The 233,328-nt window shown below is 42.9% G+C and overlaps 2 protein-coding genes across 11 annotated transcripts in view; both read right to left on the reverse strand.

Moving 5' to 3' along the window:
- The window catches only part of nfrkb (nuclear factor related to kappaB binding protein), a 120,294-nt gene extending 70,172 nt beyond the window's left edge, over positions 1 to 50,122 (reverse strand). For 2 of the 5 annotated variants that reach the window (XM_072238488.1, XM_072238485.1), the window contains exons 1-10: positions 49,719 to 50,119; positions 41,570 to 41,719; positions 39,604 to 39,805; positions 39,149 to 39,276; positions 38,243 to 38,420; positions 34,825 to 34,926; positions 33,838 to 33,911; positions 14,131 to 14,215; positions 6,268 to 6,448; positions 2,206 to 2,311 (exon numbers count right to left, since the gene is read on the reverse strand). In XM_072238488.1, the coding sequence (XP_072094589.1) occupies positions 2,206 to 2,311; positions 6,268 to 6,448; positions 14,131 to 14,215; positions 33,838 to 33,911; positions 34,825 to 34,926; positions 38,243 to 38,420; positions 39,149 to 39,276; positions 39,604 to 39,805; positions 41,570 to 41,704 (1,191 nt within the window). In that variant the 5' untranslated portion in view covers positions 41,705 to 41,719; positions 49,719 to 50,119. Of the gene's footprint in view, positions 1 to 2,205; positions 2,312 to 6,267; positions 6,449 to 14,130; positions 14,216 to 33,837; positions 33,912 to 34,824; positions 34,927 to 36,618; positions 38,205 to 38,242; positions 38,421 to 39,148; positions 39,277 to 39,603; positions 39,806 to 41,569; positions 41,720 to 43,074; positions 43,256 to 49,718 lie in introns of those variants that run through there. The other 3 variants (XM_072238486.1, XM_072238487.1, XM_072238489.1) reach the window with 3 other exon arrangements.
- Positions 50,123 to 60,392: 10,270 nt separating this feature from the next.
- Positions 60,393 to 230,243, reverse strand: prdm10 (PR domain containing 10). 6 transcript variants are annotated; one of them, XM_072238494.1, is made up of 23 exons: positions 230,127 to 230,243; positions 192,574 to 192,731; positions 179,860 to 180,024; positions 178,256 to 178,315; positions 164,969 to 165,076; positions 155,083 to 155,257; positions 154,152 to 154,393; positions 152,413 to 152,622; positions 144,003 to 144,075; positions 138,892 to 139,009; positions 132,987 to 133,095; positions 115,092 to 115,271; positions 110,794 to 111,141; positions 98,922 to 99,077; positions 84,623 to 84,802; positions 81,923 to 82,033; positions 80,149 to 80,349; positions 75,431 to 75,592; positions 73,610 to 73,786; positions 68,072 to 68,212; positions 66,699 to 66,867; positions 63,328 to 63,428; positions 60,393 to 61,376 (listed from the first exon to the last, which is right to left on the reverse strand). In XM_072238494.1, the coding sequence occupies exons 2-23, from the start codon at positions 192,664 to 192,666 to the stop codon at positions 61,203 to 61,205; spliced, it is 3,453 nt and encodes a 1,150-aa protein (XP_072094595.1). In that variant the 5' UTR covers positions 192,667 to 192,731; positions 230,127 to 230,243; the 3' UTR covers positions 60,393 to 61,202. The 6 variants fall into 6 exon arrangements, with proteins under 6 accessions (XP_072094595.1, XP_072094591.1, XP_072094592.1 ...); XM_072238490.1 differs by having other exon boundaries at positions 155,083 to 155,293; XM_072238491.1 differs by lacking the exon at positions 230,127 to 230,243 and adding an exon at positions 202,796 to 202,869 and having other exon boundaries at positions 155,083 to 155,293.
- Between the last annotated feature and the right edge of the window lie 3,085 nt (positions 230,244 to 233,328).

The raw sequence follows: 233,328 nt of genomic DNA on the forward strand, positions 1-233,328 counted from the left end.
CAGAGATAATCCTGGAAATTATAGACCGGTGAGTCTCACTTCAGTAGTAGAGAAGTTACTGGAGAGAATTGTTAAGAGATAGGATTTATGAGCATTTGGAAAACCATGGCCTAATTACAGAGAGCTAGTGTGGCTTTGTGCGGGACAAGTCGTGTCCTACTAAATTAATTGAGTCTTCTGACGAGGAGACGAGGGTGATCGATGAAGGTAGAGCTGTGGATGTTTTCTCACATGGAGTTGAGTACGGTGTTTGACAAGGTCCCTCATGGGAGGCTCATCTAAAAGATCAAGATGCATAGGATCCATGGTGAATTGGCTGTTTGGATTCAGAACTGGCTTGCCCATAGAAGAGAGGGTAGCGGTCAAAAGAACTTAGTTTAGCTGGAGCTCTGTGATTAGTGATGTTTTTTAGGGATATGTACTGGGACCTCTGCTGTTTGTGATATATAGAAATGACCTAGATGAAAACTTAGATGGGTAGGTTAGTAAATTTGAAGATAATACAAAGACTGCTGGTATTATGGATAGTGTAGAAGACTGGCAAAGAATACAGCGGGATATAGATCAGTTGCAGATATGGGTATGGCCAGAGAAATGGTATATGGAGTTTAATGCAAATGTGAAGTGTAGCACCTTGGCAGGTCAAATGTAATGAGACAGTTGATGAGCAGAGGGATCTTGGGGTCCAAGTTGATAGCTCCCTGAAAGTGAATGCACAGGTTGATGGGGTGGTTAAGGCGGCTTATGGAAAGTTTGCCTTTATTAGTCAAGGCGTTGAGTTCAGTAGTCAGGAAGTTATGTTGCAGCTTGATAAAACTCTAGCAAGGCCACATCTGGAGTACTGTATACGGTTCTGGTTGTCCCATTATTGGAAGGCTGTCAAAGCTTTAGAGGGGGTGCAGAAGTGGTTTATCAGGATGCAGCCTGGATGAGAGGGCATGTGCTATAAATGGAGGTTGGAGAAATTTGGGTTGTTTTCTTTGCAGTGGCAGAGACTGAGGGGAATCAGATAGAGGTTTATGAGAGGCAAAGGGAGTAGGCAGATGGTTCTTTTTCCTCGGGTTGAAATACCTCATACTAGAGGCATGCATTAAAAGTGTGGGGGAGGGGGAATTTCAAAGGAGATGCGAGGCTCTTGTAGAATAGAGCAGGGGTCCCCAACATTTTTGCACCGCGGACCAGCTTAATATTGACAATATTCTTGCGGACCGGCCGACGGGGGGGATGTTCAAGTTCAACAGCACGTGACAGGGAATGAGGAAAGGTGCAGCTGACTCATAGTGTTTCATATTGCCAAATCATATCGTTTCCTCGCAGCCCGGTAGCACATGCTTTGCGGCCCGCTACTGGTCCATGGCCCGGTGGTTGGGGACCACTGGAATAGAGGATATACATTTAGAAAAAGACATTTCAAGGAGATCTGAGAAGAACCTTTTTCACCCAGAGGGTGGCAAGAATTGGAACACACTGCTGGAGAGAGAGCCGAAAGTAGTCTCTAACAGCATTTAGAAAGTGTCTAAACAAGAACTCAGATCATTTGGACAGAATCAGTTATGAGCCAAGTGCTGGAAGATGGGTGCTCACTGGTTGGCTGGGATGTGGTGGGTCGTATGACCTGCTTCTATGTGGTAAGACTATCATAAGGTAAGTAAGTGTGTGGCAGAGAACATATCAAGAGAGGAGAGGGAAAAGAGGTTTTGGAAATGGAAAGAAGGAGGGACAAAGGATGGATAAAGGAAATGGCATTCCATGTGAAACAAATTCAGCAGGAATCCTAAAGGGAGATTACAAGAAGTAATTTTTTTTAAAGAAGCGTCAGAGTAGACAAAGAGGCAGAATGGTGTTTGGAAGATTAGTGCACTAGGGAGGAAGGTTACAAGTGGTGTGAGTAGTCAGGTGAGTGAGGAACGGGATGGAAGGACACGAGCAATTCAGGATAGATGCAAGAATATGAACTACAGCAATGCACAAGAAAATAAAAGCATAAATGGTCCTTATAATGTCTTACTACTTTTTCAGCAGTGGGTAACAAACCAGAAGTACTACTAGATTGGTGAAGTAGCTTATGGTTGTTGGATGGGGGGGGGGGGGGGGAGTTGTGAACTCAGTTACAACTGACGGTCCACTAAGACCAATAGATCACAAGCAGCACAATCACAGCACCAGAAATTGGAGTTGCACTTTTTCTAATGTTGTGTCACTTACCCAGGACATACTCGCCTCTCCCTCTGCCAGTAAGATGTCCTGCAGCAGAGTGAAGAAGCAAGCCGTGATTCCAGGAACTGTTGTCAGCTTCACTCTATCAAGTGTCCTGGAAAAAGACACATTAATTGTTCAACCAAAAAAGTTGAAAATTGCACCAATGAGTTTAACACCATTGGAGTTTCAAACTGCTGTATTCTTAAAGTCAACATTGTTAAATAAGGATGGAGTCTAATACAACTGTTAGTGAGATAATACATTTTCATTCCTTTAATAAAACTTCTGCAAAGTCCCTAACTTTCAGCAGTGAGAGTTAGCTGTACAGCACAGAAACAGTCTCTTTGGACAGCTTGTCCATCAACAGTAATCCAAAGCACCAGCATTTAGTCCATAGCCTTCAATGTGTTGCTGATTCAAATGTTTGTCCAAAAACTACTTAAATATAGTAGGCAGTGTATTCCAGATTCCAAAGACCCTTGGCTGGTTGGAATCTAGTTTTGGTACAGGATATTTGTGCTAACCATGATACCAATCAAAACTAATTGTGTTGTCCTAAACATAGTCTATATTTCTCCATTCCCTCCTGTTCATGTACCTGCCTAATAATAACTCTTCCACCACTTCCCCTGTATCAGATCCCACCTTCAACCTACTTTGTTTCATCCCAGGCAATAGCCTGGAGAATCTCTTCTGCACCTTCTCCAGTTGAATCAGTGTTTTCTAAGAGTAGAGTGACCAAAAATGAACATGGTACTCCTGGCCGTGGCCCACCCAACGTTTTATAAAGTTGTACTGTCTCCTCAAAAGCCACTTATTCAATGTGCTTTCTTCACCACCTGTTCTGTTACCTTAGGGATCCTTGAACTTGAAAACCAAAGTCCCTCTGTCTCTCAATCCTCCCTAAAACACTTCTGTTCATGGTGTATGTCCTACCTTTATTATTCCTGACAAAGTATACAATCTCGCATTCAAAATTAAATTCCATCTGCCATAGCTCTACCCATTTTACCATCTGTTCAATATATCCCATCATCAACAGTACCAATTTTCATGTCATCTGCAAACTTGCTAACCAGTCATATCCAAATTGTTAGCAACACACAAGACGCAAGAGGAACTCAGAGCTCAGGCAGCATCTATGGAAATGAATAAACAGTTGACACTTCAGGTTGAGACCCTTCTTTGGGACTGGAAATGAAGGGGGAAGATGCCAGAGGTGGGGAGAGGGGAAGGAGGACAAGCTAGAGGTGATAGGTGAAACCAGGTGAGTTGGGGAGGAGAGATGAAGTAAGGAGCTGGGAGGTGATAGGTGATAAAGATAAAAAGGTTGCAGAAGAAGGAATCTGATAGGAGAAGAGAGTGGACCATGGGAAAAAGGGAAGGAGGAGGGCACCAGAGGGAAGCGATAGCCAGGTGAGAAAAGGTAAGAGGACAGGGTGGAGAATTATAGAAGAGGGAAGGGGGAGGGGGAGTTTATGCCATCAGGTTGGAGGCTACTGAATCAAAATATACTCTGACAGCTGTCTCATCATGGCAGAAAAGGAAGCCATGGGCTGATATGTCGGAATGAGAATGGGTTTGAGAATTAAAATGGATGGCCACCAGGAAATCCTGCTTTTGGTGGATGGAGCAGAGGTGCTCAACAAAGCTGTCCCCCAATCTACATCGGGTCTCACCAATGTAGAGGAGGCCGTGTGGGAAGCACCGTATAAGTAGATGACTCCCAGCAGGACAGTCAGCATCGATGCAGGGAACTGGACATTCTAAGTTTCAGGTCAAAACTGTTCAACTGTATACCTTGCACATAACAAGGACTCTAACACCAATCCTTGTGACATCCTACTGGTCACAGGTTTCTAATCAAAGAAACAATCCTTAACCATTGTCCTTTGTCTCCTATAACCAAGCCAAATTTGGATCTAATTTCCCAACCTGCTTCAGGTTCCATGGGCTTTAATGTTTTGGAACCTTGTCAAAGGGATCATAGACTACATCAGCCACACGGCCCTTAACAATACAAGTTGATCAGACAGGATTCCCCCTCCCCCTAAAAAAGCCTTGCTGATGATTGAGCAAGCCCTGTCTTTCCAAATGCAGATTATTCCCAGCCCTCAAGAGATTTGTTCAAAAACTTGTTATTCCCTAGCTTACCCTTTCAGTCCTTCTTGAATATAGCAAGCTATCCCCTCTACTATCTACCAGCCATCTGGTACCAGATTTGGTGCTAGTAAAGATTTAAAAATTGATTTTTAAACCTGGTAAAACACCCAATGCCTCAACTTCATTGATCAAATACTCTAAAGTGTCACTGTTCCCTTTGTCAAATTCTCCAGCTACAATTCCCTTTGCTTGAGTGAATACAGGAAAGTATTTAGATCATAAGACATAGGAGCAGGATAAGGCCACTCAGTCCATCAACTCTGCTCTGCCATTCTATCATGTCTGATTTATTATCCGTCTGAACCCAATTCTCCTGCCTGCTTCCCGTAACTTTTGACACTCGTATTAATCAAAACTCATCAACCTCTGCTTTAAATATACCCAATATTTATTTTAAACCTCACCCACATTCCCTGGCTTCATATACAAATTACCATTTTGGTCGCAATTGGGCCTGATTACATTACATTTTTTATGATTTTCTTAATCCAATCTGAGCTCCTCATTGCCCTCTAAATTTCTTTTTAAAAGAAATCCCCTCACCTGGTTCCACTCCTAAGAACTCCTTCAGATCATCTTCCCAATATCTCCTCTCCCCTGCTTCATCTCCTAATTTATCTTTCATTGTACCTTCCAACTCCAATTTCACATGCTCCTCACCATTGCCTTCATTAATTTAGATTGGCTCTGTATTTCCAAATACATTAATATTAAGATCTTCTTTCTTGTCTTTAAAATAATTTGCAGCTGAGCTCATCTCTGCCAACTCATTGAAGACACTGTTGCATGTTCTTTCTAAACCGCTCCCTCTTCCTCAGCAACATTTTTTGAAGGCTTTGTTGGCTAAACCTTTGTTCGTCTTTTCAAGCTCATGGCTTGCTCTCTCATTTCTTTAAGCCCTCTGTGAAATGACAGTGGTCATTATGTATACCAATGTAGAATTTTGTCTTCTGTTCTGGATGAAGCATTGCCTTAGTTCTATGTTTCCAGAAAGTCGGTAGGGTCTTCATTATTAGGATGAAGCAACCCCCCACAGGTCTGATATTTACTGCCCATGTGTGATTGTGTGACACCACTGCAGTCATAGAGTCTTAGAACGATACACCACATATACAGGATCTTTGGCCCAACCAGTCCATGATGACCATGCTGCCCTCCTAACTAGACCCAATGTCCTGCGTTTGACCCATATCCCTTCAAGCTCCGTCCCTCCATGTATTTGTTAAATTATACTATTATACTTGCCTCAAACACTTCATGTCAGCTCGTTTTATATACTCACCACCCTCGGCATGAAAAAGTTGCCACTCAAGTCCTTTTAAAATCTTTCCATTTACCCTAAACCTATGCCCTCTAGTTTTTCCCAATTCTGGGGAAAAACTGCTATCATCCATCTTATTTACAGTGCTTACAGAGATCTATTTTCACTTTGACATGAAAGAGTGCTTTTCTGTTGATCAGTGTCAAAAAAAGCCAAATTAAATCCACTGTGATTCAATATTATAAAACAATAAACCATGAAAACTTCCAAAGGGACAAGTACTTTTTATAGGCACTGTATGCCTTGCATAATCTTAAGCGCTTCAATAAAAGTTACCTTACGTTCTCTTACATTCCAAAGTATAAAGATCTAGACTGGCCAACCTCTGCTTACAACTTTATCAACATAAACATGCTTTTGGGTAAGGAGTTCTGGGTTTTTAACCCAATGACAAATTAAAGGATGGCAAAGTGTTGACCTTTGTCTGGTGTGCAACTCGAGAGAGAGGAATTTCAGTTATCTCCATGCCACAATCATGCGTATGTTATGTGCAGTCAGTTGCATCAAATAACTAAATCAGCAGTCATTAATGTGGGCTGGATTATGTAGGAGTTTAAATAGTCAACAAGTGAAGAGCTACTTACTGTTCAGGAACAGAGACTGGTTTAGGTGTCACCTGCTGCTCTGGAGGTGCTGCAATAGGTCCCTCTGCTCCTGATGACTCAGCCAAATCATCTGGCTCCATTTTTGGCACTTTCAGTTTCTTTTTCTTCCTCTCCTCTTTATCTTTCACCCTTTTCTTTGGAAGTGTAAGATCTAATAAAGCTTTATAGGTAGAGAACGACAACACATTAGCTTCAGTAGGTGCCACTAGATATCACAGTTGGCAAATAATCTCAAATGGGATTAGTGTAGATAGCGCCACCTCATTCACACCATTATCTCAAGACTAGACCCTCCTTTTGTTTTTATTTAAAATTGGTTCTTAGCTACTTTCATGCTCCACATGTCCCTGTTTAGGATTTGATCTCCCAAAGTGCATTACCTCACATTTATCAGGACAATATTTCAACTAACACAGCTCTATCCTATTTTCTAGTGGATCTGTGTCCCACTGTTCCCTTCGACATCCTTCTTCACTGTTTACAACCCTCTAGCTTTTGACTTGCCTATAAACTTACAAACCAGACCACCTGCATTGTCAACTGAGTTATCTAGACATATTACAAACAAAGTTGAAAGCACAGATCCATGTGGTACAGCACTTGTCAGAGAAGTGCAATCAGATGAATCCCCACCACTACCTTAATGCCTCCTGTTACAAGCCAGCCCGGGAACCATTTATGTCAAGAACGCCAAACATGTAGGTGCAACAAACATTTAAAAAGGCAAATGCTACGTTAACTTTTATTACAAGAGGATTTGATGATACTGCAATTGTTAAGGACTTTGTGAGATTGCACCTGGAGTTGTATGTATGGATTTAGTTTCCTTACCCAAGAAAGAATATACAGTTGCAAGAAAAAGTTTGTGAACCCTTTGCAATTACTTGATTTACTGCATTAATTACTCATAAAATGTGGTCTGATCTTTATCTAAGTCACAATAATAGACAAACACAATCTGCCTAAACTAATAACACGCAAACAATTGTATTTTTCTTCTCGTCAATAGTGAGTGCCCCATTTAAACAATCATAGTCTAGGTTCAAAAAAGTATGTGAACCTCTGGGGTGATGCCTTCTACAAAAGCTATTTGGAGTCAGGTGTTCCAATCAATGAGGTGAGATTGGAGGTGTGGATTGTAGAGGTGTCCTGTCCTATATATAAAAAAGACACACAAAGTCAGGTCACTGTCAGAGACTCAAGAAAGATCTGTTTATGTGCACCATGCCTCAATCAAAACAACTTTCAGAGAATTTCAGAAGAACTATAGAGATGCGTGAAGCTGGAAAAGGCTTCAAAAGCATATCTCAAGACCTCAGTGTTCATAGGTCCACAGTAAGAGGAATTGTCTACAATTGGAGGAAATTCAATACTGTTGCTACTCTCCCAAGGAGTGGGCACCTGCAAAGTCACACCAAGAGCACAATGTGCAATGCTGAAGGAGGTGAAAAAGAACCCAAGGGTAACAGCAAAAGACCTGCAGAGATCTCTAGAACTTGCTAAAGTCTCTGTTCATGTATCCACTATAAGAAAAACACTGAACAAGAATTGTGTTTATGGAAGGACACCACAGAGGAAACCACTGCTCTCCAAGTTTGCAAAAGACCACCTGGATGTTCCACAACACTTCTGTGATAATGTTCTGTGGACAGATGAAACAAAAGTTGAACTTTCTGGCAGAAATGCACACCGCTATGTTTGAAGGAAAAAGGGCACTGCACACCAATGCCAAAACCTCATCCCAACTATGAAGCATAATGGAAGGAGCATCATGGTTTTGGGCTGCTTTGCTGTCTCAGGGCCTAAACGGCTTGCAATTGTTGAAGGAACAATGAGTTCAAAATTGTATCAAGACATTTTACAGGAGAATGTCAGGGTAGCAGTCCATCATCTGAAGCTTAATAAAAGTTGGATAATGCGACAAGACAATGATCTGAAACACAAGAGTAACTCAATAACAGAATGGTTTAAAAAGAAGAAAGTTTGTGTTTTGGAATGGCCAAGTCAGAGTCCAGACCTTAAACCAATTCAGATGCTGTGGCATGACCTGAAGAGGGCTGTTTATGCAAGGTGTCTCAGAAATATTGATGAACTGAAACAGTTTTGTATGGAGGAATGGTCTAAAATTCCTCCTTGCCATTGTGTAAGTCTGATCAGCAGCTACAGGAAAGGTTTGGTGGAGGTTATTGCTGCTAAAGGAGGTTCTATAAATAGAAGGGTTCACATATTTTTTCCAGCTTGGACTGTGAATGATTAAACAATGTGTTCAATAAAGACATGAAAATTACAATTGTTTATGTGTTATTAGTTTAGGCAGATTGTGTTTGCCTATTATTGTGACAGATAAAGATCAGACCACATTTTATGAGTAATTAATGCAGAAAACCAGGTAATTGCAAAGGGTTCACAAACTTTTTCTTGCAACTGTATGTCCATGGAAGGAGGTTAGCAAAGGTTTATTGATTTCAGGAATGGTGAGTTTTCGGCATGAGAAAGGATTGAGGAGTTGGGCCTGTACTGTCTCATGGCGATCTCATTGAGAAGCTTTCAAAATATAAAAGTTTTTGCATGCAAAAGTTTGGGCACCCCTGGTCAAAATTTCTGTTACTGTGAATAGCTAAGCGAGTAAAAGGTGACCTGGTTTCCAAAAGACATAAAATTAAATATGAAGGTGACACATTTATTTCCACCTTTTACAGTTTCAAAATAACAAAAAAGGAAAAGAGCTCGAAGCAAAAGTTTGGGCACCCTGCATGGTCAGTACTTAGTAACACACCCTTTGGCAAGTATCACAGATTGTAAACGCTTTCTGTAGCCAGCTAAGAGTCTTTCAATTCTTGTTTGGGGGATTTTCGCCCATTCTTCCTTGCAAAAGTCTTCTAGTTCTGTGAGATTCTTGGACTGTCTTGCATGCACTGCTCTTTTGAGGTCTATCCACAGATTTTCGATGATGTTCAGATCGGGGGGCTGTGAGGGCCATGGCAAAACCTTCAGTTTGTGCCTCTTGGGGTAGTCCATTGTGGATTCTGAGGTGTGTTTAGGATCATTATCCTGTTGTAGAAGCCATCCTCAGCTTTTTTTTTTACAGATGGTGTGATGTTTGCTTCCAGAATTTGCTGGTATTTAATTGAATTCATTCTTCTCTCTACCAGTGAAATGTTCCCCATGCCACTGGCTGCAACACAAGCACAAAGCATGATCGATCCACCGCCGTGCTTACCAGTTAGGGAGGTGTTCTTTTCATGAAATTCTGCACCCTTTTTTCTCCAAACATACCTTTGCTCATTGCGGCCAAAAAGTTCTATTTTAAATTCATCAGTCCACAGGACTTGTTTCCAAAATTCATCAGGCTTGTTTAGATGTTCCTTCGCAAACTTCTGACACTGAATTTCGTGGTGAGGACGCAGGAAAGGTTTTCTTCTGATGAGTCTTCCATGAAGGTCATATTTGTGCAGGTGTCGCTGCACAGTAGAACAGTGCACCACCACTCCAGAGTCTGCTAAATCTTCCTGAAGGTCTTTTGCAGTCAAATGGGGGTTTTAATTTGCCTTTCTGGCAACCCTATGAGCAGTTCTCTCGGAAAGTTTTCTTGATCTTCCAGATCTCAACTTGATCTCCACCGTCCCCGTTAACTGCCATTTCTTAATTACATTACGAACTGAGGAAAGGGCTACCTGAAAACGCTTTGCTATCTTCTTACAGCTTTCTCCTGCTTTGTTTTAATTTTCAGAGCGCTAGGCAGCTGCTTGGAGGAGCCCATGGCTACTGATTGTTGGGATAAGGTTTGAGGAGTCAGGGTATTTATAGAAGCTTTGAAATTGGCATCACCTGGACTTTCCTAACGATGACTGTGAACAAGCCATAGCCCCAATAAGCTAATTAAGGTTGGAGATCTTGGTAAAAGTTATCTGAGAGCTCAAATCTCTTGGGGTGCCCAAACTTTTGCATGGTGCTCCTTTCCTTTTTTTCCCCCTCTAAAATTGTACGAAACAAAAATAATACACTAACCTTGCTTAAAATGTTGAAAAGAATACTTCATCTTTAACTTTATGACTTTTGGAGATCAGTTCGTCTTCTACTCACTTAACTATTCACAGTAACAAAAATTTTGACCAGGGGTGCCCAAACTTTTGCATGCCACTGTATTTACAGGTCTCAAAAGGAGAGATGTATGGAGGATATTTTCCCTGCCCTTGGAGTCTAGAACCAGGTAGCCAGCTGTTTAGGAGTAATGTTAGGAGAAATTTCAAGGGATAATTCTAAACACAAAATACTCTGCAGATGCTGGTGTCAAAGCAACCCTCACAACACGCTGGAGGAACTCAGCAGGTCGGGCAGCATCCGTGGAAATGATCGGTCAACGTTTCGGGCCCGAACCCTTTGTCAGGACTGAAGAGGGAAGGGGCAGAGGCCCTATAAAGAAGGTGGGGGGAGGGTGGGAAGGAGAAGGCTGGTAGGTTCCAGGTGAAAAACCAGTAAGGGGAAAGATAAAGGGGTGGGGGATGAGAAGCAGGGAGGGGATAGGCAGGAAAGGTGAAGAAGGAAGAGGGGAAAGCACAATGGGTAGTAGAAGGAGGCGGAACCATGAGGGAGGTGATAGGCAACTGGGGGCAGAGTGAAACTGGGATGGGGGAAGGGATGGGGAGGGGACTACCGAAAGTTGGAGAATTCAATGTTCATACCAAGGGGCTGGAGACATCCCAGACGGTATATGAGGTGTTGCTCCTCCAACCTGAGTTTAGCCTTATCATGCTAGTAAAGGAGGCCATGTATGGACATATCTGAATGGGAGTGGGAAGCAGAGTTGAAGTGGGTGGCTACTGGGAGATCCTGTCTGTTTTGGCGGACGGAGGGGAGGTGCTCGACGAAGCGGTCCCCCAATCTGCGTCGGGTTTCACGATGTAGAGGAGGCCGCACTGGGAGCACCGGATGCAATAGATGACCCCAACAGACTCACAAGTGAAGTGTTGCCTCACTTGGAAGGACTGTTTGGGGCCCTGAGTGGTGGCAAGAGAGGAGGTGTAGGGACAGGTATAGCACTTATGCTTACAGGGTGGGAGATCTGTGGGGAGGGACGTGTGGACCAGGGAGTCGCGGAGGGAACGATCCCTGCGGAAAGCAGAGAGGGGCGGAGAGGGAAAGATGTGCTTAGTGGTGGGGTCCTGTTGAAGGTGGCGGAAGTTGCGGAGGATAATGTGCTGGATCCGGAGGCAAGGGATAATTCTCCACCTCAGGAAGCTGTGAAGGGTTACTTGGTAGATTGAGGGTCATAGAGTTATATAAAGTCCTATAGTATGGAAACAGGCCCTTCTGCCCAACTTATCCATACCAACCAAGATGCCCATCTAAACTAGTCCAATCTGCTTGCACTTGTCCCATATCCCTCTAAACTTTTCCTATTCATGTACGTGTCCAAATGTCCATTAGATGTAAATATACCTACCTTAACCACTTCCTCTGGCACCTCTGGATATTGGGAATGAAGGAATATGGGGATAATGCTGGAACATACAACGAGGTACATCAGCTATGTCCTTGAATAGTGAAGTAGGCTCAAAGCCTTGGCGGCCTACTCAGGATCCTGCTTCTTAAGATTTCACACAATTCGGGGAATGGATCTTGTGCTGTCCTTCACCTAGTATACTGTGCCAAATTTCTGAGATAGCCAGGGAATGGCTGCTGGAGACACAAAGAGACTGCAGAAACTGGAATCTGGAGCAACACACAATCTGTTGCAGTGTCTCAGCACACCAAGCAGCATCTGTGGGGTGAGGGGGGGGGAGTGGAGGAATTATTGATATTTTGATTCAAAACCCTACAACAGGACTAAGGGCTGAGAAGGAAATAGCCAGTATAAAGAGGAGCAGGAGAGCAGTGGGACAGGGGCCAGTGGGTGGACTGAGGGAGCTGGGAACAGGGGTTGAAGGATGATAGGCAGATGTAGTCACTGAGAGCTCAGAATGGCCACTGCGAACAGAGCACAGGTGCTCTGCAACTCAAGTTGCCAAATCTGCACTTGGTCTCACTGTTACAGAGGAGACCACATCAGGGGCACTGAATGCAGTATACCAGGTTGGAGGTGGTGTTATGTGAATGTCTGCCTCACCTGGAAGGACTGTTTAGGTCCCTGGATGGTGGTGAAGAGGGAGGTGACGCACCTCCTGTGACTGCAGGGGTCAGGGAGTGGTGCTTGGGAAAGGACGTGGGAGTCACAGAGGGAGCAGTCTCTGCAGAACAGAAAAGGTGGAGAGGAGAAGATGTATTTGCTGGCGGAGGGATCTTGTTGCAGCCAGCAGAAATGACGAAGGATATGTGTTGGCCATGGAGGTTGGTTTGTTGAAAGGTGAGGACTGGGAACAACACCTCTGTTGTTTGGAGCGAGGGGCGGGTGACAGTAGACGTTCAAGAAATGTAGCAAATGCAAGAGGGCTCCATCAATCACCGCAGAAGGGAAGCTATGATTCCTTAAAACGGAGATTACAGGTGTTCTGGAATGCCAGGCGTTATCGTGAGAGCAGAGTCAGAGAAACTAGCTACTATTGTGTTTCACTCCAGGAAAAAAAGCAATCTTCAGTTGTTGAAAAAAGGTGAGTGGAATTGCAGACTTGGTGACCATTCTGGCCTTGTCACTGTAAAGCACTGAGTTTTGCTATGTTCAGAATCTGATTTGAATGTCAGCTCCTCAGCTAAGAGTGCCTGCCACTTTTGTTGAGTCTTTTGGAAAATATTTACTTCTCAGGTTGGCCATGTGTCAGCCTTGAAGCCCACTAATCAGCTGTCCATCACTCCAACTGCTCACTCACCTTTAGTGTAGATTAGAATTCATTAAAATATGAGTAGCCCATTGAAAGCCAGTCTAACACATTATCTCAGAGCAGTACAGTGTTAACATAGACAGTAAATCATGGCAGCATCATAAATTGTTCAAAAAAAGCTCAAATATAAATGCTCTTAGGCACTTAGTATCATGCATACACCAGCTCCTCCTCAGCATAACTCAGCACCTCCAAACATTAACTCCACCCCCATCTCCCTAAAACATTAACTTGTAACCCAGACAGTGGCATGTCCATATAACCTAACCATTCTGGATACTGTCAACTGCACCTCATAATGTCACCTCCACCCACTCAATACAATGCTCTGCAGTACCAGATACCACCAGCCTCAAGACACAAAATCTCATTCTACCAACCCCACCCCTTTTCTATCACTCACGTTGTCAGCAGCATCTCCATCTAGACTTCACATCATGATCTAATGATCCGAAGTGCAAGTTCAAATCTCTTCATACAGTCAAAGTACATCAATGCAGAATAGATCAATTAAGCTTATATTCAATGGAATTTTGAAAAATGAAGAAGGATTTCAGAAACCTACAGAAGTTCTAACAGGACTGAACAGATTAGATGCTGGGAAGTTGTTCCTAATGGCTGTGGAGCCCACAACCAGGGTCATGGTCTAAGGATTGGGGATAATCATTTAAGATTAAGATAAGGAGATGATGTCTTCTCCCAGAGAGTGGCGAATCTATGGAATTCTCTCCTACAGAAAGTAATTGAAGACTAATCAGTAAACATTTTCAAAAAAAAAGTTGAATATTTTTCTTAGTATTGAGGTAATCAAGGGATGTGGAAGACAGCTGGAAAAGGGTGTAGAATGTGACTAATTGGCTAGGATCAGGTTGCTTAATGGAACAAGTCCAAAGGACCAAATGACCTTCTCCTTCCTGCTTCTGTTTTCAGTGTTTCTACATCTCTTGTGGAAATGGCTCTTCATCATCTTAAGGAAACAATGCCAACGTGCCGAGAGCAAGTAAAATGGATTTCTATTTTCACCCACCTGCTAGTGAGCCTCTTCGGCCAGCATTCATCCGGGTTATGATATCATTGAGAGTCAGGTCACCAGTAGCCAAGTCTGGATGGTCCTGTGGATAGGAAAATGGAAGTTGAAGGTGATGCAGGAACTTGAAGCAAGGTGGCCTAGTTTAGCAATTGTTTTAAACATGCTTCTTATGGGGACTCTTCTGATCTATTAAAGAGAATTCCACATACTTTGAATGAACTCCTGCAGCTCTGACAGTTAAAATTGACTGATTGAGATAACCAGCTCAACCGAACACATTAAACTACTCATGCTTGAACGTTAGCAATAGGATAACGAAGGAAAGACAGAGAAGGTCAAGGAAAGGTATCCCAATCTACAAACCCCATTTCCAGAAAAGTTGGGATATTTTCCAAAATGCAATAAAAACAAAAATCTGTGATATGTTAATTCACGTAAACCTTTATTTAACTGACAAAAGTACAAAGAAAAGATTTTCAATAGTTTTACTTACTAACAATTGTATTTTGTAAATATACACAAATTTAGAATTTGATGGCTGTATCACACTCAACAAAAGTTGGGACAGAGTTAAAATAAGATTGAAAAGTGCACAGAATATTCAAGTAACACCGGTTTGGAAGACTCTACATTAAGCAGGTGAGATATCATGACTGGTTATAAAAGTAGCGTCCATCAAAGGCTCAGTCTTTGCAAGCAAGGATGGGCCGTGGCTCACCCCTTTGGGCCAAAATTCATGAGAGAATTGTTAGTCAGTTCAAAAGGAACATTTCTCAACGCAAGACTGCAGAGAATTTAGGTCTTTCAACATCCACAGTACATAATATTGTGAAAAGATTCAGAGAATTCAGAGACATCTCAGTGCGTAAAGGGCAAGGTCGGAAACCACTGTTGAATGCGCGTGATCTTCAAGCCCTCAGGCGGCACTGCCTAAGAAACCATCATGCTACTGTGACAATTATAGCCTCCTGGGCTTGGGAGTACTTCGGAAAACCATTGTCACTCAACACAGTCCATCACTGCATCCAGAAATGCAACTTGAAACTGTATTATGCAAGGAGGAAGCCATACATCAACTCTATGCAAAAACGCCGGCGAGTTCTCTTGGCCCGAGTTCATCTCAGATGGACTGAAAGACTGTGGAACCGTGTGCTGTGGTCGGATGAGTCCACATTTCAGCTAGTTTTCAGAAAAAAAGGGCATTGAGTTCTCCGTGCCAAAGATGAAAACGACCATCCAGATTGTTATCAGCGAAAGGTGCAAAAGCCAGCATCTGCGATGGTATGGGGGTGCATCAGTACCCACGGCATGGGTGAGTTGCATGTATGTGAAGGTACCATTGACTCTGAGGTGTATATTAGGATCTTAGAGAGACATATGTTGCCATCAAGGCCACGTCTCTTCCCGGGACGTCCATGCTTATTTCAGCAGGACACTGCCAGACCACATTCTGCACATGCTACAGAGTACGTGTCCTTGACTGGCCTGCTGCCAGTCCAGATCTATCTCCTATTGAAAATGCATGGCGCATCATGAAGAGGAGAATCAGACAACGGAGACCACGGACTGTTGAGCAGCTGAAGTCTTATATCAAGAAAGAATGGACAAAATTTCCAATTGCAAATCCACTACAATTAGTATCCTCAGTTCCAAAACGATTAAAAAGTGTTATTAAAAGGAAAGGTGATGTAACACAATGGTAAACATGCCTCTGTCCCAACTTTTGTTGAGTGTGTCGCAGCTATCAAATTCTAAATTTGTGTATGTTTACAAAATACAATTAAGTTGGTCAGTAAAACTATTGAAAATCTTTTCTTTGTACTTTTGTCAGTTAAATAAAGGTTCACGTGAATTAATATATCACAGATTTTTGTTTTTATTGCATTTTGGAAAATATCCGAACTTTTCTGGAAATGGGGTTTGTATTTAAATGGGTGTCTAGAGTTCATTTCCCTACCTAAGACTTTAATTACATAGTAGTACAGATGATGTGCAGACATAGAATGAACAATTGAAGGGTTCCATTTCAGCATCTTGGGTGAATGTGGTAGAATTGGACAGTCAAATTATATCAAAGGATAAGGTTAAGTCAGATGCAACACAGTTATGGGGGTGGGGTGTGGTGGGGTAGGCAGCACAGTTGTGTAGCAGTTAGCATAACGCTTTACAGTGCCAGCGACCTGGGTTCAATTCTTGCTGTTATTTGTAAGAGAGATTGCACCTTCTCCCTGTGACCACATTGGTTTCCTCTGGTTTCCTCCCACATTTCACTGTATGTTTCGTGTACATGTGCAAATAAAGCTAATAAAAATGATCTTTTTAAAAAGTTATGCAAAACAGTTCGCTGGCTCAACATAAGGATGTTTTAGCTCAATAAGCGTAGCATTTGTGACATCATGGAGGGTCTGCTAAGAGCTATTGCTTGCAATCCATGCACCATGAGTAGGGAAACTACTGGGATCTGTAATGAAAAGAATAGAATTGAGCAGATCAATGTAGTTTTATGCAAAGAAAGTTATGTTTGAACCATCTGCTGCAGCATTATAAGGATGCTGAGTAGAACAGACATGGGGGAGCCCGTGGGTTTGGATTTTAGAGTCATACAGGCCCTTCTGTCCACTATGTCCACCCAGCCTTTTCTCCCCATCCACATTAATCCTATTTGCCTGCATCCTCAATGTTTTGTCTATTTAAGTATCTGTCTAAAGGCCTCTTAAATGTAATTTTCAGAAGGCTTCTAATAAAGTTAACTCAGGAGGCTGCTCAAGAAATTTGGAGCACATGAGATGAGTGGTGTTGCAGGTGAAAGAATAATCAGGGCAAATGACGAGCGATGTAGATTGTGTTTATGTGGTATCAGGGAACCGCAGACCAAAGGAAAGACATGGAATGCAGTAGTGACAACATCCAGGTTTCAGATACTTCACTAATCCTGTATATTGTACACCCATTGTTGTAACAGAAAATTGGATTTGCTGTTAGACCTGTGAAAATTGATTCTGTAATCAGAACGTAGTTTGCTACTTAATTAAATCTTTCTGTAGCCACCATTCTGTTACAAACTAGTTTTTACTGGTAATAATCATCAACTGAGAATGTTAAAGCTGTCCCAGGTTCACGCTCATGTAGATCAGCTTTGACTGGTCTCCTGGTGCACACTAGTTTTTAATAAACCAGCCATTATTCTGAACACCAACTCCATGTGAACTTTTGGTTTGCTCCTACTGACAAGGATAAAGAATCGATTACTGTCACAGAGTCATAGAAAACTACAGCACAGACACAGGCCCTTCAGCCCAAATAGTCTATGCTGAACCATTTAAACTACCTAGTCCCATCGACCTGTTCCTGGACCATATCCCTTCATACGCTTCCCATTACGTATTAACTAAATTTCTCTTAAATGAAGTTTCCCCACGTTCACCCTTAAATGCTTACCTCTATCAAACCTCCCTTCAATCTTCTACGTTCTAGGGAATAAAGTTCTAACTTATTCAACCTTATAACTCAGGTCTTCCAGTCCAGGCAACATACTTGTAAATTTTCTCTGTAATGTTTGAATCTTATTTATATCTTTCCTGCAGGTAATTGTCCAAAACTGCAAATGGGCGGAGCTTAGGAGGACAATGGTGCCTCTCGCTGACTCCTTTGCTTGCATCTTCGGAAACAGCTCTATTTCTATCTTTAGTATCTTTTTTTCTCCCCCTTTCAGGGTTCTTTTGAAGACCCTGACCTGGAGTTACACACTGACTTCAGTTCTTTGCCAGAATGGGACCTGCTCTAGGGGGTCTCACAACTGGCTGCTACTCGATATGCCAAGGATGCAGCCCAGAAGACAAGCACGCCTTCAGAGTGCGGGTTTTTCGTGGCTCTGGAGACGGGCAGACTCGAGGTCGGTGCCGCCACCTGGTGCCTCGTGGGAGACGGAAGATCGAAAGCAGCAAGCTGGCTGCTGGCTGTGTGCCCAGAGACCCGAGTTCTTTGGGCACAAAGCTCAGAAGAAGCAATGCAACAGACTTTTATCATTGTAAATCGACGAGTTGATTGTTATGTTTCCCCTCTCGCTGTGAAATGGGCACAACTCTTTTTCCCTTATTAGGAGGAGAGAGAGAGAGCACCTGTGGTTATGTCGAATTACCGGGTGAACGAGTGGTCTTTGGGGTACTGTAAATCTGTGTCTTTATTGATGCTTTGCTGCATGCTTGGGTGCTTGGTGGAGGGTGCCGATGCTTTTTTGCTGGTGAGGGTCGGGGGGGGGGGGGGTCGTTGCCTTGCTGCTGCTTGTGCATCGGAGGGGGAGCTGTGGGGGGGGATTTGGGTTTTAATGCTTAACTGTCATTCATTCTTTGGGGCACTCCTATGTTTTCGTCAATGTTTGCAACGAAAAAGAATTTCAGGATGTATAGTGTATATATTTCTGACATTAAATGTACCTATTGAAACAATACTCCAAATTAAGCCTCACCAATGTCATACACAACTTCAACATAACATCCCAACTCCTGTATTCAGTATTTTGATTTATGAAGGCCAATGTGCCATAAGCTTTTTTCATGATCCTATCTACCTGTGACGCTACCTTCAATGAATTACGGACCTGTATTCTCAGATCTCATTGTTCTACCACACACCAGTGACCTACTGCTCACTATGTAAAACCTACCCTGTTTGGTCCTACCAAAGTGCAATACCTCACACTTATCTGCATTAAACTCCACCTGCCAGTTCTCAGCCCATTTTTCCAGCTGGTTTAGATCCCGCTGCAAGCTTTGATAATCTTCCCTGTCTACGACAGCCCCAGTCTTGATGTCATCCATAAATTTGCTGATCCAGTTAACCACATTATCACCCAGATCACTGGCAGCAGACCTAGCACCAATTCACATAGCACACCACTAGTCACAGGCCTCCAGTCACAGAGGCAACCATCTACAACTCTCTAGCTTCTCCTGCAAAACCAAAGTCTAATCCAATTTACTACCTCGTCTTAAATGCCAAGTAACTGAACCTTCTTGACCAAAGAAGGTACAACAGGGGCTATGTTTCATTAGGAGTTTGAGGAGAATTGGTATGTCACCAAAGACACTCGCAAATTTTCACAGATGAATCAAGGAGAGAATTCTGACTGGCTGCATCACCATCTGGTACAGGAGGGGAACACTGCCCAGGATTAAAATATACTACAGAAAGTTGTGAACTCAGTCAGCACCATCATGGGCACTAGACTCATCAGCATCCAGGACACCTTCAAGGAGCGATGCCTCAAAAAAGCAGCATCCATTATTAAGGACCCCCACCACCCAGAATTACTCATTGCTACCATCAGAGAGCAAGTATAGTAGCCTGAAAGCACACACTCAATGATTCAAGCACAGCTTCTTATCCCTCTGCCATCAGATTTCCAAATGGACACTGACCCAAGAACACTACTTCACTACTTTTTTTCCCTCTGTTTGCTCTATTGGTAAAAAATAAAATCAAACCATTAGAAAGAGGTGACATAGGGTTGGAAGGTGTTAAATCATTGTGGTTAGAGCTAAGGAACTGGAAGGGTAAAAAGAACCTCATGGAAGTTAAATACACATTACCAAACAGTCGTATGGATGTAGTCTACAAATTACAACGGGAGATAGAAAATGCATGCCAAAAGGGCAATGTTACAATAGTCACGGGGGATTTCAATATCCAGGTAGATTGGGAAAATCAGGTTGGTGCAGGATTCCAGGACGGAGAATTTCTAGAGTGCCTATGAGATGGGTTTTTAAAACGGCTCGTGGTTGAGCCCACTGGGGGAATCTGCTATTCTGGATTGGGTGTTGTGCAATTAACCAGAATTGATTAGAGAGCTTAAGGTAAAAAGAATCCTTTGGGACAAATGATCATAATATGATCAAATTCACCTTAAAATTTGAGAAGGAGAAGCTAAAGTCAGATGTATCAGTACTACAGTGGAGCAAAGGAAATTGCAGAGGCATGAGAGAAGAGCTGGCCAGAATTAATTGGAAAAGAACACTGGCAGGGATGATGGCACAGCAGCAATGGCTGGAATTTCTGGAAGCAATTCAGAAAGCACAGGATATATACATCCCAAAAAGGAAGAGGTATTCTAAAGACAATATGACACAACCATGGGTGAACAAGAGAAGTTAAAGCCAACATAAAAGCCAATATGACGGCATATGACACAGTAAAAATTAGTGGGAAGTTTTTAAAACCCAACAGAAGGCAACTAAAAAGTAATTAAGGTAAAGATGGGATACGAAAGTAAGCTAGCCAATAATATTAAAACGGATACCAAAAGTTTCTTCGGATACATAAAGTGTAAAAGAGAGGCAAGAGTGGATATTGGACCACTGGAAAAAAATGCTGGAGAGATAGCAATGGAGGATAAGGAAATGGCTGACGAACTGAAATCTTGCAATAGTCTTCACTGTGGAAGACAGTAACAGTATGGTGGAAGTTCCAGGTGCCAGGGGTCATGAAATGCATGAAGTTACCATTACTAGAGAGAAGGTTCTTGGGAAACTGAAAGGTCTGAAAGTAGATAAATCACATGGACCAGATGGTGTACACCCCAGGGTTTTGAAAGAGGTTGCTGAAGCGATTATGGTGGCATTAGTAATGATTTTTCAAGAATCACTAGATTCTGGAATCGTTCCAGAAGGGAGAGAGGCAGAAGAAAGGAACCTATAGGACAGTTTGTCTGACTTCAGTGGTTGAGAAGATGTTGGAGTCAATTATTAAGGATGAGGTGTCAAGGTACTTGGGGGTACATGATAAAATAAGCCGTAGTCAGCATGGTTTCCTCAAGGGAAAATCTTGCCTGACAGACTTGCGGGAATTCCTTGAAGAAATAACAAGCAGTATAGACAAAGAAGGATCAGTTGATGTTGTGTCCTTTGATTTTCAGAAGGCCTTTGACAAGCTGCCAGACATGAGGCAGTCGAAGCAAGCAGCTGAGAAGAAGGGAGTAAAGAAATCGGGTAGAGAAAGTCTATTTTTTTAAACACTGCTCGGGAAGAAGGGTCTGCACTGCGCAGACGCATGATGTAGCGCGCCAAGGTTTAAAACGAGGAATTTTCAACGGTTCTTGTTTCAGTCGAAGCAAGCAGCTGAGAAGAAGGGAGTGATGAAATCGGGTAAAAAAAAAGTCTTATTTTTTTTAAACACTACTCGGGGAGAAGGGTCTGCACTGCGCAGGCATGTGACGTAGCGCGCCAAGGTTTAAAAACAGACCACCATATACAGTGGGCAGCGTAGTGAGAGGGAGTTGAGTGGGACGGCTTTGGCTCAACAGGCTTCGGCGAGAACAGGCAGAAGCCAGGGTAGGTTCCAGTAAGTTTTTTGTTCAGATTGTTTAGAGTAGAGCGAATGCCAGGCAGGATGTTGGAATGCTCCTCTTGGAGGATGTGGGAAGTCAGGGAGCCCTCCAGTGTCCCTGACAACGACATCTGCAAGAAGTGCATCCAGCTGCAGCTCCTAACAAACCGCGTTAGGGAACTGGAGCAGGAGCTGGGTGACCTCCAGATCATTCAGGAGAATGAGGAGATTATAGATAGTAGCTACAGGGAGGTAGTTACGCCAAAAGAGCAGAGCACAGGAAATTGGGTCACTTTCAGGCGAGGGAAGAGGAAAGGGCAGGCAGAGCAGGGTCCCCCTGTGGCCATTCCCCTCAACAAGTATACCGCATTGGATACTGTTGGGGGGGATGACTTACCTGGGACAAGCTGCAGATAAAAGTTCTGCTAATGGCTCTATCGCCAGTACAAATAAAGCAGGTGATAATGGACAACCTTGTCTAGTTGACCTTTTTAACTGGAATGGTGTTGAAATTTGAAAATTTGTCACTACTTTAGCTTTAGGGTTAGAATTTAAAGTTTTAATCCAATTTATAAAAGATGTTCCTAACCCATATTTTTCTAGTACTTTAAATAAAAAATCCCATTCTAATCTATCAAATGCTTTTTCTGCATCCAAAGCTACTACTATACTCTTCTCATCCCTTTTTTGTGCCAAATGAATTATACTGAGTAGCCGGGTTACATTATCTGCCAATTGTCTATTTTTAATAAATCCTGTTTGATCCATATGTATTAATTTTGGTAAATATTTAGATAATCTATTCGATAAAATTTTTGCTATTATTTTATAATCCGTATTCAATAAAGAAATAGGCCTGTATGATGCTGGTTTCATTGGATCTCTGTCTTTTTTTGGCAATACTATTACAATCGCTATTGAAAAAGATTCTGGAAGTTTATGTATTTTTTCTGCTTGACGTATTAGTTCCATAAAAAGAGGAGATAATAAATCTTTAAATTTTTTATAAAATTCAGGAGGAAAACTATCTTCTCCTGGAGATTTATTACTTTGGAGTGATCCTAAAGCTTCTTCAACTTCTTTTAATGTAAAAGGCATATCTAATCCCTTCTGTTCTTCCAAATTCAATTTTGGAAGAGAAACTTGTGATAAAAATCTTTCTATCTCATTAACATCATTTTGGGATTCTGATTGATATAATTCAGAATAGAAATTTTTAAAGGTTTCATTTATTTCAAGAGGTTTATAAGATATTTTATTTGCCCTTGTTCTAATTGCATTTATTGTTTTGGAAGCTTGTTCTGTTTTCAACTGCCAGGCAAGAATTTTATGTGCTCTCTCACCTAACTCAGAATACCTTTGTTTAGTTCTTATAATTGCTTTTTCCGTTCTATATGTCTGAAGCGTATTATATTGTAACTTCTTATTGACAAGTTGTTTTCGTTTTTCTTCTGACATATATCTTTGAGATTCTTTTTCTATTTTTGTAATCTCTTTTTCCAATTGATCTAGTTCTGCCATATATTCTTTCTTAATTTTAGACATATAACTTATTATCTGGCCCCTAAGATATGCTTTCATTGCATCCCATAATATAAATTTATCATCCACTGAATGAAAATTTGTATCCAAAAAAAATTGAATCTGTTTTTTCATAAAATCACAAAAATCTTGACGTTTTAATAATGTTGAATTAAATCTCCATCTATAAGCCACTTCTTCCTTATCAGCCATTATTATTGTCATTAATAAAGGGGAATGATCTGATAATATTCTTGCTTTATATTCCATATTTTTCACTCTGTGTTGAATATGCATTGATAATAGAAACAAATCTATCCTTGAGAAAGTTTTATGTCTATGGGAGTAGAACGAATAGTCTCTTTCTTTAGGATTGATTCTTCTCCATATATCAATCAGATTTAAATCCTTCATCAATGATAAAGTTAAATTTACTACCTTCGATTTTATAACAGCCTTGGTTGATCTATCTAAGACTGGGTCTAAGCAAAAATTAAAGTCTCCTCCAATTAATATTTTTTCATGCGCATCCGCCAAATTCAGAAAAGCTTCTTGTATGAATTTTGCATCATTTTCGTTTGGTGCATAAATATTCATAAAAGTCCATAGTTCAGAAAAAAGTTGACAATGTATAATCACATATCTCCCCGCAGAATCAGTTATTACATTTTGTATTCTAACTGGTAACGTTTTATTGATCAAAATTGCTACTCCCCTCGCTTTTGAATTAAATGAAGCCGCAACAACACCTCCCACCCAATCTCTCTTTAGGTTCTGATGTTCTGTTTCTGTTAGGTGCGTTTCCTGTAAAAAAGCTAAATCTATCTTCATTTTTTTAATATGTGTTAAGATTTTTTCTTTTCACTGGTCCATTAAGCCCGTTAACATTAAAACTCAAAAAATTCAATAAATTAGTCATTATTCTTAACAAAGTTACTCCAATCTAAAACATTATTTATCTTCTCAACTCTCATAGTTCCTTGGGGAATCTCTTTAAACTTCACCATGTTGCTATGTGTCTCCCTCCCAACCTTCCAGGCAGAAAGAAAAAAGAAGATAGAAAAAAAACAAAAAAAGAAAAAACAAAATACCCCCCCCCACTAATGTTGTGAATGAAAGGATACACAACACTACCCCCCTCCATTTTACGGGTCGTGGCAAAAGCCACACTTGCACACATGACTAGCGTAGCAATCGATCAGTGCTTCTTCCAGCTCCCCCGCAACAAAAAAAATTATATATATATATATATATAGACAAAATTAGTATTACTATTCCCAACTAATATTCCTCCAGTTTTAACCTTTCTTACTCCCCTTGTATAATTAATAATATATTTATACATTCATCCAGCTTCAAAAATCCAACAAGTCCATTCTTTAACCCAATCTTCATCTTCAATCTATCTCGCTCTCCTGGGTTTGTTCTTGTATCTGGTGAATATTCAGAGAATCTCGCACAAACTGCTCTGCTTTCTGATAGTCATCAAAAAATCTTTTTTCTCCACCAGGCAAAAAAATCTTCAAGGTTGCAGGATAACGCAGTGTAAGTTGATAACCATGATCCCATAGGGTTTTTTCCACTGGATTAAATTTCTTCCTTCTCTTCAAAAGTTCGTAACTTATATCAGGGTAGAAAAAAACTTTGTTCCCTTTAATTATCAATGGCCCTTTTCTATCTTTGGCAGCTCGAGCAGCTGCCTGTAGAATCCTTTCCTTGTCTTGAAATCTTAAGAATTTTATTAAAATCGATCGTGGATATTGGTCATCTTTTGGTTTTGGTCTTAGAGCTCTATGTGCTCGCTCAATTTCAATTGGTCGAACCTCCTCTTCCATTTGCAAAACATCCGGGATCCATCTTTGAAAAAATTCTATTGGTTTATCTCCCTCCGTATCTTCTTTAAGACCAACAATTTTAATATTATTACGTCTACTAAAATTTTCCAACATGTCCACTTTCTCCAAGAGTCGGTTTCTTTCCGAATTCCAGACAAGCAGATCACTTTCTGTTTTTTCCACTCTATCATTCATATGCCCCATTGCTCTTTCCATCTTCTGAAGCTTCTTATCCATTTTGTCCTGTCTTGTCATAACTTATCATAGCACATCTTCGTATCTCTAAGCTCTTCTCTTACTTTTCTTAATTCAGCTGTTAATTGCAATATAGCTCTCTCATGTCTCTATCATCTCCTTTACTTCCAATCGTTTCCAATTCTTCCTCCTCTTCTTCATCTGTATTCTCTGCAGAATCTAATTCTGACTCTGAGTCATTTTCAATTGCAGTGGCTGTCGGTTCTTGTAGTTTGCATTGTGTCGATTTGCGCATGCGCTCTTCTTTGCGCATGCGCATTTCCGGTGTCTTCTTCGAGGAAGCCGTTACCACCGCCATTGCTCCCTGTTCTACCGAAGGAGATCCAACCTGAGTCCGAGGCTCCATCGTTGCAGTAGGCCCTTTTTTCTTCCCGTCTCGCGGCTGCTTCGCAACAGCAGACTTCTTTTGTTGCGGTTTAGGAGGCATATCGTAAAGTAGTCTTACAAAGTTTATAAATAGTTTTCAGAAAATATTTATTAACTTTGTTTTGTTTAAACGGTACTTTACTGATTTGCTGCGGGAGAGCTGGATTTACACGTCTCAATCCTACGTCATCACGTGACGCCCCCCAATGAGGGGAAATTTGATAGAGGTATATAAAATTATGATGGGTATAGATAGAGTGAATGCAAGCAGGCTTTTTCCACTGAGGCATGGGGAGAAAAAAAACCAGAGGACATGAAGAGGGAAAAGTTTAAAGGGAACATCAGGGGGGGCTTCTTCACACAGAGAGTGGTGGGAGTGTGGAATGAGCTGCCAGACGAGGTGGTAAATGTGGGTTCTTTTTTAACATTTAAGAATAAATTGGACAGATACATGGATGGGAGGTGTATGGAGGGATATGGTTCGTGCGCAGGTCAGTGGGACTAGGCAGAAAATGGTTCGGCACAGCCAAGAAAGGCCAAAAGGCCTGTTTCTGTGCTGTAGTTTTTCCATGGTTTCTATGCTTAACTAGCTATGAATCCATGGTATTACAGGAAAGATTCTAGTATGGATAAAGCAGTGGCTGATTGGCAGGAGGCAAAGAGTGGGAATAAACGGAGCCTTTTCTTGTTGGCTGCCGGTGACTAGTGGCGTTCCACAGTCATAGTCATACTTTATTGATCCCGGGGGAAATTGGTTTTTGTTACAGTTGCACCATAAATAATAAATAGTAATAAAACCATAAATAGTAATATGTAAATTATGCCAGGGGCTGTGTTGGGACCAATTCTTTTTATGCTGTATGTCAATGATTTGGATGATGGAATTGATGGCTTTGTTGCAAAGTTTGCAGACAATATGATGGAGTTGTAGGTAGCCTTGTGGAAGTAGAGAGGCTACAGAAGGACTTGGACTGATTAGGAGAATGGGCAAAGTAGCAGTTGGAATACAGTGTTAGGAAGCTTGTGGTTATGCACTTCTGTAGAAAGAATGCAAGCTTTGACTATTTTCTGAATGGAGAGAAAATACAAAAAACTGAGATGCAAAGGGACTTGGGAATCTTTGTGCAGGATTCCCTAAAGATTAATTTGCAGGTTGAGTCTGTGGTGAGAAAGGCAAATGCAATGTTAGCATTCATTTCAAGAGGACTAGAATATAAAAGCAAGGGTGTAATGTTGAGGCTCTATAAAACACTGATGAGGCCTCACTTGGAGTATTGTGAGCAGTTTTGGGCCCCTTATCCTTGACACACGGCAAGCAATACAGAAGAAAATCTTTACAGAAGATAGAGACCTTTATTTTAGCTGGTTAGGTATTGGCGCAGAAGAGAAGTTATTTACAGAAATGAGCAAGTCCTGTTACAGCTTCTCTGGAGTTTGCTGAGAACACACCTGGAGAAGGTGTACTCATATCTACTAAATTGATTCCAGGTTTGAGGGGATTGCCCTTGGGAAATTACTGTGTTGGACTGACACTCACTGAAGTTTAGAAAAATTAAAGACATCCCGGCAATCTGAGACCTGAAAAATTCTGTGAGAGGTTAATAGGATTGGTGTGAGGAAAGCTGTTTCCTTTGGCTGAGGAGACTAAAGCAAGGCGATATAGTCACAGTATAAAGCATTCACAATTTCCAATGGAAATGAGATGAAATTTACTTAGTTACAGGGTTGTAAATCTTCAGAATTCTCTTTTCATAGGGGTGTGGATGCTTGTAAACAGCACAATTCTCAGGCCGCAGGTGACCAAATGTACCATCCACAAATCTCTCATGTCTTCTATAGTGACTCTAGGTGCATTTCAAGTTCAGAAATCATGCCCTAGAGTTCAAGTAGCTTGGAGCACATTGTATACAACGTGATTCTCCCTGGGCACGGGCTCTGCCATGCAGCTCATAACACAGGAAGTCAGAACTTCGAGCTTGCACCACTATTCACCAAGTTCATGGCTAATCTTTGATTTCGGTACCTTTTTCCTGCATTTTTACCATATCTCTCTGTTCCCTTACTATCCAGAAATCTATTGATTTCTGTTATAAATTAACTCAATACCTGAGTATCTACAAGTCTTCAAGAGAAAAATTTTTAATTTCATGACATATGCCAGTGATTGAGTATATTCAAGGCTGAGATCGATAGATTTTTGGACATTGAGGGAATTGAAGGATATTGGAGTTGGGTTAGAATGTGACTGAAATCACAATCATCTTGAACCAAGCTTCACACCCACATCCCTGCTCTTGATTGTTACAATCAATAGCTTGTTTCACAAGGTTTTATGAATGCGATGGAGGTTTGTTTGGTCGAACATCAAAGATGCAATTGCATGAAAATAATGTAAGAATGGCACTGAGACTAGACTAACTACCCAAGGGACATGAGTTTAAACCCCACTCTGGCAAGCACAGAATATAAATTCAAGTAACTAAATGAACTGAAATTTTTAAAAGACCTCATGCAAGTTCAGAACCACAGAAAAAATCCTGTGATCTGAAGTGGAACAACAAGTGCACCAGTTCCAACAAATGCTACAAGCTCCAAAGATCTGAGTGGGATGGTGGGAGTACAGAGTGCTTGACTAGCAATCCAGAGAGCAAAGTTCACGTCCCACCACATTTTGAGTGGTTGCAGAACATTCTCAAGAGGAGGGGAAGCAGCTGTAGGTCTCTATACACATCGGTACCAATGACATGGGTAGAAAAAGGAATGAGGCCCTGTCCATGACACAAAAGACTATAAGACACAGGAGCAGAATTAGACTATTCAGCCCATCGAGTCTGCTCTAGTCTCAATGTCATGTGAGTACAGGGAGAGAGGAAGCAAGTGTTAAAAATAGGTCCCCGAGGGTATTGCTCTCTGGATTACTCCCTGTGCCACAGAACTAGAAATATATAGGCCAGGTAACCTTTGAGTTGTTGCTCAATAAGCCCAATAGAGATTGGGGCTCTGGTCAGGGCCAAGAAGCCTTATATTAAGTTTAGACATTTGGGATTGGGTGAACCCCTCAAACCAATAAGAAATGTCGGAGTACACTTAAGAGGGAAATCAGAGAGCAAAAAGAGGACATGTGATGGATCTAGGAGGCTAAATTCAGGAAGATCCTAAGAGATTCTACAAGTATATTCGGAGTAAAAATAGTGGTAAGGGAGAGAATATGTTTCCTTATGATCAGCATAATTGTCTATGTGTGGAGTTGCAGAAGATGAGTGAGATTTTTGATGAATATTTCTCACTCGTTTTTATGTGGCTAAGATCAGGGGAAGAGAAAGAACTGAGGCAAATGAAGTGTGATGTCTTAGACCATATACCAATTTTCGGCAGTCTTAAAACATCCCCAGGGCCTGATGAAGTGCATCCTCAGAACTTGTCAGAAGCCCGAGAAGAACCTGCAGTGGTCCTGGCAGGGTTATTTGCTTCATCGTTAAGCACTAGTGGAGTTCTAGGAGACTGGAGGGTGGCTAATGTTGTACCATAATTTTAAAAAGGCAAAAAGACATGTCAGGGATCTACAGGCCAGTGAGTCTGACATCAGTTGTGGGAGAGGATTCTGAAGGATAGGATTTACCATCATTTGACTAGACTAAGACTGATTAGGGATAGTCACCACCCAATCAGGCACTATATGTGGAGTCTGTGATTCCCACACTGACTTCTTCAGTCACCACAGAATCCACAAAGCTAAAGTTTGAAACGGTCACCCTCGATCTTGGGGATGGGCTATGAGGAATAAAATTACTCAGTGATTGTAATTTGCTTCTTCACACCCAAGAGAAGACCAAATAGAACAGTTCATTTTATGGAAAAGTGCATTCCAGATACCTCAATGATGCTGCTTCTACTATTTTAGAGAAGCCAGTGAGGTTTTGCAGTCCGTGATCTCTCTGTTCATCTTTCTCAGAATCAGTCAGTAACATAGCATAGCCTACTGCACCTATCAGGCCAATCTTACATTAAGCCCAATTTTTTCTTTCTACCCACCCAACAACTCCCCCTAAGTTCTACACCCACTCTGGACAATTTACAGCAGCCAGTTCACCCACTGGCCTGTATATCAATGGGTTGTAGAAGCAAACTGGAGCAGTTGAAGGAAACTCGTGTGGTTATAAGGAAAACGTGCAAACTCCACACAGACAGCAGTGAGATCAGGATTGGACCAGGTCACTTCAACTGCAAGGTAGAAGCTTTACTAGCTGTGTCCCCATTTTAGCCTACTCTGAACAAAGCAAGGGAACAGTATGAGCCTGTGTATGATGTGTTGTGCACAAAGTGCTGATCACTTACTCCTGTAATCTGCCCTCCAGATTACTTGAGTAAATTCTGAGTACACGGTTAAGTTATAGTGGGAAACTGAATTTTACATTGGGCTTCAGAAGCAGACCAAATACAAGACCAAATAATACAAATATAAAGACAGAATGATGACAAAGCTAAAACAACAAACTATTAAACAAATTAGCAGCTTGCATATAGAATACATTTAACTACAACCACACTGTGGTGGTGTTCAGATTTCCAGCATCTGCAGATTTTCTCTTATATGCAACTACTACCCACTGCTTCAACAGATGAGATCCACGTGCAGATACAAAACATGTGTTGTCTCTGAATGTCTACTTTTCCTGTTTTAATAAATGAGGGGCAAAGTACATACAGGGTAAAAATAAAAGAGGACTGTGAGATACTGGATGAGATCATTAGCTTGAGGTTAAAAGAAACTTTTTAAATATACAAGGGAGGAAATGGCGGACACACTGATCATTATTTTCCAAATCTCTTTAGCCAAAGACATGGTGCCTGAGAACAGGAACAATGGTATCATTATACTTGTTATTTAAAAAAAATGAGAAATGGATAGAATGAGAAACAACTGAGCAATCAGCATAATATAAAGAATACGCAAAATTAGTGAAGAAGATTCTGAAGGTCAAAGTAATTTGCCATTTAGAAAAATACAAATTATTGGAAGACAAATCAGCATGTTAAGGGAAAGGTACGTTTGACTAATCACTGAATTTTTCAGGGCATACTACAAAGGATTGATAAAGGTAGGGCATAAACACGTTCTATATGGTTTTAGCAAGTCCTACTAAAGAAAATCATTGTCAATCCCTAAGGAGGGTAGTTCATTAAGGTGACAGTAGTAGGTTACTGTGCACCTCAGTGACAGTTTCTTTTTCTGCAATCTACACTCAGTGGCCACTTTATTAGGTACACCTGCTCATTAATGCAAATATCTAATCAGACAATCACGTGGCAGCAACTCAATGCATAAAAGCACGCAGACATGGTCAAGAGGTTCAGTTGTTGTTCAGACCAAACATCAGAATGGGGAAGAAATGTGATCTAAGTGACTTTGACTGTGGAATCATTGTTGGTGCCAGATGGGGAGTTTTGAGTATCTCAGAAACTGTAGATCTCCTGGAAGTTTCACACACAACAATCTATAGAGTTAAGAGAAAACGGTGCAAGAAACAAAAATATCTAGTCAGCAGTGGCTTGTGGGCAAAAGTAGCTTGTTAATAAAATAGGTTAGAGGAGAATGACCAGACTAGTTCAAGCTCATAGGAAGGTGACATCATCTCAAATAACAACAGTGGTGTGCAGAAGAACATTTATGAACACACATCGAACCTTGAAATGGATGCGCTACAGTAGAAGACGACGATGTACTCCTGTACCAAATAAAATGACCACTGAGTGTACATTTAAGTCAAATGAATAAAATAATCCTGTCACTGATATTTATTCAGTCCATAAAAGATAATGATAGTGTTTAATAATGCAATACTTACAATGTAAGGGGCATGATTAAACAGTTTGTAATTGATGTAAAAATTAACTTTAAGGCAAGTAGTAAGAAACTGGTCTGTGGGAAGGTATTAATGCACGAGTCAGTAGGGGAAATTCTGAATTAATGCAACAAGAATATATAAGGAAGATAAGGGAATGCACAGTAAGGATACTGGTAAGCTCAGAGCACCAGAAGGATCATAAACATGAAGGTAGCAGAACAGGTAAATATATGAGAAGTGTTCTTGGGATGAGGGACTACAGAGATAGATTGAGAGGTTAGGACTGTTTCCTTCATAGAATACCAAGGGAGATATGATGAATGAATATATATACATATATATATATATATATATAGATAAAATGGGACTGGGTGGGGAATGTGAGAGGCTGCTTCAATTGGTAGAGGGGTCAAGGTCGCAAATATAAACGAAAGGCGGTGAAAATTCAGTGACATGCGCAAAACTTTTTTTTAAAAAGCACAGCACGTAGTTAGAATCTGGATGCAATATCTACTGACATGTAAAGGTGGATTGCATTGCAAGTTCCAAGAGGTAACTAGATACATATACAGTGGAGGAAATTTTGCAAAGCCGTGTAGAAAGAGGCTAGGTTAAAGCTAAAAAGGCACTTTGGTGGAGGGCTGTACAGCCTCCATTTATGATTCTATGATTTCAAAGGTGGCTTAACATGAGGAATAGCTTCTTTTGTTAGTTACTGCATGGAATATAATATTACAGAGGCTCATCTGAAATAAAGGAATCATGAGGAGCCAGTTCAAATGCTGCTCACCACATCACAGGACTGCACCACAGGAAGGAAGCAACAGCAGTGCAGAAGATACTGAGGCTTGCAGTATTTTGTCAGGACTTGAGGATTTTAGCCAGGGTACAACGATGGCTGAGTTGGGATTGTTTTCTTTAAAACAGGGGAGTGAGGGAAATTTAATTAAACTGTTTAACTTATAAGAGGCTTAGAGAAAATAATCATTTAAGAAAATATGTCACCAATTATGGAATGATTAGAAGGAAGTCGAGGAAAGTATTTTTAAGAGAAAATAGGAGTCTAGGATTCACAGGCAAAAGGATAACAGAAGCAGAATTTTAAAACTTATTTGGACAAGAACTTGGCCTCTTGATTAAAGACTGGGCTGCTGAAATACAGATGGGATCAGCAGCAGAGTACAAAGATCTGTGTGGGGTATGGGAGGGCTTGGCTACTCTCAGCATCAAGTTAAGGAGTCACCTGGGAGTTAACACCTCTTTCTGCAACTGGATCCTTGACATCCTGACCAACAATCAGTAAGGATAGGCAGCAACACCTTTGCCATGATTATTCCCAAGACAGGTCCTCCAAAAGATTGTTTCCTCAGCCCCCTACTCTACTCCCTGTACACTTGCGAGTGTGTCACCACATTCTGCTCTAATTCCATCTACAAGTTTGCAGATGATACCTCTGTAGTGGGCCATATCTCAAACAACGATGAGTCAGAATAATGGAAGGTGATAGAGAGCTTAGTAACATGGTGTCATGTCAACAACCTTTCCCTCTGTGTCAGCAGAACAAAAGAGCTAGTCATTGTTTTCAGGAAGGAGGGCGGTGCATGTGCTCCTGTCTACATCAATGGTGCTGAGGTTCAGAGCATTGACAGCTTCAAGTGAACATCACCAAGCCTCTTCTGGTCCAGTCAAGAAAGCTCAGCAACACGTCTACTTCGTCAGAAGGCTAAAAGAATTTGCTATGTCCCTGTCAACCCTCACCAATTTTCATCAATGCAGCATAGAAAGCATCCAATTTGGATGTATAACAACTTAGCATGGCAACTGTTCTGCATGTGACCTCAAGAAACCTTAGAGTTGTGGACAGAGTTTAGCACATCACAGAAACCAGTCTGCTCTCCATGAACTCTGTCTATACTTCTTATGGCCTAGGTAAAGCAGCCAGCACAATCGAAGACCCCACCCACTCTGAACACTTTCTTTTCTCCCCTGTCCCATCAGGCAGAAATTATACAAGCCTGAAACACGTACCACCAGGCTCAAGGACAGTTTATATACAACTATTATTAGACTATTAAATAGTTCCCTAATACAAGAAAATGGACTCTTAAGCTCGCAATCTACCTTATGATCTTACACCTTATTGTTTACTTGCACTGCACTTTCTTTGTAGCGGTTACACTTTATTCTGCACTGTTTTTGTTTTTTCTCAATGATCAAACATGAACGAACAATATGCAAGGAAAGCTTTTGACTGAATTTTGGTATATGGGACAATAATAAATGAATTCCAGTTCTAAAAAAAATACATCTGTGAACCAAGAGTGCCTTTCTCTTTGGGTTGGCCCACCCTGACTATGAGCAGCTTGTTCAATATGTACCATGGATCAAAATAGGGATCCCTTGGATAGTAAGGATTATAGTGTTGTCACGGGAAGGAAATAACCCCCTCAACATAATATGTTCCTGCTAAAGCATAATATACCCCTAATCTGGGGAAAGGTCAACTAAATAAAATCAACAGAACTGGGCAGAATATTTTCAGGATCCCCAATTCAGCTTACCGGCTGGCGTCTTCGTTTTTCAATGTGCTTCTTTAACATCAGTTTCAAATCCTCATCGCCCAATTCAAGCTTAGCTGGAACATAAGAAATAATGGTATTTAGTAATACCTGGCCCTACACAATCAATCACATCACCAACAACAATGGTATTTTGGAATACACTGTTGAGGAAACAATGGAGCCACACCTTTCAAAAGAATCGAGACAAGTACTTGAATTGCCAAGGCAAGGAAAGCTACAGACTGAAGGTGGGTATATTGGACCAGTGTAGGTAAGTGCAATGGTCAGCAGGGACAGTGGAACAAAGGCCGAAGGGCAATATGACTCTATGACACACACTCAGCAATTCTATCTCATTCAGACCAATTACACAATACCACTACGTCCTCAGCACTCAGACAAGCATTTCCTCGCCCACAGGCACAATGACTCGCGCAAGGCATGGAGAAAGTGAGGGTCAGCCAAGACTGCAGGTGGGGTGGAATCGTAAACATTGTGGAAGGCAGTGGGGAGGGTTTCGGTTCTCGGTTTATGCAAGTTCGACTGGGCCTGTCCACATCGATAGTTGGCAACAACTGGCGGGCTGACTGAGAATGTTATGGGGCTGGGCAAGCACGGGCTATGGTTAGTGCTGGGCTGGAACAGAAGGCTGAGGGCTGAAGCTGCTTTTGTACCTTCTCCAGGGTGGACAGTTAGCAGCACTGCACAGGACCTGCACGGAGTAGGGCACAACTGTTGCCCTCTGTATAAAGTTACTGCATCACTAAAAGAGCCCAAGGATAGTCTTTAAAAAAAATACAAATAACAGAAAATGAAACTCAAGCAACACCTGACACCTTGCATTGATACTGTCCACAAAGACAGACCTGGCTCTCTCACACTTTCAAGAAATCGACATATTCAGCAGGCATTAATGTGCAATAATTGCCTGAATCAAAAGCTCATGACTGACTGGACATTCTCAACAAAAGGCCACATAGTACTTACTGACTGTCTTCATGTCTTGTGTGGAGAGTGTTGGTACAACTCTCAGAGCTATGCTGGGACTTGGGGGATGTGTAGGAGAACTGGGAAACCAGGAGCACATGTCTATAATACAAAGAAAGGTGACATATCAATACATCAAAGAACATTGTCAGATTACAACTTTATTATGATATAAATTCATAAATCAATGTTTCTAAACTGTTCAATATGAATGCGCGAAAGCAGCAAGCATGCTTAGTGTGAGTTTGCACAACAGATAACAGTTTTCAGTGGGAGGATTGTTTACATGATCAATGGGATTCAAAGCAAGTTGTATTGCAACTCGCAGGTCTCATGAGTTGCTGACTGCTCAAAACTATCCTGATCTAGTATTATGCTCTCAAATTGATAAACTGTCAGTGTCATGTTCTTTATGTTCTACAGAGGTAATGAGAATCTGTTCCTTTGCAACGAAGTGAAAGTGATTGAAAACTTCAGCATGAAGCAGATCTAAGACACAAACACTTGTCTAATGCACTGAATATTTTGATAGTTCGACCAACATTCTGTATGAGGGAACGTGGACGTGAAGAAAACTTTGATAAGGTTCCATTAAATTGTCAAAATAGGAGATCTGGCGCTGAAATAACAATTGGATAAAATAAGAATTGGAGGCAACCTATGGGTGTGGAAAGAGACTTGCTTTTGAAGGGAGAGAGGGCAAGGGTATGTGTTTAAACTGGCAGAACATGGTTACGAGTGTTCCCCTGAGATCTCAAGACAAAGCTGCAAAGATGAAGGCATTAAGTCTGGTATGAACTGGTTCTGTCTAGGAGCGATCACATTACTCTACCTCTCTGCTCCTTTCCTTTCAATTTTCCATTTACTTTCCTTAAATGTACAACTATAATTCCAATATCCTTTTCAAACCAGCTAATGAAATTGGAACTATCACCTTCCCCTTGCAGACCCCAATGCCAACTATATCTTCTTTCTTTCCCTCAGATGATCATTGTCCAGTGGCTCCCCACCAGGTCAGACTGCACTTATTCAGTACTATTCTTCTCTGCCCTGAGAAGGACCTGCAATGGCTCCTATCCCTTCATCATATTGGTATTATATCTCTGTTAAGAATCTAAGATTTGTCTCCCTCAAATTTCTTATCTATATTCTCCCCCTTTGTGGTAAGATCCCAGCATTTTCTATCCACACAGTGAAAACAACCTGTTCCACTTCTCCCTTTCCTCCCTCAAATATATTAAAACTGACAGACTTGCCCAAATTCCCTTCAGGATAAGCAAAGCTTTCCTCAAACTGGCCTTCACCTTCAACCTCCAGCTCCCAATTTTGGAGCTGAGACCAAGGTGTGGTCCCAGATCAGCCTACTCAGTCGGCCCATTCCCCATGGCATTCCAATTCTACATCTACCCAAATTCCCATCCACAACACCAACCTTTGTGTCATCAGCAAACTTACTACCTTACACAGACACAAAATGTGCAGGAAATGGAGGGATATAGACACTGTGTAGGCAAAAGGGGTTAGATTGGCATTTGATTATCAACTGAATTAATTCAGCACAACATTGTGGGCCAAATGGGCGTGTTCCTGTGCGATACTCTCTATGCACTATGTTCTAATCCTACCATTTCCACTTACACCCATTTTGTTAATGTACATCAGACACAAGGGTGCCAGCACTGATATATGTGGTACATCACCATAGAGCAGACTTCTAATCAGGAAGACATCCTTTTGCCACTATCCACTGTCTCCTATCACCAAGCCAATTTAGGATCCAATTAGCCAGCTCACCTCGGATCCCATGTATCTCAGCCTTCTGGATCAGGCTGCCTTGTGGATCCAAACTTCTTGGCATCTCCTCAAAAAAATGTAATGAAATGAATGAGGCAGGATTTCCCCACATAAAGCCATGTGGGCTCTCTTTAATCAGTCCCTAACTTTCCAAATGAAAATAAATCCTAACCTTTAAGATTTTCTACAAGTGGGACCAGCCTGAAGTTACTTAGCTTATCTTGCTCCCCTCTTAAATAAAGGAAAACATTTGCTGTCTTCCAGTCTTCTGGAACCTCACCTGCAAATAATGAAGGACGCAGCAATCTCCTCCCTCGTTTCCCATCACGTTCTGGGATAGATCTCTTCTAGCCCTGGGAATTTATCAACCTTTTGTGTGTTCCAAGACCATCTCTTCAATACTGACATGCTCCAAATTATCCATGTGCCCCTTCCTGAACTCACTATCCTCCATGTCCTCCTTCTTGGTAAACACAAATTAGAAGTATTCATTTAGGACCTTATACATTGCTGGGCTCCACACACAGAATCCTGTTTACCTTTTTGTTCCTGATAAACCAACAGTATGACTTAGGACAAGGATTTTCATGGCTCCTTTTTACCCTTCAAATTTTCTTCTTAAATTCTCTCTTACATCCTCTATGTTCCTTATGGGAAATGACTGGATAAGCTGGGTTTATTTTCCTTGCAGCAAAGGATGCCAAGGGAGACCTGATAGAAGTACAGTACCGTACAAAAGTCTTAGGGTGTACTGTATTTGTCAATGTGGAGCAGAGAACGAGTTTGTAAATCTGGTGGAAGCAAAAGATGTTGGGAATGGTGAGGGTAGAGCACCACAGGAGGGGTGTGGTACAGCTGGTAGTGAAAGAGTGCTGGGGTGGGGGGTGGTACGGGTTCAGACACACCCAGTCCTGAAACACCAGGAAAGGTCACTTAATTCCAAACAATTGGTTTACTGATCATTCCGGACTGTTTCTCCGGTGCCTCCTACTCCCTTCCCCTCTCCCTCCTCTTTTTCCAAACAATGATTGCCTCTCCGTGCTCCCTTCCTGGTCTCAGTCCGCAATAGAGACCTACATCAGAATCAGGTTTATCATCACTCACATACGTTATGAAATTTGATTTTTTTTTTTGCAACAGTGCAATACATAAAATTACTACAGAACTATGCAAAAGTCTCAGGCATCCTGGCTATATACACTGCATGGATAGAACAGATAGTCAGAAACTTTTTCACATATCAGAGGTATTAAAAATTAAAACTCACTATGGTTAAAGTGAGAAGCGGGAGATGTAAAAGGGATCTGAGGGGATTTTTTTCTTAGAGTGGTTGATATCTGAAAGATGTTGCGGGGGGCGATGGTAGAATCAGAAAAAAATCATTTTATTTAAGAGGCATTTAAATAGGCCAGGCATGGAACAATATGGACCTACATCAGGCAAGTGGGGTTATTGTAATGTGGCCAAAAGGTTGGCATGGGTGTGGCAGGTTAAAGGACCCACTTCTGTGGTGTACAACACTGTGACTCTAAAACAGAGTTCAAACAGACAGTACAATACCAAACTAGTCGTTGCTTGGCTCCATCTGGATAACTTGCACTGAATCAGCTACAGGAATTCTGACCTTCCTCATCGGATGAAATGCTGTTATCCTCACACTCCTCCTTGACCTCTCGCAGGATCTTCTCATATCGGCTGCGTGCTCTTCTCTCTTCTTCTCGCTCTCCTTCACTGGAGGTTGCATGATACTTCCTCTTCAGTGCTAAGTGAGGGCCACTCTTTCTCGCCAGTTCCAGCAACTCCTGAAACGTCAATGAACAGAGGTTGAACTGCAGATCTCAACACCTGACCTGAGACATCACCCTCAGTGAGTTCCAATCTTTAGTGCTGCCTCACGATGAATATTTTACTGACTCCTGTACACAGGTTCATTCTGTGGCTCTCCCAATCTCATCCAACAATGGACTTTCCTCCTTTCTCCCAATGGCCCAATATCTCCCATCTCTGCTAACACCAGTGTCTTTCTCATGGTTAAAACAGTGGAATGTACAAATGCAAATGTCAGCATATTGTTTATGAACAAAGTCTGAGAAGGGGGCCAATAAACTATACACACATTAATGATTGGTCTGTGGCCTGACGGATTTAGGTACCAAATTTTCAGTAGGTACTGTACACATTTCAGCACCAATGTGCACTTAGCATTGGTACACTTAGAAACACCATAGTGGGTCTGACGTACCAAGTATGCACTGACACTATGAATCCAAATATCAGGACCCTTCTACTCCTCAATCTCCTCTGTTCTTAACTGACATCCACTATCTACCCTGGAATCTTCTTTATTTTCCACTGCTTCCGAGTTGTTTTCCCAGAGCACTTATTATAAAGTACAATATGGTCAGATCCCTTAAATGCTCAATTGTTTGTACAGTAATTACAGTTCATCCTCTAGGCCCAAGCACCAACACAATCCATTCAAGTCGTGGCAGCCTGCTTCAGCAGTCTGACCTTAGCCATCCACACCTACCTTTCGGGAGACAAGGATCTGTTTGAGCAGATTGTGAAAGTACTGCTGCTGGGAGTACAGGTAACGTTTATACTGTGATTTTATGCACAGCTGTCTGTACTTCACCACCTCTGGGTTAAAGTGACCATCTATGGATGAAAGAGAACCATCAGTAAAACAATTCCTTTAACTGTGTCCCCTCACACTGAATCTGATCAAATACCTTCCCATTCAGTCTCATCCTATACAGCAGCAATGGAAGAAACTTCTGGACTGATCTCATTCTGCACGTCGCCAGTGTATGAAATGCATCTCCTATTCACTAAGAATGTGCAGAACTCCTTGGAAGGTATCCCATCTACTACAGAATCCAAAGTTCCAAATTCTTTATTTTTCATTTACGTTATTTAGCGAAGCATGCCGTCCACGTTACGTAGCTGTAAGCTCATTAGATGCCGCAGTGATCATCTCTTTACCTCGGAATAACTTCTGAGCAAGGTGGAGAGGGTTTCCAAACCGGAAGTCTTCTCCATTGAAGAGCCCAGTGATAATGTTGTCCTGCTGCTCCAGGTTATTCTCAGCAAACTGTGGAAGAAACTTCCTCAAGTGTTCTCGCTGGGCCTGAGACAGGACCTCGTCCCAGGTTCTGCGACTTACCACCTCAAAGAAGATCTCAGGCTTTGGGAGAAGAGGTAAAACGTCAATTTTGGAGTTTGTCCTACAGTCAGAATGCCAGAAAGTTCCCTGCCAAACAGTTTTTAAATAAAATATTACTGATTTTCTACAGAATGAAATTTATTTAAAATTCTATACTCAGTGCCAATCTCCAGAGTGACTTGAATGGGTACAGCACAGACTGCTAGTTAGTTAAGACTCTCCCATCTACAATCCTGCAGTGAAATTTATTCATTTCTGTTTTCTAAACCAGCAATCTGCAAATGGATTTGACCTGGATTCAGATCCTACCCAGTTTACAGCAAGATTCTGTTCCTGTGAAGTGTTTATAACCCAGACAGCTCACAAGTTGGAAGTGTGTCTATGAACCAAGTTCCCACCCATTAGAAAGTGCCTGGAGCCAAGCAACAGCCAGTAATTCCTTCAGAAACGCTTGGTGATATGATGGGCTGTAAATAAGTCAGACATTCATTAAGCTGGAGAGGACCTGCACTGAAAAGTTAGAAATTATACACTGTTATAAAACAATAGTGGAGAGAGCAATAATAATACACAAGGGAAAAGACAGGGTAGTTCAAGGTGTAATAAGTGACAATTTGCACAAAGACACAGCCTATCAAGTCTACGCCAGCTCTTAGAGCAAACTTATCTCCTCCATTCCACTGCTTGCTCACCCATCATCTATTCGCTCACATGCCTAATGGCAGCCCCTAGTTTTCCTACCACCTACCTAAACAAGCGAAATTCACAGCCGTCACTGAGCTGAATAATCTGCATGTTTCGGGATGTTGGGGGAATCCTGAGCATTTGAAGGAGACCTACCATCACACAGAGAATCTGCTAAGCGTAGGGGGTCAGAATTGAAACCAGGCTGCTGGATCTGTGACACAGCTGCACTGAGCACAGGGTCACGCTGTCTCTCTCTGTGTTCTGGTGCTGATGCTGCTCTCACTACTACACTGGCTGAACACTCCCTCATATCGAACCTTAATACTCAAAACACTGAGGGCTACAAGTCATGGTCTAGACTGTGCAGGCAGCAACATGCTTCTTACTTTCAAACCATCTTGAACTGTGTCATGAAGAAATCAATTAATAATCACCAGTTAAGTTATAACTGAAAGTTCTGCAAGCATTACAGTTTCCAGCTGTGAGAGACAGTTTCTTTAAACCAAATCTTCGACTGAAGAAGGAGCCTCTGTTTTTTGTGGCCAATTCTTGAGCCACGCCATGTAGATTTGGTCAAATGAAAGTAAATGTGACTATCTATTACAGAGTGCCTTTCAGAATCTCAGAGCAACCTTAAAAATAAAAGTTTTGATGTGGGGTAACTGTAACAGAACAAGAAATATATTAGCTACCTTGTGTGCAGCAAGGCCATACAAATAGTAATATAATAACTTGGCGCTGTTCTAATGATAATGAACACATGGAGAACTCCCACATCCCCCTGAAATCATGACGTCTTCAGCTCAGGGTAAATGGTTACAGCTTTTGCTAGCTGAACAAGTTGCCAGGTCTACTTCATTGGCCCAGATATGCAGACTTTCGCAGCACTGCGTTGAAATGCTGCCCTGGATTATACTTCTCCCTCTATATTCTCTCCTTCCACCTCTGAAATGCTCTCTACACTTCACTTTTAAGAGTCCACAATAATGCCATAATGATGCTCCACAAAGAGCAGGCTGACGACCATAAAAAGTTAAGAAAAGGCCAGAAACTGCTCTAGTGCGAGTACAGAGCATTCCTGGGTTGCAGAGTACTCACATCCTCTAACAGGTCCTCTGGAAGATTGACCCTGGTTCCTCCAAGCAAGCATTCTTCCATAATACCTGCACCATTCACCTCCCTGGTTGACCCCAATTCCAAGGGTTCTGTTAACATATTATCCAGACAATCCATCCTCAGTTATGCAACCTGAGAAAACAGAGGCGAAAAAAGCAACATGTGAAGATAAATAGAGCAATGTTTGCATTGAAGCATCTTTTCAGGGATCTGTAAATTGCTATGTCCTAGTGAGCAAAGGACTCCTTGAGCTGCTGCCTTTCCAGTTCTGTAACATAAAGCAGTCCTGGAACCGATGGTACATTGAGAATGTACTCTGGTGAGGTAACTGCTTTACACCTATCCTCCTGCTCTTTGACCATAGCTTTTTCCCCTCTCTGCTTTACTGAATTGCTTTATGAAAGCCAGAATTTAATCTGTTTTAGATATTTGAATAAATTAGATACATACACGACCTTGCAATCAGTATTTCCAACAAAAAGCAACTGTTGCTCTAATCTAGTCCACACGTATGTAGCAAGCCAAAGTAGAAAGCTTCAAATTCTTCAAACTCTGCGTCCCCATTCTAGTTTTCCACCTCTTCCCTCCTGTCCAATTATCTCCCTCATTTCCTTATCCCCATTCCCTCCTCCTTCTAATTGTCCCTGTCCTTCCACCTCTCATCTCTCATTTTCATCTCCCCCTCCCCCTCCATCATCTCCTTGCCCACATCCCTGTCATTCTCTTTGCCCTTCACTCTCTCATTCCATGTATCCACCCTTTTCTCCACATTTCCCTTCCTTCACTCTACCCCTTCCACACTATCTACTTCATTCCCTCAGTACCCCAGATTCCCTCATTCCCCTATCCCTGTCTGCCTTCTTCCTCATCCATTCCTTCCTTGAGCACATCTTCCCTCTGCCACCCAGGGTCACGATACACTTGTCCACCCTCCTCCTCTCATGCTCTCCACCACTCATTCTACTTCCCTCATTTCCATCCCCCCCCCCTCAGAAATGTAGGCAATGGGAGCAAGAAGACATTCAGACCATTGAGTCTGCTCCACCTTTCCATACGGCAATGGCTGATTCTCCAGCTCTCTCCCCAAGCCCTCGATGCATTTTCTGTCCAGAAACTGACCTGCCTCCTCCTCAAATGTATTCAACAATTTGGCCCTCACCACGTTTAGTGGTGGAGAATTCTACAGGTTCACCATCCTCTCAGTGTAGGAAATTCCCCTCAATCCTACACGTTTTGTTTCATATTCTGATCCCAGCCTCTGGCCAAGGGAAATGTTCTTCACACAGCTACTCTTTGTGATGGTCAGAATTTAGTACAAATCAATTAGATTCCCTCCTATTCTTCTAGCCTACAGTAACCACAAACCTGTCTCTCTTCAGGCAGCTGGGGAAACTTAATATCAAGATTTGATTCATTCTAGAGACTAAACTGGACACGATACTGCAGGAAAGATCTCACAAAGGCCTGTGTAATTGTCACAATCTCACCCAGTTTCTGTGTGTCGGCAAACTTAGAAATATCCAACATCTCAGCTGATTTAAGAAGAGAAATCATTAGGACCTGATGAGATCCTAATGTATAATGTGTTTTCCAGGCTGCTGTGAGTGGAAGGACGAGATCATCTCACAGCTGAGGTGCCAGATGACTGGAGGACAGCAAATATGATACCTTTATTCAAAGAGAGAAGCAGAAAAAAAAGCAGTCATTACAGACTTGTGAGCTTAATATCAGTTGTAGGGAAGTTATTGGAAAAATTTCTGAGGGATGTGATTAATTTACACTTGGAAGGGCAGGGGCTAATCACTAATTGTCAGTATATGGGTTTGTTACGGAAAGATCCAATCTGGCTAATTTGGCTGAATATTTCAAATGGACGGATGAGGGTAATGTGCATAATGTAATCCATGGGGACTACAGTAAGCCTTTGACCAGTTCCACACGGGAGATGAACCCATAAGGTCAGAGCTGAGGAGAGGGTTGTTTTAGTGACCAGTGTGTACTGCAGGGGTCAGTGCTGGGAATCTTATTGCTTGTTGTTCATATAAAATTATCTGGACCTGAATGCAGGAAGTATGATTAACAGGTTTGTGGATTACTCAAAATTCAGCGATTGTGAGGAGGGTAGTCACTGGCTACAGAATGATATCAACCAATCAGTAAATTGGGCAAAGTAATGACACGTGAAGAAGGCAGAGTAGAGTAATGCTGGCGCTAAACGGCGACTCCTTTGTTTGCATCTTCGGAAACAGCTCTATTTCCATCTTAATATATTTATTTTTCCCTTTCAGGGTTCTTTTGAAGACCCTGACCTGGAGTTACACACTGACTACGGTTCTTTGCGGAAATGGAACCCACTCTCGAGGCTTCAGGACTGGCTGTTGTTCGGCACGCCAAGGACTCGGCCTAAGAGTTCGGCTGGGATTTGGAAGTCTAGGATCTCGGGGCTCTGAAGGCTGGCAGATCGAGGGTCGGTGTCACAACAGGAGACCCGTGTGTGGTCAGGGGAGTCGGAATATTTGTGGCTGTGTGCCCAGAGATTTGTGATCTTTGGGCACAGAGCTTGAATAAAGTGACATGACAGACACTTAACATCGTAAACCAGTGAGTTGTTTGTTATGTCTCCCCGCTCGCTGTGAAAATTAGGGAGAGAGAGAACCTGTGGTATGTCGAATACCGGGTGAACAAGTAGTCTTTGGGATAACTGCAAGTCTGTGTCTTTACTGTTACTTTTGCTCATGCTTGAGTGCTCGGTGGCGGGTGCCAATGCGCTTTTTTACTGGTGGGGGGAGGAGGGATCGCTGCTTGCTGCCGCTTACATGCAGGAGGGAGGGGAGCTGGAGGGGACTTTGGGGTTCTAACAATTAACTGTCGTTCATTCTTTGGGACACTCCTCTGTTTTTGTGGATGTTTTGCGAAGAAAAAGTATTTCAGGATGTATATTGTATACATTTCTCTGACATTAAATGTACCTTTGAAACATGGAATTTAATCCTGATAAATGCAAAGTGATGCATTTGGGATGTCTAATAAGAATAGCACATAAACAATGAATAGTAGGGCCCTTGGAGTTAACCAGATGGATGCCGGTGCACAAGTCCAAGGATTCCTGACAGTGGTGAGAGAGGCATATCAAACACTTGCCTTCATTAGCTGGGTCATAGAATAAAAGAGCAGGAAGGTTATGATACAACTTTATAAAACATTGGTTAGGCCACAGCTGGAGTACTGTGTTCAGTTCGGATCACCATAGACCATAGGAAGCAGGAGCAGAGAACAGCATTGAGTTTTCTCGCAGGTCAGCAATGCCTGTTTGAAAAGGAGAGCTTCGCAGGCGTTCAGACATTCCGGAGGCCGAACCAGTGGCTGGAGCAGAGCACAGTGAATTAAATAAAAGCACAGAAGGGCCGTTGTTGGGAGAAGGCTAGTGGTGAGAGTAGGAGTATCAGCACCAGCGTTTGGCTCAAAAGAGGTAGGTTTCTGTTAAGGTTCCAATTTTTTTCTCTCTCTTACTGTACCTAGTGCAGTAAATGGCTGTTGTGTGTTCTTCATGCCGGATGTTGAAGTCCTGGGGGACCCAGAGTCTCCCAGGGAACTACATCTGTATGAAATGCATCCAGCTGCAGCTCCTTGAAGACCATGTTAGGAATCTGGAGTAGCAGCTGGATGACCTTCTGCTTGTACAGGAGAGTGAGGAGATCATCGATCAGAGTTACAGGGAAGTTGTCACCCTGGAGTTGCAGGAGGTGGCTGTCAGGAGAAATGGAAATATGAATAGACATTTGGCGCAGAGTGTCCCTGTGGCCATTCTCCTCAGTAATAAGTATACCGCTCTGGATACTGTCGTGGGAGATGACCTCCCAGGGGAATGCCACAGAGACCGGGTTACTGGCACAGAGCATGGGTCTGTGGTACTGAAGGTAAAAAGGGAGAAGATGGGAGCGGTAGTGATAGGAGACTCAATAGTCAGAGGAACAGACAGGAGATTCTGTGCAAACACGAGGAAATCTGCAGATGCTGGGATTTCAAGCAACACACATCAAAGTTGCTGGTGAACGCAGCAGGCCAGGCAGCATCTCTAGGAAGAGGTACAGTTGACGCTTCGAGCCGAGACCCTTCGTCAGGACTAACTGAAGGAAGAGCTAGTAAGAGATTTGAAAGTGGGAGGGGGAGGGGGAGATCCAAAATGATAGGAGAAGACAGGAGGGGGAGGGATGGAGCCAAGAGCTGGACAGGTGATTGGCAAAAGGGATACGAGAGGATCATGGGACAGGAGGCCCAGGGAGAAAGAAAAGGGGGAGGGGGGAAGCCCAGAGGATGGGATTGGCAAAAGGGATATGAGAGGATCATGGGACAGGAGGCCTAGGGAGAACTGGCAAATTGGCAAATACTCTGGATTGGGCGTTATGTAATGAACCAGAGGCAATTAGGGAGCTTAAGGAAAAAAACCCTTAGCCCCTAGGAGACAGTGATCACAATATGATTGAATTCAACTTGAAATTTGATAGGGACGTAGCAGTATTTCAGTGGAGTAAAGGAAATTACAGTGGTATGAGAGAGGAGATGGCCAAAGTAAATTGGAAGGAACTGCTGGCAGGGATGACAGCAGAGCAGCAATGGTGTGTGTTCCTGGGGAAAATGAGGAAGGTGCAGGACAGATGTCCTCCAAAAATGAGGAAATACTCAAATGGCAAAATCGTACAACCATGGCTGACAAGGGAAGTCAAATCTAATGTAAAAACAAAAGAGGGCATACAACAAAGCAAAATTGAGTGGGAAGATAGAGGATTAGGAAGCTTTTAAAAACCTACAGGAGCAACTAAAAGGATCATTAGAAGGGAAAAGATGAGAATAGATATAGGACTGCTAGAAAATTAGGTCAGAGAAATAATAACATGGGACAGGGAGATGGCAGATGAACTAAATGAGTACTTTGCATCAGTCTTCACTATGAATGTTGAAGGGTGTGAGGGAAGAGAAGTGAGTGCAGTTATTATTACAAAAGGGAGAAGGTGCTCAAAAAACTGAAAGACCTAAGGGTACATAAGTCACTTGGATCAGATGAACTGCACCTTAGGGTTTTGAAAGAGGTAGTGGTAGAGATTGTGGAATCATTAGCAACGATCTTTCAAAAAAATCATTGGACTCTGGCATGGTGCCAGAGGACTGGAAAATTACAAATGTCACTCCACTCTTTAAGAAAGAAGGAAGGTAGCAGAAAGTTAATTATAGACCAGTTGGCCTGACCTCAGTGGTTGGGAAGATGTTGGAGTTAATTGTTAAGAATGAGGTTATGGAGTACTTGGTGACACAGGACAAGATAGGACAAAGTCTGCATGGTTTCCTTCAGGGAAAATCCTGCCTGACGAACCTGTTGGAATTCTTTGAGGAGATTACATGTGGGATAGATAAAGGGGATGCAGTGGATTTTGTATATTTGGACTTTCAGAAGGCCTTTGACATGGTGCCACACATGAGGCTGCTTACTAAGTTAAGAGCCCATGGAATTACAGGAAAGTTACTAACATGGTTAGAGCATTGGCTGATTAGTAGGAGGCAGCAAGTGGGAATAAAAGGATCCTTGTCTGGATGGGGAAACTATTTTCTGAACAGGGAGAAAATCCAAAAATCTGAGATGTAAAGGGACTCCTTGTGCAGAACACCCTGAAGGTTAACTTGCTGGTTGAGTTGGTGGTGGGGAAGACAAATGCCATGCTAGCATTTATTTCAAGAGGTCTTGAATACAAGAGTAGGGATGTGATGCCAAGGCTTTATAAGGGACTGGTGAGGCCTCAGCTTGAGTATTATGTACAGTTTTCATCTAAGAAAAGGGTTATCATACGAGGAAAGTTTGATGGCTCTGGGTCTCTAGTCGCTGGAGTTTAGAAGGACGAGGGGGGATCTCGTTGAAACCTTTTGAATGTTAGAAAGCCTAGGCAGAGATGTGGGAAGGATGCTCCCCATGGTGGGATGGTCTAGGACAAGAGGGCACAGCCTCAGGATAGAGGGGCGTCCTTTCAAAACAGAGATGCGGAGAAATTTCTTTAGCCAGAGGGTAGTGAATTTGTGGAATTTGTTACCACAGGCAGCTGCGGAGGCCAACTCGTTGGGTATATTTAAGACAGAGACTGATAGGTTCTTGATTGGACACGGCATCAAAGGTTACGGGGAGAAGGGGAGAAAAGGATCAGCCATGATTAAATGCCGGAGCAGACTATTAGGGCCAAATGGCCTAATTCTGCTCCTTTCTCTTATGGTCTTATAGGAAGGATGTGAGTGCAAAGGAGCTTGCTGAGCTGGAGTGCCCCAGTTATGACGGGGCTGAATTTTCTTCCCTTGCAGCAGAGGAGACTAACGAGGAGTGTGGCAGAATTATTTTAAATTATGAGGGTCATCAATGATAAATTTTGCCCTCAACAGAGATATCTAAATCTAGAATGCACTGGTTTAAACATGATCTTAGAAAGTACCTTTTCACCTACAGGGACTGGAACTTGGAACGCACTTCCCGAGTGGGCAGTGGTGACAGAACCTCACAACATTTAAAAACACATCAGTGGCTTTGGACCAAGGGCTGGTAAAGGGGATTAGTCAAGATTGTTATTTGATGGTCAGCATGGGCACGATGGGCTCTGTGAATCTGATTCTTTCACAGATCGTACTTTCCCCCAAACAACTGGAGGTACGAATGGCACCGATCTTCATACACCACATAAATTACTACTGCTATCTCACAAAAACCCATTCAGTCCTTTTCTCTCCCTATTGTCTGTGACCAATTTTAATTTATGTGGGTATACAAGACCACTGTAATTTTACACTCGAATCCAAATAGACTACAGCACTCATTCTGCCTTTTCTGTTCTACCAGCGCCGGCCTTAATAAACTCCAGTAATGTTGCCAAACATGATTGCTTGTTCATAAGTCTGCAGATTTTCTCAAATCCCATTGATATTTTCTATGTCAAAGCAGTTGCTGCAATCTGCTGAGGGATCTCAGTGGTTTGAGCATCAGTGGGCGGGGGGTGGTAGGTGGGGGAGAGGAACTGTTGACATTTTGGGTCAAAGCCCTACATCAGGACATGCTACAAGGTGGAGTATTCTAGGGGTGTGTTTCGTAACAGACCCTTGCATTTTCCCTAATATTAATTATAGGCTGAGCATTCACTCCCTCCACCTTTTTTAAAACTGTGGGGTTGCATTTGCTACCCTTCAATCTAGAGAGAAACTCTTTCCAAAAATCTACTGAATTTTGGAAGATGACAAAGTATCCATTCACCATTTAAATATTCACCTCATTTACTACTCAGTGATTTAAATCATCAGCTCTCAAGCCCAGTAGTTTATTCAGCACATTTAACCAAAAGTAACTAGTAAACAAAGTATTTATTATATTGCTCTGCCTTTTCTTTGCTTCTCATTATAAATAGCCCCCCCCCGTTCTGCTTACATTTTCCTTTCTCTTTACAATCTATTTCCATTCCTTGCAAATATGTTTCCTTGCGCTATTTTCTTCCCTTAGTTAAGCTCTTTGTTTTGCTGAATTCAACTTCATTCACAGTCTTAAGGTTAACTGTTTTTCCTCCCTCTGGATCTAATACCCTTAATGCCTTTGTAATTTGGTACAGAAGGAAATGTACAACGTTCACAATCCTTAAGAGTCACTACCCCGCCCCCAAGAGTTAACCATTGCCTAAGAACACACTTCGTCCCCCCCCCACATTTCTTTACTCCCTCCCATCATCCCCAGCCCATACACTTTCTTCCCCTTCCTTTCACGTTCCTTATTCCCTCCCCCATCTGACTCCATGCCGCTCCTATTATTCTCCCACCTATTCATTCCACTTACTCCTCCAATATTTCCTCATTCCCTCCAACGACTCACTCATATCCTCAATTTTTCAATCCCTTCCCTATTCACCCCCTCCTGATCTCCCTGTCCTCATCTTCCATCGTAGCCCATACCCTGCCATCCACTCCTCTCCCCAGAAACTTCCTCCCGCTCCTCTTCTCACACACCTCTCCCCTTCCGCGTTCCCTTAATCTCCCTACACCTCCTACCTTGCTCTGCCCCGCTTTCCAACTCCCTGATCCCCTCCAGTCCCTCTTATCCCCCTCATTCCTCGCTCCTCACCTGTCCGGCTCCATTTGTTTTTCGGCCTGGGGAAAATTGCCACCGACGCACCGGAAACCGCTCCTACTGCCGGCATCCGGGTGCTTCCACATCCGCCGTCCCCGACGGCTGGTTCCGCAATCCGCTTTGGTCAGTGAACGTGCGTCTGCGCCGGATCGGTTCACGGTGTGGGAGATGGGAGCGATGGGGGGTTTATCCCCACTCTCTGGGCAGAAAGGAACTGAAGTAAAGTATGGGTGAGGGATCACAAAATCTGAAGTCCGTGTGTGAGTTAGGAGTCAATAAATCTGTGTAATTTAGAATAGGAAAAAGTTTCGTTTCTATCTTCTAATCTCCTCTTGCCCATTCACCGTCTCTGAAACCACTCTCAGCTGCTACACACATCAAAGTTGCTGGTGAATGCAACAGGCCAGGCAGCATCTGTAGGAAGAGGTGCAGTCGACGTTTCAGGCCGAGACCCTTTGTCAGGACTAACTGAAGGAAGAGTGAGTAAGGGATTTGAAAGTGGGAGTGGGAGGGGGAGATCCAAAATGATAGGAGGAGGGGGAGGGATGGAGCCAAGAGCTGGACAGGTGATTGGCAAAAGGGATATGAGAGGATCATGGGACAGGAGGCCTAGGGAGAAAGAAAAGGGGGAGGGAACCCAGAGGATGGGCAAGGGGTATATTCAGAGGGACAGAGGGAGAAAAAGGTGTATAAAAATAAATAACAGATGGGGTAACAAGGGGGAGGTGGGGCATTAGCGGAAGTTAGAGAAGTCGATGTTCATGCCATTAGATTGGAGGCTCAGCTGCTAGGTGTCCTGCCCCGAGTGAAACTTCTGTCACATCTCACCACCCATCATCCGGACACTCAGAGGCACCAACAGCAACATCTCTGTTCCTTGGCTTCTTGCAGCCAATCAGCGCTTCGTTCTCAACACTAAAATGTGTAGCTTAGAGATCGGTGTGGGTGGGAGATGTGAATTTGAATTCGTGGGACATTGGGAAAAGAGGGCACAGTTCGAATGGGACTGGCTCGATCTGAACCACGTTTTGCCCAGGGTCCTGGTGAATCACATGACTAGGGCTGTCAATAGGGCTTTAAACTAAATAGCTAGGAAAAATAAGGATAACATTAGAGGAAAGGAGAACACAGGAGAAGTTACTGAAATCGCCATAATGAAAAAAAACAACAGAATAAGGCAGTTTAGAAATTAATAAGAATTTAACTTCAGGCAACATGAGCACACTTGAGAAGAGGTAGTGAATACAGGACTGAAGGTGTTATATTTGAATGCATGAAGTACATGAAATAAGGTAGATGATCTTGTAATGCAGTTAGAAATTGGCAAGTATGACATTGTGGGCACCATAGAGTTATGGCTGAAAGAAGATCACAGAGTTATGAAAATGATAATTTTAAAAAATCCTGATGGGAGACATATGTAGGCCTCCAAGTAGAAGGCAGGATGTAGGGTACAAATTACACCAGGAGATAGAAAAGAAAAAGGTCTTAAGGATTAGCTTTATATGTTACGTACATCAGAACATCTGGTGAAATGTGTCATTTGCATCAACAACTTTGCTGGGGGCAATCTGCAAGTGTTGCTATGCTTCTGTCATTTACATTGCATGCCCACAAATTATGCATATGAGAAAGGCAGTGTTACAGTGGTCATGTGGGACTTCAATATGCCGGTAGACTGGGATAATTGGGTCGCTGCTGGATCCCAAGAGAAGGAATTTGTAGAATGCTTACAAAATGGCATCCATGCATTCTTATTAGCACGGTACTTGATAGGTAAACTATCCTTTCTTTGCCCCTTAAAGCATTGAGGTTTAACTCTGTTCCCAACAACCAGCAATTTATGTTAATCAGTTCCTGACATATTTGAACACAACAGTTGTGTAATAGCCACAACATCATAGTCCCATGCTCTCAGTTCACCACCCTTACCCTTAATAATGGTCTCACTGATGTAGGAAAGGTCACGTCGGGAGAAGTGAATGAAGTAGACAAGGTTGGAGGAAGTGCATGTGAATATCTGTCTCATCTGGAAGGACAGTTTACGACCTAGATGGGAGTGAAAGCGGAGTCATAGAGACAGATGCTACACCTCTGATAGTTACAGGGGAAATGCCTCGGAAGGTGGAGGGATAAGTGAACTTAGAAATCACGAAGTCATCCCTGTGGAAAGTAGAAAGGGGATGATGCATACAAAATTATGAGAGGTATAGATAGGGCAAATGCAAGCAGGCTTTCTCCCCTGAAATTGGGTGAGGCTAGAACTGGTGGTCATGGGTTAAAGGTGAAAGGTGAAGTGTTTAAGGGGAATTTCTTCACTCAGCTGAGTTCAATTTCAACATTTAAGAGAAGTTTAGATAAGTACATGGATGGGAGGGCTATGGTCCAGGAGGAGGTCGATGGGACCAGGTAGAAATACAGTTTGTTAAAGCACTTTGTTAAACACCAATGCTGGGTTTCAACCTGAAATATTTTTCCTCCCACCGATGTTAGTTGACCTGCTGAGTTCTTCCAGCAGATCGTATGTTGCTCCAGAAGGGAGGAAGTCTGTGATGCTGTGGGAGACAATCACCTGACACTCATTGCTGGGATCACAGGCCAGGTAGAGGTAATATTCAAGAGTTGCCATCTGGCATCTACAAGGTAGAAGTCAGTCCACCAGACCACATCAGCACCACTCTTGTTGGGGGTTGTTTCTTTCCCCTCCTCCAGTTACTTCATCTGCCCAGCACCCACACACACCTCCCACTGCATCCTGTTCCCTTCCATCCTTCCACTGTTCCTACCTCCCTTATTTGGACCTTCCTTTCCCATCAGATTCCATCATCCACAATAAATTGTCACACTCTCACCATCCCTCCCTCCACCACCAGACGGACTACACCCAGGGTTCTGAAGGAGGTGGCTGAAGAGATTGTGGAGGTATCTGTGGTGATCTTTCAAGAATCACTAAATTCTGGAATGGTTCCAGAGGACTGAAAAATTGCAAATATCGCTCCACTCTAAGAAGGGAGGGAGGCAAGATGCAAGAAACTATGACTTCAGTGGTTGAGGAAAATGCTGGAGACCATTATTAAGGATGAGGTTTCGGGTACTTGGAGGCACGTGATAAAATAGGCTGAAATCAGTATGGCTTCAAGGAACAGCTTCTTCCCCTCTGCCATCAGATTTCCGAATGTACAATAAACCCATGAACAGCAAGTACCTCAGCATTTTTTTTATTACACTTCTTACTGTAATTCACAGTTTTTATTGTACTCGTGCCGCACAACAACAAATTTCACAACATATGCCGGTGATATTAAGCTTGATTCTTAAGAGAAAATCTTTCCTGACAAGTATGTTGGAATTTTTTTGAGAAAATAATAGGCAAAAATAGATGTGGATGGACATTGTTTATTTGGATATTCAGAAGGCCTTTAACAAGGTGCTGCACATGAGGCTGCTAAACAAGAGAGGAGCTCATTGTGTTATAGGAAAGATACCTGCATGGATAAAAGATTGGCTGACTAGCAGGAGGCAGAGTAGGGAAAAAAAAGGGGCCTTTTTTTGGTTGGCTGCTAGTGAACCAAAATTGTGTTCTGCAGGGGTCAGTGTTGGGACTGTTGTAACTGTGAATAAAGTTACCAGAGAGACGCAGCTAGTAGATATAAAAGTCATGATAGACTTTATTTAGGACACACACAAGCTGGCAAGCCTTTGGATTCACGAGAGAAAGAGAGAGACTCCCTGACTCAATATTACAGCACATTTTTATATGTTAAAGAATAAAGATAACAACACAATTTCTATGGTTACAATGTCCTCATAATGCTTCTCTTGAGTTGCATGTAAATTTTCAAATGCTTGGAGCTTCCCAACAACACACCCAAAAAGAGTTTAATTACTGTGGTCTCAGTCATATTTATGCAATGGGGCGTTGATTGCATCCGTGCATATCCAGACATCTCAAGTCAATTGGATGTTTCCTGTTCCGAGCTGCATCTCGTAACTAAGCTGCAGTTTAGATTTATTGTACAATCCATATTCAGGTCTGAAGGCTGGTTGCTAAAGGTTAACATTTGCTATATTGCATCTCCAAAATACGGCCTAACAATCCATCCTCTTGACCCTCTTGGACACAAATTACTTTGTTCCAGGAAAGGCTAAACTCAAAGGAGGATCTAATTAAAGTGGGCAGAAAAAATTGTCTTGTACTTCAGACACCCACTTACTCAATTACCTATCCTAACCCAATGTGTATGTTATATTGTGGGTTCATCTATGCTATCATCCCTAATGGCGACTCACAAGGCTCCAAGTAAAGATTGTTCTTAAAATTTGACCACCATCTTTAAAATGCAGCTTTGTCATTCATATACCTGTTGCCTCCTTTCCTGCTGGCCAATTGTAGTTTAATCATGTTCTTATCTTCACCCCTTATTCTCTGATAGCAAAAACTCATCAGTGCCCATCAGTGGTTACTGTCTAGTCAGGGGCACCAGCAAGGTAAATGTATCAGGCTCATGGGCAACAATTCACACTCCGCGTCGTGATAGAGGATTGTCAGAATCTTGACAACCAGTCTCTCAGAGCCTCTTGTCGATGTACAGCATGGGTTGGGGTGGCCTTTATTTGAATGACTGCAAGAGCCTCATCCCAGTCTGGACTGTCCAGTTGTTTGCTAGCCCAACCATTGGAAGGACTCAGCTCATTTGTATTCACTTCCCATTCTGACTGGGGTTTCTTCTCTTTTTCAGTCTGCTATGCCATCAAAGTTGTGGAACCTGATGTCTCTGCTGGAACTGTAATCCCTTCCCATCTATTTACCCAACGTTTTTCTGTTCTGAGCTATACAGCTAGTCACCTACCTTCAGCAACCAGCCTTCATTATAGAGTACAATTACCATTATGCTTTAAAACGTTGTTCACGGCTTGCTGTCTGTCGCACTGTCTCGGTGTCTGAAGCTTTTGCTGTGGATCTGCTTTCATCAGGTGTGGTCAGGTCTGATGCAACCGGTTGGTGTTCATCACTTGGGTTCCCTGTAACGACACTGCTACTGGGTACACTTGATCTCTTGCTCTGCCTGACAAGAAGTTGGGTCATACGGTTTAACCTGAGCCCAGTGTTTCCACCGGCTGCCTCACTGGGACTGAACACCAACACAGGCGTCATTCATCTGGAGCACCACCTGTGGTTCTATCCACCTGGGAACGAAACCTGTCTTAACAGCCAGCTCCCTTACCATGGTCACCTCTGGTTGTGGGAGGAGTATCTTCTCTCCCTTGGCTCTCTCTGAGCAATATGTTGCTGCTCTTTTTTCTCGATCCCTCAATGTCTTACCCTGTTTACAGTGGTCCTTCACATATTCACGCAGTCCTAAATTAGCATCTGTAGTTTCTTCCTGGACACTTGTAATTTCTGTTACTTCTTGTTCTTGTGCTGCCCTCTTCACACTGATGTCTGCCCGCTCATTCCCAACTATCCCCTTTCCGGTGAGCCTTTACTTCAATCGTGCTACCTCCTCAGGCAGCTGCACTACTTCTACAGCTCCTGACTGTGCTTGGCCCCTCCCCTTGGGACCTCCTGACATTATTCCCACACATTACCCTGTTTCCCCTCCCTGCCTGGGGCTGCTGTCTCTCTGTAGGTCACACAGTCTTGCCCATGTTATTTCTCCTTTTCCTGAGTCAATGATAGCACCTGCCTTACTCAGTGTGTCAATCCCCAGGATAGAACCTTCATTGCTTGGCCACACCAAACAATCCACAGGAAGCTGCACTCCCTCAATCTCAAGTTCCTGGGGCTGATTTCTCTCTACCCTCATTGTTTCACCTCCAGCACCTCTCCAGTCATGGGCAAAGGTAGATCAGCTATCGATACTGATGACCCCATATCCACTAACATTTCACATTGCCGTCTCCCTTATCTATACATCCATGGATGACCACCACTGGTAGTACAGGCTGCTGTCAACCACTTGTCTGACATCACTGGCTCTATAATCTGGTCAGTAGTCAAGTCAGAAAGAGAGGGTGCTGCTGTAGACTCTGCCTGCTTTGGTGAGTGACTCTCGCACTTTTTTCAGGACCCTGCCTCCAACCATGGCATGAGAGGTCACAGCTGTAACAAATTTCTTCATCTCTTTTACCCTTCCACGTGTGTTCCAGCAGATCCTTGCTACCTGCCCCGGCTGCTGGCACATGAAGCATATCCTCTGTGATGTCACGGCAGTACATCCACTACAACCACTTTACGACTTCTCCTCCCCTTCCTCCGGTCTTTCTCTGTGGTCGATGATACTATCACGGGGTAGGTCAATTCTGCCACCGTCCTCAAATCTAAAGCTACCTGGTGGGTTGGGCTCAGGCCTCCCTTCAGCATTTTCAGATTGACTGGGTCATCCCTCCCTAAATTACTGAAACCTGAATACTCCTTATACACTCCATATTTATATTCTGCATAATTCAGAGAGATTCATCATCTCTGTGAGTCACTGACCTGATCGTTTTCCAGTTACTCTCACTTCCCCCTTAAGGAAGCAATACCTCTCTTCATTGCTGGAGTTCCCTGTAGTTGCCCATGTACCATGCCACACCCCTGGACCATACTGTCCCACATATTCCTTGGGCACTTTGTTTTTAACCAACACATATATATCTTTGGCGTGCGTCTGATGAATTTCAATCATTTCCTTGAGCTTTCACCAGAATTCTGCATTCCCGCAGGCGACTTTAAGTGAGGGCAATTCTGACAAAATGCTCTGCTTTTCTTTGGGAGTGAAGGGCTTATGGATAGTTGTAATCAGGATCAAGGGCTAGCTCGGGTCATCAGGTTTCCTGACCTGACATTGCCTGATGTCAAAAGGTGTCAACCCAACAGATATATCTAGATATAACCTCTCCCTCAAATATCTTCACACTAATTCCCACATTATGCAAAATATAAACAATGGATAAAAATTAAACAGTACATACTTAAAACCGGAGTACGTACTCTGCAATTTACCACGTGTCTGAACTCATAATGCCCATTGTATCCCTTTGCATTTAACTGTTACACCAAGGTTACAGATGTATTCTTAAAACACGCAGACACACACACGCACATGCCTGCTACTATACAGTTCCCTGAACGAGTATGCACACACCCCACTGGCGACCCGAATGGACAGTAACCACCCTTCACAAATGGTGTAGTGGTCCTGTCTCAAATTATCCAAAGATGTCTATCTCTTACATAAACACACATGTACGCACATACACACCACACTACTTTTATATCTACTAGTTCAGCTCTCCACCATGTTCGTGATACCTCATGATTCCATAGTCACAGATCCAAGTGTGAGTGCTAATTTAAAAAAATACTTACCAACTTATACTGCTGAGATCGCTAACCACACAATGGATCATGAAGGCATCCCGAGCAAACCCCCAAATGTAACTGTGAACAAAGTCACAAGAGACACAGCTGGTAGATATAAAAGTCATAAAAGATTTTATTTTGGACACACACAAGCTGGCAGCCTTTGGAATCATGAGAGAGATACAGACAGGGACAGAGAGAGATAGATTAAGATAGAGTCCCAGCCCAATATTACAGCACATTTTTATATGTTAAAGAACAAAGGTAACAGGACAATTTCTATAGTTTCAAAGACCTCATAATGCTTCGAGTTGCATGTAAATTTTCAAATGCCTGGATCTTCCCAACAACACACCCAAAACAAAAGAGTTTAATTACTGTGGTCTCTGAGTTGTATTCAGTCAGTGTTGATTGCATTCATAGTCATACTTTATTGATCCCGGGGGAAATTCGTTTTCGTTCAGTAAAGTATGACTATGACAATGAATGCAATCAACACTGACTGAATACAACTTAATGTACATGTAGACATTTCAATTGGATGTTTCCTGTTCCAAGCAGCATTTCCCACCTGAACTGCATTTTAAATTTAATCTGTAAACCATATTCAGATCTGAAGGCTGATTGCTGAAGGTTAACATTTGCTATATTGTATCTCAAAAATATACCCCAACAGGACCACTTCTTTTCACGTTATAGGTCAATGATTTGGATGACAGAATTAATGATTTTATGGCCAAGTTCATGAATGTTATAAAGATAGGTGGAGAGGCAGATAGTGTTGAAGAAGCTGGGAGTCTGACGGACTTAGACAAATTAGGATAATGGGCAAAGTGGTGGCACATGGGACACAGTGTAGGGAAATGTATGGTCATGCACCTTGGTAAAAGGAATAAAGGTCTAGAATACTTTCTAAATGAGGAGGAAATCCAGAAATCAGATTTGCAAAGGGACTTGAGTTCTCGTGTAGGAATCCCTACAGGTTAACTTGCAGGTTGAGTCAGTGGTAAGAAAGATAAATACAATGCAAGCATTGATTTTGAGATAACTACAATATAAGAGCAAGGATGTAATGATGAGGCTTTATAAGGCATTGGTCAGAAAACATGGAGTATTGTGAGCAGTTTTGGGTCCCCTAAATAAGAAAGGATGTGCTGGCATTGGAGAGGGTTCAGAGGAGGTTCAAGACAATGATCCCAGGAATGAAAGGGTTAATGTATGAGGAGAGTTTGATGGCTCTGGGCCTATGCTCACGGAGTTTTGAAGAATGAGGCGGGAGCTCATTGAAATCTATCGAATTTTGAAAGACCTAAATAGAAAAAATGTGGACAGGAGGTTTCCTATAGCAGGGGAATCTAGGATCAGAAGGCACAGCCTCAGAATACAAGGATATCCCTTCAAAACAGAGATAAGGAATTTCTTTAGCCAGGCAGTAGTGAATTTGTGGAATTTATTGCCACATACAGCTGTGGAGGCCAAGCCATTAGTTATATTTAAAGCGGAGGTTGATAGGTTCTTGATTAGTAAGGGCATCTAAAGTTATGAGGAGAATAGGGTTCAGAGGATAATAAATCAGCCATGATGGAACAGTGTAGACTTGATGGGCTGAATGGCCTAACCACACTCCTCTTATGGTCTTATCTGCAATCTCATGTCTTCATTGCTCCTGCTCCCACTCCCATTTTCTCATAAGCTGTTAACCTTGTTTTGCTCTCCACTGAGTGAAACCTGCCCGACCTGCTGAGCATTTACCATTTTTTGTTTTTATATAAGATTTCAGCTTTTAAAAAAATTATTTGGTCATACAGTGGTCATCTGTCAGTATTAATTTCTTCCTTGCCACTAATTCAGGTCTGTATGGTCCTGTTTGCCATTTCCTGGCCATCTCCATTACTTTAGCTTATTTGGCACTGAAACCTGGCCAGCTTCCTATTTTGACCCCCAACTCCAACTTATCTCAAAATCACAAATACCGCTCTGCCAGAAACTCCATCCTCAGATGTTCACTGCTTGTCAAAATCAGGATTAATAATTGACAACTTGCCTTTCTGTTCTAGTTTCTTGTTCAGCCTGGGAAGGCTTTGAGGCTCCATTTCCCATCTCTTGTATGTTACACTGCCCCTTCCTTTTCCGCACACTTGGCCACTGTGCGGAAAGCTCTATTTTTGCTCCACATTAGAATTTTATATCCCCAATTCTCAATTTCATGGTCTCCTCCGTGAAACTCATTCCATTGGTCAAACTTTTGCTCAACTCTCCCAACCTCTGTTGTTAGTTTGATATATTTTTGTGGATCAAAAAGCAGACTCTAAAAGACCTCTTTAAAATGTTCCAGTGAAAGTTGTTGAAATCTAACATGTGCATTGTCTTGTGACAATGCAAAGGGTAGACTCCATTGTCAGGTCTACACAACAACAACAAACATTGCCAATTGGTTTTATGTTGTTCCTCCAAATCCGATGACAAGTCATGAGATGTTAAACATGGCTGCAGATCAGATCCTTCCATCAAGACAACACTAGGAGTTTGTCAATTTTTTTTTGAAGTGATATAGTATTCAAAATCTTTGCAACTCTTTCCACATTAATAAATATGCAATTATGTAACATTCTGTTATATACAGCTTTTTGCCAAATAAATGTTCTGATAGCTGAATAAATTTTACAGGTCTGAGGCAATACTTTGCTACATTAACACTGGCATAAGTGCTGAGGTTTGGAATGTCCAGTTGCTAAAGCCAGAGTGCATGCACACTTACAGGGCATATTGGTGCCAGTTCACCCAAACGTGAGGGTAGGGAACTCAGGAACTGAATTATTTACGAGCATGTTATGAATAACAATAAATTTAAATACTGTTAAGTTTTGGGCCCTTACTACTCTCAGCAGAATTTCAGCCAAGAAGGTGCCCATTTACTTGAAAGACCATCCCAACTCATCCTGCAATATTTCATACTAGAAGAGAACCAACCTTCATTTTCAGGAAATCACAGCATCAGCAAAAGAAAAGTTAGGTGACATGCAGGAGTATTCTGCAGGTTGAAATTACATTTAAAATCACTGTAATTTAAGGAGCCAGGATACTTTGGATCTGTGTCTCTGCCCTTCTCTCTGCAGTATCCTGGCTCCTTCCACACAGGGGTGTTGGAGGTAAGTGGCAATCACTGGACTAGGATACGTGCTGGAGTGAAGAGCAGAGTCACAGAATCCACATTTATATTTTTATTGATCTTTAAACACTTTTAGAACAGAGCTTCTCTAATTATACAGTCACAGAAGTTTGTAATTAACATTATATTTTAAATAATAAGCATTAAAATCTTATTCATTAAAACTTTAATATTTTGGTCTGTATAACGAGTGAAGAGAATACACCTCTACACCCTTGTATACTCTGGTCTGTGTGTGTGTTTGCTATATTTGCTTCAGGTTCAAGCTGGCCAGACCACACTCATCCCAGTGGAGTTCTGGGGAAACAGACCTAGAAAACAACATGACCCACAGAAGGAGGCAAGTGTCTCAGCCTGGGAAATGGCACAAGTTCAACAATGATTTTTCCTGCTGATTCATCTTACAAGCTCACACTAACTTTAGTCACTTAGAATCCAGCCCACTGTCTCCATCTCTGCAACTTTAGTGGACCTTTGAATAATAATACCATGTCCTCAGCTTTAAGCTCCTGAATTACACCAGAGTTCATCTGGGGCACAGTCTCCCTTGGTGGGTTGTTGACACGCAGCTTCCTTGGTCAAAAGGCAATTTGAATTACTGGTGGTGAGGGTTTGTGAACAGAGCTGGTAAGTTCATCTCCCACCTTACTTCTTTCAGTTTCCTCAATCATTTCTCTAAAAACAAGGTCCAACTCATACACAATGAGGTAATGAGCTCCATTTCACTGAGTTTGGACAATCAGTAGCAACCACAGTTTTTTTGATATCCTGCACTTTGCTCTAATACTTCATCCAGAAGGGTAGGTGATGAGGGAAGGGACAGATTTGTGGAGGGAAAAGCTGTGAATCTAAGTCTCTGCTCTCTCACTTTCCTTTTATAAAATGCATGCCACAAGTTGCAATTCCACTCCAAGTGGAGTTGGTATGAATTTGGAGAGGAACAGTGCCCAGCAAGTAATTGCTAGGGCTTTGTGATTGGCACCTCAGTAGTTCCATTCCCATTAGCCGTTGAGGTAATGATGAATTGTGCATTCTGCTGCTGTAGGGATGTGTCTGTCTGTGTCTGAGGAACATCAAGTCTTGAATTCTGCTTCAAGTCCATCTCGGTCTGTCCTTCTGATATCACATAATGTGTCTGGGGGGAGGAAGAAAAGGTGTGTCAAAGATTGTTTATTTGTCATGAAGTTCTAAATGTTAGCACACTGGTCCTGTTAGAACATCCAGTCCTGTGTGAACCAAAATATCCTCCTCTTAAGTATTCCAAAGCCCAAACTTCTCATCACTCTTAACTGTTTCCAAACCACATGCTCTTTCTGAACAACTTCCCAGACTACTTGATGTTCAAGTTGATCCTGAATACAGTAGGTATATCAGAACTAGAAAACAGGGAAAACATAATGGCAGTTGAAAAGGACCAATTATCCTCATAGGTATGGTTAACTGACCACCTCAGAGGAGAAAGGGGAATAGGGGGACAAATTATGGAAATAGTAGTCCTTGGGGATTTCAATTAACTAAAAATTAAGTTAGAGTGGTAAGGGTATGAAATTAATATAATGTATTAAAAACCTCCTTTTTAATCTGCATTTACGAAAAGCCAAACAGGACAGAATTTGTTACTGGTTCAAGTAATGGGTAATGAACCAGAGCAGAAACAATAAGGGAACACATGAGCAACAGCAACCACAATAAAAAAATTCTCAGATTACAGTACCAGAGATAAAATGTGTTTACTAGATTGTCGAAAATATGTTTCTGAATTTAGGAAAAAGGACAGTAGAGATAGTAAACACTCCTGTAGATTCAGGAACTGTTTCTCTGGGCAATCAATCTTACTATTTAATAAAAAAGTGAAAGGGAACTCTACGAGTTCTTTGAGAATGTGATTAGTATAATATTTAAGGGGGAACACAAACATGGTTCTGATAAAATCCCTCACAGGAATTTGGTCAACAAGGTTGGAGCCAAGGGAATTGGGGACACAAAAAACAAAGAATGGGAATCAGTAGATCCTTCTCAGCTTGGCAGGCTGTTATACTAGTAAGAATCAGTATTTGGAGCTCAGCTATACCTAATCCTAGGTCATCAATTTATCATATTTCCAAGTTTATTGATGACAGAAAATAGGTGCTATCATATACAAAAAGGTGTAAAGAAGCTTCAAGGAACTACAGACAAGCTGAACAAAGAGGTCAGAATATGGCATATAAATATAATGTGGAAAATACAAGGTCATTCCACATTAACCTCAAAGACAAAAGTATTTTTTTTTAAATGAAGATCAGGTAATATCAATATTCTCAAGAGATGTGGGTGTACTTCAAAACCAACAGGCAGATAACAGACAGGGATTAAGGAGGATTTGAGTGTCTTTCTGTCATCATGTAGGCCTTGGTGAAACTGAGGTATTGAGGTACTGTGGAAATCTCTGCTCGTTAGTCTGAAACGTCAACTCTTTATTTCTCTCCATTGATGTTGCCTGACCTGCTGAGTTCGTCCAGCACTTTGTGCATGTTCCTAGTGTAAATGCATACAGTCCTTATCTGAATTAGAGGGAAAGGTTTAAGATGAGAGGGGGGAGATCCAATATGAACCTGAGGGGCAATTGTTTCACACAGATGGTGATCAGTACATGGAACAAGTTGCTGGAGGAAGTGATTGAGGCAGGTAGACTGCAAGAGGAACTTGGACAGGTACAGGGATAGGATATAAGGGATATGGAACAAATATAGGCAATTGGGACTAACTTTGATGGGTATCATGAACCAGTTGGGCTGAAGGGCCTGTTCCCCTACTGTATGTCTTTAGGTGCTTTCAAATGTAAGGAAAAGCATGTCAACACCACCAGAAGCTCAAGTTGAAATAAACACTTACCTGTGTCCATCTATGGAAAAGAGTAAATGGTCGATGTATTGGGCCAAGAAACCTTCATCAGAACTGTAGAAGAGGGGTCTCAGCCCAAAACGTCGACTGTTTACTCATTTCCATAGATGTTGCCTGACCTGCTTGAGTTCCTCTAGCATTTGGTGTCTGTTTCTTGGATTTCCAGCATCTACAGATTTTCTCTTGTTTGTGATTCAACTTACCTGTGTCACTGCCTTCATCTGGCCACTGTTCACTGTGGCCACAGGAGCCTCTGCAATAACGTACTGAGTCTGCGGAATGGTCATCATCTGAATCTCAGAAGCTGCAGCACAAAGAGAAATGGAGATTTTCACTGTAAATTTAAACTGTATGTGAATGCTCAGCCAGCAGTCCTAGAAACAGCAACAAACATTCATAAACTTACAATACCTTTGGCATGGTAAAACAGACCAAGACCCCAATCAAAAATGATACCAAGCAAAATTTGACATTGTAGCAAAAAAGCAATATTAGAACAAATGACAAAAAGTTTGGTTAGAAAGATCAGTTTTATGAAATACTTAAAAGAGATGTAATAGAGACCCATTTAGCAGCAAAACAGACCCTTCAGCCCACCATGTCCATACTGACCATCAAGTATCTGTCTGTACTAATCCAATGATAGACTATAACCATATGATTCAAATGCTCATCCAGATACTAATTAAAATGTGCGAGTGACTACTTTAACTACCTTCTCAGGCAGTACATTTCTAATTGCAAAAACGCTGAAGGGGGGGTGGGGGAGGGAGAAAGAATCTTCCTCACATCCCCCCTAAATCTTGCTCCTCAGTTTAAACCCAAAACCTCTTACACAATACTACCACTGTGAAAAAAATTGATATCTACCAGTTGTACCTTAGCCTCCTTGCTTTTGTGCTCCACCCTCTTCACTAGCTTATCTACTGCCGCCTTCAGCGATCTTTGTACATGGAGACCCCCCTGTCCGTCATATTTCTGCATCTGGAATTGGTTTATTATTGTCACAAGTATCAAACAGTGAAAAGCTTGTCTTCATTGTAGAGTGACAGAGAGACCTTAATGACTAAATTTCCCCACTAAACTGGGGATCACAGATAAACAGGTGAAGGAAGGGCTACCTAGTGCAAGCCAGAAGACACAACAGGCCAGAATGTAGAACACAGATTCAGAGGATCACAAGCTTAAAGCAGCCACAGAAATAGGGCAAAGTCATGGAAGAAACCACAGAAAACTAGTTTGGACTTGAACACAAAGTAGTGATAATTTTAAAATTCACACATTGCTGAATCAGGTCAGAGAACACAGGAACTACAGATGGAAGTTTGGATATTGCCCCAGGAATGTAGCCAAGTTCAAAGAGGTTTAAAAATGAGAGGATGACGAGGAAAACATTAGGATAATAACAGGGATAATGAATCAGTGAAGAGATAAGAAAGACATGGATAAGGGTCTCAGTAGATGAGCCAAGGTCATAACATTTGAAAACTTCCTCTGACAACTTTAAATAGGGTCACTCTTATTTAAAAGCATCTCTACTTTCTTAGAAGTTTGCAAAGATTCAGCATGACATCTAAAACTTCAACAAATATCTATAGATGCATGGTGGGGAGTATACCGTCTGGTATAGAAACACCAATGCCCTTGAACAGAAAAGCTGACAGAAAGTAGTGGATATGGCCTAGTTCATCTCAAGTAAAGCCCTCCCCACTATTGGAGCACTCACAAGAAAGTAGCATCTATCATTGCCATCATCCAGGCCATGCTCTTTTTTCACTGCTGCCATTAGGAAGGAAGCACAGGAGCCTTAAGTTCCACACCACCAGGTTCAGGAACAGTTATTACCCCTTGACCATCGGGGTCCTGAATCAGATGGGATAACTTCACTCACCCCAACACTGAAATGATTCCACAATCTATGGACTCCCTTTCAAAGGCTCTACAGCTCATGTTCCTAGTATTTATTACTTATAAATTTATTAATATTTGGATTTTCTCTTTTGTTTTTGCCCAATTTGTTGTCTTTGGCACATTGGTTGTTTGTTCATCTTTGTTTTTGTGCAGTGTTTCATTGATTCTATTGTGTTTCTTTGTTCTACTGTGAACGCCTGTAAGAAAAAGAATCTCAGGATAGTATATGGTGCCATACACGTACTTTGATAATAACTTTACTTTGAACATAAGAAATAGGTGCAGCAGTAGGCCATCTGGACCATTGAGCCTGCTCTGTCATTCAGTAGGATCCATGGCTGATCTGACCATGGACTCAGGTCATCCTACCTGCATTTTCCCCATAATCCTCAATTCCTCTGCTATGCAAAAATCTATATAACTGTCTCAGTTGTATTAAATAAGGTAGCCGCTACTGCTTCACCGGGCAGAGAATTCCACAGTTTCACTACTCTCTTTGGATAAAGCAGCTTCTCCTCATCTCCATTCTAAATCTATTCACCTGAATGTTGAGGTAATGTCCCCTAATTCAAGTCTCACTAACCGGTGGAAACAGCGTTTCTGTCTCTATCTTACCTATCCCTTTCATAATTTTATGTGTTCCTGTAAGATTGCCACGCATTCTTCTGAATTCCAGCGAGAATAGTCCCAGCTAACTCAATCTCTTCACATAGGCTTACGCCCTCATCTCTGCAATCAACCTGGTGAACCACCTTCAGAGCCAGTATATTTTTCCCTCAAGTAAGGAGACCGGAACTGCACACAGTGCTCCAGATGCAGCCTTACCAGTAATTGTACAGTTGTAGCATAACCTCCCTACTCTTTAATTGATTGCAATGTATTGCTGTTGCAAAACAACAAATTTTATGACATATGCCAGTGATATTAAACCTGATTCTGATTCCTCTACATGACCCATAGACAAAGCGCACATTCAATGTCCAGCTACTGGAACTCTAAAGGTAAAAAGTGCAGCAAGTACTCAGCAGGTAAAGCAGCATCTGTGAACAAAAACACATCAATCAGCACAACTTCTAATGCTGATTAACCCGCAGAGAATTTCCAATATTGTCTACCTTTATAAGAGCATAAGATATTGGAGAATTAAGCCATTTAGCCCATTGATTCTCCTTTGCCATTTAATTTTGGCTAATTTTCTTTCCCTCAACCTTCTCCCAATTACCCTTAACCCTTACCATTAAGGCTCACCACTCCTACTGAAGAAATTTCTCCTCACCACAGCTTTAAAGGGATGTCCATTTATTCCAAGACTCTGCTTGACTAGACTCTCCTACTAATGGAAACATCCTCTCAGTGTCCATTCTATCCTCGGTGTTTGGTGGGATTCAATGAGCTCCCCCCTCATCCACCTCACAGTTTCAGAATTGAACTGATTCAGTGACCTATTCCGTAAATGTTTGCATGATTTATTCAGATCCAGAAAGCAAATGCCGACCAAGTACAATCTCGGAATAGGAGGAATTCATCATGGAATTTCATCAGGTTTTTGGGCAAATCCGAAGTTTTCAAAATGAGGAAGAGGTGGAGAGATGGGGTTGTGATTCTGGATTACTGTAAAGATATAGCCTGACTGGGATGTAGCCTATGTACAACAAGGACTTACAGTAGTTGCGAAAGGTTCCCCATGTGCTGGGAAGGTACGCATGCTGTACAGTAGCTGTTGGTTGCTGTTGTAAGACCTGGTTTTGTGTTGATGTTCCACTCGGCATCTGGGAAGGGCTGAGTTCCTGTGACTGCTGTGATACAGGGCTCAGTGGCTGCCCACTTCCACTCTAGAATCAAACACATATTTTAAAGAAAAATTAGTACAAATATAGATATTGATACAACTTTAGAAAATAGTTATGTTATTGCTGTTATTTTATTTCTATTTTCTGTCCATTAGAGTACTGGAGTCCAGTAGGCTATTGTTTTCAGGTTAGGGTAACCAATTTGAATCATACATATCAATGAAATAGCAGAGGTAAAATGCTGCGATTCTTCAAATGCAAGGAATCTGAAATGGACACCAAAACCACTGGAAATACTCAGTAGTTCAGGGGGTTGCTGCAGAGAGAGAAAATACTGACAGGTAATCAACCCAAAACATTAATGTTATTTCTCTCTCCAATGATGGTACCTGACCTGATGAGTATTTTCAGCATTATTTTAAACAAAAGATAAAATAATGAAATGCCCTTATGTTTTTATTTCCTTGTAGAGTCTGCAATAATTCAAAGCTTTAAAACTTCACCTAATAATATTGTGGTGAGCATTCAGCCCATGACAGACAAGTAAGCTCATTAAACTCAATAATCATTTTTATTGCGATAAACACAAAAACAGACTGGGCACAACGATGCGGGAGAGAACCCACTCAGTCACATACAGACGGTGGAGGTTATTACACACCCTGATTACAGTCAGGGTGACCCACAAATAACTGTATAACCCAAGCTAAAATGCAATAAATAAACTTGAACTTCCGGCCGTAATCCCACAAAAGCATTTTAACACATGAACAATAAACAGTGCTGGTCATTAGAAATGCGGGGTCGAGCTGTCAACTACACTCTCATGGAGCGTCACGATATGACAATAGTCACAGAATTCAACAACACAGGCCCTTCAGCCCATCATGTCCATACTGACCATCTACAGCAAGCATTGTGAGCAAAGTGATTTTAATTCACTGAAAGTTTCAAGATCCTGTTTGTATACATTGCTCAGCTAGGAACGCCAGAGACTGTGCAAGTCATTTCTGAACATAAGCCCAGAAGTGAACAGAATTATCGCTCCTCTGTTCTCTTGATCTGAGATCACCTAGTAATGGACGCCACCATTTTTTATAGAATCGTAACATTGTACGACACAGCTAACTATGATGCCTATCTACACAACCCCATTTTTCATTCAGAGTAAAGGAAATCCTCTTCAGTCGCAGTATTCTCAGCCGAGGCTGAGAGTAATCTGTCTTGCACAGTTCTGATTTGTTACCTGGGAAGCTGAAGGGGCCATGGTGCTGGACTGTTCTGCAACCTGGACATGCTGGACCTGAATGGCATGTTGTGCAAAGCCGTGAGGATCGTGCAGCTGGCTGACATCCACTGTGGAATGCTGATTCTGCTGAGAGGACGTCTGAAAGGAGATGAATACAGGTGGAGATATTAACTTTCTCAGAATCACTGCAACAATTACCCCATGCTATATCATATCATTGTGTCCAAAATTGTGAACCTTGTTATTCATTCCTCCTTCTGAGATGGACATAAAGATATCAACCTATTCCAGTGGCTGTCACTCTCACGTCAGACTAGGACACACACTACTGTCAGACTGGACCTGATGCTATTCAACAACATTAAGACCATGAGTTCACAAGATATAGGAGCAGAATTAGGCCATTTGGCCCATCAAGTCTGCTCCACCATTTCATCATGACTGATCTAATTTTCCTCTCAGCCCCAATCTCCTGCCTTCTCCCCATATCCCTTCATGCCCTGACTAATAAAGAATTTATTAACCTTTGCCTTAATTATACTCAAAGCCTTGGCCTCCACAGCCACCTGTGGCAACAAATTCCACAGATTCACCACTCTGACTGAAGAAAGTCCTCCTTATTGCTATTCTAAAAGAACGTCCCTCTAATCTGAGGCTGTCCCCCATCATAAGAAACATCCTCTCCACATTCACTCTATCAAGGCCTTTCAACATTTGATGGGTCTCAATGAGGTCACCCTCATTCTTCTGAATTCCAGTGAATACAGACCCAGAGCCATCAAATGCTCTTCAAATGATAAGTTTTTCAATCCCAGAATCATTTTCATGAACCTCTTTTGAATCCTTTCCAGTTTCAGCACATCCTTTCTGAAATAAGGAGCCCAAAAATGTTCACAATGTTCACAAGTGAGGCCTCATCAGTGCTTTATAAAGTCTCAACATTACATCCTTGCTTTTATATTCTAGTCCTCATGAAATGAACGCTAACATCACATTTGTTTAACTCACCACCAACTCAACTTGCAAATTAACCTCTCCCAATTCCCTTTGCACCTCAGATTGTTGAATTTTCTCTCCATTTAGAAAATTGTCTACCCTTTAATTTCTTCTACCAAAGTGCATGACCATATACTTCCCAACACTGTACTCCATCTGCCCATTCCTTAACTGTTCTCCTAATCTGTCTTAAGTCCTTCTGTAGCCTTTTCAAATTCCTCAGAACTACCTGCTCCTCCACCTTTCTTTGATTTGTCGGCAAACTTTGCCACAAAGCCATCAATTCTGTCATCCAAGTCATTGACATACTATATAATGTAAAAAGATCAGTCCCAACATAGATCCCTGTGGTCATTGGTCACCGGCAGCCAACCAGAAAAGGCTCCCTTTATTCCCACTCTTTGCCTCCTGACAATCAGCCATTGCTTTATCCATGCTAAAGTCTTTCCTGTAATACCATGGGCTCTTAATTTGTTAAGCAGACTCATGTGTGGCACTTTGTCAAAGGCCTTCTGGAAATCCAAGTACACAACAGCCACTGATTCTCCTTTGTCTGTCCTGCTTGTTATTTATTCAGAGAATTCCAACAGGTTTGTCAGGGAAGATTTCCCTTAAGGAAACCATGCTGACTACGGCCTCCATCACGTGCCTCCAAGTACCAAGACCTCATCCTTAACAATAGACTTCAACATCTTCCCAAACACTGAGGTCAGACTAACTGGCCTACAATTTCCTTTCTTCTGCCTCCCTCCCTTCTGGAATAGTGAAGTGACATTTGCAATTTTCCAGTCCTCTGGAACCATGCCATTATCCCCAAAATAGTAAGCATCAAATAGAGTATATCAAGTGGAAGTACCTGCAGACACAGTTTAACTGCCCCCTTTCTGCTGCACCACCACAAAATCTCACAGTCTCAACCTTATCATGAGACATTACCTTTCATTGCTGCTGCCCCTCCCTCTTTCTCTGCAACTAGTTTCAATTCAACTGGGGCACCACGATAGCATAGCAGTTAGTGCGACGCCATTACATTTCAGGCTGTCAGAATTCATAGTTCAATCCTAGTGTCCTCTACAATGTACATGTGGAATGTGCAAGTTTTCTCTGGGGCCTCTGGTTTCCTCCAACAGTTCGAAGATGTACCAGCTAGGTTAATTGGTCATTGTAAATTGTCCCATGATCAGGTTAGGCTTAAATTGGGATTGTTGGGGGTTGCTGGGTGCTGCAGCTCAAAGGCTTATTCTGCTCTGTATTGCTTAATAAATAAACAAATATTTCTCATTCCCGCATTTTTTGTTTTTAATACCATTTTCCAGCATCCACAGTATTTTGTTCCAGGATTACATTTGGTTTTAGTGTAGAAAATTTTGGGTCATCTCATTGAGGTGTTTATGAATAAAGCTATTAGCTGGACAGATGTAAATTCAGTAAGTGTAAGAATGCAACTTCTTTGACAAGATCACCCTGACAGGCTAGTCTAGAAGACTAGATCACATGGGATCCAGCAGAGAAGTGGATTGGACTCAGAATTTGCTCAGTGGTCGGAAGCAGAGGGTGATGGTCATGGGTTGTTTCTTGGACTGTAGGACTGGTGTCTAGTGGTGTGCCATAGGTGTCCGTGCTGGGACCTTTGTTGTTTGTAATTTCTATAAACAATTTGGATATAAAATACAAGGCACAGTTGGTAAATTTGCAGATGATGCGAAAATAGGTGGTGTTGTAGACAGTGTAGAAAGTTATGAAAGATTACAGGGAGATGTTGATCAGTGAGATTTGTGGGCTGAGAACTGGCAAATGACTCTCAATCCAGATAAATGTGAAGTATTGCATTTTGGGAGCTCAAACCAGGGTAGGACTTACACAGTGAATGATAGTGTTTTGGGGAGTGTTATGGATCTTGGAGTGCAAGTGCCTGGTTCACTGAAAGTGGCATCACAGGCAGATGTGGTGAAAAGGGGGTTTGGTCCGCTGGTCTTCATCAGCAGGGCATTGACCGTAAGTGTTGGAAACTCATGTTGCAGCTGTATAATATGTGGATGAGGCCCACGTGGAATATTGTGTAGTTTATTTCACCCTGTTACAGAAAAGATGTTATCAACTAGAAAGAGTACCATAAAGATTTACCAGGATATTGCCTGGACTTTGGGGGGGGGGGGGCTTGAGTTACAAGGTGAGGTTGTGTCGACAAGACTTTATCCCTGGAACGTAATAGATTGAGGGGGGTGATTTGATAGAGGTGTGTAAGAACATGAGGAATACAGACAGGGTGAAAGCACAGCATCCACCCCTCCCCTCCAAAGGAGGAGCAGCTGAAAACAAGAGAGCAAAGGTTTAAAAATCACAGGTGAGAGATTTAAAACAGACACAAGGAACAGCTTCTTCAGGCAGATTGTGGTATGTATTTGGAATCAAGAATATTCAGATATATTTGATATCATTGTTTTACAGAATAGTGAGTGCGGCATTTGAAGTTTTCTGTCATGTTAACGTGTGATTATTATTGGTACCGAAGCAGAAAATACCAAAAACTTACAGAAATTGAAAATGTTCTGCAGATTCAAAGATGAAGCAGTGGTCATTTTATGGACTAGTAGGGCCAAATGGCCTGGTTCCATACAGTGAAACATTAAGGCAATTCTGGAATAAGCAGTGGAGAAGCTGAGAGGTAATGTTGGAACAGGAGCAATTCTCATACAGTTGCTGCCCCAGATGCAATGCCATTAACACACTTACCTTCTTATCTCCCTTCATGGGAATGATTTTCTAAGATCAGATAAATCTAGATATCCAGGATTAATAATTGCCTCACTACCAAAATGAAAGCTTGTAGGTCCATTGAAATACTTAAATATGAAGGATAAAGAAAACAGTGAGTTCAGAGAGGGTTATGTGGATAATCTACAGCAAGCCAGTCTCAAAAAGGAGGTGTTAAATGTCATGGGATGCAAAAGGGTTTTTAAATCCCCAGGGTCAGCAAAGATCCACCCAACTCACTATAGGGAACAAGTGTGGGGGTTGCTGGGACCCCCCTCAGAGATTTTTGCATCTTCATTTGCCACATGAGAGGTTCCAGAAGGCAGGACGTACCCAATGTTGTTCCCCAGGGATAACCCAAGGAGCTGCAGGTCAGTGGAAGAGAAATTACTGTAGGAAATTTTAAGGATTATGATTTCTGCACATTTAGAAGGGCAGAGGCTGATCAGGGATAGTCAGCACTGCTTAGTATGGGAAAAATCCTACCTCACTAATTTGACTGAGTTTTTTTTTTTTGAGGTGGCAGATCCTAATAAAAATATTGGGAAGGCAAATAAGGATAGGACATGTACAGAAAAATGGTAGGACTTCCAAGAGTGTCGATAAACAGACGGATGTCAAGAGTTCAAGCCCATAGTTCCTTGAAAATTGCAACATAGACAAATAGGGTGGGGATGAGGGTATAACATGCTTGCCTTCATAGGCTGTGCATAGAAAATGAAAGCTGAGGTGTTATGTTGCAACTTTATTAAACAAAGGTTTTATAAAACTTGGAAAATACACAATAATCACTTGATAGGTTAACAATATCAGCACATTATTGTAATGATTAGCAAACTAGTTCTGCTATTAGTAGGAACAAACACATGCATGCAGGTCAACTTCTGAAATTTTATAATATTACAGGAACTTGTTTGTATGTAAAGACTGACATTAGTTGGGCATTTGTAACCTGAGATGACTTGTGTGTAGTTCATATGTCACTTCAGTACAGACTGCACTGGAAGTGGTAAGGAGAAGATTCACTGGGACGTTGCCAGGACTGGAGGACTTTAGTTATCAGAAAAGATTAAATAGGCTAGAATGGTTGAGCTGAAAGCAAAAGTAGTTGAGGGAGTTATCTGACTAAGGTATATTAAATTATGAGAAGCAGAGATGATGTAGATAGTCAGATTAGACTATTAAAATGGTGAGGCATGGGAAGATCCAGAACTAGTGTGAGCAAATGAGATTAACACTAATTGGCAAAATGAGTGGACATGCATGTGTGGGACAAAAGGCCTGTTTCAGTTCCACACTATGACTTATGACCTGTGCACCACCTGCGCACAGGTCGTTTAAAATCTGCCACCATCTCTCTAAATGCATCAAGGAAGGCTGCATGCCTGATACTGATTTTTTTTTTAAATTTTAACTTTTGAAATAACTTCAATCCTTGTATTTTTAGAGTCATGCAACACACATCAAAGTTGCTGGTGAACGCAGCAGGCCAGGCAGCATCTCTAGGAAGAGGTACAGTCGACGTTTCGGGCCGAGACCCTTCGTTAGGACTAACTGAAGGAAGTACTAGCTCTTCTTTCAGTTAGTCCTGATGAAGGGTCTCGGCCCGAAACGTCGACTGTACCTCTTCCTAGAGATGCTGCCTGGCCTGCTGCGTTCACCAGCAACCTTGATGTGTGTTGCTTGAATTTCCAGCATCTGCAGAATTCCTCGTGTTTACATTTTTAGAGTCATATTTAGCAAGTTTTGTTCTCATTTGTTTTGGCGTAAACATACATCACCCACCTGTGCCACCTGCACCACCTGGAGCTGGATGTGCTGAGACTGTTGCCCCTGAACAGGCTGGATGTGCTGAGAGACAGGAATGTACTGCACACGTTGATAATCTCCCTGAGCTGGCCGATAGTCAGTTGTCAGTGTCTGCGACAGCTCACTCATCGCCTGAGTCAGGAGATCAGTTGTCTGTATGAAAGGCAAAAAGAGATGAGATTTGCAGGTCAGTGCAGGTATATCAATGGTGCACTAGTCAGCAGCAGAGTGCACTTCACATTCGGGTGGTGTGCCCAGGAATAAGAGCACTAATGACATCAGTGCTGAAAGGGGGCATTTTAACATTACAAGACAATGCTGGAAACCTTCCTTGCATCAGGAATGCGGTAGAGGACCAGTCCTCGGCTGATGCTCCTTCAGCAGTGACCTCATCACCACACGGCTTGCTGTGGACTGCGTTAGCGACGCAGAGTGCAACGGCTACCAGTGAGAACTGCTGATGGACGGACAGGATGAAGTAGTGCAGATTCTCAGCAATGAGATTAGGAACTCGGGACGACATGCTGGACAGCACGGTGAATGCAGACTATTGCTGGGGACTGGTAGTGGCTACTCCATGTACTGACAAACCACTTGCATCACCATTGCATGTCTGCAGGAGAACCAGAGGGCAGAAGTTCACACCAAGTTCCTGGCACACACTCCAACAAATCATTCTCCACACTACTAGTGCTTATTTACTTTGACCAGCAAATATGTAGGAATAAATTACCCATAAGTATTAACTTTGGTTACATGCATCTCTAATTTCCTGTTTAACATCATCCCTTAAATTATCACCATTGTCTGGAGACTTGCAGACAATTTCCTCAAGTGTCTTCTGCCTTTTAATGTTTCATCCAGACTGATTCCACATTATGATTTTCTGCACCAGTATCCTTTCTCACTAATACTGATTTCTTCCTTGAAATCTTGACAACTTGAGCAGATGACTCCTTCAAGTACAGGGGGTGATTATTTAGACTCTCAAACCAAGAGTCCTGTATTAATCAGCACTTCACAGGATAAGTCATTGATGAGGTGACACGTGGAGTTTTGGTCATCCTGTTTTAGAAAGGACACAATTACACTGAAAAGAGTGCACAGAAGATTTACAAGAATGTTGTCACTACAAGAGGGCCCGAGTTACAAGGAGAGGTTGGCCAGGCTCGGTCTTTATTCCTTGGAATGTAGGAGAATGAGAAGTGGCCTTATAGAAATGGTTTAAATTACAAGAGGCACAGATAAGTGGATGGTAACAGTCTTCTTCCCTGAGTAGGGGTGTCTAAAACTAAGGGCCATAGGTTTAGGGTAAAGGGAAAGATTTAAGAGTGACCTGAGGGACAACTTTTTCTACACAGAGGGATGTGCCAGAGTAAGTGCTTGAGGCAGGTCAAATGATGTAAATTGAGCAGCACTTGGATAAGTGTATGAAGGGGCACGGCGTAGAGAGATAAGGGCCAAATGCAGGAAACAGAGCATAGCTCGGTGAGCATCATGGTTACCATGGACTGGTTGCGCTGAAGGTCCTATATTGTTGTAAGACTTTATAATGCTAAGTGAACAAAAAGGATATATGTGGCATTGTGGGTAAAGGACATCAGCACCTCTGCCCTAAGTTACCCCTCTCTTTCTCCAAAAGCTTTATGAATGTACCTTCCTCCTGATCTCTGCCTAGCTGTGCATCGCTGTCGTTTGCTACGTAGTCCTTGGTTGCCTGATCTCTATTGGAAAGTATGCTGTGTGTTTCTGGTCCCCCCTCACCAACCACCCAGTTTTATATTGTTTTGTACTGACCACAATTGTATCTCCAGTTGTTCCATCCGTGTTCACAACAGTTGGTGTTGCACTGATGACTGTCGCTACGATGGGAGTTTGTACAGGTAGCGTCTGCAGTGCATTTGGATTATCCTGTAGAACATCGGTGTGTTTTTTCCGGATATGTTGAACCATTTTTGCCTGGAGACAGAGTAAACATTTTTTTTTTTTTTAGAGAAGTTCTCCACTGCTCGTTATCATAACTCCTGGGACAACACGAGTTTATCTGCTCCTGTGCAATGGTGCACACGTATTCCTGTAGCACCTCCTACCCTCGTGTTTCCAGCACCCATAGTAGTACGTGTTGATTTTCAAGCAGACATTTGAGACATTAGCAGAAGTTTTGTCTGTTTATTTGGCTTGTTGCAAAAGATCCTCCTGCGCTACGTGAACAGAAGAGTTGTGAGTGATGTCTCAGTCAATAATTATCCTCCAAAGTGATGAGCTGAACTTGCCTCACTCCTGAGATCTGTAGGAACTTAATGTGTACAACTCTGTCTGGTCAAGTTTTCTACAAAATAAAAATGACATTTCAAACCAGTTCTTTGGCTCAAATATTCTGAAAATATGAAATGACTGTACAAATCAAAGTTCATTTTATTAGTTAGAACAAAAATCCAAAGAAAATATTAGGTGTCAGAGACACAATCTGAACTCCAATTATTGTGAGGCAACAGCTTCACTGGGATCTGGATGTCCCAGCTTAATCTATGGATCTAAAATAATGTACTTGGAACCTTATGCCAGCTGCCTTCATACCTCCAGGTATCCTCTCGTATCCTTTGCTTTTTGCACTCTGTAGATACATTACCTCACACTTCACTGGTCTGAATTCTATTTGCTCTTTTTCTGCCCATTTGACCTGGCCGTCCATATCTTCCTGTAGTTTTAAGCTTTCCACCTTGTGTCAACCACACACAGTTAATTTGAGGATCACCTGCAACCTCCTTTTTAGCATGTCACCTAATATTCAGCCCCTTAGAAAGCCACAGGTAACAGCTTTCCAGTGCATAAACACTTGTGAACCACTCCTCTTTGCTTCCTGCCACTGAGCTAATATTTGACCCATTTTCAACTTCCTTGGAAATTTGTGTTTTGTTGGTTTAACTAACCTTCCTCATGAGAAGCCTTGCTTAAATCCATGTAGACTACACCAAAAACAGTGCTGGTTATCATACAAATAAATTCTATCAGATTAGTCAACATGACATTCCCTTAAAAAATGCACATTGACTGTCTTTGATTAATTGCCTCTTTCTAAGTAAAGGCAAATCTCATCGTAGAATGGATTCTAAATAACAAGTAACCTGTCATTTGTCAATTCATCTATTCTTCTATTCTTAAACAATAACACAATTTCAGCATTCTTCAATTCTGACACTACTCATAGTCAGAACCTCTGCGACTTCCTGCTGGTGGTTGATGGAATAACAGCATTTTATAGCTGCTCCTAGTTTACTTTTCTTATTTTCCAACCTGATTTGACACTATGACTACAAGAACTGCTAAAGGTAAAAAAGAAGATACTTCTACATCTTTGGATGCTATTATCAAATTGATGCAAAAGCACAGAAATGAAGCGTCCGAGGAATTTCAGCAATTCAGAAAAGAATCCTCCAAGGAATTTCAGTGATTCAGAAAGGAATCCTCCGAAGACTTTCAACAACTTGGCTCCGAAATTAAACAATTAAGTACAAAACTGGATTCTATTCAAGAAACCTTAACTGAGCATGATAAACAAATAAAAGAGAATGAAGAAATCCAGTCGATTCTGGATGAGAAAATGGACGACCTGCAAAACAATCCAAGGTTAATGACGAACTAAGACAGAATATTATTGATTTAGAAAACAGAAGTAGAAGAAATAACGTATGAATTCTTGGTCTCAAAGAGTTAACTGAAGGTGATCGTCCTGCGGAACTTTTTGTAAACTTTCTTGCTGTTTATTCCTTTTAATGCTTCATATTGTTCTGAACTAGTGTTTGTGTTGACCCTTTCTTTTATGAAGGTAGCCACACAGAATTCATAAAGAACCTTACCAACGTCCAGCAATTGCACGGCTAGGTTAGGTTTATGGTTCTAGTTAGGCCTTTTTTGTTATTCCTTTCCTCCTTAATTTGTTTATGTTGCTTGTCAACATTTTTTTTTCCAACCCACTCTTTATTTTACTAAACAACAGGAATTCTGCAGATGCTGGAAATTCAAGCAACACACATCAAAGTTGCTGGTGAACGCAGCAGGCCAGGCAGCATCTCTAGGAAGAGGTGCAGTCGACGTTTCAGGCTGAGACCGTGACGAAGGGTCTCGGCCTGAAACGTCGACTGCACCTCTTCCTAGAGATGCTGCCTGGCCTGCTGCGTTCACCAGCAACTTTGATGTGTGTTGCTTTATTTTCCTAACTTCCCTTGTACTCGCCCCGAAACATGCTAACAAAACCTTCAGCAATATTGAGCTCTCCATGGCTCTATGCATTGGGTTTCTTGGGGTTTAGCTGTCCCACCCTTTGTCTTTACAGGAACATACTTATCCTGACCCCTCAAATCAATTAAGTCAATGCTTTCTGTTGCTAAACCCCTCAATTAGCTGCTTCTTAACTATTTATGCTGAATTAACTTTTGGTCTAGTAAAATTACTCTTAGCCCATCTAGAACTTTCATTCCCATTTTGCCTCTGTCCCTTTCCATAGATCTAATTTGCTTATGATCGCTTTCACAGAACTGCTTCCCCAGTAGTAATACTTCTGTTTGCCCAGTTTCAATCATCGACTCCCCATCCATCCCTGCAGTTTGAAGCCTCTTGGGCTTACTAAGTACCATATAAAGAAGTTCTCCCGAACACAGTTTAGGAATTTAGTATTATACTGACTGACTGCATTCCAGTTAACATAATGGCGAAACTCTTCACCATTATGATCCTATTTTCCCCCCCACATACTTCTATGCTCAATGGTGACTGGCATCCAAAATAATACAAAGATCATACTCTTTGAGGTACTACTTCTTAACCTCTTTTGTAACACTTCAAAATTTACTTCCAGGACCTTTTCATTTTATCACCAATGTTGCTGATATGAACAGTGGGGCACAACACCGGACTAAACCCTCCTTTCTCTCCATTAATTAAAAAAAATCAGGCCTGAATCTCTTGCTTCACTGCACTAAATTCACAAATTTAGTAATGAAATTCAAAAGAACTGCAGGGACTTGACATCTAAAATAAAGGCAAGTCAGGTCATATCAATTTGAGGAGAGAAGCAAAGGGAATGTTTCAGATCAAAGCATCAGAACTGGAAAAGTGAGAAAATGAGATAATTGAAGTTACAGAGATAGCTTGATCTGCTGGGCAGTTCCAACATTTCCCTTTGTGCCTCCAGTTCTCTATAACCTGCAGTTCACAACTCTTACATCGTCTCTTTTTCTCTCACTGTTGTTGTAAATCTACTAACCAAAACAGCTTAGTAAATGGTATGTCAGTAACAGCAACCCCGAGTCCAATCTACCACAGTACTCTGTGGAAGCAATACTCATAAAACTGAAGTCTGCGCTACTTACTTCAATATACAGATAAAATTTGTTCAGGAGCATGAAGCAGCAGGCAGATTTGAATTCTATGGGTCAAATCCATTTTTACTCAACAACCCAAACTCAGAGTAGCAAGCAGCTAATATACACAGAGGAATGCTGTAGATGCTAGTGAGGTTGAATATATCCATTGAAACATAGCACCCAATACTTTGGCTGTAGAGCATGCAAAAAGCTGGCTGTCCCGAGGCAAATATTTCACCTTCTGACACTTTAAAGCCTGTCCAAGTAAGGCTTAAGTCAGGAGCATGATGGAATACTCTCCACTTACTCAAGTGAGCGCAACTCCAACAACAATCAATACCTAGAGCAAAGCAGCCCTTTCATTGGCATTCCATCCACCATCCTTAACATTTATTCCACCAGTAGCACAGCATTGTTGCAAGGTTAGGGTTACCACCTACAAATTAATGTAGGCTTCTCTGATAGTGACCACCAATCAAAACAAGCTAAGCAGGTATTTTGAACCACCACCAACTGTACCTTTGTCCCCTTATCATCCACCAACTCTGCATAGAAACCTATTGCTGCTCCAAATTCTAGAATTCTATACCCACGTTCAGATACTTGCATCAGAGGGGCTACTTGAAATCAAGACCACTCACTACCACTCTTGACAGTAAATGGATTCTGGCATCAGCAACAGGAAACATCAACAAATCCCAAATAATTTTGTAATATACTCACATGATAAAATAATTTCACGTTCTGTATTATTAGACATTATTTCCTTTCTCGCTTCTCTTCGGCATTGTTTCAGCCTGATTTCCTAATGTTTTGCCATTTAATGTAAACCTCATTATTTTGCTTCACTTTAAATCCTAATATATTCCATTATTCAAGGAGCGATAGCTTTGCACCAACACCCCCCACTCCCACACCCAACCGCTTCCCCTCATGGAATATGCTGCCTGAATTTGAAGCTACATTAACTTTTCCAACCAGCTTGTTTTACATTACTCACCACACCAAGTGATAAATAGTGTCCACGAGAGTTAAGGCACTGGACTGGTGATCTGCCTCACTCATTTCAGGTTATGATGATAGGGAATATTTGGCAAAATGAATTTGTGCCGCTCTGTACTATCCCCAGTGTGGATGAATGAAACTACTCACCTTGCTGCTGTACTGTTTGCAGCAGTGTGGACAGCACACAGGTAGGGTGGCAATGGTGCCCTTCAGTTGCGTATGCGTGCTCAGCATTGGATCCGGTTCCCCTGGACCTGCAGGCCTTAGCTTCCGAATACTTGGGGGAAGTTCTGCCCCAGGGTGGTTCTTCAAGATATGGGCTTTACGTTTACTGGCACTCTTGTATACCTATTAAACATGTTTGAAATTAATGCAGCAGGTACACCCAAATATTCTGAACACACCTTTATCGAGAAGTTTCATATTTAGATACAAACAAAGTGAGTAACTAGGACCATGATAACAGGGCACAATCGTCATGGGACTCAACACTGACTGGGAGAAGGAGTGGGAATGGAGGGGCAAGAAAGGAAGAAAAGGCAAGGGAACAAAGGGGAAGATGGGGAAGGACAATGTGGCACTGGAAGGACTGTTTAGACTTCAAGGAGTTTGTAGCTTTTCTGTACTGTCAGCAGGAATCCACGAGTATTCCCAACCAGCTGCAGAATCCTGGCAGGCAACTTTTCCCAAGTCTACAAAGATCCTGTACAGAACAGCTTTTTTCCTTTGGAAGTAAGGGCTGAAGCATTCAGAATAGGACTGCAGGCATCCAAAATGCAGCAAAGGCCCAACCTTTCCTGGATCAGACTTAGAACCTTTGATTGAAACCTTGTCTGATTCACTGTTCAGTTAAGGCCATCAAAATCCCTTACGAGTACTGCCCAGCTATTCATTCAGGGGATAGAGTTTCACTGGAAGAACTTGTGTCTATGGACTATCCGTTATTTATATTTAAATTCCCCAGGGGGATTCAAACTCACATCTCCAGATCAATAGTCGAAATAATCTGGATACTAGTCAAATAACTTGGTGTCTCTTGCTTGCATATTTGTTTTTCTATTGCCTTCTGACTATTGGGGGTAAGGTGTGCGATACTTGATATACTATTGGGGAATGCAACAAGGAAGGTGACAGAGGGTTGTGTAGGTGAACGTTTTGTATCTAGTGATCATAATGCCATTAGTTTCAAGGTAATTATGGGAAAGGATAGGTCTGGTCCTCAGGTTGCGATTTTAAATCGGAGAAAGGGCGTCAGAAAGGATTGGAAATGGCATCAGAGAGGATATGGCAAGTGTGGATTGGGACAGACTGCTTTCTGGCAAAAGTGTAAATGATAAGTGGAAGGCCTTCAAAAGTGAAATTTTGAGAGTACAAAGCTTGTATGTGCTTGTCAGAATAAAGGGTAGGGGTAACAGGTTGAGGGAACCTTGGTATTCTAGAGATATTGAGGCCCTGGTTAAGGTTAAAAAAGGTGCACAGGAGATATAGGCAGGCAGGAACAAATAAGGTACTCGTGAGTACAAGTGTCCCCCGCTTTTCGAACGTTCGCTTTACAAAACAAATATCCATATTACATGTATCCACAAATACACTTATTTCACTGAAATTCTTATCTTTTCCTGAAGCCTCAATATTTACAATGTTGCCAAGATTTGCACCACAAGCAAATAATAAAATTGTGCTACTTTATACGTAGGTGACCTGGCTGTGAGACTGAGGAGGAAAGTAATGGTCATAATACCAATCCCTGGTGCACCCTGATGCATTTTTGAAGGTAAAGAACACCATGTACCTAATAGTATGTCCCAGGAGTTCACTGAGTTGGTAAGAATAGAATCACTATGGATGCAAGGCAGCTCCATACTGACTGATAGGACCAACAGCAGCCATACCTGTCTTGTCACTTCTATTCAAGCCTTACCTTGTCACAGTACTGGCAGTAGTAGTCTCTGTTTGGTTTAATGATGGGCAACGTCAGCTCTGGCACATCATCTATCCTGATATCTGGGTGTCTTTTTGACAAATGATTCACCTGAAAAACAAAAAAAGTGCAATGAGAACAAACTGCAGCTTCTTTGACAGATCAGTCTCCTAGGAATGACACATCAATGTACAGCTTTTCGTAACACCATGTCTAACAGTCTGGTATACATCTGTACTAACTCAGCTTTCTATGGGTAATGAGAGAAAATGGCAACATACTTCTAACCATGAGCTTGAACACTTTGGCTCTGATGAAGAACTTCTTAACCACACAGTCAACCTGCGCATCAGCTTAGAGTGTCCTACGGACTCAGACCCCAAGATCCCTCTGATCCTCCACACTGCCAAGAGTCTTACTATTAATACTATATTCTGCCATCATATTTGACCTACTCAAATGAACCACCTCACACTTATCTGAGTTGAACTCCATCTGCCACTTCTCAGCCCAGTTTTGCATCCTATCAATGTCCCATTGTAACCTCTGACAGCCCTCCATACTATCCATAACACCCCCAACCTTTGTGTCACCAGCAAATTTACAAACCCATCTCTCCACTTCTTCATTCAGGTGATTTATAAGAGTCATGAAGAGAAGGGGTCCCAGAACAGATCCCTGAGGCACACCACTGGTCACTGACCCCTATGCAGAATATGACCCATCTACAACCACTCTTTGCCTTCTGTGGGCAAGCCAGTTCTGGATCTACAAAGCAAGGTCCCCTTGGATCCCATGCCTCCTTACTTTCTCAATAAGCTTTGCATGGGGTATCTTATCAAATGCCTTGCTGAAATCCATATACACTACATCTACTGCTCTAGTTTCATCAATGTGTTTAATCACATCCTCAAAAAATTCAATCAGGCTTGTAAGACATGACCTGCCTTTGACAAAGCCATGCTGACTATTCCTCATCATATTATGCCTCTCCATATGTTCATAATTCCTGCCTCTCAGGATCTTCTCCATCAAGTTACCAACCAGTGAAGTAAGACTCACTGGTCTATAATTTCCTGGGCTATCTCTACTCCCTTTCTTGAATAATGGAACGACATCCACAACCCTCCAATCCTCCGGAACCTCTCCCGTCCCCATTGATGATGCATCATCCAGGATTACAAATGCCCCATCTGTGAAGGATTGAAGTACTTGAATTTTCCATTTAATGCACTGAATTCACTGCTCAGTGTGGTCACCCCTGAACTGGAGTACATTAAACCCAGATGAGGTGACTGATTTACAGATCTTCTCTATTCAGTCTGCAAACACGACCTTGACCTTTCAGTTCCTTTTTACGTTAATTGTTCCTGCTCCCAATCTGACCCATCTTCACCCTGTCACACTATTCTAATTAAGTTTAAGAAATGCCATTTATAAATCTACTGATGACACAACCGTTGTTGTTCGAATCTCAGGTGGAGATGAGAGGACATACAGGAGTGAGATATACCAGCTAGTTGAGTGCTGCCGTGGCAATAACTTTGCACTCAATGTCAGTAAGACCAAAGAGCTGATTGTGGACTTCAGGAAGCACAAGACGTAGGAACACATACCAAACCTCATAGAGGAATCAGAAGTGAACAGAGTGAGCAATTTTGGGATCTAACCTGATCCAGCATATCAATGCAGCTACAAAGGCGGCAAGGCAGTGGCCATATTTCATTTGGAATTTGAAGACATTTGGTTTGTCACCTAAAACACTCAAAAACTTCTCGTGTACCATGGAGAGCAATCTGACAAGCTGCATCTCTGTCTGGTAAGGGGGTACTATAAAAATGCTGAAATTACTGATTTCTACATAATAAGAACATGTTTTGCCATTCATCACAGACCCCATTTTAGTGGCAATGGAAAATATCCAGTATTGTTTCTGTTGCAGCTCCTAAACAATTAGGATGGGAGATGTGTTTGTCTTTACTGCAAATTTGAATACAAGAGCATATGAACCTTACTACAATTAAATAAGCCTTAATCAGATCACACCTGGAATGTTACAGACTATCCCTGGGTTAGGGACACCCAACAAGCTGTACATACAAATGAGCTCCTATTAATATGATTAAATTGAAAAATCTAACATAAGCATGCACACTTGATCCAATGGATATCAGAACTAGTTTCCTCCCTTTCCCCTATTAGTAATTGGTCTTTCTTATCAGTCTTCTGCACTTTCAATGCCATTTACTGTGAAGGTCTGGTTACCATATCAACTAATTTACTGACTTGTGGACAAAATCAATGTATAGAAGTCTGCAAGACAGAGCCTGTTCGTTATCCAGGGACAGACTATATATACAATTTACCTAAAAATGATATACAGTGCCTAGGTGCAGCAAAGGCTCACTAGACTGTTTCCTGAGATGGATGATCTGTAATATGAGGAAAGATTAAGTAGACTCGGCCTCTATTCCATAGAGCATTTAGAAGAATGAGAAGTGACCCCACTGAGACTTAGGATTCTTAGAAGGTTCAACAATGTGGATGCAGGGAGGTCATTTCCTTTGGTGGAGGAGTCTGAAACCAGGGGTCACAGTTTCAATATAGAGTAGTTAATTTATGCAACCTAATGCAACAGGTGAAAGCATATGACGTCATACAGAATCACTGGGCGAGTGTTTAAACAGTCCCCGTACTGACCAACATCCCACGCCGACGGAAGCCCATCATACAGGCACGGCACTTGAACATGAAACTCTCGTAGTCTGTGGAAGGGATCTTAGGTTTGAAAGGCTTTGACTTATGGATGCGCCCAGCATTCTTGGCCTCTCGTTCAGGATTATGCATTCTCTGCATGTGCTCTTTCAACTTGTCCTTTCTCTGCCAAAAAAAAAAAATAGGGAGAGCATGGCTCAGTGCTTGGGAGCATTGTACTGGATGAAGCATCTCCACTGCACGGATATTGTCTCATTTATTGATCAAGGTCTCACCATAGTTTCATTAAGTAGCTTTGCATCATATAATCAAAATCAATAAAGTTCTCAAGAAATCAATGAACAAGTTATTAGCTATCGATTGAAGACTGCGCCTTCGAGGTTTTTAATTTATATTTTTTTATCTCAAACCAACTGAAGTAATGGCACTATGATATTCCACATTTCATACTCACTTACCAGATCACCATATTCTTCCTGTTTAATTAAAAGTAACAAAACATTTTGTACAATTAAGGAAAAGTAATTTATCAATTATCTTTATCACATTTCCTCAAAATAGGCAGTGCCATTTTCCCTATTAAACCTCTGTTTGGTCCCAAAATAATTCCACTAATACTAATAGTCCCCACTTATTTCCCAATAACCCATTGCCTCTCACTGGCCTACAAACTCCTGCCACCCACCTACCAGGGGTAATTTTACAGATGCCAATTGACCCATCAACCAAAACACCTTTGTAATGTGGGAGAAAACTGAAGGGTTTAGAAGAAACCCAAGCAGCCACGATAGAATGTGCACAGACAGCACCACAAGACATAGGATCAGAGTTCGGTCATTCGACCCATCAAGTCTGTTCCACCACATCCACTCAATCAAGGCCTTTCAACATTCCATAAGCTTCAATAAGGTCACCCCCTCATTCTTTTGAAATCCAGTGAGTAGAGGCCCAGAGCCATCAAACACTGCTCATATGACAAGCCTTTCAATCCTGGAATAATTTTCATGAACACCCCATGAACCCTCTCCAGTTTCAATCCAAAACTACTCACAATACTCCAAGTGAGGCCTCACCAGTGCTTTATAAAGCCTCAATGTTACATCCTTGTTTTTAATATTCTAGCCCTCTCGAAATGAATGCTAACAGCGCATTTGCCTTCCTCACCACAGACTCAACTTGCAAATTAACCATAAGGGAATCCTGCATGAGGACTCCCAAAGTCCCTTTGCACCTCAGATTTTTGTATTTTCTATCCATTTAGAAAATAGTCTACCCTTTCATTTCTTCTCCCAGCATTATTCCATTTGCCACTTCTTTGGCAATTCTAAGTCTAAGTTCTTCGAGAGCCTTTCTACTTCATCAAAACTACCTGCACCAGAAGGCAGGATTAAACCTAGGTCACTGGAGGTGTGAGGCAGTAGCTCTAAATGACATTTTGATGACAAACTCTGCCATCTTCATCAGGGACGATGCCTGGGTATGTCTAGTCCAATGGCATTTATAACCCTGTTGTCCATCTCTTTTGTTTGGTTAGTCCTCATCCAATCAGGTTTCCACTGTCCCTCTTTGCTAACAATCAAATTCCAGGACTTTATTCGTCATATATCCCAGGAAAGCATTAGATCCTTTTTGAACTGAATAAGTATTTTGCATCAGTCTTCACTGTGGAAGACTACCAGGTGTAAAGGGTCATGAAGTGTGTGTGTGTGAAGTTACCATAACTAAAGACTAGATACTTGGGAAACTGAAAGGTATAAGTAACCTGAATCAGATAACATACACCACAGGATTCTGAAAGAGGTAGCTGAAGAGATCGGGGGGCAGTACTAATAATCTTTCAAGAATCACTAGATTCTGGAATGGTTCTGGAAGACTGGATAGTTGCAAATGTCACTCCACTCTTCAAGAAGGGTGAGAGGCAGAAGAAAGGAAATTATAGGCCAGTTTGTCTCACCTCAGTGGTCAGGAAGATTTTGGAGTAGTTTGTTAAGGATGTGGTTTTGGGATTCTTGGAGGCACATGATAACATAGATTGTAGTCAGCATGGTTTCCTTAAGGGAAAATCTTGCTGACAAATCTGTTGGAATTCTTTGAAGAAATAACAAGCAGGAAAGACAAAGGAGAATCGGTTGTTGTATACTTGGATTTTCAGAAGGCCTTCAACAAGGTGCCACACATGAGGCTGCTTAACAAGCCACAAGCCCATGGTATTACAGGAAAGATTCTAGCATGGATAAAGCAGTGGCTGATTGGAAGGAGGCAAAGAGTGGGAATAAAGGGAGCATTTTCTGGTTGGCTGCTGGTAACTCGTGGTGTTCTGCAGGGGTCTGTGTTGGGACTGATTCTTTTTACATTGTATGTCAATGACTTGAGTGATGGAATTGATAGCAAATTTTGGAGTCGATATGAAGATAGGCCGAGGGGCAGGTAGTTTTGAGGAAGTAGATAGGCTACAGAAGGACTTAGACAGATTAGGAGAATGGGCAAATTAGTGGCAGAAGGAATACAGTGTCGGGAGGTGTGTAGTCATGCACTTTGGTAGAAAGAATGAAAGCGTTGACTATTTTCTAAATGGAGAGAAAATACAAACAATAGAGGCATAAAGGGACTTAGGAGTCATTGTGCAGGATTCCTTAAATGTTCATTTGCAGGTTGAGTTGGTGGAAAGGAAGGCAAATGTGATGTTAGCATTTATTTCAAGAACACTGGGACATAAAAGCAAGGCTGTAACGTTGAAACTTTATAAAGCACTGGCGAGGCCTCACTTGGAGTATTGTGAGCAGTTTGTGCTGAAACTGGAGAGGGTTCATAGGGGATTCACAAAAATGATTCCAGGGTTGAAAGGCTTGTCAATAGAAGGGCATTTGATGGCTCTGAGCCTGCATTCACTAGAATTTAGAAGAATGAAGGGTGACCTCAATGAAAGCTATTGAATGATGAAAGGGCTTGATAGAGTGGATGCAGAGAGGAGGTTTCCTATGGTAAGATAGTCTAATACCAGAGCACACAGCCTCAGATTAGAGAGGCGGTCTTTTAGGATGGCGATGAGAAGGAATTTCTTTAGCCAGAGTGCGGTGAATCTGTGGAATTTGTTGCCATAGGTAGCTGTGGAGGCTGTGTCTTTATGTATATTTAAGGCACAGGTTGATAGATTCTTGATTGGTCAGAGCATAAGGGGTTATGGGGGGCTGGGGGGGAAAGAGGCAGGAGATTGGGTCAAAGAGGAAGAATGGATCAGCCATGATGAAACGACAGATTAGACTCAATGGGCCAAATAGCTTAATTCTGCTTCGATATGTTATGGCCGACACGGACTTTAGCAAGGCACTTGACAAGGTCCCAATGGGAAGTTGGTTAGAAAGGTTCAGTTGCTCGGCATTGAAGTTGAGGTAGTAAATTGGATCAGACATTGGCTTTGTGGGAGAAGCCAGAGAGTGGTACTAGATGGTTACCTCTCTGACTGGAGGCCTGTGACTAGTGGAGTGCTGCAGGGACTGGTGCCAGGTCCGTTGTTGTTTGTCATCTATATCAATGATCTGGATGATAATGTGGTTGACTAGATCAGCAAATCTGCGGATTTCCAAGATTAGGCATGCGGTGGACAGCAAGGAAGACTATCAGAGCTTGCAGCGGGATGGGAAAACAGGCTGAAACATGGCAGATAGAATTTAATGCAGACAACTGTGAGGTGTTGCACTTCGGTAAGACCAATCAGGGTAGGTCTCACACAGTGAATGGTAGGGCACTGAGGAGTGTGGTAGAAGAAAGTCATCTGGGAATACAAGTCCATAATTCATTGAAGCTGGCATCACAGGTAACTCGGGTCATTAAAAAAAGCTTTTGGCACATTGCCCTTCATAAATCATAGTATTAAGTCCAGGAGATGGGATGTTATGTTATAGTTGGAAAAGACATTGATGAGGCCTAATTTAGAGTACAGGTGGCCCCCATTTTCCGAACGTTCGTTTTACGACAGCTCGCCATTACGAAAGACCTACATTAGTTACCTGTTTTCGCTAACCGAAGAGTGTTCACGCTTTTACGAAAAAAGGCAGCACGCGCCTGAACAGCCAAGCTCCTCCCCTGGAACTGCAATCTTACCGGCATTGCTTAAACACGTGTCTGTGAGCATCTGTGCTTTATCTCAATTTAATTTGAGCATCCGTTAGCAAGATGAGTTCTAAGGTATCGGAAAAGCCTAAAAAGCTTGTAAGGGTGTTACGCTTAGCGTAAACCTGGACGTAATTAAGCGTTTTGATCATGGTCCACGAAGTAAGGACATTGTCTGCACGTTGAACTTGCCTGCATTCACCATTCGCACTATTTACACACAGAGAGAAAGAATCTTGAAAGCTGCCAATGTTACTATTGGTTCTGCTCATAGCAAAGTGGGCTCTTTTAGTCGGCATCCAGTAATGGATAAAATGGAAAGTCTATTGCTTGAGTGGATCGATGGGCGTACAAAGCGTGGTGTTCCGTTAAGCTATCTTATTCTTAAGGAGAAATCAGTCAGTCTTTTTAATAAGCTGAAACAGAAAGCACTGGACGATGGTGATGAAAGTGTTGCAAAAGTGGAATTTAAAGGTAGTCATGGGTGGTTTGATCAGTTTGTGAGGTGAGGGCAGCTTCATACTTTAACGTTTACCGGAGAGAGTGCTTTGGCTGATACTGAAGCTGCCGAAAAGTTCCCAGCAGAACTGAAGAAAATAATTACAGAAGGTGGTTATTCGTATAAGCAGGTGTTTAACTATGACGAAACTGCAATTTATTGGAAAAAATTGCCGAGTAAGACATTTATTTCGAAAGAAGAAAAGCAGGCTAAGGGACACAAGGCATCGAAGGACAGGTTTACCCTAATGCCCATTATTAACGCCACTGGTGATGCTGTCCTTAAGCCTCTACTAGTGTACCATTCAGAAAATCCGAGGGCACTTAAAGGCGTTGATAAGAAAACACTTCCCGTTATGTTCCGTTCACATCCAAGCAGTTGGAACACCCAAGTGTTTTTTTCTGAGTACACGAGTGGATACGTTAGTCCTTTTGTTGAAAAATACTGTACAGAAAGTAACCTCGATAATAGGTGTCTTGTGATGGTCGATAATTGTGCTGCTCATCCACCTGGCATTACCGAGTATGGCAGTAACATTTGTGTTGTGTTCTTACCGCCGAATACGACATCGTTGCTGCAGCCGTGCGACCAAGGCCTAATAGCCACAATTAAGGTTTACTATACACAAAATGTGATGTGTTTTATTGTAAGTGCCATTGACAGAGAGGGCAACTCCGAAGCATCTTTGTGAGAGATCTGGAAAGAATACAATATAAAACTGGCAATCGCCAACATTGGAGATGCTCTCAATAGGCTAACAGTCTCGATGAGAAATGGCATTTGGAGGAAACTGTGTCCCAAAGCAGCGAACGAGTTTAAAGGCTTCAAACCAACAACAATAAATACGACAATAGTGTCTTTAGCTAAGGAGGCTGGGTTTGTGGAAGTTGACAAAAGATGATGCTGAAGAGGTTTTGGCATCCCATGACCAAGAATTGACAGATGAAGAGCTGATGCAATTGCAAGAGGAAAGGATACGAATTGAAACTGAACGCAGTAGCGAATGGCCCGAAAGTGAAGTCATCCAGGAACTAAACGTGAAGCACTTGTGTGAGATTTTCGCTGCGATTGACAGCGCCGCAATGGTTGCAGAAAAGTATGACTTAATTTTGAAAGGGCACGTAGGTTTAGGGCACATTTGCAGGATAGTTTGAGTGCTTACAAAGAACTATATGATAGAAAAATGCGTGAGGCTAAGCAGCCAAGCATACTGTCGTTTTTCAAGCCTTCCACATCAGCGACAGCAGACGACGAACCTCAACCTTCGACATCGAGGCAGGCAGACATAGAAGATGTTAGTGACCAGTCTCCTGTACCTCCCACCACCGCAACCTCAGCCTAACACACCATTATCAGTGTGCTCGCTGTCCTCCCAATTCCGCTAAGTGAAACTACAGTGTACATACATTATTTCTACCTTATATAGGCTGTGTAATTTTGTGTTATTTGGTATGATTTGGTAGGTTATTTTTCGGGTCTGGGAACACACAAAAATGTTTTCAATATAAATGAAAGACATTTTTGCGAAAGTGGAATTTAAAGGTAGTCATAGGCGGTTTGATCGGTTTTTGAGGTGACAGCAGCTTCATAGCTTAAAGGTTACTGGAGGGTGTGTTTCTGCTGAGAGTGCTTCCGCCTAGAGTGCTTGCGTGAGAAGAAGGTAGTCTGAGAATCAGAGTGGGAGTGCAGAGGAAGCCATTCTCAAATTTTTCAGTTTTTTTTCCATCGGCGTTCAGAGAGGCGGGACTGCGCAGGCGTGTGACGTCGGGCAGTGAAGCGCGGAAGACTTAAAAGGACAGAAGTCCTGCTTCGGGTTTAATTCGAAGAAGGAAGTCTGAGAATCGGAGTGGGAGTGCGGAGGAAGCCATTTTAAAATTTTTCATTTTTTTTTCCATCGGCGTTCAGAGAGGCGGGACTGCGCAGGCGTGTGACATCGGGCAGTGAAGCGCGGAAGATTTAAAAGGAACAGAGCCTTATACAGCGGGCAGCATAGTGAGCTAGGAGCAGAGTGAAGGCTTAAGGGCTTCGGCTCAACGGGCTTAGGCGGAAACGGGCGAGGCGAAGAGGGTTTGGTATTCATTTTTTGTTGTTATTTGAGGAGAGGGGCAGTATGAGTGTGAGGGCAGTTTGTTGTTCTCAGTGCCGGATGTGGGAGGTCGTGGAGTCTCCAAGCCTCCCGGACGTTCACATCTGCGCCAGGTGCGCCGAGATGCAGCTCCTAAGGGACTGCGTTAGGGAACTGGAGCTGCAGCTCGATGACCTTCGTCTGGTCAGGGAGAGTGAGGAGTTGATAGAGAGGAGTTACAGGCAGGTGGTCACACCGGGGCCACGGAAGGCAGACAAGTGGGTCATGGTTAGGAGGGGGAAGGGGAAGAGTCAGGTAATAGAGAGTACCCCGGTGGCTGTGCCCCTTGACAATAGGTACTCCTGTTTGAGTACTGTTGGGGGGGACAGCTTACCTGGGGGAAGCGACAGTGGCCGTGCCTCTGGCACAGAGTCTGGCCCTGTAGCTCAGAAGGGTAGGGAAAGGAAGAGGAGGCCAGTAGTAATAGGGGACTCGATAGTAAGGGGGTCAGACAGGCGATTCTGTGGACGCAGTCCAGAGACCCGGATGGTAGTTTGCCTCCCTGGTACCAGGGTCCGGGACATTTCTGATCGCGTCCAAGATATCCTTAAGTGGGAGGGTGAGGAGCCAGAGGTCGTGGTACATATAGGTACCAATGACATAGGTAGAGAAAGGGAAGAGGCCCTGAAAGGAGAATATAGGGAGTTAGGAAGGGAGTTGAGAAAAAGGACCGCAATGGTAGTAATCTCGGGATTACTGCCTGTGCCACGCGACAGTGAGAGTAAGAATGTGATGAGGTGGAGGATAAGTGCGTGGCTGAGGGATTGGAGCAGGGGGCAGGGATTCAAGTTTTTGGATCATTGGGACCTCTTTTGGCGCAGGTATGATCTGTTCAAAAAGGACGGGTTACACTTGAATCCTAGGGGGACCAATATCCTGGCGGGGAGATTTGCGAGCGCTACTGAGGTGACTTTAAACTAGAATGGTTCGGGGGTGGGAATCAAATTAAAGAGACTAGGAGAGAAGAGGTTAGTTCACAACAGGGGGATGGGAACAAGTGCAGAGAGACCGAGGGGTGTAAAATGAGGGTAGAAGCAAAAAGTAGTAAGGTGAAAAGGAAAAGTAAAAGTGGCAGGCCGACAAATCCAGGGTAAAAATCAAAAAGGGCCACTGTTCAACATAATTGTATAGGGGCTAAGAGTGTTGTAAAAGCGAGCCTGAAGGCTTTGTGTGTCAATGCAAGGAGCATTCGTAACAAGGTGGATGAATTAAAAGTGCAGATTGTTATTAATGAATATGATATAGTTGGGATCACAGAGACATGGCTCCAGGGTGACCAGGGATGGGAGCTCAACGTTCAGGGATATTTAATATTCAAGAGGGATAGACATGAAAGAAAAGGAGGTGGGGTAGCATTGCTGGTTAGAGAGGAGACTAACGCAATAGAAAGGAAGGACATTAGCCGGGAGGATGTGGAAACAATATGGGTCGAGCTGCATAACACTAAGGGGCAGAAAACACTGGTGGGAGTTGTGTACAGGCCACCTAACAGTAGTAGTGAGGTTGGGGATGGTATTAAACAGGAAATTAGAAATGTGTACAATAAAGGAACAGCAGTTATAATGGGTGACTTCAATCTACATATAGACTGGGTGAACCAAATTGGTAAGGGTGCTGAGGAAGAGGATCTATTGGAATGTATGCGGGATGGTTTTTTGAACCAACATGTCGAGGAACCAACTAGGGAGCAGGCTATTCTAGACTGGGTATTGAGCAATGAGGAAGGGTTAATTAGCAATCTTGTCGTGAGAGGCCCCTTGGGTAAGAGTGACCATAATATGGTGGAATTCTTTATTAAGATGGAGAGTGACATAGTTAATTCAGAAACAAAGGTTCTGAACTTAAAGAAGGGTAACTTTGAAGGTATGAGACGTGAATTAGCTAAGATAGACTGGCAAATGACACTTAAAGGGTTGATGGTGGATATGCAATGGCAAGCATTTAAAGATCGCATGGATGAACTACAACAATTGTTCATCCCAGTTTGGCAAAAGAATAAATCAAGGAAGGTAGTGCACCCGTGGCTGACAAGGGAAATTAGGGATAGTATCAATTCCAAAGAAGAAGCATACAAATTAGCCAGAAAAAGTGGCTTCACCTGAGGACTGGGAGAAATTCAGATTCCAGCAGAGGAGGACAAAGGGCTTAATTAGGAAGGGGAAAAAAGATTATGAGAGAAAACTGGCAGGGAACATGAAAACTGACTGTACAAGCTTTTATAGATATGTGAAAAGACAAAGATTGGTTAAGACAAATGTAGGTCCCCTACAGACAGAAACAGGTGAATTGATTATGGGGAGCAAGGACATGGCAGACCAATTGAATAACTACTTTGGTTCTGTCTTAACTAAGGACGACATAAATAATCTTCTGGAAATAGTAGGGGACAGAGGGTCCAGTAAGATGGAGGAACTGAGGGAAATACATGTTAGTAGGGAAGTGGTGTTAAGTAAATTAAAGGGATTAAAGGCAGATAAATCCCCAGGGCCAGATGGTCTGCATCCCAGAGTGCTTAAGGAAGTAGCCCAAGAAATAGTGGATGCATTAGTGATAATTTTTCAAAACTCGTTAGATTCTGGACTAGTTCCTGAGGATTGGAGGGTGGCTAATGTAACCCCACTTTTTAAAAAAGGAAGGAGAGAGAAACCGGGGAATTATAGACCGGTTAGCCTGACATCGGTGGTGGGGAAAATGCTCGAGTCAGTTATCAAAGATGTGATAACAGCACATTTGGAAAGCGGTGAAATCATCGGACAAAGTCAGCATGGATTTGTGAAAGGAAAATCATGTCTGACAAATCTCAGAATTTTTTGAGGATGTAACTAGTAGAGTGAATAGGGGAGAACCAGTGGATGTGGGATATTTGGATTTTCAAAAGGCTTTTGACAAGGTCCCACACAGGAGATTAGTGTGCAAACTTAAAGCACACGGTATTGGGGGTATTGATGTGGATAGAAAATTGGTTAGCAGACAGGAAGCAAAGAGTGGGAATAAATGGGACCTTTTCAGAATGGCAGGCAGTGACTAGTGGGGTACCGCAAGGCTCAGTGCTGGGACCCCAGTTGTTTACAATATATATTAATGACTTAGATGAAGGAATTAAATGCAGCATCTCCAAGTTTGCGGATGACACGAAGCTGGGCGGCAGTGTTAGCTGTGAGGAGGATGCTAAGAAGATGCAGGGTGACTTGGATAGGTTAGGTGAGTGGGCAAATTCATGGCAGATGCAATTTAATGTGGATAAATGTGAGGTTATCCACTTTGGTGGCAAAAACAGGAAAACAGATTATTATCTGAATGGTGGCCGATTAGGAAAAGGGGAGGTGCAACGAGACTTGGGTGTCATTATACACCAGTCATTGAAAGTGGGCATGCGGTACAGCAGGCGGTGAAAAAGGTGAATGGTATGCTGGCATTCATAGCAAGAAGATTCGATTACAGGAGCAGGGAGGTACCACTGCAGTTGTACAAGGCCTTGGTGAGACCACACCTGGAGTATTGTGTGCAGTTTTGGTCCCCTAATCTAAGGAAAGACATCCTTACCATAGAGGGGGGTACAAAGACGGTTCACCAGATTGATTCCTGGGATGGCAGGACTTTCATATGATGAAAGACCGGATCGACTAGGCTTATACTCGTTGGAATTTAGAAGATTGAGGGGGGATCCTATTGAAACATATAAAATCCTAAAGAGATTGGACAGGCTAGATGCAGGAAGATTGTTCCCGATGTTGGGGAAGTCCAGGACGAGGGATCACAGTTTGAGGATAAAGGGGAAGCCTTTTACGACCGAGATGAGGAAAAACTTCTTCACACAGAGAGTGGTGAATCTGTGGAATTCTCTGCCACAGGAAACAGTTGAGGCCAGTTCATTGGCTATATTTAAGAGGGAGTTAGATATGGCCCTTGTGGCTAAAGGGATCAGGGGGTATGGGGGTGGGGGGGGGGGAGAAGGCTGGTACAGGGTTCTGAGTTGGATGATCAGCCATAATCATACTGAATGGCAGTGCAGGCTCGAAGGGCTGAATGGCCTACTCCTGCACCTATTTTCTATGTTTCTATGTGAGATTTTTGCTAGCTTGACAGTGCTGCAATGATTGCAGGAAAGTATTTCTACTTTATTTAGGCTGTGTATTTATCATATCATTCCTACTTTTACTATATGTTACTGTTATTTTAGGTTTTATGTGCTACTTGGTATGATTTGGTAGGTTTTTTTTGGGCCTGCGAACGCTCAAAAATTTTTCCCATAAAAATTAATGGTAATTGCTTCTTCGCTTTACGCCATTTCGGCTGATGAACTGTTTCATAGGAACGCTCTGCCTTTGGATAGCGGGGGAAACCTGTTTCGCATGCAGTTTTGGATCGCCTACCAACAGGAAAGATGCAAAGAAGTTTGAAAGAGTACAGACAAAATTTACAAGGTTTTTGCCAGAACTGGAGGACCTAAGTTATGAGGAAAGATTGAGAGGTTAGAACTTTATTCCTTGGAATGTAGAAGATTGAAGGAAGATTTAATACAAAATTATAAGGGGTATAGACAGGGTAAATGCAAGCAGGCGTTTTCCACTGAGCTTGGGTGGGACGACAAGTAGAGGTTATGGGTTTAGGATGCAAGGTGAATGTTTGAGGGGAATATGAGGGGAAACTTCTTGACTCAGTGGGTTGTGAGAGTGTGGAACGAGCTGCCAGCATAAGAGGTCCATGCGAGCTCGATTTCAACGTTTAAGAGAAGTAGAGGTATGTACACTGGTAGGAGTATGGAGGACTATGGTCCAGGTGCAGGTTGATGGGAGTTGGCGGTTTAAATGGTTCGGCATGGATGAGATGCAGTTTCTGTGCTGTACTTTTCTATGATTCTCTGACTCTAGACTGTTGCGCATGAAATTCCCAGATCAGTAGTTCCTGAGATACTCAAATCATTCTGTTTTGCACCAACAATCATTCCACAGTCAAAGTCATTTAGATCACATTTCTTCCCCATTCTTATGTTTGGTCTGAACAACAAAACCAAACTTCTTGACCATGTCTGCTTGCTTTTATGCATTGAGTTGCTGCCATATGATTGGCTGATTAGATGTTTGTATTAGCATACAGGTGTACCTCATAAAGTGACTGCTGTGTGTATATAAAACGGTTCTGCTTCCCTCCCTGATGAGCTCAATTACTTCTACGCTCGCTTTGACTGAGAGAACAAGGAGGTCACCCTCAAAGCGGATTCTCCCACCTGGTGAACTGCCTCTCTCACTTTCCACCTCCAATGTTTGCGCCACCCTGAGCAGGGTGAATGTACGAAAGGCAGCTGGTCTGGATGGAATACTTGGCCGTGTGCTCAGAGTCTGTGCAGGGCAGTTGGCCGGGGTCTTAACGGACATTTTCAATCTGTCCCTGGCCCAAGCAGTTGTCCCCACAAGTTTCAAGATCGCCACCATCATGCCAGTGCCGAAGCATTCCACTGCCACGGGCCTGAATGACTTCCACCCAGTTGCACTCACCCCCATCATTGCGAAGTGCTTTGAGAGATTGGTTCTATCACATCTGAAATCCTGTCTGCCCTCTACCCTGGACCCCCATCAATTTGCCTATCGCACCAACAGGTCAGTAGAGGATGCCACCTCCACGGCACTTCACTCTGCCCTGACCCACCTGGACAGCCCCAACTCTTACATCAGAATGCTGTTCACTGACTTTAGTTCGGCATTCAATACTGTGATCCCCTCCAAGCTGATCATCAAACTTCGCCAGCTTGGTATCAGCTCATCCCTCTGCAAATGGACCTTGGACTTTCTGACCAACAGACCCGAATCAGTTAAGTTAGACAACCTCTCCTCCTCCATTCTCACCCTGAATGCCGGCGTGCCTCAAGGCTGTGTGCTGAGCCCTCTTCTGTACTCCCTTTTCAACTACGACTGTGTTCCTGTACATGGTTCTAACTGCATAATCAAGTTCGCAGATGACACCACGGTGGCTGGCCTGATCAGAGGGGATGACGAGACGGCCTACAGGGACGAGATCCAGCACCTGGCTGTGTGGTGTGCCAACAACAACCTTGCCCTTAACACCCAGAAGACCAAGGAGATCATTGTGGACTTTTGGTATGCTAGGAGCCACACTCACGTCCCCATCTACATCAACGGAGCTGTAGTGGAGCGTGTATCAAGCTTCAAATTCCTTGGTGTCCACATTTCCGAGGATCTCACCTGCTCCGTGAACTCCTCCATCCTGATCAAAAAGGCACAACAGCGCCTTTATTTCCTGCGGAGCATCAAGAAAGCTCACCTCTGTCCCAGGATACTGACGGACTTTTAAAAAAGCGCTCCAGCATGTGGTGAAAACTGCCCAGTGGATTATCAGCACCCAATTGCCCACCATTGAGAACATCTACCATAAACACTGCCTGGGCAGGGTGAAAAGCATTATCAAGGATGCATCTCACCATAACCATGGACTTTTTACTCTCCTCCCATCCGGTAGGCGCTACAGGAGCCTCCGCTCCCGCACCAGCAGGCACAGGAAGAGCTTCTTCCCTGAGGCTGTGACCCTGCTGAACCTCACATCACAGCGCTAAGCAGTATTGCACCCATATTGTACTGTCTCAGTACTTTTATATTTGTGTGCTGTAGCACTTACTTTTTATTTGCAGTTATTTTGTAAATAACACTATTCTTTGCATTTCTGGTCAGATGCTAACTGCATTTCATTGGCTTTGTATCTGTACTCGGCACAATGACAATAAAGTTGAATATAACCTAATCTAATTCATGAAGGAGAATTTCACTGGGAATAGTTTTCCCTATTCCTTCTCTAAAAATCACCTCCTTTCCAGAAATCTGTGTAGTTTACTGTGGCAAAAGTTGAACATTGAAGAACAATTCCTCTTTGGCCACATGCATTGCTTCCAGGATGTTGGTGTAGGCACTGCAGACTCTGGCATGTTGGTTCTACATGACAGGGAACTAGAGGGTTATTAGATATTCACTCATTACACAAGGCAAGATATTCATTCTTGATGGCAGAAATCTCATGAGGATCGTGTTCCAGTTTGCCTTTCCAGGTGGCATACCACCACTTTATTCATCAATCATGATACCCTTCTGTCCATTGAGGTGGCATTATCACGATCAATACTTCAACGTTCTCACGGTGACAATGATGTCCTAATTTTCCATATCTTTAACATCATTTCAAGGAACAGAAAATGCCTGCACCTGACTTCTTTGTGTAAGAAGTAACTGTATTACATCTGCTCTCTACAGTCTGGGCAAGCGAGGTTATGGTCTACAAAAGCTGACATACATACAGTACATGCATATTTGCTCTTTTACACATTTCTTCCTTGGCCTCCCCTCCCTCCTCTTAACCCTAATCTGCTCCACCAATTCCCTGTTAAATGGTTAAAAAAATTCATTGAATTTATGGTAAAACGAAGTGTGTGAAACCAAACAGTCCACAATGTACATCAAGTAATCACACAAGGACAGGCACATGGATGTACAAACTGTACAATTAGCAATGGCAGCTGTTGATGGCAGTACAGGACAACCACTTACTTTGAACTGCTTGCCACAGGTGGAGCAGAGAAAGTCCTTCCGATCAGAGTGCCGCAGCATATGTAGTCGAAGCTTGTCTGGCCGGCAGAAGGCTTTGTCACATTCTGTACACTGGTAAATCTTCTCAGAGTGGAAGCTTCGAATGTGCTTCTTTATCTATTCATTGATACAAGGACAAAACAGGATAAAATAGCTACCAGTCTCCAACTACACCAATCCATTCATACTCATGTCTTCCAAATCCTATCCATACCAATCCCTTCACACTGAACTTTAATACTCCATTGAAACTGTCCTTTCACATACTTCTCCCATGTTCCAGCTACCAAATGTAGCATTTTGTTCTTAAACATACTCCAGCACATTCACACTTTCTGCTCACCGTCCCTTCAATATACTCATTCTTTCCACGCTCCAGGAAAAGTCCATTTGTACCAGAGCTGGTATAATCATGCTTTCAACTATTGACCTCTGTCTCAACAAACACACATTATAAACCATCCCCAACTATCAATAGGTTCATAAAAGTCCAGTACGCATGTACAACAACAAAAGCTAGAAAATCTTTGTGTTTTGAGAGGGAATGGATTACAAAATTACAATGGTGTTGTTTCAGAAAGGAAATTGTTGAGACCACATCTGGAATACAATGTACAAATATGGTCTCTTTATTTAAGGAAATACATTAATATATTGTATGTCACTCTGCAGTAATACCTGGAATGGCCAGGTTGTCTTATGGGGAAAGGTTACACAGGCTTAGCTTGTATCCAATATAGGTTAGAATGAAGTATTTAAAACAAAAAGGTTGCCCATTTGAAACACATGGGGTAAAGTGTTTTCTCCCAAAGGATCAGGAGCCTTTATAACTCTCTTGGTCAATGAACAGTGAAAACAGACTTTTTTTTTTTTTTTTTTAATAAAGTGGAGATCGAGTTTTGTAGCAGGGAGTGAAAGATTGACAGGTGTCCCCCACTTTTCGAACGTTCACTTTACGAAACCTCACTGCTACGAAAGACCTACATTAGTACCCTGTTTTCACTTTCAGAAGGTGTTTTTACTGTTCCGAAAAAAATTCAGCACGCGATAAAAGGCAGTGTGCTCCCCGAGCAGCCGCTCTCCCCCGGATTCGGAACTGCTTTGCTTTAACACCTGCCTGTGAGCAGCCGTTTGCAAGATGAGTTCTATGGTATTGGATAAGCCTGAGAGAGCTTGTAAGAGTATCACACTTCGCATAAAGCTAGACATAATTAAGCGTTTTGATCGTGGTGAACAAGTAAGGACAACGTGAGACAACGTGGGTTTAGCTAGTGGAAGCTGACGAACATGATGTTGAAGAGGTTTTGGCATCCCATCACCAAGAACTGACAGATGAAGAGCTGATGCAATTGGAAGAAAAAAGGATAAAAATCAAAACCGAATGAGTAATGATAAAGTATGACTTTAATTTTGAAAGGGTACGTCAGTTTAGGAGATATTTGCAGAATGGTTTGAGTCCTTACAAAGAACTGTGTGATAGAAAAATGCGCAAGGCTCAGCAGTCAAGCAAGCCTTCCACATCAGCCACAGCAGACGACGAAACTTGATCTTCGACATTGAGGCGGGCAGTCATAGGAGAAGATGACCTGCCTGCTCTAATGGAAACAGGACACCCCAGTGTCCCACCACTCCAAACCCCAGGCCACGGACAGATACCGATTCGCGGAGAATGCAACGGTAGCCAGGAGGCACATAGCACATCTTTAAGAAAAAAGTCGAAATAAACATGTTAATTAATTAGGTGCCGCCAACCCAGATCAGAGACGACGCAATCGGAAATCGGCACTGATCTGGGCTGACAATTACGTGTCAGGCGGCACCTAATTAATTAGCTTGTTTATTTCGGCTTTTTCCTTAAAGATGTGCCGTGTACCTCCCAGTTACTGCTGCATTCCTGCATGCTTCGCGGCAATGTATCGCACGGCGGCCTGGAGGTTGGGGGCCACTGCACCACCCAACCTGGAACGACTCAGTCTAACACACCATCATCAGTGTGCTCAGCAAGCTATCTTCCCAATTCCCATAAGTGATACTACACTGTAGATACATTATTTCTACTTTATATAGGCTGTGTATTTTTGTGTGTTATTTGGTATGATTTGGCAGCTTCATAGCTTAAAGGTTACTGGAGAGAGTGTTCTTGCCAACAGCGCTTGCGTGAGATTTTCTGCCGACAGCGCTTGTGTGAGATTTTCGCTCCGGAGAACAGTTCAGTAATGATTGCGGAAAAGTATTTCTACTTTATATAGGCTGTGTATTTATCATATCATTCCTGCTTTTACTATATGTTACTGTTATTTTAGGTTGTATGTATTATTTGGCATGATTTGGTAGGTTATTTTTGGGTCTGCGAACGCTCACAAAATTTTCCCATATAAATAAATGGTAATTGCTTCTTCGTTTTACGACATTTCAGCTTACGAACCGTTTCATAGGAACGCTCTACCTTCGGATGGCGGGGGAAACCTGTATATGGATAGGTTAGAATACATAGTTGAGCTGACAATCTAATGATCCATGATCTCAGTAAACGGTGGGTCAGGTTTGAATGTCAAGTGACCCACTCTTGCTCTTAATTTCAATGTTCACACCATCCATTCTTACATTTCCTTTTTCCATCTCATTTCTCTCATCCCAAATTTCAGCAATACCAGTTTTTAAATGTTCATCGAGGCTTTCAGCATTCTTCTCCATATCATGTATGGAGCTGAAACGGATGGGGGAAGATCTTAAATGGATTTCTTGCACTGTATTTCTTAGGAGATGGACACAGACTGAGGCAAAACAGCAGTAAAGTCATGGACTATATCCAGATTACAGAATAGGAGGCTGTTTTGATCCAAGATAAATCCCCAGCACCTGACAAGGTGTCCCTGGGACACTGTGGGAGGCTAGTGCAGAAACTGCAGGGGCCAGGTAGAGATATTTAAAACAATCTTCACCACAGGTGAGGTGCCAGAGGAGTGCAGGATAGCTAACATTCCCTTGTAGGAGAAAGGCTCTAAGAATAAGAAGGAAAATTATAGGTTGGTGAGACAGACATCAGTAATGGGTAAATTATTGGAAGGTATTCTAAGGGACCGGATATATAAGCATTTGGATAGACAGGGCCTGATTAGGGATAGTAAACATGGTTTTGTGCGTGATAGGTCATGTCTAACCAACCTTAGAGTAATTTGAGGAGATAACCAGGAAAATTGATGAAGGAGAGGCAGTGGATATCATCAACTTGAACTTTAGTAAGGCTTTTGACAAAGTCCCGCTTGGGAGACTGGTCAAGAAGGTTCAGTCGCTTGGCATTCGTGATGAGGTAATATATTGGATTTGACATTGCCTTCATGGGAGAAGCCAGAGGGTGGTTTTAGGGTGTTGTCTCTCTGACTGTCAGAAGAGTGAAAGGGAATAAGACGACAGTGCAGAGTGCCCCTGTGGCTGTTCCCCTCAATAACAGGTACACCGCTTTGAATACTGTTGGAGGAATGACCTATCAGGGTAGCAGTAGTCAGATCCCTAGCAGTTAATGGCTCAGAAGGGAAGGACAGGAGAAGAGGGAGCAGTAATGATAAGGTATTCCATAATTAGAGAAGGAGACAGGAGATTCTGTGGATGTGAAAGAGACAGCCGGACAGTATGTTGCCTCCCAGGTGCTAGGGTCAGGGACGTCTCAGATTGGGTCCATGGCATATATACATACATATATATATTAGGAAAAGGGACGAGGTCCTAAAGAGAGATCATAAGGAGATCAGTTGAAATCTGAAAAGCAGAACCTTAAGAGTAGTATTCTCTGGATTGCAGCCCATGCCATGTGCCAGTGAGGGCAAGAACAGGATGACTTGGTAAACGAATGTGTGGCTGACGAATTGGTGCAGGGTTAGGGGTTCAGATTTCTGGATTATTGGGATCTCTTCTGGGGAAGACCTTCCAAAAAGGATGGGTAACACCCAAATTTGAGAGGGACCAATACAGTATCCTTGTGGGCAGGCTTGCTAAAGTTGTTGGAGAAGGTTTAAACTAATTTGGCAGGGTGATAGGGCTGAGGACAGGGCTGTTGGTATACATGTTGATGCAGTGTGTAGTAAAAGCGTGAGGAAGGATAGGTAGTTGATAGGGCAAATTTGCAGTCAGTGGGATGGGCTGAAGTGTGTCTTTAAATTAAATAGTAAGGAGATGGGTCCAGCAGTTTGGGAAATGTGAGGATAAAGTAAGAGAGAAGGAAAGTGCAGGAGCCTACAGAGTAAAGAAACAAATTTAGGAAGGGAGAAGAATTTAACTTCCTGTAACATGGGGCAAAATTGAAAAAGGTGATGAATACAGGACTGAAGGTGTATTTAATGCACACAGGTAGATGAGCTTGTAGCGCAATTAGAAATTAGCAGGTATGGCACTGTGAGCATCACAGAGTTGTGGCTGGAAGGTCATAGTTGGGAGCTTACCATCCAAGGATACACAGTGTATCAAAAGGACAGGCAGGTAGGCAGAGGGGGTGGATGGCTCTGTTGGTAAATAATGAAATCAAATCTTTAGAAAGAGGTGACATGTATGTACTTTGAAAATACATTTACTTTGAACTTTGAATGTTGAACGATTAGAAAGATATGAGCCAATGTAGGCAAATGGAACAGAGCTCAGGGGACCAAAGTTCAAAGTAATTTAGAATCAAAGTACATACAACTGTATGTGTTACCATATATTACCTTGAAATTCATTTTCTTGCAGGCACTTACAGGAAAATCAGAAGTACAATAGAAGTTACTAAAACTATACACAAACAAAAACCAACAAACACCAATGTATAAAAGGCAAATATCAAAAAGTAATACAAGAACATGAATTTGAAAGAGTTCTGTAGAACACAGAAACAGTTCAGAGTTGTGGTGAGTGACAGTTCAGGAACCCGGTGGTTGTCAGGTAATAACTGCTCCTGAACCTGATAGTGTGGGAACTAACGCTTCTGTACCTCCAACTTGATGGCAGCAACGACAAGAGAGTTTTGTTGTGACAGCGCCCCCTGTAAGTGTGCTCAATGGTGGGGAGAGCTGAGTCTCCTTTGTCTGCGGTTTCCTGAGTTTGTCTACAAAAGTTGGAATCCCTGAACTCGGGGAAAGCTTGCCCTGAACTACAACGTCCACAGCAGCCTGCAACTTAGGGTCAGATGGTATTTTACAAAGGTGATGAAAAGGAATAAGCTGTAGACTGAAATACCAAAAATGGCACAAAGTAGAAAAATGTATAGTGCCTTGATAAAGTCATACAGCACAGGAACAGGTCCTTCACCCCAATTTGCCCACGTCAATCCTCGCCAACCTGAGCTCAGTTCCATTTGCCTACATTTGACCCCTATCTTTCTAATCATTCAACATTCAAAGTAAATTTATTATCAAAGTACATACATGTCACCATATACTACCCTGAGGACAAAGAAATACAACAGAATCAATCATAAATCACAAAGACTGACAACCAATGTTGAAAAGTCAAACTGCAAAAATAATAGAGTGGAGAAGATGGCGGCGTGACGGCAGCGCGCGCGGTCTCTCCGGTGATGAGTATCTGTTATCTCAAGTAGGGGACTGTGCACAATTCTGATTTGATGGAGACGGACGTGAGAGTACGGAGGAACGTGGAAAACTTCTGAAATGCCCGCTTCGCTGCCGCTGCTACTGTGTGGTAACCGGAATCTCCAGAGCAGAAGGCCCCGAAATCCTTAGCTTTGCTTGTTTCAGCGGCCGGGGCGAGGTCGAAAGCACTCAGCAGAGGATGGCGCTCGGGAGGCTGAATCGGAGGGCTGGTCGGAGGCTCGAAGTTTTCGGATGGATGGACTTGGTGTCAGCTGCTTCCAAGGCATCGGCAAGTTGACGGTGCCTGCAGGTTTATGGCAGGGAGTTTCTCCCTTTTGCCGCCGCTATCGGGGACTCGGGAGTTGATCGACTCAGGGACTTTTGAGACCTTTTTTTCCCGTGCCCATGGTTTGTTCTTCATCAAATTATGGTATTGCTTTGCACTGCTGTAACTATATGTTATAATTATGTGGTTCTGTCAGTGTTAGTCTTTGGTTTGTCTTGTTTTCTGTGATATCACTCCGGAGAAACATTGTATCATTTCTTAATGCATGTATGCATTTCTAAATGACAATAAAAGAGGACTGAGTGTTCTCATAATCTAATAAGTACATAAATAATGTTGCGAACATGAGTTGTGGAGTCCTTGAAAACGAGTCCACAAGTTGTGGAATCAGTTCAACGTTGAGTTGAGTAAACCTATCCACGCTGGTTCAAGAGCCTGATGGTTGAAAGGTAATAACTGTTACTGAACCTGATGGTGGGACCCAAGGCTTCTGTACCCTCTACCCAATGGCAGCAGCAAGAAGAGACCATGGCATGGATGGTGGGGGTCCATGATGATGGATGCTGCTTTCTTCAGGCAGAACTCCTTGTGGATGTGCTCAATGGTGGGGAGAGCTTTGCTTGTGATGGACTGGGCTATATCCACCACTTTTTGTAGGTTTTTTCACTCAAGGGAATTGGTGTTTCCATACCAGGCCATGACACAACCAGTCAGAATACTCTCCACTGTGCATCTATAGAAGTTTGCCAAAGTTTTAGAAGACATACTGTATCTGCACAAACTTCTAAGAAGGTAGCAGTCCGGATCATTGTGGAAGCTTTGACAGCCTTCCTTGCTGTCCATTATCCACAAGATTCTACATCTTCTGATCCTGTACTCCGACATCTTTAACCTCTTGCTGCAGCTGTCTGAGGTACTCAACTGCTTCAAGCAATCAACTTGCTTCAATGAGTATCGTCCAGTAGCACTGTGATGAAGTGCTTTGGGAGGATGGTCATGCAACATAACAATTCCTCCTTGAGGAATAACTTGGATCTGCTCCAATTTGCCTACCGTCACAACAGGTCAATAGCAGATGCCATTTCATTGGCTCTTCTCTCAGCCCTGGAACATCTGGACAGTGAAGATGCATACATCAGGATGTTCTTCAGTCATTCCAGCTCAGCATTCAATATTATCATTCCCTCAAAACTAATCAATAAGGTCCAATAACTCCTTGTGCAACTGGATCTCCAATTTCCTCACTTGCTGACCCGTCAGTACTAATTGGCAAAAACATCTCCTCCACAATCACCATCAGCACAGGTGCACCATATGGCTGTATGCTTAGCTCCTGCTCTACTCACTTTATACTTATGTGTGGCTAAGTACAGCTCCTATGCCATATTTAAGTTTGTTGACAACACCACTGTTGTGGCCAAATCAGAGGTAGTGATGAAAATTATAACGGAGATTGAAAATCTGTTTGGTTTTGCTGACATTGGGTGAGAGGCACCACTCAAAGAGCTGATTATTGACTACAAGAGGAAGAAGCCAGAGGTCCATGAGCCAGTCTTCATTCGGGAATTGGAGGTGGAAAGTGTCAGTAACTTTAATTTCCATTATTAAATCAAAGGATCTGTCCTGGGACCAGCACGTGAATATTGTTACAAAGAAGGCATCTCTACTTTCTCGACACTTGAAAGATTTGGTGTGTCGTCTAAGACTTGAAAAAACTTCTATAGAAGCACGATGGAGAGTATTCTGACTGGCGTTTTCATACCAGTTCATGATGCAACCAATGCCCAAGAATGGAAAAACCTTCAAAAAGTGGTGGATTTAGCCAGGAAATGCCCTCTCCACCCACCACATCCCAAACCTAAACTGTCTGGTCTTGCACTTTTCTGAGGAAGCCCAACGAAAGTTCAAAAAGGAACATCTCACCTGACTACATGGAATTCAGGAATTTCAGATGACCAGATTTGTTTAATATCATAGAGCTACACAACACTGATAAGCAGGACCATCAGCCCAACTCACCCAACCCAAAGTTGCTTAACTTAGATAGTCTCATTTACTTGTGTCTGGCCCCTATCCCTCAAACTTTTCATATCAGCTGTCCAAATGTCTTTTATGTCATAATTGTATAGTGAATTACAGGGAACGACTACGACCAAGAGCTAGGATAAGAGGCTCTGAGTGTCCAGTGTGTTGGTGTGGGAGAGTGTTTTCCAGCATTAAAGGTTTACAAGTCCACCAAGCAAAGTTGAAGTGCTATTCCATCCCAGTGGATGAAGATGAGATTACTCCACCAAGCACAGATGATGCGGTCTTTTCAACCACTGATTCACAAGCCACAGCGATTTGCTCTGGAGAGAGTCATCATACTCCAGGTCAGATGAGAGATAACCCAGGTCAGGTTTCAGACCACAGTCCCCAGGTAGATCCTTCGCATGATGGCGGTGGTGAGGAGGTAGAGAAGAAGAGGAAGGTCAAGTGGCCAGCAATGGCAGATGAGAAGGCTTGGCGTGTGTTTGATGAGGATATCAGTATGATGTTGGAGAACACTCTCAGGGGAACATCAAAGAGAAAGTTGGAAGTGATGGGCGATATGATTTACGATGTTGGAAAGTACAGGTTTGGTTTGGTTGAGTTGAAGAAAGCAAAGCCTACACGGCAACCAAGCAGGCGCCAGAAGGAGATTAGTAGGTTGAGGAGAGAGCTTAGATCATTGAGACAGAGGTGGAAGGTAGCAAGTGAGGGTGACAAGCCAGGGCTTGCTGATCTCCGAAAGCATTTTCGAATAAAGTTAGCATCACTCCATCGTGCAGAGTCACAACGTAAAAAGAGAAAGAAGAGAGAGAAGGCAAGAAAGTCGTTCTTTGAGAACCCTCACGAGTTCACAAAGAAACTGCTTGAACAAAGTAAGAGCGGGCAGCTTAATATCTCTCAACAAGAACTTGAGGATCACCTGGCAAGCACTTACTCTAACGAACAGCGGGAGGCTCCTTTGCTTGACATTTCAGGGCTTGTGAAGCCTACCAAGCCAGGAGTGAAGTTCGATCTGTCAGAACCCAAACTGGCAGAAGTTGAATGGTTCATCAGAAAGGCAAGGTCAGGCTCAGTGCCAGGACCTAATGGAGTGCTGTATAAGGTGTTCAAGAAGTGTGAACAGCTGAGGAAATACTTGTGGAGATTGTTAAAGGTGGTGTGGAGACAAGGTGTTGTTCCTGTGTCATGGAGTGAGGCTGAAGGAGTATACATCCCGAAGGAAGGGAATTCTTCTACATTGAATCAGTTCCAACCAATTTCAATCCTGAATGTAGAAGGGAAGATTATGTTTGGCATTCTGGCAGAAAGAAGATCTTCATTTGTTTTAGAGAATGGATTAGTAAATACATCTGTGCAGAAGGCAGGAGTACCAGGCTTCCCAGGATGCCTTGAACATTCTAGTATGATATGGCATACCATCCAGGAGTCAAAAAGGTTGAGAAGAAATCTGGCTGTAGTTTGGCTTGATCTGGCAAATGCGTATGGTTCTGTTCCCCATGTCCTGATTGAGTTTGCAATGGAATTCCTATGGATTCCTGCTAAGGTGAGGAACTTTGTTATGCAGTACTACTACGATTTCCAGATGAGGTTTTCCACTCAGCAGTTTACAACTAGGTGGCAGAGCTTGGATGTTGGAATCCCAACGGGATGTGCAATTTCACCCACCCTTTTTGTGTTAGCCATGGAGGTTATTGTGAGGGCTGCAGAATCAATGGGACCAGGTGTCGCACTTGATGGCGGAGAGGAGTTACCACCAATACGAGCGTTCATGGACGATCTTACCCTTTTGGGTCCCAGCACGGAGGCAGTGGAAAATATACTATCTAGACTCAAGGAGCTAATGGATTGGGGAAGAATGAAGTTCAAGACCAAGAAGTCAAGGAGCCTTGTTCTTAGGAGAGGAAAGCTAGTTGACTTTCATTTCACCCTTTGAGGAGAGGAGATTCCATCCACTCAGGACCAACCGGTTAAGAGCCTCGGGCGATGGTATACAGAGGAACTGAGAGACACCAAGAGGGTTGAAGAGACAGGAGAACAGATCAGCAGAGGTCTGATGTCTGTTGACAAGTGTGGCTTGCCTGGCAAGTTGAAGTTGTGGTGCTTGCAGTACGGACTGATGCCACAGATAATGTGGCCACTAACTGTCTATGAAGTGGCAATGTCCCATGTTGAGGCAATGGAACAGAAGATCAACAAGTATGTGAAGAAGTGGCTTGGAGTACCGAGCAGCCTCACCAGTGTTGCAATCCACAGTAGCCACACAAAGCTTACCATCCCAGTGCAATCCCTTGTTGAGGAGGTCAAGGTAGCCAAGGTAAGATCATTCTTGATGCTTCGAGACTCAAAAGACCCTATCATCAAGAACACCCAGCCGGATGTGAGATCAGGCAGGAAGTGGTCAGCCTGTGTAGCAGTTGATGAGGCAGAGTCTAGATTGAAGCACAAGGAGACGGTTGGGGCTATCCAGCTAGGTCGCCAGGAACTTGGATGGACAACCCACAAGTGGTGGTCATCTTCTACAGGTAAGAAGCGCCGTGAGCTTGTAACACAAGAAATACGAGAGGTAGAAGAGGAGAAGAGGTTAGCTAAATCAGCTGGCCTGGCCAAACAAGGGGCTTGGACCCGGTGGGAAAGTGTTGAACAACGACATCTATCTTGGAATATTTTGTGGTAGATGGAACCGCTCCGCATTTCTTTTCTATGCAGAGCAGCGTACAATCTGCTCCCAACACCTGCCAACCTCAGCACCTGGTATGAAGATAAGACAGACAGGTGTGCTGCTTGTGGCGAGAAGGGAACACTTCAACATATTTTGAGTGCATGCAGAGTCAATCTTTCCAGCGGCATGTACACTTGGAGACATAACAACGTTCTCAAAGTTGTGACAGAAGCGGTTGAGCAGAGAGTACTGCAGCACAAGTTATCTCATGCCCCATGCTGCACAGAACATCACATATCATTTGTGAAAGAAGGCTCCAAGTCAAGGGTGTACAGCACAGGCTCACAATCAAACATACTTTCTTCAGCCAATGATTGGTGCATCAAGGCTGACCTGGACGGGAAAGGCAGTTTCCCGGAGCAAATAGCTTTCACCACATTGCGTCCAGATATAATCGTATGGTCTGACACCAGTAGAGAAGTGGTTATTGGTGAACTCACAGTCCCCTGGGAAGACAACATCGATGAAGCCCATGAGCACAAGTTAACCAAGTATGCAGAATTAAGATCAGAGTGCAGAGACAGAGGGTGGAAGGTCTCATGCTATCCATTCGAAGTAGGCTGCCGTGGGTTTATTGCCTCCACTCTCCAGAAGTGGCTGCATGACCTTGGCTTCACTAGGAGAGAGATCAAGTCAACCAGCAGGGCTGTAGCTGAGGCAGCAGAGAAAGGATCAGCATGGGTGTGGACCAAGTATGTCCAGAGGGGCAGATAGTCAGACAGTGTATACATATCTTGCAAACCCTTCAGTAGTTGCATAGCCTGCTCTTCAGGTGTCTATCTGTTGGATGGAAGTGACCAACAACTCTGATAGAGGCAGATGCCAAGTTTTTAAGCTCACCAGTGGGAGGTGGTGCTTTAGCACTGCTGGCCCACCACCTCGAGGGAGTCTTGATCATAAGCGGGCTGAAACTCCTGAAGACAGGTGGCAGATCAACTGATGATCCCACTGGTGATAGCACAGGACAGTTAACATCTTAGTCCACGTGTATTTTGTAACTCATACCCACTTCTGCCACTTCCACTGGCAGATTGCTCCACGTATGCATCATCCTCCCCATGTACTGAAAGATATTGAGTTATGGGGAATGAGAGGGGGGGCAGTAGGTTTGCTCTGAGTAAGAGCATGCAACACAGCTATTGTTGAAATCAGAAACCCCAAAAGACTTGTTAAGTACAGGCATTAAAGTCATACAGAACCACATCGACTTTCGAAAAGTCTGAAACAGGCACTTACCTGGATAAAGTCTGGAAATTGTTTTTTACAGGAGGGACAGGTGAAACAGCCGTTAGTAACATGAACTGCAACGTGTTCTTTGAGGAGATCCAGCCTATCAAAAGATTCTGTACAGAAAATACAGGAGTAGGTTTTCTGATCAGAGTGGAACTTCATGTGTGAATCACGTGCTGAACTGTTTATGAAGCCTTTGTTACAGATATCACAGGTCAGTGGGTAGTTGCCCTCCCGCCCATGGAAATGCAGGTGCTGATCCAACTTCTCTTTCTCCCGAAATGCTTTCCCACAGTGAAGGCATTTAAATGGTCGAAAAGTTTTACGTATAAAGAGATGGTGGAGAGCAGCATTCTAAAGGAAAAAAAAGTAAAAGGCATTTTATACATACACATTCATTTCAAAAACAGTTGTTATCGTACGTTGTCATCCAGTAAAATCCCACAAGAGCACGCATGTTATTGAAAAATATTAAAAAACTACAACTGCTGTAAATCAAGATAAGAATCAGAAAATGCTGAAGAAACTCAGCAGTTCAGGCAGAACCTGTGGACAGAATATCAGAGTTTACATTTTGTTTCTGGTAAGATGACATTAACCACATGATAAACATTTCTCCTTCCACAGAAGCTGCCCGTCTCATTCAGTATTTCCTGCATTTTCTGGTTTTAATTCCAGCCTGTTATTTTGTGGACAATATAAAGATAAATGGAGGGGCAGGTAGTGTTCAGGAAGCATTGACTCTACAGAAGTACATAGACAGATTCGGAGGATGAGCAAAGAAGTGGCAGATGGAATACAGTGTGGGGAAGTGTATAGTCAGGCACGTAGGTAGAAGGAATAAAAGGCATAGACTATTTTCCAAACGGGGAGAAAGTTCAGAAATCAGAGGGGCAAAGGGACTTGGCAGTTCTCATGCAGGATTCCCTAAATGCAGATTGAGTCAGTGGTAAGAAGGGCAAATGCAATGTTAGCAATTTTGAGAGGACTAGAATGTCAGTAATCTAACAGTACAAGAGGAAAACTGAAGATTTGAGAAGATGAAATAGGAAAGGGCATAATGAATGTATTATACATTTCAGGCTTTCACCTGACACCCTTCATTCTAAGATTTTTTAATACAAGCTTTTGTAAGAGGGCGTAACGTTTCCCTATTAACGTAACTCAGTTGCAACAAGTAACTGTGCATCAAAGGAAAGTTACTTCCTCAGGACAAATGAAATGTCCACCAGATGGTCCAGTCAACTCAGTGCTGAAAATCCAAAATTACTACATCACTCAGTGGCCAAAGTCTGCACTCAAGATTTACCCAAAAACAAAATAATGCAATGCAATCATCAAGAGAATACATTACAGCTGGGAAAGGAGTGATTAAGAGCCTTATGTAAATGAAAATTAGATTTCCTCCAGCGTAAGACATTTATTACAGAACATGCAATATAGTACAAACTACATGACGCATCAGAGCAACCATGACAATTTACCCAACTTCATACTCCTAACTGCAACTATTCCTGTTTATTTTGAAACATAAATATCTGTCTTTTGCATTCAGACATGATAATTGGAGGACAACTAAACTACATCTCATCTGTAATGCTTCGTATATTAACATTATTAACATGGTTGGCCCACTAATGTTTTCTGTAGTTGTCTCCTTGTTTTACATTCAATATCCAATGAAACATTGGTTACTTGAAAATTACACAAAACTAAAAATGAAGATGGTATGACACAAGGAAGATTAACTAATGCAGACAACGTGAAGAGCCACAAGGTCAACCCCCAGTTCAGTAGTCTGACTTCTCGTTGCTTATTAATCTTAATTATATGGGTTTGAGAGCATGGTTTTCCAACAAACGCACCAGGATATAAACAGTGTGGAAAAAGCAGAGCCATTCAAAATTTAAATTGCAACCAAGTCTGAAACCAGTAAGTGACTAATTTAGGACAGATATCAAAAAGATTTTCTTCTGATCTACAACATGAATTCTGTTTTCAAAAGAAAGAAGGTAGCAACTACAAGATAATGATCCTAAAGAAGACCGGCAGTGTGCTAGAACTGAAGTTAATCCTATCACTCATACTATTTACGTAGTAAACAAGATAATGCAAGAATATCCAATGATTTAATCAAGCATCTGTATTATAAACAGACACACGGAGATTAGTAAAGGCATGACTCAATAGCCCATTTTAATTGAGAATTTAATCAGTCGATGCAGGGACACCAAGTGGAAGTAGAATACAAGACAAGAATATTCTCACAAGAATTTCTCACAAGTTAAAAGTTGAACCATGGTTTTGCCAACATGCTTAGACTAATAAAAAACCCACCTGAAAATCCACCTGCGAAGCATATGGAAAAAGAAAATACTGATAAAGTTAAATACTACAACCAAAACTGCCACTCAATCACTTAAACAACTTCAAACAACATTTTAATTAAGTACAATCCATGCAAAAATTAAATAAGATTAATGACAACACTATTAAAGAGCTATTTAGACAACTTTTATATAATACATTCCACAAGCACTGTATTTAATTGTTAACCAAAAGAGAGTTGGATATCATAATAATTCTTTGACAGATTAGAATAGGAAATGGAGGTGTCAATTCCTCAATCTAATCGCTGCCATAATGTATTCAGCATCTACCTGCTGCAAGATCAGATTTTAAGATTGATGTAGGTTCTTGACAAATACTCAAGCAATGAAAGTTAAAAAAAGCAAATGCAAATACTGGAAATCTAAAACAAATAGAAATTGACAAAGGGTCTTCAACTTGAAAAGTTAACTGTTCCTCTGCCAATAAATGCAGCCTGACCTGCCGAGCATTTTCAATTTTTGTACTAAATCCTCAGGTAAGTTTTACACAGGCAACATTGTTAACTTTCATTTAAGAGCACAAATTGCCAGTTATCAATGGATACTCATTATATAGTAACCAACTCACCATTAAAAGAAATTCTAACAATAATTTTAAAAAGGTTTAATTATTTTAAACAAGTAACAACAGAACTACCAGTACATTACTGAATGCAGTCTCTCAAATCATATTTAAAATTAGTTTTTGAAAGAGGAAATTTGCTAATGCCCATTTTATTAAAAGGGGATTGGATTTGATTTAGAAGTTGAAATTTGCCTAAAGCATTGTATAATCTGAAATATAACTTTGAGTGCACCTCTACCCAAGAAGTTCTTGCAAGGAAGGACATTCATCTCAAGAGCAGACCAACTTTTAGCAGGACTATTCATGCTCCTGGAAGGTTCACTATTAAGTTAAGTGAAGATCGGCAGGGACAGATATTCTTCCTTGTTCCTTGGTGATAGTGTGCAGGAGTCCACCTGCAACCTGCCCAATGTATCAATAAAATGAAACTTCAAGTCACCTTTCCTCAAGACTACCAGCCACAAAAGGGATGTCTAGCCCCTGTCATCTAACAACTACTTGTAATGCCCTGGTTCATATTTTTACTGTTATGCTGTATGTATTTCATTTGGCAGTTCTGTAAGAGTAGTCTGTTCTGTTTTCACCTTGTTTGGGTTACTGTTGAAGATAAGAGATGAGGAGAAATGTGTGCCATCCATTTAGGATGGTCGGATTAAGGGGAGGTTTCTCTGGTGAGGGGCACAAAGGTTGGGTTTGGGGCTTTTGTTCCAGAGGGGATGAAGAGGGAAGACGTAGGAGAGAGGAGGTCATAGGATTTGACCTGGAGGGGGACCATGATTTGACCAAGCCAGGGGCAAGACTGATTGAGGATCGGTGACTATGGAGAAACTCCATAGAGCTCCAACTTGTGCACAATTGACTGTTTCATTGAAATGGGCCCTTTTCTCTTATTTTTATTCTTTTCTTTACTAACCCTTTAGTCAAATTAAAATTCATAAATATACTCTTAATCGTATGCGGTGTACTGTCTGTTATTTCGTGGCACTAATTTATAACAGGATAGTGAATTACACAGCATCCACACAAACTGGAGTTTGGGGTGGGAGAGCACCTCAATCTCTCGAGATTGGCAGAGCTGGAGATTGTCTTCCCTAGACTTACGCAGCCAAGGAAACCAGGGGATTTAACACTTCCCTCATTTTAAAACTCTTATTGGCACTTCCAGCATACTATTTTTAAATAATTTCAGTTCTGATCCAAATTCCTATTGCCAATGGCAATGGCTTCCTATCCAACTATCACATATGCAAACGAGGTCCTTAATTTCAATCCTGTTTAATTCTAGATTCATTCACAACAGAGTATCTTATTTTTAAAAGTAAGAATCTGCAAATGATGTTGGTGATTACCCGTATGCGTTTGTTGCGCCGCACTTCCTCCCCAGGGCCAGTGGTTGTTTTGTTATTAGCAATACTTGAATCATTTTCTGGCTGCTCTAAGCTATTTGACGAGTCTTCCTCTTGATCCATTCCATTAGCCACAGGTTCATCTGTGTCTTCAAGGTGCCGCTTCACAGCAAGCTGTAGTGCCTGATAGTGGTGAATAAAATTGGAAATAAACCAACACAAAGACATTAGGCAAATTGGATTAACACATTTTACATTGTCTTTTGCAATTTTGATCCAGGATGAAAAATGCATATGGGTAATCGTTAGCAATTGCACTTTCATCATTAATATCAAATATGTCTAATTCTTCCAAAAACACTACAAAAATGTTGTGCAGGAAAAAGGACTGACAGGAAATTTTATCTCATTATTAGGCGAGTTGCAATGAAAGCTACCATAACTTCAGGCCTGACACATCCCACATAACTGGTCATCACTGTTTTTCTCAAATCATCGGCATACAAACAATCTCTATGGTAAGTACTCTACTACACCAGCTGTTACATTATGCAGCATGTATTATGGGTATTACACGTGTTTGTATAGTGGCTGTGAATATACTTCCCATTTTTGGTCTTTGTATTGTTTTCGTAAAAAGACACAGCTTTGCATTACTTAATGGAATTACACAGAGCTTGATGAAATGGACAAAGGAACAATAGAAACACACCTAAAATGCTGGAGGAACTTAGCAGGCCAGGCAGCATCTATGGTAATGAATAGACAGTCGACATTTGGGTCTTGTCTCTTCATTTCCATAGATGCTGCCTGACCTGCTGAGATCCTCAAGCATTTTGTGTGTGTTGCTCTGGATTTCCAGCTTCTGCAAAGTTTGGTGCAAAGCAACAATAAGTTGCAATATTTCTGGAACTTGAATGGAAAATAAAATGTACAACAACTTGGACCTTGGGAGACTATGTGACTTCTTTTTTTATGTGATTAGTGTTTTAAAAGTATTATGGAAATACAGCATTGGACAGTAAAGGTTTCCTCGAGGTCCTGAACAAGAAATTCTCACTTATATCAAATATCTTCAGTTACAAACAGGAAAATTACTCCATCAAATGAGATTTCCAAATCTGTAACTTCCTTGCAAGTAACCAAGTTTAAATTACCTGTCGATAATTCGCTGACAGATCTTGGTTCAATACCAAGATGATTAGATCAGGAGAAGTATGGTTAAGAATTGTGAAGCAGTTTGTGCTCTTTATTTCAAGAGAACTATTTTGATAAACTGACCACTCCTGATACATAGAAAGATGATAGAGAGACTTTTCACATTCCTTTGAAGTAGAGAGTTGGCTTCCGTTGATGATGCAAGTGACAGGATACAAGAATACGACTCCGAGTGTGCAAGTATGATTGGCTTCAAGTGGACAACAACCAGGTGGATCTACAGTGCTAAAGAGCAGAACTCTGACATGAACAGTTGTTTAATAACAGCATACTATGAAATGATTAATGTGGTTCAGGCACATTGTAGAGGCACAAATTTCTAAAGCATTCAGACAAAATTAAACATAGATATTATAAAGACAAATCAAAGATGGGAATAGATGGATTTTATGCAGGGACAGTTAATGAGAGATAACTATATGATGATTGCTGACTGGATGGAAACATTTAGAAATGAGCACTGATAAAAACATTTATGCCTATTTCCACAATGTATCATTGTTTTTAACGTATTTCATGTATTGGAAGTATTTAATGGAGAAATTATGAAAGCAAGCATGAAACCTATAAATAGCTACGTTGCACAAGGATATCATATCCTCAAGTGGAGAATATACAGGGTTTTCATTGCAAATCAATATGTTGAAAGGTAGATCATTGATTAATTAGGACTAAAGTTATAAAGGTTGAGGTATTAATTGCACAAAAATATTAATAATATGGCAAAAGTATTTTTGACAAGGAGTAAGGGAAAGAAGGATACAAGGTTGATAAGACAGCAGTATTTCATTATAAAGCTTCATTGAATTTATTTTAGTAGAACGATAAAAGCAAAGTTCTTGTATTGGCACCAGTTTCTCTGAAGGAATAAATAAACATGCCAGTAAAGTAGGGTTTGTGTGAAAGACAGGGAGACCCTGTTTGAGGTACCTTCAAACAGATAAGATTTATTTAGATAAATAAATTGATGCCATCAGCAAGAGATTAGATGAGGTTGCCTGAACAGGATATACCAAGATTACTTGAATGAAAACAAAGCTGAAAACGACTCACAGCTGTATTAAGCAAATCAAACAGGAATTGATTGTGAAACATGCCTGCTTGTTACTGGGTCATTCATGCATTGAGCTAATTGGAAGTTAGGGAGGAACTCAGGAAAATTACAATCACCAGGACGGTGGTACTGAGCAATTTGTTGGAGCTATGGGCTGACAAGACTTTGGGTCCAAATGGACTTCATCCCAGGGACCTTAAAGTGTCCAATGAGATAAGTATTGTATTAATCCAATTCTTCCAGAATTGCATGGATTCAGGAAAAGTTCCAGTCATTTAAAATAGAATATTTAATTTTTTTATTCAAAAAATATAAAATGCATAGAACTGAAGTCAGCAAGTTTAACTTCATTCACAGGGCAAATGTACAATGCTGTTAGTAAAGTAATTACATCAGGCACTTACAAAGATAAGGCAAATCAACACGGTTTTGTAAAAGGAAAAACATATTTTTCCAAATTATTGAACTATTTGAAGGTGAACTAGTGACTATCAATTTGTTCAATCCATTTAATAAGATGTCATAGGTGCTATTACTTTAACATAGGATGCAACCATTTTGTCAACCTAGTCTGTGCCAATTCTCAGAATAGAACATAGAACACAGAATAGTACAGCACATTACAGGCCCTTCGGCCCACAATGTTGTGCCGACCCTCAAACCCTGCCTCCCATATAAGCCCCCAACTTAAATTCCTCCATATACCTGTCTAGTAGTAGTCTCTTAAACTTCACGAGTGTATCTGCCTCCACCACTGACTCAGGCAGTGCATTCCACGCACCAACCACTCTCTGAGTAAAAAACCTTCCTCTAATATCCCCCTTGAACTTCCCACTCCTTACCTTAAAGCCATGTCCTCTTGTACTGAGCAATGATGCCCTGGGGAAGAGGCGCCGGCTATCCACTCTACCTATTCCTCTTATTATCTTGTACACCTCTATCATGTCTCCTCTCATCCTCCTTCTCTCCAAAGAGTAAAGCCCTAGCTCCCTTAATCTCTGATCATAATCCATACTCTCTAAACCAGGCAGCATCCTGGTAAATCTCCTCTGTACCTTTTCCAATGCTTCCACATGCTTCCTATAGTGAGGCGACCAGAACTGGACACAGTACTCCAAGTGTGGCCTAACCAGAGTTTTATAGAGCTGCATCATTACATCGCGACTCTTAAACTCTATCCCTCGACTTATGAAAACTAACACCCCATAAGCTTTCTTAACTACCCTATCCACCCGTGAGGCAACTTTCAGGGATCTGTGGCCATGTACCCCGAGATCCCTCTGCTCCTCCACACTACCAAGTATCCTGCCATTTACTTTGCCTTGGAGTTTGTCCTTCCAAAGTATACCACCTCACACTTCTCCGGGTTGAACTCAATCTGCCACTTCTCAGCCCACTTCTGCATCCTACCAATGTCTCTCTGCAATCTATGACAATCCTCTACACTATCTACAACACCACCAACCTTTGTGTCGTCTGCAAACTTGCCAACCCACCCTTCTACCCTGACATCCAGGTCGTTAATAAAAATCACGAAAAGTAGAGGTCCCAGACAGATCATTGTGGGACACCACCAGTCACACTCCTCCAATCTGAATGTACTCCCTCCACCACGACCCTCTGTCTTCTGCAGGCAAGCCAATTCTGAATCCACCTGGCCAAACTTCCCTGGATCCCATGCCTTCTGACTTTCTGAATAAGCCTACCGTGTGGAACCTTGTCAAATGCCTCACTAAAATCCATATAGATCACATCCACTGCACTACCTATGCCTGGTCACCTCCTCAAAGAACTCTATCAGGCTTGTTGGACACAATCTGCCCTTCACGAAGCCATGCTGACTGTCCCCGATCAGACCATGATTCTCTAAATGCCCAGAGATCCTATCTCTAAGAATCTTTTCCAACAGCTTTCCCACCACAGACGTAAGGCTCACCGGTCTATAATTACCCAGACTATCCCTACTACCTTTTTTGAACAAGGGGACGACATTCGCCTCCCTCCAATCCTCCGGTACCATTCCCGTGGACAACGAGGACATAAAGATCCTAGTCAGAGGCTCAGCAATCTCTTCTCTCGCCTCGTGGAGCAGCCTGGGGAATATTCCATGAGACCCCGGGGAGTTATCTGTCCTAATGTATTTTAACAACTCCAACACTTCCTCTCCCTTAATATCAACATGCTCCAGAACATCAGCCTCACTCATATTGTCCTCACCATCATCAAGTTCCCTCTCATTGGTGAATACTGAAGAGAAGTATTCATTGAGGACCTCACTCACTTCCACAGCCTCCAGGCACATCTTCCCACCTTTATCTCTAATCGATCCTACCTTCACTCCTGTCATCCTTTTTTTCTTCACATAATTGAAGAATGCCTTGGGGTTTTCCTTTACCCTACTCGCCAAGGCCTTCTCATACCCCCTTCTTGCTCTTCTCAGCCCCTTCTTAAGCTCCTTTCTTGCTTCCCTATATTCCTCAATAGACCCATCTGATCCTTGCTTCCTAAACCTCATGTATGCTGCCTTCTTCCACCTGACGAGATTTTCCACCTCACTTGTCATCCATGATTCCTTCACCCTACCATTCTTTATCTTCCTCACCGGGACAAATACATCCCTAACATCCTGCAAGAGGTCTCTAAACATTGACCACATGTCCATAATACATTTCCCTGCAAAAACATCATCCCAATTCACACCCGCAAGTTCTAGCCTTATAGCCTCATAATTTGCCCTTCCCCAATTAAAAAATTTCCTGTCCTCTCTGATTCTATCCTTTTCTATGATAATGCTAAAGGCCAGGGAGCGATGGTCACTGTCCCCCAGATGCTCACCCACTGAGAGATCCGTGACCTGACCTGACCAATCAGTTTTCCCCTTTTATTCCCAAGATCCTAAATTTTAAGTAGTCAGGATCTAACCTATATCACCAGAGGGTTGAGATAGCTGCAGTACTATTGCACAATGTCAGAAAACACAAAGTAGGCAGAAATGGGTCTTTAAGGAAAATTAATGTACTAGAAACAGCTCAGAGGAGATTTACTATTTCGGTGCTGGGATCGGCATGTTCCTAAAGTGTGGAAAGATTGGACAGCTTAGGTTTGAAGAGTTGCAGATGACTTAATTGAGGAATCTTGACAAGATGGATGTGGGGAAAATATTCCATCTTGCCTGAAGATCTAGAACTATGGGTTGTTGATTTTTTAAAAAAAGGATTGTCTTTTAACTTAATACCAGAAGCTTGATGGGTAGGGCAGGTGGATTCAGAACAGGGATCTGCACATAGGATTGTGATAGTATAGCTATTACGGAAACATAGAAACATAGAAAATAGGTGCAGGAGTAGGCCATTCGGCCCTTCGAGCCTGCACCGCCATTTATTATGATCATGGCTGATCATCCAACTCAGAACCCCGCCCCAGCCTTCCCTCCATACCCCCTGATCCCCATAGCCACAAGGGCCATATCTAACTCCCTCTTAAATATAGCCAATGAACTGGCCTCAACTGCTTCCTGTGGCAGAGAATTCCACAGATTCACCACTCTCTGTGTGAAGAAGTTTTTCCTAATCTCGGTCCTAAAAGGCTTCCCCTTTATCCTCAAACTGTGACCCCTCGTTCTGGACTTCCCCAACATCGGGAACAATCTTCCTGCATCTAGCCTGTCCAATCCCTTTAGGATCTTATACGTTTCAATCAGATCCCCCCTCAATCTTCTAAATTCCAACGAGTACAAGCCCAGTTCATCCAGTCTTTCTTCATATGAAAGTCCTGCCATCCCAGGAATCAATCTGGTGAACCTTCTTTGTACTCCCTCTATGGCAAGGATGTCTTTCCTCAGATTAGGGGACCAAAACTGCACACAATACTCCAGGTGCGGTCTCACCAAGGCCTTGTACAACTGCAGTAGTACCTCCCTGCTCCTGTACTCGAATCCTCTCGCTATAAATGCCAGCATACCATTCGCCTTTTTCACCGCCTGCTGTACCTGCATGCCCACTTTCAATGACTGGTGTATAATGACACCCAGGTCTCGTTGCACCTCCCCTTTTCCTAATCGGCCACCATTCAGATAATAATCTGTTTTCCTATTTTTGCCACCAAAGTGGATAACTTCACATTTATCCACATTAAATTGCATCTGCCATGAATTTGTCCACTCACCCAACCTATCCAAGTCACCCTGCATCCTCTTAGCATCCTCCTCACAGCTAACACTGCCACTCAGCTTCGTGTCATCCGCAAACTTGGAGATGCTGCATTTAATTCCCTCATCCAAGTCATTAATATATATTGTAAACAACTGGGGTCCCAGCACTGAGCCTTGCGGTACCCCACTAGTCACTGCCTGCCATTCTGAAAAGGTCCCGTTTATTCCCACTCTTTGCTTCCTGTCTGCTAACCAATTCTCCATCCACATCAATACCTTACCCCCAATACCATGTGCTTTAAGTTTGCACACTAATCTCCTGTGTGGGACCTTGTCAAAAGCCTTTTGAAAATCCAAATATACCACATCCACTGGTTCTCCCCTATCCACTCTACTAGTTACATCCTCAAAAAATTCTATGAGATTCGTCAGACATGATTTTCCTTTCACAAATCCATGTTGACTTTGTCCGATGATTTCACCGCTTTCCAAATGTGCTGTTATCACATCTTTGATAACTGACTCCAGCAGTTTCCCACCACCGACGTTAGGCTAACCGGTCTATAATTCCCCGGTTTCTCTCTCCCTCCTTTTTTAAAAAGTGGGGTTACATTAGCCACCCTCCAATCCTCAGGAACTAGTCCAGAATCTAACGAGTTTTGAAAAATTATCAGTAATGCATCCACTATTTCTTGGGCTACTTCCTTAAGCACTCTAGGATGCAGACCATCTGGCCCTGGGGATTTATCTGCCTTCAATCCCTTCAATTTACCTAACACCACTTCCCGACTAACAAGTATTTCGCTCAGTTCCTCCATCTCACTGGACCCTCTGTCCCCTACTATTTCTGGAAGATTATTTATGTCCTCCTTAGTGAACACAGAACCAAAGTAATTATTCAATTGGTCTGCCATGTCTTTGCTCCCCATAATCAATTCACCTGTTTCTGTCTGTAGGGGACCTACATTTGTCTTTACCAGTCTTTTCCTTTTTACATACCTATAAAAGCTTTTACAGTCAGATTTTATGTTCCCTGCCAGTTTTCTCTCATAATCTTTTTTCCCCTTCCTAATTAAGCCCTTTGTCCTCCTCTGTTGAACTCTGAATTTCTCCCAGTCCTCAGGTGAGCCACTTTTTCTGGCTAATTTGTATGCTTCTTCTTTGGAATTGATACTATCCCTAATTTCACTTGGCAGCCATGGGTGCACTACCTTCCTTGATTTATTCTTTTGCCAAACTGGGATGAACAATTTTTGTAGTTCATCCATGCAACCTTTAAATGCTTGCCATTGCATATCTACCGTCAATCCTTTAAGTGTCATTTGCCAGTCTATCTTAGCTAATTCACGTCTCATACCTTCAAAGTTACCCCTCTTTAAGTTCAGAACCTTTGTTTCTGAATTAACTATGTCACTCTCCATCTTAATGAAGAATTCCACCATATTATGGTCACTCTTACCCAAAGGGCCTCTCACGACAAGATTGCTAATTAACCCTTCCTCATTGCTCAAAACCCAGTCCAGAATAGCCTGCTCTCTAGTTGGTTCCTCGACATGTTGGTTCAAAAAACCATCCCGCATACATTCCAATAGATCCTCTTCCTCAGTACCTTTACCAATTTGGTTCACCCAATCTACATGTAGATTGAAGTCACCCATTATAACTGCTGTTCCTTTATTGCACACATTTCTAATTTCCTGTTTAATACCATCTCTGACCTCACTACTACTGTTAGGTGGCCTGTACACAACTCCCACCAGCGTCTTCTGCCCCTTAGTGTTACGCAGCTCTACCCATATCGATTCCACATCTTCCCGGCTTATGTCCTTCCTTTCTATTGCGTTAGTCTCTTCTTTAACCAGCAACGCCACCCCACCTCCCCTTCCTTCATGTCTATCCCTCCTGAATATTGAAAATCCCTGAACGTTGAGCTCCCATCCTTGGTCACCCTGGAGCCATGTCTTTGTGATCCCAACTATATCATAATCATTAATAACAATCTGCACTTTCAATTCATCCACCTTATTACGAATGCTCCTTGCATTGACACACAAAGCCTTCAGGCGCTCTTTTACAACTCTCTTAGCCCTTATACAATTATGTTGAAAAGTGGCCCTTTTTAATGCTTGCCCTGGATTTGTCGGCCTGCCACTTTTACTTTTCTCCTTAGTACTTTTTGCTTCTACCCTCACTTTACACCCCGCTGTCTCTCTGCACTGGTTCCCATCCCCCTGTTGTGAACTAACCTCCTCACGCCTAGCCTCTTTAATTTGATTCCCACCCCCCAACCATTCTAGTTTAAAGTCACCTCAGTAGCCCTCGCTAATCTCCCTGCCAGGATATTGGTCCCCCTAGGATTCAAGTGTAACCCGTCCTTTTTGTACAGGTCACGCCTGCGCCAAAAGAGGTCCCAATGATCCAAAAACTTGAATCCCTGCCCCCTGCTCCAATCCCTCAGCCGCGCATTTATCCTCCACCTCATCGCATTCCTACTCTCACTGTCGCGTGGCACAGGCAGTAATCCCGAGATTACTACCATTGCGGTCCTTTTTCTCAACTCCCTTCCTAGCTCCCTATATTTTCCTTTCAGGACCTCATCCCTTTTCCTATCTATGTCATTGGTACCTATATGTACCACGACCTCTGGCTCCTCACCCTCCCACTTCAGGATATCTTGGACACGATCAGAAATATCCCGGACCCTGGCACCAGGGAGGCAGACTACCATCCGGGTCTCTGGACTGCGTCCACAGAATCGCCTATCTGACCCCCTTACTATCGAGTCTCCTATCACAACTGCCCTCCTCTTCCTTGCCCTACCCTTCTGAGCTACAGGGCCAGACTCTGTGCCGGAGGCACGGCCACTGTCGCTTCCCCCGGGTAAGCTGTCCCCCCCAACAGTACTCAAACAGGAGTACCTATTGTCAAGGGGCACAGCCACCAGGGTACTCTCTATTACCTGACTCTTCCCCTTCCCCCTCCTAACCGTGACCCACTTGTCTGCCTCCCGTGGCCCTGGCGTGACCACCTGCCTGCAACTCCTCTCTATCAACTCCTCACTCTCCCTGACCAGACGAAGGTCATCGAGCTGCAGCTCCAGTTCCGTAACATGGTTGACACACGGGCAAGATTAGCAGCTCACTGCATAAGACCATAAGACAAAGGAGCAGAATTAGGCCATTCAGTCCATCGAGTCTGATCCACCATTCCATCATGGTTCATCCTCGATCCCACTCAACCTCACCTGCCTTCTCGCCATATCCTTTGATGCCCTGACTGATCAGGAAATGATCAACTTCTGCTTTAAATATACCCACGGACTTGGCCTCCACTGCAGTCTGTGGCAGAGCACTCTGGACTCTCTTCAATGACAACACATCCTTTCTGATATATGGGGCCCAAAACTGTTGACAATACTCCAAGTGCGGCCTATAAAGTGTCTTATAAAGGCTTAGCATTATCTCCTTGCTTTTATATTCTATTCCCCTTGAAATAAATGCCAACATTACATTTGTCTTCTTTACCACAGACTCAACCTGTAAATTAACCTTCTGGGAGTCTTGTACAAGAACTCCCAAGTCCCTCTGCACCTCTGATGTTTGAACCTTCTCCTCATTTAGATAATAGTCTGCACTATTGTTCCTTTTACCAAAATTCATTATCATACATTTCCCAACACTGTGTTCCATCTGCCACTTTTTGTCCATTCTTCAAACTTATTTAACTCTGGCTGCAATCGCATTGCTTCCTCAGCATGAACTATCCCCCCATCTTTGTATCATCCACAAACTTTGCCACAAAGCCATCAATTCCACTATCCAAATCATTGACAAACAATGTGAAAAGTAGGAGTCCCAATACGGACCTCTAAAGAACACTTCTAGTCACTAGCAACCAACCAGAAAAGGCCCCTTTTATTCCCACTCGCTGTCTCCTGCCCATCAACCATTTCTCTATCTATCCCAGTACCTTTCCTATAACACCATGGGATTTTATCTTGTCAAGCAGCCTCATGTAGGATTAAGATAAAAGGGATTCATGGTGACTTGTCTGTTTAGATTCAGAACTGGCTTGCCATAGAAGACAGAGGGTAGTGGTCGATGGGATTTATTCTGGCTGGAAGTCAGTGATTAAGTAGTGTTCTGTACTAGGCCTTTTGTGATAGATATAAATGACCTGAAAGTAATGGACACCTGGAATGTGCTGTCAGGGGTGGTGGTGGAGGCAAATATGATAGAGATGTTTAAAAGAGACTTTTAGATAGGCACATAAATGTGCACAGAACATGGGGATATTGGCTGGGTAGGCAGAAGGGATTAGCTTAGATAGCTATTTGAGTTGAATTAATCTGGCACAACATTTGTGGGCTGAAGAGCCTGTTCTGGTGCCAGTAGTGATGACGGGTCTCAGCCTGAAACGCCGACTGTTTATTCCTCTCCGTAGATGCTGCCTGACCTGCTGAGTTTTTCCAGTATCATGTGTGTTACTCTGGATTTCCAGCATCTGCAGAATCTCTTCTGTTTACCAGTGCTGTACTGTTCCAGAGTGGTGGGGTGGAGATAAACCTCTACCAAAGGAAGCGTAAGGTGCTCCTTCCCTCCACTAGCCTGCAGGTCACCCTTGGGCAAAGTGTAGCACCTGCTTAGCCCCCCCTATCAGGGTCACATGAAGCCATGGGTCGGATGAGCAGCCGGTGCATATCACAAGTCCTGGTTATGCGACCACTGACGGCCAGACAGACAATCTCTGAAGAGTATTGATAATGACTGGGGTCGCTTGACTTGTAAAGACACTGCCTAGAAGAAAACAATGGCAAACTACTTTTATAGAAAAATTTGCCAAGAACAATCATAGTCATGAAAAAAACCCACATCATACCACACGGTGCATAATGAACAAACTGTTCTATGTTCTAATATTTCAGTATATAAATGCTTCTGCTGTAACAGAGATGGAGGTGGGGGGGGGGGGAGGCTTGCATTATTATCAATAACATCACAGCAGTACTTGAAGAGGATATCCCAGGGAAACTTCCAGCATTTGGTTAGAACTTGGAAATTTTGAAAAAGGGAATCACTACAGGCCCCCTCCAACAGTGAGTGTGAATTAGAGGAGCAAATGTTTAGGACAATTGCAAACAGGTGTAGGAACAACAGGGCTGTAAATATTAGGTGATTTTATCTTCCCTAAAATTGACTGAGAATGCCACAATGCGAAGCGATTAGACATGGCAGACTTTGTCAAGTGTGCCCAGGGAAGATTTAAAATAGAATTACAGCAAAATACATTATAGCACAGTACAGACCTTTTGGCCCACAATGCTATATTAACCTCCTACTCTAAGATCAATCCAACCCTTCCCTCCGACAAAAACTTCCATTTCTCCTTCATCCATGTGCCTATCTTAGAATTTCTTAAATGTGCCTGATGTATCTGCCTCTATCACTCACCCACAACTCTGTAAATAAAAAAATAAATAAATAAATAAATCTACATCTGACATCCCTCCATACTTTCCTCCAGCGACCTTAAAATTATGACCCCTTGTATTAACTATTTTCCCCCCTGGGAAAAAGTCTTTGGTTATCCACTCAATAAATGCCTCTCATCATCTTGTGTGCCACATCAAGTTACTTCTCATTCTCCTTCACTCCAAAGAGAAAAGGCCTAGCTTGTTCAAACTATCCTCATAAGACATGCTCTCTAGTCCAGGTAGCCTTCTGGTAAATCTCCTCTGTACCACACTACTGAAGACTATTTCATTCACTGTACCCTGGTTTGATCTCCCAAAATTCAAAACTTATATTTAACTGTTTTGAAAGCCATTTGCTAATCCTCAAGCCCACCTACCCAGCAGGTCAAGATCCCCCTGTAACCTTTCATAACCTCCTACACTATCTGTAACAGACATCCCACCTCTCCCAGCAGTTCCGGGAGTCTCCCGCATATTAATAGTGGCTCCCTGATGCCCGCAAATTATATACAATGTCCCAGAAATTGATTTTTTTTTTGAGAGCGAGCGTGAGAGAACGCGTGAGAAAGAGCGAGAGAGCGAGCACAAGAGCAAGAAAGCAAGCACGAGACAGCGAGCGCGAGTGAGACAGCGCGAAAGCGAGAGAGAGCGAGAGCAAGAAAGCAAGCGCGAGTGAAAGCGACCACGAGGGAGAGTGTGAGAGCAAGAAAGCAAGCACGAAATAGCAAGCGCGCGCGTGAGAGCAAGAACAAGAGCGAGAGAGTTCCAAAAAAAGAAAATATAAAACGTACGTCACCCCAGACTACCCTAAAGTGTACCCCTGCCTAATAGGGGTCAAAATAATGACAGTGTTGCTCACTGCTCTGTTTACAACAGTGACTTTTCTATTGCCCATGGTGGGTTAAGGCTGTAAAAGACATGTTGAGGTGAGTTTAACAGGTGTCATTTGTTCACTAGCATAGCTAACGTTATTTAAACTAGCTGGCTAGCTGTTAAGGAGCTACTCTATTGCAGACATCCCACCTCTCCCAGAAGTTCCGGGAGTCTCCTGCAAATTGATGGTGCTACCTCCCTGAAATAAGTTTTTGCAGGGTGGGATGTCTGCTATAACATCACCTGTTTAGAATCATCCGCATAGTGTGATTAACAAGTTTGCAGATAACAATGAAGAAGCTTACAACAGAATCTAGATCAACTCGTAAAGTATGGATGGGAATGGTGGAAGGAATCTAACTCAAACAAGTACAAAATGATGCAGTATGGGAAAATCAAACCAGGTTCTGTCATACATCATGAATGACAGAGACCTAGGTGGTGATGTTGATCGGTGAGACTTTGGGGTAAAAAAAAATACACGATTACCTTGAAAGCAGTGACACAAACAGCCAGAGTGGTGAAAGTGGCATATGACTTCATCAGCTAAGGCAATGAGTGTAGGAGTTGGAATGTTGAAATTGTACAAATTGTTGGTTAGGCTCACTGTGTGCAGCTCTGGTTGCCATGCGAGAGGAAGGATATGATTAAGCTCAGGTGGGTTCAGAAAAAGAAAAAAATCACAGTAAGTTGTGGCACTGAAGAGCTCGAGTTTTAAAGAGGGATTGGGTAGGTTGGAACTGTTGTTTCTGCAGCAAGGAGGCTGAGGATGACCTTATAGGGATTTATAAAATTATCAGGGAAGATAGATAGTCAGTTTTCCTGGGTAGGGCAGTCAGAAACTAGAGTGCAGAGGTTTAAGGTGAAAGGGGATCAGAAGCTCAACAAGTGAGGCAAGTAGAGGGATCCCAGAGGTAGTGCTGAAGGAGCCTCAGCCCTTGAGCTTGCCCAACAGACTGAGATTGTTGCTTCCTATGAGGATGACAGGAAGGGGCTGGAGGAAAGATGAGTAACTAAACTGTGACAGCGTGGTTCAGGAAGCCATTTAAAAAGGGGGGAGGGGAGAGAAGAAAATTGTTCTTATGATTGTGGACAGGATAGTCGGGGAAAAGACACAATTCTCTGTCACAACGGTCAGGAGTCCTGAAGGCTCTTGTCTGCCTGGTTCCCAGGTTCAGGACACCTCATCTGAATGACAGAGCAATTTGGATAAGGATGGGGATGAACCAATTGTCATGGTCCACGTGGGTACCAATGATGTAGGAAGATGATGTGTTATTGTGAGCATCACTGAGTCATGGCTGAAAGAAAATCAAAGTTAGGAGCTTAAAATCCAAGGACACTCATTGTATCAGGGCAGGCAGGTGGGCAGAGGGAGTAGGGTGGCTCCGTTGCTAAAAATGAAATCAGATCCTTAGAAAGAGGTGACATAGGGGCAAAACATGTAGAATCCTTGTGGGTATAGTTAAAAAACTGCAAGGTTAAAAAGACCATGATGGGAGTTCAAGGTTTTCGAATAGTTGCCAAGACATGGGATACAAATTACAATAGGAGACAGAAAAGGCATGTAATAAGTCATGGGGATTTCAATATGCAGGTAGATTGGGAAAATTAGGCTTGCTGATGGATCCTAAGAGATGGAATTTGTAGAATGCCTACAAGATGACTTTTTAGAGCAGCTTGTGGTTGAGCCCACTCAGGTCAAGGCTATTCTAGATTGGGTGTTAAGTAATGAACCAGATTTGATTAGCGAGCTTAAGGTAAAGGAATCCTTGGGAGGCAGTGATCATAAAGATAAAATTTACCCTGCATTTTGAGAGGGAGAAGATAAAGTTAGATGTACCAGTATTACAGTCGAGTAAGGAAAATTACAGAGCCATGAGAGAAAAGTTGGCCGAAGTTGATTGGAAGGGGACACCAGAAGGGATGATGGCAGAACAACAATGGCTGGAGTTTCTGGGAGCAATTCAGAAACTGCAGGATAGACAGGTACATCCCAAAGAGGTAGAAGTATTCTAAAAGGGAGGATGAGACAACCATGGCTAACAAGGCAAGTCAAAAATATCATAAAAGCAAGAGAGAAGGCATACATCACAAAAATTTGTGGGAAGCAAGAGAATTGGGAAACTTTTCAAAACCAACAGAAGGCAACTAAAGAAAGCAAGACAAAAAAAAAAGAAACATGAAGGCAAGTTAGCCAATAATATAAAAGAGGATATCAATTTTTTTTCAGATATATGAAGAGTAATAGAGAAACAAGATATCGGACCACTGGATATTGATGTTGGGAAGGTAGCAATGGGGGACATAAAAATGGCAGAAGAACTTAAAAATTATTTTGTGTCACTCTTGACTGTGAAAGACACGAACAGAATGCCAGAAATTTGAGTGTCAGGGGGCAGAAGTGGGTGTAGGCATTATTACAAAGGAGAAGGTGCTTGGGAAGCTGAAAGGTCTAAAGGTAGATAAGTCACCTGGACCACATGGACTACACCCCAGGGTTCTGAAAAAGGTAGTTGAAGCGATCTTTCTACAGTTACTAGATTCTAGAATGGCTCCTGAAGATTGGAAAATTGCAAATGTCACTTCACTCTTCAAGGGAGGCAGAAGAAAGGAATTAGAGGCCAGTTAGTCTGACTTCAGTGGATGGGAAGATGTTGGAGTCCATTATTACAGATGAGGTTTCAGGGTACTTGGAAGCACATGATAAAGTTGGCCAAAGTCAGCAACATTTCCTGACGGGGAAATCTAGCTTGAAAAATCTGTTGGAATTCTTTGAGGAAATAACAAGTGGGATACACACAGGAGAGTCAATGGATGTTGTTTACTTGGATTTTCAGAAGGTCTTTAACAAGGTGCCGCACACGAGTCTGCTAAACAAGATAAGAGTCCATGGTATTTCAGGAAATGTAATGCAGGGATAGAAGACTGGCTGACTGACAGGAGGCAAAGAATGGCATCCGGTAAGCTGGTGGCTTGTTCGGACACAGCGGCCTCTTGGGGGCAAACCAAAGGTATTTTAGTGTTTCTTAAACATTTTTTTTTAATGACTGCAAGACAATGCTGAACATTAAGAACTTCAAGTACTACAGGTCTACCCCATCAGCAAGCTGCTGGTCAGCGGAGGAGCTGGATTTGGTGCGGACCGTGTTACTGCCTGCTACAGAAAGGCATCTGAGTCAATGTGCGAAGGAGGTGTGCAGCCAAGCAGCGAGTGATTATCTTGAACAAATCTATTGCGATCGCAAGACCCTGTTGGATAATGGTAATGTAAAATACTGCTTCGGTTTCCCTTGATTATTGGTGGGGGAGCTGTGTGGCCTCGGTTGCAGTGATGACTAGGCCTCAGGCTGCAGCTTGCCCGCTGCAGCAGTCGAGGAGAAAAGACGCCAGAGGTGTAGTGGCATGGCGCCTCTGCTGGGTTGGAGGCTGCCCCGTCCCATTAGTGTTGCCATCCAGTGTTCAATCAGTGGAATGACAAGCTGGACTGCGTATATGCAGACATTCATCTGCGGACTTCTGAGAACTTGCTGATAACATCCATGCACCATCAATATACAGGACGTGTTCCTTGGGAATTGGGCGATACGTCTAAATATTTTTTGTACGACTGTATGCTTACTTGCTATCTTATATGTGCTCTATGCGTCTTGTGCTGTGTGAGACCGGTGGTACTGTGTTTTGCACCTTGGCCCCGGACGAACGCAGTTTCAATTGGCTGTACTCATGGGTATTCATGTATGGCTGAATGAAATTAAACTTGAACTTGAATAAAGGGGACCTTTTTTGGTGGGCTGCCGGTGACTAGTGGTGTTGCGCAGAGGTCGGTGTTGGGACTGCTTCTGTTCACATTATATACCCATAATTTGGATGATGGAGTCGATGTCTTTTTGGCCAAGTCTACAGACGATACAAACATATGGAGGGGCAGGCAGTGTTGAAGAAGCAGAGAGTCTGCCGAAGGACTGGGACAGATTAAGAGAAGTGGCAGATGGAATTCCATACAGGGAAGAGTCTGATCTGTTAAGGATTATTGAGGAGCTATGGAATTATGTGAATATATCAGATGGAAATTTAAGAATGAATCAGCCTTCGGTTCTTAATGTAAATTGCAAGCAGTAATCAGTTTGAAGTTAAAGGGACACCTTTGCAAATGAACAATACTGTCTATAGAGTACAGGTTGGCCCACAGTAGAGGACAAGCTGGTAGAGATATGGTTTGCAAAATAGTGACCTTAAGATGTTCACATATATATCAGCCAAACATAAAGACCATAGGGTTACGTTAATTTGCACCATTATACACCTGTTCAAGAAAGATTGCAGACCAGACTGATGCTGTCACTTAGCACATCAAATAGCAGACCTATAAATAGTTGGGAGATTTGTGTACTCAGAGATTCAGCTCTCACAACACTAATCTTCGGCTCTTGGAAATTTTTGGAAAATCTTTGCGAATTAGTCTGTCCTAGCAAAGGTATTTGAACACTCAGAGGCAATTCACAGAACCATTTGTCAACCCAATGTATTGAAGTAAAAAATGTCATTGTAACTATTGAAACTGTATTGAATCACCTTTTGATCTTAAGGGTGTAAGAATGCGAAGTACTTTTGGGATTGAGAGGCTCCACTGAGTGTCTCCAGAAATGATGCAAACTGTTGTGATGAACTTCTATAGCACCAGCTTTAACGTCTCTCCAGTGACTTCGATTACAGTCACAACATAGTCATGCGCTTTCTCAATCAAAATCCAAACAGAATCTTATTTCGACACAAATCATACATCAGTAAACTTGTCATTTTCCCTTCAGTATTGAAGAAATCAGAACATTGAGAAACTCATCATTGAATTCTTTAATTTTCTAGACCTCTCTCTTTTGTTGAGAAAAATTCAAATCCCTTCCTTCACTGCAACCCAGCAGTGAAGGTAAGGAGGTAAGGATCTGCATCTCATGGACCATGAAAGGATCATGGTAACTTTTAGCAGCATGAAGAGGTAGCAATGGGAATTATCGTAGGTAATTGAGTTAAAAGTGTTATTAGGATAGGTGAGAGAGTAGCTGTAACTGAATGAAGATTTGTTATTTCAGAAGACTTAACAAGAATACTTTTCTGAATAACCAGTCTCACCTCACTCTGATCTACCGTTGAATCTTGTCTGTGAAACTTTGGTGGGCGCCCAGGTCGCCTCCCTGAGCCGAAGCGCCTTCTGCCTCGGCCACGACTTCTGCTCTTTGACCTGTCAAGAGACAATTGATCAACATCACCAGCTACAGTATCCCTGTGTGAAAAGGACCATGACCTAAGTATGAATATTAAGAAGAAAATGTCAAAGCCAGCGCTCCAGGGGAAAAGCCCCAAATTCTTAAAACTTCTGCTATACTGAGAACTTCTCAACAGCAATATTAGAAACATAGAAAACATACTTCACAATACAGGCCCTTCGGCCCACAAAGCTGTGCCGAACATGTCCCTGCATTAGAACTACCTATGCTTTACCCATAGCCCTCTAATTTTCAAAGCTCCATGTAGCCATCCAGGAGTCCCTTCAAAGACCCTATCGTTTCCACCTCCACCACTGCCGCCGGCAGGCTATTCCATGCACTCATCACTCTCTGCATAAAAAACTCACCCAACATCTCCTCTGTACCTACTTCCAACCACCTTAAAACTATGCCCTCTCATGCTAGCCATTTCAGCCCTGGGGAAAAGCTTCTGACTATCCACATGATCAATGCCTCTCATTATCTTGTACACTTCTATCAAGTCACCTCTCATCCTCCATCGCTCCAAGGAGAAAAGGCCGAGTTCACTCAACCTACTCTCATAAGGCATGCTCCCCAATCCAGGCAACATTCTTGTAAATCTCCTCTGCACCCTTTCTATGGCTTCCACGTCCTTCCTAAAGTGAGGCGACTGGAACTGAGCACAGTACTCCAAGTGGGGTCTGTCCAGGGTCCTATATAGCTGCAATATTACCTCCTGGCTCTTAAACTCAATCCCACAATTGATGAAGGCCAATACACCATATGCCTTCTTAACCACACAATCAACCTGCGTAGCAGCTTTGAGTGTCCTATGGACTCGGACCTCAAGATCCCTCTGATCCTCCACACTGCCAAGAGTCTTACCATTAATACTATATTCTGCCTTCATATTTGACCTACCCAAATGAACCACCTCACACTTATCTGGTTTGAACTCCATCTGCCACTTCTCAGCCCAGTTTTGCATCCTATCAATGTCCCATTGTAACTTCTGACAGCCCTCCACACTATCCACAACACACCCAACCTTTGTGTCATCAGCAAATTTACTAACCCATCCCTCCACTTCCTCATCCAGGTCATTTATAAAAATCACGAAGAGAAGAGGTCCCAGAACAGATCTCTGAGGCACAGACCACTGGTCACCGGCCTCCATGCACTCTTTGCCTTCTGTGGGCAAGCCAGTTCTGGATCCACAAAGCAATGTCCCCTTGGATCCCATGCCTACTTACTTTCTCAACTTATCAAATGCCTTGCTGAAATCCATTTCCACTACATCTACTGCCCTACCTTCATCAATGTGTTTAGTCACATCCTCAAAAAATTCAGTCAGGCTCGTAAGGCACGACCTGCCCTTGACAAAGCCATGCTGACTATTCCTAATCATATTATACCTCTCCAAATGTTCTTCAATCCTGCCTCTCATGATCTTCTCCATCAACTTACCAACCACTGAAGTAAGGCTCACTGGCCTATAGTTTCCTGGGACATCCCTACTCCCTTTCTTGAATAAGGGAACAACATCCGCAACCCTCCAATCCTCCGGAACCTCTCCCGTCCTCATTGATGATGCAAAGATCATTGCCAGAGGCTCAGCAATCTCCTCCCTCGCTTCCCTCAGTAGCCTGGGGTACATCCTGTCCGGTCCCGGTGACTTATCCAACTTGATGCTTTCCAAAAGCTCCAGCACATTCTCTTTCTTAATATCCACATCCTCAAGCTTTTCGGTCCACTGCAAGTCAACCCTACAGTCACCAAGATCCTTTTCTGTAGTGAAAACTGAAGCAAAATATTCATTAAATACCTCCACTATTTCCTCCAGTTCCATACACACTTTTCTATTGTCACACTTGATTGGTCCTATTCTCTCACATCTTATCCTCTTGCACTTCACATACCTGTAGAATACTTTGGGGTTTTCCTTAATCCTGTCTGCCAAGGCCTTCTCCTGACCCCTTCTGGCTCTCCTAATTTCATTCTTAAGCTCCTTCCTGCTAGCCTTATAATCTTCCAGATCTCTATCATTAATTAGTTTTTTTGACCCTTTCGTAAGCTCTTTTCTTCTTCACTAGATTTACAACAGCCTTTGTGCACCACAGGTCTTGTACTCTACCATCCTTTCCATGCCTTATTAGAACGTTCCTACTCAGAAGCCCATACAAATATCCCCTGAATATTTGCCACATTTATTCAGTACGTTTCCCTGAGAACGTTTCCAATTTATGCTTCCAAGTTCCTGCCTGATAGCCTCATAATTCCCCTTACTCCAATTAAACGTTTCCCTAACTTGTCTGTTCCTATCCCTCTCCAATGCTATGGTAAAGGAGATAGAATTGTGATCACTATCTCCAAAATGCTCTCCCACTGAGAGACCTGACACCTGACCAGTTCATTTTCCAATGCCAGATCAAGTAGAACCTCTCCTCTTGTTGGCTTATCTACATATTGTGTCAAGAAACCTTCCTGGACACACCTAACAAACTGCACCCCATCTAAACCCCTCACTCTAGGGAGATGCCAATCAATATTTGGGAAATTAAAATCTCACACCACAACAACCCTGTTATTATTACAGGTGTCCCCGCCTTTCGAACGTTCGCTTTACGAAACCTCACTGTTACGAAAGACCTACATTAGTACCCTGTTTTCACTTTCAGAAGGTGTTTTCACTGTTACCAAAAAAAGTCAGCGCGCGATAAAAGGCAGCGTGCGCTCTGAGCAGCCGCTCTCCCCCGGATTCGGAACTGCATTCTCGCCGGCATTGCTTAAACACGTGCCTGTGAGCAGCCGTTTGCAAGATGAGTTCTAAGATGAGCTCGTAAGGGTGTTAAACTTAGCGTAAAACTAGACATAATTAAGCGTTTTGATCGTGGTGAACGAAGTAAGGACAAAGTGAGTTTGGCTTGTGGAAGCTGACGAACATGATGTTGAAGAGGTTTTGGCATCCCATCACCAAGAACTGACAGATGAAGAGCTGATGCAATTGGAGGAAAAAAGGATAACAATCGAAACCAAATAGTAATGATAAAGTACGACTTTAATTTTGAAAGGGTACGTCAGTTTAGGGGATATTTGCAGGATGGTTTGAGCCCTTACAAAGAACTGTGTGATAGAAAAATACCCGAGGCTCAGCAGTCAAGCAAGCCTTCCACATCAGCCACAGCAGACGACGAACCTCGACCTTCAACATCGAGGCGGGCAGAAATAGAAGATGAGCTGCCTGCTCTAATGGAAACAGACGATGACGAGATGACACCCCAGTATCCCACCACCCCAACCCCTGGGCTATGGACAGATACCGATTCGTGGAGAATGCAATGGTAGTCAGGAGGCACACAGCACATCTTTAAGAAAAAAGCCAAAATAAACAAGCTAATTAATTAGGTGCCGCCGACACAATTGGAAATCGGCACTGATCTGGGCCGACAATTAGGTGTCGGGCAGCACCTAATTAATTAGCTGGGTCTGCGAACGCTCACAAAATTTTCCCATATAAATAAATGGTAACTGCTTCTTCGCTTTACAACATTTCGGCTTACGAACCGTTTCATAGGAACGCTCTACCTTCGGATGGCAGGGGAAACCTGTATTGTCTTACCTTCTTCTAGCCCAATGCTCTGTGCAATGATTTTATCTATATGAACAGTATGCAAGTCAAACTTTTCACTGTATCTCAGTACATGTGACAATAACAAAGCTATACTAATACCAATAGTAGATTGGGAGCACATATTTGCAAATAAAATCCTATCAGACAAGTGAGAGTCATTGAAAAGAGGGTTAAAAAGAGTACTGTTAAGTGTGAAAGGCAAAGGTGTTAAGATATGGGAACCTTGAATGACCAAGGATCTCGAATGGCTTGGTAAAAGAAAAAACAAGTATATGATGGGTAAAGGGAACTGCAATAAAGTGAGACCCTAATGGAATATAGGGATATGTAGGACATCACTTCAGAAAGAAATTATGAGGATAAAAAGAGGTCACAAAATATCTTTGGCAATCAAAATAATCCCAATCCCAAGATATTTCATAAATCTATCAGGAGTAAATGGTTGTGAGGGAAAGAGTAAATCCTTTTAGGAATAAACTGTGTGTGGAGCCACGGAATATGGACAAGGCCCCAAATGAATACTTTTCACATGTATTAACTGCAGAGTATAATGTGGAAAACAGAGCATTCAAGGAGTACATTGCTGATTCATAGTATATAAGCACTAAAAAGATGGTGATGTTGGATGTATTGGAATGCTCAAGGATGAATAAGTTCCCAGCCCAGAAATGAACTCTCCAGGATACTCTGAGAAACAAGTGAAGAGAGTAAAATAATCCAAACGGATGTAGCAGAAAATGCTATTTTATTTATTTATTTTTTTAAGTGCTGAAGCACAGAATGAGGTCAAACCGTAAATATTTTGCAATTTTATAAATTTGCACAGCTTACATGACTGACGCAAAATAGAAAAATATTCATGATACCCCCTCTGAAATTTATTTCGACTGACTTGGAAGGGATTGGAAATCAATATCACTGCTACATTTAGCACTACAGAACCGAGATGATATTTTAGACAATGTTTCATAAAGAGCATTGCCATAGCCCCATGGCTGGCTATACTATAAACCAATTGATAAAGATTAATTGCTGGAATTAGATAATGATTATTTTTCCATTGTACCATCCAAGTGTCAAAATGAGTGGATCAGAAAAAAACCAAAGTATGTTTTTAATTTATGTAGGGAAGTAGTGAGGTTACATATGAAATACTATGCCCAATTCTGATCTTCTCAATTAAGAAAAGATAAACTGGCATTTTAGGCAGCTCAAAGGAGTTTAATTCCTGGGATGCAAAGGTTGCCTTATTATAAGCAGCTAGGGAAAATGGATCTATTTTTAAAGGGTTTAGAAGAATGAAGGACGACTTCATCTAATATCCTGAATGGGGTATGACAGGGTATGATAACATGTTTCTCGAACAAGCCAAATAGAGTGCTGCCACTTAAAGCTGAATTGTGTAGAATGGGGGGTCGCCAACCCGTCGATCGCAATCGACTGGTCGAACTTTGAGACTTTCCCAGTAGATCCCGAAAAAAATCAAAAATAAATACACAAATACTGTTGTAATGTGATAATTATAAAAATAAGTAATACTAATTAGGATAATGGTAATATAGCAATACTTTTGCTACAAAACTGTTTGTAAAGAGAGATTGTTTCTGGGTTTTAGTTCCGTTCTTTCTGCCCAGTGCGCAGGTGTGTAGCACCCCCGCCATGAACTGAGTTTTCAGCATAGTTTGTGCTGCATCAAAGTGACCAATTAAATTAGATATGCAGTGGTCCCCAACCACCGGGCTGCGAAGAACGCAGTGGTACAGCAGTGGCCAGAACGCACCCAGCACATCTTTAAGAAAAAAGCTGAAATAAACAAGCTAGTTAATTAGGTGCCGCCCGGCACGTAAATGTCGGCCCAGATCAGAGGCGATTGATGAGTCTCTGGACTTCTCAACCCCTGAGGGTTATAACAATGCAGGTATTTAAAGAGGCAACTAAAAATTTTTAAAATATCAAGGAAATGAAAAGATCAGGCTATAGGGAACTAGCACAGCAGAGGAGATAAAGCCTGGGAGATATTAGCTATAATTATACTGAATGGGGGATAGATGAGAGAAGCTGAGTGGCTTACTCTAGCTTTGATTTTCTTACATTGACAAGCAAAGCGAAAAGCAGCTAAGAGAAAGGGTAATAACTTCAAATGGATTCATGGTTGTACCTGCTGAAGAAGTCCAGCTTTTCATCATGCATGTTGAGATGTTGCTGAAGCTGCTCTGAGCTGGTAAAACGACGATTACACTCATAGCATGGCCAGTTTTTTTCCTGGTCTCGTAGAACTGAGGAAAGAAATAATAAATATGTTACAGAAACAAGTGATTGCAGATGCTGGAATCTGAGGTGACATAAAATGCAGGAAGAACCCAGTGGGTCAGGCAGCATCTATGGAGGAAAAGGGACAATTGATGGCAGAGGATGAAGTGGAGGACAGATCTAAGAAAATATATTGCAGACTGCCCACTGATATTCAACTAAACAAAGACACCTTATGCAATTGTTAAAAAAAATATTTTGACACCAGCAGGCTCAAGGACAGTTTCTATTCCACTATTAGAAAACACTTTCCTCCAACAATACCAAATAAAGCAGTCAAAGGATTAGGCTTGAAATATGCTGTAAGTTCCTGTAAAAAAAAACATCAACTGTCTATTTCCCACCATAGATGCTGCCTAACCCACTGACTTCTTCCAGCCCAGTTCCTCTGGTCCTCCCTACATATCACCAATCCCACTGTCTTGACAGAATGTGTGACACACTTAACAATGTTACCAGTGTCTTGTTCAAGTAATATCTTCAGTAATCTAGGAATGATATTCAAGATTTAAAAAGGAAATCACACTTAATTAACATAATAGGAAAACAGTAGTCAAATAATGTTCCACAAAGTAAAAATTAAGGATTGGATTTTTTTTTTTTTTGCAATTTCACTCCATTGATACATGCGGTTCTTCAGGATTTCCTAAAGTACTCTACTGCTTATGAATTATTTTGATATTCCGTCACTGTTTAAACAGACAAACATGCCATAATGCAGAGGTAAATCTTCTTCAGTGGTGTTAAGAGATAAATACTAGCCAGAGATGGGGTAAGACTCCCTATTTCCCTTCAAACTATGCCAGTGGATCCTGTTCCTTATCAACTGACATTCAGTACCTTACAACAGGAATTCTGCAGATGCTGGAAATCATCAGATGTTGCCAATCACCTGTCCAGCTCTTGGCTCCATCCCTCCCCCTCCTGTCTTCTCCTATCATTTTGGATCTCCCCCTCCCCCTCTCAAATCTCTTACTAACTCTTCCTTCAGTTAGTCCTGACGAAGGGTATCGGCCTGAAACGTCGACTGTACCTCTTCCTAGAGATGCTGCTTGGCCTGCTGCGTTCACCAGCAACTTTGATGTGTGTTGCTTCAGTACCTTACTTCATGTTAGCATTCACTGCAGAATTTGGTGTATAGGTCATGAACTTCAATGGCCCATGGTTGCAATAAAAGTGTAACAAAGATTCAACTGTCAGTCACAAACTAACAAAATTAGAGAGCTGAGAAGGAGAGGATTCACGGGTTTTTTCAGATTTTTAAACAGCCAACCAATTGGGAGCAGAGGAGCTGAAGACAGCCGGTCAGCTAGCGCACTATAAAAGAAGTTTTGTCTTGCGAAGCGGCCATCGTCGGAGTGGGACAGCTTTGGCTCAACAAGCTTCGACATACACAGGCAGAGACGAGGGTAGGTTCTGGTAAGTTGTTGTTTTGTTTTGTTTGTTTAGTTTAGTGTAGGGAGAATGCCAGGCAGGATGTTGGAATGCTCCTCTTGCAGGATGTGGGAAGTCAGGGAGCCCTCCGGTGTCCCTGACAACACCTGCAAGAAGTGCATCCAACTGCAGCTCCTGACAAACCGCATTAGGGAACTGGAGCAGGAGCTGGATGACCTCCAGATCATTCAGGAGAATGAGGAGATTATAGATAGTAGCTACAGGGAGGTAGTTACGCCAAAGGAGCAGAGGACAGGAAATTGGGTTACCATCAGGCAAGGGAAGAGGAAAGGGCAGGCAGAGCAGGGTTTCTCTGTGGCCATTCCCCTCAACAAGTATACCGATTTGGATACTGTTGGGGGGGATGACCTACCTGGGATAAGCTGCGGCAGCCGGATCTCTGGCACTGAGTCTGGTTCTGCAGTGCAGAAGGGAGGGTGGAAGAAGAGGAGAGCGGTAGTGATAGGGGAATCGATAGTTAGAGGTACAGACAGGCGGTTCTGTGGTCGTGACAAAGACTCCCGGATGGTTTGCTCCCGGGTCAAGGATGTCTCTGATCGCGTGCACAGCATTCTGAAGTGGGAGGGTGATCAGCCTGATGTCGTGGTACCAATGACATAGGAAGGAAGAGTGAGGAAGTCCTGGAGAGTAAGTATAGAGAGCTTGGTAGGAAGTTAAAAAGCAGGACCTTGAGGGTGGTAATCTCAGGATTGCTACCTGTGCCACGTGCCAGTGAGGGTAAGAATAGGATGCTCCGGCAGATGAACATGTGGTTGAGGAACTGGTGTAGGGGGCAGGGTTTCAGATTTCAGGATCATTGGGACCTCTTCTGGGGCAGGTGGGACATGTACAAGAGAGACAGGTTACACCTGAACTACAAGGGGACGAATATCCTTGCAGGGAGGTTTGTTAGTGCTATCGGGGAGGGTTTAAACTAGATTTGCAGGGGAATGGGAACCAGAGTACCAGAGCAGATAGTGGAGCGGGGATGAAAATAAATGATGTTAAAAGTTCATGCAAAGTCACAAACAGAAGGGTTGTATGTAGTGGTAATAATCTTCTGAAGTGTGTCTATTTCAATGTGAGGAGTATTGTGGGGAAGGCTGACGAGTTGAGGGAGTGGATTGACACATGGAATTACAACATTATAGCCATTAGTGAAACCTGGCTGCAGGAGGGGCAGGACTGGCAGCTTAATATTCCAGGGTTCCGATGTTTCAGATGTGATCGAGGCAGAGGGATGAAGAGTATGGGGGTGTCATTGCTTGTCAGGGAAAATGTTACAGCAGTGCTCAGGCAGGACAGATTAGAGGGCTTGTCTACCGAAGCCATATGGGTGGAGCTGAGAAACAGGAAAGGTATGACCACATTAATGGGGTTGTATTATAGACACCCAATAGTCAGCAAGAATTGGAGGAGCAGATCTGCAGAGAGATAGCAGACAACTGCAGGAAACATAAAATTGTGATAGTAGGGGATTTTAATTTTCCACATATTGATTGGGACTCCCGTACTGTGGTAAGTTCTCCAAGATGCTTGGAACAGCCTACCAGCCAATTTTCTTATAAAACTGAATGACAGTGTACCTATGAGAATTGATGCAGTTTTAAAGGCAAAGGATGATCATAACAAATATTAATTTGATTTTTTTTTTAAAAAACTGTTTACTGCTCTTTATATTTTTTTGATATTTAGAAACTTTTCATTCAATTATTTTTGAAAACTTCTTCACTTCACAGAACTTTTTTTTAAACATGCGCTTAAGACTTTTGCATAGTACTGTCTTTCTCACTCCTTTCCAAATCACATGTTTAAACAAAAAGTATTATAAAAGTGTACTGAGATACTATTAGCAGAAACATTTGCTTGTCTAGTACTAACAAGTTCCTAAGAATATTGTGCTATGAAGGTTTTGCAGTACTAAGGAACAGTGGGATCTTGGTGCACAAGTTCATGGATCCCTATAACAAGTAGCACAGATAGAGAAGGTGGGAAAGAAATTATTTGGGATACACTATAATGTTGCCTGGGATGTCGTGTTTCCGTGGCAAGACAGACTGGATAGGCTGCACTTGCTTCCCTTGAAATAGAGAGAGCTAGTTGGGCGTACCCTTACTGACTCTGCCAACATAATTTTACCCAGCTCAATAAAATTAGCCCTTAATCATTGCGTAATGTGAACTGTCCCAACCTTGTTTCTGTATCAGGGAACATTCATCTAAACTCTTATCACAGCAGCTAGACAATAAGAACTCAATCAAATACATTTTAGAATAAGAATTAGTGTCAATTATGGAGATACTGAAAAGCCCAGCTGGTTTACTTATGCTGTTTTAAGATGGGACTCTATAATTCTCATTGGGCCCATGCGTAAATCCAGACATATACCAACCAGTGAAATAGACTCTTCAGGGTTTAACCAAACAAGGTGGAACAATTCAAGGGCAATTAGAGATAAACAGCAAAGTTCATCTTGCTATTGATAGCTGTTATCTTGCTATTGATGCCTATTAATGAAAAACATGTTGGATGTGACATATTTAATGCAAATACTACAGATGTTAGAAATATGAAAAATTAGAAGGACAGAATATAGAACGGTGTTAATTCACATTCTTTCATTTCCTTACATTCAAGATGTATATGCTACCAGTTTCATCAGCTAAGCTTCTTTTAGGTTTCCCACAAACTTTCAAAAACCAAAATCACAATTCATCTCACCCCACAATCTAATATTGTTAACACTTGATCCATCAATTGGAATGTAATGAAAGACTGGGAGATGATAGGTGGGTTGGCTCTGCTGTCACTGGTGGAGCCAACTGCCACTCCTCTGTCATTTCCTTTCCCCTCATCTCTTTATACAGGCTACCTCCCCTTTATCTTTCAATCCAGATGATGTGTCTTGATCCAAAATACTGACTGTCCATCTCCCTCCACGGGTACTGTCTGACCTGCTAAGTTCCTTCAGTGGTTTGTTTTTAGAAAACTAATAAAGACCGTGTATGATACTGGGCCTTATTGCATCAAAGAACCTATTTTTTTTCCAGAAACTTAGAGAAACCCGACTCATCAGTGATCCCCTGGCTCGTCCATCATCATCAAACAGAATGCAGAATAAGTTTTCCATATCTCACAGTCTTTATTTCTTCCTACAGAAAAGGATAAACAAAACCCAGGTGTATGTGAAGTGGGTATGGGTACATGTACCCCAAATCAAATCATAGGTTTAAGGTTCTCGGTTGATAAAATGGCCAGTTATTTTAAGGAGGAGTGCATTATGTAGTGTGCCATTCACAAGTCTAGTCTGTCTCCTCTGACTCTGTGCAAAGAGCAGAGACAGCTCTTAAGGTTGCTCATCCCTCAATCAATATCATAGATGCCCTGCACTATATTCAGAACGACTGCCACGTTAGTCAAAAGTAATCTCTTGGTAGTACAGGTAGAGGTGGATTATCATCTCTTTCCTTCATTTCTAGCATCCTGTCAAAGGTGCCGGCATGGAATGCAGGAACAGTCATTCACCTTTCCGTTCCTCTTCTGATATATCATGGATCTTCTGCTCCACAAAATCTGCATAGGATGCTGCATACCACACCTGCAAGCACACAGAGAGCAATACTCAGAAACACTGCCTGGCCTGAGGAGTCTCAAATAAGTCTCTTTCTCAAATTCACCTTTGTCATTACCACAGAAAAAAAAAATTCCATTACTATATCTGTGTGACAATCCATTGAAATAAGTGCTACAAAATATCAGATGCTGGAAATCTGAAATAAAAATGAAAAATGCTGGAAGCAATCAGAAGGTTAGAAACAGCAAAGGGCCTTCAACTCAAAATTTTACTCTGTTTCTCTTTCTACAGACGCGCTGCCTGTCCTATCAAGTCTTTACGACATTTTCTCTTTATGGATTAAATCCTCTGTTTTCTCCTCACAAACATCATTAATTGTTACCTTGCCAGCTTCCTGTTCTCCTGTCCCGCCAGTTTCAGTTCTGCAAAAATTCATTTCCATGGGACCTTGACTCAAAGTGACCTTGACTCATAAATGAGCTGAGATGATGAGTGTCAGCAGTGAAACTCATTAAATCTTACACACGTTCCAGCTCTACGTGTTCTGCAGACACTGATCCAAGGCTCTCAAGCACAATAATGATTTCAAATGGCAGTAACATTTTCACTGCCAAACCCACTTCCTCAAGAATCAGCAAGAACCTTGCTAGAAATCAGTAAGATGCAACATGTCCCTTAAAAATGATCTAACACGACCTGATCTTTGCTTCAACTCACTTTCTTACAGTTCCCCAACCCTGACTACCCTGGAGTCTAAACATATGTCTGCCTTGTTTCAAAAGTTTAACCTCTCCAACCCAAAGCGTTAACTATAATTTTTCTACAGTTGGCTGTAGAACTGGCTGAGTTTCAACGATTGATGATGTCACAGAAGAAAGCCCTTCTAGTCTCTCTTAAACTGTTGACTCCATTCGGAAACTAAACCAAGGTCATTCTCTATTCTAGGTTTTCTCACAAGGGGAAGCATCCCCTCAGGATCTACCCTTACGCTCCAGCAATATGCTTCAATAAGACCACCTTTCCTTCTTCTAAACTCAGCTGAGTGTCTGCCCAACCTGTTTAATCATTCCTCAAAAAGCATGCCATTCATCCCAGGAATCAACCTATTCTACTCTCCCTGAACACTCTCCAGTGTAAGCACATAAATAAGGAGCCCAAAACCATATCCATGCCAAACCACTTCCTATAAAGGTCAACATTCTATTTCCTGATTTCAAATGTGATTCAATGAGTAATCCTTTGCCTTTAAGCCAAAAGGTTGTGGGTTCAAGTCCCACTCCAGAAACTTGAAGACAGGAGGTTAATCTGTATTAACGCACAAGCTCATCAGACAATTCACATGCTGTGAACCACACAAACAGTCCAACATATCCGTGCTGCTGTTTATCCTCCAGAGGTTCCCCTTATTCCTCATCAGTGGATAGCACATTAGGTGGCACAGCAAAGCTGCTGCTTCACAGATCTAGTTGCACATGTTCAATGCTGACTTCCTGTACAAAGATTTCTTCCAGCGCTCCAATTTACTCCCAAATCCCAAAGACGTAGTTTGCTCAGTCACTGTAATTTTCCCCGAGAGTGTAAATGAGTGGTAAATTAGTAGATACTGAGGAGGGAGAGGAGTGCATGAAGGATTTGGGGAAGAGGCAATAGGCTACAGGAAAACTTGTAGAAAACAGGATTGTTCTGTGAACCAAACTTGGAGCAGGTCTCTGTGATCTACTTCTCTGCCTCCAACATACAGGAGCAAGTTAGTGACCAGTCTACCACAATCCTACAGACTACCACACCTACTTTAGCCATACTAAAGCTGCCCTACCACTGATGAGCAATCAATTCTTCTGATTTCTCAGCCTCCATCACATTTGGTATGAGCGTACCATTATCTACATCAACTAGCTGTCTTCTAGGAGGGAGGCAGCAAAAAGAAAATTACAGACCTATTAGTCTGACATCGGTAGTTGGAAAGATATTGGAGTCAATCCTCAAGGTCAAGGTTATAAAATACCTCAAGGTGCATGACAAGATAGGCCCAAGCCAGCATGGTTTCATGAAGAGAAGATCCTGCCTCACCAACCTACTGGAATTTTTTGAGGTAATCTCAAACAAGATTGACAAGGGAGAGGCTGTGGATGTTGTGTATTTGGATTTTCAAAAGGCCTTCGACAAGGTGCCGCAAGAGAGGCTGCTTAATAAGATGGGAGCCCATGGAATTACAGGAAAGATATTGAAATGGGTGGAGCATTGGCTGATAGGCAGAAAGCAAAGGGTGGGAATAAAGGGATCCCATTCTGATTAGCTGCCGGTTACTAGTGGTTACCAGTGGTGTTCCGCAAGGGTCGGTGTTGGGGCTGCTTCTTTTTACGATGTATATCGATGATTTAGATAATGGATTAAATGGTTTTGTGGCTAAGTTTGCAGATGATACCAAGATAGGTGGAGGAGCAGGAAGTGTGAAGAAACGGAAAGGTTGCAGAGAGACTTAGTCAGTTTAGGAGAATGGGCAAAGAAATGGCAGATGAGATACAATGTTGGAAAATGTACGGTTGAATATTTTGGAAGAAGAAATAATCGGGCAGATTATTATTTAGATGGGGAGAAAATTCAAAAATCGGATGTTCGGATGTGCAAAGGGACTTGGGGGTCCTCGTGCAGGATACCCTAAAAGCTAACCACCAGGTTGGAATGCCAGTAAGGAAAGCAAATTCTATGTTGGCATTCATTTCAAGAGGAATAGTGTATAAGAGCAAGGAGGTGTTGATGAGGCTCTATGGGGCACTGGTGAGACCTCATTTAGAATACTGTGTGCAGTTTTTGGCTCCCTATCTTACAAACCCCATTTCCAGAAAAGTTGGGATATTTTCCAAAATGCAATAAAAACAAAAATCTGTGATATATTAATTCACGTGAACCTTTATTTAACTGACAAAAGTACAAAGAAAAGATTTTCAATAGTTTTACTGACCAACTTAATTGTATTTTGTAAATATACACAAATTTAGAATTTGATGGCTGCAACACACTCAACAAAAGTTGGGACAGAGTTAAAATAAGATTGAAAAGTGCACAGAATATTCAAGTAACACCGGTTTGGAAGACTCCACATTAAGCAGGCTAATTGGTAGCAGGTGAGGTATCATGACTGGGTATAAAAGTATCGTCCATCAAAGGCTCAGTCTTTGCAAGCAAGGATGGGCCGTGGCTCACCCCTTTCTGCCAAAATTCGTGAGAGAATTGTTAGTCAGTTCAAAAGGAGCATTTCTCAACGCAAGATTGCAGAGAATTTAGGTCTTTCAACATCTACAGTACATAATATTGTGAAAAGATTCAGAGAATTCAGAGACATCTCAGTGCGTAAAGGGCAAGGTCGGAAACCACTGTTGAATGCACGTGATCTTCGAGCCCTCGGGCGGCACTGCCTAAGAAACCTTCATGCTACTGTGACAATTATAGCCACCTGGGCTCGGGAGTACTTCGGAAAACCATTGTCACTCAACACAGTCCATCACTGCATCCAGAAATGCAACTTGAAACTGTATTACGCAAGGAGGAAGCCATACATAGTCATACTTTATTGATCCCGGGGAAATTGGTTTTCGTTACAGTTGCACCATAAATAATTAAATAGTAATAAAACCATAAATAATTAAATAGTAATATGTAAATTATGCCAGGAAATAAGTCCAGGACCAGCCTATTGGCTCAGGGTGTCTGATCCTCCAAGGGAGGAGTTGTAAAATTTGATGGCCATAGGCAGGAATGACTTCCTATGACGCTCTGTGTTGCATCTCAGTGGAATGAGTCTCTGGCTGAATGTACTCCTGTGCCCAACCAGTACATTATGTAGTGGATGGGAGACATTGTCCAAGATGGCATGCAACTTGGACAGCATCCTCTTTTCAGACACCACCGTCAGAGAGTCCAGTTCCATCCCCACAACATCACTGGCCTTACGAATGAGTTTTTTGATTCTGTTGGTGTCTGCTACCCTCAACCTGCTGACCCAGCACACAACAGCAAACATGATCGCACTGGCCACCACAGACTCGTAGAACATCCTCAGCATTGTCCAGCAGATGTTAAAGGACCTCAGTCTCCTCAGGAAACAGAGACAGCTCTGACCCTTCTTGTAGACAGCCTCAGTGTTCTTTGACCAGTCCAGTTTATTGTCAATTCGTATCCCCAGGTATTTGTAATCCTCCACCATGTCCACACTGACCCCCTGGATGGAAACAGGGGTCCCCGATACCTTAGCTCTCCTCAGGTCTACCACCAGCTCCTTAGTCTTTTTCACATTAAGCTGCAGATAATTCTGCTCACACCATGTGACAAAGTTTCCTACCGTAGCCCTGTACTCAGCCTCATCTCCCTTGCTGATGCATCCAACTATGGCAGAGTCATCAGAAAACTTCTGAAGATGACAAGACTCTGTGCAGTAGTTGAAGTCCGAGGTGTAAATGGTGAAGAGGAAGGGAGACAAGACAGTCCCCTGTGGAGTCCCAGTGCTGCTGATCACTCTGTCGGACATACAGTGTTGCAAGCACACGTACTGTGGTCTGCCAGTCAGATGATCAAGAATCCATGACACCAGGAAAGCATACATCAACTCTATGCAGAAACGCCGGCCAGTTCTCTGGGCCCGAGCTCATCTCAGATACACCGAAAGACTGTGGAACCCTGTGCTGTGGTCAAATGAGTCCACATTTCAGCTAGTTTTCGGAAAAAACGGGCGTCGAGTTCTCCGTGCCAAAGATGAAAACGACCATCCAGATTGTTATCAGCGAAAGGTGCAAAAGCCAGCATCTGTGATGGTATGGGGGTGCACCAGTGCCCACGGCATGGGTGAGTTGCATGTATGTGAAGGTACCATTGACTCTGAGGCGTATATTAGGATTTTAGAGAGACATATGTTGCCATCAAGGCGACGTCTCTTCCCGGGATGTCCATGCTTATTTCAGCAGGACAATGCCAGACCACATTCTGCACGGGCTACAACAGCGTGGCTTTGTAGACACAGAGTGCGTGTATTTGACTGGCCTGCTGCCAGTCCAGATCTATCTCCTATTGAAAATGTATGGCGCATCATGAAGAGGAGAATCAGACAACGGGGACCACGGACTGTTGAGCAGCTGAAGTCTTATATCAAGCAAGAATGGACAAAATTTCCAATTGCAAATCTACTACAATTAGTATCCTCAATTCCAAAACGATTAAAAAGTGTTATTAAAAGGAAAGGTGATGTAACACAATGGTAAACATGCCTCTGTCCCAACTTTTGTTGAGTGTGTTGCAGCCATCAAATTCTAAATTTGTGTATGTTTACAAAATACAATTAAACTGGTCATTAAAACTATTGAAAATCTTTTCTTTGTACTTTTGTCAGTTAAATAAAGGTTCACGTGAATTAACACATCACAGATTTTTGTTTTTATTGCATTTGGAAAATATCCCAACTTTTCTGGAAATTGGGTTTGTAGAAGGGATGTACTGATGTCGGAGAGAGTTCAGAGGAGATTTATGAGGATGATTCCTGGAATGCAGGGGCTAACATATGAAGAGCGTTTGTCGGCTCTTGGACTAGATTCATTAGAGTATAGAAGAATGAGAGGGGATCTCATAGAAACATTTCGAATGTTGAAACAGTTGGACAGAGTAGATGTGGAAAGGCTGTTTCCCTTGGTGGGTTGAGTCCAGGTCAAGCCACAGTCTTAGAATTAGAGGGTACCCATTTAAAGCAAGAGATGAGGAGACTTTTTTTTTAGCCAGAGGGTCGTGGATCTATGGAATTCGTTGCCACATACAACTGTGGAGGCCCAATCATTAAGGGTGTTTGAGGAGATTGATAGGTATCTAATTAGTCAGAGTATCAAGGGATATGGGGAAAAAGCCAGAAATTGGAACTACATGGGAGAATAGTACAGCTCATGGTGGAGCAGCGGAGCAGACTCGACGGGCCGAATGGCCTACTTCTGCTCCTTCGTCTTGTGATCTTGTGAAAGGTCTGAACCATAACTGATAATTTCCCACACCCATTTTCAACCTCCTCCTCCCACAGTGGGCAATAACAGCATTGCCCTTTTCCTCATTTCCCACTTTATGAGGCTCCAGTAACAACAAGGCATCCTCCAGAAAAGAACAGTACAGTAAACACTGTTGTCTCACAATTCCAGTAACCTGGAAACAAACCTGGCCTTGGGTGTTGAGCTGAATTTGCATGTTCTCCCATGACTGCATGTTATTTCCTTAAGTGTTCCCATTACTCTTGCAGCCCAAAGATGTATTGGTAGATTAATTAGCAACTTAACTAGCATATTTAAGTGGCAATAGGATTAAGGGTGGAGGAGTCAATGGGCTTTTGGGACAAAAGGAATTGCAGAGCAAAGGGGAATTTAGAAGAGGAGAATAGGATTGACGAGACTGTTTTGCTGGGAGCTGGCATCGACCTAGTAGGCCAAGAGCCACCTTTTTGTGATAAAAATATAGTAAGTTTTTTTCCACGTCCAAAGAGATGCCAATGCCAGGCACTTATTCCACTTTCCACTCCTTTCAGCATTCTCATAGAACAATACTACACAGAAACAGGCCTTTTGCCCGACAATGTCTGCACCAAATGGGATAATTAAACCAATTCTCTACTGACTGTACATGATTCATATTCCCCACCCCCCCCACCATTCCCTAAATATTCATACGCCTATCAAACAGCCTCTTGAACACTGCTATTGCCTCTACTTCTGCCACTACCTGGTGAACTGCTTCAGACACCTACCTCTGTCTCTGAGTCAAAAAAAACACTGCCCTGGTCATCAGGTCTCTCCTCAGCCTCTACTGCTCCACAGAAAACAACCAAGTTTGTCCCACCTCTCCATGCTCTCCAATCCAGGCAGTATCCTGGTAAACCTCTTCAGCATCGTTCTCAAAGCCTCCACATCCTTCCTGTAATGAAGTGACGGGAATTTAACACAATACTCCAAATGCGGCCTAACCAAAGTTTTAACAGCAACACACCTTCCTTATTCTGATACAAAGTGCCCCAGCCAGATAAGGCTAACATGCCATACATCATCTTTACCATCCTATCTACTCACATGGCCACTTCCAATGAGCTAAGGATTTGAACCCCAAGATCCCTTTGTAAATCGCAACACTTATCTAGACTTGCTCTTGAGCCACCAAAGCATCAAAATCTATGGAGCATGCTGGTAGGTGGGATTAGTATGGATGGACACTTAATGCTTAACATGGACATAGTGGGCTGAGGCTCTGGTATCTTTGTCTCTCATAATTTTATAAGCTTCTCCTGGTCTCCTCTCAGCCTCCAATAAGCCAGAGAAAACAAGGGAACATTCCCTCCACAGTGCTCTTGTCTACGATTGTTTCTGTACCAATAGCCACTACCTCTTCTCACCCAATGCCTTACCATACAAGTGAAGGAGATGCCACACCTACCCTTTTATATCACTTCTCAGGGACACCCCTCACCCAACCATCCCCCCCCCCCCCCAAGACATTCCTTCTTGATGAGGCAGCAATTTGCTTGTACTTCTGCCAAGTTAGTGTACTGCATTTCAGTGATCACAATGTGGTCTTCCCTACACTGGGAAACCAAATGCCAATTGAGAGACTGTTTTGCATAACACTTCTGTTTAGTCCACAAGGCTGGCACTGAATTTCCAATTGTGTCTCTCTAAAATGCTCCATCTCAGTCTCACCTCTGTCCTTGGCCTACTGCATGGTCTGTCACTCAGCTGTACAGCATAGAAATGGTCCTTTAGCCCAACCCATGTTTTTCAACATTATGCCTGTATCCCTCCATTCCATTTTTATCCAAGTACCTAAACAAGTGCCTTTTATACACTAATTGTATCTGTCTTCATCTCATTCCACATTGCTACCACCCTTTATGTGAAAAACTTACCCTTTACCTCTCCTTTAAACTTCTCTTCTCCTGCTTTAAACCTACACCCTTTAAGCACTGGACTCTGCTCCCCCTAGAAAAAGCTACTTTTCTCTGTGTCCTCTTCTGCTAGTTCAAATGCACTTGTTTCTTCCTACTTACACCTTCCCAAGATTATCTCAGCCACCACAGTAGTTGGCACCTCTACTTTATATGCCATTGTCCCTTCTGACCCCCATCCCGTAACACCACCTTTTGAGAATAAGTGTACTCTCTCTGCAATTTAAAGTGTATTGCCAGCTCTACCCTGTTCTGAGCAAGGGTCACCAATCTGAACTCTAACCCTTTCTCTCAAACAGAAGTACTGTCTGACCTGTTGAGTATTTCTAGAATCACTTCTTACTTGAGGTACCACTTGCGCCTGCGCCAGTAGCACATGTCCCATATTCACCCACGTTCTCTGTTACCTTGAGTTCTTGTTTTGGCTCAATATGTTTGATGGTGGTAAAGTAGAGGTTCTTGCCATATTGGTAAACCACCAGGTTCTGTTCCAAGTGGTTCTGAGCTCGACGTACAAACATCATCCAGTTGCACATGTTCTCATCAGACAGATCAAACCACAAATCCCCAGATTTCTCTCCATCTTTCGATTCATCCCTTCCTACCCCCATAGCAACCTGTTAAAAGAGAAAGATACATTAACGTAGCAGCTTGTTATCACATGCTTCAAAGTGCTTCAGACAATTAACATTTTGTGTTATGATACTCCAAACACTCCCCTCCACATTCACTCTGATGAATGACCAATTCCACAATTTATAACTTCGATTGTGTTGTAAAGGCAAAGCTACCAAAAACTGATCGACATCCTCATATGGGTAAACACCGACAGTTTTGTCAAGAGATGGACTACTGCTCAAAGAAAAAAAACTCTTCCTTCGTCAAATAAAAGCAAGGTTTACTCATTTCTGCACAGAACTGAGGCTCTGGGCTCACTTTTGTGAACTTCGGTTCTGAATGCTATTTGCTTTTATTGTTTGCGCAATTTGCTTTTTTTTCCTCTGCACATTGGGTTTTTGACAGTCTTCTTTTGTTTTAATGGGTTCTATTGGGTCTCTATTTTGTGGCTGCCTGTAAGAAGACAAATCTCAAAGTTGTATACCATTATCATACTTTGATAATTAATGTACTTTGAGCTTTGTATTTTTAAAAGCTCCAGAATTCATTATAACATATCTTGCTGCCACAGTCTGGGACTGGGAATTGCACAAAAGTGAGTGCAACTTGGGACCTGAAAACTACGTTAGAATCTTCATGCCCACAATTAGCTCAGATAACATTGTCAGCAGCTGAACTGAAGATCCAACAATCATTAGTTTCGCAACCATGATTCTATATTCATGAAGTCTAGAAATCTGAAACAAAACAGAAAGGAGGTAGAGGTATTGAACAGGTCAGGAAGCACAGTCAACTTCCCCAGTCCTGATGAAAGGTGTCCACTCAAAAGGTTAACTGTTTATTTCCCTCCTTAGATGCTGCCTCACCCATTGAGTTGCTCCACCTCCTTTGTGCATTGATTTATGAGTTGATTACCTTATGTAAAGGTGAGACAGAAATCACATCAGGTGTGCATGGTACAAACACAATTCCTGATCTCCCTGCGACAAATCAGGTAAATTGATTTTCCACTATCTTCATTAACACAAATACAGAAATTCTGCAGATGCTGGAAAGCCAAAGCAACACACACAATGCTGGAGGAACGCAGCAGGTCAGACAGCATCCATGGAAATGAACAAACAGTCGATGTTTTGGGCCGAGACCCTTCTTCAGGACAGGAAAAGAAGAGGGAAGATGCCTGAATAAAAAGGTTAGAGGGGAGCATTCATCAACACAAGCAGCTGAAAATACATTTTTCATTTCAGGAATCTGTGAACAAGTACAGCAGCACACACATCTGTACATGCCTTTTAGGCTGTGACAGTTGGTGACAAATGGACTTGTATTTTGGTGTCAGGTTCTCACATCCAGGACAGAGTGACAAAGTCATCTCCAACTACTCTCAGCAAGGTGAAAAAATGCTGCGAAGTTTCAACAGTGGGCTTAGATCTTCAACTGTGTTACTTAAGCATGATTTGACAATCTCAGCTCAGGAAAAAATCTTAACGCAACCACTGAGGGAAGTGAAAAATTTCATCAGCCTTACCTTTAAATGAATATAATCATCAGAGAGCTCCGACCGTTTAACTAATGGCCCTTCGACAGGACCGAACTGTGTACGTTTTGGAATGCGCCTCTTAGAGAAAATTCCACCAGCAAACCGATTGATGTACAGAATAAGCGGCAGGCTGGCCCTGGCCCTGCTCAGGACAGGCCGATTGGGAATACAGTGCAGAGTACCATGCTTGGGGCATGCACCGGGGTGTGCAGTGTTACAATCCTCACACCCTGCAGTAAAGAACAGCAGAAAATAACAGACGCTTTCTTTCTAACTGTAACACTTTATTCTGCACTCTTATTGTTTTACCTTGTACTATCACAATGCACTGTTGTAATAAATTGATTTGCATGCAAGGCAAGATTTTCACTGTACGTCAATACGAAATAATAAACCAAACCTAATCAACTTCATTTATGTTTTTTTTATTTTAAAGTGAAGATGCTCTCAGTCGTGCTGCCATCTAATAAATAGCATCCAGTAAGAAGTGTTACACCAGAAAAGTATCAAAATACTGATGTTTGAATTTCTTCCAAATGGATAGCGAATGTTTTTCCATAGAGGTACAGTCACTGCCTCACAGCACCAAAGACCTGAGTTCAATCCTGACCTCAGGTGCTGTCTATGCGGAGTTTGCCCGTTCACCCGATATCCACAAGTTTTCTCCGGGTGCTGTTTCCTCTCATGTATCCCAAAGATGTGCTTGTTGGTGGGTTAACAGGCCACTATACATTGCCCCTAATGGGTAGATGAGTGGTAGAATCTGAAAGTGTTGATAAGAAGGCGGGGAGAGTAAAAATCAATATAGGATTAGGCTAAATGGAGGGAGGGCTGGTGCTCAGTCTGGCTTCAGTGGGCCGAAGGGCCTGTTTCTGTGCTGTATTGCCATGTGAATGTGTGATTACACAACTCAACTTACATAAATCACATGGATTAAAGGGCCGAAGAGGACCCGGCTCCCAATCCTCCATATCAGATGAGTCCGCATCCTCCTCTTCCTCGTCTTCATCTTCATCCTCCTCTGTGTCCAGGTCATGTTCAGCTGTGTCCAATGTGTCTGGTGTTTGCTGCACAGAGTTACTGACCTCAGTTACCTGAGGAATACCATGATTTAGTGTGGACAAATGTGACTAAGAAGACAAAACAGATTCAATTTACTAGAATTCGTGTTAGCAACAAACCAATATCTTCACTCTGCTGTATATCAATCACATTGAAATAGAAAACAGGAGCATATAATCATACAGCAGAGAAACAGGCCAGTCGACCAACTCATCCACACTGATAAAGTGGGCATACATCTGCATTAATCGCAGTAGCGGTTACTTTAAAATAAACTAAAAACCGCTGAGAGACTAAGCCAGGAGATCGGCACTGTATGATGCGCTTCCAAAGTAACAAAATTCCAAAATCGGAAAAAATACATTCGATCCTTTCTTATGAAACCAGCAAAGATGAACAATCTCGTAGCAATAAAAAAAACTAACGAGACTAAATTAGCAATAGCGTTCAAATTAGCGCAATAACAAAATTAGCGATCGAATTAACGCATTTAAGGCGAAATTAGCGATCTAATTAGCATTCCAATGACATCCCAATTAGCGGTCTCAATTAGCGCAACTAAGCAGGTGAACTAACTTAGCATAACTAATTAGCGAACAGCATATTTCAGTGCACTAATAGCAATCAAATAGCGATCATACAGCAAACTAATTGTAATCGAATAACGGCCCATGTATTATTCGGCATGGGTTATGCTCTCTCCAATAGACCAAACTAAACTAAACATGGATATGTCACTATACTCATTTGCTTCTACTACAACCCACGTGACAGAGAATAGATACATGGCTCCTACATCCCAGCCCCTTAATTATTACACTATAGCAATTACAAATGCATACTACTAAAATAGGATACATGAAATTTTCAATGACAAACATCTCAACATTTATACAAATGCCCTCTTTCTTCTTCCAGCCAAGTCATTTAGCAGTCATCTAGGCCAGAGGTTACCAGTACTTCGCCCAGTACAGAGTGATCTTTACCACCACTCTCTGTCAAGTCAGCAAGTCAAGTCATGAAGTTTCTAGGGCTGAAGCCCCTCAAACCTCTGCCTCCTGTAGAAGACAGATCTTGGTTAGAGGCCTGCCCAGAAAGCTGGTCTTGGTCTTGATGCTTACCTGCTGCATAAATCCTCTTCTGTCTGGAAAGACTTGAATGACTCTTCACATGATCTACGAGTTTCAAGGTGTTGTGTTGTCAACAATAAGCATAATATCTCCTGGCAGGAAACTGCAATTTACACCTCATCATTTCTGACACTCCTGTAGCTGTGGTAAATTCTCCTTGACACACTGTTTCCAAAACAAGTTTGACATGTATTGGGCTTGCTTCCATCTACAATGAGCATAAATGTCTTCCTTTTGCAACTTTCCTGGTGGTAAGGATGGTGAGGTCTTCAGAACCAAACAGATGGTTAGATGTTAGTGCTTCCAAATCATTGGGATTGGATGATACTTTCGTAATCTGACGACTATAGAGAAAAGCCTCTACTTCACAAAGAACTGCATGGAAACCCTCTTTGTCAAGATTCTGTACCTTCATGGTGGAACTGAGAACCTTTCACACAGACTTGTTCAATCTCTCCCATGTTCCTTCATGATGTGAACCAACCAGTGGTTAAAATTCCAGTTCATTCCTTTTTGAAGAAGGACATCACAGAATTGTGAATGATTCCACTTCTCAAGGGTTTCTCACAACTCACGCTCAAAATCCAAAGTTCGTCATATTAATAGAGTGCAGTTTACGAACCTGTCCTTGACCTGCTATAAAGCATCAAAATGCATGAACAAAGGAATCTATGTCTAAAAAAGACGCCTCTTCAACATGAACAGCTCAAAGAGCTAGAAAGGTAAATATGACCCCATACCTCTTCACTGTACTCCTTCTACTCTTCACCTCTAAAAGGTCCAAAGTAATTCACTCCTACATGTGTAAGTGAAGGTTCACCTGGAGAGACTCTGTCTGGAGGTAGATCTACCATGCACTGGCACCCTGGGGCTGTGTGCAACCATCAACAAACAACAAACTGAGACACAATTCTTCTTATAGCTGTACTAGCACTGGGAATCCAGTATTTTTAGCACTACCTGGATAATATGGTTACGGCCACCATCTCCCACCTCTTGATGTAGATGCCTCCAAATGATGTCAGAGATCTAAAGATTCTTCGCTGAGAGACAACCATGGCCAATCTGACCTTTGGCTTTTTCAATCTCTTTCTCCAAAGAATATCCTTGTTGTTCTTCATCCAAGTCAAACTGAGCAAAAGCTATGTTCAATTGCTTGCTCTTCTGACTAAGAAACAAGGCCACTTAAATCTAAGAATAGAGGCCACTGTCTTTCTCAAACAATCCAAGGTGAGAATTTCCAAGCTGAAAATTGTAAATACTTCTGGGTCCAACTGCGGCATTCTGCATATTCGTAGGTAACCAAGTCTCAGTATAGCAAACAAGTGAGAAATTTCTCATCTACCTCTGATACAGCAGGCTTGCCCTCAGATCATTAAATTTATTCTTCAGTGACGGCACATTCGTCAACAAGATTCTGGGTAGTGGAGGCCTCATCCCTCTGCGTTCCAACCTGGCCTGGATTCCCCCGCTCCTACCACACTTTCAGCCATGGCGATGAGCCTTAAAGTTGCTGTGCCTGACTGGTCCGGGTTCTTTAGTCGATCGTGAGATCTGAAGATCATTGATATGATTTAGAATTCCAGTGTTAAGAAGAAATTTACATGCCGTAGATTTCAGCGAAAATAATTCAAAAGTATACTTAAGATGAAATTTTAAACAATTTTCTGCCCCCTCCAAAAACTCACTGATGATCGCCAGTGCCATCTTGTAGAATCTTCTTTTCAGATAGCACTACCAGACTCAAAATTCCTGAAGGATCAAAGGAGGATCTAACCGTGGAGAGGATTCCCCCTTCTGGTGAGTGGTTTATCTAGGATCAGGATCTTAAACTTGTAAGTATCAGACTGAAAGCACATTTGCACACCCAGTATTCTGTCCACTGAGGGTATATCTTGATCCAAATCCTTTCGCTCTTTACTCTTCAGGTATCACAACTAGCACACTATGTCTGTGGCTTATCGACTTTGAGGTCGAAAGCAGCCTTTAGCACAAATGGATACGAGGTCATGATAGAGAGAGACAGCTTCTTTCTCAGAGGACGCTGACACAAGGCAGCCATCAACATTGAAGCAATGCAAAACTTTATTCACTGTCTCATAGCTAACTGCTCTTCATTGCCTTCTGCAAATTTCCAAAAAGCAGAATTGGCACATCTCAGTGATAAGGTTACTCCAAAGAGATGTACCACCATTCTGAAGTCCACCATATCTTGGCTGAGACCACCATCAGGCTACCAGAGAAACTTCAGCAGGTCTCCATTTTCCTTTGGTACTTTAACCTGATGAAATGTTGATTCAATATCTGCCATGATCTGGTTCTTTTCTGAATCTGGTTATGACTCCAAACATTGAGCTAGTAAGGACAGGTACCTATAAAAGCTGATCATTCAGTGATATTCTCTGAAAGCGCTCCACAATCAAACACAACAAGGTTTTCCTTTTCAGGGGTGGTAAACACCTTGATGTGGAACATACCAGACTTCCCATCACTGCGTTCCAGATTGTCTGCTAGCACTCTTTCAGCATAACCTTTGGAGATGACATCCTTCCTGAAAGCTGTGTAGTCAGTATGAAATGACAAATCCTTCTTAAACCTCTTCCTTACATTTAGAGCATCTTCCTATTATTTGACATGTTAACCTCCTCCTTTCTCAAACGCGAACTAATCTGGCAGTGGCCATTCACCAGTTTTGCAGAATTCATAACCAGCTACATGAACTTGTGGTCTGCTCTTGACAAACCAGGTTATTCATCCTGTTTACATTCAGGGAAGTCTGCCTTGAACTGCCGTTGTCAAAGCTCATCGAAGTTCAAAACTAAGTTCCTGTTAATTATCACCTCTGGCTGAGCACACTCTTCCATCACCATTCTCTCCTTTCAGTGGTCCATTCACAGTCCAGCCCAACATTGTTCTGATTGCTTAGGGTCCATTATTAACACCTGTGAATCACTTGCAATGGCTCCATTACTTAAGGCACATTTGTTCCAATCAGCAGTTTAATTTCTGAACCAATCTCTGGCAAATGGACATGTTTCCAGTGAGACCATCCCTGTAAAAACCCTCTGACGTAGAATGTTCCCTTTGTGAACACACCATCTAAACCAGCCGCTTCCAATCCTGAAACAATGTAGATACTCAATCTTCTCTTGACCCATGTTGTGTAAAAGAATGCTTGTCCTTTTTCCAATGAGGTTGGGCTTCTTTGTGAGGCTTCCTTGACCTAGGAAAGCACAAGTAACTGTTGTCTTGTTACCCTTCTTAGACTTCACTTGTACTGCAATTATGGGAAGTTTACAATCATGATCACCAGCCCCTGTAAGGCAATTCGATATCAGGGCACTACTCTCTGCTGTGTCTGATTCTTTCAGAGCCTGTTTTGATTCTGCACCCTTTTCGTTAGAGTGAATATGAAGCATGCTGGAATACTTGCCACTGCATATCTTGCAGAAAACATCCTAGCTGATGTCTCTTGCACACAAACAGCCAAAGCAGACACCATTTTCTTTTAGGCAGTCAATCTTCTCACTATGAGCCCATCTCTCCAGCTGAGGGCATGAATCCAATGTACATTCACCCTCACTGAACAGACAAGCACTTTTTAGCTGACGAGACCATTCCCCTTCCATTAGTTTTATGTTCAGTTTTAGATTTACTTCTCACAGTGGCCACAGTAGCGGCAAAGCTGCTCCCTTTAGCCTTAGAATGAAATTGTGACTTAGTTTTGTTCACACTTTTGCTAATTGCAATTGATGTAGCAGCCTGTATATTCCCAAACACCAAGTGTGTAGCAATCTTTATTTGCCTTTCAATAAAATCAACAATGTCAGTGAAAGTAATATTACAGTTGTGCCTTTAGTTCACAGACCACCGTTGTCCATTTATCCCTAAGCATATAAGACAATTTCTTTACGACAATTGACATATAAGCAAGTGTGTCCAGTTCATGCATCTACCGCACTTCTTCCACGGCACTGGAACAGTCTCTGAGAAAAAGACTGTAGTTTTGAAGAGTTACTTCAGATTTGATAGGTACCCAAGAAAGATCCTTTTGCATGTGGGCAGGTGCAATTTTCTGTTCATTACCAAAATATTCCTGCAGTAAAGCCTTAGCTTTTACATGCTCTTTCTGAGGGTTGATATGCTGGCAATTTCTGACAAGTTCTCTAGGGTGACCTCTAGTGTACTGTTCAAGGAAATAGAGCCAATCACTATTGCTGTCAGTCTTGCCTTCAACATGATTTTCAAAAGCTCTCTCATGAATGCATGGTACCGTAATGAATTTCCATCAAAGACTTAAATCTCTCCTTTAGGCAAAGATGAAATGTGTTGTTGTGTCAATAGTTGTTACTTCATTTTGCTTCCTCATAATATCAATAATACTGTTTTGACCTCTATTGTCTCAAACAAGTGTTTCTATGCTGTAAATAAATGTCCCCATGAGCACTTCAAGCTGTTGGATATGGCAGAGGTTCAAAGTGCCTCCTTGGTGCAGGCTGAGAGTGAACACCCTGAACCACCTCTTGTGGTTTTGTTCATGTTTCACAGACACTTGAGGAACAACTGTATCAACATTGACATTGAATGTGTTTAGTTTTCTTTGTGCCTTTTCAATAAAGGAACTCATACCATAGGACTGTCCTGCTGGAGCACCTTTAGCACTCACCTCACTTGAAGCCCTTAACATTTCAACTTTGGCCATCTGTGCGGCAATTTCTTCCTGCAACTTAAGCTGCTCCTTCCTTTTCCACAGCTGTTCCTCTTGCTTTTCCAGTGCATGTTTGTTCTTCAATAATAGTTGCCGTGCAATTAATGTAGCTAAATCATACTCAATTTTAATATACAGAAAGAAGTTATTAGATACAGAAGGTGCTCTGCCTGCAACAAAACATTAAGCACTGACATTTGACACACCGTTGCTCAGGTCTACATAATCCTCTGCTAATATGCATAGTCAAAACATGCCTTGGAATTTGAGAAACATGGTCTGATGAAAGGTGAGACGTATTCACTTGTTGCAGCAACTTGACCTTCAATGGAATATGTTTGGGTCAACCATTGTTTTATATCCTCTATGAGTGCACTACTAAGGCATTAATATTTGAAAAACATTCTGTTTTTCCAACTCAGCCTTGGGAAGTGATGAGATCAACATGTGATGTTGCTTAGCAACAGCTTCATAGAAACTAGTCAAGTCCTCAAGATAAGATTGCACTTGTAAGGCACTTTTCTTATTTCCCATAAGACCCTTAATTGATGGTATTAAAGCTCTAATTTTGTTCACGTTCACATTTGTTTTATATTCCTTTTGAAGACTTTCGATTCTACCCTCTAAAGCTTTCGAAGTAGGTTTACTTTCTCTTTTGCCAGCCCCAATGTGAGGGTTGCTGATGCCAGTTGCATGCTCCTAGTCACTCATGTTCTTGTTTCTAGTTGCGGCACTCGCAATTAACTCTTTGTTTGCCACAGCACCAGCGATATTCCGTTCAATAAACATAGGCAACAAACTGTCTGCACATCCACAGTGCTTAAACCAGACTGAATAAGCAGCCATCAATTCAAATGTTGACAACCGGAATATTTCAGCAGTACAATATAACAAAGTGACGAACCCCTAGGCAAACACCACATGATGGAGCAATAGTCCACAATGGACAGGCAGCGCTGACTATTCAAAACTGTGTTCAAATTACAAACACACAGCATGAATCAACAAAAGCTCACAGATAATCCTACCGCAAGTTGCTCCTGTTTCCAACGTTTTATTCTCAGTGTTGCAATTCCAATTTCGCCAACGGGTCCAAGGCATTCCTTTGTCAGAGACTGACGTTCATTTGGTACAACTACTTTTTGTTGACAAATGTAGTGGTTACTTTAAAACAAACCAAAAACAGCTAAGAGACTAAGCCAGGAGATTGACACTATATGACGTGCTTCCAAAATAACGAAGTTCCAAAATCGAAAATCCAGCAAAGATGATCTTATAGCAATAAAACTAACAAAACTAAATTAGAGATAGAACATTCAAATCAGCAAAGTTACGAAGTTAGCGGCCAAACTAACATATTGAAGTGAAGTTAGCGATCCAGTTAGCGTTCCATTAATGTCCCAATTTGTGTAATTATGTGGTCAAACTAACTTAGCATAACTAATAAGTGAACAGCATATTTAAGTGTATTAATAGTGATTGAATAGCAGTCAACAAAAATATCATTCTCCATGGTTCAACCCCTCTCTACTACACTAAACTACTAAGCGTGAATACGTAACTATACTGATTTGTTTCAACCACGTCCCAACCTGCGTGACAAAAGCAGCACATACAGAATGCTGGAGGAACTCAGCAGGCCAGGCAGCAGTTATGGAAAAGAGTAAACAGTCGACGCTACAGTCCAAGACCCTTCATCGGAACTGGAAAAAAAAAGAGAAAGACGTCTTCTCATTTTTTTCCTCTCTCTAGTCTTGTTGAAGGGTCTCAGCCCGAAACGTCGACTGTCTACTCTTTCCCATAGATTTTTCCTGGACTGCTGGGTTCCTCCAGCATTCTGTATGTGTTGCTTCAAGTTCTTGCCTTGACGCTCCTCAGATGCTGAAAGTGTGTCAGCTTCAAATGTGCCCTCAGGCAGTGCATACCAGGTACTCACCACTCTCTGGATGAAGTTCCTTACCTTAAATCGACATCCACTAGTTTTATCTGAAATGGGGAAGAGTTTTCTGGATTCCACCTGATCTTCTCCTCTCAATTGTATATACCTCAATCATGTCCTTTCTGTACCACCTCTGATTCATGGAGAACAGACCCAGCTTTTCCAATTTCTCATTAGAACTAAAACAAACACTCCATCCCTGGCAACATCCCAGTGAATCTTCTTTACCCTCTTTCCAGCCCAATCAAATCCTTCCTATATCTTGGCAACTAGAGATGCACAATGTACTCTAATTGAAGTCTACCAAGGCTTTATAATGTTGGAGCATAACTACCCCTACATCTGTCCTCATTGCCCCAAATAATGAAAGCCAAAATCCTATCGGCCTTCTTAATCTTATTGACAACCTCTGCTGGTACCTATAAGGATCTATGGACTTGTACTCCAAAGTTCCTTTGGTCCTAAATTCACTTTCATGGTGTTTGTCCCAGCTCATTCAGTGCTGCCAAAATGCATCATCTCATATTTGTTTGGATAAGACTCCATCTACCATTTATCAGCCATTTCGCCAACTCATCGATATCTCTCTGTCGCTATAGACTACCCTCCACATAATCAACAACTCCACCAACCTCAATATCATTCATAAACTTATTGATCTTGCCTCACAAATCTGCAAAGTTCAAATTATCAAAGTATGTATATGTTATCATATACTACCTTGAGATTCATTTTCTCACAGGCATTCACAGGAAAAATGCATAAGAGTTCTTCAAAAAGTTATACATGAAAGATAAAGCTGTACTATACATTACAAACAACAAGGGTCCCAAAACTGATCCACCTGGGACACCACTAGTCACAAGCATCCAATTGTACAAACAACCTTTGACTATCACTCTCTGTCTCCTCTTGCCAAGCTAATTTTGGATCCAGTTTACCAATTTGGATCCCATGGCCCTTAACTGTTTGAATCTGTCTCCCATGCAGGACCGTGTCAAATATCTCAATGAAGTCCATCTAAATAACATTTACTGCCCTGTCCTCATGGATACAAAGAATTCAATCAAACTGGTTAGGCAGGATCTGTCCTTGACAAAGCCACTTCAGCTTTCCACATATTCACTGATCTTGACGCTCAGTATCTGGTATCACACTTGCGTCCAGTGAAGGTTTGACCACTCTAACACTGTCCATTCACACAATGGTCACTCTGCTCAAACCCCACATCTTTTTATTGGCACTAGTTAACTAATAACCCAAGCAATCTCCCACTCCACAGAGAAGTCCTGACATGCGCTACTCATTTTTTGCATGCATCTTTAATTGCGATTTGATGTCATCCTCTCTATTACAACATTATATGAAGGCATGTAGAATTTGTATCCTCCAAAATATCAAGTATTATTGGATACTTAACTCCCATTTTTTTTAAGTCACTGTGCAGCCTTGTCTCCATTGCTATAAGCTCATTTTACCTGATTACATCTATTTGTGCTATTAATTTGTTCATCTTATTAAAATGCTTTGTGAATTTCAATATTAAACTTTCAGATTAATCTTATTGATTATTTTAAGACAATGTAAACATTTTATTTTGTGTTTATAAAACTATCTGTTTTACTGGCACCTACTGCTTCCCTGGACACGTCTGAATATTCTGCCCCTTCCTGAAATGATTTGATTATTCTTCCCTAATCATCATTCTGCTCTGCTTCGTTGTCCTCTCTACCATTCTAGATTTTGCCTTCACTATAATACACCTTCCTTATTTAGTGCCTTGTTTATCCTCAGTCTCAGTTAAAAACTTTTGTTCATCATCTGTATTCTGCTCTAGATATTACCTTAACTTTTTCCCTTGTACACTTGATGGTAGCTACAGGTTTTTGACAGAAGTGGATGGTCAGTGTGTTTAGGATTATATCTGACAATGATTGAACTTCTGCTGAACTGAAGACTATTTTACCTGAGAGTTGTTTTCCACCGGTATTGGCTGCTGGGTCTCAGTCACACTGCCAAGAACTGCCAGATTGGCACCAGATACATTCTGGCTGGTGGGCAAAAGAACTGTTACCTGGAGAGAAAGAAAGTTTGTCAGAGCAGATAGGGACCTTGATTTATCCATTTTGCCCCCTTTTTAAAAAATCTTTTATTGTCACCTGGAAGAGATCCTTTAAAAATGACACATTGCTCATATTAAATATCACTGGTTTGAAGTTTGCCCTCAACTGCAAGCTATATTATTCCCTGTTCAGAAAGATGGATCCCTTTCCAATTAGATGAAATGTAAAGATTTGCAAATGTTTCGTTCAGTTTACTCCAAATTTTTCATGGAAACAAAACAGCTACCTACATCAACCATCTGAATCAGTTCCAGAGGAAGATTTTTTTTTAAAAAATGCATTCTTTGAAATCCGAAATAAAAATATAAAATGCTGCAAGCACAGAGTCCGCTGGGTAGCATCTATGGAAATGTAAACAGAATTAACGTTTTAGATTAAAGACCCTTCAACAGAATTTTTTCCAGCGTTTTCTGGTTTCCTCTTGGTGAGAGGAAACCAGGTTGGTTCTGAGAGAGTTGAGGCTCCTTTAATCCAAACATGGAAGGGATATTATTCCAGCTGTTATTTAACACACACAGAACCTGAGGGGTAATCAAGATAAAGCCGAGAAAGTGAAAGATAATAAATACACAAAAGTAGTATCAAGGATAACAGCAGTACAAAAAGTACCTGCAAATTATAAACAGTCAAAATAGATGCTTGATGAGCTCCATTCTAAGGCCAAGTGTTACCTGCTCTTAGAAAAGATCTTGGAACATCAACTCTGTTGCTGGTTTGTACCACCATCATTTTGTCCCGGAGTTACAGTTTTAATGTAATTAGTGTACCTGATTAAACCAATCAACATATCTTAAATCTGACAAAGGATCTAATGCTTTCCCAGCGAATATGATGAATAAACTCTTTTCTGGCTTCTAGCCGGGTGTGGGTATCAATGACAAACTCTGCCATCTTCATCCCTGATAAAATGCAGATTAATCAAGGATGGTGAGCAAGGCTTTGTTGAATCTTTAGAGATAGTAATAGGAAGGTTTTACAAGCGCATCACAACTGACATGGATCTAGGCAAAGTGTGTGACACCCTCACATGGCAGACTGACCAGAATAGTAATTGCTTTTGGATGAAAAGGGAAAATGGCAAGCTAAATCCAAAACTGGCTCAGTGGCAGAAGCATATTTTAATGATTGCATTTGTCTCTGTAGGCCCAGTGTTAACTTGCAATATTTATCAATGTTTTAAGCTTCTTGATTGCGTCAAAGTCCAACTGTCCTCTTTTGCCTGATCCCAACAGTTGGCCCAAACCACAGCTTCTGTATTGTTGTCACCTCTTGCCAAATGTCCTTTCAGGGAATCTCAGCAAATAAACTATTGTTTGCATCTGTTGATATACAGAAGTTTCAGTTGCTCCTTCATTTTGCACAAATATCATGTCTGCCAAGACATACTCTCCACCTGCTGTGTCACAGTATACATGCCTGTCACATTTGTTACAAGATGCCAACAGTTCATACGAGGTAATTCCAATCGATTCCATTCAAAAGAATAGCTATGGCCAGTGCAACAATATATTCAAGGGTATAGTGAGAGGTCCAACCTGTTTCTTCTATATAGTAGTATATTTGGGAAAAGGAAAACAAGGTAACTGAGCACATTACAAACAGTATGTCATTGACAAGTTGCAGAGGAACAGAGGGATTTTGGAGGGCACAACCACTGATTCCAGGGGGAAGCACAATAATTAAATAAGGTGATAAAGATAGCCAATGACATCCTTCATTTGCAGCCAGGACAGAGACTACAAAAACAAAAAGGAATACAGGTGTCCCCTGCTTTTCAAACGTTCGCTTTACGAAACCTCACTGTTACGAAAGACCTACATTAGTACCCTGTTTTCGCTTTCAGAAGGTGTTTTCACTGTTACGAAAAAAAAATTCAGCACGCGATAAAAGGCAGTGCGCCCCGAGCAGCCGCTCTCCCCCGGATTCGGAACTGCTTTGCTTTAACACCTGCCTGTGAGCAGCCGTTTGCAAGATGAGTTCTATGGTATCGGAAAAGCCTGAAACAGCTCGTAAGGGTGTTACACTTACGGTAAAACTAGACATAAGCAAGCATTTTGATCGTGGTGAACGAAGTAAGGACAACGTGAGTTTGGTTTGTGGAAGCTGACGAAGATGATGTTGAAGAGGTTTTGGCATCCCGTCACCAAGAACTGACAGATGAAGATCTGATGCAATTGGAAGGAAAAAGGGAAACAATCGAAGCCGCATGAGTAATAATAAAGTACGACTTTAATTTTGAAAGGGTACGTCGGTTTAGGGGATACTTGCAGGATGGTTTGAGTCCTTATTAAAAAACTGTGAGATAGAAAAATGCGTGAGGCTCAGCAGTCAAGCAAGCCTTCCACACCAGCCACAGCAGATGACGAACCTCGACCTTCGACATCGAGGCGGGCAGAGATAGGAGGAGATGAGCTGCCTGCTCTAATGGAAACAGGTGACGAGATGACACCCCAGTGTCCCACCACCCCAACCCCCAGGCCACGGACAGATACCAATTCGCAGAGAATGCAAAGGTAGCCGGGAGGCACACAGCACATCTTTAAGAAAAAAGCCGAAATAAACATGCTAATTAATTAGGTGCCACCGACACGTAATTGTCGGCCCAGATCAGAGACGACGCAATTGGAAATCGGCACTGATCTGGGCTGACAATTACGAGCGGCACCTAATTAATTAGCATGTTTGTTTTGGCTTTTTTCTTAAAGATGTGCTGTGTACCTCCCGGCTACTGCTGGACCCCTGCGTTCTTCGTGGCAATGTATCAGTCAGCAGCCTGGAGGTTGGGGGCCACTGCACCACCCAACCTGCAACGACTCAGTCTAACACACCATCATCAGTGTGCTCGCTGTCTTCCCGATTCCCGTAAGTGATACTACACTGTACATACATTATTTCTACTTTATATAGGCTGTGTATTTTTAGGTGTTATCTGGTAGATTTGGCAGCTTCATAGCTTAAAGGTTACTGGAGAGCGCGTTCTTGCCAACAGCGCTTGCGTGAAATTTTCGCTACGGAGAACAGTTCAGTAATGATTGTGGAAAAATATTTCTACTTTATATAGGCTGTGTATTTATCATATCATTCTTGCTTTTACTATATGTTACTGTTATTTTAGGTTTTATGTGTTATTTGGCATGACTTGGTAGGTTATTTTTGGGTCTGCGAACGCTCACAAATTTTTCCCATATAAATAAATGGTAATTGCTTCTTCGCTTTACGACATTCCGGCTTACGAACCGTTTCATAGGAACGCTTTACCTTCGGATGGCGGGGGAAACCTGTATCAAATTAAAAGGCAGCCAAATCAAATTGAAGAGCAAGGATCTATTTCTCTCAAGAGATAATTAATGAGCACAGATCTAAGGTTAAAAATGGAAGTGAAAGGAGTAAAAATAATCCACTGGAAGATGGATGGGGATTTGAAATCTGCTCTCTAGGCGACAGAGGATGAGGTGCTCATCAAATGTAACTCCCACCTGAACATTTCTCTAATATTAAACTTGACCTTTGAACCTCTGAAGAGGAATTGGTGTTACCAACCAAGTGTGAGACAGTGAGATTATGTTCCAAAGCTCCCTCCTCCAGCCTGATCACAATGGCCACCTTCTCTGCAGTAAATTTCTATAGTTGATGTGTCTTTTCCTTCCTGTATCAAGAACCTTGTGTCCACATTAAATTACATTTGCTACTTGAGATCATATTTCCTCTAACTCAGGCTTTTAAATGGAGCAATGTCCTCATGCCTGACTTTCTCTGCACTGTCATCTTCAGTTTTGTTTCTTTTCCATTCCTCTCCAAAATGAACTTGCTCATAGGTTCCAAACAATTTCCTGGAAAGCAGTAATTACACCCTCACCACTCCCACATTCCAGAGCCCTCCAAACTGTGGCAGCCACCAAATCTAATACACTTGAGGTTTTGCGTGTGCCTAACCAACAGATTTTCCAGACTATCAGATATTAGTTCATTAATACTCCAACTCACTAAACTTCCAAACATTTCAGTTAAGCAGGTGTAATGCCCCGGTAAAGATTTTACTGTTAACATTGTAGGGTATTCCATGTAATAATTTTCCACAGAAGTACAGTGTTCTGCTGGTGGTGTTTGGGTTACTGTTAAAGATAAGGGTTACTCAGGAATGTTGTGTCATCCAATCAGGAGGGTGGAACTGGGAGAAGGTTCTAGAAAACGCTGGGGGAGAGGTTTTGTGACAGACACTGAGGTGGGTCGAGGTCTTTTTCAGTGGGAGACAGAGAGAGAAGCTTGAGAGAACCGACCAGAGGATTCGATTTGGCAGGAATGCCCGATCTGATGGAGCCCAAGAAGGGGAATTCTACCGGGGATTGGTGAACATGAGTTGGTGCTATGAGTACATCACACAAGTCGGTCTTTGGAAGATTTGAGCTCCAACCTGTGCACATTTGACTGTTTAATTATAATGGGCCCCTTTTGTTTCTTTCTTTTCCTTATTAACTCTTTGGTTAAGTTAAAATTCATTAATATACTTCCTATTAATTGTATGCAGTGTAAGATTTGTTATTTCTTGCCGACAGGTGATTGCATAGAACAGTAAATCTCACAGTATTCACACAAACCAGGATTTGGGTGGATGAGACATCCCAACCTCACGGGCTTGGCGGGACCCAATTCTTATCTACCCTAGACATACGGAGTCTGCGAAAGGTGGTTTTCTTAACGCTGAGTCCAGTGGCTGTTAACAAGGGACTACAAGTCATGTCTCCAGACGCCTGGTGAAAAGGGGTTTCACTGGTAAATGTAAAGGGGTGTCTGGAAACAGAACCAGATACTGTCAGGGGAAGATGGTGAACAGAACAGGTGAGGCACACGGGAACAGGACCCTGGTGACAAACGGAGAGTGTGGGAACCGGGACCCCAGTGAGTGGATGGGAATTACAGGAAACATCTGCTGAATCAGAAGCCCAACCATTGTCATTTCCAATAGATAATGGATCATCGGAATTTCACTGTACATGTGGTGAATTTGGAATATTTAACTCTTCATCTCTCTCCAACATTTCCAATTCACTGTGTAAAAGGTTTTAAATTCTCTTTTTAACATTCCCTGCTCCAGTAAAGATAATTTTAGTTTTAAAACTGATCATAACAATGGCCTATTAGCTCTGGGGACTCAGAATCAGGTTTATTATCACAGATGTATGCTGTGAAATCTGTTGTTTTGTGCAGCTACACAGTGCAAGACATAAACATTACTATGTTATATAAAAAAATAAAGTGCAAAAGAAGAATAGCAAGCTAGTGTTCATTACCCCCTACAGCTATCTCCTGTAGACCAACCTACAGATTACAATTCTTCATATTTAACATCCATCCCATAACTCAAAAGAAAAAAAATCACACACGGAAGTCTGACCAGTAACAAGTATAAATTTACCTCAACTTATTACTTGCTTTTAGTCCATGTTCGTATTTATAAACATCCAATATTTCAACAAGATTTTAACAGCTTTAGTACCAAAACTCACTACTTCAGATGTCAATATTTGTAAAAGAAATGCAAACTGAAGATGCTAGGAAGACAAAATGAACACAAAGTTCTGGAAACACTTGGCAAGCTAACAAAATTTAAATGTCACATCTTCGAGCTGCAACTTTCACAATTTTGGGTTGTCTCACAATACTTTACAGATATTAAATGTCATCATAGTCGTACAGCAAGAAAAATACAAATTACAATGTCTCAGAGAAAAAGGGATTCTTCTGAGAATTTACGGGGATGGGGCGGGGGGGGGGAGGTGGAGAGAGAGTTTAGGATTGACAATCTTTCATTTCAGACCATAAGATATAGGAGCAGAATTAGGCCATTTGGCACATTGAGTCTGCTCCGCCATTTCATCATGGCTGATCCATTCTTCCTCTCAGCACCAATCTCCTGCCTTCTCCCCATATCCCTTCATACCCTGACTAATCAAGAATTTATCAACCTCGGCCTTATACATACCCAATGACTTGGCCTCCACAGCTACCTGTGGCAATGAATTCCACAGATTCACCACTCCCTGGCTAAAGAATTTCCTCCTCATCTCCGTTCTAAAAGGACACCCCTCTATTCTGAGGCTGTGTCCTCTAGTCTTAGACTCCCCCACTGTAAGAAAGATCCTCTCCACATCCACCTGTAATGCCCTAGTTCATATTTTTTTTTAAACTGTTATGATGTATTTCATTTTGTGCTATATGTATTTCATTTGGCAGTTCTGTAAGAGCAGCTTGATCCATTATCAGCTTGTTTGGGTTATTGTTGAAGATAAAAGATAAAGAGAAATGCGCACCATCCAATTGGGATGGTCAGATTAAGGGGAGGTTTCTCGGGTGGGACTTTTGCTCGTGAGGAGATGAAGAGGGAAGACGCAGGAGAGAGGAGGTTGTAGGATTCGACCCGGAGCTGGACTGTGATTTGACGAAGCCTGGGGTAAGATCGATCGAGCATCGGTGACTTGGAGAAACTGTAAGCTCCAACTTGTGTACACTAGACTGTTTCATTAAAATGGGCCCTTTTCTTTTTTCGTTCTTTTCTTTAGTAACCCTTTAGTCAAATTAAGAATCGTACTCTGTTATTCCCGTGACTCTAATTTGTAACAGGGTAGCAAATTACACAGCATCTACACAAAACAGGGGTTTGGGGTGGGAGAGCGCCTCAATCTCACGAGTTTGGCAGGGCCAGAAGTTGTTTTCCCTAGACTTACACAGCCAAGGTAACCAGGGGGTTTCACACCCTATCAAGAGCTTTCACCATTCGATAGGTTTCAACGACGTCACTCCTCATTCTTCTGAATTCCAGTGAGTACAGGTCCAGAGCCATCAAGCGCTCTTCATATGACAAGCCTTTCAATGCCAGTATCACATTCGTGAACCTCCTTTAAACCCTCTTCAATGTTAGCACATCCTTTGAGATAAGTGGCCCAAAATTGCTCACAATACTCCAAATGAGACCTCACCAGTGCTTTACAAAGCCTCAACATTACAGCCTTGCTTTTGTATTCTAGTCCTCTTGAAATGAATGCGAACATCGCATTTGCCTTCCAAAACACCGACTCAACCAGCAAATTAACCTTAATCCTGCACAAGGGCTTCCAAGTCCCTTTGCACCTGAAATTTTCTCTCCATTTAGAAAACAGTCTACATTTTTATTTCCTCTCCCAAACTGCATGACCATACATTTTCCAACACCGTATTCCATCTGCCACTTCTTCGCCCATTCTCCGAATCTGTCCAAGTCCTCCTGTAGCCACTGTAATTCCTCAAAACTACCCACTCCTTTACTCATCTTCATATCTTCTACAAACTTTGCCACAAAGCTATCAACTCTGTCATCCAAATCATTGCCATTTAACATAAAAAGCAGTCACAACACAGACCCCTACGGAACACCACTAGTCACCAGCAGCCAACCAGAAAAGGCTTCCTCTTCTCCAAGCTTTTGCCTCCTGCCAAACAGCCAAAACCCCATCCATGCTAGTATCGTTCCTGTAATACCATGGGCTCTTAACTTATTAAGCAGCCTCCTGTGGCACCTTGTCAAAAGCCTTCTGAAATTCCAAGTGCCCAACATCCACTGATCCCCCTTTGTCTATCCTGCCTGTTATTTCTTCAAATAAATTCCAACTCATCTGTCAGGCATGATTTTCCCTTGAGGAAACAATGCTGACTACAGCCTACTTTATCATGTGCTTCCAAGTACACTGAAACCACATCCTTAACAATTGACTCCAACATCCCAACTACTGAGGTCAGACGAACTGGTTTTTAATTTCCTTACTCTGCCTCTCTCCCTTCTTGAAGAGTGGATGACATTTGCGATTTTCCATTCCTCCAAAACCATGCCAGAATCAACTGATTCTTGAAAGGTCATTACTAATGCCTCCACAATCTCTTCAGCCACCTCTTTCAGAACCCTGGGGTGTACACCATCTGGTCCAGGTGACTTATATACCTCCGGACCTTTCAGTTTGGGGTTGAGCATCATATATGGAGGTAGGGGGTGTGTGGACTGTTGAGAATATGAGCCTCAGTCAAATTCTGAAACCATTACTATATATTTTCATTTGCATTGACTGGAACTAGAATGAACAGCAAAATGAGGGCATAAAAATTGACAGTGGCAAATGTAAACTGCTGCACAATACTGTAGCGGTGTGCTACACACAGCACTAAAATAACCACACGTAGTCGGTGAGTTAGAGTTGTGATGAAAGAGATTTATTCAAACTTCGCCGCCTGCTTTAAAGCCTTCCCGTTCCTGCCCTCCCTGGGCAGGACTGCTGTGCGGAATGCATATTCCCAGACCCTTTCCGCGCACGGGATATTCCCCCCTGCTGGTGAAGATGGCCTGGCGCCCTTTTTGGGGCCGGCACACGCCGGTTCGTGTATGCTAGAAAGTGGGTCGCCACATAACCCCTCCCCCCCCCCCCCCCCCAGAACCGGCGATACCTCCCCCAAAGTCCACAGTCTGGATCGGCCTCTGTTTGGGAGGTCTGCCCCTGCGCCGTGGTGCCTGAGCCTGGACCGGCTGCGCCAAGTCCACATGGGCCGATTTGAGTCGGTCCACCGTGAAAACCTCCTCTCTTCTCCCAATGTCCAGCACGAACGTGGACCCGTTGTTCCTGATCACCTTAAACGGCCCCTCACAGGGCCGCTGTAGCGGTGCCCGGTGTCCGCCCCGTCATACAAAAAGAAACTTAGTTCTGCAAGTCTTTGGGTATGCAGGTCGGGCTCTGTCCGTGCTATGAAGTGGGTATGGGGGCCAGGTTACCAAGCCTCTCACGTAGTCTGTCCAGGACTGCTGCGGGTTCTTCCTCTTGCCCCCTTGGGGCTGGTATGAACTCTCCTGGGATGACCAGGGGTGCGCCGTGCGGATTCCGAGCAGGACCCAGGGAAGTTCATCCACCCAGTTAGGCCCTTCCAGGTGGGCCATGAGAGCCGACTTCAGGTGACGGTGGAAACTCTCCACTAGTCCGTTCGACTGTGGGTGGTAGGCAGTTCTGTGGTGTAGCTGCGATCCTAAAAGGCTGGCCATAACTGACCACAGGCTGGAGGTGAACTGGGCGCCCCTGTCGGAGGTAATGTGGGCTGGTACCCCGAAGCATGCTACCCAGGTTGTGATCAGTGCTCGGGAGCAGGATTCGGAGGTGGTGTTGGTGAGCGGGACTGCCTCTGGCCATCTGGTGAACCAGTCTATCATAGTTAGGAGGTACCGCGCTCCACATGACACTGGCGGGGGCCCCACGATATCCACATGAATGTGGTCGAACCTCCGGCGGGTGGGTTCGAACTGCTGCGGAGCCTTGGTGTGCCGCTGCACCTTGGCCGTTTGGCATTGCATGCACGTTTTGGCCCATTCACTGACCTGTTTACGAAGTCCATGCCACACGAACCTGTTGGAGACCAGCCAGATGGCTGTCCTGATGGAGGGGTGCGCTAAGTTGTGAATGGATTCGAAAACCCGCCGGTGCCAGGCTCGTGGGACGACGGGGCAGGGTTGGCCGGTAGCTACGTCACATAGTAGGGTCCTCTCACCTGGGCCTATGGGGAGGTCTTGAAGCTGCAAACTGGAGACTGCAGTCCTGTAACTAGGGATCTCATAGTCTGCCCGCTGTGCCTCCACCAGTGCTGCATAGTCCACCCCATGGGACAGGGCCTGTATGGTCGGTCTGGAAAGTGCGTCCGCCACGACATTGTTCTGTCCCGAGACATGCCGGATGTCCATCATGTACTCGGAGATGTAGGACAGATGTCGCTGCTGGCGGGATGACCAGGGGTCGGACACCTTCATGAACGCAAAGGTAAGCGGTTTGTGGTCTGTGAACACAGTGAAGGGCCTACCTTCTAAGTAGTATCTGAAATGCCCGATTACCAGGTATAGTGCCAATAGCTCCCGGTCGAAAGCACTGTATTTGAGTTCAGGTGGTCGTAGGTGTTTGCTGAAGAACGCCAGGGGTTGCCAGCGCCCCTCGATGAGTTGTTCCAGCACTCCACCGACTGCTGTGTTGGATGCGTCCACCGTGAGGGCAGTAGGAATGTCTGTTCTGGGGTGCACTAGCATCGCAGCGTTTGCCAAGGCTTCTTTGGTTTTAACGAAAGCGGCTGCGGCCTCTTCGTCCCAGGTAATGTCCTTGTCCTTACCCGATATCAGAGTGAACAGGGGGCGCATTGTTCGGGCTGCTGAGGGGAGGAAACGGTGGTAGAAATTCACCATACCCACAAATTCCTGCAGGCCTTTGATTGTGTTGGGTCAGGGGAAGTGGCGGACCGCGTCTACCCTGGTGGGCAGAGGGGTTGCTCCGTCCTTAGTAATCCTGTGGCCCAGGAAGTCAATGGTGTCGAGTCCGAACTGACATTTGGCCGGGTTGATTGGAAGGCCAAATTCGCTCAGGCGGGAGTAGAGCTGGCGGAGGTGGGACAGATGCTCCTGACGACTACTGCTGGCTATGAGGATGTCGTCCAAATAGATGAATGCAAAGTCCAGGTCACGTCCCACCACATCCATTAGCCGCTGGAACGTCTTTGCGGCATTCTTCAGGCCGAACGGCATTCGGAGGAATTCGAGAAGTCCGAACAGGGTGATGAGTGCTGTTTTGGGGATGTCGTCCGGATGTACCGGGATTTGATGGTATCCCCGGATGAGGTCTACCTTGGAATAGATCCTTGCACCGTGTAGGTTTGCTGCGAAGTCTTGAATGTGCGGCACAGGGTAGCGGTCTGGCGTTGTAGCCTCGTTCAGTCTGCAGTAGTCACCGCATGGTCTCCAGCCCCCCCCGTTGCCTTGGGCACCATGTGCGGGGGGGGGGGGGAAGGCCCATGGGCTGTTGGACCATCGTATGATCCCTAATTCCTCCATCTTCTTGAACTCCTCCTTCGCCAGTCGGAGTTTGTCCGGGGGAAGCCTTCGAGCACGGGCATGGAGGGGTGGTCCTGGGTCGGGATGTGGTGCTGTACTCCGTGTCTGGGCATGGCTGCCGTGAACTGCGGTGTCAGTACTGATGGGAAATCCGCCAGGACCCTGGTGAATTCGTTGTCGGACAGCGTGAAGGAGTCCAGGTGTGGGGCTGGCAACTGTGCTTCACCCAGGGAGAACGTTTGAAAAGTCTTGGCGTGGACTAATCGCTTCCCTTGCAGGTCGACCAGCAGGCTGTGGGCTCGTAGAAAATCCGTCCCCAGGAGTGGTTGGGCCACGGCGGCCAATGTGAAGTCCCACGTGAACCGGCTGGAGCTGAACTGTAGCCGCACCGTGCTGGTGCCGTAGGTTCGTATTGTGCTGCCATTTGTGGCCCTCAGGGTGGGTCCCGGTTCTCTGTTGCGGGTATCATAACTCGTTGGAGGTAAGACGCTGATCTCCGCTCCGGTGTCGACCAAAAAGCGGCGTCCCAACTGCTTGTCCCAGACGTACAGGATGCTGTCCTGATGGCCAGCCGCCATAGCCAGGCCCTGGCGTTTCCCGGGAATTTGCAGGGTGGTCTACAGCGGCGGGCCTCTGTGCCCCACCACTGGTGGTAGAAGCACCATTGTTCGTTGGGCTCCTCACTCCCATCGCCGGGTTTTGTAGGCTCTGCTGCCGGGCCTGGTCTGGTCTGTCGTTGGGCACGCGGCTTGGTGATCTGTGCGACGGACGCCCCTCTCTCTTTCCTGGTATTCCACAGCACATCTGCCCGGGCTGCCACCTCCCAGGGGTTGCTGAAATCTGCGTCGGACAGCAGCAGGCATATGTCCTCGGGCAGTTGTTCTAGGAACGCCTGCTCAAACGTGAGGCAGGGTTTGTGTCCTTCAGCCAGGGCCAGCATCTCATTCATTAATGCCAATTTTGGCCTGTCTCCCAAACCATCCAGGTGCAGTAAGCGGGCAGCTCGTTCGCGCCGTGAGAGTCCGAAAGTCCTTATGAGCAGGGCTTTGAATGCTGTGTATTTGCCGTCCTCCAGGGGCAACTGTATAAACTTCTCAACTTGTGCAGCTGTCTCCTGGTCGAGGGAGCTCAGCATGTAGTAGTAGCGAGTGGACTCCGAGGTTATCTGCCGAACGTGGAATTGTGCTTCTGCTTGTTCGAACCACAGGCAGGGTTGCAGTGCCCAAAAGCTTGGCAGTTTTAACGAAACTGCGTGAACAGATGCAGCGTCGGTCATCTCTGGTCCAAATATCATTTGGACCGTCGGGGTCACCAATTGTAGCGGTGTGCTACACACAGCGCTAGAATAACCACACGGAGTTGGTGAGTTAGAGTTGTGATGAAAGAGATTTATTCAAACTTCGCGGCCTGCTTTAAAGCCTTCCCGTTCCCCCCCTCCCTGGGCGGGATTGCTGTGGGGAATGCATATTCCCAGACCCTTCCGCACGCGGGATTTTCTCCCTGCTGGTGAAGATGGCCTGGCGCCCTTTTTGGGGCCGGCGCGCGCCGGTTCATGTGTGCTAGAAAGTGGGTCGCCACAATACATCACAGTTGTGAACTATCAATGTTGCCTGTTACCAAAATACTAATGCGAGTTGTTCCTGTATTTGCTAATTACATTGGCATAAAGTGGCATGTACTGTATGTGAGAACCCAAAGACTCTTAAGGACCCCCAACATCAATGTTAAGGAACCAAAATAAAAATAATGGCTGTGATTCTAACAATAAGACGATGCCAAAGCAATTTAAGGAAATTAAAGACTTACGCATATTTCAAAGTTCTGAACTGACGTATGTGAACACATAGGCTGAGCTACAATCCCAAGATTTTTTTTTATATGTTGAATGTGGAAGAGAGATGCAGGAGGCCTTCAATGTCTGTTAAAGTATACACTACAGGAAGATTACTCCACCATCCTGTACTAAAAGTTGAGGTAAGTCATCAGCTATCACCCTGTTCTAATGTACAGTGCAGACAGAGCTCCATTATCCTGCCCAAATCTCAGGGTACAGAGGGATCTCTTCACCAGTCTGCTCTAAAGCAACACATACACACACACACACACACACACACACACACACACAAAGTACAAGTAATTACAAAATGCACATGGATACTTTCACCATCCTTTCTGAACATGCAATGCACAAAAAGCTTGCTATCGAAAAAGATTCATTTAGTTTAATGCAGAGCAATGACCAGAATACCCTTGATACCTGCTGAGTGGTTGTGTCCTGTTGGATATATGCTACTTGGGACTGATCGGTGAAAACAGCCTGGAAAAAAAAACAGGAGTTACAAGAGTGTTTACTGTTACCGATCACAATTAAACAGATCTCTTATTCCCCGAAGTCCCCTGAACCTGCTCCCAGAGGAAGTAGTCCCAGGATAACAAAAACATGCATTTATTGAGCACTATTAATGTTGTACTAACTTTCTAAATGTTCCACAGGAATGTTATCAGACAACTTTTGACATAGAGCTCCGAACAAGGATGTGATGAGCTGCAGGCATAAAATCTGATCCCAGACTTACAGAAATGCCATTAATTGCTGTCACAGACACAAGTTTAATGATATTACACAAGAAAAGATGGCCTTTACTGCACAACAAATCCACCTGCATCAAATATTTACATCTCACAACTCAAGGTAAAATGGTTACTTGTTTGCACTTCCACAGAAATGTAATTCTAGTTTTCTCATTTTACAATCAACCTAAAATGTGGATGCAATGTGCAGGTAAGTGAGTAGCCAACCAAAAATCGTAATCATTGATGGGCAGAGTGCTCCATCCATCACCATCCCATGGCTCAGATTGCTTTATACTAACCTTGTCAGCCAGATTTGGTCTTTAGGAACCTGAGGGAACATTCACTTGTCACACAACCCCGGGCTCAAAAGATAGCACTAGCAACCAATGCAACTAATGGTGACATCCTGCAGACAGTTCATGAAACAACTACTTCTTTTAAATATACATCTACTACCAATCCGTGTGCGATTGGAGTTTGTAATTTACATTTTGATAATGTGTTTTTGGACCAACTGAGCAATCTGGCACTGCTGCTGTCTCACTTCAGCGTAGTTAAGAGCGAGATTGGGAATGGCGTAGTGTGAACCCATGATTAGCTCGAATTCTCAACCAACTTGCCAATTAAAGCGTCGAGCAAGATTGAAATCAATGAAAAGAGCAGAAGGTGAGCAGGTGTTCGGTGCCATCAGCCTGCATTTGACCAGCAAGCAAGTTTGAAATCAACGAGGACGAGAGCAAAAGGTGAGTGGGTGTTCGGCACCATCTGCCTGCATTTGACTAGTCTTCCCTCTCCCTCTCTGCTGCCAGAGGAAGGTCTTGGGTCTTGGGCAAGGTTTGATCATTGCAGTTTGTGGATTGGACTCGTTTTTAGGACTCTGAAGTTCATGTTATGTATGTTTCTGATTTCTGGTTACTCATTTTTTAATTATTGTTATTTTGCGCGATTTTGACTGAGCGGACTAACTCTGCGGCCTGCAGTCAAGAAACAACACACAGAGCTAAATTGATCTGAACTGAACTAAATTGAACATTTCTAGATTGTTTCAAGGACTCTACAGTTTGACGTTTAACATTGTGTGTTATTCGCTCAGTTTTTGCCATTTATGCAATTTGGTTTGTGTTTTTGCGCATTGGGTGTTTGATGTTTTCTTTGAAAGGGTTCCATGCTGTTTCTTTGTTTCATGGCTGTCTGTGGGAAGATGAATCTCAGGGTTGTATACTGCATACATACTTTGATAATAACTGTACTTTAAAATGCACCTTGAACTGTCATCTCCCAGCTTACCTGTGTCCCATCAGCCTGATGAATATACACCAGGGTATGTTCTGCCCCATCCACTGAAGTGTAGGACGTTCCATCTGCTGCATAAACCACTTGTTGAGGTGGTCGATCCTGTTCATCTGTGTAAACAATCTGAGCAACAGCACTGTTCTCTGGAACAAAATGTACCTGAGGAACAAAAATGCCAGGTCAAGAAACCTTAGGACAAAGGAAATCCCAAATTATCACAGAACTAAAACCACTTATTCAAATATCCTCCTTTTGAGGAACTGTGAGCTCTTTGGTTTTAAAGTGGTAAACATTAAAAAAAAAGGAATATCAGAGGTGTTAGAATCTTGACATTCACCTTTTTGGTTCAGATTTTGCCACATGAATTGCATAACGCATCCTTTATTCACATTATCTCCCATATTCTCACTATAATGGTTAGCATTTCCAAAGAGGAAGGCGATAGGAAAGGCACATGAAAGCTAGCAACATGGAGTGATGAATGAGGAGTCTTACATCCTCCTCCAAATAAACTTATTTACAAAAACTCTTCTCTGAATGACAGCTGGGGATGACATCATGCATCACTGGAAAAGGCTGTTCAAAGCCAAATCCTTCATAAACCAATCACAGCAACTAAATATACACACAAGAAATTCTGCAGATGCTGAAAATCCAAAGCAACATACACAAATCGCCAGAGGAACTCATCTAAATAAACTTCCGAAGGGACTCAACAGGTCAGGCAGCATCTGAGAAGGGAAATGGACAGTCGGTGTTTCAGGTCAACACCCTTCATATGGAGCTGAGAGAAAGGGGTGGAGTATATAATATTAGTATTATTAATTAGATTGATATGTGCTGGATACTTTGATCCCATTCAGAACTGAGTTATCACTTACAATGTGCCTCTACAGCAGGGTTCCCAATCTTTTGTATGCCATGGACCCCTACCATTAACTGAGGGGGTCTGTGGATCTCAGTTTGGAGGGAACCCCTGCTCAACTGTGTGTCTGGTGCCTGTGTGCATTCAGAGAAACACTGGGCTGTAGGAGCAGGCCACCATTCAACTCTCTGAGCCTGCTTTGCCATTCAGTGTGATCGCAGCTGATCATCTAAACCCTGCTCTAGCTTTCTCCCCATATCCCTTTACCCCTCTGGCCCTGGAACAATCTGGTGAATCTTCCCTGAACTCCCTCCACAGAAGGAACATCTTTGCTCAGAAAAAGAAACCAAAACTGAACACAGTGTTCAAGATAAAATTGCAAGGCATTCCTGATCCTATATTCTATCCTCTTGTTATGAGGGCCAGCATACATTTTAACTTCCTTATTAGCTATTACAACCAGACGCTTATTTCACAAGGACACCCAGGTCTCATAGCAACTCTGGAGACACAAAATGCTGGAATGTGGAGTCGTTTTACAGTGCATTATTCAAACAGATCCATGGATAGGCGAGGCTGAGAGAGATGCGAGTCAACTGCAAGCAAATTGACTACCTCAAAAAGGCAGCTTTGTTGGAACGGACAAGTTGAGTTGAAGGACCTGTTTCCATACTATGTAACTCTATGACTGCAAGGTCTCACTCCTCTCTAATTGTGATCTCCCCAGCCCTAAATCCCCCTCGGTCATGAACTCTCCAAAAATTCTGAGCTGTTGATTCCATCATTGGCAGCTCTACTTCAATGTTAAATCAATAATCTCAGCCATTCCTGCCAAAATCCCTCCTTCCCTTTCCTTTTTAAGAAAAGCAATGACCAGGCTTTGCATCATTTGTCCTAATAACATTTTATAAGGTTTTGTGTCAATTTCATGCAATAATACTCCTTGAAAATAACCAAGATATTTTGCTACTTTAGAAATGCTGTAGAAATATTGTTAAAGATTCCATTCACATCAGCAGAGGGCATGGCTGAGCATGAAGGAAGCACTTACATCAGTCTTTAAGGAAACTGCTGCTGGTTTTTCAATAATGGAAAAAAAATGTAATTAACAATAGACCATAAGACATAGGAGCAGAATTAGGCCATTCAGCCAGAGTCTGCTCCACCATTCCATCACGGCTGATATATTATCCCTCTCAACCTATTCACCTGCTTCCTCCTCATAAACTTTGACACTCTTACTAATTAAGAGCTTATCGACCACTGCTTCAAGTATAACCAATGACTTGTCCTCCACGGCTTCCTGTGGCAATGAATTCTACAGATTCACCATCCTCTCGCTAAAGAAATTCCTCCTCATCTCTGTTCTAAAGGGAAGTATTGTGAAGCTGTGCCCTTTGGTCCTAGGCTCCCCCACTATAGGAAACATCCTCTCCACATCCACTATATCAAGGCCTTTCAATACGAAGGGTGATTGATAAGTTCTTGGCCTAAGGTAGGAGTCAATTTTAGAAAACCTAACACATTTATTTTTCAATATAGTTTAACTTCAAACTTTATGCATAATCACTCAAAAGGTTGACCTGCCGGTGCATGTAACAACAGCTGTATAACTCATCCCCTTCTACCTTAGGCCACGAACTTATCATTCATCCACCTGTGGACCCTTTCTGGAGGTCCAAGATCTGTACGCTCCACGACCACTGGACTAAGTGTGTAAATGTAGGAGGGGACTATGTTGAAAAATAAATGTGCTAGGTTTTCTAAAATTGGCTCCTTCTACCTTAGGCCACGAACTTATCAATCACCCCTCATATGATTAAATGAGATTCTCCCTCATGTTTCTAAACTCCAGTGAGTACAGGCCCAGAGCCATCAAACACTCCTCATCCCCGTGACCTTGTCTGAACCCTCTCCAATGTCAGCACATGTCTTAGATTCGAGGCCTAAAATTTCTCATCATATACCAAGTGCGGTCTGACCAATGCCTCATAAAGCCTCAGTACCATATTCCAGGTGGACAAAACATTAATAGAGGAAATACAAGAGAGACCAACTGCATTTCATACATATAAATAATCCTGGTGCAGATGGAATGGATTCTAAGATGCTGAGGAAAGGAAGGGAGGAAACTGCAGAGGTTCTGACCATAATCCTCTAAGTATCTGTTCATTTTGGGGAACTACCCTACGAATGTTTCACTTCTGTTCAATGAAGAGTGCAAGGATAAAGTAGTAACCAGTGATCACTCAGGTTAACTTCTGTAGTGGGTAAAATTCTGGAAATGATAATCAGAGCAGGCATGGCCGTGCTGTTTGATTAGAGAAAGCCAGCATAGATTTGTGAAAGGAAAATTGTGTCTAACTAACCTGATGAGTGTTTTGGTGACATAAGAAAGGGCCTATCGAAGGAAATGATGCTCATGTGATACAGATGGATTTCCAAAATAGCACTTGATAAAAGTGGAGTGAAGCAGCATGGACAGAAAACTGACTAAAGTATAGGAAAGAGTGGTAGTTTAAGGTTTCTGTTTGAACTAGAGGGAAGTGTACAGTGAGGTTCCCCATGAGTCAGCATACATACCACTTGCTTTTGTAATATATAATAATAATTTGGACTTGAGTATACAGAATATACAAAAGACTTCCAAGTTTAGAGGTGGAAGAACTGTGTCTTAAGAGACAATATAAATCAGAGGGAACAATTCTAAAAGCATTGAGAGAATAGAGATCTGGAGGTGCACGTGCACAGTTCATTGAAAGTGGCACATCCGGCTAAAGAAGTAGTTAAAGAAAGGATAGAAATCTTACAAGTCAAAGCATTGAGTACAAAAACAAGGAAGTTGTGTTGCACCTTTATACAACACTGGTTTAGCCACAGCTGGAGTAATGTATTCACTCTAGGTACCACACATTAGGAAAGAGGTGAAGACTTTAGAGCAGGTGCAGAAGACATCTATCAAACTGTCTCCAAGGACAAGGTACTTCAGCTACATGGAGAGATTAAAAAAACTGAGGTTGTTCTCCTTCAAAGGATGTAATGAGGGATATGATCCAGTTATTTAATATAATAAAGGTTATATATTCAGAAAAGGTTCTCATTGTTTATATTGATCTGTCTTTATGATCTTGATTATGGTGTCGGCCATAATTTCTAGATTTGCAGATAGTGCAAAACTTGTCAGTATTGTCAACTGTAAGAAAGATAATCAGAGATAGCAGCAGGATATTTACAGGATAATGTTGGCAGACATATGGCAGATGAAGTTTAAAAGTGAGAGGTGATAAATTTCATTATCAAAAATTAGGAGAAACAATTCACAGTTAAAGATACATACTTGTGCATACATACTCCCAAGCCTGTCTGCCTGGGAAGACATAGGCATGCACAGGCATTGAAAATAGCAGAGCAGATTGAGAAAGCAGTTAAGTTGGGTTCCGGTGACATCATCGTTCAGAATGGCAGCTTGAATCAACAGCTCCTCCGGAAAAACACATATTTTGCCCCATTAATCCATCTTCCGAAAATATCCGAATTGGTAAGGGGTGTAAGAATGGGGAAAAAGAATGGAGATTAAAAAAAAGCATCACTGCAGAGCCTATGGAAGAGAGGTACAGCTCACGGCTCTCCTACACGATGCGCGTGGTGGCGAGGCTGACGTGGGGCCTCATGCAGGCGAAGCAGCAAATATGATAAGGATTCTGGAAGAGATAAAGGAAGTCCAAAAAGATATAAAACAGCAACTCAATAATATAAAGTCAGAGCTCGCCAACGTCAATCAGAAAATAGCGGTGGCAGAGACTCGAATTGAGAAGGTGGAAGATCGCGTGCAAAACATGGAACAGATACTAAATAAGACGATAAAAATATTAAATCAACAGGAAAATAAATTGCTTGACCAGGAGCAAAGATCGCGACGGAAAAATATCAGGATTTATAATGTTCCCGAAGGAGCGGAGGGATTATCGATGATAGACTTTGTAGAAAAGCTGCTGTGGGAAGCGCTGGAGATTCCCCAGACTATGGAGATTGAAATTGAAAGGGTGCATCGTTCACTCATCTCGAGGCTTTCCAGAGACAGAGAAAGTAAACCGCGCTCAATAGTACTTACATTCCTTCGATTCAAGAGCAAGGCAGAGATTCTACGAAGGGCCTGGGGTAAGAAGAGGGTTTTTTGGAACGTGAAGTTAATATACTTCAATCATGATTACCCCCCGGCGGTCCTACAGAAACCGAAGGAATATTCCAAAGCAAAACGAATATTAAAGCAAGAAAAGATCAAATTCCAAACCCCGTACCCTGCTAAACTGAGGGTATTTTACCAAGAGGGGATACGACTGTACCAGACAGTGGAAGATGCGACTACAGACACGAACAGCAGGTGAAACCAAGGGAAAGTCTGGCTGAGCAGTTATCCCGATTTGCTTGGGAAATAGTAAGAGAACCGAGAAAACAGGGGATGGGAAGAGGAACAGAGAAGGAAGAGACTGTCAGTTCTCCGAGGACAGCCCTCACCTCCTCCAGAAGAGCCATAAGGTTTAGCTAACTTTAAAAGTGCTGATAAACTAAATGGAAGCAAAAATAGATGGTGATATACCTAAATCGATAAATATGTATTATAATGTGGATTTTATATTACTCAATTTTTAAAAATTCATTCATTCATTCCTTTTTCCCCACCTAAAATGATAATACATACATGGGAGGAATACACAGGGAAATTATTTCTGTGTAATGGACATAGATTTTTTTTTACTTACTTTTATAGGTACTGCAACAGGGGCCCTCAACCCACAGGTAGGAGGGGTTATCTTCTAACGTTTCTTCTAACTCAACCTAGGGTCATCTAGAAACCCCAGCCTTGGAATCACACCTTCGTTACCTTTTTTTTTATCATTCGCGTTTCTTGGCTCTTATTCGTTCAGGGAGTAGATCGATTAAGTTATATACTGCAAATTTCAATGATATACTAACAGATAAATACACATGGCTAAGGACAAAGTAAAATTCATCTCTTTTAATATTAATGGGCTGTTGAATCCAGTCAAGCATAGTAAAATTCTATCAAAAATGAAAAAAGAACAAGCCCATGTAGTATATTTACAGAAACTCACTTAAGTGATAAAGAGCATGGAAAATTAAAGAGAATGGGCTTCACTAATTTATTTTTCTCTTCATATAAATCAGGACATAGAAGAGGGGTTGCTATTCTCATCTCAAAAAGTATTCGAAATGGGAGATAAGGAGGGCAGATATATTCTGGTAAGGGGGAATATAGATGGAAATCCAGTTACTTTATTGAATATATACGCACCCCCAGGAAGTGATATTAGTTTCTTCCAGAAAATTACTAATATTATGGTAACGGAAACAGAAGGTCTCTTGATATGTGGGGGAGACTTAAATTTACAATTACAACCAAAATTAGACTCTTCTAATAGAAAAACTTATGAAACAAAGTCCTTACATAAGAAAGTTAACACTCTTTTTGAGGATGTTGGTCTAATAGATATATGGAGGGACCTTTTCCCCGACAGAAGGGATTGTACTCATTATTCTGCCCCCCCCCCCCCATTCCGTATATACAAGAATAGACTTTTTCATAACATTTGGAAAAGATAGAGACAAAATAATCACCTGTGGAATTGGGACAATAGATGTAAGTGACCATGCACCTATATATTTATTTGTTGATTTTGACCTACAACCAAAGAATACTACTTGGAAACTAAATTCAAGTCTACTCAATGATCCCTATTTTAAGGAACAAATTTAGTAAGAAAAGTACTGTCAAGTAGGGGACAGTGCACAATTCTGATTTGATGGAGACGGACGTGGGAGTACGGAGGAACATCTGGAAAACTTCTGAAATGCCCACTTCGCAGCTGCCGCTGCTGCTGTGTGGTAACCGGAATCTCTGGAGCAGAATGCCCCAAAATCCTCGGCTTTGCGTGTTTCAGCGGCCGGGGCGAGGTTGAAGGCGCTCGGCAGAGGATGGCGTTCAGGAGGCTGAATCGGAGAGGCTGGTCGAAAGCTCAAAGTTTTCAGATGGATGGACTCAGTGTCGGCTGTGGTCGGCTGCTTCCAAAGCAAGTTGATGGTGCCTGGAGGTTTATGGCAGGGAGTTTCTCCCTTTTGCCGCCTGCTATCGGGGACTCGGGGACTTTTGAGACTTGATTTACCATGCCCATGGTTTGTTATTCATCAAATTATGGTATTGCTTTGCACTGCTGTAACTATATGTTATAATTATGTGGTTCTGTCAGTGTTCGTCTTTGGTTTGTCCTGTTTTCTGTGATATCACTCCGGAGAAACATTGTATCATTTCTTAATGCATGTATGCATTTCTAAATGACAATAAAAGAGGACTGAGTGTTCTCATAATCTAATCTAATCTAAGAGGGAAAATTATAGCAATATCTTCATATAAGAAAAAAATAGGGAATAAAACATTAGAGGAATTACAAAATAAGCTGAAGGAACTAGGGAAAAAAACAAATCGATTTTGGCACAGGATACACTAGAGGAAATGAAAAAAATTAGGAATGAAATTAATAGTTTGGCTACACAAGAAATTAGAAAAAAAATAATGTTTCTGAAACAGAGAGACTATGAATGTGGATCTAAATCTATGAAAATACTGGCATGGAAACTGAAAAAAAATAGCAAAAAATACAATTCATAGAATAAGGGATCCAAGAACAAAAGTGATAAAAAAATAAGCTAAGTGAAATTCAGGAAGCTTTTGAAATGTTTTACAAAACTCCATATTCCAAAGTTCCAGGGGGAAGCATAACCCAAATTGACACCTTCCTGAATTCTTTAGAGTTACCCATTTGAAGTAAGGAACAAAATAGAACGATGACTGCTGACATAACTGAAGCTAAACTAGAAACTGCAATTAGTCGGCTTAAATTAAGCAAGTCACCAGGATCAGATGGATATACGGCAGAGTGGTACAAAGAGTTTAGAAGTGAGTTAATCCCTGTTTTACTCCCCACACTGAACTGGACGCTAAGAAAGGTGCGAATGCCACCCAGCTGGAAAGAGGTGATAATCTCAGCTATACTGAAAGAAGGCAAGGATAAAATGGAATGTGGGTCATTTAGACCAATACCTGTTCTTAATGCGGATTATAGAATATTTACCTCCATCATGGCCAAACGATTAGAAGAGTTTCTACCCACACTGATACATAATGATCAGACAGGTTTTATACAACAACGCCAAACAAAGACAATATACGAAGGACACTTCACACTATGGATCATATTTAAAAAAATGAAATTGAAGCAATAGTGATAAGCGTGGACGCTGAAAAGGCATTCGGTTAATTGGAATTTTCTTTACAGAGTTTTACATAGATTTGGTCTACATGACACAATTATTAAAACTGTACAGGCACTATATGACAATCCTACTGCCAGGATTAAAATCAATGGATATTTATCTAATAGTTTTACCCTAGAAAGGGGCACGAGACAGGGTTATGCATGGTCACTGCTACTCTTCGCATTATATCTGGAACCATTAGCTCAATACATCAGACAAAATGAAGATATCAGGGGAATTACTATTAAAGGGACAGGACATAAATTGGCCTGTTACGCGGATGACATTTTGATCTACCTAGGGCAACCAACATACTGTTTACCTAAATTGATGCAATCCTTTGAACAATATGGCCAATTATCAGGATAGAAGATCAACATAGATAAAACCCAACTACTTTCATATAACTACAGCTCACCAAGAGAAATTGAAAGTAGATATCCTTGGGCATGACAAACAGAGTCCGTCAAATATTTGGGCATCACTATGCCAAAAGATTTGGCAAAATTATCAGAATGCAATTATCAGCCTATATATAAAAAAATTAAGGAAGATATAACAAGATGGAACCTAATTCCTTTTCTTGGTCTTAGTTCAAGGATTGAATCTATTAAAATGAATATACTATATCTCTTTCAGACCCTAACAATAGAGTTTAATCAAAATTAATTCAATGAATGGAACAAGATGCTATCAAGATATATATGGCAAGGTAAAAGGCCCAGGGTTCATCTCAAAACTTTGCAATTAGCCAAGGAAAAGGGGTGACGGGGCCTACCTTCTCTTAGAGATTATTATTTTGCAGCACAGTTGAGAACCGTGATATGCTGGTGCAACCCATCATATGACACTCAATGGAAAAACATTGAGGAGAGGATACTTTCCATCCGCATACAAGCAATTTTGGCTGATAACAACCTACAAAGTTACATAAATAATATTGACAACCCGTGGGTGAAATGGACTCTTAAAATATGGAAAACTATTATAAAAGATTATAACCTAGAGAGAGACATTGCAATTCTTAAATGATGTGCATACGACTCAGATTTTACACCGAACAAACTGGATGCTAGCCTTAAGGACTGGACAGCTAAAGGAATAACAGCTATTTGGAATACAATGAAAGAAGGAACACTGTTCAGTTTTGAAATGCTCAAAGAGAAACACTCATTAGGAAAACAAGACTTTTACCGGTATTTACAAATGCGACAGTATGTTAATAGGACAGTTAAAAATGTAACCAAGGCAAGTACGTGTCTGATAGAGCTATTTAGAAAAGCATATAATTCAGACAATGGTAGTAGAATAATTTCAAGCCTTTTTCAAGGGTCTGTCAAATCTTAAAAACACATTCAACTTCATACATTAAAACAAAATGGGAGAAGGAAGGAGGGATAATAACATGAGGAAGACTGGACAATAATATGGAGGTATCAATGGAAGTGTACCAGTTCACAGAAATGGAGGGAGTTCGGGTGGAAAAACTTGATAAGATATTTTATTACACCCTCTCAGAAATCCCATTATGATAGTAACCCCCCTGTTTGTGGAGAAATTGTGGAAATCAAAATGTAAACTATTATCATATTTTCTGGGAATGCCCCGTTATCAAAGACTATTGGAGTGGGATACATAATGCCCTACAGGACATCTTTAAATGTGAAATACCCTTAGAGAGTAAGACCATATATTTTGGGTTTATACCTCAAGGAAGGTTGAAAAGAGATTAATATTTAATGAATGTACTGCTGGTGGCTGGTAAAAAGACCCTTACCAGGAAATGGTAACTTTAAATGTATGGATGGAAATTACAATGGACATTTACAAAATGGAGAAGATAACAGCACCTGTTGATCATAAGTTGGAAAATTTTATTCATACTGGAAAAAATGTTTTAACTGCATAACACCTCATAGTCCTGATTTTATTCTCACAAGTCAATGAGTATGTTGTAAAAAAAAATCACTCCCTACTTTGTACATAGTTTTCTTCTTTTGATTGTTCTTTCTTTCCTCTCCTTTCTGTAAGTGTATACCTCAGATAAGTATTATGTGGAGATTTGTGACAAATATGATTATATGATATATATGTACAGCATCTGAAATACATCTTGTGGAAATGTTTGTTTGATGATGAAATTCAATAAAAAATAAATTACAAAAAGAAAGCAGTTAAGTTGCACACAATTCCGCACTTTAAGAATGGAGGCAGAGAGCATCAAAGCAGTGAATTAATTCTTAACTTTTGTAAAACACACTTGTCCAGACTCAATGGCTATGCTATGTTCAATTCTGGTCACAATATAGGAAGGAGAGACCAGCACTAGAGAGGACTCAATGAAGATTTATGAGAATGGCTTCTGGAATAAAGGACTACAATTATGACGATGGGTTAGAGGCACTGGAACTATTATTTTTAAAAGACAGGATGCAGGAAGATTTGATATGTGTAGAAAGTGAGGGGTCTGAACAAAGGGGATTATGCAAGGCCGTTCCTTTAACAAAGGTGTCAAGGACTGGAGGCCACCATAAGAAAGAACAAAAAAAAAGTAAAGTAATACCAATTTTTTCAAACAACTTGTGGTTGGAACTTGGATTGTACTGCCTGCAGATACTGCAGAGATAGTTTCCACTGTAGTCTTTAGTAGGGAATTGGATAAATAATGAAAAAATATGCTAGGCAACAGAGAAAGAGTCACAACATAGAACTAGCTTCTATAGTGATTGAGAGTCAGTACACACAAGATGGGGCAGATGGTCTCCTTCTTTCTTAGATCCTTCACACTTAGATCCCCTCCAGTTCGCCTACCAGCCCTGACTAGGAGTTGAGCATGCCATCGTCTACCTGCTGAACCGTGTCTACGCCCATCTGGACAAGCCAGCGAGCACTGTGAGGGTCATGTTTTTTGACTTCTCCAGTGCGTTCAACACCATCCGCCCTGCTCTGCTGGGGGAGAAGCTGACAGCGATGCAGGTGGATGCTTCCCTGGTATCATAGATTCTTGATTACCTGACTGGCAGACCACAGTACGTGTGCTTGTGACACTGTGTGTCCGACAGAGTGATCAGCAGCACTGGGGCTCCACAGGGGACTGTCTTGTCTCCCTTTCTCTTCACCATTTACACCTCAGACTTCAACTACTGCACAGAGTCTTGTCATCTTCAGAAGTTTTCTGATGACTCTGCCATAGTTGGATGCATCAGCAAGGGAGATGAGGCTGAGTACAGGGCTACGGTAGGAAACTTTGTCAAATGGTGTGAGCAGAATTATCTGCAGCTTAATGTGAAAAGACTAAGGAGCTGGTGGTAGACCTGAGGAGAGCTAAGGTACTGGTGATCCCTGTTTCCATCCGGGGGTCAGTGTGGACATAGTGGAGGATTACAAATACCTGGGGATACGAATTGACAATAAACTGGACTGGTCAAAGAACACTGAGGCTGTCTACAAGAAGGGTCAGAGCCGTCTCTATTTCCTGAGGAGACTGAGGTCCTTTAACATCTGCCAGATGATGCTGAGGATGTTCTACGAGTCTGTGGTGGCCAGTGCGATCATGTTTGCTGTTGTGTGCTGGGGCAGCAGGCTGAGGGTAGCAGACACCAACAGAATCAACAAACTCATTCGTAAGGCCAGTGATGTTGTGAGGATGGAACTGGACTCTCTGACGGTGGTGTCTGAAAAGAGAATGCTGTCCAAGTTGCATGCCATCTTGGACAATGTCTCCCATCCACTACATAATGTACTGGGTGGGCACAGGAGTACATTCAGCCAGAGACTCATTCCACTGAGATGCAACACAGAGCGTCATAGGAAGTCATTCCTGCCTGTGGCCATCAAACTTTACAACTCCTTCCTTGGAGGGTCAGACATCCTGAGCCAATAGGCTGGTCCTGGACTTATTTCCTGGCATAATTTACATATTACTATTTAACTATTTATGGTTTTATTACTATTTAATTATTTATGGTGCAACTGTAACGAAAACCAATTTCCCCCAGGATCAATAAAGTATGACTATGACTTTGCTGTAATCATTAACACAGGATAACAGTAACTGGAAGAACAAGTGAGTAGTTGGGGCTTGAAATGCAGGACCAGAAAAACAATAGAGAGCATATAAAATAATTCAAAGGGCAAATGGAAAGTTGGCCATTAGCTTTAAGAGCAGTAACAGCAGAGTGGATGCTAGGTCGATCACATAAACTCTGGTTGAACCCCCATGAAGAACGCTGTTTAGTCTGAGCACCACACTTCACTCTGGCCTTTCAGGGTTGCAGCATAGGTGCTAAAGATATCCTAAAGAGGACTATTGAAGAAAGTGCAAAGTAACTGGGTAAACTTCACCAGTCCATTATTTTTCCTTTGTGATGCCATTCCTCTTATATTTTAGTTATCTCAATGTTCCTTTCTATTCATCTCGTATGGCTCATCCAAACAATCTGCCTGAAGCAACACAACTGATCACTCGATTTACAAAGTGATTCCATGTTTCAATGATAGAATGCACTCACCTGAGTCGGAGTCTGATCCTGTTCAGATGATGTGCCCCAGACAGGCGGACTGTCAGTCTTAGACTCCATTTCTGATCCCCTGAGAAGTCTCATGCAGCCTCAGTACATCATTTATTGCAGTCACATATTGACATCAGGAACATAAATATAACTCAACCCTGGAAAACAGACAAATACACAGATGTTTAATAAAGAGGTAAGCAAACCTGAATAGGCTTAATACAAGTGCAAAATTTCAGCATTTAACTTACTTCAACAAGACAGAAAGGCTTCAGGAAACTTCCCCATATGGGGACGTTATAATATCATAATAAACCAATGTGCAAAATTTATCCCAAAAGAAAAACAAATGTTCACCATTTAGTGGCAGTGGAAAAAGCCAAAGATCAGATTGCTATTTTTCAATTTTAATTATATGGATCACTGTTTCCATGTGATATCACAGAGAAAACTCACAACTTTTAAAACAGCAATGCAAGGATAATTTTTTTCAGGCCAATGCATATTGATGTCGAAGCTGTTCAAATAACCAAATCATATTTTAAACCCTGCCATCACTTTACAATTTACCTGGGTGATCAATGTTAAGGTGATGTTTATTTAATGCCTAAAAGGCAAACTTATTAACAATCACACAGCGGACCTGAAATTCTATTGTCCTTGTAAATAGCAAGCACTAATAGCACTCAGCGGGGAGCCTGCAGCTAACTGCCTCAGTGTTGTTACTTCATGGTTTACTACTCAAACCCTATACCACAGCTTGAGTGCAATGGCAATGAGCATATATGAAGTCTATAAACTTTGTTTTCAATTACACAGATCTATGGAAAATTAATAGTGCTAATGGCACCAGGGATGAGTTCTTAAAAAAACTGACCACTCAATCACATGACTGTTGATTACAAAGCCACCAAATGATCTGACCCATGGAGGAGGTGTGGTTCTGAGCAAGAAACAGCTGCTTCCACACAAGATTAAAGTATTTGCACTCCTGACAATGACACCCAACAAGCTCTCACTTGTCCCTTACCAGTCAGCCCAGAATGCCACTATACCAAGTTGTTAGGACATATTCTGGAGTTATGGTATATAGCAAATATTAATTTCAACAGCAAGCAGTCTTTGGACTTGAATGTGGATTGTAGCTTAAATTTAAAATGTACCCAAAACAGTGGTGTTCTTGGAGCTGCAGACTGAGGTCGATTGCAAACAAAGAAACACTTGATTTGACCCAAGATGTCTGAATATGCATGAATGCAGCCAGCCCAGAGCCAGTTGGATTAACATTAATTTTGGGTGTCTGCAGTGTTCGCATGAAGACAGAGGTGTTTGAAAATTATATGCAATTCAATGGAAGCATTGTAGATGCAAGTCTGGCCTACCTGGGAAGTTTAAAGCCTGGGTGTATCAGCATAGCATTCTTCCCAGAATCCTGTGGCCCCTCCTCGTCTATGCAGTTCCGATCTCGACAGTCGAAGCCTTAGAGAGGAGGGTTAGCAACCACCTCAGGAGATGGCTGGGGCTGCCAAAGAGCCTGAGCAGCATCGCACTCCCTGGACACCACAACAAACTGCAAATGCCCTTCAAATCCTTGGAGGAAGAATTCAAGGTAACAAGAGCCAGAGAAGTGCTACAGTATAGGGACTCAAGTGACCCGAAGGTGGCTACAGCAGGGATCTAAGTGAGGACTGGCAGGAAGTGGAGGGCAGAGGAAGCTGTTCAGGAGGCAGAGGCGAGGCTGCGTCACAGGAGGCTGGTGGGAGTGGTCACACAAGGCCGAGCTGGGCTAGGATGCTTCCCAACTCCCCAAGTGGACACCAGAGGAAAGGAAAGGTGTCGTCTAGTTCAGGAGGAGGTGAGAGCAGTAGTGGAGGAGACGGGAACCTGCAAGGTGGTGGGAATGAAGCAACAGAGAGCTTGGACAAGATGGGAGAATGCGGTTGAGAGGAAAGTGACCTGGGCTGATCTTTGGAAAGCCGAACCACACCGCATCCAATTTCTCATCCAGGCAGTGCTTCCAAGCCCATCAAACTTGCACACATGGGGCAAGGCAGAGTCGTCAGCGTGTCCACTGTGCTCCAAGCCAGGAGCCCTGGAGTACATCCTCAGCGGCTGCGCAAGGGCACTTGGTGAGGGACGGTACAGGTGGAGGCATGATCAGGTCCTGAAGACCATCGCTGAAGCCGTCAGCACAGGAGTTGAGTGGGCGAAGCAGTCCCGACCCTCCAAGCAGACCATTGCCTTTGTCAGAGCTGGGGAGCAGCCAATACCTGCCAAAAGAACATCTGCAGGCATTCTGACCTCTGCAAGGGACTGGCAGCTGTTGGTGGACCTCGAAGGGCAGCTGAAGTTCCCCAACCATATCGCAGCCACCACCCTGCGACCAGACATTGTCCTAGTGTCTGAGTCTACTAAGCAAGTGGTGCTGCTGGAGCTGACAGTCCCGTGGGAAGATAGCTTGGAGGAGGCCTTTGAAAGGAAGCTCTCCAAGTACGCAGGACTGGTCAGCAACTGTCAGCAGGCTGGATGGAGAGCGAGGTGTCTCCCAGTGGAGGGTGGTTGTAGGGGATTCGTAGCTCATTCTTTAGTTAGAGCCTTCAGCATTTTGGGCATCAAGGGAGAGAGGAAGAGGAGAGCCATCTGCAGTACCACTGATGCGGCAGAGAGGGCCTCAAGATGGCTATGGCTCAAAAGAGGGGAGCCATGGAGTCATAAGTAGCTAGCCATCTGGACACAAGCTGGGGTCTGATCAGTCCCGGCTGGGTCACCTGGAGGAGGTTGTATGATGTTGAAAGACCCGAAACACCCGATGATTCCAGGAACTTCACTGAAGATGCGTCCAGAATCATCAATAGATGTACGTACACAGCTTACAGATAAGAGGGTGAGAGCAAACCAATCGGAATAGATGTTATTCTTTCTGTGTGTCTGTAAGACATTGTGATGCACGAGTTTTTGTGCAGAAGGCAGGAGAGAGACAGAGACAGAGGATGGACCAGGTGCTGTGAGTCTGCTAACGGGGTCAGACCCCGAGCAGGAGTCCGAGGTCCGGGGTGTTCGGCGAGGAGAGGAGACGGAGACGGACTCTTGTGGTGCGTCTGGTCGACTACCATTGTTGGTCCCAGGCGGCAGGTCGAGGTGGTCCGAGGGGATCGCAGGGTGAATAAGGAGGGTCCTGAGCTCCAACTGTTTGTGCACGAAGAGATTACACTTTGATAAGTGTGGCACCTTTTATTTTCCTTTTATATTTTATTCTCTATTAATTATATAGTTCCAGTAATATCTATAAACTGTAAATCATTTAATCGTATCTGGTGTATTGTCTGTTATTTGGATGGGGTGGGGTACATCACACAGCATCCACACAAACTATTACCCAGTTTGACGGGGCCGAGGGTTGTTTCCCTAGATGACAGCAAGCTGAGTGACCCTGAGGCTGGCCAGGGGGGCTACACAGGGTAAGGCATTGAGAGATCGAGAAAAAAGAGCAGCAACATATTGCTCAGAGAGAGCCAAGGGAGAGAAGATACTCCTCCCACAACCAGAGGTGACCATGGTAAGGGAGCTGGCTGTTAAGACAGGTTTCGTTCCCAGGTGGATAGAACCACAGGTGGTGCTCCAGATGAATGACGCCTGTGTTGGTGTTCAGTCCCAGTGAGGCAGCCGGTGGAAACACTGGGCTCAGGTTAAACCGTATGACCCAACTTCTTGTCAGGCAGAGCAAGAGATCAAGTGTACCCAGTAGCAGTGTCGTTACAGGGAACCCAAGTGATGAACACCAACCGGTTGCATCAGACCTGACCACACCTGATGAAAGCAGATCCACAGCAAAAGCTTCAGACACCGAGACAGTGCGACAGACAGCAAGCCGTGAACAACGTTTTAAAGCATAATGGTAATTGTACTCTATAATGAAGGCTGGTTGCTGAAGGTAGGTGACTAGCTGTATAGCTCAGAACAGAAAAACGTTGGGTAAATAGATGGGAAGGGATTACAGTTCCAGCAGAGACATCAGGTTCCACAACTTTGATGGCATAGCAGACTGAAAAAGAGAAGAAACCCCAGTCAGAATGGGAAGTGAATACAAATGAGCTGAGTCCTTCCAATGGTTGGGCTAGCAAACAACTGGACAGTCCAGACTGGGATGAGGCTCTTGCAGTCATTCAAATAAAGGCCACCCCAACCCATGCTGTACATCGACAAGAGGCTCTGAGAGACTGGTTGTCAAGATTCTGACAATCCTCTATCACGACGCGGAGTGTGAATTGTTGCCCATGAGCCTGATACATTTACCTTGCTGGTGCCCCTGACTAGACAGTAACCACTGATGGGCACTGATGAGTTTTTGCTATCAGAGAATAAGGGGTGAAGATAAGAACATGATTAAACTACAATTGGCCAGCAGGAAAGGAGGCAACAGGCATATGAGTGACAAAGCTGCATTTTAAAGATGGTGGTCAAATTTTAAGAACAATCTCTACTTAGAGTCTTGTACGGAGCCTTCAGGGACAATAGCAACCTGACCAAAGGAGGAGTTGTGGTTCTGAGCAAGAAACAGCTGCATCCACATAAGATTAAAGTATTCACACTTCCTGACATTGACACCTAACAAGCTCTCACTTGTCCCTTGGCCAGTCAGCCAAGAATGCCACTATACCACATCAGAGAATGACACAGCAGCACTGCAGCCAATGCAGCAATCTCACAGCTCCATTCACGTAGGATTGATTCAGAATGCCAGTGCTGCAAGGAGTTTGTGCATTCCCTTATGGCCACGTGGGCTTCCTCTCAATACTCCAGTTTCCATCACATTACAAAGATTATTAGATTAACTGGCATTTATAGCAAGAGGATTCGAGTACAGGAGCAGGGAGGTACTACTGCAGTTGTACAAGGCCTTGCTGAGACCACACCTGGAGTATTGTGTGCAGTTTTGCTCCCCTAATCTGAGGAAAGACATCCTTGCCATAGAGGGAGTACAAAGAAGGTTCACCAGATTGATTCCTGGGATGGCAGGACTTTCATATGATGAAAGACTGGATGAACTAGGCTTATACTCGCTGGAATTTAGAAGATTGAGGGGGGATCTGATTGAAACGTATAAAATCCTAAAGGGATTGGACAGGCTAGATGCAGGAAGATTGTTCCCGATGTTGGGGAAGTCCAGAACGAGGGGTCACGGTTTGAGGATAAAGGGGAAGCCTTTTAGGACTGAGTTTAGGAAAAACTTCTTCACACAGAGAGTGGTGAATGTGTGGAATTCTGCGCCACAGGAAACAGTTGAGGCCAGTTCATTGGCTATATTTAAGAGGGAGTTAGATATGGCCCTTGTGGCTAAAGGGATCAGGGGGTATGGAGGGAAGGCTGGGGCAGGGTTCTAAGTTGGATGATCAGCCATGATCATACTGAATGGCAGTGCAGGCTCAAAGGGCTGAATGGCCTACTCCTGCACCTATTTTCTATGTTTCTACGTAACTGGATACTTCAAATTACCCCTGGTGTCACTGGGTAGTAGAAGAATCAAGGACAATAATGGGCATGTGCAAGAGAAGAGATTATGGAGAAATGGGTTCGTTCTGAGAACAAGCACTGATTGGATAGGCCAAATGGATGACTTCTGTGTCAAATGTAAACGGAACATGGACAAAGCCACTATGGCCAAGATCTCCTTGTGGTTTGCAAGTTCTTTGGTGCCTATTCCACTGCACAAAGGAAACTGGTGCCATGGAATTTATTTATTTGTTATTGAGATATGGCATCAATATTCCTTTCCGACCCTTTGAGCCACACTTCCCAGTAACACGATTTAACCCAAGCTTTATAATGTGGGAGGAAACCGGAGCATCCGAGAAAACCCACACATTCCACGGGGGGGACATACAGACAACATTGGCATTGAACTCCGAACTTGGACGCCCCAAGCTGTAATAGTGGTGAGCTAACCATGACGCTACTGTGACGCCTCAAGTTGCACAGCACAGAAACAGGCCCGAAGCCCACCACATCCCTATGACCATTTTGTCCAACTATACTAATCTTACTTAAAGATGAACTGACCACTTAATCATACATGGCAACATAACATTACTCACTGGAGGGATTCACTTGTGGTAGGGCCCGATGGGGATGGTAGGGTGACAATGTTGCCTAAAAATGTCACAGACATAAGGATGATATATTTGAAATATTACAAATAAGGCTGCATGAGCTAAATTGTGGAATAAATAGGGGAACGTCATACTGCTGTAATTGCACACTTCTTGTCACTTGCTTGGCAGTCCCACAATCTCAAGGATGACTATCTTCTGTGGATTTTGGAAGTGATTGAGTAAGGTTAACACAGTACCTGCATCTCTGATGGCAGAAGAAATGCAAACAGAATGGGAAGATGGGTAGCTTAACGTGATGTGCTTCCACTGTTTACACTGGACTTCTAATTCAGTTGCCTTACCAGTCAGATGCAATTTATCTTTCCAGTCCTCCCATATGACTCATCATGCCAATGCCCACTGGACTGACTTTTTTTTTCTATATTTAACTGGTCTCGCCATCAAAATTCAAGGTGACCGATGAGCAGCAGTTGACCACACACAGTCACAAAGAAACTCATTTTTAAAAAGGATATTTCAGTCAGGAGCAAAAACAGAAGGAAAGATCTAAACATGACTTTGCAGAACAGAGTATGAATTTGGGAGGTCATCGTATCTAAAGAATTCGCAGAGGGTCAAGATGATAAGTTTTCAATGAAAGGAGTCAGAACCTACTAACAAGAAACTTCAATATGATCAGCTGAAATGCAGCCAGGAGGGAATCTCAAGAACATAATTAGCTCAAGTGCATGGAAGGAAGTGAGAAAATTACAACTTGGGGCTTGGCAGAAATAGTTGAATGGATGCATTCAACCTCTGGCCACCTCCTCAGATTTGTTGAAAGATCGTTGAAGAAACAGTGAGAAAGATTATAGAAACCATTTGTAAAAAAAATCCTCTGGATCCCACAATGATCTAAAGTGAATAGAAACAGCAAATGCAGGGCATTTATCTGGTCAGTGTTCGTGTAAATGCGAAAGAAATGTTCCTTCTGTACTGCTTCAATAAATTAAAAAGGACCTCATCCCTCGAGTTAATCTGGTGAATCTGGATGGTGCCTCTATGCCAGCAGTTACATACAAGTCATCTGCCTCCCTGGATACAGATGTGATTTATGCAAAGTAGGTGGTGCAGCTAGTTGAGCAGCTGCCTAATTCCAATAACCTGGGTTCAATCCTGACCTTGGGTGCCCTCTGTTGGAGTTTGCACATTATCCCTGGACCATGTGGGCCTTCCCCAGCTCCCAAAAGTGTGCAATAAATTGTCCCAATGTTAGATAATTGGTAGTGGGGGGTGGAGAGGTACTTGATGGGAACATGGAGAATGAACTGGTATAAGGTAGGATGAGTGTAAAAATGTATGCTTCGTGATCAGCATGGACTTGTCGTGTAGAATGGGCTGTATCTATCTATATATCTATCTCTCTCTCTCTCTCTCTCTCTGAATTTAATACTTGAAATGTAGTTTTGTAAGGGTCACAGTTAATTTTAGTACATCTTAATTGGTGTACAGAGATTCTTTTGCAATGGAGGTAATATATAGCTTGACTTCAAAATTACTTCCACATTAATTTTCAGTGATCTCTGTATGCCAACGCCTGTTACTCCCTCACATTTTAAAAGTACTCCAGCTGCTCCGCTTTCTAATTTTTCCCCAAAGTGACTGAACTTAAACTTTTCTCTACATTGCATTTTATCTGACATATCCTTGCCCACTCACTCAGCCTGTCAACTTTCACTCAATACCTTTCTCCACCTTCATCACAATGCTACGCAGCCTTGAATCATCAGTAAATCTTGGAAATAATATATTGTTTTTATCCAAATCATGGATATGGATCACTTACACTTGCAGCTCTGCCCAAAGCCCTGTGGCACCCAATTGGTTTCTGCCTTCCAATCCAAAAATAACTGTTAGTCTCTGACCATTAATCAATCTTCAACCCATATTACTATACAATAAAAGCCTCAATCATGTGCCCAAAATTTGCTTAAAATATTTGAGTCCAAATATACACTTCAATTGAGATTTTTTTTTATTATTCTTAAATGCAGCCACAGAAAACTTCAATTAATTTGTCAGATATTATTTCCTTTTCATAAGCCCATTTTGACTCTGCCAATCCTACTGTTATCAGTGAAGTAGTTGTTCTCATTTTCTTAACAACAGATCCTACTGAGTCCTGACGAAGGGTCTCGGCCCAAAACGTTGACCGTTTACTCTTTTCTATAGATGTTGTCTGGCCTGCTGAGTTCCTACAGCATTTTGTGTGTATTGCTTGGAATTCCAGCATCTACGGATTTTCTCTTGCTTGAGATTCGACTACTTCTGAGATACCAGATCTCTAGCTCTATAGAAGTATATTTGCTATCATTGGTAGAGTTCTGGAATTTATGGAACATTGCAAGATAACACACAGCGCATCCACTTCTTCCAAAGAGCTATACAGCATTAGTACTTGTACTCCTGAGTCACTCTTTTCAACAATAAACCCCAGCACCCTACCAGGCACTGTGAAAATCCTACACTTATTTTTCTTCCTAAAATGCAACACCTTGCACTTGTCCAATATTTTAAACTACTTAATTGATTTTCAGTCCTGTTAATTTGATTATTAGATTATGAGGATATGCAGTCCTCTTTTATTGTCATTTAGTAATGCATGCATTAAGAAATGATACAATGATCCTCCAGAATGATATCACAGAAACACAAGACAAACCAGGACTAAAAAAACTGACAAAAACCACATAGCTATAACATATAGTTACAACAGTGCAAAGCAATACTGTAATTTGATAGAAGAATAGACCATGGGCATGGTAAAAAAAAGTCTCAAAGTCTCTCGAAAGTCCCATCATCTCACACAGACGGTAGAAGGAAGAAAAACTCTCTTCCTGCCATGAGCTTCCAGCATTGCAAACTTGCCGAAACAACACCCTGGAAGCACCCCGACCACAGCCGACTCTTGAGTCCATCCCAAACTTCAAGCCTCCGACACCGAGCACCATCTCTGCCGAACGCTTTGACCCCGGCCCCGGCAACAGGCAATAGGCAAAGCCAAGGATTTGGGGCCTTCCCCTCCGGAGACTCTCACAGCAGCAGTGAAGCGGGCATTTCAGAAGTTTCTCCAGATGTTCCTCCGTGCTTCTCACAGCTGTCTCCATCAAATCAGGATTGTGCACAGCATCCTACTTCACAAATACGATACCAATTCGGAGCGACCACGCACGCTGCATCGCGCCATCTTCTCCTATCCTGCTAGTTTTCTGAAAATTCCCAGACCCTGCATGTCATCTATTATTTTTTATTTTAATAAATAAAAATAGCTTGGGTGCCTAGCAATTTTATGTATTGCACTGTATTGCTTCCACAAAAAAAGAAAACAAATGTCATGCCATATGCAAGTGATATAGGAGCATTATATCATATATCATTATATATATAATGATTACATAATGATTCAAATTGCTCAATTCTGCTCCTATGTCTTATATCCTTTTTATATTTTTATTAACAGAAGCTTTTATGGTCTGTTTTGATATTTTTCCCCCTTTATCAGCCTCTGTTGGTCTGCCTTTGCTGAATTGATTTGCGAAATCACATAGTTGGTTAAATGGAGACCACCTGGGTGCAGTCAAAGTGTTTCAATTGATTGTACTAAAAATACACCTGTATCTGGAAGGTCCAACTGCTGGTGAGTCAGAATCCTGGCAAAAACTACACCACAAAGACAAAAGAACACTCCAAGCAACTGCAAAAATGTTATTGAAAAGCACAAGTCCGGAAAAACTGAGTGACCGTACAAGAAGGGGACGAGTGAGGGAGTCCACCAAGAGACCTATGACAACTGTGGAGGAGTTAGAAGCTTCAGTGGCTGAGATGGGAGAGGCTGTACATACAACAACTGTTGCCTGGGTGCTTCACCAGTTGCAGCTTAATGGGAGAGTGGCAAAGAGAAAGCGATTGTTAAAAAAAAACTCATGAAATCTCAGCTAGAATTTGCCAGAAGGCATGTGGGAGAGAGTTCTATGGTCTGATGAAACCAAAATTGAGCTTTTTAGTCATCAGACTAAATGCTATGTTTGGCATAAGCCAAACACCACACATCATCAAAAACACACCATCCCTACCGTGAAGCATGGTGATGATTGCATCATGCTGTGGGGATGCTTCACTGCAGCAAGCCCTGGAAGGTTTGTGGAGGTAGAGGGTAAAATGAATGCAACAAAATACAGGGAAATCCCGGAGGAAAACTACGACTTGGGAGAAGACGTAAACACGAGAAATTCTGCAGATGCTGGAAATTCAAGCAACACACATCAAAGTTGCTGGTGGAACGCAGCAGGCCAGGCAGCATCTCTAGGAAGAGGTGCAGTCGACGTTTTGGGCCGAGACCCTTCATCAGGACTAACTGAAGGAAGAGCTAGTAAGAGATTTGAAACTGGGAGATCCAAAATGATAGGAGAAGACAGGAGGGGCAGGGATGGAGCCAAGAGCTGGACAGGTAATTGACAAAGGGGATATGAGAGGATCATGGGACAGGAGGCCCAGGGAGAAGGAAAAGTGGGGGGCGGGGAGAGGGACCCAGAGGATGAGCAAGGTGTATAGTCAGAGGGACAGAGGGAGAAAAAGGAGAGAGAGAGAAAGAATGTGGGTATATAAATAACAGATGGGGTATGAGGGGGAGGTGGGGCACTAGCAGAAGTTAGAGAAGTCAATGTTCATGCCATCAGGTTGGAGGCTACCCAGACGGAATACAAGGTGTTGTTCCTCCAACCTGAGTGTGGCTTCATCTTTACAGTAGAGGAGGCTGTGGATAGACATATCAGAATAGGAATGGGATGTGGAATTAAAATGTGTGGCCACTGGGAGATCCTGCTTCCTCTGGCGGACAGAGCGTAGGTGTTCAGCAAAACGATCTCCTAGTCTGCGTCAGGTCTCGCCAATATATAGAAGGCCACATCGGGAGCACTGGAAGCAGTATATCACCCCAGCCGACTCACAGGTGAAGTGTCGCCTCACCTGGAAGGACTGTCTGGGGCCCTGAATGGTAGTAATGGAGGAAGTGTAAGGGCATGTGTAGCACTTGTTCCGCTTACAAGGATAAGTGCCAGGAGGGAGGTCAGTGGGGAGGGATGGGGGGATGAATGGACAAGGGAGTCGCGTAGGGAGCGATCCCTGCGGAAAGCAGAGAGAGAGGCGGGGAGGGAAAGATGTGTTTAGTGGTGGGATCCCATTGGAGGTGGCGGAAGTTACGGAGAATAGTATGTTGGACCCGGAGGCTGGTGGGGTGGTAGGTGAGGACCAGGGGAACCCTATTCCTAGTGGGGTGGCGGGAGGATGGAGCGAGAGCAGATGTGCGTGAAATGGGGGGGGTGCGTTTGAGAGCAGAGTTGATGGTGGAGGAAGGGAAGCCCCTTTCTTTAAAAAAGGAGGACATCTCCCTCGTCCTGGAATGAAAAGCCTCATCCTGAGAGCTGATGCGGCGGATACGGAGGAATTGCGAGAAGGGGATGGCATTTTTGCAAGAGACAGGGTGGGAAGAGGAATAGTCCAGATAGCTGTGAGAGTCAGTAGGCTTATAGTAGACATCAGTAGATAAGCTGTCTCCAGAGACAGAGACAGAGACAGAAAGATCTAGAAAGGGGAGGGAGGTGTCAGAAATGGACCAGGTGAACTTGAGGGCAGGGTGAAAGTTGGAGGCAAAGTTAGTAAAGTCAATGAGCTCAGCATGCGTTCAGGAAGCAGCGCCAATGCAGTCGTCGATGTAGCAAAGGAAAAGTGGGGGACAGATACCAGAATAGGCACGGAACATAGATTGTTCCACAAAGCCAACAAAAAGGCAGGCATAGCTAGGACCCATACGGGTGCCCATAGCTACACCTTTAGTTTGGAAGAAGTGGGAGGAGCCAAAGGAGAAATTATTAAGAGTAAGGACTAATTCCGCTAGGCGGAGCAGAGTGGTGGTAGAGGGGAACTGGTTAGGTCTGGAATCCAAAAAGAAGCGGAGAGCTTTGAGACCTTCCTGATGGGGGATGGAAGTATATAGGGACTGGACATCCATGGCATATGTGGCACCTTGTTAAAGACCTTCTGAAAATCCAAGGACACAACATCCACCGATTCTCGATTGTCTATCCTGCTTGTAATTTCTTGAAAGAATTCCAACAACAGATTTGTCAGGGAAGATTTTCCCTCAAGGTAACCACGCTGACTTTGGCCTATTTTGTCATGTGTCTCCAAGTACCATGAAACGACATCTTAACAATTGATTCCAACATCCCAACAACTGTGGTCCTAACTGGCCTGTAATTTCCTTTCTTTTGCCTCTCTCCCTTCTTGAACAGTGGAGTGACATTTTCAATTTTCCAGTACTCCAAACCCATGCCAGAATCCATTGATTCTTGAAAAGTCATTACTAATACTTTCACAATCTCTTTAGCCACTTCCTTCAGAACTCTTGAGTGTACACCATCTGGTCCAGATGACCATTCACCATCAGACCTATCAGAATCTCAAGCACCTTCTCCTGAGTAATGGCAACTTTACTCACTTCTGCCCCCAACACTCTTGAACTTCCGGCATACTGCTGGTGTCTTCCACAGTCAAGACTGATGCAAAGTACTTATTCAGTTTGTTTGCTATTTCCTTGTCCCCAATTACTACCTCTCCAGCATCGTTTTCCAGCGGTCCAATATCCACTCTCACTTCTCTTTTACACTTTATGTTCCTGAAGAACCTTATGGTATCCTCTTTAATATTATTGGCTCGCTTACCTTCGTATTCCATCTTTTCCTTCTATACCACTTTCTTCTGTTGGTTTTCAAAAACCTTCCTGATCCTCCTACGTCCCACTAATTTTTACTCTATTATATGCCCTCTCCTTAGCCTTCATGTTGGTTTTAATTTCCCTTGTCAGCCACAGTTGCATCATCCTGCCTTTAGAATACTTCTACCTCTTTGGAATGTATCTATCCTCTGCCATCCGAATTGCTCCCAGACAGTCCAAGACGGCTGCTCTACTGTCATCCCTGTTAGCGTCCCCTTCCAATCAACTTTGGTCAGCTCCTCTCTCATGCCTCTGTAAATTCCTTTATTCCACTGTAATACTGTTATATCTAACTTTAGCTTCTCCCTCTCAAACTGTAGGATGAATTTGATCATAGTATGGTGACTGCTACCCAAGGGTTCCTTTACCTTCAGCTCTCTAATAAATTCCAGTTCGTTGCACAACACCCAATCCAGAATAGCTGATTCACAAGTGGGCTCTACCACTAGCTGCTCTAAAAAGCCATCTCCTAGGCATTCTACAAATTTCCCTCTTGGGATCCAGCACCAACCTGATTTTCCCAATCTATCCAAATTCCACCATGACAATCATAACATTGCCCTTTTGACATGCATTTTCTATCTCTTGTTGTAATTTGGAAACCACATCTTTGCTACTGTTTAGCAGTCTGTAGGTAACTCCCATTAGGGTCTTTTCACCCTTGTAGTTCCTTAACTCTACCCACAACAATTCAACACCTTCTGATCCTGTGTCACCTCTTTCTAATGATTTGATTTCATTTTTTTTTTAAACCAACAGAGCCACCCCACCCCCTCTCCCAAACTGCCTGTCCTTTCAATACAACGTGTATCCTTGGACATTAAGCTCCCAGCTATAATCTTCTTTCAGCCACAATTCAGTGACACCTAGAACATCATACATGTCAATCTGTAACTGTGCTACAAGTTCATCTACCTTATACTGCATGCATTCAAATACAACACCTTCAGTCCTGCAATCATCATTCTTTTTGATTTTGTCCCCATTTTACATTACAGCTCATCCTGTTGATTGCAATTTTGCACCATCAGCCTCTCCTTGCTCACAGTCTCACTACACACTACTTCTGTTTGTAAACCAACTACTCCATCCTCAGCCCTGTCACTCCGGTTCCCATCCCCCGCCAATTTAGTTTAAACCCTCCCGAACAGCTCTAGCAAACCTGCCCACAAGGATATTGGTTCCCCTTGGGTTCAGGTGCAACCTATTCCTTTTGCAGAGGTCGTACCTTCCTCAGAAGAGATCTCAGTGATTCAGAAATCTGAGTCCCTGCCCCCTGCACCAGTTCCTCAGCCACATTTTCATCTGCCAAATTATTCTATTCTTACCCTCACTGGTGCGTAGTACAGTCAGCAATCCAGAGATTACTACCCTGCAGTAAGTTTCTCAGCTTTCCATCTAGCTTCCTAAAATCTCTCTTCAGGATCTCCTCACCTTGTCTACTAAAGTCATTGGTGCCAATAAGTACCAAGACTTTTGGCTGCTCACCCTCACCCTTGAGAATGCCATGGACCCAGAGACATCCCTGACCCTGGCACCTGGTTGGCTACATACCATCTGGGTGTCCCTAACCTGCCCTTGCCCACAGAATCTCATCTCTGTTCCTCTGACTATGGAATGTCCTGTCACGACTGCAGTCCTCTTCAGATCTCTTCTGTACAACAGCACCAGTGACTGTAGCACCCCCCGGTAGGTCGCCCCCTCCAACAGTATCTAAAGTGGTATACTTAAGTGGCAGCTTGGTGCACCTGGTGCAGATGTGGATATCCAGGAGGCTGGAAGTCTCCCAGAATTCACACACCTCACACAAAAAATACAACATAGCCCCTGGAGGCATTCACACTGCACTGAGCCATGCTGTTAAACTCTCTAATCCCATTTGTCCTTTCTAAATTTGCATGTAACTCACAAAACAGTACAACACAAGAACAGGTCCTCCCACCCACAATGTTTGTATTAATTACGACACCAATCTGAACTAATCCCATCTGCCTGCACATAGTGCATATCCCTCTAATCCCTGCCTGTTCATGCATCTGTGTAAATGCTTCTTAAACATTGCTGTTGTACCTGCCTTCACACTCCTCCAGGCAGCACATTCCAAGCATTTGTGACACTGTTTTTAAAAAAAGCCTCGAATATCCTTTAGAGCAAGAGAGAACATATACAATCCTGATGAGTCTTGACAGGGTGGACGTGAAGCCTATGTTTCTTCTGGAATGAAGAATCATTGCCTAAACATAGCAGCCAACAATGTAAGATGGAGATGAGGGTTACTTTATTCTCTCAAGAGTTATGAAACTATGGAACTCTCTTCCACAGAAGGTGATGAAGAGGTAAACAGATCCTTGATAAACAAAGTATGGGATGGTGGGAAAGAGGGGCAAGATTACTACAGGTAGGTGGGTGTGCAGAGGTGGGATCACAATCAGATCAGCCAAAATCTTATTGAATGGAGGAGTAAGCTTGAGGGCCCAAGCGACCCACTGGTCACTCAAGCATACAACAGGACCTTCTTACTGGTCATTCCTATATCATTAGTGCCCATGTTAATCATGACCACTTCATGCTGTTCAAAAAGATTAAGATGTACAGGATTCAGTGACTTGGTAGTTTGGATTCAGAACTGGCTTGCCCATAGAACAAAAGCGTTGGTGCAAGGGTGTTATTCTGGCTGGAGGTCTGTGACTATCGGTGTTCCACAGGGATCAGTATTGGGGATCTTGGCTAACTACGATAACTGCGATGAAAATGTAGAAGGTGGGTTAATAAGTTTGCAAGTAACAGAAGATCAGTGGAGCTGTGTAGTGTAGAGGGTTCTCAAAGGATACAGCAAGATATAGATCATTTACAAATATGGACAGTATAGTGACTGATGGAGTTCAATCCAAGCTTGAGGTGTTGCACTTTAGAGGGTTTTATGAAGAGGGAAAGTATACAGTTCATGGCAGGACCCTGAACAGCATTCATGTACAGAGGGATTTGGGATCCAAATCTATAGCTCAACGTGGACACTCAAATACATTGGGTGGTAAAGACATATGGTATGCTTGCCTTCATAGGTTGGGGCATTGAGTAAAACAGTAAATCAAGTTGCAGCTAAAGAAAACTTAAATTAGGTTGGCTTAGGAGTATCGTGTGCAGTTCTAGTCTCCTCATTATTACAGGAAAGATGTGAAAGCTTTAGAAAGGGTCCAAAACAGGTTTTGGTTGAACAAATATGCATTGTTCTCTGTAGAATGAGGTGAGGGGAAACAGAGGTTTATACAATTGAGGGATATGGGGTAGAAATGTCAAATACTAGAGGACATACATATATGTTGGGGAGGGGGAAGCTTAAAAGGGGATGTGCAAGGCTATCAATGTCAGAAAAGTGAGTTAGAAAAGTGATTGTTTTCCCTTTGAGTTCAGACAAATTCATACACAACATTCATCCACTGTTGGATGACTGTTGAACTGCTGGATCTATCCTGCGTCTACCACCTTCCCAGATAAATGCAGGACCACACAACATAACACGAATGCACCCAGCGTGAAGATGGACTTTGGCACTATGTAGAGGACCATTCTAGCAAATCTGTCTTGTACGGAAGCATTTATCACAGATAGCTAAGACAAAGATTAGGTCAAATAGGAATTCCTCTCTGATGCAACAAACAAATCAAGCAGCATCTGTGTGGGAAGAAAAGGAATTGTTAACGCTTCAGGTTAAAACCTCAACGTCTGTCACAAACCCAATATGGCAGCAATATCCTTTAGGATATAGCCAGTGGCAGTGCTACAGGCCACTCTCAGTGATGGTCATTGCCTTTTCCAACACAACAATCTGTGCCACTGTTACTTTGTGTCTTTTCCAAGAACAGTGCAACATGTAGAAAAGAGTTTATAAGGCACAGAAAAAGCGCATCAAGTCCACGCTGAGTACTGGTCACTGCAGAGACAAGTCACAACTGTTGGCTGAATTTTCTGATGTATTTGAATGAACAAGAGAAAACATCGAGCTGCACAAGGATATCCAGCAGCATATCCTTCATGACCATAAGAATTAGGCTCTTCAGCCCATTGAGACTGTTCCAGCAACCAATTATGGCTGATTTTTTTCCCTCAACCCCAATCCCCTGCTTTTGCCCCATAACCCTTAACCCCTTTGCCAATTCAGAACTTAAATACACCAAATGACTTGGCCTCTACAGCCATCTGTGACAACAAATTCCACATATTCACCTCTTTCTGGCCGAAGAAATTCCTCATCATCCAAGTTCGAAAGGGATGTCCCCTTATTCGAGAGTTGTGCCCTAAACTGTCCTAATGGGAACATCCTTCCCACATTCACTCAATTTAGGCCTTTCTGTACCTGGTAGATTTCAATGTGATCCCCTCTCACCTTTCTGAACTCCATCCAGTACAGGCCCAGAAATAAACACTCCTTATACATTCCTGGAATAATTCTTCAGAATCTCCTCTATGGCTGAGAATGACAATTGCTCTGCATGTGACCACAAGAAACTGCAGAGTTGCAGACACAGCTCAGCACATCACAGAAACCAACCTCCCCTCTGGGGTCTGTCTGTACCTCTTGCTACCTCAGTAAAGCAGGCAGCATCAAAGACCCTGTCCCAGGCATTCTTTCTTCTTCCATCAGGCAGAAGACACAGAAATCTGAAACCACACTCCACCAGGCTTAAGGACAACTTCCAAAGTTATTAAAAGAACTATTGTATTGTTCCCTGGTACGACAAGATAAACATTCAAACTCACATTCTACCTTGCACCTTGTCTAGCTACACTGCACTCTGCAGCTGCTACGCTTCTGCATTGTTTATTGTTTACCTTGCTGTACCTCAAAGCATTGTAATGAATTGATCTGTATGAACAGTATGCAAAATAAACTTTTTACTGTTCCCCAGTGCATGTGAAAATAATAAACCTGTTCCAATTTCTCCAGATCAAATCAATGTATCATGAAGCTTAGATGTACACCAGTACTTTTATATTCTGGTCATCTAGAAATGAATGCTGACATTGCATTTGTCTTCCTTACTACCAACTCAATGTGCAAGTTAACCTTGAGGGAATCCTGAACTAGGACTCCCAAGTCCCCTTGCAACTTCAATTTCTGAATTCCCTCCCCATTTAGAAAACAGTCTACACCTTTACTCTTCCTATCAAAGTGCATAAACTCACAGTTCCCTGAACTCTATTCCATCCACCATTTCTTTGTACTTTCTCCCGAACTGTCCATAATCTCCTGCAAACTCCGTCTCTGTGACATTACCTACCCCTGCATCTACCTTGGTAACAGCTGTAAACTGGGCCACAATGCCATCAGTTCTTTAATACAGACCATAAGCAAAAAGCTGCAGTCCCAACACTGACCCTCGTGTAACTCCACTAACCACCAGCACCCATTCTCTGCCTTCTGCCACTTAGCTAATTTTCCATCCATGCTAGTACCTTGCCTTTACCACAGGCTTTTGTTTAGCAGCCTCTTGTGCAGTATCTTATCATAGGACTTCAAAAAATCCAAGTAAATAATGTCCACTGACTCTTTGTCTAACCTGCTTGTTACTTCCTTAAAGAACTCTGAAAGGTTTATCCGGCAAGATCCAAGTTACTCCCAAATTTCATATTTAATCATGGACTCTAAAATCTTACCAACCACTGAAGTCGGGCTAACCAGCCTATAATTTCATGTCTTTTGCCTGCCTCCCTTCTTGAATGGGAGTGTCACATTTTGTGATTTTCTACCCCTTTGGGATCCCTCCCTTGCTCCAATGGTTCTTGAAAGATCACTACCAATGCATCCACAATCTCTTCAGCTGTCTTTTTCAGAACTTTGGGGCATAGACCAGAATCCAGGTGATTTACCCACCTTCAGTCTTTTGAGCTTCCCCAGCACCTTCTCCTTAGTGATGGGCAATACATTCACCTCTGCCTGACTCTCCTGAATTTCAAGCATCCTGGTGACTTCCACTGTGAAGACTAATGCAAAGTACTTTTTTTTTAAGCTCCTCCACCATTTTTCTGTTCCCTATTACTACTTAACCAGCATCATTTTCCAGTGGTCTCTCTTACCCTTGAGTTATCATACAAAACTCTTGCAACATTCTTTTACATTATTAGCTAGTTTACCCTCTCATTTCATATTCTTCTCCCTCAGAGCTTTTATAGTCCTCAATGGCTTTTAAAGGCTTCCCAATCCTCCAGTTTCCCACTAATTTTTACCATTTCATATGTTTTCTCTTTTGCTTTTAGGCATCCCTGAATTCTCCTGTCAGAATGGTCAGTCCACCTTATCCTCTTTTATGTGCTGCTTCTTTCTTGGAGTAAAATTATGCTATGTCTCCCGAATTACTGCTAGAAACTCCCGGCATTGTTTCACCACCCTCCATGCTAGGGTATCCTTCCATAAAACTCCAGCCATCTCTTCTCTCATGTCCCTTTACACAACTGTAGTACTACATCAGATTTCAGCTTCTCCCTCCCATTGCAGGGTGAAGTATATCACATTATTACTACCTCCAAAGGGTTACTTCACCTAAGGCTCCCTAATTAAGCCTACTTCACTACACAACATCAGAATCAGAATAGATTGTTCCCTAGTGGGCTCTACCACAAGCTGCTTCAAAAAGCAAACTCTGAGATGTTACACTAATTCCACTTCTTGCAGTTCACTACCAATCAGACTTTCCCAGTTTCCCTGCATATTCAAGTCCTCCAGGAGTATAGTAAAACTACTTTTCTCATATACCTTTTCCATCTCCTGGTGTATTTTATAGCACACATCCTGACAACTACCTGGAGGCTCGTACATAACCCCATTAGGTCTTAGCTTTGTTGCTCCTCAATTCTACATCTTCGAATCTGATAATCACTTTTTGCTATGGATTTAATCTCCCCTTGCCCACCTGCCTGTCTTTTGGATAGGATGAGTATCATTGGATATTTAGCTGAAGTACTGATCCTCTTTCAGCCACATGTCTGTAATGTCCACGACATCGTAACCTGCCAATTGTGATCGGTTCTATAAACTCATTTATCTTGTATCATAACTACCACATACGTTCACAACAAGCAGGATTATAACCCATCTTCACTCAGAGGGTTGTGAGATTGTGGAATGAGCTGCTAACACAAGCGGTGCATACAAGCTTGATTTTAACGTTTAAAAGAAATTTGGATTTGGATAGGTACATGGATAGTAAGGATGGGGGGGGGGGGCTATGGCCACAGTGCAGGTCAAAGGAAGTGGGCAGTTTAAATGGTTTGGCACAGACTAGATGGGCCCAAGGGCCTGTTTCTGTGTTATTCTTTCCTCTAACTCTAGACTACAGGCACTCAAATACAACACCCTCAGCCCCTTATTCACTGACCCATGTGAAAATCAACCCACGTTGCCTGAAATTAATTCCTAATCCTTTCTAAACTATCCTATCTTTGTTATTCTGAAAACTTTAGCAAATTGTTTTGCACTCTCCTTCCCTTCAACTTTTTTCCTCAATTTACCAATTTCTCATCACACCCCACCACTCCTCCCCCCCACCCCCCCTCCCACCACCACCCAACCAGCTATTTAGTTAAAGCCTGATCTACCCCCCTGGTTGTGTAATTTACCAGGACTCTGTGGACTGCATGGTTCAGATGGAGCTTATCCCACAGGAAATGCTCTCTCCTTCTCCAGTACTGGTGCCAATGCCCAATGAATTCAAACCCACTTTTCCTGCACCATGTGTTTACCTCCAATCTTGTTGGAAGTGGCAGGGGGCGGGGGGGGGGGGTGAAGGAGAAAAGAGGACAACACTCCACCTCCAATTGGGAAATTAAAGGTAGCGCTAGTCCGCAAGATAAAGTGCGAACTTGGATTAAGTCTAATTTTGAGGGAATGAGACAGGAATTTGCAAATATTGATTGGGAGAGTTTGTCAGCAAGTAAAAGTACATTTGGCAGTGGGAGGCCCTTAAAAAGCAAGAGAAAGGTTGGGCCATGTTCCTGTTGGAGTGAGCGACAAGGCTGGCAGGATCAGGGAATGCTGGCTGACGAGAGATACTGAAGATCTGGTCAGAAAAATGGAAACATATCAGGTACAGGCAGTTGGAATCAACTAAATACTGGAGTTACAAAATACCACTGACAGATAAGGTAGAGAACAAACTTAAAAATCTACAAGTATACAAGTGCAAAAGGATAACAGAGGAGTAACTAGGTCCCCATAATGATCACTGAGCTGATATGTGTGGAACCATGGGACTTGGTCAAGGTCTTAAAATATTTCTCATCTGTATTTAACATGGAGAAAGCCACAGGTGCTAGAGAATTCTGGGAAGAAAATAATGATGCCCTGAAACAATTTGACATTATGAAAGAGGTGATATTGGCAGTCTTGAAGCATTCAAAGGTAGGCAAATCTACAGACCCAACTGGGGCATTGTGGGAAGAAATTTCAGGAAATTTTGCATAGATTTTTGTATTTTCTTCAGCCACAAATGAGGTATCAGAAGGGAGGAGGTGGCTAATGATGTGAATTTAAAAGGGGCCATAAGGATATCTTCAGAAAACAATCGCGAGTGAGCCTAACATCATTGGAGGGAAGTTACTGGAATTTGGAGACAGAATCTATCAACATTTGGTACAGCAAGGCCTGATTAGGGCAAGTCAGTATAATTTTGTGTGTAGGAAATCACATCTCACAAATTCGATTCAATTTTTCTTGAAGAGGTGAACAAGAGGATTAGCAAGGGCAGGGCTGTAGATGATTTTTACATGGCCCTGAGCATCAAAATCAGCTTTATTATCACTGACATATATCGTGACAAATGTTCTGTGGCAGAGCATTACATTAAAAAATTACAACTTACGATACAAAATAAAAAAAGTAGTGCAAAAAAACAAAAAGTGAAGTGTGGTCATAGGCTCATCGTCCATTCAGGGAACATGATAGTGATGGGGAAGAAACTGTTCCTAAAATGTTGAGTGCGAGAGTTCAGACTCCTGTACCTCTTCCCTGACGACAGCAATGAGAAGAGGGTATGTCCTGGATTGTTCTGGTCTTTAATGATGGATGCTGCCTTCTTAAGGCATCACGTATTAAAGATGGCAGGGAGGCTGATGTCTATGATAGAGCTGACCGAGTTTACAACCCTCCATACCAGACAGTGATTCAACTCATGCTCTCCATGTTACATCTATAAAAAATTGCTAGTCTTTGGTGACAAACCAAATCTCAGGCTCATAATGGAATATAGCCACTATCGAAATTTCTTTGTAATTGCATCAGTATGTTGGGCCCAGGATATATCTTCAGAGATACTGACAAGGAACTTGAAACTGCTCGCTCTTTCCACCACTGACCCCTTGATGAGGATGGGTATGTGTTCTGACTTTTCCTTTCTGAAGTACACAATCAGTTCCTTGCTATTTCTGACTTTGAGTGCAAGGTTGTTCTTGCAACACTACTCAACCACCTGATCAACCTCACTCCTGAAAACCTCCTCATCCAACTGAGATTCACCCAACAATAGTATAATTGGCAAATTTGTAGATGATGTTTGAGCTATACCTAACCACAGTTATGAGTGTAGAGCAGCAGAGCAGAGCGCTCCAATCCGGACTGACTGTGGTCTCCTGATAAGGAAATCAATGATCCAGTTGCAGAAGGAGGTACAAATCCCCAGGTTTTGAAGGTTATTGATCAGTACTGAGGGGATGATGGTCATAGAGTCAGAGCACACTATAGAGAACACTTCGGACCATCTGGTCTGTGCTGAACCATTAATCTGACTACTCCCAGTGACATAAATCGGGACCTTGGCCCTCTATATCCCTCTCAACCATGTACCTATCCAAGTTTCTCTCAAAAGGTTGTGTGACGAAAGACCAAGTCATCAGAAGATTGATGCTGATGAGAGAGATAAGAGAGACAAAGAGAGAAGCGTTCAAAATGTTAATGAGAGACGAGAGAGATTAACGAAAAGAGACACAGTTCCGGGTATTGACAGACCGGTTGCTTTGAACCTGAACTGTTTGAAGTTTGACGGACAGGCGATACCCCAGCAGGGGAATAAAAGGAACAGGTTCGCTAAGGCAAGGGACACACCATGAGATCACGAGATAACGAGACCCTGGAAGTGCGGTGTGCCCCCACAAGCTGGTGGGAGTTTGGAGGTCTGAACGCGGGACCGACCATAGACGCACAGGGTGAAAAGGTACGATCGGCGGGAACCTGGTGTGTGTGTCCGCCCTTGCCTGGGTGCCAGGTTCACTGCAGGAAGAACGATCGTATCCGGAACGGAGGGGTCACAGTCGGTGACCTCCGAAGACAGTAAAAGGGCTCCCCCGAAAGCTAACTGCAGGGAACATCAAAGGTCTGTGAATCGAAACTTGCATTCATTCTCTCTCTCTCTCTCTCCCCCCCTCCCCCCAACGGCACAACAGAGATTACTGCGAACTGTACTGAGCTGAACTGAACTCTGCGTCACTCGAGACTGATCATTTTACCCCTAGACTGCGACAGAGCTTGATTGATTTCTATTATCCTAGTTCTGTGTACATGTGTGTTTTATCATTGCTAACCTGTTGCATTTATATCCTTGCGATTAGAGTACTGTGTTACTTATTTCTTTAATAAAACTTTCTTAGTTCCAGTAATCTAGAATCCAACTAAGTGGTCCATTTCTGCTAGTTTGGCAACCCAGTTACGGGGTACGTAACATAAGTGGGGGCTCGTCCGCGATTTTGAGTGCTAAATTTGGGACGGGGTAAATTGATTGGGTTAAAATTCCCAAAAGAAAGAAAGGGCAAACAGCAGAAATGGAGATTGAGGAATTTCTAAAGGCGCCAACCTTGGAGGCATTAGAGGATGCCAGGAAATCAGAATTGGCAACTGTGGCCAAACGGTTGAATCTTTTTTAAGAGAAAGTCGACAATGAGGAGAGCGGAGATGCACAGAGCTATCAAAGAGCATTATGTATCTAAAGGTGTGTTTCCCCAAGGGGAGCTGGAGGTGGTATCTATGGGAAAACCTGGTGGAGAAGCAGTACAGCTGCAGATTGAAAAATTGAGACTCGAGCACGAGCTCCGGGTAAAACAGTTAAGCGAGCGAGAAGAGTGAATAAAACAGCTGGAGCGAGAAGAGAGGGACAGGCAGTTAGAACGCGAAGAGAGGATAAAACAGCTGGAGCGAGAGGAGAGGGACAGGCGGTTGGAGCGAGAAGAGAGGGACAGGCAGTTAGAGTGAGAAGAGAGGGAGAAACAGAGGGAAAGGGAATTTGAGCTGGTGAAGTTAAGGATGACGCTAGCGCAGGGGCTCATGCCGAACCAAGGTGGAAGGTTCAGGGCGACCCAGAAGGTTAGGCTGGTTCCCCCATTTGAGGAGGCCGATGCTGATCGGTACTTTCTCCATTTTGAAAAAGTTGCTGCAAGTCAGGACTGGCCGAGGGATAAGTGGGCTGTTTTGCTTCAGAGTGTACTTAAAGGAAAAGCCGAACAAGCTTACTCGGCCTTGTCCACAGAAGATGCCCAGAGGTATGATGTGGTGAAAGAGGCCATACTCAGGATTTATGAGTTGGCCCCGGAGGCATACCGGCAGAGGTTCCGTAATGCGAGGAAGCAATGGGGCCGCACGTATTTAGAGTTTGCCCGTGAGATGTTGGTGCGCCTCGAAAGGGGTCAATGGGGATTATGACAGACTGCTACAGCTAATACTGATTGAGCAGTTTAAAGGTTGTGTCCCTTAAGGTATGAGACCCTACCTAGACGAGAAAGAGGCAGACACCTTAGCCGCAACTGCTAAGTTAGCGGATGAGTACGCGTTGACACATAAAACGAAGTTTACCCCGAGTAAAGGCTACCAGAAGGGTAGTCAAGACAGCAGAGAGAGTCCACCAGAAAAGTCAGAAGGTAAGCCGGGGACTAGTGAGAAGGATAAGGTAGACCTGGAGCAGTTTGGTAGGAAGTCTCCTGGGGTCATATGCTATAATTGTGGGAAAGCCGGTCACTTTGCGTCCAGGTGCTTTGCCCCAAAGAAGGAGAAGGGGAAAGGGAAAACGACGGTTCCGACTGGCTGTATTAAGCTGGTAAACAAATCGCTAGGGGAGAAGAGGTCTGATAAAGTTCAGGAAGGGCGCGAGAGGTTTATCTCAGCCGGATTGGTGTCGGTGAAGGAGGGGTTAAACCCAGTTCCAGTACGGATCTGGAGAGACACTGGAGCTTGTCAGTCATTGATATTAAAGAGTGTGTTAGACTTTAGTTCAGAGACCCAGACTAGGGAGGTCAGGGTGATAAAAGGCATTGGGAAAGGGACTGAGGCAGTACTTTTGCACCAGATACACCTAAAAAGCGACTTGGTCTCCAGACCGGTCACGATCGGGTGAGGCCCGAACTACCGATGGAAGACGTGGAGGTCTTACTCAGTAATGACCTCACCAGCAGAGAGGTGTACCCAGCAGTAAGATTGACAAGCCAACCTGCCAGGATTGAGGCCCCGCCCATGCACTCACAGGTTTATCCCGTTTGTGCAGTGACTCAGCGCATGTCCAGAAAGGCTGCCGAAGTGAATATAGATTTAGCTGAGACGTTTTTAACCAGCCTTGTACCAGGAGGGGTTAGAAAGTGAGAAGGAGCGTAGTGAGGGAGTTGAGGTAGACTTATCATTAGCAAGGAAGGAATTTATACAGGCACAGGAGCGAGACGAGGAGCTGATGGTTTTGGCGGAGGCAGCTCTCTCCGAAGCAGAATTAAAAAGGGAGCCAGTGGGCTATTGTGTGGAGGAGGGAGTACTAAGGAGGAAATGGAGACCAAGGACCGTGCCCGCAGATGAGGAATGGAGGGTGGTGCCGAAAATTTATGGGGATGAGATTCTTAACCCGGCCCACAAGATACCCCTCGGTGGACATTTTGGGGTGAGGAAAACAGTCGGTAGAATCATGAAAGAGTTTTACTGCCCGCACAGGAGGAAGGATGCTATTGACTATTGTAGACGTGAGCTAACACAATTACAGGCTATTGATATGCTAACAGTTTACCACGATCAGAAAACAGATCTAGTTGTTGGTGTTATCACGAAAATTAATGAGGCTAGGGTGCCACCTGATAAGGGGAAAACCCATTTCGAAAGGATAAGTATGGTGCCGACCAGGTGAGAGAACTCAATTGTTTTGGCCAACTTTGCTGATGAGTTCTCTCACTTAACCCCCGAACAAAGCGAGCCGCCAATAAAGCTAATTAAATGGCACGCACACGTATGTCCCGAGGCGATGCAAAGAGCTGGAACATGGTGTTGTTGTCACATTAGGTCAGCCTAGTGAGCAACACCCCTATAGGATGATTAATTCAGTGACAAAAGGGCTAAAGAACGCAGAAGCGTATACTGGCGATTTAGTGGTCTGGAGTGACACGTGGGAGGAGCTGTTTGAAGCCAGCCTGACAGTGAACCTCGCAAAAAGTGAATTCGGCCACAGAAAGATCACTTATCTGGGATTTGTGGTAAGGCAGGGGCAGCTGGCACCAATGCAGGCTAAGGTGCGGGTTATCTCTGAAGTCCCCACCCCGACAGACAAGAGAGCCCTGAGAAGGTTCTTGGAGATGGTGGGGTACTATAGGAAGTTTTGCAAAGACTTTGCGGATACTACCCTCCCTCTTACTAAGCTCTTGCCAAAGAATGCTAAATTGGTGTGGGACGACCCTTGCTATCTTTGTCCGGGACGAAAACCACTGAGAAGTTACACTGATCACAACTCATTAGCGTTTTTGGCCACTATGAAGTTTGCGAAGTTGGAGCCTGGTCTTAGAGGATTATTAAAATAACACATATAAAAGGAACGGAAATGTGATTGCTGACTGTCTGTCAAGGTGCTGACAACTTAAAGTTCTCTGTATTAGCCGAATAGCTGATGACCCTGTATATTAGTGTGTATCTAAAAATGTATTCATGCCTATAATTTTTACCCCAGTAAAAATCCTTTGAAGGGTAGGGGTGTGACGAAAGACCAAGTTATCAGAAGATTGATGCTGACGAGAGAGATAAGAGAGACAAAGAGAGAAGCGTTCAAAATGTTAATGAGAGAGAAGAGAGATTAACGAAAAGAGACACAGTTCCGAGTATTGACAGACTGGTTGCTTTGAACCTGAACTGTTTGAAGTTTGATGGACAGGCGATACCCCAGCAGGGGAATAAAAGGAACAGGTTCGCTAAGGCACGACAGACACCACGAGATCACGAGATAACGAGACCCTGGAAGTGCGGTGTGCCCCCACAAGTTTGGAGGTCTGGTCACGGGACCGACCATAGACGCACAGGGTGAAAAGGTACGATCAGCGGGAACCTGGTGTGTGTGTCCGCCCTTGCCTGGGTGCCGGGTTCACCGCAGGAAGAACGATTATATCTGGAACGGAGGGGTCACAGTCGGTGACCTCCGAAGACAGTAAAAGGGCTCCCCCGAAAGCTAACTGCGGGGAACATCAAAGGTCTGTGAATCGAAATTTGCATTCGCTCTCTCTCTCCCCCCCCCTCCAACGGCACAACAGCAATTACTGTGAACTATACTAAGCTGAACTGAACTCTGCGTCACTTAAGACTGATCATTTTACCCCTAGACTGCGATAGAGCTTGATTGATTCCTATTATCCTAGTTCTGTGTACATGTGTGTTTTATCATTGCTAACCTGTTGCATTTATATCCTTGCAATTAGAGTACTGTGTTACTTATGTCTTTAATAAAACTTTCTTAGTTCCAGTAATCCAGACTCCAACTAAGTGGTCCATTTTGGCTTGGCAACAGTTGAAACTGACCCCACATTCACCACTTACGCAGGCAGCACGTTCTACACTTTCACCACCTTGAGTGGAAGATATTACCCCCCTCATGTTCCTCTGAAGTATTTCAGCTTTCACCCTTACCCATGACCTATAATTGAAGTCTCACCCAACCCCAGTCGAAAAGCCTGCTTGTATTTACCCTATCAAAACACCACATTATATTGTATGCCTCCAGCAAGTCTCTGCTCTGTCTCCTGTACTCTGGGGAATAAAGTCAGAACCTATTCAACTTTTCCTGATAACTCAGGTCCTCTAAGTCCTGGCAACATCCTTGTAGTTTTTCTCTGTACTCTTTCTATCTTATTTACATCTTTCCTGTAGGTAGGTGATCAAAACTGCACACAGTACTCCAACTTAGGCCTCACCAACATCTTAAACAAGTTTAACATAACATCCCAACTCCTGTACTCAATGCATTAATTTATGAAGGCCAATGTGCCAAAAGCATTCTTTACCTCCCTATCCAGCTGTGACACTACTTTCAAGGAATTATGGACCTGTATTCCCAGATCCCCCTGTTCTACCACACTACTCAGTGCCCTACCTCCCACTGTGCAAGACCTACTCTGGTTAGTCCTCCCAAAGTGCAACACTGGATTAAATTCGGTTTGCCATTTTCAGTCCATTTGCCAGCTGGTCCAGATCCTGCTGCAAGCTTTGATACGTCTTCCTCACTGTCCACTGTACCCCCAATCTTAGTGTCATCTGCAAATTTGCTGATCCAATTAACCATATTATCATTCAGGTCATTGATATAGATGACAAACAATGGCACACCACAAGTCACAAGCCTCCAGTCAGAGAGGCAACCATCTACTACTGCTCTCTGGCTTCTCCCACAAATCTAATTTACTACCTCATCTTGAATACCAAGCGACTAAACCTTCTTGACCAACTTCGCACGTGGGAACTTGTCAATTGCCTTACGAAGGTCCATGTAGACAACATCCACTGCCCTGCCTTCATCCACTTTCCTGGTAACTTACTCAAAGATTCATTAGGCATGATTTACCATGCACAAAGCCATGTTGGCCATCTCGCATCAGTCCCTTAGAATAACTTCCAATAACTCTCCTACCACTGATGTCAGACTCACCAGCCTATAATTTCCTGGTTTATTCTTAGAGCCTTTCTTAAACAGTTGAACATCAGCTATCCTCCAATACTCTGGCATCACACCCAAAGCAAGGATGATTTAAATATCTCTCCTAGCAACACTGCAATTTCTGCACTAGCCTCCCACAGGGTCTGAGGGAATACCTTGTCAGACCCTGGCAATTTATCCATTTTAATTTGCCTCGAGATAGCAAACACCTCCTCCTCTGTAATCTGTATATGGTTCATGACCTCACTGCTGCATTGCCTCACATTTATAGACTCCATATCCATCTCCAGACTAAATGCAGATGCAAAAAAAAAATCCATTTAAGATCTCCCCCACCTCTTTCAGTTCCATGCACAGATTATCACTCTGATCTTCCAGAGGACCAATTTTGCCCTTGCTATCACTTTGCTCTTAATATATCTGAACAAGCCCTTAGAATTCTCCTTCACTTTGACTGCCAGAGCAAACACATCTCCTTTTAGCTCTCTTGCTTTCCTTCTTAAGCTCCCTCTTGTATTTCTGATATTCTTCAAGCATCTAATTTGTTCCTGCCAGCCTATACCTGCTATGCACCTCCTTCTTTTACTTAACCAGGGCCTCACTAGCTCTCGAAAACTAAGGTTCCCTAAAACTGTTACCCTTGCCTTTTATTCTGACAGGAACATACAAACTCTGTACTCTCAAAACTTCACTTTTGTAAGCCTCCCACCTACGAAGTACACCTTTGCCACAAAACAACCTGTCCCAATCAACACTTGCCAGTTCCTTTCTGATCCCTCTTCCTCCCACGGTATCATGTCAAAAACAATGGAACCATGGAACATTGCACTGTCAGTCCTGACCTTCTGGCAGCCAAGTCTGATTAAGACCATGAGATATAGGAGCAGAATTAGGCCATTTGGCCCATCAAGTCTATTCCGCCATTTCATCATGGCTGATTCAATTTTCCTCTCAGCCCCAATCTGCTGCCTTCTCCATGCATCCCTTCATGCCCTGACTAATCAAGAATTTATCAACCTCTGCCTTAAATATACCCGAAGATTTGGCCTCTACAGCCGCCTGAGACAATGAATTCCACAGATTCGCCACTCTCTGCCTAAAGAAATTCCTCATCTCTGTTCTAAAAGGCCACCCCTCTATTCAGAGACTGTGTCCTGGTCTCAGACTCTCCCACCATAGGAAACATTCTCTCCACATTCACTCCATCAAGGCCTTTCACCATTTGATAGGTTTCATCGAGGTCACCCCTCATTCTTCTAAATTCCAGTAAATACAGACCCAGAGCCATCAAACACTCTTCATATGACACAGCTTTCAATCCTGGAATCATTTTCATGAACCTCTTTTGAACCCTCTTCAATGTCAGCACATGTGGGCCGAAAATGGCTCAATACTCCCAAAGAAGCCTCACCAGTGCCTTATAAAGCCTCAACATTACATCCTTGCTTTTATATTCTAAACCTCTTGAAACAAATGCTAGCATCACATTTGACTTCCTCACCACTGACTCAACCTACAAACTAACCTAAAGAGAATCCTGCACAAGGACTCGGAAGTCCTTTTGCACATCAGATTTTTGAATATTCTCTCCAATCTACCTTTTTACCTCTACCTCAGTACATGACCATACACTTCCTAACACTGTATTCCATCCACCACTTCTTTACCCATGCTCCTAATGCAAGTCCTTCTCTAGCCTCTCTACTTCCTCAAAACTACCTGCCCCCCCTCACCTGTTGTCATATCTTCTGCAAACTCTGCAACAATGCTATCAATTTTGTCATCCAAGTCATTGACACATAGCATAAAAAGACTCGGTACCAACACAGCCCCTGTGGAACACCACCAGTCACCCGCAACCAACCAGAAAAGGCTTCTTTTATTCCCACTCTTTGCCTCCTGCCAATCAGCCACTGCTTTATCCATGCTAGAATCTTTAAAGTAATACCATGGGCTCTTAAGTTGTTAAGCAGCCTCCTGTGGCACCTTGTTAAAAGCCTTCTGAAAATCCAAGTACACAACATCCACCGATTCCCCTTTGTATATCCTATTTGCTATTTCTTCAAAGAATTCCAACTCATTTGTCAGGCAAGATTTTCCCTTGAGGAAACAATTCTGACTACAGCCTATTTTATTATGTGCCTCTAAGTACCCTGAAACCACATCCTCAACAATCGACTCCAACATCTTCCCAACCAATCAGGTCAAATTAGCTGGCTTGTAATTAATGGCTACATTGTCTTATTTCCACAAGCTGATCCATGCCCTAAGCTCATCCACCTTTCCTACAATAGTCCTGGCATTGAAATATACGCCGCTCATAACATTTGTCCCTCATGCTCAACCTTCTGATTCCTGAACTCGTGTGTAGGCTTAACATCATCTTTCTCTGCAACCACTTCACAATCTGCTCTGGTGCCCTGGTTGCCACCCCTACCATGAAGCAATAGCAAACCTTGCCACTAAGATGTTAGTTCCCCTCCAGTTCAGGTGCAAGCTGTCTCATCTGTACAGGTCCCACCTTCACTGGATGAGAGCCTAATGATCCAAAAATCTGAAGCCCTCCCTCCTGCACCAACACCTTACCCACATGTTAAACTGCATAATCTTCCTATTTCTGGCCTCACCAGCAAGTGGCACGGGTAGCAACCCTGGGATCACAACCCTGAAGATTATGCCATATACCTCAGCACTTAACTCCCTAAATACACTTTGCAGATCTCGTGACCCCTCGTACCCATGTCACTGGTACATACCAACGCAGATCACGATGTCTGGCTGCTCACTCTCCAACTTAAGAATGCTGTGTACTCGATTTGAGATGTCCCTGACCCCGCCACCCGGGAATCTCGTTCTTGTCCACAGAACCTCCTTTCTGTTCCCCTGAGCTACGAATCCCCTATCACCATAGCTTGTTTCTTCTCCACCCCCCACCCCTTCCCTTCTGAATCACACAGCCAGACTGAATGCCAGAGAACTACTCACTGCCCCACAAGAGTTTCCAAAGCAGTAAACTTATTGAGGGGAACAGCCACAGGGACTGCGCTGGCTACATATTCTCTTTCCCTCTCCCTCTCCTGACAGTCACTTGGGTATCTGCCACCTGTAACTTAGGGGTGACTACCTCCCTGTGGCTCCAGTCTATCACCTCCTCATTCTCCTGTACAAGCCAAAGGTCATCAAGCTGCAGCTTCAGATCCTTAACTTCGTTCTCTAAGGAGCAGCAGCTTGATGCACTTCATGCAGGTGTTATCCCAAAGTTCCCACATCTCACACAGGGAACATACCACTAAATCTGGACCTATTCTCAGTGCACTAGCTATGTACTAATAGGCAAAAAAAAAGTTACTGGTAACTTGCTCATAGGCTCACAACACACTGGAGGAACTCAGCAGGTCAGGCAGCATCCGTGGAAAAGATCAGTCAACGTTTCGGGCCGAAACCCTTCATCAGGACCGTAGGCTGGTGTCTGTGCTTGCCCAAATTTGTTCAGTCAAAGCCAGACCACACTAACAATGGCTACCCGGCTTACACCTCCTTTCTTTTTATTAGCTCAATGACTCACTCCTGATGAGACTCAGTTTTCAAATGGTTCCCCTCCTGCAAAATGTTGCCTGTCTCATGCTATAGAACACTGAGCTATAATCAAGAGCTATAATCAATAAACATGGCTGTTGTCCACTTGGTCCAAGGCCAAGTGAAGAGCCAGTGAGACCGCATCTGCTCTAGACTTACAGTGCCTATCAAAAGTATTCACCCCCTTGGAAGTTTTCATGTTTTATTGTTTTACAATAGTGAATCACAGTGGATTTAATTTGGTTTTTTTGGCACTGATCTATAGAAAAAGACTCTTTTGTGCCAAAGCAAAAACAGATCTCTGGAAAGTGATGTAAATTAATTACAAATATAAAATACAAAATAATTGATTGCATAAGTATTCACCCCCTTCAAGTCAGTATTTAGTAGATGCACCTTTGTCATCAATTACAGCCTTGAGTCTGTGTGGATAGGTCTCTATCAGCTTTGCACATCTGGACATTGAAATTTTTCCCCATTCTTCTTTACAAAACTGCTCAAGCTCTGTCAGATTGCATGGGATGAGTGAACAGCCCTTTTCAAGTCCAGCCACAAATTCTCAATTGGATTGAGGTCTGGACTCTGACTTGGCCACTCCAGGACATTAACTTTGTTGTTTTTAAGAGATTCCTGTGTAGCTTTAGTTTTATACTTGGGGTCACTGGCTGCTGGTTAACAAATCTTCTCCCAGTTGCGGTTCTCTTGCAGACTGTATCAGGTTTTCCTCCAGGATTTCCCTGCACTTTGCTACATTCATTTTACCCGCTACCTTTACAAGCCTTCCAGGGGCTGCTGCAGTGAAGCATCCCCACAGCATGATGCAGCCACCACCATGCTTCAGGGTAGGGATGGTGTGTTTTTAATGATGTGTGGCATTTGGCTTACATCAAGCATAACATTTAGTCTCATGGCCAAAAAGCTCAATTTTGGTTTCATCAGACCATAGAACCTTCTTCCAGCTGATTTCAGTCTCCCACGTGCCTTCTGGAAAACTCTAGCCAAGATTTCACCTGTGGTTTTCTCAACAGTGCTTATCCAAAGTGCTCTCTTTGCGACTCTCCCATAAAGCTGTGACTGGTGAAGCACCCGGGCAACAGCTGCTGTATGTGCAGTCTCTCCCATTTCAGCCTCTGAAGCTTGTAACTCCTCCAGCGTTGTCTCTTGGTGGCCTTCCTCACTAGTCCCCTTCTTGCATGGTCACTTAGTTTTTGAGGATGGCCTACTCTAGGCAGATTTACAGCTGTGCCATATTCTTTCCATTTCTTGACGATAGACTTAACTGGACTCCAAGGGATATTCAGTGACTTGGAAATTTTCTTGTATTTATCTCCTGACTTGTGCTTTTCAATAACCTTTTCACGAAGTTGTTCTTTTGTCCACGTGGTGTAGTTTTTGCCAGAATACTAACTCACCAGCAGTTGAACCTTCCACATACCGGTGGATTTTTACTACAATTAATTGAAACACCTTAACTGAACACAGGCTTATATATAGCTATGACACCTTAACTAATTATGTGACTTCTAAAACCAATTGGCTGCACCAGTGATGACTTGGTGTGTGTATAAAGTGGGGGGGGGGGGGAGGGGGGGTGAATAATTATGCAATTATTTTGTGTTTTATATTTGCAATTAATTTAGATCACTTTGTAGAGATCTGTATTCACTTTGCATGAAAGGGTGTTTTTCTGTTGATCAGTGTCAAAAAAAGAAATTAAATCCACTCTGATTCAATGCTGTAAAACAGTAAAATATGAAAACTTTGGGGGGGGGGGGGACTTTTAATAGCCATCGTATTGTGATGGCAGGCAAAATTGCTGCAGCTTCAAGTCTTTGCTTAGGCCAGAGTTAATTCATGACCAACCCCTCAAAGCACTTTATCACAGTAGATTTGAGTGCTACTAGGTACTCAGCAGTGATGGTGATCTTATCTTTCAATAAAGTCACACTTGTTAGATTGATCTGGAAGTTTAAATACCATGGGATACAAAACTGGCTTGGTGGGAGTGGAAGATTGTATTTCCAGACTAGAAGCCTGTGACCAGTGGTGAGCTGTCAGGATCAATGTTGGGTACACTGTTGTTTCATAGATATTAACAATTTGAATAAGCCTGGTGATAGCATGGTTGATAAGTTCCTAGGATCACTAATGGCCTGTCCTGGTAAAGCCAACAAGCAGATGATTCAAAAGCCTTAAGGTACACATGACCAGGCTCAAGGCAGATTCAACACCACTGTTAAGACTATTGAATTGTATGACAACATGGACTCTTGACCTCACAATCTTCCTCATTGTAGGAAAGTGCTTATTACCTGCACTTTCTCTGCAGTTGTATTGTATTATTGTATTACCTTCTTCTACTTCAACATACTGTGTAATGATTTGAACCCAGTACATGTGACAATAAACCAGCTCCAAAAATGAGACTTGATCAGGTCAGCGTGGATAAGTTGGATGGAAAGGCCTCTTTCAGTGCTGTTTAACCTTGTGGGACAGAATGGCTATTTGGAGAGTTTATGAACCTGCACTGGTCAGAAATACTCCACACAAAATTAATGTGTGCAAGTTCTGTGGATGCAAAGTTAACAGAAAGAACCAAAGTTTCAACTAGAGACACTGGATATATCTTGAACAAAGCTTACATAACTTTGAGGAGGAAAACACAGTTCATGTACATATATGGGGTTTACCAAGTTTCGATGCACCATATAAACTTGTCATTAAGACTAAATAAAAGGAGCCACTGCAGGATATACAGTACACTAAAAAGTATTCTCTTAAACTTTAGGAAAATGGATCTCCCTAGGGGTCAGTACAAAGGCCACTATTTTTGGTAATGTATACCAAGAATTTGTACTTGTGTGTCCGGGGCACAAGTTCTAAATTGTCAGATAATAATCTACTTGGGAGGCACAATGAATTGAAGGCACATAGATATTAACAGGCTGGTGGATTGGAATAGGTAACAAATGAAATGTACTGAGCAATGTGAAATCTTGCATTCCAGTGGGAAGAAAACTTGAAAGCACAATTCTCAAAGAGGTAAATGTGCGTTATTCGAAGTGGCACAACACTGAGAAAGTGATTAAAATGTATACAGGCAGGAAACCAGCTAAAACATGGAAGAACACAGCACTTCAAGAAGCATTCTGATGATACAAGGCCTCAACAACCACCTTCCCCCCCCCCGCCCATACACACCTCCTCAACATCTGGTTGAGTGTCTGCAGCAGATTGTTGGACAAACTGGTCTCATTTTTATAGGATCCTACATTTTAGAAATGGATGGATGCAATGCAAAAGCAGGGTGAACTTTTGTGAAACATTTTTTTCAGCCAGAATTGAGGATTCCAGGACCAGTTATGTAAATGGTTGGAAAAAAACCAGTGTTATTTCCCTTGGAAAGAAGGAGGTGGTTAGACGCATTTGAAATGATGACAGTGCAGACAGGAGCATAAGAGAAACTGTTCCCATTGACAGAGAGGTTAAAAAGGGGTCAAATAATGGATAACAGACAAACAAACAAAAAAAAACACAGAAAAAGGAGTTGGTGTGTTAAAAAAAAGCTGTCCTAATGAAGGATCTCAGCCTGAAAGGTCGACTGTTTCATCGATGTTGCCTGACCTGCTGAGTTCCTCCAGCATTTTGTGTGTGTTGAGCTGGCCAGAACGCACTTCTGGTGGAATCAGAGGATAAGCATCTGAAAGGAAAGTGTGCAGTGCTTTGGTAAGATGAATGATCTTTACTGCTCTTCAAAGAACCAATATAGAGGCTGAACAGCCTTCCATGATGCAACCGATCAAAGATTCCCCACATGAACACACCCAGAAATGAGTAAACAGAATTGGTACGAGATCACAGGAAGACAGAACTTTTGAACAAGCTTGTTTGTGAAGGTTGGAATGTCAGCCAGAGTGTATTTGTTTAACTATTGTCCTCAGGCTGCCCCTCCCCTCCTCCAACATGCCCATCAGATCAACTCTTGCCTACAATATCACCTTCACTGCATTCCTCCTCGTACCTCATTGTTCTTCTGTCAGTACTACCCCCCCCACATCTATAATTCCTTACCCTCAACTTCACCCACTGCATGCACTTGCTCACATCAGTGACCCTACCCAACACACTATCATTACACTCCCAAACAGCTCCACCCTCTGTTATGAGCAAACCGTACCATCATTTCCCCTATCACAAGCAACTCCATAACCACTCTTACTGCCCCCTCCCCACCACTCACCCCCACCATCAATAATCCCATCATTTGTGACCCCCATCAGCCCCATTACACCTCCCTCAAATCCACCAATCCCTACCACTGGCAAACACCTGGCCCGTCAACATCCCATAATCCACCCATTCCCACCCAGCATTCCAACCCTACTCTCCAGACTTCCGCACTGTACCCATCTCCCCAACTACTTCCCACGCACACGAAGTCTCCCCATACTGTACTCACACCCACTGCACCGCCACGCACACACCCTTTTCTTCCTCCATAGCCTCCAGTCTACCCCATTGCTGCTTTACACAATCCACCCCGCATTCCCTCAACTGCCGCTGCGACCCCATCCACCACCCCGAACCCCAATAACAACCGCGCGTTCAACAGCCAGGGCGGAATCATCCACCTTCAGCTGCAGGCGGGGACTCGGACAACAGCCGAGGTCAAGATGGCTGAGGCCGCAAAGGCGGGCGGCCGCTGGCTATGGGGGTGGCGGTGGGCGGCGAAGCTGTCGGGCAGGACGGGGTCTGGGAGGGGTGTCCTGGGGCGGCGGGCAGGTGGATGGGCAACGGCTCCCCCCGCGCTGACCCGGAGGTGCAGTGTTCCAGCCCAGCTGGACCGTACCACCGGCGCAGAGCGGTGGGGCCGCAGCCCGGTCCGGAGAATGCGAGGGAGCTGAAGCGGCCGCCCACTACCGCCAGGCAAGCCCAGGGCCCGGCTCCTAGCCAGGACCGGCGAACAGCGGCAGGGAAGTGCGCGACAGCCGCCTTCGCGGGTCGGCGGGCAGAGCGGGGACGGGCCGCAGCCGCCGCCATTTTGGGATCGACTAACATAAGAAGAAGCCGGGAGCGGCGATGAGGGAACAGAGCGGGGGTGGGCGGCCCAGGGCCACCTGCCGCACTTACCGTACTTACCACACATATACAACAACGCCAAGACACCAGACGCCCCCACCCAACACCGGGTGGCCTCCCTTCACCAGGTAAATAGCGGTCGGTGCCCACCTCGAAACGGAGAATGGAGCAGCGCCGCCTGCATTAGCATAAAACGACCCGCCCGCCGCGCGCTACTATTGGCTGCGGCCCTGCGCGGGTATAGATCCGGCCACCGGGCGGGGGGGGGGAGTGGGAAGTGGGTACCCGATACCCGGGTAACGGGGGAGGGGAAGGTGGAGTGGAGTTGAGGTACGAGGTGGGTGGAGGGGTGATGTGTGGAGGTTGGGGGAGTGGAGTGGGTTGAGGGGAGGACAGGGTGAATGAGGATTAGTGAGGGGGTCAAGGTTGGGTTGGTTCGTGAGGACTTGGGATGGAGTGATGAGGGGAGATGGTCGGAGTGGGGAAGATTGTGTTGTATATTTAATATGAGTAATATTGTAAGTATATTGTTTAATTAAGCAATTTGTTAGTTTAAATATTTCGTTATGGGTTAGTATGTAAGAGTACGCGAATGGCATACGTCATGATGCCACCTCGTCATATATGCACGCGCCTCACATAAAGTAAAAACAAAACTAAGTGACGTTATTCCAAGGATCCCATCTTTTTCTTTTAATTAGTTTTATGTTTTGGAATTATAAAGCCTAACAGTAGCAGTGAGTAAGTTATAAACGAACCCAAGACAATCTATTGAAGTGCAGTGAAGTATTCTATTTTTTTTAATTGCAGCCCGATTTTTTTTTTACGAAGGCAAGCAGAGAAATACATTTGATTAAACCAATGGCAAAAAATGGAAAATTCACAGGTTCATAAACAGTGAGTGCTGGTTGATAATGATGATTTTTTTAAAAAAAGCAGAAATGGCTGGCTACATCAGAAAGATAAGATAAAACTTTATTTATCCTGAAGGAAATTATTGTTACAAGGTTGCTCTGTCAGAAATATGTACTTTAAAGTACAAAATGTACATGGAGGTACAAAAAAATACAAAATGTGCATTTAAAAGTAATAGTGCAAAATACAGATACGTAATGAAACCATATACTTGTATACTTGAGGAGGAGGAGGACTTGTAGAGTCTTGTAGCCACCGGGAGAAAGGATCTCCTGTGATGGTCAGTGGTACACCTCAGTGGAATCAGTCTGTTACTAAAAGTGCTCCTCTGTTTGTCCAGCATGTCATGGAGGGGGTAGAGGGATTGTCCATAATGCTCCATAGCTTCTGCAGGATCCTCCTCTCAGACACAACCACCGTGGAATCCAGTTCCACCCCCAGAATAGAACTAGCCTTCCTGACAAGTGTATCGATCTTCTTGGTGTCAGCTGCTCTCACCCTACTGCCCCAGCAGACTACAGCGTAGAATAAAATGCTGGCTGCAACTGAGTCATAGAACATCTTCAGCATAGTACTACAGATGCTGAATGACCGGAGCCTCCTCAGGAAGTACAGTTGGCTCTGTCCCTTTTTGTACAGAGCCACAGCGTTTTTAGTCCAGTCCAGTTTATAGTCGAGGTTAGTTGCCAGATTTTTGTAGTTTCAGATGATTTCCACATCTGTTCCCTTAATGGAGATGGGAATGCAGGGTGCTTTCACTTTCCTGATGTCTACCACCAATTCCTTTGTCTCAGTGATGGTGGGCTGCAAGTGAGTCAGCCCACACCACTCAACAAGGTTGTCCACCACTCTTCTGTACTCAGCCTGGTTAATACAGCCCACAATTGCTGAATCATCCGAAAACTTCTACAACTCCAACCAAATCAGCCAAAATTGATTTTGCTAATATCATGAACATAATGCAGGAACACTTAGAACTGAAGCCATTGTTGATTGCACAATGCTTTATGTTTCAACTACTATACAGAGTCTTGCCATCTTCAGAAGTTTTCTGATGACTCTGCCATAGTTGAATGCATCAGCAAGGGAGATGAGGCTGAGTACAGGGCTACGGTAGGAAACTTTGTCACATGGTGTGAGCAGAATTATCTGCAGCTTAATGTGAAAAAGACTAAGGAGCTGGTGGTGGACCTGAGGAGGGCTAAGGCACTGATGGCCCCTGTTTCCATCCAGGGGGTCAGTGTGGACATGGTGGAGGATGACAAATACCTGGGGATATGAATTGACAATAAACTGGACTGGTCTAAGAACACTGAGGCTGTCTACAAGAAGGGTCAGAGCCGTCTCTATTTCCTGAGGAGACTGAGGTCCTTTAACATCTGTCAGACGATGCTGAGGATGTTCTACGAGTCTGTGGAGGCCAGTGCTATCATGCTTGCTGTTGTGTGCTGGGGCAGCAGGCTGAGGGTAGCAGACACCAAAAAAATCAACAAACTCATTCGTAAGGCCAGTGATGTTGTGGGGATGGAACTGGACTCTCTGACGGTGGTGTCTGAAAAGAGGATGCTGTCCAAGTTGCATGCCATCTTGGACAATATCTCCCATCCACTAGATAATGTACTGGTTGGGCACAGGTGTACATTCAGCCAGAGACTCATTCCACCGAGATGCAACACAGAGCGTCATAAGAAGTCATTCCTGCCTGTGACCATCAAACTTTACAACTCCTCCCTTGGAGGGTCAGACACCCTGAGCCAATAGGTTGGTCCTGGACTTATTTTCTGGCATAATTTACATATTACTATTTAATTATTTATGGTTTTATATTGTTATATTTATACTCTATTCTTGGTTAGGGCAATTGTAATGAAAAACAATTTCCCTCGGGGTCAATAAAGTATGACTATCCTAACAACAGGAATTCTGCAGATGCTGGAAATTCAAGCAACACACATCAAAGTTGCTGGTGAACGTAGTAGGCCATGCAGCATCTCCAGGAAGAGGTACAGTCGACGTTTCAGGCCGAGACCCTTCGTCAGGACTAACTGAAGGAAGAGTTAGTAAGAGATTTGAAAGTGGGAGGGGGAGGGGGAGATCCAAAATGATAGGAGAAGACAGGAGGGGGAGGGATGGAGCCAAGAGCTGGACAGGTGATTGGCAAAGGGGATATGAGAGGATCATGGGACAGGAGGTCCAGGGAGAAAGACAAGGGGGAGGGGGGGACCCAGAGGATGGGCAAGGGGTATAGTCAGACTTGCCCATCCTCTGGGTCCACCCCCCCCCATCTTTCTCCCTAGACCTCCTGTCCCATGATCCTCTCATATCCCCTTTGCCAATCACCTGTCCA

Source organism: Mobula birostris, chromosome 20 (assembly GCF_030028105.1).
Source record: "Mobula birostris isolate sMobBir1 chromosome 20, sMobBir1.hap1, whole genome shotgun sequence".
Lineage (NCBI taxonomy): Eukaryota > Metazoa > Chordata > Chondrichthyes > Myliobatiformes > Myliobatidae > Mobula > Mobula birostris.

Excerpts from the sequence above, each read along its gene's own strand:
- prdm10 (XM_072238490.1), bottom strand. The coding sequence starts at position 192,666 with ATGAGACTTCTCAGGGGATCAGAAATGGAGTCTAAGACTGACAGTCCG. Across the intron at positions 155,294-164,968 it reads CGGTGGAAAACAACTCTCAG|TCACATTTGTCCACACTAAA; the intron begins GTAAAATAGTCT and ends TTGTCTTCTTAG. Across the intron at positions 139,010-144,002 it reads ATCAGAAGAGGAACGGAAAG|TTCTACGAGACCAGGAAAAA; the intron begins GTGAATGACTGT and ends TTCTTTCCTCAG.